Raw genomic sequence first — 262,414 nt, forward strand, 5'->3', positions numbered from 1 at the left:
CAGTAGCAGATGACCAATTTGCATATTATCCACAATTTAGCTTTGCTTCTCATTCATAATCAATTTCAAGACTTCAGGAAGAAGCAGTGTTTCATGCATGCCAAATTGATGTAGCGTTAAGTAAATCAATGTCGAAGTGAATTATGTAATTCTCAGTGAAGTTGCTGCTGCTGGAACGTTACCTGTTGGGATGGGCGAATGGCCTGTGAAATCATATAATGCAGCTTCTCACAATGAAACATGGAGTTATGGAAAATCTCAGAGCAGCTGCAGAGTATTATGCCCTAAAGGCAGCAGTACCCTGCCAGGTGAAGCTGTTACTGCAGAAGTATTCAGCCAGGCCATCAGCGTTACTTTATCAAGATTCACAATGACATCCTCTCATGGCTAATGATAACTGATTCAGCCACCACTGACCCCCTCTTTCATCTGTGTGGATGATTGAAGAACGGTTGTGTCTTAGGAGTCCGTCTGTGTGCCTGTGTCATTATAGAAAGCGTATATGATTGCAGTTTGTTTTGTTAGTGTCATAACTAACTGGAAAGTCTCCAAACCATGATGAATAGTTTTGTCATCAGCTTGCAAAATAAACACTCAAATGAATTGCAATGGTGAGCACCCACCGAAGGGCTCATTATATTTGGGCGTGCACAGAGGCACGGAGCAGCACCAGTGTTTGTTCTTGACAAATGATTGAATATATGAACCATGGATATGAATGCTTGAGAATTAAGATGCCTGTGCTGCAGAATGTCAGAAGTGTACAGATAGCTGGTGATGTGGATGGTTCAAAGTCGAGCTTTACAGTCTGTTAGCACACAGCACTTACATCCAGTGGCAGAGTAAACAAAAGTACTGCAGATGCCAGAAACTCCAAAGCTCAAAAATTCAAAGTAAAATTATTAGCAAAGTACATATATGTCACCATCTACAACCCCAAGATACATTTTCTTGAGGGCATACACAATAAATCCAAGAAACACAGTAAAATCAATGAAAGACTGCACCCAACAGGACAAACAATGTGCAAAAGACAACAAATTGTGCAAGTACAAAAGGAAAAAATAATAAATAAATGAGCAGTAAATATCAAGAACACGGGATGAAGAGTCCTTGAAAGTGAATCCATAGGTTGTGGGAACAGTTCAGTGACAGGGTGAGTGAAGTGGAGTGAAGTTATCTCCTCTGGGTCAACAGCCTGGTGATTGAGGGGTAATAATTGTTTATAAACCTGGCGGTGAGTCCTAAGGCTCCTGTGCCTTCTTCCAGATTGTAGCAGCGAAAACAGAGCATGGCCTAGCGGGGTTCCTTGATGACAATGCTTCATGTAGATGTGCCCAAAGGTGGGGAGGGTTTTGATCATGAAGGTCTGGACCATATCTACTACTTTGTGTAGGACTTTTTTGTTTGAGGGTATTGGTGTTTCCATATCAGGCTGTGATGCAACATCTGAAACAGAAACATAAAATCTACAACAGAAACAAATATTGCAGGAAAGGTGTGCACAGTGAAGACTCAATAAAGGGAATTTTTAAATCAATGAACTATCATCAGAAGTCGGATCCCATAACTTTGATGCCCTTGCTACTCAGATACCTATCAATCTCTGTCTTAAATGCACCCAATGACTTGGCCTCTACTGCCACCCATGACAACAAATTCCATAGATTCACTACCCTCTGGCTAAAATTTTTTTTTCGCATCTCTGTTCTGAATGGGCGCCCTGCAATCCTCAAGTCATGTCCTCTCGTACTAGACTCCCCCACCATGGGAAACAGCTTTGCCACATCCACTCTGTCCATGCCTTTCAACATTCAAAATGTTTCTATGAGGTCCCCCCTCATTCATCTAAACTCCAAGGAGTACAGTCCAAGAGCGGTCAAATGTTCCTCATATGTTAACCCTCTCATTCCCAGAATCATTCTAGTGAATCTTCTCTGAACCCTCTCCAATGTCAGCACATCCTTTCTTAAATAAGGAGCCCAAAACTGCACACAGTATTCCAAGTGAGGTCTTACCATTGCCTTATAGAGCCTTAACATCACATCCCTGCTCCTATACTCTATTCCTCTAGAAATTAATGCCAACATTGCATTCGCCTTCTTCACCACTGACTCAACCTGGAGGTTAACCTTAAGGGTATCCTGCACGAGGATTCCCAAGTCCCATTGCATCTCAGAGCTTTGAATTCTCTCCCCATTTAAATAATAGTTTGCCCGTTTATTTCTTCTACCAAAGTGCATGACCGTACACTTTCCGACATTGTAATTCATTTGCCACTTCTTTGCCCATTCCCCCAATCCATCCAAGTCTCTCTGCAGACTCTCTGTTTCCCCAACACTACCGGCCCCTCCACTTAACTTTGTATCATCAGCAAACTTAGCCACAAAGCCATCTATTCCATAATCCAAATTGTTGATATACAATGAAAAAAGGAGCGGCCCCAACACAGACCCCTGTGGAACATCACTGGTAACCGGCAGCCAACCAGAATGGGATCCCTTTATTCCCACTCTCTGTTTCTTGCCAATCAACCAATGCTCTATCCACATATGTAACTTCCCATAATTCCATGGGCTCTTATCTTGTTTAGCAGCCTCATGTGCGGCACCTTGTCAAAGGCCTGAAAATCTAAATACACAACATCCACTGCATCTCTTTTGTCTAGCCTACTTGTAATTTCCTCAAAAAATTGCACTAGGTTTGTCAGTCAGGATTTTCCTTTAAGGAAACCATGCTGAGTTCTGCCTATCTTGTCATATGCCTCCAGGTACTCCGTAACCTCATCCTTGACAATCGACAATCAACTTCCCAACCACCGATGTCAAGCTAACAGGTCTATAATTTCCTTTTTGCTTCCTTGCCCCCTTCTTAAATAGCGGAGTGACATTGCAATCTTACAGACCTCCAGAACCAGACCAGAATCTATTGACTTTTGAAAGATCATTGCTAATGCCTCTGCAGTCTCCACTGCTACTTCCTTCAGAACACGAAGGTGCATTCCATCTGGTCCAGGAGATTTCTCTACCCTTAGGCTATTCAGCTTCCTGAGTACTTTCTCTGTAGTAATTGTGACTGCATATTTTTCTTCCCTGATACCCTTGAATGTCCGGAATATTGCTGAAGTCTTCCTCAGTGAAGACTGATGCAAAATACTCATTCAGTTTCTCCACCATCTCCTTATCTCCCATTACAATTTCTCCAGTATCATTTTCTATCAGTCCTATATCTACTCTCACCTGTCTCTCACTCTTTATGTACTTCAAAAAGCTTTTAGTATCCTCTTTGATATTATTTGCTAGCTTCCTTTCATAGTTCATCTTTTCCCTCTTAATGACCTTCTTAGTTTCCTTTTGTAAGCTCTTAAAAACTTCCCAATCCTCTATCTTCCCACTAATTCTTGCTTCCTTGTATGCCCTCTGCTTTTCTTTTACTTTGGCTTTGACTTCTCTTGTCAGCCACAGTTGCATCCTTTTTCCATTCGAAAATTTCTTCTTCTTTGGACTATATCTGCCTTGCACCTTCCTCACTTCTCGCATAAACTCCAGCCACTGCTGCTCTGTCGTCCTTCCTGCTAGTGTCCCTTTCCAGTCAACCTTGGCAGTTCCTCTCCCATGCCACTGTAATTTCCTTTACTCCACTGAAATACCAACACATCGGATTTCGGCTTCTCTTTCTCAAATTTCACAGTGAACTCAATCATGTTGTGATCACTGCCTCCTAAGGGTTCCTTCACTTCCATCTCTCTAATCACCTCTGGTTCATTGCACAATACCCAATCCAGTACAGCCGATCCCCTAGTGGGCTCAACAACAAGCTGTTCTAAAAAGCCATCTCGTAGACATTCTATAAATTCTCTCTCTTGAGATCCAGTGCCGACCTGATTTTCCCAATCCACTCTCATGTTAAAATCCCCTACAATTATCATAACACTTCCCTTCTGGCAAGCCTTTTCTATCTCCTGTTGTAATTTGTAGTCCACATCACTGCAGCTGTTTGGAGGCCTGTAGATAACTGGCAACAGTGTCCTTATACCCCTGCGATTTCTTAGCTCAACCCATAAAGATTCTGTACCTTCCGTTCCTATGTCAACTCTTTCTAATGATTTAATATCATTTCTTACCATTAAAGCCACGCCACCCCCTCTATCTGCCTGCCTATCCTTCCGATACACCGTGTATCCTTGAACATTTGGCTCCCAGAGACATGCATCCCTTAGCCACGTCTCAGTGATGGCCACAATATCATACCTGCCAATCTGTAGCTGTACGACAAGATCATCCACCTTATTCCTTATGCTGCGTGCATTTAAGTATAACACTTTAAGTCCAGTATTTGATACTTTTTGCATTGATTGCACTGCAGCTCATCCCAATGGCTGCAAATTTGCTCCATCACCTGCCTGTCCTTCCTGACATCCTTACTGCTCACTACCTTAGATCTATTTCTGTTTTCCCTCTCCTCCACTCCATCATTCCAGTTCCCATACCCCTGCCAAATTAGTTTAAACCCTCCCTAACAGCTCTATTAAACCTTCCCGCCAGGATATTGGTCCCCCTAGGATTCAAGTGTAACCCGTCCTTTTTGTACAGGTCACACCTGCCCCAAAAGAGGTCCCAATGATCCAGAAACTTGAATCCCTGCCCCCTGCTCCAATCCCTCAGGCACACAATTATCCTCCACCTCATTCCATTCCTACTCTCACTGTTGCATGGCACAGGCAGTAATCCCGAGATTACTACCTTTGCAGTCCTTCTTCTCAACTGCCTTCCTAACTCCCTATATTCTCCTTTCAGGACCTCTTCCCTTTTCCTACCTATGTCATTGGTACCTATATGTGCCACGACCTCTGGCTCCTCACCCTCCCACTTCAGGATATCTTGGATGTGATCAGAAACATCCTGGACCCTGGCACCAGGGAGGCAAACTACCATCCGGTTCTCCTGACTGCATCCACAGAATCGCCTGTCTGACCCCCTAACTATCGAGTCCCCTATTACTAGTGCCTTCCTCTGCCTTTCCCTACCCTTCTGAGCCACAGGGCCGGACTCTGTGCCAGAGGCACGGCCACTGTTGCTTCACCCAGGTAGGCTGTCCCCCCCAACAGTACTCAAACAGGAGTACTTATTGTCAAGGGGTACAGCCACTGGGGTACTCTCTAGTACCTGACTCTTCCTGTTCCCCCTCCTAACCGTGACCCACCTGTCAGCCTCCCGTGGCCCCGGTGTGACCACCTGCCTGTAACTCCTCTCTATCAACTCCTCACTCTCCCTGACCAGATGAAGGTCATCGAACTGCAGCTCCAGTTCCCTAACACGGTCCCTTAGGAGCTGCAGCTCAGCACACCTGGTGCAAATTTGGACGTCCGGGAGGCTAGGAGACTCCAGGACTTCCCACATCCGACACCGAGAACAACAAGCTGCCTTCACACTTATACTTCCCCTTTCTTCAAATAACAGGAAAAACTAAAACCTAAATCTATCTTGCCTCACTGGCTTCCACCTAAGCCGTTGAGCCAAAGCCCTTAAGCCTACACTTTGCTTCCAGCTCACTCTGCTGCCTGCTGTATAAGGCTGTGTCCTTTTTAAATCTTCCCCGCTTCACTGCCTGACGTTACACGCCTGCGTGGTCCCACCTCTCTTAACTCCGATGAGAAGAAGAAAAAATCAAAATGGCTCCCGCCGCACTCCCGTTGGGCTCCTCTAACTTCCTTCTCCAAATGAAACCCGATTTATAATTTCTGCCCTTTCTAAATCTTCCCCACTTCACTGCCCGACGTCACACGCCTGCGCAGTCCCGCCTCTCTTAACTCCAATGAGAATAAGAAAAAATCAAAATGGCTCCCGCCGCACTCTCGTTCTGCTCCTCTGACTTCCTTCTCCAAATACTACCTCATGCCTGCCACTGTATACCAAGGAACAGCACCATTTGACTAGGCCTCTATATTGTGTTGGGGTTTACTGACCATCCTCTGCTTGGCAGATAGGTTACTACCTGGTCCAACACCTCAGCCACTACCCCCTTCCCCATTGGGCCCCTGCAATAATCTGTCCTTATAGTGGGTTACTGAGATAGTTGGGTCAAGTGAGGTCCTCACAAATCCTGAGCCATTATCCCATGGTACAAGGTTGGACTATGCACGTATGTCCGGGGGAGGCAGAAAATTGTCTCTCTGCCCAGGGAGACAATATACTAGTCTTGGGAGTTAGGATGTAAAGGGGAAAAAAAACATTTGCCGGATCAACAGGAGCATTCTGCTTCTTCCCTCCAATGTCCTCTGCTATGGGACATGGGGGGGTGGTCATACTTGTTCAGGTGAGTGAAATCAATGGTCATCTACCTTGGTACATTTCCCCTTCCCCAGTATACGGCAATTGGAACCTGACGCCTCGGGTCTCCAAGCTGGGAAAGGGCTGCCCAGCATATCCACCAGGATCTCTGGCCTCACCCATATGGGAGTGGTGATGGGAGCTGCCACCTTGGTTTCCCCCACCCCCCATCCAAGGTTTGAAAGCATTTAGAGAGGGGTATAGTGATGGGGCTTTCTCCCTCACTGGAAGGCAAGTCCCCTCCTTCCCCCTCTGAGGATCTCCAGGGGCCATAGCGCTGGGGTGGTTATACTGTCCATTTGTTCCTCAACAACGTCAGCCTTCAAGAGGGCAAAAAGCATTTCTTTGTGTGATAGAAGCAGCTCCCCTTTTAGTCCTCTCAGTCTTATGCATCTGGCTATGGCCACAGCTCTTGGTAACGTGGTCCAACTCATCTACGAGTTGTACGGCTGTATTCACTTTCTCTCCACAATAGGTCCCAGTAGAGGCTGTATTATTCCTTCAGATGGGCGCTACTGTTTTTACCAAATACCCTACCATGGTTGAGGTGAACTTTTGATCCTCTGGCAGGTTTCTCCATCCATATAAATCCCAGTGATCAGGGCCCACTGATGGAGAGCTTTAGTCCCCTTCTCCACTGGGTCCTACTCTTCACTAGACTTTACATTCCAATCCAACAGAGAGGGATGTTTACCCTCCACCAAACAGACTGATCCATCCCATTCATTTCCCATAGGCATTGCTTACCCCATAGTTTGATGATAACCCTCCCAGCCCACCATTTCCCAGTTGGATAAGATCACTAAACACCTCCCTGCACCACATATCCTCAACAATCATGCCACTAATGGTTTCCCCGATTTCTGGTTATACTGATCCCCCAGTTCCACCAGTTTGTTGGGGAGTAGCCTTTGGAGATTTCAGCGTCAGTCCTTCACCACTTTAGACTGGACTGGTGGTATGTAGACGTTGGTCTTTGGCTATGGAGCAGTCCCATGACAGTGCGGTAGTCTGCCAATATAGGGGTGGATATCTGGTGAGTGGGGGAGGAGTCAGGACTGCAGTCCAAACTTCCTGAGGGCTGTCATCATCAAACCATATTTCTCCATCCCATATATCCAAGTCATTTCCCCTCAATATGAGGATCAGACCTTAACAGGGTCTGGCTGCCAGTTGGCCCTTCACGTGGCCTCTTGTTGCCACACCTTTGCCAGATGATATGCTATTTCAATATATATTTTCCATTTCTTTAGCCCAAGTATGTGCCAACCCAATGTCCTTTACCATAGATTTAGGGCCTCAATGTCTATTTTTAAGCTCTCAATTTCTTCCCTTGTCTAAGAGATTGTCACATATTGTTGTTTAAAAAGGGCCACCAGCCACCAAAAAGCCCCTCTCTAACTCCCTTTCTTATCTGGGAAGCTTGTTCCTTGTGAATGCAAACTAAGTGGAGACCCAATTTTAATTCCACGTGATTTCAGCTTTAATCCACTGACAATACACAAGGAATTATCTGTCCATCCTGGTATCCAATACACTTCAGAACCAGAATTACTCTTCTTATGAGTCCTAAACAAACTAAAAATATCTCAACTCATGCCAGGTCCTGCTGACTACGCCAAATGTTACACTCAATTTGAGATCCAGTGGTGAGAGAACTAGAGGGTGCACAACTCAAGGAAACTTAATACAATACTTAGCACCCACAGGTCCTGAGTCTAATGCAGAGCATCTTTGTTCCCTCTTCTGTCAACGGAATTGCTTGTGATAGGGACTGGTGGTGACGCCCCCTTGTAAGCATGGAGTGGTTGTGCTTGACTCAGTTATACTTCTTCCAGCAGGAACTGATACCTCACACTTGCAGAGACAACTTTTCCTTCACCACAGGGGAATTCACAGTTATCTACCAGAGAATGCATTCGCTAATGATTTATACTCACTAATGCTTTAAGATTGCTTTGAATACTCTTTGCATCTTCTCGCCAGTTCACAATCACACTGCACAAGATTATGGTCTGGTCTCCCATTCCAATCATTGACACATATCCTGAATAACTGAGGTCCAAGCACTGATTCTTCTGTGTCCCAATTAATTGTTGCTTGCTACACCCCAAAAGGACTCATTTATTCCTCCTCTGCAGTGGATCGAAATCAGAGGCAGAGCTGAACAAAAGGATTTAAGCATCAGGTTTGTAAATCATTGAACCATAACTAAGATGGTTGTATGGCATCCGTTAGTCTCGCAAGACCATGGATCTGTGCCTGGCAAGTCTTCTCCGGGGCACAGGCTTGGGCAGAGTTGTATGGAAGACCGGCTGTTGCCCATGAAGCAAGTCTTGCCTCTCCATGCCACCGATGTTGTCCAAGGGAAGGGCAAGGGCCGATACAGCTTGGAACCAGTGTCATCGCAGGAGTTGCCAGAACGAGGTTGAAGACAATGTCGGACTGCCTTAGGGACTCCAGCGCCGGATCTGTCCTCAGGGTTTACTCCCAAAGCCTTTCCCATGAGTGGGTATGGCCGCAAGGCTGCGGAGGTTTGAAATCAGAGTTTTCCCTCTCTCTTCCCCTTTCCAGGCTGACGAGCTCCATCTACCTGAATTAAGAGGGTTACGCATTACCAAAAGACCTGATTAGGATTCTTGCCTTAATAAGAGGTTCATTAAAGTTCTATTTCAGTTATACAGAAGTATGCTCAGGTTCTATCTGTAATATAACCATATAACCATATAACAATCACAGCACGGAAACAGGCCATTCCGGCCCTCCTAGTCCGTGCCGAACTCTTAATCTCACCTAGTCCCACCTACCCGCACTCAGCCCATAACCCTCCACTCCTTTCCTATCCATATACCTATCCAATTTTACCTTAAATGACACAACTGAACTGGCCTCTACTACTTCTACAGGAAGCTCATTCCACACAGCTATCACTCTCTGAGTAAAGAAATACCCCCTCGTGTTTCCCTTAAACTTTTGCCCCCTAACTCTCAAATCATGTCCTCTCGTTTGAATCTCCCCTACTCTCAATGGAAACAGCCTATTCACGTCAACTCTATCTATCCCTCTCAACATTTTAAATACCTCGATCAAATCCCCCCTCAACCTTCTACGCTCCAATGAATAGAGACCTAACTTGTTCAACCTTATTGTACTCAGTACTCAGTATTACACATCTCCTCATAGCAAGAAAATACGAACTTGGGAAGAAAGTGAAAACCATTTTCCAGGATGATACTCACAGTAAAAAAGGTTTCCTTGTTTGTGGTTTGATCAGTTGATGATTAAATTTGGTAAAAGTGCTGTTTAAGTGCTAATTAATGAAATTGGTTGTTGCCTGAAGGAGAATTCATGAGCAAGCAATTCAGGTGAACTTTTGCCTGCTGCAAAATTGGTTTGGGCAATTCCATTCATAATTGGCATCAGCATAGCTGACCTTTCCCCCACATCTGGAACACACTGAACAATGTCATTACTCACGATACTCATTTTCACCTCCACACATACACCGGAGCTGAAAGCTTGTCAAGCAGTTGCAGTAGAATTAAGAGCAGATTTAGTTTGTTGTATTTTTCATTGTTTGGAAAGGCTGTGGCCATGGGGTGACTTGGTACCTTTAGATTTCACTGTGATCTGCTTAAGCAAAATCCAAGGTCCAGAGTGTGCTTATGTTTGTTGAGAATGTTCTCCCAACATTTACTGCTATGATATCCATTCTATAGCTACTATCCATGGCAGGTACTGTCATTATGGCCACAGTTGGACAGATGGGCAAGTTAAGAACATTATGGCAGGAAGCAAAACATGCTGATCAGTGAAGAATCTACTTCCAGAGTAGGAACACCAAATCCTACTTTGATTTTTCTGTTGAACAATGAATTTTGTTCAGATTTTCCAGGACTGTCATCATTGAGTATGTCTGCAGGAAGGCCTTTACTCAGACATTTGAACTGGATCCATGGAAGTAGAACAAATCTCAGGGTGGTATAGACAGATAGGTACTTTATTGATCCCAAAGGAAATTACAGTGTCTGAGTAGCATGACACGGTACTGTGTATATCGTACTTTGATGGTATACTTACTGTAATTTGAACTTTTGAAGAGAACTAGGGTTAATGATAAATCCCTCAGCCAAAAATGTTATCGCTTTCTTCACATGCTGCTTGACATGGAAAATGAATAGCTATTAGGGAGGCTGCAGTCATTTGCTCTTTTGAGGTCCATGCGCCATTGCTCATGATGTAGACCAATTAGATATTGTGAAAGTTTGAATCTACAGGTTTGAATCTTTCTAGGTCAGGGGTACCTAACCTGGGGTCCATGGACCCCTTGGTTAATGGTAGTGGTCCATGGCACAAAAAGGTAGGGCGCCTCTGTGGTGCCCTACAAAACAGGTTCGTCCTGATAACCATGAAGAAGTTTTAGAGTAATATAGAAACATAGAAAATAGGTGCAGGAGTAGGCAATTCAACCCTTCGAGCCTGCACCGCCATTCAGTATGATCATGGCTGATCATCCAACTCAGAACCCTGTACCTGCCTTCTCTCCATACCCCCTGATCCCTTTAGCCACAAGGGCCATATCTAACTTCCTCTTAAATATAGCCAATGAACCGGCCTCAACTATTTCCTGTGGTAGAGAATTCCACAGATTCACCACTCTCTGTGTGAAGAAGTTTTTCCTCATCTCGGTCCTAAAAGGCTTCCCCTTTATCCTTAAACTGTGACCCCTCGTTCTGGACTTCCCCAACATTGGAAACAATCTTCCTGCATCTACCCGGTCCAATCCCTTTAGAATTTTATACATTTCAATAAGATCCCCCCTCAATCTTCTAAATTCCAGTGAGTATAAGCCTAGTCGATCCAGTCTTTCTTCATATGAAAGTCCTGCCATCCCAGGAATCAATCTGGTGAACCTTCTCTGTACTCTCTCTATGGCAAGAATGTCTTTCCTCAGATTAGGGGACCAAAACTGCACACAATATTCTAGGTGTGGTCTCACCAAGGCCTTGTACAACTGCAGAAGAACCTCCCTGCTCCTGTACTCAAATCCTTTTGCTATGAATGCCAACATACCATTTGCCTTTTTCGCCGCCTGCTGTACCTGCATGCCCACCTTCAATGACCAGTGTACAATGACACCCAGGTCTCGTTGCATCTCCCCTTTTCCTAATCGGCCACCATTCAGATAATAATCTGTTTCCCTGTTCTTGCAACCAAAGTGGATAACCTCACATTTATCCACATTAAATTGCATCTGCCATGAATTTGCCCACTCACCTAACCTATCCAAGTCACCCTGCATCCTCTTAGCATCCTCCTCACAGCTAACACCGCCGCCCAGCTTTGTATCATCCACAAACTTGGAGATGCTGCATTTAATTCCCTCGTCTAAATCATTAATATATATTGTAAACAACTGGGGTCCCAGCACTGAGCCTTGCGGTACCCCACTAGTCACTGCCATTACACTCACTGGTAAATGAATAAAGGGTATAGTGGTCTGAAGTTTATGCTACAAGAGTAGGGGTTCAAAAGCCTGGGTTAATAATTAAGAGAAGCCGAGTTCATAATATCAGCATGAGAATTTGAATTATAGTTAAAAGATATCAGAAAATTAATGAATAGCATCAGTAAAAGTGATGTTGATTGGTATATGGAAAAAGAAACAAACAGTGTGTATGCAACTTGAGTCTGGTGACAGGCATCCTTGGAGTTTTGAGCACATAACATTTTGATCAAATTATGTCTGCCCAGCTGACAACAGAATGCACTGAGAGTTGATCAAATGACTTCTACTTTCCTTACTAGTTGCACACCTAAGGTGGAGTACGTTTTGCTTGTGGTTTAGTGCCAAAGGCTGCTACATGTGAGAGGTTCCAAGAACCAGAAGTTGGTCACAATAACACAAAGTGAGGCCAGGAGAGGAAAGCAAGGAGTGGGAAGCTGGGAAAGCAAAAGGGCAGGGTGGGAAAGAGAAGAAACTGATGGCAGAGGAGAGTGGAGATCAAAATTGGGGAAGAGAATGTACTTGAAGAGGGTGCACAGGGGGTGAAATCTGGGATACCATGTTGAATGCTTAAAGGGAGGAAGTAATTCAAAAGGGATAATGATAATTATAATTGACAGAAATTACACTGCATTGTCTGTCGTCATGACCAACGGCAATATGATAGCCCACCAAAATACTAAATGTAACTGACAGTAGAGTTGAAATGTCACAATACCTTCAACCTATAGTTACTTGAAATCATGTTAATAATCAATCCCCTATATTGTTGAAGGTACTGTACATTCAAGTTCCCAATTTCTTCATTTCTCTCTAGGTATTTGCCTTTGTATATTTTTAAAATAGACTTTGTTCATAATAAACAATGTAGACAAAGGCTGAAATCGTTCAAAAACCTTTTACATTCATGGCCATTACATTCAGTAGTGTAAACTTTTAAAGAAACCATAAACAAAGTTAACACCTTGCCACTCACGTGGCTCCCTGAGGTGACACACCCTTTCATTGTTTGCAGGGTTTTACCATCAACTCCCGTCTTTCTGAGTGTGGTCCTTCCCCACTCGGCCACAGGGTCAGCTTCACTGAGTTTCAGTGAATCCCTCAGCATGGAAGCCTTAAGCCAGTCAGCAGCATTCCCTTACAAACATCTCACAGTGCTGGAAGTTTCTAGCAATCCATAGGGCATCTTTCAACAAGATGATGATCTTCCAGTAGCACTTGATGTTTGTCCCTGGGAACAGCCTGTAAATCAGAGTCCTCTATTGTGCCACTGCTGGGGATAAACTGAGACAAGGACCCCTGCATCCATCTTTACACCACTCATTGCAAATACACAGTTTGCATAGAGCTGGTTGATTGTCTCTTCTCCACCATGGATAACATATATTGGCGATGATATGTTGTCAGTACAGGAACCTCTCCAAGGAGGCCCATCCTCACTGCCAGCTAAGTGATGCCTTGATCTGGCAATGAAGCATTCTGCCAGATGATTTGAACCTTTCGCTCAGGGAACAACCACTCAGAATTCACAGAGTCCCTATCCTGCAATGTCTGCTGAACATTCTACACTGGCCACTGTCCAATGGAGTTGTGGGCAAACATGTCTACTTTGAAGTACTCTTCCAGAAAATGCGGCAAGGTCTGGCTGCAGGGATGTTTTGTGGCATTGGAACCAGAACTATCCTTTACAACACCAAGGGCAGGTAGACTGTTTGCACATAGTGACACTTAGTGTCCATGTTCTGCCCATTGAGTCCACACACTACCAGATACTGCCACAGAGGAAGGTGGTCATCAGAATGACAGCAATATTGGGTACGCTTTTGCCTCCATTCTCTGGGGACCTGTGCAATATGACCCAATGGAGAAACTCATCTTGAACCACCAGATAAACAGGAAGATGTCCCACGTGATTGCCAGGGCAGAGGAGAAGGGGCCACATCTGCACCAAGTACAGTACGCCCTGAGAGCATATAACACACCTGATAGCAAGTTATTCCCAGTCGAAGTGGTGGGGGAAAGAAAGGGTGCTATGACACAAAACACCAGCAACCTCTCCTTATTGGTGGATGAAGCAAACATGGAAATCCAATGATGCAGGCAAGGAAGCATCAACATGGAGGGTACAAAGAGGAAATGTGTGTCAGGGAGAAGCTCAACCTGCCACTATACAGCTCCAAGAAACTGACAGCAGCACTGCATATAGTACACCCCACCTCTGAAACTGAGGCTATGGAAAAATCAAAGCCAGAGATGTATTAGCGACAGAGACTAACTTTCCCTTAATGACACCACCCAGCATCGCCATACCCTGGGGAAGACCTTCCCCAGTATTGCAGCTAAAAACAGTGAGGCAGTTCACCAAGGCTCTGGGTATGAGGCCTCAGGCTGATTGACAACCCACTGTATTTGTGATCCCTCAAATTACTATGGAGATAACAGTGATGTCTCTAACTTGCTCATTGTGAAGAACACCATGTGATGTGTTAGCACTTTGCAATACCTCACCAAGGTCAAGGCTGAAGTGACATTTCTTTTACAAGAATGTGGGCTACCACACCGGCACAACTAGTGGAGATGGTCGTGTTGGTATTCCAGTGATTATCCAAATGAACAGATGCGGGGGGTGCAGAAATTATAGTCATGCATCCGGTCTGGGTATTCTGCTGCAGGGGGTAACTTCTCAGTCAAGGAGGTGCTGATGTCAAGCAGCATTTCAGCTAATCAATGTGTATCCCTTTCCTGTGCTGAGCAAATGGCTAGCTGTCCTCCAGCAGCCTCCAAGCACCTGCCACAGCTGCCGTCGTCCCTACCAGGTGTTCTGGCCTCTGACCTCAACTGCATCATTGATGCAACTGGACAGCTCAGCAGTGCCAACAGGAGACAGGACAATGGCTCCAGAACCCTGTTGAAATCATTTGAAGATGCAAAATTGTGCAATGTCTTCGGCACCCCTGCCAGCAGAGCACAGCTGCAATGTACCTGGACCAGAATGAGCAGCTTAGTACCATCCCAAATGGGTTTCCTCTTCATATTGAAGGCAGTCACAGTCGGATCCACAGATGTCATGCCAGTAATCTTCTCCAACCACTGCCTACTTCAAGCCTCCTGCAGGAAGACCAGAAGGCAGACGAGCGGATGTGGAAGCTGAAGGTCAAGTTGCTGATCCCAGAGAGCATCAAGGAACTAAAAAGAGGGATTGCTCAGGTTGGAGAGCTGTGATGCCTTTCTTTGACCCTCCAAAGCAACCAAGGAGAACAGCCGGAGGTTCTTCATCCTCAAAGGTGCTCAGAAAGCAAAGCAGAGTCAGAAGGAATTGTGCCAACTTCAGGTAGACTTGCAGCAACTCCTCCTTCTGCAGTTGAGTTGGGGGATGTGAGAGACGAACTCCAAGAGGTAAAGAGCTGGCAAGTTCTGCTGTTTGCCTTGGAAGCCTCCCAGATCATCTTCCCAACCAGGGTTTCTTTGTGGAGTAGCATGTGGTATACTTAAACTCCTTCTTCCAAAAGTTTCACAGGGGGAGCTCTCTAATCCCCATGCTCAGTAACATCCTCACAGGCAGACATACTGAGGATTTGCACATCCTTTTATGACAGTATATGTCATAGCAAGTCCACAGGAAACTCAGCATTTTCTGTCCTCTATCATGGAGGTGCTGGATGACAGTAAGCTAAAGAGTCTGTATTAGCCATTGTCTCTGGAGGAGCTGACTGTCTCCATCCATTTCCCTGCCATGAATAAAACACCCACAAGTGATGGATTTCCAGTGGAGTTGTAGTCAGATCTGTGGGATCAGATTGGCCTGGACCTGCTGAAGGTGTACTATTACAAGAATCACCCCTTGTAAGGCAGTGAGAATCTGCATTTACCGACAAGTAACTTTTATTATCTCCACAACTAAAAAGCATGTGGGTTCACAAACGAACTACCTGTGTACACCCTACTAGAATCCCTGACCCTCCATGAACAGCCAATGAAGAGAAATGGTATTACCTGGGAAAGGAGTGTACGCTAGCCTGCTGTTCCTCGTGGTCCCGATCTCCACCTGTCTGTGGGGTCTTCCTCATCTGCGATAGTTGGTCTTCGGTTGCTGGAGAGTTATCGCCCCTGCGTATTTGGAGCTCACGTGCCTCATCAATTGAACTGTTGGATCTCCATCCCACTGGCTCGAGGTCGCCTGAACTACCTGGGCCACCTTCTTACTGGTCAACATACAGGGCTACAACCAACAGTACGATGCTATGTTCCTGGCTGTCAGCATGTTAGACTCCTTGAGGAATGGCTTCAGGATCCTCAGTAACAAGCAGAAGGAGGAGAGAGAAGACATCAGAAATTGCAGACACATTGCACTGTTGAATATGGACTACAAGATACTATCCAAAGAGTTTGTGAACTGGGTCAAGTCTGCTCTGGGACAGGTAATCCACTCAGACAGAACCTTGGCAGGAAAATCCCTGACAGCCTTGTACTGCTTAAGGGTATATTGTCTTCATACAATGGGCAGAGGGATGTTCGCCTGCCTGTTCAGCTTAGACCAGGTGAAGGCCTTCGACAAGTTATTACACATGAGCTTGATGGATGTCCTCATCAAAATGGGTATTGGGGACGGAATTGGAAATTGGACCCAACTGCACTATGCACTATGCTCACTGCAGTCCAGATCAATGGATAAGAGATGGAGAGTTTCCTCATCAATCCTGAAAACAGGCAGGGTTGTCCACTCTTGCCTATCCTATTTGTGTGCTCCACAGAAGCCTTTGCCAAATTTATCGTGAAGGATGAGAGTGTAGGAGGGGTGGCATTGCCAGGCAGTGGAGATGCACAAGTCAAAACCACCGTGTACATGTACAATCTCACCGTCTTCTGCTCAGATCCATTGTCAGTTCACCATCTGCAACCAGTTTGAATCTGAATAGGGGGCCAGAGTCATATGCAGGATTGAGCGAGGCCAATCCAAAGTCCCTTTACCATCAGAGACCATACGATACAGGAAGGGAAAGTGCAGGGGATCTGATTCAGAGGAGCAGAGGCATGTTACAAGAATTGGCTGGAGCAGGGTGAGAAGGTCAATAATTTTGTTTTTTGTTTCTGGAACTGGTGTTCTCTATCGGCACCTGCTGCTTGAGAAAGTAGTAGGTCTGAGCTGAGAACCTTATGAGAATTGACCAGGCTTTGGGGTTTTACACACCAAAACCACGACAGACAATCTGATCTGACTGGAAATGAGAAATCGCACAGTGGCATCAGAGTTCAGCATGCTTCTCTCTCTCTATCCTAAACCCCTCCAGGAAACACTGTTCCAAACCCACTGTCAGAGTTGCATGGGCAAGAGGAACATTCTCATAGAATCACGTAAACACAGTACACAGGAGGAAGAAATTTTGCTCTCTGTATTGGCTCAGTCATTTCTATTACCTGTGGAGATCTTTTACATTCTCTTTTACAAAAAAGAATGGAATAAATATTTGAAATGTAGTTTTAGACTATGTCTCAATTGTCACCATATTGCTGTGGTGAAGAAGAAGAAAGCCCTTAACCCTGAGGGGAGTCATCGGGACGCTGTCGTGACGGTGTTTTCTTTTTAGCAGGCTTTCTTATTTTTACGAGGCCAAGTTACTAGCTCAACACTCAACCCAGCACGCATGGAAAGCGTGCAAGGGAGCTGGCTGGATTTGAACTCGGGAGCCTTCGCTCCGAAGTCCAGCGTTGATGCAGCTACACCACCAGCTGGCCAACCATATTGCTGTGGTTGTGGGTAATCCTGAACTTTAATCCTAATATGGCTCCACTTGAAACCCAGTCCACAAAACACTGAACCCTTTATCTCCCATCTCATCATATAACTTCCTAATCTCCAGTCTCCATCTCTTTCCCCAGATTTTCATTCCCCACCTGATCTCCTGTCAGTCCCCATTCACCAATTCTCCATATCCTGCCCAAGCTCCTCTTCCTCATTCTCCACCGCTCTCCCAAAGTTTGCATTCCCCTCTCATGCCCCATCCTGCATGCCTCTGTTTTAATGTGAGGCACCAAACCTCATCTCTCTTGAGCCTCACCGCCATCTCCACAATACCTGTGTCTTTCCTTTGAAGCTCACCACCACCTCCACTAGATCTGTGTCTTTCCCTCACTCAAGACCTCTTGTAGCCTGAGGAATTATATTGGAATTGGAAAAGTGATATTCTTTGTGGTCCATACAAATATTAGAAATAACCTTAGGTTTTATTTCCACAGAAACACACAAATTCCTGGAGGAACTCAGCAAGTCAGGCAACATCTATTGAGGAGAATAGGTAGTTAACGTTTCAGGCTGAGATCCTTCATCAGAACTGAAAAGGAGGAGGAAGAGGCTTCATTCTCTTACTTCCACATCTCTTTTCCTCAAGTGTTTATCTAACCTATTATTAAATATTGGTACAGGAGCCAAAATTTGGCTTCAGCAGAAGTGCACCATGAGTAGTATCGGATCCTAAAGATAAAGTCTTGTGTAGTCTTACCATGTGGTCAGTATAGTTTTTCTTGTTTTCCACGCTGCTAAAAGTAAGTTTGACCCAAATGGCCTCTCTTTCAAGAGTTAACTCTAGGGGTTTATTTCACACCCTTCTTTGCAAAATAAGAATGAACATTTTTTCCAGAGTTTTGCCCTTAATCTTCCACATTTAATCATATCTTGACTTTAACTTGATTTTGGCTGTTCAGTCATGGGAAAGGATATATTTCTGAGTGCTGCAACCCTCACATTTTTGAATTGTAATCAAATAACCACTGGTATTTTGCGCTCTAATAAAAACAAGCAGAGATATTGAAGTAATTTACTTGTCTGTCTTCACTCTAGTCAAAACAAAGTCAATCGGCAATGCACCATATCCAGTATGTAAGCATCTTTCTTGCATAGAGGTTTATATCCCATACATCAACATCAACATTCATCTTCCATGGAGCCCTATACTGCACCTGATACTTCAACTGAGAACATATTATCAATATTTTGAACATATCTATTTAACATTATTAAATTGATATTGTGGCAAGCATTTGGTCCACAATGACAGATGAGGAAGCTCATTAAGCTCACCACCCATTTGATTGTGATAAACACAAAACGGACCGGGCTCCATGACCTCAAGAGTGAATGCAATCAGTCTCTTCAGATGAGTGAGGTGACCATCACACAACCCAGTTACAGCTAGGGTGACCCACAAATACACAAGTGAATAACTGCATAACCCAAGCTAAAATATAACAATAAATGAACTTGAACTTCCCACCATAATCTTGAAAGCATTTTAACACAAGAACAATAAACAGCATTGATCATTAGAAATGCAGGGGTGGGTTGTTGACTATGCCCTCCCCCAGAGTGTCAGACTACCCCCACCCAAAGGGTCAGCCATCCTCAGAAACTCCAGAAAGTCCCAGTGGGGATCAAAACTGCCACCTGGGAGGCACTGTTTGGTGAGGCAAGAGGCAGGGCACCTGGAGTGTCACTTCCTTCCTTCAGCCTCGCTGGATTGGTGGTGGTCGATACGGTGCCAGCCGGTCCCGGTGTAGCACGACTGTCTTCCACCGCTCAGGCAGCGGCACCCAATGTACCACATCGGAGATGCAGTTGAGCATCTCTCCTGGCCCCCTCCAGTGGTTTTCCAGCTGGGGGATAGTTCCTTCTTCCGGGAGGGGCAGTGGGCCCGTACTAGGGACACCTCCATGTACTGCTGCATTGGTGCCCTATTCTGGTGGCCCGGCCCTTTCTGGAATTGCAGGAGTCGCAGGAGTGCATGAACAGCTCCACGTCCATGGAGCCCCTGGGGGACCACCAGCTGCAGGAGATGTGTGTCACCATTGGACAACTGCCACTGCTGGAACCGCAAACTGTCGTGCACCTCCTGCGTTCCCCACTGTGAATATAGGGCTTTCGTCTCTGGATCCAGGGGTGGAGACCTCTGCCCACTCTGGCCATCATCCCATGCTCTGCCATCTCCTCAGCCAGGCCAACACAGGATCGTTCAACTGCTCGCTCACGGTCCATGGTGGGGAGGTAGTCGCTGGCTGTCACCTGAAGGGCCATCACAGGCCCTTGCTCCTGGTTCAGCTATGTTGCATTGGGCCACTGCTGTGAGACCAGTGGTGGTTGTTGCTGTACCCACTTAGCCTGCTTCCTGGAGCTGCCCTGCCGGAGAGCCACAGCTTCAGTGCCAAGGTAGAGTGTTGTTCTTGACACATCCCAGCGGGACAGCAGGTCCAGGCCAATGATGCAGGACTGTCGGATGTCGGCTCGCCACACCTCATGCTCCGCTGTGATTTTCCCCACTGCGATGCGCCGCCTCCTCTTCCCTTGCATTGTTGCACGGTCGCTGGTGATCATAGCCAGCTGGACCGCCGTCATTGTCTACCCAGACGGGGCTGGCTGGTCCGTGTCGGGGAGGAGCCTGGGACTGATGATGCTGATGGTTGACCCTGTGTCCACCAACGCACGGTATCAGATGCCTTCCACCAGGCAGTCCGTGAATAAGCCTTGCTTCTCATCCAAATGGCACACCCAGAGGGCCGATAACGGAGGGATTCTGCTGGAGGCTTTGGGCAATGCTGCCCACTCGGTGTTTCCCAATGGCTGCTCTAAGCTGGGGCGTGGTGCTGGTACGGACCAAGTGACCTGCCTCACCTCACTGGTAGCAGAGAGTGTTTTATGGCCTGCAGCGGGGTCAGCACGATGCTGGTTGGATCTGTCACATGGGCTCCTCCTCATCAATTTCCTCCTCCACCTCGGTGACACCAGCCTGGGCTTGCGGCATGGGGGGCGATGCCGGGGCACCTTGCAGGGCTAAAATTGCTTCTGCCCTCTCCGCCTCGGCCAGCACCTCAGCCAGTGATGATGGTGATGTCAGGCGAACATGCCGCCAAAGTCGCTCAGGCGTCAGTGCCTTTCCAAAGGTGTGGAGGGCAAGCTCTTCCTGGGCTGCGGGAGGGAACTCGGGGTAGCCATACCCGGCACAGTGGTGGAAATCTGCTGTGCGTTCCCAAGCTTTCTCCCATACTGCAGCTTATAGGGCCCTGTAGCTACACTGCTCAGCCGACATTAGGTCACGGAGGGCCCACAGGGCATCTCTCACCAGTGACAAGACAAAGTGCACCGTTGTCTCGGTGGGGCTCCATCTGTTGTGCCACGTGGCAAGTTTCACTTGCGCCAGGTGATGCTCCAGGTGGCTGGTATTGTCGTATCGGAGGAGCTTGTGGTGCAAATCGCCCAGGCCCTTTGGCCTTCCTCTTGCTGGGCAGCGCCTGCCGTGTTCCCCACCCTCCCATGGCTGGAGCATTTTGGGTTCCCTGGTGCAGATAGCAAAAATGGCAGGTGATGCGCTTCGCCGTGTCTTGTGGGTCGGGGAGCTTGGGCACGGTCGCTCCGTCGGGGCTCTCTGGGAAGGACCAATGCTCAGTTCCCAGGTCCTCCCTCTGGGTTTCGTCTTCGTGGGCCCAGCCCAGGGGTGTGGGGCAGGCATATTGCTCAGTCCCTCAGCTTATTCCCCAGGTCTTAAGGCATGCTATCTGATGTTGTAACTCTTCAATCTCATTGTCAATTTCACATCCACTCCTGACACCAATGTGATGAGCATTGTTAAACTCAATAACCATTTTATTGTGATAAACACAAAACAGACCAGGCACTATGACCCAGAGAGTGAACCCAAGTAGTCTCATACAGACGGGGAGATGACCATCACACACCCCAGTTACAGTTAGGGTGACCCACAAATACACAAGCAAATAACTGTATAACCAAAGCTAAAACATAACAATAATGAACTTTAAATTCCTACCATAATCTCTCAAAAGCATTTTAACAGAAGAACAATAAACAGTGCTGATCATTGGAAATGCAGGGGTGGGATGTCAACCATGCCCCCCCCCCCCCGGAGTGTTACAATATTGTCAATATAATACACCTTTTAAGGTGTACCATGACTGCCATTAACATATGTTACATTGGTTGCCGAGGGAACAGCATTTTCTGCTGTACAAGGCGCTGTTACAGAGAGCTCTTTTTGGATGCAAAAGCTGTTTCACAACCTTTCAAAAATCATTTCAAAATGAAAAATGTAGAAAGCTATTTTCTGATCTTAATTCATCCGCTAGAAGGATCCAATTTTTTGCCCCCCCCCCACTGTGTCATTGTATGCAATTGTTCTTAAGTTGCTCTAAGGTTTTATATCTTTATTGCTAATGAAAGATTGTTCCACACATTAACCATGCATTCTGCTCCAATTGGGTGGTTCCCTTGTCAATCAGGTTTGGTGAGAACAGTTTATCATTAATAAGTTGATCCTACATGCACATTTTATGTATCAACTATTTTCCATTTTTGAGAACTTGCATCCAGAAAGACTACCCATACCCGAAAGAGGATCAGGTTGGTCTGCTGGTGAAACCCTTGCTTTGCATTACTAATGTAGGATTTGTTAATCTGTAATTAACAAAACAGATGGCTGGAAATTTAATTAGCCACTTTAAAGTTGCAGCTAGTGTGTGGGTGAGTGTAGAATCCGGAGGAGTTAATGGATATCTCTACCATCCTTCCACAATGTTTTCAGGTAGGGAGTTTCAGGATTTAGACCTAACAACAATATATTTCCCAGTCAGGATAATATGTTACATGGAAGAGAACCTGTAGATGGTGAGTTTCCAGCAAATTTCCACAGATGCGCAGTGAAAAGCATTCTGACAGGTTGCATTACTCTCAGACAGACAGGCATACTTTATTGATCCTGAGGGACCAAAATGGTATATATCTCTGGTATGAAAGCGCAAAACATTGCTTCGTAAGAGGCTTCAGTAGGTTGTAGACTTCGTCAACTCCATCAGGGGCATAAACTGAAGAATCTTCGAAAGCCAGTGCCTCATCCACCATCGCCGTCCAGGACATGCCCTCTTCTCATTACTAACATCAAGGAGGAGGTATTGGAGCCTATTATAAGCATTCTAGGGTCATCATTGACCAGAAACTCAACTGAGTCAGGCAGTACGGTAACAAGATCAGCTCAGGGACTGTGGGTAACCTGTGGCCTGTGTTCCAACCGCATTATAATCTTGGACAATATTATTTATCTGCACCGCACGTTCTCTGAAGATTTTACGCTTTATTCTGCATTACTATTGCAATACCTTGTTCTACCTCAAAACTCTGATTTCCAGCGTCTGCAGAGTATCTTGTGTTTATGCTATTGCATGGAGATTAGGGTGGGCTGTCTGTTTTCTGGAACCAATAGAAAGATAATGTAGACAAGGGTAATTATTTTTGAGTTGGAGCTGATTGAAGTCAACAAGCTTGGGAGTGAGCACTGATGGTGACTTGTGAGTTAAGAGAAATTCTGATTATCTGACGTTTATTTAGTTATTTAGAGATAGAACACAGAATAGGCTTTTCTGACCCTTTGAGCCACGCTGCTGCAGCAACCCCCAACAACCCCCGCCCCTCGATTTAACCCTAACCTAATCATGGGATGATTTTTAATTAACCTACTAACCAATACAATTTTGGACTTTGGGAGGAAGCCGGAACACCTGGAGAAAACCCTCACCTTCCAGGTGGAAAATGCTGCATTTGAACTCTGAACTCTGATGCCCTGAGCTGTAATAGTGTTGCACTGACTGCTCTTACCATGGTGCCAGGAGGGCCAGTTGGGTGATTTTGGTAACAGATGAGCTAAGGCAGGATAATGCTGGTCATTGTTGTGAAGATGATAGCCAGCCTGTGTGATGCCCCGGAGATGTTCCTCAGTTAATCTCAGGCTTTAAACTAACAAACATATACACACATGCTCACCTGTGAAGACAGAGACACACACCACATCGTATACTGTTAGTGACTTCCAAAAATCGGGTGAACATATCTTCCCAAGTTGAAGTTCCCCCGACTGTCTGTGCCAACTCCATTCCATCAATCGCCCCTACCCATTCCTGCTCACGGCCTGTGCTGAGGCATGTAGGTGGGTCAAAGTCCTGAGGGGCATCAGCGGCCGTAAAGCCAAAGCAAGAGCTGAGAGCTTCAGGAAAGAAGAAGAAAGAAAAGCAGAAAAAAAAATCACTCTTCTCTCCCTAGGAAGCCATCTATTCAATAAATTGCTAGCTGAACTTCCAACTCATTTGATTAGTAATGAGTCATTAGATTGACTATTTTTATTCCCATTTCAATTTAGATACAGTAATAATGGAGTTGAAGAATCAAATTAGATTTTCATGTCATTAGGTTCAGTTTTTGGTAATTTCTTCTACCTTTTTAATTTCAAAAAGCCTCTTCTTCAGAACTAATATGTATATTGTGTGCTGAAATAAAAGTAGCATTTCTAGACTGTAGGATAGACACAAAGTCAGAGTTCAAAGTGCATTTATTATCAAAGTATGTATACTATATTCACCCTTGAAATTTGTTTCCTTACAGGCAGCCACAAAACAAAGAAATCCAATAAAACTCATTTAAAAAAAGACCATCAAACACCCAATATGCAGAGAAAAAACAATTTGTGCAAACAATAAAAATAAGCAAATAATATTCAGAACTGAAGATCTTGAGAGTGAGACACAGCCACAAAGCCAGTCCACAGCCGATCCAGAAGCCTGATGGTTGCAAGCCACAGCCTCAGGTTCAGTGCAGAGATGCATAATCCTTGTGGACCAGTGAGCTGAACACTGTCCTGTCCCTCTCCTCTGGACCCAACACCCTGATCTTTTCAATGTGGCCCAGCACTTAAACTGGCCGAACAGCAGGTTGTTCCTTGCTCTCGGATCTGGGCACTGCCGCTTCAGTATGCTCTCAGACCCGGGACACACTGTCTCAATTCAGCCCACACTCAATCTTTCTAATTCTGCCCGGTGCTTGGTCAAACCTCAGTTTGTTCCTAACACTCGGGTCCAGTCCCCTCTGCCTCCCCTCAGTTCTGCTCCAAGTCCACTCTAGCAGCTAAATATTGGCTCATTCCCCACTCTCCGGCCTGGAACACACCACCTCAATTCGGCCCCTACACACCACACCGCAACTATCCTGCACCTTTGAGATTTCAGTTCACACTGCAAAAATGCTGGGTTGTACAAGCAGTTCAAAAGCACAACTCCAAAAGGAAAGTTACAAGCTATTGATTGCGGTGATCGTTTTTGAGGAAAAAGTGTGATTAATAAGGTAGTTAATAGTTGTGTTTGCTGCCAGAAAGTCATCACTATGCTTCACCAGCGCCATCTTAATTCGAGTCCCAAGTGTTTATTTTATTTTAACAATGGTACACTGTAGCAAGTCCAGGGACAACACACCAGAGCAATCAAAAATTGTAGCCCTGACTGGTTTGATTTCTTTCCCTGGCCCAGGCTTACCATATCATCTGGACAGCTGAACCAGTTGATCTCAGTTACGCCAGGGCAAACCATGAACCGACTGCACTGCATGGCTGAAAGACACCATAACGACAAAAACATGCAGTTATACAACACCTTAATGTACTAAGAGGCAGGAATTCTTGTCAAGCAACATTTGACACAGATTCACGGAAGTAAATTAGAGGTAAAAAGGCTCTGGAAATCTGAAATACAAATAGGGAAGAGTAGAAATGTTCAGAGAGCCAAACAGTATCTGCAGGGAAAGAAGCAGGTTTCATATTGCAGGCTGTTGACCTTTCGTCAAACATGGGTAATGTTGAAAACCAAACATCTGTTCAGTTGTAGATGTGGAGGAAAGGTGGATAGAGCAAGGGAATGTCTGTGATAGGACAGAGACAATAACATGGAAAGCTGTTGCGTTGGCTGAGAAAGAGAGCATGGAGGTGGCCCGTTGTTCCTCTTTTACCTCCTTGCCCTATCTTTAGAACTGGTAGTGAAGAGCTCCATATAAATGCAGAGCTTCCCCCACCATCACATCTGCATATATGGGATGTTGATACCCATTTTATTTTTCACTCACTTCAGGAGAGGTAAAGATGAGGTGATCCAATTGATGCCAAATCCAGGAACTAAGCCTTGATGGAGGGCCTCTGCTAAACATGTTTTCTTTCAATTATATTGGGTATATTCTTCAGATTTTAACCATTTTTGCTTAGAGTATAATAAATCAAATTGCTGCAAATTATAATGGTGAAAACAGTAGACAAGTGCTTAAAACATCTGGGTGTCATTCCTCCGATCACTTTTGAATGGAGCGTTAAAACATTTAAGTTTTAACATTTCTAGTAGAGTTTAATGGAAGTTTATCAATGGCAATAGTAATTTCTCACATTTATTTTACTCAAAGAAAAAGGATATTTTAGTTTGTTGGATGCAAATATTTCAGATTGCAGATGTTAAAAAGATAATTTTATTTATTTAGAAATACGGTGTGGAATGGGCCTTTCTGGCCTGAGATGCATCGCCCAGTGACCCACCTATACAGCACGAGTCTAATCACAGCACAATTTACAATAAACAATACCTACTCACCAGTATATCTTTGAACTGTGGGAGGAAACCAGAGCACCCATGAGGAAACCCACATCTACGGGAGTATGTACAAACTCCTTACAGACGGCATCAGAAATGAACTCTGAACTCCAGGACATCTCAAGCTGTAATAACATTGCTCTAACCGCTACACTACCGTGGTGCCCGAAAGGGTGAGAGATTTAAATGCAGTATTTTTCCAGCTTGAGATACTGGTGTCAATCTCCCAAACAATGCTTTGAAATGCTTTAAAATATTTATTGGTACCAGTTTCAAAACTGTGCTAGCAGGCTCCACATGCAACAGCGCTCAGTTTTAGTAGAGTTTGATGACGCAGTTGAAGATAGTTAAAGCCTAGGGCTTGACAAAGCAACTCCTGTAGGACAATGCTAGGAGGTGATCCTGCAGGAAATTCTAGTGCTGAGATCATTGACGTCAATCAGCCATGATACTTTTCCTTGAGCATAGGAAGACTCGAATCACTGGAGTGTTGAAATCCCCATGAAATCCAATGACTTTACCAGGAGTCACTAATGCCACATTGGTCAAATGTTGCCCTGAGGTCAACACACTCACTTCTTCTCTGGAATTTGGTTCTCTAGTCCATTCTGTGTTGTGGTCTTGAAAGAGGTAAATAAACCCTAATTCTGCACCTGTGCAGATGTTACTGGTGAGCAAATACCACTTGATAGCATTGTTGACCGTGGCTTCCATTACTTTACATATGAATGAAAGTAGTCTGATTAAGCAGTTATAAGCCTTACTAGATCTTCTCCTGCTTCTGGTTTTGAAAAGGCCAGACTATCTCTTGGCAGATTCATACAGTATAGACTGTTGGCATGGACAAGATATCTTTTGTGTTCTACTTCATCCATGCCCAAAGGCCATGCCCATCTTCCCTTAATCCTGTTTCCCTGTATTAAGTCTGCATCTTTCTATATCTTTGCTAGACAAGTATCTGTATAAATGCCTTTTAAACATTGTAATTGTTTAGTTAACCTCCTCATCTCCTCTGGCAGCTCATTCCAGATGAACACTGCCCTCTGTGTTTAAAAACTTATCCCTTGGATCACATTTAAATTCCTCTCCTCTCACCAGCTCTAGACTTTCCTACTCTAGCAATAAGAAGTATCCCACCTATGCCCTAATAATTCAGTCAACCTTAATAAGGTCACTCCTGAGTTGCCTATTTTCCTGTGAGAATAAACCCAATCCATCCAGTCTCTCCTTATAATTACAGCCCTACGTTCCAGACACCATCCTGGTGGAGCTCTTCTAAACTCTCTCTGCTGCTACTACCATATTGTTCCTAATACAAATTGTCGGTTAGATAGGAGCATTGTAACTGGAGCATTAATAAACTCACAACTAGTTCTGGAACACAAGTCTACAGTATTACAGCTGGGATGTTGTGTGGTCCCATGGACTTTGCAGAATCTAGTGCTTCTGGGCGTTTCTTGAAATCACGTGCGTCAAATTGCTGGTCAGGCTTCTGTAACGTTGTGATCCCAGGAGGACACTGTGATACAGCATCCATTAAGCACTGGCAAAGTAACTTGGTACAGAAAAAAAATAGTTTTGCATGCCATTCATACAGATCCTTACAACAGTGTCTTAAGGTTATACAAGGGAGTATAATGATAGGGAGCAGAATAGAGAGAAAGTGCAGTTCAGGCGAGCATTAAGTGTAGGGTTATAAAAAAGTACATTGTGAGTTCAAGAGTCCGTTTTGTTTTACTAGGGGACTTCTCACTCTGTGTAATTGAAAATTTTCAACATTCTGTTCAATACTCATAAATAGGGCCCTACCATTACTGATCATAGGGACATTCCTGGAGCCTTGTCCCCATGGTGGCTGTTTAATTGTCTACCAGATGACCAGATGTGATAGAATGGCAGAGCTTTGATCTCATCCATTGGTTGCATACTGTTTTTTTTCACATTTAGCATACAAGTAGTCCCATGTTCTAGCTTCTCTGAGGTGGCATCTCATTTTAGGTTTGGCTTGTGGTATTTCTTTCATGAACTTCTCCACAGAGTTGTTGAACCAGGGTTGATTTCTTAGCTTGACTGTGCCATCAGAGTGAAGGAGGAGTGGCAGAGAGTGTAAGGGGCAGATGAGTTGGTGGCTTTGGTGGAGAGTGATTGATGAGTGTCACCTGGAGTTCTGAAGGTAGACTAGCAGAGATCAGGGATTGGAAGAAATGTGAGCATCATATAACTGTGGGAGTTATTGGCAGAGATGATGGGCATTTGGGAGGCTATGGAGTGATTGAGAGAACAGGAAGAGATTTGGAAGAGTCAATGTCACCTGAAATATAGTGTCATTTCAATAGCTTTACAATTGATCCAAGTACATTGAACATGGATTCAGGTAGATTGACAGTTTTGCAGTCACATAGAATTTAAAAAATACCTCCAATTGCTGGTGCCGCCACACAAATTTGTTTTTCCTGATTTGTGCATGGTATTGAGGAGAGTATTTTTTGTTAAAATAAATGTGCACTCATACACAGAAAATACTTCACCATTCATAAGGAAGCATACTTAATGTTTAGTAAGCAAAGTAATGCTGAGGATGCAAAGCTCATAAGAATACAGTATGATTCAGAACTAGCTTGCCCACAGAAGCCAGGGAGTGGTGTTAGATGGAATCTATTCTGCCTAGAGTTTGGTGACTAGTGGTGTACCACAATGATCTGTTCTGAGACCCTGGTTCTTTGTGATTTTAATATTTGACTTGTTTGAAGAAGTGGAAGGATGGGTTAGTAAGTGTGTAGATAACACGAAGATTGGAAATACTATGGATAGTGTTGAAGGTTGTCATTGGTTACAACAGGATATAGGCGTGATGCAGAGTTGGATAGAGAAGTGGCAAATGGAGTTCAATCTGGAAAAGTGATACACTTTAGAAGATCAAACTCGAAGCTGGAGCACAAGATTGACGGCAGGACTCTTGGCAGCGTGGAGGACCAGAGGGATCTTGGGGTCCAAGTCCATAGATTTCTCTGTGCAGAGTGGTTTACCAGGTTGCTGCCTGGATTAGAGTCTGTTTTATGAGGAAAGGTTGATCGAGCTTGGGTTTTTCTCTCGGAGCAACAGATGATGAGCAGTGACTTGATAGAGGTGTATAAGACTATGAAAGGCATAGACAGGGAGAACCGACATCACCTCTTTCCCAGCATAGTAATCCAAAGACATCTGCTTAAGGAAATTGTTAGAGGTAGCTTTTTTTTATATACAGAGAGTGGTGGGTGCTTGGAACACATGGCTGGAGATGGTGGTAGAGGCTGATACAATTGGGACACTTAAAAGATTCTTAGGCACATGGATGTAATTCACAATGGAGAGTTATGAGCTGTGAAGGAGGGAAGGGTTAGATGGATTGTGGAGTAGGTTTAAGGGTCAGCACAACATTGTGGGCCAAAGGGTCTGTACTGTGCTGTACCATTCTATGTTCTATGTGGGTATTGTTACCGCCCTTCATGACCTGAGACTACCAAGAGGAGCTCTGCACTCAATATAATGTCAGGGTGTATTCATTAAAGTGCAAACAACATTTTAATGATAACGATTTGATAATCAGTTTCTGTGCATTGATTGAGAGATAGATTTCATCCGTGCCACTAGGTCTAATTCCTATACTCTTTCTTTAAGTGGTGCCATTGTACCTTTGATGCAGTGTATCAGTGAACAGCCAGGGACTTGGCTCAGAGACTAGCCTGAAAGATAGCACCTCAAATCACAGAACACCCCCTCAGTACTGCACTGTCGTGCTGGCCTGGATTCTGTGTTGACAGGCACAGAGGCATTTCCTCATATCCACAACTCTCTGGTTCAGGCAAACTTGCCACACCACAGACCCACAGATTATACTGCAATCTGCACAGAACGTGCTCACAAGCTCAGCAGCATAGCAAAGAACAGAGAATTTTCTGTGGCACGTTTAAAAAGTGTTGACTGGCTAGGTGTGGCGAGGATGTCTGTTACCCTGATGCATTGTGATACAGTTTCTGAACTCAGTCTCTCTGAATAACAATGGGGCAGTATTGAGTAGTAATTTACTTCTCACTACATGATGCTGTCACGTAAATCATCCATTTGCTAACTGTCAGGAAGGGGATCTGTCGGTTCATTCGAGCAACAGCTCCTTCCTCTCCCTTCTGCTTTCCCTGAATTCCTGAGCTCACACGATGCTTAATTAAGGCTTCAGCCTCTCCCTTCCTCTCAAATTTATTTTCTGCACAGAGTTGACTGTTAAAGAGATTTTTGTTGAGTGACGCATCACTCTGCATAAATAATAACAATGCTGAGAACTGTAATGAAAGCCTTTTGTTACTGTAATTTTTTAAACACTTAATCACTGTGGAGTGCAACTTCTGATTTTGTTTCAATTTGCTGTTTAGTGAGCTGGTTATTAAGGCATTAATCAATAATGTAGCACAGCTATGTAGTCAATTTGTTTTGGCATCCTTCTCTATACCCTTTTTTCTCCATCTCACAAGAATTTTAGTAGGCTGATGCACCATCAATAACTCACTCTGAGACGTAAAAACGAGGTATCAGCTTTTATTGACTGGAAGAAGGAACAAGCAGTGACTGACCACCATACTACATCCTGGAGACAGAGAGGCCGGGCTCAGACCTCCATCACCTTTATACAGGGGTCTGTGGGAGGAGCCACAGGAGCAGTCATCAGGGGGCGTGTCCAGACAGGTATATATAGTTCACCACATAGGCGAAGAAGCAAACAGGCGCAAGAGGAAATCACACTACCTGCTGATTTTCGGTCCTTTTCATTCGGAATCAAATGCATTGTAGCTGGGAATTTTTCCCCACTTCAGAGGATTACACTGATGTAAGGGAACATCACACTCTCTTTTCTAGTTCCCAACCATCAGTCTCATCACATAGGTCAAACAGAAATGGTCTCGCAGTGGATTCAAATGTTTAAGCACAGGATCACAAGATAATTAAAAATAGGGCAGATATGCAGCCCACCAAACCTTCTCTGTCATGAAACATGTTGCAATTTGACTCAATAGTTCATTTTCATAACATTTTAGTAACTGCAGACAACGCGAAAATTCCTTTAATCTTAAATAGCAAAGAAGGTTGTCTAAGGATACAGCTAGAAAAGTGGATGGAGCAGTGGCAGATGGAATTTAATCCAGCTAGGCATCAATGAGCCATATAAGACTGCAGATGCTGGAATCTGGAGCAACAAACAAGGTGCTTGAGGACTTTGGTGTGTTAAACAGTTTTTCTGGAGGGTAATGGGCAGTTGATGTTTTGGATTGGGACCCTTCATCTGCGAGGGAAGTGAAATTCCGATAGGACAGATAGAGTAAATAGCGGGGACCTTAGAGGCCATGATGTATGTTGATGTAGGGTGCAAGCCCACAGCTCACTTAAAGTGGTGACACCGGTGGATAGAGTAGAAAAAGCATTTGGTATGCTTGCCTTCTGTCACTGGAAACATCGAGTTCAAAAGTTGAAAGGTCATGTTGCAGCTGTATGAAGCATTGGTTAGACTACATTTGGAGAAATGTGTACAGTTCTGGTTGCCACATACTGGGAAGAATATGGCAGCAAAAGAGAGTGCAGAAGCGATTTACCTCGATGTTCTCTGCAAAGGAGGGCTATAGTTATAAGGCGATTTGGATAGGCTGGGTTTCTTCTCACTGGAGACCTTGTAGAGGTCTATCAAATTATAAATCTACATGGGATTGATAGATAAAGTCTTTTTCACAGTCTGTGGGAGTGTAGAGTGAGTAGGCACAGATTTAAGGTGACAGAGGAGAAAACAGAATTGAGGGGCAGATTCTTTCACACAGGGGTTATCAATATCTGGAATGAACTACCAGAGGAAGTGGTAAAGGCAAATATAATTACAATGTTTAAAATATGTTTAGATAGATGCTTGGCTAGGAAAGGCATAGAGAGATATGGGTCTAATACAGGTTAATGGGTTTAGCATTGATCGGCATCACATTTGGCAAGGAAGAGGGCTGATAAGCTGCATGATTCTAAGGTTCTTCTGTAAATCAAATGAAGCACTTGTTCTGTTTAGGATTGCCTTCCCTCCTAATTGATGAGTGTGTATCTACAGAAGACAAATCCAAATCCCCTACACATTCACCACCACCCAGCGCCACCCCCACCCCACAAGTCATGCTGTTGCCTTCCTACCTGTAGGGTTTAATCTCCCATTTCAAATTGTCAGTCATACCTCTTGTGAATACCTAGCCAGGAGCTCATAACGCCAACTTCTCTGATAGTTGCTGACATTTAGCTTCTCTGACAGTTGTGAAGGGGTTGCCTTGCTTGTTCATACAACAGCTTGAGTTCCAGCTAGGGGATGGGAAGAGTGTGTTATGACATTAGCCCAACCCAGTCCTCTTCCCATCTGAGTACCTTTTCAAAAGCCTTTTAAACATCAAAAACTATCAATGCCATCTGCAGAGGAGCATCAGGTGAGAAACATCAGGGAATGCTGATACTGTGGCTGGGGAACTGACATTTCAGAATAGAGCTTCAAAGGAATAAGGGGAAAGAGTGATTTTGTACAGGGAAAATGATTTGGTGCAGTGTAAATTCAGTATTCAGGATACAGGCCTGGGGGGTGGGGGGGGGGGGGGTTTAAACTGCACTGGTTCCCTCTCTGAACCCATAGCTCTGTTGGCACAGAAAACCACACAAATGGTCCTTTCTATGTCTGCCCACATTAATGAGAAGGTGAGGTCCTCTCCTCTCACTTTGGAGAAACAGGAGTGAGATCTGTGTGTGAGCAGGAACCATGGAAAAGAACAACTTTTGTTGCATCTAAACTTCACTGGAGCCAATATAAAGAACTGAGGTTTGAGCAGAGTGGGAGCGGCCATTGTTGGAGCGGATACGTTTATAGTGGGAGACTGAGGCTTTGGCTTGAGAGGCTGTGGCAAGGAAACAAAGGTAAGTAGCAGATAAGAACAGTAAGGTTATTCTTTCATAGTCATTAATCTAAAAGATATCAAATTACAACTAATTAAATAAAGGAAGGATACAGGATCAGGTGATGTGTTGGAGCTGGTAGCCACTATTGTGGTTCCTAATGACCACATCTGCAGCAAATGTTGGCTGCTCAGAGAACTCAGGCTCAAAGTTGATGACCTGGAACCTGAGCTTCAGACAGTGTGGTGCATCAGAGAGGTGGACAGTTACCTGGACACTGTGCTTCAGGAGGTAGTCATACCCATTAGGTTAACTGCTTCAAATTCAGTCTGTAGCCAGAGACAAGAGGATGTGATTGTGAGTGAGGCAGGCAGGGAATCCAAGCAGTAGTGCTGGAGGAGCCTTAGCTCTAAACTTGCCCAACAGGTCTAAGATTGTTCCTCCCTGTGAGGATGAGAATGGGATTTGTAGGAAGGATAAGCAACTGAACCATGGCAAGGTGGGTTAGGGAGCCACTCAACAGGGGGAGAGAAGAGAAATATAGTTATAATTGGGGTAGCATAGTCAAGGTAATAGACAAAATTCTCTGTCACAAGGATTGCGAGTCCCGAAGGCTGTGTTGTTTGCCCAGTGCCTGGATTCAGAACATCTCATATGACCTGAAGAGGAACTTGGAAGATGCTCAACAGCTGTGGCAGGGCTTGAATTCTATCACCTCCTACAAAGCAAGAGCAAGCAAAATATGTGATAACAAGGTATGGCTTCCAGATGAATTCAATGAGTTTTATGCCCGCTTTGACTGACAGAACATAGAGGTATCTTCACGAACTCTACAGCCCCTGATGCCACTGTGATTTCAGTCTCTGAAGCTAATATGCGAGCATCCTTTAAGAGGATCATCCCGTTACAAGAACCTGGCTCAAGCGGTGTACCTGACTGAGTACTGAGGACCCGTGTTAACCAACTGGCTGGAGTGTTTACTGACCCCGTGCTTTGGCAGTCTGTAGGCTGAGGTAACCCATCTGCTTCAATCATGTTTCAGTTTTATCAGTGCCCAAGAAGTAAATGGTAACTTGCCTCACTGACTATTGTCCAGTAAGCACTTACATCCACTGTGATGAAGTGCTTTGAGAGATTGATCATGAAGCATATCAGCTCCTGCCTGAGAAGTGACTTGGATTCACTCTGATTTGCCTACTGTCACAATAGGTCCACCTCAGATCCCACTTCATTGCTCTTCACTCAGCTCTGGAACATCTGGATAGAGAAGATGCACACATCAGGATGCTCTTCATTAACTATAGCTCAGCATTCAATATTATCATCCCCTCAAAACTAATCAATAATCTCCAAGACCAAGAACTCAATACCTTCTTGTACAACTGGTCCTTGATTCACTCACCTGCAGACCTCGGTCAGCTCAAATTGGTAACACCAGCGCAGATGCACCACAAGGCTGTGTGCTTAGCCCCGTTGCGCTACTTGCTTTATAGTTATGACAGTGAGGCTAAGTACAGCTCCAATGTCATATTTAAGTTTCTGACATCACCACGGCTGTTGGCCAAATCAAAGGTGATGACAAATCAGCATATAGGAAGGGATTGAAAATGTGGCTGAATTATGCCACAACTTTTCACTCAATATCAGCATGAGCCAGTCCTCATTAGGATATTGAAAGTGGAAAATGTCAGTAACTTTAAATTTCTTGGCATTATCATATCAGAGGATCTGTTCTATGACCAACACATGAGTGCCTTTACAAAGAAGGCATGGCAACTTGCCCTACTTTCTTTGAAGTTTGCGCAGATTTGGCATGTCATCTGAAACTCTGATCAACCTCTATAGATATACAGTGGAGAGTATCCTGACTGGTTGCATCACAGCTTGAAACACCCATGCCCAAGAATGGAAAAGCCTAAAACAAAGTGGTGGATATAGCCCAGTCCATCGCAGGAAAAGCCCTCCCAACAACTGAGCACATCTACAAGGAATGCTGCCACAAGAAAGCAGCATCCATCATGAAGAAACCCCACCATCCAGGTCATGCTCTCTTCTTGCAGCTGCCATCAGGAAAGAGGTATAGCTCCTACACCACCTAGTTCAGGAACCCTTCAACCATCAGGATCCTGAACCAATGTGGATTACTTCACTCACCTCAACTCTGAATTGTTTCCACAACTTATGGACTCAGCTTCTAGGACTCCACAACTCATATTCTCAGTATGATTTATTTACTATTTATTATATTATTATTTGGTTATTTTGTATTTGCATTGATTGTCTTTTTCACATTTGTTGTTTGTCAGTCTTTGTGTGTAGATGTTCACTGATTCTATTCTATTTCGTTGTTCTGCTGTGAATGCCTGCAAGCTTTATGAATCACAGGGTTGTATACGGTGATATATATATACTTTGATAATAAATTTACTTTGAAGATAACTAGAGAAGAGCTGGCCTAAGTTGATTGGAAGGATACACTAGCAGAATGACATTAGAGCAATAATGGCTGGAGTTTCTATGAGTAATTCAGAAGATGCAGGGTAGATTCACCACAAAGAAAAGGAAGCATTCTAAAGGGAGGATGAGGCAACCATGGATAACAAAGGAAGTCATGGACAACTCAAACAACATAAAAACCAATGGGAGGCAACTAAAAAAAAAGCTATGAGAGGAAAGATGAAATATGAAGCTAAGCTACCATAATAATATAAAAAAGATATCTAAAGTATTTTTCAGATACATTAAGAGTAAAAGAGAGGCAGGAGTGAACATCAAACTGCTGGAAAATGGCACTGGAGAGGTAATAATTGGGAACAAACAAAAAGCAAATTCACTAAAAAAGTATTTTGCATCTGTCCTCATTGTGGAAGAGACCAGCAGCATGCCAGAAATTCAAAAGTGTCAGGGGGCAGAAGTAAGTGTATTTGTTATTACTAAGAGAAGGTGCATGGGAAGCTGAAAGTCTGAAGGCAGACAAGCCTCCTCTACCAATGGACTACACTCCAGAATTCTGAAAGAGGTAGCTGAAGAGATTGTGAATGCATTGGTAGTGATCGTTCAAGAATCACTCGATTCTGAAATGGATCCTGAGGACTGGGAAGTTGCAAGTATCATTCCACTCTTCAAGATGGGAGGGAGGCAATGAGGAGGAAATACTTTAGCCAGAGGGTGGTGAATCTGTGCCACAGACAGCTGTGGAGGTCAAGTCACTGGGTATACTTAAAGCAGGTAGGCTGATGCTTTCTTGATTATTAAGTATGTCAAATATTACAAGGAGGAGGTAGGTGAATGGGGTTGATGGGGAATATAAATCAGCCGTGATCGATTGGCAGAGCAAATTCAATGGGCTCAGTGATCTAATTCTGCTCTTATGTTTCATGGTCTTATGCCTAAGACAGAGTGACTTTGAAATGTCTACTCCTAAAGAGATAGGATGTATCGTCATTGTAGTTGAAGTAAAAGGCAAGCCGTAACACCCTGTGAGGCATTCAGACATTTCAGCCATTTTCTTTGGAATGGATGGTGGTGGAGAGGGAGTTTAGAGGGAGATGATAAGTGTGTGAAGCATCATCCTACCACTTGAGGGGTAGGCAGTGCGAGGAACAATGGACAGTTAGCCAATGCCTGGGAATACGGTTCTGCCCCCTGATTTTATGACTATGGGCAATGTCAGATTAACCTTGTTAGGGACTGCCTCTCCCCTCTCCCATTTCACCCTGTGACCCTGTGGGGAAATACCCCACTTTTTGCTAAACTTGTTCTATTCCAGATAAAATTGGAAATTTGGGGAACTGAAAAGCATTGTGACACTGCCCGTTATTACTGAATTGTATGGAATCTTGTGTTCATTTGCCTGAAACTACTGCTGAGACACTGAGCCTCCAGCAGGACAGTCAGATCTAGCTGGTCTAAGTAGCACACAACATTGACGGTGAGCGTGCAGTGCAGTTCACCAACCAGGTGGAGGGTTGTCCCCCCAATGCACTACGTGCAGAATAAAGAGTTGATTTGACTGCTATATGCACTTGGAGATATGTGATGTCTGATGCTGTGTTGAGTTGTATCTTGAACAAACGATTGTCGTTAAATACATTGATTTACCATCACCTGGTGCAAAATCAACTTTGAACATGGCCATTAAACTCCTTTTTAATTTTGATGGCTTTTGAAACTTCTTGCCCTTGTGTTTCAATGACTGAGAAGACATTAAAAGACGGCAAAAACTTGTTTCATGACCATAGCATTGGGATTTGCTGCAAATGTGGACCTTGCATGGGCACCAGTTCCAACAAGTTGTGGATAGCCATGTGGAGGTCTGCTGAGTGATGATATTTAGGCCACTGGAAACTGTATTGACCATGTTGGAATCGTGCTTCAGTTTGATCAAATGCAGGCATTTTTGAGTGACACTTTGTAGAGTCGTATCAGAGCTTTGCTCCGGTTCGGCCAGGAGCCGTTTGCGAATGGCTGCATTCTCAGGTGCCAGAAATCTACAAATAAACATCAGACATTTGAACTGTGATTCAGTCATGTTACCCAGCTTGAACTTTTCACATTTGTGACTGACTACACCAATATATGTGATGAAATCATTGGTGACATGTTTGACTAGCTTTAGGCAGTGGTAGTGAGATGACTGCTCTCCAAAAACTGCTTGCTAGCTGTTGGACAGTTGACATAATGCTCATGTTCAGCGGTATCCAATTTTCAGAACAAGGTGCGTCTCTTAACGATGAACTCAACCCTGAGAATATCTTTGTAATGTCTGAACCAGGATTCAAATATAACTCCAGAAATGACATCGAACTGAAGGTTGGTAATGGGAGCATAACTGACTCACATGAGTTCTGTTCAGTGTTTGCCACTGATGTCGTTGGACTCACCAATAACCTGCTGGTCGGTGTTTCAATTAACTTTAGATGGGCTATCCCCAATTGCTTATTGTAGTACTGTGCATGTCTTCTGCTGAAATTGTTATGTTGACATAATACAGCACATTATTACTGATTGTTGTTTTCACTCATCTACCGGTGAGACCCTGAGTCTGGAGACGGAACTAAGCCAGAACACAGAATAAAATTTCATTTAGCAAAACACTCAGCCAAAAACAGAGAAGCAAGGGCAAGACTACTTGAAGGTCACAAAGAATATTTGAGAAGTTGTTTGGAAAAACACCTCACCAAAAAATGTCAGCCTGGAATTGGTTGATAGCTGATCGATAGACATTGGCTGCTTTTGGCTTGCTGTAACAAATCTTGCACAGTTGGGATAGATTTTACTGACATTGCAATAAAGAGAAAGCCAAGTCAGGGCCTGTGACTGTAAGAGATTACCAAAGGCAGGACTGTAGTCAGAATTTAGCTCATTTTTCATCCTTAAGTGAATGTTTGCAAAACTGAATATCTCTGCTCCCAGAGAAAGTTTAGTTTCCTTTTCTTAAAATACTGCTGTACTGCTTAATATTGTGCAGGTATGTTAGCTCCTTGGGCTCTTTGATGAGCCACCCCAGTTTGTACATTTTTATTTCTTTCACCACAAACCACTATTCTTTGGTAGGTTGATTTTGTTTTTTTACTGGGCCAATCAACTTAATTGAGAGAGAAAGTTGGTTTGTTCTGGCTTGATGAGAAAAGACAAACTATTTTCTGCCTGTTCCTTCAGGAAGAAATTAATATTGTGGGCAGCCAACATGTGGTGGAAGAACATTGGTCAATACATTACTGAGAGAGCTAATTAATTTCATTTGATGCTCTGTATTTCTTATGTACAAACATTTGAAAATATGGCTAGAAGTCCAGGTGCTCTGCCGTATAGCCACATGATTGCGGCACAGCTGACCCAGACATGCATTCATTAGTCATGTCAATGATAAAATATTTCAGACCATCTAAAGAAAAGAATCCTGAGAAAACTTTACAACTCCCCATCAAATCAAATTCCAGACATAGAAATATAGGATATCTCTATAACTAACCAGTTATTAGTACGCTGTGAATAGCAGCATCAGCCAAGACCCTTGGATGAATTATGATGCAGTTAGTAGAGCCACAACCTTACAACTTCAATGCTCTGGGTTCAATTCTAACTTCTGATTGTCTCCGTGTGGAGTTCGCACGTTCTCCCTGTGGCTGCATGGATTTCCACTTGGCCTTCTCCACCTCATCATGAGTACAAGCATTTAAAGATAATGATCTGGAAATATTTCCCCTGTAACTGCAGCTGCTGCAATGTTTGTCTTACACCTTCTTACTCATCTCCATCCAGGGACATGAATAGCCCTTCCAGGTGAGATAGAAGTTCCCATGCACCTTCTAATCTACTGTTTTTGGTGCTCCTGCTGTGACCTCTGCGATGTGAGGTTGAGCAAGAACTAGCTGATGAATTTACGGAACACCCATGCTCTATCTGCAGTATCCATCCCGAGCTTCCAATTTCTTTTCCCATTCCCACATTGACTTGTCCAGTCTTGGCCTTCTCCACTGCCAGGGTGAGGGCCACACAAACACAAGGAACAGCACCTCATATTCTGCCTAAGTGATCTATAACCCAGTGGTATGAACATTTTCCAAATTCATCTAAGCCTAGCTCTGTATCTCCTTCCAGTCCTCCTCCTGTCTTCTCATTTTTGATGTTCCTCTGGTCTTGCCATATGCCCCTTCCAGACCCCATCACTTGCTCTGTTCTCTTTCTCCTTCTGGCTCCATCCATGTACTACCCACACATTTCATCTACTGCACCCATACATACCACCCCATTGGTCCTGGTTGCATCTGCCCTTCACCCACCCCCTTCCCCAGTGGTTCCCACTATCTTTATCCTTAATTATTAGATTACAGCACTTGTGCCCTTTGTATTCTTGGTTATCACTCTCCTAACTACCCCCATTTCTCCCTCATCTTCCTCCAGCTTGCTCTATCTGCTTTTCTTTTCATCTCCTCCATCACCTGCATTTGTCTCCCAACCCCATCCCTCCCCATTCCCATACCCGACTCGATCTGTCTATTATTTTTCAGTCCCTCATCCCTCCCCAAGTGCACCAACCACTCACCAGCCTCAGCCTCACCCCACCCCCTCTCTATTACTGGCTATCATCCCTCTCCACTTTTAGTCCCAATGCAGGGCTTCGACTCAAAAATTCAACGATCACCACAGATGCTCCTGTGACCTGAGGACGATATTGCTGTACCAGAGAGAAATGAGAGATTGCTGTTGCTCTGTGTTTGAGTGAGACTTGGCTTTCTCCAGGCACGGAAGATACAAACAGGAAGGGTTCTAACTTTACAAGATGGATCAAAATGCTGATTCAGAAAAGGCAAAAGGTGGAGGTGTGTGTTTCATGGTAAACTCTTGGTGGTGCTTCGATGTGGCGGTTTTGTCAAACTCATGGTCCCCCAACCATGAACACTTAATGATCAAATGCTGTCCATTCTATTAACCAAGGGAGTTCTTCTCTATAATCCTGACTGCAGTATATGTAACACCAGCGGCTGACTATTTTTACGTGCTTGAGATACTGCACGATGTCGCCTCCAAACACGAAACAGTCCTCACGCACATTTCAAGTCATAGTCAGGGACTTCAACTAGGCTTGTTTGAAGAAAATCCTGCCCAATTACCATCAACATATAACTTGTCATGACCCGAACACTTTAGACCACTGTTATCACAGTAAGGAATGCTTACTGTTCCATGTCCAGACTGCATTTCAGTAAATCGGGTCACTTGGTTGTCCTTTTCTTACTTGCATACAGGTAGAGGCTTAGGAGAAAAGCTCCAGAGATTAAGATAATGTAGAGGTGGTCACAAGAGGCAGAGGAGTGGCTAAAGGATTGTTTTGAATCGGTAGATTGGGTGGTGTTCTGTGGATATGAATGAATGGTTGTAAAAGACTTTATTAAAACAGTTGTAGTTGAGTGTGTCCCCACAAAATCATTCAGAGTCTCCCCCAACTAGAAGCCTGGATGACCCATGAGATCAAAAGGCTGAAGGCCAGACCAGAGGCATTCAAGTCTGGAACCAAGGAAGTTACAAGAGGTCCAGGTAGAATCTCCAGAAAGCCATCTCATGCGTGAAATGACAATTACAGACCAAACTTGAATCAACGAACGATGCTCAACCGTTGTGGCAGGGCTTGAATATTATCACCCGTTTCAAAGTGAAATCAAGCAATATAGACGACAGCAGTGTTTCACTTCCAAATGCCTTCTATGCTCACTTTGCTTGTAAAAATATGGAGGAACCATCACAAACTCCCACAGCCTCTGATGAACCCTTGATTTCAGTCTCTGGGGCTGATGTGCAAGTAGCCTTCAGGAGGGTGAAACCATGAAAAGCATCCAGCCCAGACAAGTACTAAAGAACTGTGTTTGTATCATCCACAAACCTTCGTATTGTCCACATACTTTACCACAAAGCGATCAGTTCCATCATCCTGTTATGTACCCTGTAACTGGGTCACTTACCAGCAAAGATAGAGAGGTCCGTTGAAGTCTGATGGTACTATTTTTAACAGTATTTATTGAAAAAATACACAAAATAATATCAATGCAAACATACAGATAAGATACTTCGTCAATACTAAATCTAAAAGCGCGGGTATAATAATAATCAATAAGAAATAGCTCTATTGTTGTCTAGGGGATAATGTATTGTCTGACGGAAATATATAAGTCACTCAGTTCATTCAAGCTGCAACTTTTGGGTTGGAGAGAAAGACGGGTTAAAACTTGCCCATTCCTTTTATGATGTCAATCCTTCGAGAGTCGTTGGGAGTTGATTTCCCCGTTGTTAGCTAAAAACCGTTCTGCCGTGGTACAGGGCCCACCGATTCCGGGGCAAACAGAAAAGGACGCACGTGGCCTTCCACTGGTTTTTGTTATTACGGGATCGTTAGCGTTTCTTCTGGTGCATCTGAGGGGCTGTTCCCACAGACCCTCTTTTTATCCTGACTCACAGGGTCTCAGGTGTCAATCAGGTTGGGATGATGCAATCCCTCCACCAACCTCCTCCTCGGTTCATTGCCTGGGGCTTCGATGCATCGTACAGGATGCAATACACAAGTCCGTCTCCAAGAGACAATAGCCGGTATCAATGGGTCCGCCTTTTGGAGGCCAGGACACATTCCAACTCTTTGTGGATTCTGCATGTCTTTCTCTCATTTCCTGGGTCTCCTGAACTGACTTAATAGTGATCTTGCGATTCTCACAAAGAAGGGGGCTACCCCGCACCCTTCGGCCCCTCAGAGCTGTGGCACATTTGTAACAATCCACATCATTGACATATAATGTAAAAAGATGTGCTCCCAATACAGAGCTAGTCTCTGGCAGCCAGTCAGAAAAGGCTTTCTTTATTCTCATTCTTTATTCCTGTCACCCAGCACAGCTTTATCCAGACTTGTATTTTCCTGTAATACCACAGACTCTTAACTTGTTAAGCAGCCTCATGTGTGGTACCTTGTCAAAGGCCTTCTGAAAATCCAAGCATTCATTGATTCTCCCTGGTCTATCCTGCATGATATTTCTTTAAACAATTCCAACAGAATGGTCAGGCAAAATTTTCCCTAAAGTAAACTATGCTAACTATGACATATTTCATGTGCTTCCAAATACCCTGAGACCTCATCCTTAACAATTGACTCCAACATCTATCCAGCCACTGAGGTCAGACTAACTGGCCTATAATTTCCTTTCTTCTACTCTCTACTTTCATGGAGTGACATTCACAATTTTTCATTCCTCTGGAACCATGCCAGAATCAACTGATTCTTGAAAGACCATTAGTAATGCCTCCATAATCTCTTCAGCCACCTCCTTCAGAACCCTGAGGTGTATACCATCTGGACAAAGTAACTAATTTACCTTCTGATCTTTCAGTTTCCCCAAGAACCTTCTCCCTATTAATAGCAACTTCACACACTTCTGTTCCCCGACACTCTTGAACTTCTGGCATAATGCTAGTGTCTTTCACAGTGAAGACTGGTGCAAAATACTTACTCAGTTCATCCACCACTTCTTTGTCCCCTATTACTACCTCTCCAGCATCATTGTGCATCATTTTTGGTATCCTCTTTAATATTATTAGGTAGCTTACTTTTGTATTCCATCTTTTCCTTCAAACTTTGAAATCCAGTGAGTTCTTCGTCTAGCAAATGTTTTACTCCATATTCCAGCATCTGCAGACACTTGTGGCTGAGTTTGTAGATTAATTGATCACAATAAATTGCCACCAGTGTTTACATGTGTTATAGAATCTGGGAAGAGCTGATGAGAATGTGGGATGATTAAAATGCAATCAGTGTAGGATGGTGTAACTGCATCTGATAGCAAGCATAGAGTCAATGGGCCAAAGGGCCTGTTTGCATGCTGTATGAATCTGTGACTCAGAACAATATATTCTTGGTACATTGGCTGCTGGCAACTTGTTCCAAATCTCAGTGCCTTATACCAAAGGGTGTCTTAGTCATCAAACTTAATTTCTTTAATATTGATGCTCAAATCATTTTTCTTCAAGGCACGTTTAACCCTAATAGCATTCCTATGAGCACGCAATCAGGCTCTGTGATATTTCTAAAGGTTTCAATCCAATCTCCCTTAAGTCTACACTTTCCTACTGCTAAGAAATTAAACCTCTCTAAGCTTAACAATGGCTTTGAAGCTAGGTAGCAATTTGGAGCTGCTAATGTGAACATTTGTCAGGAGCTGCTATTATCTGCACCCCTGTAGCAGACCAAACCAATCAGCAATCAACTGGTAAAGAAAGAGAATCTGAGCCAAGGCAAGCGCTTTGAAGGCACCTGAAATAGATTTACATTCACTTTAATGGTTCCTTTCCTCACAAGATACATTTGATAATCAGATCCTTTGAGAAATGCAGAAGGGAGCAGAGAGATTCAATAATGCCAGCGACATGGTATTGCTAATAATATGTAGTGTCAAGAATTTTAAGTTAGTGCATTTTTCTCTGTGGGTATGAGGATGGGTAGCAGATGGCATGGACTTTAACAGACAGATTTCCTTCCTCTTCATTGCATGAATTTATTTTGAATATTTCAATTTCCCAATCAAAAATTCAGTCAGGTTGCTAAGGAAGGTGTGAAGCTTTTTAAATTAGTCTGGTTCTTCTGTCACTTCAGAAGAGCCTTTAGTTTTGTGAATTTTTAACAAGAGTCAATCCTTCCTTGAGCTGCCAGTGTCCACTCTGCAGTTTCTGAAATAGCCTGTGCGTACAATCTTTGAAAATACATAGGTCAAGAAACAGCTGCACTCTCTCCAGCCTGATCACATACAAAACACTCAAACAGAAAGCATAGCAGTATTTCTAGCCCATCTTAAAAGTAATATTTTCACACTTTTACTGAATTACCATATCTGAGATTAACATTTAAAAATTTCTACTTCACCACTAAGATAATAATGGCAAGCTAAACAATAGCAAAAGCTTTGGTTAGGTGTGGAAAAATTATAGCAGTTAAAGAATTAGAAAGTACCTTAAAAATGTCTTGAAGATTGTAGAATCAATTGCCTTGAAGTTGGATTTCACTTATTTTTGATCTGCTTATCTTCTGTTTCTCACATGTGGCTTAGCTACTAAGCCCAGCAGAACCATTTCTACTGATGGGACAAGGGGCAAAGGCGGTTTACTGCCACCTTGAAACCAGACACTTCAAGCAGATGGGGCTCATTAGCTGTGGTTGACAGCTCATCTAGGAGAAGGAAAACTCTGATCTCAAACCTCCTCTGCTCTGCGGCTATACCCACTCATGGGTATCGGTCAGGTTGCTAAGGAAGGTGTGAAGCTTTTTAAATTAGTCTGGTTCTTCTGTCACTTCAGAAGAGCCTTTAGTTTTGTGAATTTTTAACAAGAGTCAATCCTTCCTTGAACTGCCAGTGTCCACTCTGCAGTTTCTGAAATAGCCTGTGCGTACAATCTTTGAAAATACATAGGTCAAGAAACAGCTTCAGGAGTAAACCCTGAGGAAAAATCCAGAGCTGGATTCCCTGAGGCAGTCCTACATTGAATTCAATGCTGACTAGAAACTCCTGTGACATCACTGGTGCCAGACTGTGTTGGTATCTGCCATTCCATTGGATTCATCAGCTGCATGGAGAGAGGGAGCACGCTACATGGGCAACAACTTGCTGTCCATATCATACTGTCCTAGCTTGCGTATCACATAGACAGCTGAGATGCAACATCCATGGACAACTCCAACCAGTGGAGGACATCAATCCTTTGTTCTGTAGGGTGCTAATGCCAAATTGAGTTCTCTTTAAAAGAGAAACAAACCGAGAAGGCATTTGAAATGTGGTAGAGTGCTTTATATCCAGAATGAAACTTCCAAACAGTTCCAGGCCCATGGTGTTTTCGATAGCACCACACTTATTAGTATGGTTTCTAGCAGAAGTCAGGGAATTACACCAGCCTAATGGTTCCCTATTTCAGCTGCGCAGAAGAAACATACATTATGGCTGCCATTGATGACAGCAGCTACAGGGAAATGGAACAATTGCCAAACTTACTGAAAAGGACATTGTTGTTACGTCCGTAAGATGTATTAGGTGCACGGCAATGTCTGTGGAAGGGGGCAGAGACCCAACAGAACCATCACTACTCACCTGATGTAAAGTGGTTAGCTCTGTTTCCTCCAGGACCAAGAACCCTTGTTGCCCAACCATATCGCAGCAACCACCCTGCAACCAGACATTGTCCTTGTGTCTGAGTCTACCACGCAAGTGGTGCTGCTGGAGCTGACAGTCCCATGGGAAGATCGCTTGGAAGAGGCCTTTGAAAGGAAGATCTCCAAGTACACAGGACTGGTCAGTGACTGTAAGCAGGCTGGATGGAGAGCAAGGTGTCTCCCAGTGGAGGCTGGATGTAGGGGATTCGCAGCCCGTTCCTTAGCCAGCAATTTGGGCATCGAGGGAGAGAGGAAGAGGAGAGCCATCCGCAGTACCACTGATACGGCAGAGAGGGCCTCAAGATGGCTGTGGCTCAAAAGAGGGGAGCCATGGAGTCATAAGTAGCTAGCCATCTGGACACAAGCTGAGGTCTGATCAGCCCTGGCTGGGTCATCTGGAGGAGGGTGTATGATGTTGAAAGATTTGAAACACCCAATGATTCCAGGAACATCACTGAAGATGTGTCCAGAGGCATCAGTAGATGTATGTACACAGTTGTATAGAGAGAGGTATACACGTAGGTTTGAGCACAAGTGAAAGGACTGCTGTAATCCACAACCACACAAAGGTACTCTAGCCTGGTGGCTCCCAAAGTGTGTGATATTGTCCACCTGAGGCAGTGGGAGTTTCTAAGGGAGCGATAAAGGGGCAGTGGGAGGTGTTCAGTAGCGGGGGGGGGGGGGCGATTGATGGATTACAGCCTTAATTTAATAAATCACTTATTATAAACATTTGATCATCAGTGCCTTATAAATAATTACAATAGTCATGTAATCACCTCATCTCTTGCTAATCCACCATTCTCTTAGACTTTGCTCGAAGCGTGTTATGGTTGTTGAAAATTAATGTGATATTCCCGTATCTGGCATATCATGAGACATGCAGACTGAAGAAATCATGATTTTCCAGGCCAGTCCATACATTATTGCCATTCACCACTGTAATACAACATCAACGAGTACGATTCTCATACCATGCAATGACACAATTCCTGTAAATTAGGGTATGGTAATCAATAGGGTAAAGGTCAGAACCTGCTTTTACAAACAGATGCAAAGTGTGAGTCAATACTTGTTTGTTGAACAACTTTACAACAAGAAGGTCATTTCACTCACCAACATACTTGCTTGTACAACAGATGAGGCACCATCAATGACAGGACGCCACCATGGGATTATTACTTTCTTCAAAAAGCTAATGTATTTATCATTCACTGTATAATTCAGAGAAAACATCTTTTCATTAAAAAACCTAAGAGTGGAGCCACACAAATTATTAAATATTGTTATAAGTGTAAATAAAATCAAGTCCTATGTTCTCAATTGTAGACCATTTTAAGAGCTCTGTAATGAGAATATTGAAAACTTTGAATACTTGCTGTGGTGCACAGAAATCAGACAGCTCTCAAAAGGAAAGTGCCTAAGATGCTTTTATCCCCTTTTTGAAACAGTGATAAAATTCCTTGAAAACTCAAAAACTTCATTCAGTAGTCAACTCAAGAATATTTTTTATTTGTCAGAATTATTCACAAAGTTTAATGAAATCTATCTTCAATTGCAAGGAAAATGATGTGAATCTTCTCAAAATCAAATCAGACATCTCCAAATTTCTGTCCAAGTTAACCCTATTTAAGTGCAACATTGGCCATTGAGACCTTTTCCAATTTCTCAGCCTCTCTCAGTTGGAAGAGAAAGAAAGAGAACTTGATGATCTTCCAGTATTCTGTGCCTACCCATGTGATTTGCATAAAGACTCGTCAGAGAGATTTCAGGATCTTCTCTCGATCCAAATTCCAGACTGGATAATAAATCCATTCCTGAACACTTGTAATGAAGAATTAACAGGAGGGATGGAGGAGAAACTGATTGCACTACAAAATGAGCTTGAGCTGAAGACAAGGTTCAAACAATTATATCAAGATTTTTGCGTTCAGAAAGAAATCTCTGAACACCATCCTGCATTGTGGAAAAAGTCAAGATGTTCTTTATTGCCTTTCCAACATCATACTTAGTGGAGCACAGCTTCAGTGCAGTCATTCAATTTATTTCAAAGCAATGAATCAGATTGTAGATTACCAAACAGGGGAACTGAGCCTCCTGAGTAACATTCAGTCTGATCTTGAGAAGCTGATATCACTGCACCATTGAAAGGTTGAAAGGCAATGAAGTAGCGTATAGTTAGACTACTAATGTACACCCTAAAGTTGTTGTTGAAAATTGTTAATACTGTAATTATATAGAGAAATAATTTTATTTGTAGCTAAACAGATTTGAATAATTTTTGCAATTATTTGTCACTACATATTTGCAGTTTCTATTTTCTTTCATTGTACATCATAAATCAAAATTCTTTTATAGTTTTAATGTAATGGCTGGAAAAGGAGAGGGGAGTGCTGGGGATGTGGTTTGGGAGCCAAGGGGGTGGTAACCCAAAGAAGTTTGTGAAACACTGCTCTAGCCAAACGTCCTCCTAATCTAACATCACCCTTACCACACCAAAGAATTGAAGTCCCCTCCACTCTGCATAATAGGATCAGGCTTCCAATCACAGGAGAATGAAAAGATCTCTGAACACCCTACATACCCCCTAACTTTCATTAAAATATTAAAGAATGGGAAGGGAAGCCCCAAGCTTCTCTAAGATGAATGAGACTACCCTCCTCCATATAAGCAGATGGATCATTGGGTTAGGAAGCACCTCTGGTGCAGACTCTCTGAGGAAGTCTGGGGAGGCTCAACTGAAGTTATTAAATTGAGTACCTTATCCCATCTGATTTGATCTGCAGCAAACTCACTCATTGCTGCTGCTTCTCCAGAAAGATGTTTTGGGCACTGAAGCAGGGACCCAATTGCAGACCAAGTACTGTGCACACTGTGATAGTTCTTGAGTAGCAAATCCAAAGGGGAAACAAAGTTGGCATCAAAGTTCAGGCAGAGATCAAAAGTTCCAGAGAAATCCAAAAACCAGAATCAGGAAACAGGCAGAGTTGATATTCAGACAGACAGAGTTCATATATGAATGCTGGAAAGACTCAGGAAACTCACTGGCACAATCTGGCAACAAACAGGTGAAAACATAGGATTAAAATCCACTGAGCAATAAACAGAGAGGCAGCTGATAGGTGGAGCACAATGAGACACAGGTGGCAGCAATACAGGTAATAATGGGAAACATGTGAGAGGCAGTGTACTCAGTAATACAGGGGCCAGAGTAGAGCAGGAGCAGGAGCAGATGATAATACCAAACCACAGAATGATGGTTAGGGGGAAAACACACAAAAAGACAGATTTTGACTGGAGAAACTGACAGGCACAGCCTGCAAGAGCACCTTTGTTTTGTTCTTGAAGAATATCAGGACAAGCCCATTGTTTCAATTTCCCCAGAACATGAGAGATTGGAGATGGAAGAGCAAATGGAACAGGAGGAAAGACTTGGAGGAAAAGTAGAATGTTGGCAACGATGGTGGTGCTGATGGCAGTGACATCACAAAAGATAGATAGATAGATAGATAGATAGATACTTTATTCATCCCCATGGGGAAATTCAACATTTTTTCCAATGTCCCATACACTTGTTGTAGCAAAAACTCATTACATACAATACTTAACTCAGTAATAATATGATATGCATCTAAATCACTAACTCAAAAAGCATTAATAATAGCTTTAAAAAAGTTCTTAAGTCCTGGCAGTTGAATTGTAAAGCCTAATGGCATTGGGGAGTATTGACCTCTTCATCCTGTCTGTGGAGCATTGCATCGACAGTAACCTGTCGCTGAAACTGCTTCTCTGTCTCTGGATGGTGCTATGTAGAGGATGTTCAGGGTTTTCCATAATTGACCGTAGCCTACTCAGCGCCCTTCGCTCAGCTACCGATGTGTGCATCATGAGGGATACAGGTCTCAGGCACTAGCAGGCTTCACCCTGGCATGATATGTAGGGAATCTGTTATGAGAATCACTGGAGGAAGGGTACATATATCTGCAGCATGCCCAGAGTATTCAGATAATGACCAGATTCTTCGGCACCAAGGCAGATGCAGATGAACAGCAAGATGGTTACCCAGCTGTTTGGTCCTACTGGGTAAATGCAGGAAAAACACTGTGGTAAACTATGTGTATACCTGTCTGGACATGCCCCTCTGCTGACTGCTTCTGTGGCTCCTCCCACAGACCCCTGTATAAAGGTGATTGGAGGCACTGCTCCTCCCTTAGTCTTCGACATGCTGTGCTCCTTTTTGCTGTTAATAAAAGCCTATCGTTCACTTCCAGTCTCCTAGAGTTATTGATGGTGCATCACATACATTGGTAAGTTTGTTATTATAGTCGTGTGTATCGAGATTCAGTTAAAAACTTTGCTTTGCATGATATTCATACAACAGCTTATGGAGGTAGTATGAGGGAAAACAATAACAGAATGAAGGATAAGCATTACAGGTACAGAGAGTGCTGTACAGGCAGACAGTACGATTCAAGACCATAACAAGGTAGAATATGTCAAAAGTCCATCTTATCATACCAGGAGACCATTTAATAGTATGAATCTGTCCTTGAGCCTGGTGTATGAGCTTTTGTATCTTCTGCCAATGGGGCTGAAGACAAAAGAGACTGAAGTTGTTATGTTTACAGCTAGTGGGTATCTTTAAGTAAAGTTACTATAGTTACACAAGCAGACAGTAACTGGAAGGAAATGATCAGCTTTTACTGACTGGCTGAATGATGAATATTGGCTGAGATGTGTGTAAGAACTTGCTGCTCTAGCTTGAAGGTTGTTATGAGATCTTTATTCCCACCTAAGCAAGCAGATGGGGCCTTAGTGAAACATTTAATCTGAAGTATTGCTCCCATGATAATCTTTGCATCTCAGCCCTGCTCTGAAGTGTTGGCCTAGATTTTATCTTTACATTGATTTTCAGGGGTTATTCACATTTTTGTAGGTTCTATCAAATATGCCAATGATTGATGGTGATCGAGAAATACTATTTATTTGGCTGTTAGTACAAATCAAAAAGCCCTGCATGAAATAATGCAACATTTTCATATGGTCTCAAATGTCTATGTTACAAATACAACATTTTGGGAAACATTGTTTATATAGACAGATAGATACTTTATTGATCCCAAAGGAAATTACAGTATCACAGTAGCATTACAAGTACATGGATATACAAATATTGGAAGAGAAGTAAGAAAAAATAATAAAAATTTACCTTAAAAATAAGATGTGCAAGATGTACAAGTCAAAGATTACAAGATTTACAAGTTCACACTGATAAGATGATAGTGCAAGAATTACAGTGATATTATACAGCACTGGGTGCAGCTTCGCATCATCCAGGTAAGAAGTGATGTTAGTATTGCACAGGGTGTCCGTGTTTGCAGGGTGTGGTAAACAGAGCTTAAGCAGAACTCTGGTAAACAGTCTAACAAGAAGGGTCATCACTTTCTTGGCTATAGGTTGATTCATTATAGAGCCTAATGGCTGAGTGTAAGAATGTCCTCATATAGCGCTCCTTAGAGCAGCACAGTTGTCTTAGTCTATTACTGAAAGTGCTCCTCTGTTCAGCTAAGGTGGCATGCAGAGGGTTAGAAACATTGTCCAGAATTGCCAGGATTTTCACTAAGGTCCTTTGTTCTACCACAGCCTCCAGTGTGTCCAGTTTGACTCCTATAACAGAGCCAGCCATTCTAATCAGTGTATTGAGCCTGTTGACATTATCTGTATTGATGCCATTCCCCAGCACAATACCACATAGAAGATTCTACTGGCAACAACAGACTGGTAGAACATGTGAGAGAGAGGTCTGCATACTCCAAAGGAAGTAGAGGTGACTCTGGCCCTTCTTGTACATAGCCTCTGTGTTGGTGCTCCCCTCAAATCTGTCTTTCAGGTGCAACCCCAGGTACTTGTAGGTCCTCACCACATACACGTCCTCACCATTAATAGTAACGGGGAGCAGTGCAGACTTAGTCTTCCTAAAGTCCATCACCATTGTCTTACTGATGTTGAGCTGCAGATGATTCAGCTTGCATCATTCAAAGTCCTCCATCGTGGCCCTGTATTCATCCTCCTGTCCTCCCTTTATACACCCAACTATTGCTGAATCATCAGAGAACTTCTGCCGATGACATGACTCAGTGTTGTATCTAAAGTCCAAATTATACAGGGTAAATAGGAAGGGAGCCCATACAATCCCTTGCGGGGCCCCAATGCTGCTTATAGCCATGTCTGACACACAGATCTGAAGCTGCACAAACTGTTGTCTACCTGTCAGGTAGTCCTTTATCCAGGACACAATGGAAAGGCCAACCTGCATTGAATGGAGCTTAAAGAATCAACAAAACGTGATCCTCACCGTGTTGCCCTGCTTATACAAATGGGAGTAGGCTTTGTTTAGCAGGTAGATGACAGTATTGTCAACTCCAATGTGCTCTTGGTAGGCAAATTGCAGGGGATGGAGGGCTGATCTGACCAGGGGTCTGAGGTGAGCCAGAACCAGCCTCTCTAGGGTCTTCATGATGTATGATGTCAGGGCCACTGGACAGTAGTCATTCAAGACTTTTGTTTGGACTTTTTTGGGTACTGGGACCACACATGATGTTTTCCACACAGTCGGGACCCTTTCCAGACTGAGACTCAGATTGAAAATGCGCTGGAGAACTCAACACAGCTGCTCAGCACACTCCTTCAGGACCTTGGGGTTCACACCATCTGGCTTTGCCATGTCTGAATTTCCCCGGAGCCCCTCTCACCTGCTCAGCAGTGAAGGTGAGTCCGTGATGACTGGGGAGTTGGTGGAAGGTGGGGGCTGGAGGAGGTGAGGATTGGGACAATAGCAGTTGGTATGTGGAGGTGAGGATGGCAGGTACAGGGCAAGGAGGGGATATGGACAGCAGTAGCCCATGTTGTTCATCCACTTGTTGACTGGGAAGGAGAGGGAAGAAAGGAAGTGTTGGTGCTGAAGGAGCATAGGGTGCCTCACACCTGGGCTGAGGGGGGTGTGAACAGGAGGGCACTTGTCAAACCTATTGAAGAATCGATTTAACTTATTAACCCATTCACGACTGCATTCCAAGGCTCCAAAAGTAGTCTGTTTAAGCTAGTGATGTTCTTCATGCCTCTCCACACCTCCCATGTGCTACTCTACCCGAGCTCCCTCTGTACATGTTTCAATTCCTCCCGGTCTCCCTATCTAAAGGCTCTCTTTTTGTGGTTGAGAAGAGCCTTCAGCTCACTGGTGACCCATGGTTTGTTGTTAGGGAAGCAGCGAACAGTCTTTGATGGTATTTCAGTGTCCACACAGAAGGTGATGTAGCCAGTGACACAATCAGTAAATCTGTTAATGTCTTTCCCATATGGTTCACAAAGCACATTCCAGTCAATAACCTCAAAGTAGCCCATCAAGGCCTTAATGGCCTCTGGAGATGATTTCTTTACTGCCTTGGCGGTAAATAGCTGTTCCTGTCCTTTGGGCTTATACAAGGGCATGAAGTGAACCAGGTTGTGATCTGACCTTCCAAGTAGGGGGGAGAGCTGTGGAGCTGTATGCATCTTTAACATTTACATACAAGAGGTCCAGTTATGTAAAAAAGCTGTGTTGTAAATATTTCCAACTGAATTAATGCCAGTCATTAACAGGGTACGGACATTTTGCTGCAAAATTTTAGTGTACCAAACACTAATATACAGGTCAGTCCAAAATGCCAATGGTTGTATAACACACAAAGTTAATTTGTTTTGAAGCATATTGGTCTGAATCAATGCTGGTGCAGTTTGCTCCCTGAACAACCAGCTTCTCATAATGCTGAAAGCACAAACTGGATGTTATTTGAGTGGTCGAATATATTCCCCTAGCATTCATTGGTGAGTGCTACATTTCTCTGCCATCAAAGCACAGGCAGACTTGTCTGGGTTGTCAGGCACCACATCCCTTGGTGGTTTCAATAATTTCCTCCTCAAAATGAATTGGCCAAAAATTCCAGAAGAAATCCTGGTCTGCTCATAAGGTCAAAGGTAAAACTGAACTACAGAAGGAAAGCTAACTAATGATGCGGCACTCTGGGAAATAAATCACCAGGGAGGTGTCTCTAGGAGCTTGAGTGCCACCCATCAACACTTTTAGGAGGTCTCCCATGTAGTAAAATGGCCCCTCTACACAAAAATCACATTTAGCAACAAAAGAGAGCTCCACATTTTTATATGCTGTATATCTCCGCAGAAAGGGCATAGGTGGAAACTAAGTCAAAGTTTCTGGGTTACACTGAGAGCAGTGCTGGCTCTAGTGATTGAATATTATCTGAAGTTTGTATTTACTCTTGGCATATAGTTGTACAGTGAGCTGCTTGGCCAGCCACGTCCACAGCAGCAATTTTGCCCATCTCTACTAATCTTATTTGCCCATATTAGGGGCGATATTGTTCTGTGCCTCGCCTACTTGAATCCCAATCTAAATGCCTCTTAAACATAGCAATTGTACTGGATTTCCCCACATTCTCCAGAAGCGTGTTCTAGATTTCAACCACTAGCTCTGTGACAAAAACTTTTCTGAGATCCTCTTTTAATCTCCTACCTCTCAGCTTAAAATTGTGCCCTAGCAGGGGGAAAGTTTCTGACTTTTTACCCTGTGTATGCCTCCAATCATCTGCCCTATTTCTACCAGTTTACCCTTCAGCCTCTTTTGCCTTAGGGTAAACAAGGCCAGCCAATGTCTCCTCAAAACTAAAGTCACCCAGTCCTCTGTCCTTTGTGTCTCCTTCACTGTTCTTAAGCTTTCCAATACTGATAAATGCTATTTATCCACAGCTGGTGGGACACTTGGCTATACTGCAGTGGTCCCAAATGTGCAGCAATTCATAAAGGCCACACATGCCTTTGTAGAAGCCTGCTTGGCAACTTGCTGCGATAGATGTCTTTTGCACAAGGAAGTTGTCATTTGCACGCTGCAACACACCCCCAACAGTCCACACAAAGGGACTCTTCGACATCCTTCCCTTTACTGTGGCCTGCATTCATTATGTGCCAACACCGCTCAGCAGCTGCAAGAGTCCTGCTTGTAAATATGGCATGGCATTTTAAGGATTACTTCCTGAAGTAGGTATCATGAAGCAAGGCTTTATTAAGGCAGCAGATCCTGCCACACATTTGCATTATAAAGTCCAGTAAAACATTTTTTTTGAATTGGCTCATATAATTATCATGCATTTTCATTTTATTTCATTTTGAAATACTGATGGGGAGTGTGTTTTAAAAGTTATTTTCTTTTTAGAAAATCAGAGAATGGATTGCAAATGTCTAGAAAAGGTTGTGTAATAAGTCACTTGCATCACTATAGCACTGATAAGATTACATTGAAGCTGAGTTGTCATTGGTAAATGCCCTGGAAGGAGGCACCTTAGTACTCCCTTTGAAAATAGAGCAATGTGATCCTTTAGGTGAAGCATAAAGAATATCTAGAAGATGCTCCTGTTCCCTTTCCCATCAACCACCGTAAAGCCCCCTCAACGTAACAGCCTGATGAGGGAAATAATCACAGAGACTGGAAATATGATCTCCCTAGTTCATAAAGAATTAAAAAAAACAGTTTCAGTCTGAACTACATATTACTCCTGCCACCCCCTAAGAAATCTTAATGTTGTAAGTAGCTGAAGTGGGGCATAGATCTGAGCATTGTGGAGGTCAGGTGACTGGAAGTATTTAATGAGGAAGTAGATATATTTTTAAAGATCAGAGAATTGAAGGCATTGGGGAACTGACACAGAAGAGATGAGGCTTGGGCTAAACCAGCCAGAATCATACTGAATAGTGAGGCAGGCTTCAGAGGCCAAGTGGCCTACTCCTGCTATTTTCCTGCATTCTTTTGTACTCGCATTGCAAGTGCAGATCGACTTATATGGGCAACCTCATCAGAGACTTCAATAATATACTGGCACGATGAACAAAGAGATGAAATGCATTTAAAAAAATGAATACACGCAGAGGCAGTTTTGATCATACAGGAGATTTTATTCAATTATTCACATTTAATGATGTGATGAGGATTTAAGTGCTCATTGACAGTAGGTTTGGTGAATGAACCAAGCCCGCTTGGCTACGTAGTTTTGTTTTATTAAAAAAAAACTTACAATAAATGACTTCAATGGACTTTTTAAAAAAAAACTTAAATATTCATTCTATTAATCTTAAATCAATCATAACTTACACAAAAAATCCAAAATACTTAAATTAACTTAGTTTAACTAGGAAAGGGAAGGCAGCATTGTTTCATAATTTGTAAAGTACATAATTTGGTGACTCATCAATTAAATTGACAAACAGAATTTTACCTCAATTACTTTAACTAACCTCTTAAATCAGGAAAAAAAAGTGAATGGCAGAAAATTCCAATCACAATGCCAAATGTTAAATTATTACAACAAAATAAATATTTGACCAAAGATAACATCAACATTTGCTACAGTCAAAACAACTTCCCCTTAAATATTTCATTCAAGTTGAGTATTCTGTTTGAAAAATAATTATTTTACATTAAAAAGATACATTTAATTAACAAATAAAATACAGTACAATGCCCCAAACCAGAATGTAATACTGTAGAAATCAAAAAAATCTCAACCACACAAGAAAGGAATACCTTACCGCTGGTCAGATCAAATGATGGAGACAAGGTGTCGAGGGAACATACTGATTAGTTGTTGACAATATATTATAGCAGTTATGTATTCCTAGATTACAGATGTATATTTCACTCCTCTGGGAAACAGAAATCAGAATGCATAAAACTGCGCCTACTCATGCATTTTGGCAGATTTTTTTAAAAAAACTGCTTTATAGCAGAGGTTGCTGTAGTCTGGTCAAGAGTTTTATGGCAATATTTTAAATAGATAGTTTATTAAGTCAAATGACCTGAATTTAGCTTCACCTGTAATTCTTGGTTTCAATAGTTATTCTGCTCTGAAGCTTTTGGCTACTACTGTGAAAGTAGTAATTAAGCTATTTTGTTTGTAAAGCAACTACTGCAAAAAATGCTGTACACCTAAATTATGTAACAGTTCAGAGGGAAATGTTAATTTAAAAGTGCCGTCAACAAAATAGTGAAAGAGCAATGGTATAGAATTGGAAATGGTGATTTTGTTCTGTACTGAGTAATTTAAACTAATCTGGTACCTCTGGTGGTGTTTGTCTACTTTTCGAAGTAAAACTACTTGTTGAATTGACAATAATAAGTTTTAGCTGCAGTACAACTTTTGCTTGAGTACTTTCATGTTTAACCCATCATCTCTTTACACTGAAGATTTTTCATGTTGAATACAAATTGAATTGCAGCATTCGAGTTTCACACGTTCCTCTTTCACTCCCATCCCACCCCACCTCTACTCATCAGTCGTTTGGATGGATCTTGTTCTAATATATCAAAGTTTACAATACAAAAGAGTCTAGAAAATGGACTGTGCACTGCCACAGTATACACATTGTATGATAAATTTCCAGTGGCTGCTTGTGGACCTCAAAATCCATGATGGTCAGTTCTGATTTCCTTTGTACCCATCCCAGTAACATACAAAAAAAACCCAGACATGTAGTGTGATGTTCAGCTGTGTATGCCTCCCCACCCCCATGCAGTAACAGGCAGGCTTTCATTGTGTTTGTGAATCTGAGGGAGATCTTTTTGTACATCTCGGGATGGTACTGTGAAACCATTCAGGGTCTGCTCCCTTTGCTTGAATTTACACGCCCAATCCTTCCTCAAGCACAAAATCTTCCCGCAATGTCGTCATAAGTTCCATTCTGCCACCAGGCTCACCATCCTGGCACAACTTCACCCCAACACCCACCAACTAACTTAGTCTTCAATTTGTCTCCAGCTCCAACCTCCCCTGAGAAGTGCTTCTATTACAAGGTGCACCTCTCCCCTACACACCCCAGCGGTCGATTCTCACCCCAAACCCACCCTCCCTTGACATGTCACCTCATCTGATCACACAACATCAATCTCCCTCCACTCTGATTACAATTGCCCCCATCAGGAAACCCACCCTCCAACCACAAGCATCAGCCTCATCCACTCCCCACCCATCCAAACCCAAAGCATCTCTACTTCATGATCCACAGTCCACTAGCCTATCATGGGTCAAGTCCTGAATTTCCTGGCATGGACCCAGAAGTAAAGCATACATTTGTCCCCATTCATTGACTGGCTAATGTGCTCTTGCAACACCAGACAATTTCTAAGCCAGTTCAGGGAGTTCAACCCTTCCACAAACCAAACTTCAGAACATAATGTGGCTGAAACACCCACATTATGATCTTAAAAAAGATTATAAAATATTCACCCATGACAGTAATAAAATATTCAGCAAATGACTGTTATAAACATCATATTCTTGCTTCCAGCCATTAACTGCACTATATACGCCCTCTATAAATGTTTCAATAATTATTACTTCAAAACAAAAACATATTTGATTTGAAAAAAATTGCAAAAAACTTGTTCATTTATATAGCATATTTTTCAAACCTTATGCTGTTTTAAAGTCTTAAACAATATCTACATTCCCAGTCGGAAATAAGTACCAGCCCATCATTTCAACAGCAGACACATACTCAGCATTGTCTACAGGACATTATGACCATAGATACAATTGACAAACCATAGTTTAAAAAGAGCCAAGTCCCAATGCAGTGGAAAGCACAAAGTTACAAGATCTCTGCATTTTAGACTGGTGACAATCTTTGCTTGACTATTGCATTGACATATCACATAGTTAATATGGAGCAGTCTCTAGTGAAACAGATTCAAGAGGTGTCAGGCTGAAGTGGGGTCAACTTTACCATCAACCAGAGATAGTGAGGACCCTTCTGGCCAAAACTGTTAATGGGGACATCAAGCGAGACCACTTTCGCCAACATTATTACATAGATAGTGAAAGGGCTAACTTATACTGATACTGTTGGGGGGGTACAGGGAGAACTTGTTCATACAATTTGGACTCATTTGTGATGGATCAAGCAACAGGTAGCGTTTACGTGCTATCTACAGGTTAAAAAAAGCAGAGCTGAAATGGGTCCAATTTGTAAACCATAATACAGAAAAATGGCATGGATTCTTTACTACAGTTGAAGTATTGTATCCCTCTGCCAACAAATTGCCTAGGTGAATTCTGTGACGTCAAATGAACAACATATTGTGATACCTGGCTACTTCAATAATCTTGTGGCATGGACCTCCCTGGATTGCTCATCAAGGGAGCAACCCAGGGAGCTTAAGTTTTCCCTTTAAATACATTCATCAAAATTCAGCTTTGGGATTCTGCTGTAAAATTCCTGTATAAACAGCATATAGCACAAGATTTTCTTACTCTGCTATGCATACTTTACTGCTTCAAAGGTGTATCTGGTAATGTGTGTGTGTGTGTGTGTGTGTGTGTGTGTGTGTGTGTGTGTGTGTGTGTGTGTGTGTGTGTGTGTGTGTGTGTGTGTGTGTGTGTGTGTGTGTGTGTGTGTGTGTGTGTGTGTGTGTGTGTGTGTGTGTGTGTGTGTGCGCACGCAGAGCAGTGTGAGAGGAAATTTATGAGAAAGAAGAAAACTTCACATCGGCCTCAGATGCAATGGCTGTCAGAAGAAAATGGCCCTTGTGGCAGAAGTTCACAAATTTCACAACAAGGAGAGCTATGACCTTCAAGGGGAGAGGTATCATACAAAGCAAAGAAAGTCTGGAGAATTCACCTGGCCTACGTTATATCAGACTTCTGGGATGAGGCCCTGTGTTTCATTCTCTATTTAGTTTACAAGTCCTTGCACCACACTACAGTGTCTGTGTGGCTGCACCTTAGGGAGAAGCGTTTTGCATGGTTGAGAAGGGCAAGCAGTAGCTTGCTCTCCACGACCAACAGAGGGAGCATTCAGGGGTTGCTGACTGTGAGGCATGTCCGGAGGCCACGAGAGTAGCGATGACAGCACATTAGTGTGCTGAACTTGCATTGCTAGCAACCTGATCAATGGTGCTGAGCCCACTCCCCCACCCCATCGTTACTTCAACCTCTGGATCTAGAGCCGAGGTGACTGACATGCCCTGAAAGATGAAGCCTGGTCCCTACTTACTTAACTCCCCTCCTCAAGGAGGGCTTTCTGTTCAATTCTCTAAGGAGTTTGTACATTCTCCCTGAGGAATGCTTTCTTCTGATGGTCCAAAGATGTACAGTTTAGCAGGTTAATTGGTCATTGTAAATTCTTCAGCAATTAGGCGAGGGTTAAATCGGGTTTGCTGGGCAGTGCTGCTCAAAGGGGCTGAAGGGCCTGTACCTCACTGTATCTCTATAAATAAATAAGTGGGTTTGAATAGTACTCGGCTCACAATGAAGTGGAAGGTGCTTGTTTCTGCTCCTGCCTACATAAGTTAATTTCCCACATATCATCTCAGTTGCTCTGTAATTGAGTGATCTGCGTACATGCAGTTCTCCATTGGGGTGGAAGAACAAGCTGCCCACATGTCATATCCCTCCACTCCTGGAGGACAGTGAGCTGACCGTGGGAGGTAACCACTGCCCTATGATAACTTAGTGTTCTGTTAAATCACAAATTGGTAATAACATCTCCTCTTTGCTGACAATCAACATAGGTGTACTTCAAGGATGTGAGCTTAGCCCACTGCTCTGCTCTCTCTACATCCACGGCTGTGTGGATAGGCACAGCTCAAACTCCAGCTGTAACTTTGCCCATGACATCACTGTTGTTGGCAGAATCTCAGGTGGTGAAGAGGCAGCATACAGGGATGAGACAGAGCGGCTGGTTGAGTGGTGTCACAACAACAATCTTGAAAACATTCCCACAATTCCTCTAGCCTTGAGTACTCTGTGGCTGTGTAGACCTCCCTGGACTCCCCTCTGCTGCCCACGTGTGCTTGGTCAATCTCCAACAGGCACATGCTCTTTCAACCTGATCTATTCATTCCCAGTTGTGCCAAACTATCGGATGCCAAGTGCAATGACTTGGTGTGATCATTGTCATCTTTACATCCTTTTCCCCTTCCCGTGTTTGTCTTCTCTCCAGTGTCCCGTCCTTCTTCCCTGCCTCCTCCTCCACCACCTCTAACTCTTCAGTCTCTTGTGAAGAGCAGGACACTGCTAACCTCTCCTTATACACTGTACAGACAAAACAGGAGATTGCTGTACTTGAAAGATGTAACAGCTACATCTTCATATTAGCTGGAGTGGGAACATGTCCCTTGGCCAATAGAGACCACTCCACCATTCAATAAGATCTAAGCTCATCTGATTGTAACCACATTCCTGCCAAATCCCAGTACATAATCACCCCACTTCTTATTTAGTATGGTGCTGACACACCACCACAGGAAGGTCGTGCAGTATTAATCAGATCAGCGTGCTATTGCCATCTCTGTAAAACATCAGTTCCCATACCAAAGGATTGTGTGGGGTTTGAATAGTTCAGTAGACCAAGGTTTAGTGGCCCCTCAGCTCATCTTCCATTTAGTGACTCGGGGGTGATCTCCCTCCTCCTCCCGATAGCTTCAGTCTAAACGCAGGAAATAAAGGAGACAGGTAGGATTATTATTGTAATTCCTATGCATGCTTGACCTTAGTGTGTGGGTATTAGTGTGGATAGTGTCACAGCTATGTGTGGGTGAGTGCAAAAGAGCATGGGTGTGTGAGAATGGAGGTGGAAAGGGTCAGTAACTTTAAATGCCTTGGCATTATCATATCAGAGGATCCAGCACACAGGTGCCATTACAAACAAGGTTCTACTTTCTTAGAATTAGACATCTAAAACTTCTATCGATCCACAGTAGAGAATATCCTGACTAGTTGTATCATGGAAACACCAATGGCCAAGAACAGAAAAGACTACAAGAAATGTTGGATAGAGCCCAGCCTATCACAGGTAAAACTCTCCCACTGAGTACATCTACAAGGAGCGCTGCCACAAGAAAGCTGCTTCCATCATCAAAGACTTCTACCATCCAGGCCATGCTCTCTTCTCACTGCTGTCTTCGGGAAGGAGGTACAGGAGCCTTAGGTCCCACACCATCAGGTTTAGGAGCAGTTATTACACTTGAACCATTAGAGTACTGAACCAGTGTGGATAACTTCACTCATCTCAACACTGAACTGATTCCATAACCTATGGACTCACTTTCAGTGATTCCACAACTCAAGTTCTCACCAATATTTATTTATTTAGTAAACACAAAGTGCACTGCAGATGCTGGGGTCAAAGCAACACGCACAACACGCTGGAGGAAGTCAGCAGGTCGGGCAGCATCCGTGGAAATGAGCAGTCAATGAGTCTCAGCCCGAAACGTTTCCACGGATGCTGCCCGACCTGCTGAGTTCCTCCAGCATGTTGTACATGTTTATTTATTTAGTTATTTATACAGGTTGTCTACTTTTGCACATTGGTTGTTTGTCAGTCTTTGTTTAATGTGTTTTTTTTTTCATTGATTCTATCGTATTTCATTGCTTTACTATGAATGCTTGCAAGAAGGTGAAAGGTGACCGGATAGAGGTGTATAAGATAATAAAGAGGCACTGATTGTGTGTATAGCCAGAGGCTTTTTCCCAAGGCTGAAATGGCTAACATGAGGGGGCACAGTTTTAAGGTAAACACAAAGTACACTGCAGATGCTGTGGTCAACCTGCTGAGCTCATCCAGCTTGTTTGTACAGTTTTAAGGTGCTTGGAATTAAGTACAAAGGGGACATCAGAGGTAAGTTTTTCACACAGAGTTGTGGGTGTGTAGAATGCACTGCTGGTGACAGTGGTGGAGGCGGATACAATAGACTCTTAGATAGGTACATGGAGCTTAGAAAAATAGAGGGCTAGGCAGTTTCTAGAATAGGTTACATGGTCAGCACAACATTGTGGACCGAAGGGTTTTTAATGTACTGTAGATTTCTATGTTCTAAGAAAATAAATTTCAGGGTAGTATAGGTGACATATAAATGCTCTGATAACAAATTTACTTTGAACTTTCTGGCCTCTGTTACCCTACTAGAAATTCAGTGTTCCATTGACTGAATCTAAATGCCATCTCCCTCTCCTTTGAAGACTGCCTCCTCTTCCCTTCTGAGAGCAATCATGTGTGTTACTGCTGTCTATGTGTGATGGCAAATGTACCTTTAAGGCCACAGACCCCACTGGGGGTGACACACTGCAAACCAGTTGCAGAACGTGCAACACGGGGTGAGGTGGTTTCATGAACCACGCAGGTTCCATGATAATGCGTATTATTCATTTTGTAAAAGTACTGTTGTCTAATGTTACAGCTAAAATGAATGGGCATTAATGTTAATCACAGTACCCATTATCAACGCGGGAACAGGAGAAATCCAACCATCTGTACCAATAATTTCACAGGGATTGCTTGTGCCAGAGTTGTCATTGGGGATACAGAATTACTGTCCTTGCCAGTATTATTAAGCTGGGTGGACAAAGGAGTCAGCTGTGCAGGAATTATTATTGGAAGTGCTGATCTTTGTGTAATATTGCTAGTTGGGGCACCGAGAAAGTCTTCAGTTCAATATCTGTGAGAGCTGGTCCTGCAAATGTTGCTTCGAATGCACCTCCACAAGAAGAACGGCAACACAGGTGCATAACATTATATAAGCAGCATTCACAACATAAACACACACAATTTCACAAGTAAAAACACAATTAGAATAAAAAAGGTTCATTTTAGTACAAATTTATCAAAGTGGCCATGGAGTTAAATGTTCATATGCAAACAAAAATAATTCAAAGTAAAATTTAACACATGGCTGAGGTGGAGAGGAAGATCTCAATAGTGTGAGTGGCTCCTGTCTAAACGTTGCTGGTGCAGGTTACGTACCTGACCATAATCTATCACCGTAAACCCAGCTCGATATGTCATTAGGAATGTGCTTCGCCTGCACATCTGATAATTCAACAGATTTGTTTAACTTAGCAAGCTGTGTGCAAATTCACTTAACTTGCAGACAATTCAAAACGCTCAAAAAGGACACCGTGTAAGCACTTCCAAACCAAATTAACAAGTGTGTGCAGTAAGTGCATCTAAAGGATCAAATATTATTGTTGAAGCAGATGTCTGTAACTAACACCTGTAGCATTAAGCAACTCTGCCTAAATCGAAAGAAAATGCTCATCTACCCTGCTACTCCACCTGTAAAGTGCAAAGTTTTAACTGTTACAAATATATAAGATAACTGTTTTTGTGCTGTAAATAACTGTGAGCTATTTAATTATTTAATGATACTGAGCTGAGTAGGCTCTCCTGGTCTTTGCAGCCAGGCCACCCAAGCAACTCCACAACCCTGATTAACTCTAGCCTAATCAGGGGATAATTTACAATAACCGATTAACCTACCCATTTTGTCAATGGACTGTGGGAGGAAAATGGAGTAAACCCATGAATTGCGTGGGGAGGATGTACAGCGACTCCTTACAGAACAGCGCTGGAACTGAGCATTGCACTAATCGCTGCGTTACCATGGCACCCAATATGTGATCACATGTGGTTTCCCAAATGCTTCCTTTCAACTGGGGAATAATACCCTTTAATCACTAAAGGCAATATGCCACACCCAGGTTCAGAAACATTCAACCACTTGATGAAGGGTTCTGGCCCAAAACATCAACTGTTTACACTTTTCCCATCGGTGTCATCTGGCCTGCTGAGTTCCTTCAGCATTTTGCACGTGTATTACAATCTCTAACTATTAGGTTCTAGAGTCAACTGGTACAATCCTAATCACTGTCTCAGTATAGCAACACCATGACCACTTTGACAAGTTTGCGCTAAAGTAGAATTTATTTTTGTTCTAATTTTATTCTATTCTATTCTGGTGTGAGTGGGTGAGGGGTGGGGGGAGGGGTTGATGCTCTTGCTGCTGTTTGTGCAAAGGGGGAGGGGCTCGGGGGCTTCGATGTTTCTATCATTCATTCTATGGTGTTCTTGTTTCATGGATGTCTGTGAAGAGTACGAATTTCAAGTTGTATACTGTAGATATTCTCTGATATTAAATGAACCTTTGATTGTGAAATTGTTTATGATATATGCTGCTTATATGATGCTATGTGCCTGTCTTGCTGTTGCAAGTAAATTTGTCATTACACCTATGCATGCATGTACCTGAGCATATGACAATAAACTTGACTTTTACTTTGTCAAAAGTGGAAATGCTGGTAGCACTCAGCTATTGGTCAGACAGCATCTGGGGAAAGAGATTCAGAGTTCATGCTTCAAGTCTGAGTTCCTGCCTCAGAAATGGGGCAAGAGAGAAAGACAAGCTAGCTTTCAATAGCAGACAGCAGGCGGGGAGGGGGAGGATGAACAGAACAACGGCAACATTTCTGATAGGGAGAGAATAAAAGAATTAACATGGCAGCCAGTCTGCAATGTGTGTTGCTAGTACAGAGCACAGACTGGGACTTGACCAGCAACTAAATCTTACCAATATGGAGAGGAGGTCTCAGCCAGAATCACAGATGGGTATCTAACAAAATGGCCAGTTCCAATGCAGACAGAAAAAGTGAGTAAGTTACCTAGAGCAGTAAAATGAAGGATGAAGTCCAGAAGGCTGCAAATTGCTTAACAGAAAGATGAATTGATGGTCCTCATTTTTATTTTTTGATTTTCAAGGCAATATACTTACTGAAATGTAAACATTTTATTCTGGTTATATTTATATTACCAAACAAATTTATTAAGATCATTCACCTGCTATGTCAGGTAGACCATACTACACAACCTTGCCAAATTCACAATTTCTACAAGTTTCCAATGTCACCAGAGTATTGAAAGTGAAGGAGTCCTTCTAATTTTATAGCTAAACCTCAAGGCCTTGCATAAGCAGTGGCAGGAGCACACCACCTCACAAACCGTCCACCTGGGCATTAAGCCACTTCTTTCCCCATCTGAGTGTTAGCTTGTGATTCTCACACTTAAGTGACTGATGAGACCAATGCTTACAAAACAGAATGGAAGCAAGTTATCCTCAATTCCCTGTGACCGTCCAAGAAAGATCACACTCAAGGTCAGCGCATGAAAGAAAAAAAACATCACAACCTTCACTCATTATTCCACCCAGACACACACTTCGTTGGTCTTCAGGATCATAAATGACAGCCCTCTAAAAAATACCTGCATTTTGTGTATTAACAAGTGTAATATTCCATAGGTAAGTGTGCAACTTCTTGCTGATATCTCAAAACCTGAAATTTCTCCATTAACCAGTTGGCACAGATGGAGTGGGTAAAGACATTGAATACTTGGGGAAATATTTGTTTCTCTTCAAAAGAGTTGGGCTTTATGTGAATGGAATAATGCATGCTGACTGAGAACAGTGATGTGCTTACATGCATTGACACTGTCACAGTCCTGCCCTGCCTGAATCTGGTTAACGTCCTGGGCCTATTTCTAAGATCTGCTTTCAGTCTGTCCAGTTGCATGTATCCACTTTAAGTTTTTTTTTTTATAGTCTTACAGTGCTACTGGAACTAGCACCTAGCTACGGGGGTCAAATTTATGGTTTCTTAATCCCACACGTAAACTTCCAAATTGATAACTAAATTCTCATTTACATTTATATTATCAATAAATGTCAGTTAGAAATGGTATGATTTGGTTCATATGGAGAAAAATAGTCCAAGCACTTTTTACAAAACCATTGATTATACTTAGAACCTATGTTTCATGATTTGTAATTTAACTGGAGTACCTGGTGCTTACAATGCTCAGCTGTCACATTCTGATTGTATTGGTGAGCAATACTGGAAGGCATGTCAGCGGCTATATTTCATTAGGACTTTAAGGAGATTTGGTATGTCACCTAAGACTCCAGAAAATTTCTACAGGTGTAGCATGGAGAGCATTCCGACTGATTGTATCACTGCCTGGGGGCCATGGCACAGAATTGGAAAAAGCTGCTGAGGATTTTAAACTCAGCTAGCTGCATCATGGCCACTAGCCTTCTCACCATCAAGGGCATCTTCAAAAGATGATGCCTCCAAATGGCAGCCTCCATCATTAAGGGCCCCCACCACCCAGGACATGCCCTCCTCTCATAATTACCATCAGGGAGGAGGTACAGGAATCTGAAGGCACACACAGTATTTTTGGAGCAGCTTCTTCCCCTCCACCATCAGATTTCTGAACAGTCTATGAACTCAATAACAATACCACACTACTTTTGCTCTCTTTCTATACTTAAATATTTTTCTATATATTTCTTATTGCGATTTATAGTATATTCTATGTATTGCACTGTACTCCTGCCGCAAAACAACGAATTTCACGACATGTGTAGTGATAATATATCTGATTCTAATTCTGTATTGAATAGTTGTTTGTTCAATTTGGCTTACTGGACAGCTGATCTTAACATAAGGACTGTTGGCACTGCCTAGTCTAAACATCACTTGTACTTCGTTGTGTTCAAAAGTACCATTCAAGTGGAAAGCTGTTCAGTACTATAAAGCAGCTTGATCATCTGAACTACTGGTTAGTGACAGAGCAGTCGTGTGCTTTATGAAATTACCTGTCAACTAATAACAAAGAAAAAAAAGTGCTATTGGCCAAATTAGTCAACATAACCAGAGCCCATCGTGTGCTTTATTAACCATATAGAAAAATATCTGTATGCAAGTGATGACTGTCTGCTTTTATTACCTATTTGTTGGAGTTAGGCAACGAGGTAAAGGTAATAAGTGTGACCCTGTAGCGATGTACTACACACAGAGCTAGAGACGACACGCAGTCGGTAAGCCGTTTCGAGACTAGTTTATTCAAACTTAGTGGTGCTGGCATTTAATCCCTAGCGCCCGCCCTCTCCGGGCGGAAATGACATCAGAGGTGCATTACCAAAGTTTCTCCCCGCACGCTGGCTATTTGTGAGCCGGTTCGCCTGCACAGAAAGTGGGTCGCCACAACCCAGAGAGAAAGCTGACGGAGGAATTTCCGTCTTTATCCTTCCAACAGTGGAAGATATGGATGTGTAAAATGGAATTAAGGATGCCTTGACAAGAGGCTGTTGCAGGTGCTGTAGATGTAACACATTTCAGTTATGATGTGCTGGTGCAGAGTGGGTGTCTATGGGGAATGAGTGCCTTGAACGGTGTTGAACTTTTTGAACATTGCTGGAGTTGCAGACAGTGATTCAAGTGGTTCCATTGCACATCTGATTTGAGTATCTCAGGGGAGCATTGCTCACCACAGGCTACTCAGCCTCCAATCTGTTCTTGCAGATACTGTACTTACATGCTTGCTTCAATTAAGGCAAAGGGCCACTAATATACAATGAATTTGCTACCAGTAGCCACTCATCAAAAGAAAAAAAATCCTTAATAGTATGTCAGCTGTCAAGCATCACTTCATATATTAGAATAGATTGTGGAACATCATTTCTGACTACCTTGCCATTTTGTCATCTGTTAGTTACAAATGCATGAAAGCTCAGCTAAGGAGCAATATTTCCTCTAATTTGTATGAACAGTGTGAGCAAAAATCTTGTGCTGTACAATTTTTTTGCCCAGTGACAGCATGTACGCACTGAATAATTTAGTCAATAAAAACAGTATAAATAAGCCAGCTCTAAAATGTGCAGACAAATCATCATAAACTCCACATTGTCAACAACATCCGCATCAGAAACCAGAAAAGGAAATGTGATTATGTACAATTGTGAAATATACTTAAAATGCCAATGAGGTAGAGGGTGATAACCTTTCCTGCGCAGTTTAAATTCCTTTGTGCGCTTGTAACTAAAGATGTGTGCGTGCGCACACACCTTAGAGCGAACAATGCTAAGGAGTACAGGAGATTCCAGTTACACTTTCCTAGATAGATAGATTTTTGCCGATGAAATTGAGAAGGCTGGGCAGTGAAATTGAAGAAGCTATTTTGCTCAGATGAGAGAAAGCTGGGCTGTGAATTTGTAAGTGTGTATGGACTACTGAGAAGGTTACAGATTACAGTTAGCAAGTCTATACTTCATAACATTGTAGTTCCATCTCCACAATGTTCCTCTTGGACAATGACTTTGCCTGCTAAGTGGATCTTCTAGAATTTGCTGGGTACTGTGTTTTTGAGTCAAACATTAAGGAAAACATTGGTGAGTGGGCTCCAGAGTTGAACAATAAGAATCCATGGTGTGAAATCCAGAGTTATAATACCCTCAAGGAGATCTCCACGGGGGCTTTAAGTGATAAGTGGATAGGTTCTCCTTGGACCCAGCTTGACTGACCTTAACCTCAGGCCCTCAAGCTACTGAGGGCAACACTATTTTAGGATGGAAGAATTTTAGCTCCTGGCATTACTCTTATATCTCCATCCATGCATAGGATGGGTTTTGAGGAAAAGAAGTGTGGTAAGGATTTGAATCATGACGATAACCCAAGTAGAACAAGGTTTTTTTAAAATATTGATTTTGATAAATTTAACCTTTGAGGAATTCTAGTCAAAGGATAGCATTAATATTTTATTTGATGGGTTTAACATTTTAGAGCCTGAGGTCCTGGAGTTGTAAAAAATCGCAAGGAGTAGTGGTCTAAAGTTCAATGTTAATGATGTTACTGCAAAGAACATTATTGTTGATAAGATTGCTAAGGAAGTCAAGATTGTGCATCCTACCAGGCAGTTGTGTTGCAAACTGTACAGTGAGCGGGTTTGTAGTACTTAATGCTTATTTGCTGGTTGAAAGCCACTTCCGCCGTGTTGGTTGTTGATTGGCCTGTTCAAAGGATGTGGAAGCTCTTTCCCATTGGTTACCTTGAACGCCACCACACTGGTTTCAGGTTCTGGGTGCCTTGGTGGGGTAGAAGAATAGCACATGAGAGAGATTCAGTGTCTTTTCTTTGTCTCCCGGGCCTTCTTCAGGCTGAAGTCACAATCAGTGCTGAAGGACCATTGGGAAAGAGCATTGCAGACATAGACAGGCACCCCACTTTACTTAGTTAAGTACTTGTTTGTAGCATGCTTAGTTCTTCAGTTTTATAACTTAGCGAGATTTAATAGAGTACTCATTAAATTAGAAAGGGTAACTGAATGTTCAATACTGTAGTTCTGTATAGTTTAGGGTAGTTTTGGTGAGCACTTGTTTAGCTATATGCCCAGTTTAGTGTTTCAATAAATAAATGTGCTCACTCACAATCTGTGTTGTCAGTTTCACCCACTGGAAAGAGCTGGATATTTCTACTATTCTCTATGCACAATGGGTTTTCCAAATAAAATTGGTCTTGATCAGTGTGAAACATATTGGCACCCATTTTGAACTTTACACAAAAAGAGTTTTAGATAGTTACTTAAATATTTCCAGTGGTGCTATCATTGCAGGTGGTAAGGACACCCATCTACATGGAGTGAAGTGGGAAGATGGAGGGGTCAGGTAGCTAGAACACAAAGGAGAAAATAAAGGTAAGATGTAGTCAAAAAGTACCATTAATAACCCACTGTGCCCAGATTTTAAGTAACTGGTAAATGAATTGGAAGGGTTAAGGGAAAACGTGTTTCCTGCAGCATAATGATAAATGAACCTCACTGCTGGAAAAACTGTACAGAGAGAATCATTCAAAGCATTTAATAATGACTGGTGATAGGCTTGGGAAGCGGTATTAGATTGGACAGCCTTAGTGCCAGCACGGTAGCAACAGTACAAACAACAACCTCAACTGCCAAACTTCTCTGTGCTTGTAGGATATGCTAGTAAAATGTTCAGTGCTGAATAAACTCTTATGATTCAGTCTACCTACATAAATCACAGCACATCCTTGCTGGTGTCATCATGAAGTAGTGCAGCCACTGATGAGCCAGCTGAATATGGCCTTTAGTTAGAGCATAGCGACGGATATCACTCCAGGCTGTGTTTTAGGGTGCCATCTGTTTGTGAATGTGTATGCTCTCCCTTTGGATTTTCACAGCGCTCAATTTCCTCCACATCCCAAAGGAGTGCAGGTTCAGTTGGTTAATTGGTTGCTGAACGTTTTCTCAGTCTGTAGGTGAGTGCAGAGGCTGGGGCAGGGGGAAGCTGATGGCAATGTAGAAAGAATAAAGTGGGTTAGGGAAGGATTAGTGCAAATTACTGTTTGGTATTCAGTGTGGACTCGGTGGGACAAAAGGCCTATTTCAGTGCTGTAACCCTCTATTACTATAAAAAGCAGTAAGTGCCTTTTCTCCTATTCACTGCATTTCATGCATGTGACCAAACACAGATTAAATAAATGTTTAAGACCATGAGACATAGGAGCAGAATTTAGGCCATTCAGCCCATCGAGTCCGCTCTGCCATTTCATTATGGCTGGTCCATTTTTCCTCTTAGCCGTCATCTCCTATCTTCTCCCCATATCCCTTCATGCCCTGACTAATCAAAAATCTATCAACCTCTGCCTTAAGTATACCTAATAACCTGGCCTCCACAGCCGCCTGTTGCAATTAATTCCACAGATACATCACCCATAGCTAAAGAAATTCCTCTTCATCTCCATTCTAAATGGACATCCCTATATCCCGGAGCTGTGTCCTGTGATCCTAGAGTCTCCCACCATAGGAAAAATCCTCTCCACATCCATGCTATCTAAGCCTTTCAACATTTGATAGGTTTCATTGAGATCCCTCCCCTCATTCTACTAAATTCCAGTGAGTAAAGGCCCAGAGCCATCAATTGCTCCTCATATGATAAGGCTTTCATTCCCAGAATCATTTCCATGAACCACCTCGGAACCCTCTCCAATATCAGCATATCCTTTCTAAAATAAGGCATCCAAAATTGCTCGCAGTACTCCAAGTGAGGCGTCACCAGTGCCTCAGAAAGCCTCAGCATTACATCCTTGCTTTTATATTCTAGTCCTCTTGAAGTGCATACTAACATCGCTTTGCCATTCTCACCACTGACTCAGCCTGCAAATTAAACTTCAATGAATCCTGCACGAGGACTCCCAAATCCCTTTGCACCTCAGATTTTTGAAATTTCGCCCCTTTCAGAAAATAGTCCACATTTATTCCTTCTACCAAAGTGCATGACCCAACACTTCCCAACACTGTTTTGCTGCATGGGTAACCCCAAACCTCCAGTTCCCTTTAATTCTCAATCCCATTCCCACTCTGACAACTTTGGCCGTCTGCTATGTTTCAAAATTGACACGCATAAGCTCAAGCAATAGCCCCTCATCTTCCACCTAGGTACACTGCAAGTATGAGTTCAACAATTTTGCATAATTAGCTTTTTCTTCCTCTATCCAGAGATGTTGCTGCACGCTACAATTTAAATCCATTCTTCTGCTGGTATATAATTATTATCTTGTGAGAGACAGAGAGACAACCATGCAATCCTACACTGTGTGTAACAGTTCCTTCCATTAACCAGCAGGAAAGACAGAGACCAGAGATAAGGTGAAGGCAGTTTCGCTCCTTAGTGACTCTGGTGTATCATGTTTGAAAGTCAAATAGTTCAAATCTCATGCATTTCGCCATATTATCCTTCATCGAATTCAGATATTGGAAACCTGGTAACAATACAAGGCTAGTATATACATTTTTTTGAATCAATGAAATGCAATCACAACTTTGTCAACTTTAACAGTGGGTAACATAACAGTTACTCCCCTTCAACCATTTGGTTGTTCAACCAACCTGCACGATCCTAATCGTTATTGCAGAAGAGCAACACTATGAACGCTTTGCACTACAGCGGACTTTTTGTTCTAATTGTGGTCTTTCTTGTATAATTTATATTTGTCTTGTGAACGTTGTATCTCTTATGCTATGTGTCTGTGATGCTGATGAAAGCTTTCATTGTTTCAGTTCATATGTATACTTGTGCATATGACAATAGACTTGACTTTACTTTGATAAATGTATCAAATTGCAGAATATGGGGCAAGTTTTCCTACAGCTACATTATAGCACTTTATCCTGTATGGGGGAGAGCCCGTGGCTGGCTTGTTAGTGTCTACCCTTTCGACACATTCAGAATTTTAAAATAAAGTTAAGAACATTAAAATGAAATAAGCTACTTTACCTGGACTGTGGTGACCACATTCTAATGAATGGGACTGACGTTTGTATGCCAGGGGCCTCGCTGGAGTAAAGCAGAGGGGTCTGCTGAGAAGCATACACATGCCTGTCCAGAGATAGACAGTGTTCCATTTGTAGGGCCATGGTGCATCCAGTGGTGGAACAGGCGGCCAGGTGCCCCAGCACCCAATTGCCACCTCATCTTGGACTTCTTCAACTGGTCATATATATATCCAAGCAATTGGTATCCTGTAGTTCTGTAGAATACCATTTTGGGGTCAGGTAGCTTGATTTGGGCTATTGACTGTGCATTTGAATCTGCTGGCCATTACCAGCATTCTATTTTACCCAAAGTACTACTCCTTCACTTTCTCACTCGGAGGCAAGAGAAAGCAACCAAGGTGCCGGGTTATTGTGATACTCACATCAAATAAATCAACTGAATTAACAATTCAACAGATAACCTAACCTTTTGCAGGCTACCACGTCCTATCAATCTGTGCTGCTGTTTGTTGGAAAACTTTTGCAAGCAAGTCAGTAGCACAGAATGATTATCAAAAGACATTTAAAAAGCATCTTATTTATAGACCATTATCATTTTCAAATATCATATGGACCCTGTACCCCAACTCAATAAAAGGAGATTCCACCACCTCTCAGAAACAATGGTACACTTCTTTGCAAGTTCCTATAATGCATCCTATTATGTATTGTTTGACTCTCAAAGACTTGGTGCAAAATATACTCCCCGCTGCAAACAAAACAAATAAAATAATAATGATCACATCCACTGGGCCTTGAGATGAACCCCAGAATAACAGATCCATGTAGTTTTATCAAGTGCTATTATATACCATTTTTGACTGAGCAGCTGTGATGATGATTGGTAATTCTCAGGCTAATTGGTGATGTCATAGCTGATGTCATCAAACAGAATCTTTAAAAAAAAAGAAAATCAAAACCATTTCAGGTGAGGTGCCCCAAGTTTGATCTAATGGCAGATATGTTTATTCACTCCTCCCTGCTCATAACCATGTTAGAAACTTGTGAACAGTGACAGCAGGGAAGATGAGGTGGTTTTGAAACACAAACTGGAAAAAGCTGGCTGAGAATAGGATGGAGAAAACACACAACTCAATTAGTGTATTTGGTGTTCTCCTGTTGTAAGGAGATCTGTGTGACATTTGTGAAACTAATAAGAAGCTTTGTACGTTTGCCACAGAAACAGTAACGCCCATTCATAGAGCCCCTCAATTTTCATTAGTCTGGGATGAGAGTTGGTCTCAAGTAGTGGAGTTCTCCTACAGCTTCTCTCTCAGCCCCACCTTGCTGCTTTTGTCACCCTTTTCCAAAAAGGAAAAAGAAAAGAAAGTGGTACCAGAATTGTAGGACCTAAGCCAGATGTTTGTCTGAGGTTATTTATAAGCTGATGGGATATGAATAAATCTGAATTGGTCATGCTTTTAGACTCTACCAACGTGCTTGCTTGCCTTGAAACTTGTTTAAGTAGGTAGTAACACAGGAGAAATCAGGTTATTTTTTGCATGATTTGATGCAACTTGAACTTGATCTCAACTTGCTACGACAATCATTCTGAACAATGTCGAAGTCAACAAGAATGGCAATACACAAGAAGACTTCAAATACGTACAGTAAAAGATGAGATTTTGGAGCAAGATGAATGGAACTCCATTGAATAGAATCAAACAGCTTTTCTTTGTTGAGCAAATAAACTTAAGGATATTGATTCCAAGTTCAAAGTTTGTCAAGTTCCTTGGGCAATATTAAATGGCATTCAGTTCAAACCTGTCCTTATGAAAAAGTGCATTCCAGTGCAAATTCTTTTCATAGATTCCTGTGAAATAATACATGCTGTTATGACCAGAAATTGTGCTCCTGATCATTGTTCACCATCTTGCGTGAGCTCATTTCTGCTCTGCAGAGAGGAAGTGTTCCATCCCGACTCTGGCCTTCCACGTCTGTATCTAGCAATGTCCCTTCACAGCCAGCAAGTCTGTGCCTATAAGGCAGAAAGATAGGGACTCCTGGTCTTTCCTCCACAGTGCCACTGCTGCTGAGGCAGGAGTCCAGATTGGATGGTGTTTCAGTACTAGAACTATTAACTGGGGAGTTGCTGTGCGTTTTAGTGGGCGAAACAATCCACCATGGATCTAACCGTTGGCGGTTTGCAGATGGACGAGGCCTTGGTACAAATTCCAGTGTCTTGGGCCTTTCCAGAGTGAAGTCTTGTTTCGTGTTTCTCCGCCTCGGAGTGGGAGGAAAGACTAGGTTGGGATCAGGCAGACGAGGAACTTCTGTTGGATCCTTGCTGGGGCTTGGGGTTTTACCTATACCTTAAAAATAAAATCAGTCATGTTAATCTTCAAACTGAGCAGCTGCTTCGGGTCTGCATCCTTCCCATTACAATAGCCACTAACCATTAAAAAAATACAAAAAGTTCATTAAACAAATTTTATTACATTGATTAAGTGAATGGAGCCTGTAATGCTATTGCTTTAATGCAGCTTACAAAGTGTTATTTTGTGCTCTATTTCCTGACCTACGCTTCTTTGTGTTGAAACATGAAACTTAATAAAAAGGTAATTAACATTAAAAAGTAATGAACTGACTGCATATTGGCTTAAAAATTAATTGTAGAAGACATCCAGAAAGATTTTTTTTTGAAACACAGAGTTCAACAAATGTATTTTCCAGTTAAGAGAGGGAGAGTCAGCTTTGGATAACTAAAAAATAATGGAAGGCGTCAATCTAGAAGTTCATACACACAAAATCACCACGAGTAATGAGAAACTGGGAGAATGGGAAAACTTTAAAAAAACAACAATGAACCACTGAACCATTGAGCAAATAAGGAAAGGGAAGATAGACTGTGAAAGTAAACTAGCAGAAAACATAATAACATAGTAATTGATTTTATAATTATATAAAGTGGAAAAGGATGGCTCAAATGAACATAGGCTCCCTGGAAAATGAGAATCATGAAATAAAATTGGATAATGAGGAAAATAGCCGAAGCCTTGAACGACTATTTTACGTCAGTCTTCAAAGGAGAGAACACTGTCTAACATGCCAAAGAGAGATGTTATGGATGTGGTAGGAAGTGAAGGCCTTGATAAAATCGCTATCAATAAAGAGGTTTTGCTGAGCAAACTAGTGGGTCGAAAGGTAGACAGGTCATCTGGTCCTGATTGGATGCATCTCAGGATATTGAAATTAATGGTGGAAGTTAACATAGAGGTGTTTGTGATAATTTACCAAAATTCTCTGGTCTCTGGGAATGGAAAATAGTGAGTGTCGTGTCACTGTTTAAAAAAGGATGCAGGCAATTATAGGCCAATTGGCTTAATATCTGTAGTTGAGAAAATGCTTGAAACTATTATTATGGATGAAATAACAAGGCATCTGGATAGAAGTGGTTCCATCAGGCAGACACAGCATGAATTCAGGAAAGGGAGGTCTTGTTTGACAGAATTGCCAAAGCCCTTTGAGGATATGATGAGTGCAATGGAAAGAGGAGAACAGGTGGTTATGCATACTTGCATTTCCAGACAGAATACAATAGGATGCCACCAAAAGGACAGCTCCATATGGATGAATGGAGTTGGGGGTAATGTAATAACAAGGATAAAGGACTAGTTAACCAATATATGGCAGAGAATTTGGATAAATATGCTGATTGGCAGTTGGTGTAGATAGCTTTAGTGAGTGGGTATAGAGTATAGAGTCTGGTATATGGAGTATAATGTTGATAAATGTGAGGTCATCAACTTTGAAAGGAAAGATAGAAAATCAGATTATTATTTAATTGGTGAAAGAATTGCAGCAACCTGTTGCGCTGAGAGGCTTGGGAATGTGAATGACTAGCTAAAGTTTGGTTTGCAGGTGCAACAGGTTATCTAGAAGGCAAATGGAATGTTAGCCTTCATTACTGCAGGGTTTGAATTTAAGAAGAGGGTTATGTTGCATCTATACAGGGTACTGCAGAGGCCATACATGGGAGTATTGTGTGCAGTGTTCTGGTCTCCTTACTTGAAAAAAAGCTATACTGGCTTTGGAAGGTATACAGAGGAGGTTCATCAGGTTGATTCCAGTAACGACGGGGTTAGACTATAAGGAGAGATTATGTTGGTTGGATCTACACTGGCTGGAACTCAAGAATGCGAGGTGATCGTATAAAAACATGTATAATTAATAAAGAGATAGATAAGATAGAAGCAGAAAAACTGTTTCCACTGGCAGGTGAGACCAGGGCACATAGAAACATAGAAAATAGGTGCAGGAGTAGGCCATTCGGCCCTTCGAGCCTGCACTGCCATTCAGTATGATCATGGCTGATCATCCAACTCAGAACCCTGTACCTGCTTTCTCTCCATACCCCCTGATCCCTTTAGCAACAAGGGCCATATCTAACTCCTTCTTTAATATAGCCAATGAACTGGCCTCAATTGTTTCCTGTGGCAGAGAATTCCACAGATTCACCACTCTCTGTGTGAAGAATTTTTTCCTCATCTTGGTCCTAAAAGGCTTCCCCTTTATCCTTAAACTGTGACCCCTCGTTCTATACTCCCCCAACATTGGAACCAATCTTCCTGCATCTAGCCTGTCCAATCCCTTTAGAATTTTATACGTTTCAATAAGATCCCCCCTCAATCTTCTAAATTCCTGTGAGTATAAGCCTAGTTAATCCAGTCTTTCTTCATTTGAAAGTCCTGCCATCCCAGGAATCAATCTGGTGAACCTTCTTTGTACTCCCTCTATGGCAAGAATGTCTTTCCTCAGATTAGGGGACCAAAACTGCACACAATACTCCAGCTGTGGTCTCACCAAGACCTTGTACAACTGCAGTAGAACCTCCCTGCTCCTGTACTCGAATCCTCTTGCTATGAATGCCAACATACCATTTGCCTTTTTCACTGCCTGCTGTACCTGCATGCCCACTTTCAATGACTGGTGTACAATGACACCCAGGTCTCATTGCACCTCCCCTTTTGCTAATCGGCCACCATTCAGAAAATAATCTGTTTTCCTGTTCTTATAACCAAAGTGAATAACCTCACATTTATCCACATTAAATTGCATCTGCCATGAATTTGCCCATTCACCTAACCTATCCAAGTCACCCTGCATCCTCTTAGCATCCTCCTCACAGCTAACACTGCTGCCTAGCTTCGTGTCATCCGCAAACTTGGAGATGCTGCATTTAATTCCCTTATCTAAATCATTAATATATATTGTAAACAACTGAGGTCCCAGCACTGAGCCTTGCGGTACCCCACTATTCACTGCCCAACAATCGGAAAAGGTCCCGTTTATTCCCACTCTTTGCTTCCTGTTTGCCAACCAATTCTCTATCCACATCAATACCATACCCCCAATACCGTGTGCTTTAAGTTTGCACACTAATCTCCTGTGTGGGACCTTGTCAAAAGCCTTTTGAAAATCCAAATATACCACATCCACTGGTTCTCCCCATCCACTTTACTAGTTACATCTTCAAAAAATTCTATAAGATTCGTCAGACATGATTTTCCTTTCACAAATCCATGCTGACTTTGTCCGATGATTTCACCTCTTTCCAAATGTGCTGTTATCACATCTTTGATAACCGACTCTAGCATTTTCCCCACCACCGATGTCAGACTAACCGGTCTATAATTCCCCGGTTTCTCTCTCCCTCCTTTTTTAAAAAGTGGGGTTACATTAGCCACCTTCCAATCCTCAGGAACTAATCCAGAATCTAAGGAGTTTTGAAAAATTATCACTAATGCATCCACCATTTCTTGGGCTACTTCCTTAAGCATTCTGGGATGCAGACCATCTGGCCCTGGGGATTTATCTGCCTTTAATCCCTTCAATTTACCTAACACCACTTCCCTACTAACATGTATTTCCCTCAGTTCCTCCATCTCACTAGACCCTCAGTCCCCTACTATTTCCAGAAGATTATTTATGTCCTCCTTAGTGAAGACAGAACCAAAGTAGTTATTCAATTGGTCTGCCATGTCCTTGTTCCCCATGATCAATTCACCTGTTTCTGACTGTAAGGGACCTACATTTGTCTTAACCAATCTTTTTCTTTTCACATATCTATAAAAGCTTTTACAGTCAGTTTTTATGTTCCCTGCCAGCTTTCTCTCATAATCTTTCTTCCCTTTCCTGATTAAGCCCTTTGTCCTCCTCTGCTGGTCTCTGACTTTCTCCCAGTCCTCAGGTGTGCCGCTTTGTCTTTTTTTTTAGCCGAAGCTTTGAGGCAGTAGTTCAAAGAACGGAGAAGAGATCAAACCACCTTTCCCAGAGAACAGTTAATCTGTGAAATTGTCTGCCCAGGGAAGAAGTAGGGTTTATGTCATTAAACTCCACACAGGCAGCACCCAAGGTCAGGATCGAACCCAGAACACTGAAGGCGTGAGGCACCTGCTCTGCCACTGTACCACTAGGCCACATATCCAGTCAAAAGCAATGCAGATATTTAATGCTCTTCCCCAATTGCTCCTCAGCAGAGGATGCGGTTACATATCACTTGCACTCCGAGCTCCAGGATCAGATAAGGATGGCAGATTTTCTTCCTGAAGGACTTCAGTGCCTCAGGTGGCACTTTACAACAATTGAGCAGTGTCACACACAACATTTGCTGAGCCTAGTATTTTATATAAATTCCAGATTTTTATTAAATCCAAGTAATTACAATTATACAAGTGCCTGATGAGATTCAAATTCACATCTCTGGATCAATAGTCAAGCACCCTGTAACTTAACCCTGTTGCATGTAGAGATGCTGGTCAGGACAAGGTAAAGGCTCAAAAATGGCAAACGATCAGAAGGAATTCCTGGAAAAGTATATAACACACCTACAACATAATCAGAACACAGGAGCAAATTATCATACTTTCCTACAATATAGTGAGGCCATTCAGCCCATAAAGTCTCGACTGGTTCCCTTAGGAGTTGTATTCCTCTATTAATTTCTCTGAAATCTACTCCCTCAGATACCCATCAACTCTGCCTTGTTTCTCCGACCAAATGACTACACAATGGAAATTTAATGCACTAATTTGCATGTCTTTGAGATAAGAGAGGAAAGTGGGGTATCTGGGGGAAATTGACACAGGCAGCACAGGAGGCTCAGGATTGAACACTGGCTGCTGGAGCTGAGAAACAGCATCACTACCTGGCACCCACTGGGCTTCGCCAGCGTAGGATTGAAGCCCTGATGCTCTTTAATCAAGCAAGGCTGAGATCACAGTTCATAGCCTGTCAAAGTGATCAAAGCTTTACATAAGTTTTTAAATTCCTCTGAGACATTTACAAGCCATTAAAATATCTACAAATAATTTAAACATATCTTCAAAATTAAAATAAATAATAATAATTTTTTAAATGATCAAACCTAATATTTCCCTCAGTTTCTGAACTTTAAGGTGATTATAGGAAAGTATAGGGGAATGTCAGATGCAAGTTTTTTTTACACAGAAAATGGTGAGTGCATGCAACATGCCAGAGGCTAATATACTAGGAACATTTAAGAAATGTAGATATGCACATAGAGGATAGAAAAATAAAGGGCTATGTAGGAGGAAAGCATTAGATTGATCTTAGAGTATGTTAGAAGTTTGGCACAACATCATGGGCCAAAGGCCCTGTACCATGTTATAATATTCTATGTTCTATGTTCATAAATTCCAGGTTGACAGGGCATTCCAATCCTACTTGTTGACATACATTGTGAATCACAATGGGTCTGTCACTCACCTCATCCCAGACTTTAGGTGGATTTGCACAAAAGCAGGACCTACTTGCCAGGGAATGTCTGAAATTTGGCAGCATCCAGCCACAGTCAGCATGACTTACCCCAATACTGAAGTCATGGGCAGAAATTAGACGCCATGCAAAGTCTAGCATAAACCGGGCACTTGAGAAGTAGGTTTTGAACCAAGAGCTGGCTCATGAATTTGCCTCCTCTCTGAATGTTATTTCACATTTATAGACTTAAATTTCCAAGCATAGAAGATTCTTAAATATGCTTGGTCACAGGGGCAAGTTATGAACCCTTTTCATCCACTTAAAATTCTACAGTGATGTTTACAAATATAATACTGTTACCTGCCTCATGTCACTGTTACCTACAACTATCAATGGACTGAAAGATTTATACAGTATATTTGTACTATGTTAACACTATTATAAAATTCCAATATTCTACTGTTCAACTACTCAGAAACACCAATGGCTCATCAGATAATGTTCTTCGTCCTCCAAGACTCATTGAGATCTTGGTCCTTGTGCTTTCCCAAGACTCACCAGAGATCCCAGTTCCTGTGCTCTCTTAAAACGTATCCGGTTCACTGGAGAATTTATTATAACAGTATGTAATATCAGAAGAAAGTAATTTAAAATAAGTTGGAGCATTAATGGGAATAATGTTCAATAGCGCAGAAAATCAACCAGTCTGTTTGGCAAACCAAAGTCCAAGGATATCGGATTATTCAATGTTTTACTAGCGCAGTTCAAAAGGCAGTGCAACCATCCACCAAGAAGGTATACCATGGTCATTGTGTTTCTGTGGAACAGATGGACATCTCAGATTGAGTCCTGAGTGTCCTTAAGTGGGAGGGTGAGCAGCCAGAGGTTGTGGTCCATGTAGGCACCAATGACAGAGGTAGGAAGTGTGACAAGGTTTTACAAAGTGAGTTCAGGGATTTAGGTGCTAAGTTAAAAGTCGGGACCTCCATAGCTGTGGTCTCAGGATTGTTGCATGTGCCCTATGCTAGTGAGGCCAGAAAAGGGAAGATTATACAGTTTAACACATGGCTAAGGAATTGGTATACAAGTGACAACATCAGATTTTTAAATCATTGGGCTCTCATTCAGTGAAGATGGGACCTGTATGGAAGGGACGGTGTGCATCTGAATTGGAGGGGGACTGATATCCTAGTGGGAAGGTTTACTAATGCTACTTGGGGGTGGGGTTTAAACTAGAATTGCAGGAGGATAGGAACCAGAGTGCCAGAACAGATGGTGGAGAGGTTGTGGAGACGAATGCTGTTAAGACATCAGTCAAAGTCAGGAATGAAAAGGTTAAGCATGGTGTGACTAATATCCTGAGTGTATATTTCAATGCAAGAAGTATCGTGGGAAGGTTGATGACGTCAGGGCATGGATCAACACATGGAAATATGATATTGTAACTATTAGTAGGACATGGTTGCAGGAGGGGCAGGATTGTCAGTTCAATATTCTGGCGTTCTGTTGTCTTAGGTGCGACAGAGCAGGAGGGATTAAAGAAGGAGGGATGGCGTTACTAGTCAAGGAAAATGTCACAGCAGTGCTCAGTCAGGACAGACTGAAGAGGCTTTAACAGGTGCAACTGAGGAATAAGAAAGGATTGACAATGTTAATCGGGCTATGTTACAGACCACCCAACTGTCCAAGGGATTTATAGGAACAAATTTGTAGTGAGATCACAAATTGTTGCAAGAAACATAAGGGTGTTTTAGTAGTTGAATTTAACTTCCCACACATTGACTGGGACTCCCATACTGTAGAAGGACTAGATGGGATAGAGTCTGTCAAATGTATTCAGGAAAGTTTCCTTAATCAGCACATAGAAGTCCCAAGGAGAGAGTGTGTGACACTTGATCTGTTATTAGGGAATGAGACAGAAGTTTGTGTCGGGGAACACTATGCATCCAGTGATCACAATGCCATTAGTTTCAAATTAAATATGCAAAAGAAAGGGTCTGGTCCACAGGTTGAGGGTCTGAATTGGAGAAAGATCAATTTTGATGGTATCAGAAAGGAGCTGGCAAGTGTGGACTGGAACAAACAGTTTTCTGGCAAAGGTGTTCTTGTTAAGTGAGAGGCCCTCAAAAGTGATATTTAGAGAGTTCAAAGCTTGCATGTGCGTGTCAGAATGAAAGGTAAAGATAACAGATTTAGGAAACCTTGGCTTTCAAGAGATACTGAGGTCCTGGTTAAGGAAAAAGAAACAGGAGGTGCATTCAAGGTATAGGCAGGTAGGAACAAATGTGGTGCTTATGGAGTACGAGAAATGCAAGTGAACAGTTAAGAAAGGAATCAGGAGGGCTGAAAGAAGGTATGTGGTTACCCTAGCAGATAAGTTGAAAAAGAATCCCAAGTGATTCTACAGACACAGAGCCCTAGCAGAGATATTTAAATCACCCTTAGCAATAGCTGAGGTACCGGAGGATTGGAAGATAGCCAATGTTGCTCCACTGTTTAAGAAAGGCTTTAAAAATAAACCAGGAAATTATAGGCTGGTGAGCCTGACATCAGTAGTGGGAAAGTTATGGGAAAGTATCTTAAGGGACCCGATATATGAGGTGGGCATAGACTGATTAAGGATACTCAGCACGACTTTGTGTGTGGTATTTACTCTAAAAATCTTAGAGTTTTTCAAGGAAATTACCAGGAAAGTTGATGAAGACAAGGCAGTGGATGTTCTCTACATGAATTTTAGGAAGTCATTTGACAAGGTTCCACATGGGAAGTTGGTCAAGAAGGTTCAGTTGCTTGGCATTCAAGATGAGACAGTAAATTGGATTAGACATTAGTTTTGGGGGAGAAGCCAGATGGTTGCCTCACTGACTAGAGGCCTGTGACTTGTGGAGTACTGCAGGGATCAGTGCTGGATCCATTTGTTGTTTGTCATCTATGCCAATGATCTGGATGACAATGAGGTAAATTGGATCAGCAAATTTGCAGATGACACCAAACTCGGGGGTGACAGCGAGAAAGACTATCATAGCTTGCAGTGGGACCTGGACCAGCTGGAAAAAAATAGACTGAAAAATGGCAGATGGAATTTAATGAAGATAAGTGCAAAATGTTGCACTTTAGTAGAATCAACATGGTTAGGTCTTATACAGTGAACAGTAGAGCACTAAGAGTGCAGTAGAACAAAGGGATCTGGGAATACAGGTCCTTAATTCATTGAAAGTGGTGTCATGGATAGATAGTGTTGTAAAGAAAGGTTTTGACACATTGCCTTCATAAATCAAAGTATTGTGTACAGAAGATGGAATGTTATGTTAAAGTTGTATTGGTGAGGCCAAATTTGGAGTATTGTGTGCAGTTTTGGTCATCTACCTACAGGAAAGATGTAAATAATGCTGAAAGATTACAATGAAAATTTACAAAGATGTTGCTGACACTGGAGAACCTGAGTTATGAGGAAAGATTGAATAGGTTAGGACTTTGTTCTTGAAACGTAGAAGATTGAGGGGAGATCTGAATATGGCATACAAAATTATGAGGAGTATAGATAGGTAAGTGCAAGCAGTCTTTTTCCACTGAGGATGGGTGGGACAACAACTAGAGCTCCTGGGTTGAGGGTGAAAGGTTAAAAGTTTAGGGGAACATGAAGGGAAACTTCTTTAAAGGGTCATGAGAGTGTGGAACGAGCTGCCAGCATGAATGGTGCATACGAGCTCTATTTCAACATTGAAGAGAAGTTTGGATAGGTACATGGATGGCAGGATTATGGAAGGTTATGGTACTAGTGCAGGTCAATGGAACTAGGCAGTTTAAATAGTTTGGCATGGACTAGATGGGCTGAAGGGCCTGTTTCTGTGCTGTACTTTTATTTGACTCAATGGGTGGACTGATCAATTTTCTTGCTGCCCTCCACTGCTAAAGCTTAGCCCTGATTTGAAGTCTAGTGGGTGGGAGGCCACAAAGATGAAAATCAGGGAGAATTAGGTGAATCGAAATGTTTGGAAGTATGAGGTACCTCAAGGGTGGGATGGTTGTGAAAGTATGAATTAAGGCTGGCATGGAAACTACATTAGGTGAGCACCATTTCTATCATGAGTACAGTTCAGTCATTACTGCCAATTCCAAAATAATAATGAGTTCCTACCTGTCGCAATGGAGCCTGAGGTACCAGTGGACAGTGTGGAGTTCAGAGTCTGGGGAATCTGTTTAATGGCCCCATCAGAAGGAGTCCTTCTGTGACCCCGGTGTGCCGTGGTGTTGTGTTTTGTCACATGAGTTGGGGTCAATGATTGTTTTGGGTCCCGCTTGAAGCGTTCAATGGTTATGTCTACTAAAGGATGATGAGTAATAAACACAGAGCTGTCGTCCATTGAACTTGGCGTCGTGGGCATCTCATACACCACCAGCTCATCACTGTCTGAACGCAGCAAAGACCTTGTGGAGTTGCATTCGGAAATGGAGGACAGTGAGAGCAGCGTCAGTGAGGATGGAATGACAAATTCTTCATTCTTGAAGATCTTCCGAGACGGAGGGCTGATGCTCCGTCGCAGTCGGGTGGTGCGCTGAAAGATGCCTTCCTTCCTTTTCTTCTCTTCCTTAGGTTCGACAACTTCTTGTAAAACGTGGCATTTTCCCAGCTCCAGCAAATCAAACCCCAAAGCCACTGCTGCCAAGACAGCACCACAACCCAGGAGGACCAGGTCACACTTCTTCCTTTGTGAGCTGCGTTTATAGCTGTTAGTGGGGGTGTGCTGTGGGGTGCTGGTGGCAGAGTTCACTGGAGTTGGTTCCTCATTGGTGTCACTAACACCAGCCTCGCATTCGTCATTACAGTAGAAAGGTAAAGAGAGGTAGGACTGGTTGGGAAAAGCACACTTCTGCAACCTAGGGTCACAATCCTTCATCACATTCCCATCTTCATGTTCTGCAAGAAAAGGAGAAGGATCTATGAATCTGCATTGCTTCAGAATAAATCTTTTCATCTTTCATATTAGAGGCAGGTGTAGACATCAATTTTTTTTCCTTTAAAAAAATAATAAAATGTCTCATTGTTACCATTTTATATTGTCAGCATGCCATAGCTTCTCAAGACAGTTTACTCAGTCAGCTTCTGAATCATATTATAGCTGATCTAAGCATTTGTCATGCTTCACATCTATTTCAGCAATTGTAATATTTTTACAGCATAAAAGTTCTGAAGATCTGAGTTTTGAAACCCAACGTCATCCATAATCTTTTGGAAGAGAGAATTCCATTTTGCCAATAACCTCCAACGGGTAAAAGAAGTGCTTCTGATTCTCACCGTAAATATTTCAAGATTCCCTTATGAGGGAAAATGTTTTCTCCATTGCAATAACATAAATGTAAATATTTGATTAGATCACCATCCAGTCCCACCCAATTTAAACACAAGGGAAAATGTCAAGTTAAGCATAATTTGACCCATGTTGTACCAGTACCATTATGGCAAATCTGTATACTATCAAGAAACAGTACATCTTTCCAGATGTGCTAAAAACTCAAAATAGTATTCCAGTTTCATTCTTATATTTTTTCTGTACATGAGACATACAGTACTGTGGTCAAGTCTTAGGCACCATAAATTTTCTATCTCAATTTTGTTTCAGTTGTACTTTTTTGTCTTCTGAATTAGTGTGTCAGTAGAAAAGAGAAAATTTTAGATTCCAAACACTCATTTTCCAAAATAAGTTTAAATGTTACAGAGAAATTTTTGTATTTTGTTAAAGAAAATAACATTAAGTAATAGACCACTTTTCAAATAAAGACTTGATTACTTTGTAGGTAGCCCAGTGCATGACTAAACAAAGATACAAACAGGATGCTAATGAGTTGAATGAACTAAATTAATGGGAGTAGAAGGAATCAAATCGGGTGAAGAACAGCCAAACCAATAGGTGAGGGTGTAGTAGATGTGACTGTTTAAATTTCAAATCATCAGTTCTTACATCATGGCAAAAGTGAGCATAGCAAAAAGACACAAGGTGGTCATCCTGCATCTGCAAGGTCTCTCCCAAGCAGAAAATTTTCAGCAAGACAGGAGATTCAAGATGTGCTGTCCAAGCTCTTCTGAAGAAGCACAAAGAAACGGGCAAGGTTGAGGACCAAAAGCACAATGGTCGGCCACAGAAACTGAGTGTAGCAGATGAGAGATATATCAAACAGATGTCCTTTCTAAATCAGAAAAAGCCCAGCAGTGCCATCAGCTCTGAACTCAAAAAAAACCACGGGAACACACGTACATCCTCTACAGCCTGGGGAAGTAATGACAGAAGTGGTCATCATGGAAGAGTTGCTACCAAAAACATACTCCTCCAAAGTGAAAACAAAACCAAGACTCACCCACACACACAAGAACACAAGGGCTAGGGTGCTGAACAATGGCAACAAGTGCTCTGGACTGACGAGTCAAAATTTAATTTTTTGGTTCAAACAGTTTGTTCATAGAAGAGATGGAGAGTGCTACAAGGATGAGTGTCTGTAGCCGACAGTGAAGCATGGTTGAGTTTTCCTGCAGGTTTTGGGCTGCATTTCAGCAAATGTTGTTGATAATCTGGTCAGAATTAGTGGAATCCTCAGTCCTGAGAAGTAGGAGCAGATTTTCATCCATCACGCAATACCATCAGGGAGGTATCTGATCGGTCTCAGCTTCATTCTGCAGCAGGACAATGACCCCAAACACACAGCCAAGGTCATAAAGAACTGCCTTCAGTGAAAAGAAGAACAATGACTTCTGCAACAGATGGTACAGCCTCCACAGAGCCTTGATCTCAACATCGTCAAGGCTGTCTGGGATTACCTGGAGAGTTAGAAGCAAGCAAGACAGCCCGAGCTTGCGGAATAATTGTGGTAAATTCTTCAATATGCTTGGAACAATCTACCAGCCAATTTTCTTACCCAAGAGTTTTAAAGGCAAAGGGGCTCACACCAGATATTGATTTGATAGTGTTTTTTTTTACTGCTTACTGGTCTTTATAGTAATCATTTTGATATTTAGAAACTTTTCATTGCACTATTTTTGAAAGCATCTTCGCTTTACAAATTTTTTTTTACATGTGCCCGAGGCTTTCTCTCGACATTGTATTTTTGATGTAAACTCTGCCATATCATTATCTTTGTGATCTTTCTTAATGTTTCCAACTCTGTTTTGGTTTTACATCTTCTTAAGAGGCTACCGCATACTTAGACAAGGTAAGAGGTGGAGGGGCCTGCTTACTAATCTACTCATTGTGCTTAAGTGTTATGGTCCTGGCAAGTTCATGCTTATCTGATTTGGAATATCTGATGATTAAGGGCTGCCCATTCTACCTACCACATGAGTTCACCAGCTATCCTGATGGCAGATGACATACCCCAGGTGGGCATGAAGCCTGTGCTCAATACACTCCATGGATCATAGCCTTGAAACAGGATACACTGGGCTCCTGTTTATCCTTGCTGGTAACCTCAACCAGGCCAACTTCAAGAATGTCAAATGAAATCAGGCTTAATTGTCATTCAAACTATACATGGATATGGCCAAATGAGACAGCATTCCTTTGGGGCCAAGGTGCAAAAACATACTCGTGCATTCAAAATAACAAGAAAGGGGGAAAAAAAGAACATAGTTATGTAAGAAAACCCATTTTAAGTCCAAGACTCTGAGCAACAAGTCCCACAAATTGATGGTTCCTGGTAGTCCAGCCTGTAATTCCACCAATCCAACACTGGAGGGCAGCACTGACAGGAGAGACCAATCCCAACTGAGCCCAGACACCAAGCTATAACCTGCACCTTGAGGCCTAGCTTCCTCACTGCCTGTCTCCCCACAAAAGAAGGGAAGCAGGCCTTTGACAATCAATGTCCAACAGGATCTTGTGATCGCAAAAGAAATGTCCAAGGCAGTCACTCACCGTTTCACTACATGATGCCTTCATGTCAACTCGAAGGCACCAACTCCAGTACCTCCAAGTAGCATGGTCTGCAACTACAATGTGTTACAAAAATGCTACAAGCATCTCTCCTGTTCCAGCAGAGGCCCAAACACCCATTTACCATTGCTACACAACCAAAGACGTGTACCAAGACAAGCCATCCACATTTTGGTAAATCAGACCACCTCACTGAGCTCCTAACCCTGTATACAAATAGAAGCTGAAACATGAGGATCCAGTCATATAGTGCTGGTCTAAAGAAACAGATGAGTTTCTGCACATCTGCTCTGCATCCATGCGAGCAGCACTCACAGCGCGACATCGAGCTTACATCGCTGACGATCAACTAGAGCTCAAGAAAAGCAACCATGATCTGCGCAAAGCTATCAAGGCTGCAAAACAACAATACAGGGAGAAGACTGAGTCAAGATTCACAAAAAGTAGTACACATGACTTGTGGTGAGGGCTGCATACCATCACAGACTTCAAAGCCAAATGTAGTGTGCCGCCAACATCACGGCCTCTCTCCCAGATGAGCTCCATCGCTTTTACGCTCGGTTCGATGTCGCTAACTCTGAGCCTCCGAGGAAAGCCACTGCTACAACCTGCAACCTGGTCATCTCTGAGGCTGAGGTATGCAGATGCTTCCAACGATTGGATAGTCGCAAGGTAGCGGGACCGGATGGCATCCCAGGGACAGTACTCAGGATGTGCGCAGCACAACTGGCTGGTGTGTTTACTGACATTTTCAATCTCTCCCTCTCCCAGTGTAGAGTGCCCTTCTGCTTCAGATTATCCACCATTGTCCCTGTACCAAAAAAGACCAAGGTAACATGCCTGAATGACTGTCGCCCTGACCTCAATAATAAGCAAATGCTTTGAGGGGCTGGTCAAGAATTACATCTGCAGCATGCTACCACCCACACTGGACCCCCTACAATTTGCCTACTGACACAACTGATTGACAGATGACGCAATAGCCTCAGCTCTACACACTGTCCTTACATATCTGGAGAAGAAGGATGCTTATGTGAGAATGCTGTTCCTGGACTACAGTTCAGCATTCAACACCATAGTTCCATCCAGGCTCAACAGGAAGCTCAGAGACCTCGGCCTTGACCCTGCCTTGTGCAGCTGGATCCCGGACTTCCTGTCAGATTGCCAGCAGGTTGTAAGGGTGGGCTCCCTCACCTCCAACCCTCTGACTCTCAATACAGGAGCTCCTCAGGGCTGTATACTGAGTTCCCTCCTTTACTCCCTGTATACCCATGACTGTATCGATACCCACAGCTCCAATCTGCTAATTAAATTTGCCAACGACACTACATTGATTGGCCTTATCTCAAACAATAATAAGGTGGCCTACAGGGAAAAAATCATCTCTCTGAAACAGTGGCATCAAGAAAACAATCTCCCACTCAATGTTGCAAAAACAAAGGAGCTGGTTGTGGGTTACAGGAGGAATGGAGACCGGCTAACCCCTATTGACAAAAATGGATTTGGGGTTGAGAGGGTAAACAGCTTCAAGTTCCTCGGCATCCACATCACCAAGGACCTCACGTGGTCTGTACACACCAGCTGTGTGGTGAAAAAGGCACAACAGCACCTCTTTCACCTCAGACGGTTGAGGAAGTTTGATATGGGCCCCCAAATCCTAAGAAATTTCTATAGGGGCACAATTGAGAGCATCCTGACTGGCTGCTTCACTGCTTGGTACAGGAACTGTACCTCCCTTAATCACAGGACTCTGCAGGGAGGGGTGTGGACAGCCTAGCGCATCTCTTGTTGTGAACTACCCATGATTCAGGACATTTACAAGGATAGGTGTGTAAAAGGGGCCCCTAGGATCATTGCGGACCCAAGTCATCCCAACCACAATCTATTCCAGCTTCTAATATCCATAGAAATCAAATTATTATGATTGCACATGGCACTTTTAGGTGGAGATGTAACATAAAGATTTTTACTCCTCATGTACGTGAAGGATGTAAGAAATAAAGTCAATTCAATTCAGTAGACTGGTCTCTGTTCAAAGACTTAACAGCCAATCTGAATGAGTATGTCACTAATATCACAAACTTTTATCAGCAAGTGTGTAGAGGACTGTGTACAAAAGACGTCATTTTGGGTGTTCCCAAACTGGAACTCGTGAATGAACCGAGAAATCCACTCTCTAATGAAGTCCACGTCCGCAGGGTTCAAACTGGATGATGCTCACCTGCACAAGAAGTTGAAATACAACCTGCATTAAGCTAACAGAGATACCAAAAGCCATTAGTTGTACAGAGCCAAGACCCAGACCAACCATCAGTTGTAGCAAGGCTTGCATGCCACAACGGGCTACAAAATGAGGTTGTGCAGCAATGCCGATAACAGCACATCCCTCCCCGATAAGCTTGATGCATTCTATGTATGTTTTGAAAAGGAGGGTGGAATGTCGCCACTTGCCCCAACAGCCTCCAGTGACCTAAACCAACAGTCACCATTGTGGACATCGGGCCGGACTTCCAGAGAGTGAACCTATGGCAAGCTTCTGGCCCAGATGTAGTTGCTACCTTAGATCCTGCGCAGATCAGCTGGCAGGAAGTATGGGATACAAAGAGCGATGATGAGAATTAATCTAAGGGAATTGGGGGTGCAGGAATTCACATTAAAAGGGCTACTGGGCATGTGTGAAAGAACACAGGTCAGGGTACTTTTAGCTTTCTTAAGGGATACAGGGCTTTTTTATAGGATATGATGAATAAGCAAGGATAGGGTACTAGGATGGCCAGAGAAGGAAGGATAAAGTATAGATTAGGGTATGTGTGTGAAGGGATTTAGAATGTAAGTCTACCGTCTGATCCACACTCTGGAGCAGAAGGTGGTGGTAATGCAACATTAAGCTGGGTGCCAACCGCCGTAAAACAAGAAGAAGAAGCTGGCAGGAGTATTTGCAAACATTTAAAATCTCTCCTCACTTCAATCTGAGGTTTCTACCTGCTTTAAAAAGATCACTATCATCCCAGTACCCAAGAACAAAAAGGTAAATGTGATAGCATGGCACTATGACACCAACCTTTCCCTCATTGTCAGCAAAAGAAAAGAGAATTGACTTCAGGAAGTGAGGTAGAACACATGCTTCTGTTTACGTCAATGGTGCTGAGGTTGAGAGCTTCAACTTTCCAAGAGTAAGCTTTTCTAATAGGTTGTCATGGTCCAACCAAATAATGTCATGGCCTAGAAAGCACATCCACACTTCTACTTCATCAGTACAGTAAAATGAAGAAATTTGCCACGTCCCAACTGACTCTCACCAGTTTGCATCAATGCACAATGGAAAACATCCTATCTAGATGCATCTACAGCTCTGTCCAAGACCACAAGAGACTGCAGGAAGTTGTGGACACAGCTCAACACATCACAAAAGCCAGCCTCACCTCTGTGAACTCTGCTTACATTTCTTGCTGGAACCAATATAACTAAAGACTCCTCCTACCCCAGACCTTCTCCATTCTTCCCTCCTCCCATCAGGTAAAAGACAAAAAAAGGCCTGAAAGCAAGTTCCACCAGGCTCAAGAATAGCTTTTATCCTCCTGTCATAAGACTATCAAATGAATTTCTTGCACAAGATAGTTGGAGGAGCAGGTAGTTTTGAGGAAATAGAGAGGCTACAGAATGACTTAGATAGATTAGGAGAATGGGCAAAGAAATGGCAGATGGAATACAGTGTTGGGAAGTGTATGGTCATGTACTTTGGTAGAAGAAATGAAAGGTTAAACTATTTTCTAAATGGAGAGAAAATACAAAAAACTGAGATGCAAAGGGACTTGGGAGTCTTTGTGCAGGATTCTCTAAAGGTTGATTTGCAGGTTGAGTCTGTGGGGAGGAAAGCAAATGTAATGCAAGCCTTCATTTCAAGAGGACTAGAATATAAAAGCAAGGATGTGATGTTGAAAACTTATAAAGCACTGGTGAGGCCTCACTTGGGGTACTGGGAGCAGGTTTGGGCCCCTTATCTTAGAAAGAATCATGAAAGTGATGCCAGGATTGTCTTATGAAGAGCATCCGATGGCACTGGCCCTGTATTCGCTTGAATTCAGAAGAATGAGGGGTAACCTCATTGACATCTATTGAATGCTAAAAGGCCTTGATACAGTGGATGTAGAAAGAAAGTATCCTATGGTGGGGGAGTCTAAGACCAGAGGCCACAGCCTCAGAATAGAGGGGCATCTTTTTAGAACGGAGATGAGGAGGAATTTCTTTAGCCAGAGAGTGGTGAATCTGTGGAATTCTTTGCCACAGGCAGCTGTGGAGGCCAAGTCTTTGTGTATACTTAAGGCAGAAATTGATAGATACTTGACTGGTCAGGGCATGAAAGGATATGGAGAGAAGGCAAGAGATTAAGACTGAGAGAAAAATTGGATCAGCCATGATGAAATGGCAGAGCAGACTCAATGGGCTAAAAGGCCTAATTCTGCTCCTATATCTAATGGTCCCTGGTCACAATAGGATATACTCTCAACCTCAATTTTTACTTTGGAGCAACCTTGCCACTTATTGTCCATCAGTACTGCACATTCCCTGCAAATGTAACACCATATTTTGCATTATGTTAATGTTTTCCCTTTATTCTGCCTTGATGTTCAGATGTGATAAAATGATCTATCATCATTTTTCATTGCACATGTGACAATAATAAACCAATTGCTATGCAGATCTCTGCCCTCTCCATTCAGAACAGGTGTGCCAATATTGGATCACATTTTTATTTGGAAAAGGGAAAGAGGAGTATGAAACTACCTAACGTGTTTACTGTAAAGCACTGCTCAAATAAAATGGCATTTGTTTAAAAGTCAGGTGAAGATAATAAAATGGGTCCTTTGCTTTAAGTTATCTAGAAAGATAACAGGCTGGTGTAATAAAATTACTGAAGCAATGGAATCAAGAGAAAACACTGTTGGAAACTTTGAAGAAACTGCTAAGATTTTACCTTCTCCAATATTAACTTGAGTTTAGACTTCTAGTTCAGGTGCCTTGCTGTTCGGCGTGGGCAATCATGTCTCTCCATCCATCACGGTCCCTGACCCTCCGAATTGTAGTTGTTGCCTCCCCTGTTTTTAACCATGATGTGAATCCATCTATCATTTTCATTCTCGGTCTGCTTCTGCTTCTTTCTCCTTCCAGCTTTCCAGTTGTAACTAGTTTCATATACCCCTGTTCAAAACTTTCCAACTAGTGAAATATCTCTACATCTACTCTGGTAACCCCGTTAGGATCTGATGTTGGAATAAGTTCACTCCTCATGCTTTTAAACTCCAAGGGGATGGACCAAAACTATTTAGTCTTTCTTCACAGACAACATTCTCATTCTAGGAATTAGTCTGGTGATTCAGTCAGCTTGTTCTTATACGGTGTAGATTGTCACTCAAAGTTCATTTTCTCCCTTATGAGCTCTTTAGTCTTCTGCTGCTGGATCCTAAAAACTTCTCAGTAACCAAGTTCACCACCAGCTCTTGCCACTTTGGATGCCCTGTCTTTATCCATATATTGATGCCCTTTATTGTCCATATGTTGTTTATTTATACTCTTTGGGGATACTTCACTTCAGGTTTCTTTTTCCTGCCCCATTCACACATCTCTCAGATTCTCCCAGGTGGGTGCAGCTTTCGCTTTGGGTTGTCAGGAAGGGCAGGTGTTCTTGAAGCACTCTGGCAGCTCCAACAACGCCCGAGAAGTTTGAGACAATCTAGCCCAAATCAGTCCTTGAGTAGCACTCCTCCGGCCATCCTAAAAGTTCACTCCATCTATCACTGGCACAGTGACTGCAGTGTTCAAAACACACTTCAATTATTCACCTGAGCTACTCTGACAATGTCTCTTAACCACAGTCCCCACTACCACGAAGGACAAGGGCAGAAGGGACATAAGAACACCACTAACTGAAGGTCCCCTTCCAGGGCACACCTTACATGAACTTGGGAATATATTATCAATCCTACATCACTATGTCAAAATCCTAGAACTGTCTCCTTTGCAGCACTGGAGCGGTGCTTCACTGGGGGAATTGCCATGGTTCAAGGCGAGGGGGGGTCACCACCCCCTTCTCAGGGGCATTTAGGAATGAACAATAAACATGGCTTGTAACACCCATATCTGAAAACAATTAATAAGTAAAGACAGGTCTACTTAACACAAATCTCAGTGTAAAGCACTGAAAATCCACAACTCCTTTACCACAGATCATGCAATCAGGAGTCAAGGCTTCAGATATAATACACCTGCTCATGTGGAGCTCACAAGTGAAAAACTGGCCAATTTAGTCAGAGACTGAATTACTGGTAGCAGTCTGGAAACCACTCTGCCATCAAAGGAGGGGAACATGGGAAAGAGGCAATTTCTTACTTGTCTCTCACAGTAATTACCCTGACAAGAAAAACAAAGTTCAATATTTACTGTGCATTAGTACGGTGCAATATAGTACTATGGTACTAATTATTACTATATAGAGATAGAGTACAGTACTTTAGTCATTTTATGTATTACACTGTCCTGCTGCAAAAAAAAATCAAATTTCATGACATATGTGAGTGATGATAAACCTGATTCTGATATGGGTCTCTATTGTGGACTGAAGGAGTCAGGGAGAGGGAAATCATGGCTGGGAAAGGGGGAAGGGAGAGGGGAGGGAGCAGGAAGCACCAGAGACACTTTCTATAATGATCAATAAATCAATTGTTTGCATTCAAATGACCTTGCCTCAGGGCTAGGTGTATCTGTACTTGCAGCACCCCGCCCAGCAGTCCTTTGTCACCTGTCCCACACTCCTCCCACTGCACTCCACCCTTGCCATTCCCAACATCCTTTGCTCTTGCCAGATTTAGAACTCCCTCTTAGTTCCCGGTTGACAAAACCCCTGTTAAATTTATATATATATATATATACACACCTAAAACTTTTGCATAGTACTATATGTATAAAACATTGCGCATTACCCATACCTATTTCATTGAGGTTAGTGAACTCCGGAACCGTAGCAGCAGTCCGATTTTTCCCCAGACTGGGAGCACTGGGTGACCATTCTTTGCCTCCATTGACCACATGCTTAAGGCTTTGATTGGGAAAGAAGGGAAAACAGAGTAAATGTCAGCATAATCTACAATTAGTAGAATATTTTGAATGCAGTTCAAAGTACATCTATTATCAAAGTATGTATACATTATACAAACTTGAGATTTGTCTCCTTACAGGCAGCCGCAAAGAAATAAAGAAACCTCCCAAAAAAAATTTTTTAAAGGCCATCAAACACTTGATAGAGGTCTTAAAGTTGCAGAGGCAATTAGCCCTCCTTTACTTGGCATTGTCATCAAATTAGTCAACTTTTGATAGTCACATGCTAATCTTGTTGAACAGCTCATTAATACTAAGCCTGCTTTGTCAATATTAGGTCAGGCTGCTTGATAACAAACCACCTTGGAGATGTCCTCTTTTCTTTGGCTCCACTTGGCATTTGTATAGTAGTGCAGCCAAGACCAGTAACAAAAAGTCAAGGATACCAGCCTGTATTTATTGCATCCTGATGTTCCCTGAGCAAAGACAAACTAAATCCAGTTCATCATTGCAATCAAATGTTGGTTATCATTATAGAAAATTATCAGCAAGAGTCACTGCTATTATAATCCACTCAGTTCACTTCTTTAAATAAGCTGTCCAATGCCCAACACCATATTAAAACATCCAACATATTAAACACAAATCACTTTCAATCGGCTGCTTATACTCTTTCTCAGCTAAGGAGTCAGTTATGTGTATTGCATCTTAAATGATACAAAAAAGGACTAGGAAGCAAAAGATTTAACAGATATACACTTGTTCATCAAATGATCAGTTGCCCACCTTTACCACTTAGAATTAATCTTTGATGTGCTACATATAGTAAAGATATTGGGAATTTCAGAAGGAAACCAAATTTCTGGAAAGGTCTCAGCAGACTCGAAAACTGCAAATGCATCATTCTTCATCAAGAAAGGGCAGAAACAGTCAGCCATTATCTAAGAGATTGCTACTCTGATGTCTGCCATTGAGAAAATGCTGAACCCCATTATTTAGTAAGTGATATACTTGGACAGGAAACAGTTTGAAGAAGACTCCTGGTCTAAAGGAAATGAAATAAGAGGAGAGATTGAATGGGTTGAGGTGATCTTACAGAAACATGCAAGACGAGGGAGCTTGATAGGGTAAATTTTGAAAGAATTTTCCTCACATGAAGGATCCTGGATCTAGGGAATATGTATTTGGAATAAGGGGCATCCAGTAGGCATTATTTAACATGTGAACCTATGAATTCTATACCCAGAGGAGATGTGGAATCGAAGCCATTGAATACACTTGAGGCTGATGCAGAGGAAATTTGGAAGCTGAGGGGTGTAATAGGATGTGGGGAGCAAGTAGAAAGCTGAGATTGAATACAAGGAAAACAAAATCAGATCAGCCCTGGAAAGAAGTATAATCTGCTCTCATTTGTTATGTTCTCACTGCTGCCAATCTAAAATGTGAACATTTGCTGAGTAAACTCATCAACACAAGAGGTGTCTGCCAAACGTCACAACTATCATTTGAGGAACAAATTACCTGAAGCATAAGCACAAATTCAGTTAAATCCAAAGCACATCTCCATACAATTTTATAAAACAATTTCTACATCATTACTCATAAGAACTTCAAATTATCTCTTGGCATTATTGATCATCTTGGCCAGATTTCACACCAGCTAATCTTGTTAATTCTTTGCACAAGTCTCCCTATTGGACAGTTAACCATTTGTTTAATTTTCCTCCAGGAACTATATTAATCCCTTGGAAAACATTTCAACACCAATGCCCATTGGCAACACTCTTACCTATGCTGTTTTCTAGCTTGCCTATTATTGGATCTTCGCACTCACTCCAAATTCTAGACTATTTCCCCAAGCAGAACCTCAAGCTATTGCTGTTTGATTTAGAAAATCAGCGGCTGATAAGTGATTATTTCAAATATTTGGATGGAGACAGAAATGATAGGATTTGACAATGGTCTGCCACCCAATGAATGAACCTCTTACCCTAGTCAATATATTGCAAGTTCAAAGGGTTGGGTTGGGACAACAACCTGAGCTGCCTCTCCAAGGTAGTACTGCGGGAGTGCTGCCCTGTCAAAAGTCCATTCTGCACATGCAATAGATCTGTCAACACCATTCTGACAAAGAGTGTTGGTATCCTAGTCAATATGTACCCTTCAATTAATACCATTAAAAAGCATTCTTGAGCTATTACTATCTGACTGTTTGTAGGAGCAGGCAGTGCACAAATTAACAGCATTTTGTCCTTCTCTAATTTGTGGAACATGCTATATAAATGGAAATCCTGTTTCCTAGGAGAGAACAGATATCTTTCAAGGAATAAAGAAGGGTTTCAGCATTAGAGTGTTTAGCATATAAAATGAAGTACATACTATAAGCTCTAAACCTGGGGTTCCCAGACTGGGGTCCACATACCCCTCAGTTAATGGTAGGGGTTCATGGCATAAAAATCATTGAGAGCCCCTGATTTAAACTAAGAACTTTCAGCAGTATTCTAGGTTTATAGAGAAGGATTACTTAAAGTTAGAGGTGAGTCTCAATCACTAAATCATGTCTATTTTCAATTGCCTTTTTCCATCAATTTACTTAGTTACATTCTGTACCTACACATATGTCAATTTTCTCATGAATTCATAAGCATTCTTCAGTATCTCAATTATATCTCCAGTTTTCTGCAAAACATGCAATCACATATAACAAGCCTACACTGTCCAACACACTCAATTCTTAAAAGACGGCAATTTTCATTTTACATAGCCATTTTCTAACACAAATCACTGCTTTTGACTCAGTCTTTTGAATACTTGGTGTTAAAAATATCTGTAGCAATCCTGTCCAAGCTGAGGCAGTACCCATCTCATATAGTATCTGTGGGGGTGCTTGGTGGGATTAGCATGGGGTTTCTGATCAAAGATTACACTACTTTTCTTTTCAAATCATTCTGTACCATCTGTTCTTGGCATGGATTCAAGCTTCCAAAGTAAGATCTCTATATTGGTGAACATTCATGGTAATTAATAACACCTGGGCCTTTTAGCAGTTTTTTTTATAACCATATTTTATAAAAATAAATTTCTATGTGGCTGATCACAATCTCTGGATATCCCAAAACACTTTACAACCAGGTGTAATTACCGTTATCACAGAGGAAACACAGTGGCCAACTTGAGCACTGCAAGTCCTCAAAAACTGTGAGAGGATAACAACAAAGTAAAATATGTTAGTGATATTGACCGTGGGATTAATATAAACCACAGCACCAATGAATTCAACTACAGAACAGATGGGGTCTGCTTATCATCTTATCAAAACGCTAACTCCAACAGTGCAATGCTGGAGTATCAGCTAGTTTTCTGTGCTCTCATCTCAAGTACAAACCAAACTCTCAAGATCCCCAGTGCTCAGTAACTGTTTTCAGAGACAAGAGTCAATGCACTGAGTCACAGCTCATGACTTGCCAAATTATGTAATTTTAGATTCCAATTAATTATCCTGAAAAAAAAAATCACAGAACAGCCTCAGAACTTAATTCATCTCACCCAGTGGGAGAAAAATTAATTTTCTCTGAAAACAAAAATGATGGATATGATTTTTGCCATTTTCTTACTATGAATCCATGCAGCAAAACATTTCACCTTCAACTAAATGGAGATGACTTGGAAATATTTTAGTTCACTCAGGCAGAAAAAAAGGCATTCATTATGATTTCGTATAGTGAATGAAGAGAAATGAAAATCGATTTAAAATTTTTTTGCACTAAGATGAAAAGTCTGTGTTTATTTTTAGGGGCTGTGGAAAATAAAGAAAAGCTATAATGTACATACATTATTAGAATAATCAACGGCACGGTATGTATCATATGCACCTATTTTCTACCCTCACCTACCCAAAATTAAATTGCAAGTAATATTGAACCAGTCATGATAAAATCTCACTGCCTGCTCTGTGGCTTGTGAAAAACTATGACTAATATTTGCTTTCATATTTTTCAACATACTTCAATAGATTATGCTTCTTAAGAATTGTACATTGGGAAAAGGTAATTATGAATGTCTTTATATTTTACACAGCTCTGTTTCATAAAATAAGCATTTACATACAACATAGAACAGCACAGCACAGGAACAGGCCCTTCAGCCCACAAAGCTGTATCGAAACAATTAAGTTAGCAATCAATGGCTAACTAAACTAATTACTTCTGCCCACAAAATGTCCACGATCTTCCATGTTTTTCACATTCATGTGTCTACCCAAACATCTCCTTAAAGTCTCTAACGTTTCTACCTCTCCCAGGCTGTGCATTCCAGACACCCAGTGCGTAGAAACCATGACCCTCACAACTCATTTAAAATTACCCCCTCTCAGCCTATATATATACCCTCTGGTATTAGACATTTCAATCCTTGGAAAAAAGATCTTGTCTGTCCCCTGTCTATGCCTCTCATACTCTTATAAACCTCAATCAGATCTCCCCTCAGTATCCGCCACTCCAGCAAAAACAACACAAGCCTTGACATCGTTCCTGTAATGATAGATAGATAGATAGATACTTTATTCATCCCCATGGGGAAATTCAACTTTTTTTCCAATGTCCCATACACTTGTTGTAGCAAAACTAATTACATACAATACTTAACTCAGTAAAAAAATATGATATGCATCTAAATCACCATCTCAAAAAGCATTAATAATAGCTTTTAAAAAGTTCTTAAGTCCTGGCGGTAGAATTGTAAAGCCTAATGGCATTGGGGAGAATTGACCTCTTCATCCTGTCTGAGGAGCATTGCATCGATAGTAACCTGTCGCTGAAACTGCTTCTCTGTCTCTGGATGGTGCCATGTAGAGGATGTTCAGAGTTTTCCATAATTGACCGTAGCCTACTCAGCGCCCTTCGCTCAGCTACCGATGTTAAACTCTCCAGTACTTTGCCCACGACAGAGCCCGCCTTCCTTACCAGCTTATTAAGACGTGAGGCGTCCCTCTTCTTAATGCTTCCTCCCCAACATGCCACCACAAAGAAGAGGGCGCTCTCCACAACTGACCTATAGAACATCTTCAGCATCTCACTACAGACATTGAATGACGCCAACCTTCTAAGGAAGTACAGTCGACTCTGTGCCTTCCTGCACAAGGCATCTGTGTTGGCAGATCAGAATTGCATGCAATACTCCAGATGCAGCCTAACTAGAGTTTTATAAAGCTGCAACATAACTTCCTGGCTATTGAACTCAATGCCTTGACTAATAAAGACAAGCATGTCATATGACTTCTTAACCACCCTATCGACCTGTGTAGCCACTGTCAAGGAGCTATGAACTTTGACTCCAGGATTCTTCTGCTCATCAACATTGTTAAGGGTCTTTCCCTTGAGAGTATACTGTTTCTTCACATTTAGCCCACCAAAGTGCAACACTTCACATTGGCTGGGTTAAACTCCATCTGCTGTTTTTCCGCCTATATCAAAAATTGATCTATATCTCATTGTATTCTTTGCCAGACTTCATTGCTAACCACAACACCACCAATCTTGATATAATTTGCAAACTTACTAACCCTACCCATCTACATTTTCATCCAGGTCAATTACATTCATCACAAACAGCAGAGATCCCAACGCTGATCCTTGGAGAACACCACTAATCACAGACCTCCAGCTGGAATAAGTCCCTTCAACCACTACCTCTGTCTTCCATACGCAAGCCAGTTCTGAATCCGAACAGCCAATCAACCATGAATCCCATGCATTCCGGATGAGCCTCCACAAGGGACCTTCTCAAACACGCCACTAAAATCCATGTAAACAACATCCACAGCTCTACCCTCATCAATCACCCTTGTCACCTCATCGATCAGGTCAGTAAGTCGCAACTTGCCCCACACAAAGACATGTTGGCTCTCCTTAATTATGCAATGGTTTTCCAAATGCTCATAAATCTTATTCTTAATAATTTTCCACCCATATGGATTCAATGGATGAGTCCTCCATTATGTTCCCTCTGAGTGCCCCAATGATACTGTCCCTGATAAGTAGCGCAGTTCCACCACCTCTTTTACCTCCCTCTCTATCTTTTCTAAACTATCTAAATCCTGGGGCATTAAGCACTCATTTCTCTTCATATTTCTCTTAATCTCTCTCTCTCTCCCCCCCCCCCCCCCCAAGTCCCTGTACTAGCTACGACATCATAGTTCCAGGACAGCCTCTTGTACGTCTGGGACAAACAGTCGGGACGCCGCTTCTTGGTCGACACCGGAGCGGAAATCAGCGTCTTGCCCCCAACGGGGTACGACACCCACAACAGGAAGCCAGGACCCATCCTGAGGGCCGCAAACGGCAGCACGATACAGACCTACGGCACACGCACAGTGCAGCTGCAGTTCAGCGCCAGCCGGTTCACGTGGGGCTTCACACTGACCACCGTAGCCCAACCACTCCTGGGGGCGGACTTCTTGCGAGCTCACAGCCTGCTGGTCGACTTGCAACGGAAAAGACTGGTACATGCCAAGACTTTCCAGACGTTCTCCCTGGGTGAAGCCAAGTTGCCGGCCCCACACCTGGACTCCATCACGCTGTCAGACAACGAATTCACCAGAATCCTGGTGGACTTTCCATCAATTCTGGCACCGCAGAATCGATGCCCAGACATGGGGTACAGCACCACATCCCGACACAGGGACCACTCCTCCACGCCCGTGCATGAAGGCTCCCCCCGGCGAAGGAGGAGTTCAACAGGATGGAGGAATTGGGGATCGTACGGAGGTCCAACAGCCCATGGGCCTCCCCCCTGCACATGGTGCCCAAAGCAGCTGGGGGTTGGAGACCATGCAGTGACTACCGCAGACTGAATGAGGCTACAACTCCAGACCGCTACTCCGTGCCGCACATACAGGACTTTGCAGCAAACCTACACGGGGCAAGAATATTTTCCAAAGTAGACCTCGTCTGGGGATACCATCAAATCCCGGTGCACCCTGAAGACATCCCCAAAACTGCTCTCATCACCCCGTTCGACCTGTTCCGAGTTCCTCCAAATGCCGTTTGGCTTGAAGAATGCCACACAGACATTCCAGCGGCTAATGGATGCAGTGGGACGCGACCTGGACTTTGCGTTCATCTATTTGGACGACATCCTTATAGCCAGCAGTAGTCGTCAGGAGCATCTGTCCCACCTCCGCCAGCTCTATTCCTCCCTGCGTGTTTTCGGCCTCACGATCAACCCGGCCAAATGCCAGTTCGGTCTCGATACCATCAACTTCCTGGGCCACAGCATTACCAAAGACGGGGCAACACCTCTGCCCGCCAAGGTGGACGCGATCCGCCACTTTGCCTGGCCGAACATGATCAAAGGCCTGCAGGAGTTCGTTGGTATGGTGAACTTCTACCACCGTTTCCTCCCCTCAGCAGCCCGTATCATGCGCCCTTTGTACACCCTGATGTCGGGTAAAGGCAAGGACATTACTTAGGACGAGGAGGCCGCGACCGCTTTCGTTAAAGCCAAGGAAGCCTTGGCAGATGCCACGATGCTGGTGCACACCAGAACGGACGTTCCGACCGCCCTCACAGTGGACGCGTCCAACACAGCAGTCAGTGGGGTGCTGGAGCAACTCATCAAGTGGCGCTGGCAACCCCTGGCGTTCTTCAGCAGGCACCTATGACCACCCAAGCTCAAGTACAGTGCTTTCGACCGGGAGCTGTTGGCACTGTATCTGGCAATCCGGCAATTCAGGTACTTCTTAGAAGGCAGGCCGTTCACCGCGTTCACGGACCACAAACCATTGACCTTCGCATTCACGAAGGTGTCCGATCCCTGGTCGGCTCACCAGCAGCGACATCTGTCCTACATCTCCGAGTACACAACAGACATCCAGCATGTCTCGGGAAAGGACAACGTCGTGGCGGACGCACTCTCCAGACCAGCTGTCCAGGCCCTGTCCCTGGGGGTGGACTATGCAGCACTGGCGGAGGCGCAGCAGGCAGACGACAAGATGCCCAGCTACAGGACCGCAGTCTCGGGTTTGCAGCTGCAGGACTTTCTCGTAGGTCCAGGTGAGAGGACCCTCCTGTGCGACGTGGCTACCGGCCAACCTCGCCCCATCGTCCCGGCAGCCTGGAGGTGGCGAGTTTTCGACTCCATACACGGTTTGGCGCACCCATCTATCAGGACAACCGTCCGGCTGGTCTCCAGCAAGTTCGCGTGGCACGGACTTCGCAAGCAGGTCAGTGAATGGGCAAGAACGTGTACGCAGTGCCAAACAGCCAAGGTGCAGCGGCGCACTAAAGCCCCGCCGCAGCAGTTCGAACCCACCCACCGGAGGTTCGACCACATTCATGTGGATATCGTGGGCCCCCTACCAGTGTTCCGAGGAGCGCGGTACCTCCTAACTATGGTAGACCAGTTCACGAGGTGGCCAGAGACGGTCCCGCTCACCGACACATCTGCCGATTCCTACGCCCGAGCACTGATTGCAACCTGGGTAGCACGTTTCAGGGAACCGGCCCACATTACCTCCAACAGAGGCGCCCAGTTCACCTCCAGCCTGTGGTCGGCTGTGGCCAGCCTGTTGGGAACGCAGCTACACCACACTACTGCCTACCATCCACAGTGGAACGGACTAGTGCAACGCTTCCACCATCACTTGAAGTCGGCTCTCATGGCCCGCCTGAGAGGACCTAACTGGGTGGACAAGCTTCCCTGGGTCCTGCTTGGAATTCGCACAGCGCCCAAAGAGGATCTGCATGCCTCGTCGGCCGAGTTGGTGTACGGCGCACCCCTGGCCGTCCCGGGAGAGTTCATACCAGCCCCAAGGGGACAAGAGGAAGAACCCGCAGCAGTCCTGGACAGACTACGCGAAAGGCTCAGCAACCTGGCCCCCGTACCAACTTCACAGCACAGACGGACCCTGACCCATGTACCCAAAGACCTGCAGAACTGTAAGTTTGTGTTTGTACGAAGGGGTGGACACCAGGCACCGCTACAGCGGCCGTACGAGGGGCCATTCAAGGTGATCAACAACAACGGGTCCACGTACGTTCTGGACATTGGGGGGAAAGAGGAGGTTTTCACGGTGGACCGACTCAAACCAGCCCATGTGGACCTGGCGCAGCTGGTCGAGGTTCAGGCATCGCGGTGCAGAGGCAGACCTCCCAAACAGGGGTTGATCCAGACTCTGGACATTGGGGGGTGTATCGCCGGTTCTGGGGGGGGGGGTTATGTGGCGACCCACTTTCTGCGCAGGCGAACCGGCTCACAAATAGCCAGCGCGCAGGGAGAGACTTTGGTAATGCACCTCTGATGTCATTTCTGCCCGGAGAGGGCGGGCACTAGGGATTAAATACCAGCACCACGAAGTTTGAATAAACTAGTCTCCAAACAACTTACCGACTGCGTGTCGTTATTTCAGCGCTGTGTGTAGCACATCGCTACAATCTTATAATTTATCCAAATATCTACAGATATGATTTTTATCCCCAGCTTTGATGCTTCTTTTTAAAAGTAAAAGGAAAAGTAATCTCATTAATCTCTAGATTCTGGAATGGTTCCACAGGACTGAAATTGCAACTGCCACTTAAGAAGACAGGGAGGCAAAACACAGGTAATTATAGGCAAGTTAGCCTGACTTCAGTGGTTGGTAAGATGTTGGAGTCCACTATTGAGGATGAGGTTTTGACGTACTTGGAGGCACATAATTAAATAGGCCACAGTCAGCATGGTTTCATTAAGGGAAAATCTATGCTGACAAACCTGCTGGAATTTTTTGAGGAAGTAACAGGCAGGAGACACAAAGGAGAGTCAGTGGATGGTATTTACTTGGATTTACATAAGGCCTATGACAAGGTGCCACACATGAAGCTGTTTAACAAGAGCTCATATTACTACAGGAAATATACTAGCATGCACTGAAGATTAGCTAACTGGCAGGAGGCAAAGAGTGGGAATAAAGGGGGCCTTTTCTGATTGGCTGCTGATAACTAGTGGGGTTCCACAGGGATTGATGGTGAAACTGCCACTTTTCAAGTTATATGTCAATGAAATGGATGACAGAATTGATGGCTTTATGGCCGAGTTTGCAGAAGATACAAACATAGCCGGAGGGGCAGGTGGTATTCCAGAAGCATGAAGTCTACAGGAGGATTTAGACAGATTTGCAGATAGGCAAAGAAGTGGTAGATGGAATACATGGAAGTGTAGGGAAGTGTATGATCATGCAATTCAGCAGAAGAAATTAAGGTGCAATCTATTTTCTAAACAGGGAGAGAATTCAGAATTCAGAGAGGTGCAAAGGGACCTGTGAGTGCTCGTGCAGGATTCCCTAAAAGTTAACTTGCAAGTTGACTCGGTGGTAAGGAAGGCAAGTGCAATCAGAGCTGACTAGATGGACTGAATGGCCTAATTCTGCTCCTATGTCTTATGGTCTTAATAAAGAGTGATGTGAAGGATCTCAGACAATTATCAGTACTGGAGCAAATATGTAGGCTAGTAGACTCACAGGAACTTATCAATGACATGTTCTGTAGATATTTGGAAATTGTTCCATGAATAATATCTTGCTTACAGTTCCAGAGGATGGGTGTTCATCCTGTGAGGCAGACTTAAAAGGATATTTCAGTCTGGTCTAAAGTGTATGAACAATACGGGAATGCAATGTGACACACAAAGCATGGAACGGAATTCATACCATTGATGTGCTTGAGGAATGCAATTGTAGTTTACAAATAATTCACTTCAGGTTGGGTTTGAAGTGGTGTATTTGTTGCCAGAATAAAAAGAGGTCACATTCCTTATGGTTAGTGAATACAGGAACGGGAATAATGGGATCTGGGAGTGCAGAAATACAAGTCATAAGAGTAGATGTGCAGGTTAGTACAGACAAAACTAAATAGGGTAGCTTGAACATGACACTCAAACACAGATCAGTTGATTAGAGAGTAACATGCTGTGTGTGTCTATATGCACTATGTTTTGCACTTTGGCTCCACAGGAACAATGTTTCATTTAGCTATATTCATGCATATGGTTAAATGACAATAAACTTGAACTTGTTAATGTGCGGCAAAATTGCAACAACTCTGACAATGGTAGTTATTTGCAAGACAGAGTTATTGATGTTGTGGTAGTTAGATTAATACCACTATGCACTCATATAAATAATTAATGAAACAAACACTTAATCTTACATGATCAACACATAGTGACATCCCAAAAAAGTAATGTAGGAAAACATTTCCAGTGAAAATAAATCAGTATTTTACCTGAAGAAGACAGGTTTGATACTTGTGACAACTGTGCAGGCACGTGGTCTAAACATTGGCAAGGACCCAAAGATTCCTGGTTGTGGAACTTTGTCAAAGGAGATCCGTGTGGAAACCACACAGCAATGTGTCAAGCAACTGAAGCAGGTTGTATTCAAAGATGTCAACACACTAAATTACACCATGATTTCTGGGAGCTAAGTGGGTTCCCTCAAAATCAGGCTCAGCTACACCTCTTCCCCTAGCCTTTCAGGATTTTTCTACCTCAGGCTACATGGAAAGAACAAAACAAAGTAAGATAAAAAAAAGAACACCAATGTACAAAGCATGCACTAGGCTAGGGACACATAGACTATCAGCGACCCATGGATGTAGGGTACCATTAACTTCATAGGATTATCCATCATGAATTACTTTTTAAATATGAAAATACATGAACTTTATGACAACACATTAAAAAGAAAGATACTTGTGCAGCAATAGAAATTAAAGGTTCTTCTCTTACCTCTCTTCCACACCACCAAGGTCCTTCTGGTACAAAGAGCTGGGGCCCCAGGTCCAACCTTTCTTTTTATGCCCCTTTTTCTCATCTTCATCACACTCTTCTCGCTGAAACATTGAACTGCGGCCCCAGGTCTTATTGCTTTCACCTGGTGTTACTATGAAGAGGTTAAAAAGATGGCCGTTTATCCCAGTAGTTTCATATCAGTCACTGGCAAAATAATTTAAGGTTATTCAACGTGTTGAATTTTTATTCCCCTTGCCTAGCAAGGTTTCAATCTACTAGAGCTAACTACATTTAGCTTGGAATCAATCTATTATGTATCAGAGCCCCAACATCTGGTGACCCACTCTTCCCAGCGCTCTGGGCCCTCACTCACATGGCTCAACTTCTTATGCTGACTCTAACGATGACAGTCAACAATCTATTTAACCATGAGGAAGTGACTGGATTTCACAACTCCCAGTTCCATAGATTATCAGTTCAGGGACATATCAGGACTAATAAACATTGATTCAATTTTCTACTCTTTAAACAATGAGGCCAGACAGACACATTGCATTGTATATGAAAATCTAATTACACGAATTATAATGGTTAGCTCTCATATTTTAGAAAATGAATAAAATTGTAGAATACGCCTTCTAAAACATCAGTAAATATTATTACTTAGTGGAAATTTTATTAAATTTCCCTTTTTACCCACAATTCCTAACAATTTGAACTAGTATTTTCCATTCAACACACACAAATTGCTGGAGGAACTCAGCAGGTCAGGTAGCATCTATGGAAAAGAGTATAGTGGATGTTTCAGGCTGAAACCCTTCATCAGGACTGAAGTAAAAAAGATGAGGAGTCAGAGTAAGAAAGTGGGCGGAGGGGAGGAAGAACCACAAGGTGAGAGGTGAAACCAGGAAACGGGGTGGGGTGAAGTAAAGAATTGGGAAGTTGATTGGTGAAAGAGATACAGGGCTGGAGTAGAGGGAATCTAATAGGAGAGGACAGAGGCCGTGGAAGAAAGAAGAGCACCAGAGGGAGGGTGTAGGGGTGAAGGGAGGGGGCATTACCCAAAGTTAGAGAAATTGATATTCATACCATCAGGCTGAAGGCAATTCAGACAGGATATAAGGTGTTGTTCCTCTAACCTGTGTGGCCTCATCACAACAGTAGAGGAGGCCATGGATTGACATGTCAGAATGGGAATGGGAAGTGGAATCAAAATGGGTGGCCACTAGAAGATCCTGCTTTTTCTGGCAGATGGAACGTAGGTGCTCGGCGAAGCAGAATCCTAATCTATGCTGTGTCTCACCGATATACAGAAGGCCACATGGGCAGCACTGGATATAGTAGATAACCCCAACAGACTCACAGGTGAAGTGTCGCCTCAGCTGGTAGGTCCATTTGAGGCCCTGAATAGTAGTGAGGGAAGAGGTGTAGGGGCAGGTATAGCACATGTTTTGTTTTCAAGGGTTAGTGCCAGGAGGGAGATCCTTGCAAGTGGAACAAGTGCTACACCTCCCCCTACTCACCTCCCTCACTACCATTCAAGACCTTCCCACTGATCTCCATCCTGGCACTGATCCAAGAACTTGAAACCCTTCCCCCTCCACCATCTCTGCAGCCACTCATTCATCCACGCTATCACCCCACTCCTACCTGCACTAGCCCCTGGCACAGGGAGTAATCCAGAGATTACAACCTTGGAGGTCCTTCTCTTCAGTCTCTTTCCTAAGTCTATATACTCACTGCGTAGGATCTCTTCTCCTTTACTGTCTATGTCATTGGTGCCAATATGCACCACAAACTCTGACTGTTCCCCCTTCCCCTATGAAATATCCTGCAGCTGCTCCAATACATCTTGGACTCTAGCACCTGGGAGGCAACACACCATCCTGATCTCTGTTTTGTGGCCACAGAATCTCCTTTCTGTGCCCCTAACCATCCAGTCCCCTATAACTATCGTACTGCCTGACTTTACCCCTCTGTGTCGAGGCTCAAAGCCAGCCACAGTGCCACCAGCCTGGCAGCTGCTACAGTGATCAGATGGGCCATCCCTCCCAGCAGTACCTGTTGCTGAGGGGAACGGTCACAGGGGAACCTTGCACTGATTTCTTAAACCCTTTACCTCTCCTGGTAGTGTCCCATCCACTGTCCAAAGCTTGTATTCTGCGTGCAACCACCTCTTCAAAGGCCTCATCTATAATATCTTCGGCTCCCTGATGACCTTGAGCACATTCAACTCCAGCTCCAACTCCTTGACCCAGTCAGTCTGGCGCTGAAGTTGGGTGCACTTCCCGCAGATGTAGTCATCAGGGAAATCATCAGGTTTCCCGAATTCCCACATCTGGCGGGAGGAGTATTCCATCCTAACTACTGTATACCAAAAAAGAAAAAGGCTTGCCTCTTCTTACCTGTGCCTTCGCCTGTTCATGCTGAAGCCTGTTAAGCCAAAGCCTTCACACTCTATCACTGGCACACTCTGACAATGGCTGCTTATTTGGGACAACTCTTAAAGAACAAAAACTATCTGTGAAAATAGCTGGGATTCTCTTCATTTCGTTGGAACATCATGCTACTTAATTGGGGTAGGAGACTTCTGCTAAACAATTTCTAACTAGAGTCAGACGCATGCTCTTGAGTGGCTGTTAGACACTACACTGAGCTCAGAGTGAGCAGTTTTTAAAGAGCATCAGTTTCATGCCATGGGTTCTAAAAGCAGTGATCTTTATCACTAATAATTGATGAGAAATAAGCATTCAGACAATTCAGAACTGTTTTGTTCAATGTGGTTTCAAGCATTCAGGCTTTGAGGTGCAAGGAACAGCCAGGAGAGAAAATGAAATGATTTCTTACTTCAACGAGTTAGGACCTACGAAGAATTTGAAGGTATCAACAATTATCTTGAATGTCACAAGGAAAATGAAGATTTGGAGGATGTAATCGTCGAAAGCATTGTATGAAGGCAGTCTATTATCTATAATGGATGTCTACACTTATTTTGTTCATTTACAGTCAATCAAAAGAATGCAACAATGTACAGGCACACTGGATGAATTCCTCCATTGATAACAATTAGGAACAAATACACAGTTTTATAATACTGTAGTGGTACTGATAATGTTCTGTATTTCAGTTAAATATATACGGTACTTTGTTACTCAGTTAAACTGCAGCTTGTGTTTTTTTCATACCCTTATAACTATTTCAATGAAACTTCATCCTAATTGGGGCAGCTGGTTAATTAGGCCAAAATGTACTGTTCCGATGTGCCCCACTGTATTTAAATTACTTATATCATTACAACCATCCAGTCATCCAGGAGCATCCTCCTGTAAGTTCAAGTTCCAAGTTTATTATCATCTGACTGTACATATATACAATCAAATGAAACATTGTTCCTCTGAACCATGACACACCCACAAAATATACACACATAGCACATAAAATATTACCACAAATAAGCTTGTAAAATATAATACAAAATGCATTTAGTGAGCTGCACAGGTAAACAGTAAACAGTGCAACAAGAAGTGAACAGCTCACTGTTCTAGTGATGAGGCCTCAGTGGTTTCAAGGGCATTAATTAGTCTCACTGCCTGGGGGAAGAAGTTGTTACCCAGACTGGCAGTCCTGGTTCTGACGCTCCTGTACCTCCTTCCTCACAGTAGAGGGTCAAAGAGATTGTGGGATGTCCTCAACAATGCTTCAGGCCCCTGGTATAACAATGTTCCCAGTAAATGTCACAATGAGGGGAGGGACCACGGCGATCCTCTCCGCAGTTTTTAATTATCCTCTGTAGGGTTTTGCCTTGCAGCTTCTGTACCACACAATGGTGCAGCCAGACAAGACACTCTTGATGGCGCTTGTGCAGAAGGTTGTTAGAATGGGGGCAGGCAGCCTGCAAGCTTCATTCTCCTCAGAAAGTGCAAATGCAGCTACGCCTTCTTGACTAGTGAGGAGTTGTTGTGAGTACAGGTTAGATCGCCTGGTATGTGCACACCAAGGTATTCTCTCCACAACAGAGCCATCCACGTGCAATGGAGGGTGGTCGCACTGTGCCTTCCTAAAGTCCACAACCATCTCTTTTGCCTTGTCCATGTTGAGACTCAGGTTATTGTACTCACACCATTTGCCAAGCTTCCTCCCTGTATACTGACACATCATTGTTGTTGATGAGGCCAGGGTAGTATCATCAGTAAACTTGATAGTGCAGTTGAAGTGGATCTGGCAGTGCAGTTGTGATTCAGCCACATAAACAGCAGTGGCTGAGCACCCAGCAATGTGGTGGGGGGGGGGGGGGGGGGGGGGGGGAGGGACCAGTGCTCAATGTGATGGAACTTGAGATGCTGCTGCCAACTTGGACTGAAATCCAAGATCCAGTTACAGAGGGGGGTGTTGAAAGTTTACCCACCAGCCTTTGAAGGACGACAGCATTAAGTGCTGAGCTGAAGTCAATGAAGAGCATCCTGGTGTATGAGGCATCATTTTCAAAGTGGGACAGTACAGAGTGGATGGCCAAGGCTATGGCATCTGCAGTGCACCTGTTTAAGCGGTAGTCAAACTGTGAAGGGTCCAATGTAGCTGGAAGCTGGGATTTTATCTGAACCATAACCTGCCACTCAAAGCACTTCATGATTGTTGAGGTCAGTGTCCTTGGGAGGTAATAGTTTAGGCCAGTTACCGTTGCTCTTGTAGGGAACAGAATGATGATGGCTGCCTTGAAACTTGCAGGGATGGTGGAAGGTTTCAAAGAAGATGTTAAAGATTTCCGTTAGCTGTGCCACACAAACTCTCAGCACCTGACCAGATACGTTGCCTGGCTCTGCAGCTTTGCATGGGTTTACCCTGGCCAAGACGCTCCTCACCTCGGCTGCGGCCAGACAGGGTGCCTGTTCCATAGGGAAGAGAGGGGGCTTTCCTCAATGTCACATCATTCATCACGACCAACTGTGCATAGAAGACATTCAGCCTTATCAAGAAGGGAGGCATCACTGTTGTTGACACACAGGATAGATTTGTAACCTGTTATTATTTGTATACCTTGCCACATATGTTCTGGGTCCCCGGTGTTACAAAGGCGTCCGTGAATTTTCTGTGAGTGCTCTCGCTTTGCCTTCTTGATGGGATGGGAAAGTGCAGATCGTGCTGACTTTAGAGTTGTCTTTTCCCCTGATCTGAAGCCAGCGTTCAAATCCCTAAACAGTGCACGAATCTCTGCAGTCAGACATGGTTTCTGGTTTGCCCTGGTAGCATAGTGTTTAATCACGGTAACATCCTCAATGCATTTTCCTATGTAGCCGGTACATACAAAATTACGTACAGCAAGCCAAGTATTGATTAGTCTGACAATGAACAAAAATTAGATCCAGTGCAGATACTGTATGTGTGTGCACACAAGCACTCAGATGGGGTGGGAGGGAGTGCTTAAGATGAAGGGTGCTATGCTACTACCCCTCTTGGTAATAACACTAAACCTGCCAATGATGGAATGAATTCAATATTTTGTTTCAGTTTTCATTGCCGGCCTCCCCCCTCCAACTCACCCTGCCCCCCACAACAGACAAACACAAAGGTAAGATCAGCTTGCACAAACGTGTTTGATGCAGATTTCTGTGCCAATGTGACCTTCAATGACTAGCTGAAAGATTGCTGCTACAGTGCAAAACCAGAGCGGGTGGTTCTTATTGTGTTGAATGGGTTACAAATACTGCCATCTGGTGCCCGAAATGGGAATTATGAATCTAACCCTGCTGCAATCTCTCCAGCCACCTCCCAAGAACCAATCTCTCTTTACAAGCTATCATAAATGCCCCCTTTTGGAATGTGGCTGTTCGTTATTAACAGGCAGAAGCTATGGGACAGTCTGGTAATTAGAGCCCTTCTTGAGGGCAAGTAACTTGAGGTTCCACAACAAAGTGAGATAGATTGGTTATAAAACTCTACATTAGCTTGATAATAAACCTCTACATTAGCAGCCTTATGGTGATTCAAGCATTAATTGCAACTGACAGAGTTAACAGTGACCTACAAAAGGCAAATGTCAAAGAACATAATTTGATAGCAGAGAAGAACTTCCCTGCAATCTTGGATCCGTGAGGATTACAATCTTGTTTTATTTTCAACAGCTGTGTAAAGTGCTGGCACAGATGAGGAGGTAGCTAGCAAAAAGCAAGAGAGGAAAACCTTGGGTTCAGTAATGCTATGTGCTTTCCTATACCAGTTTGATTTTCATGCAATGTATAAAAATGACATGCTGAGAGCAACAGGTGGCCAATGGTCTGAGTATCAAACAACAGCTGGTTTATTACTCTCTTTAAAATAATATGTGATCAATCTGGAAGCAAAGACTATGCGACATTGGCTTCAGTAGACATGAGTTTTGTTCTTTTCTCAACCTGTGTATTAAATGATACTCACGGTGAAATGCCCTGAGTCGTGGGATGATGGTGGGGCTTGCAGGGGGACTCAAGCTGCTGCTGATCAGGCTCTTCCTCTTGTCCAGAGTGGGAGAAGCCTGTACGGTGATCTTATGCTGGAAATCTGCACAAAATTTCGAAAGAGTTCAGAAACAGCTTTGCAAAAAACGTGGGGAGGGAGGGAGAGAGGTGTGGTGGCAGGGAGCAGGGAGGCAGGGGGAAGCCGTGGATGAGAAGTCCTGTTGGTGGACACAAGGGCTGGGGAGAGCGATAGGAAAACAAGATTGGTTTCCTACCATTTAAAGCACGGGCTTATTAATGCTCCAATGTAATGAGCATGTGGTGTAGAGGGAAGATGCTCTGACAGTGCTACCCACCAGAGGGAAGGCTGATCCGGTTGCCATCCTTGAGTTTGAGCCTGCTCTTTTTGAAGTTGCCCTTCCGTTTCTTCACCTTGGGTTTCTCCTGGTGCAGCTGGTGGAAGATGATGTTGAGCTCCCGCTCCAGAATGTCAATCTCCCGCTCGGCCAGCTCCTGCTCCCGGCGCCGCAGAAGCTCCTCTTGATTCTTCTGCTGCAAGGCTGCCCGAGACAGCTCCTCCTCCCAGCTGCGCAGTTCCTGGTGAACGCAGATTCTTAGATAGTGACCAAAAGCGTGCAGGTCTGCAAGTCGATTAGCTACTGTATATTCCCCACAGTATGCGGGTAAGAAATGAATCCAGTGTGGAGGGGGAAAGGAATTAATGCAAATGTGGGGAGAATAAAATGGGAATCATGTACGTGGGTGCTTTTTGATGAGCATAGAACTCAGAGGGTAAGGGGCTTGTTTCTGTGCTTTAAGACTCCATGACTCAGATGGGGGAGCCATGTCTCACATATCTAAGTTTATTTACAATGCAATGCTACATGAGGAACTGGGGTGCAGACAAGTTACTAAAGTACGGACATAGGTTTAGGTAAGAAGATGGTAGACAAAATCTAATGCCTGGAAGCACAACATGATCTGCCTCAGTAGGAAGCGTGGAAAACAATTTATTTTATGAAACACTGGCAAGTATTGACATTCAAATGCTTTTTGAGATGGATCCATCACAAGGAAATAGGCAAGTTAGACCAAGAAATTTAGAGAGCAAATGGGTGAGTTGTACAGGAAATGACTAGAAAGGAGATTCAGCCATAATCTTCCTGAGGATTAGAGCAGGTTCAAGGATCACATTAAGAAACAAAAGACTGCAGCAATACACACAGATAAGAAACTCAGCAGGTCAGGCAGCAACTATGGAGGGAAAGTTCGATGAAGGGTCTCAACCCGAAATGTCGACTGTCTATTTCACTCTATAGATGCTGCCTGACCTGTTGAGTTCCTCCAGCACTTTTTGTGTTGCTCAAAGGTCACGTGTCCAGCGCCTGCTCCTGTTTCACACATGAAGAGGGGAGAATGAAAACACCAGGAGCAAGGGGAAGTAGTTAAAGAATCCCATTAAATGTCCTACCTTCTCCTTTTCTCTAAGTTCCTCAAACATTTCCTGTATCTCCAGCTTCCATTCTTCCTGCAGCGAGTGGAATGAATCCTGAGGCATTTCAAAATAGCCAGATTCCTCAATGGCAGTGAGCTTCTCCAAGATGCAGGGAAACAATGGGCGAGAGTGAGGATCAGCATTCCAGCAATCTGAAGTAAAAGCATCAATTTGATTCTATTATTATTTCATATTCCATTATCTCCTATTGCCTTGCAACATAAAACTAGTCCACTTCAGCTCATCAGGTCTATGCCAGTTCACCAAGCAGCTCCATTCCCCCAGTAATTGTCCTGGTAATCTTGCTTCCCACATTCCCATCAACTCATTCAGTGTCTATCATATTTGGAGAACTTTTTAGCAGCCAACTTACCTACCAACAAGCACATCTTTCAGATGTAGAAGGACACCAGTGTACCTGGTAAAAATCCACAAAACCAGAGCTAGAGTTCAGGATTGAACTGGGATCACTGGAGAATGTGAGACAACAGCTCCAACTAGCTGTCACTATGCTGAGCGCTGTAAAAAATATTTTTTCTTGCTTCTAATATAGACTGTGAAATGAGGTAATAATAAATAAACACCCCCCCCCCCCACCGTTTCAGTCATTTTCGACATCTCAAAAATATCGCAAGCTCCAATCTTTTCCATATTTTCTACAATGAGAATAGAACAGTTACTGGTCAGTCTAACAGAGACAGGCATTTAACATGTTTTCTACAATGATATCCCTTTTGTGCATAGGCCAATACCCTCATGGCAACGCTCAGCAGATTCAAATTAGCAGGATCCTGCTCAAAGCAACTCAGCCTATGAGGCAGCACATTTGACAAGGAGGAGAACACATTTCAGAAATATTTTTACTTTTGTTCCCCTTATTTCTAATTGGCTATTGAAGGAAGGTAATATACAGAAGGGGCACAAATTATACTTCAAAAATATGCCACTATTTCATTATTAGATTATTTCCTAATCCGGTTTTACACAGGAATTGTATAATTTATTTTTCTGATATCATTTGTTTAAGATACTTAACCTTAGAGGATAATTGGAAAACAGGTCTGGATAACTCTATATCCATGCCACCCTCCCCACCCCACCAGCCCCGGCACTCCTTCTCTGCCACCTGTCTCACACTCTCCTGCGACGCTCCATCCTTAACGTTCCCAACATCCTTTGCTCCCACCAGGTTTACAAACTCACTCTCTGCTCCACATTGACCAATACAGTACTTGTGTAAAAGTCTTAGGAACCTTAGCTATATCAACTGTATGTGTTTGAGACTTTTGCACGGTACTGTATATAGCATGGATAAAGCCCAGAAGGCCCAATTTAATCCTGCCTGGCAGGATTAATCAATTTCAGATCCATCATCAGTGTTAAGCACAAAACAGGGCATTGTTTCCTCTGTGAAACATAACAATTCAGAGACCCTACTTAGGTTGACTTTTTCCTTATGGAAAATTCTTCTTATGATCTGAGCAAAGATGATTTTTGTTGCCCATACCCAATTCCTAATCCAGTTCAGAGTCAACCAAATTTTGGATGCTATAGGGTCACAGCAAGGGCAGAATAGGAAAGCAGAGCTTTATTTCCTCAGTGAAACAGATAGTTTTATCTTAAGCCAAAATCTAGTCGTTTCATGGTCACTGCTATTGAGTCCAAATTTGTTTCAAATAATTGAATACAAATTCCTTCATTGGTTTGTTGGAAATTAAAAGCATGCTCCTGGATTATTAATCCTAGATCTTAATTCAGATTTTCCTGAAAAGGACCTGTGATGAATTATAGTAATGAGGATTCAATGGGACGAAGGGTTAGACTGCAATCACTCATGGAAAATGTGCCTTGATTGAAGATCTAAAGAAATGCTTCCACAGTTGGAATCATAGCTAAGAAATAGTGCCTTCAAGCACCAGGCTGAGAAATGTGTAGAAGCAACAAGAGAATGCTAAAGTTCAAGTACGGTTATGAGCATCCCCCAAGCTTTAACTTCTGTATGAATTCTCTGGGAATTGATGCGGTGCTAGATTAAAGTCTGCACATTATGTTGCATTCCCTCACTTTGATCAGATGCAGCCTGCAGCCCTTTCACTAGATCTGAGTTGTGCCTGTAACTAAAACAGTTAATGGGATAAATAAAAGACACGGTGGCTCAGTTGCTGCAGCCACAGATTCACAGCAGCAGAGACCTGGGTTCAAGCCCACCATCCTTGTAGTGTAGTTTGTGACTATGCAGATATTCTCTGGGCAATCTGGTCTCCTCCCATACTTTGAAGATATGTAGGTTAATTAGCTACTGTTAGTTTCCCCAAGCATGCAGGTAAATGGTAGAATCGGAGGGGTGGAGCAAAGTCAAGTCGGCGCTAAGCAGCAACTACTTTGCTTGCATCTTCAGAAACAGCTCTATTTCTATTTTTCATTGCTCTGTTTTTCCTTTTCAAGATTCTGACCTGAAGTTACACTTTGAATTTGGCTCTTTGCAGGAATGGGACCTGCTCTCAGGGCCTCACGACTGGCTGCTTTTTGATATCCCAAGAACGCGGCCTGAAAGACTAGTGTCGCTTCAGAGTGCCAGATTTTCGTGGCTCTGGGGACGAGCTGATTCTAGGCTGGTGCCCCTGACTGAGGCGTCGCGGGAGAACATGGAACATGGGGAGCAGTGGGTTAACTGCCGTGGGTTGTGTGTCTGGAGAGCAGCACCTTTCTGGGGCTGATTCTCTGGGCACAGTGCTCAGAAGAAGCAACGTAACAGACTTTTAACATCGTAAATCAGCGAGTTGTTTGTTACATCTCCCCTCTTGCTGTGAAACAGGAACACCTCTTTTTCTTTTATTAGGGAGAGAGAGAGCCCGTGGTATGTCGAACTACCGGTCAAATGGGTAGTCAAGTCAAGTCACTTTTTATTCTCATTTTGACCATAACTGCTGGTACGGTACACAGTAAAAACGAGACAAAGTTTTTCAGGACCGTGGTGCTACATGAAACAGTACAAAAACTACACTGAACTATGTAAAAACAACACAGACAAAAAAAAAAAAACTACAATAGGCTACAAACCTACTCAGGACTGCATAAAGTGCACAAAACAGTGCAGGCATTACAATAAATAATAAGCAAGACAATAGGCACAATAGAGGGCAGTAAGTTGGTGTCAGTTCAGGCTCTGGGTATTGAGGAGTCTGATGGCTTGGGGGAAGAAACTGTTACATAGTCTGGTCGTGAGAGCCCGAATGCTTCAGTGCTTTTTCCCAGATGGCAGGAGGGAGAAGAGTTTGTATGAGGGATGCGTGGGATCCTTCATAATGCTGTTTGCTTTGCAGATGCAGCATGTAGTGTAAATGTCTGTAATGGTGGGAAGAGAGACCCCGATGATCTTCTCAGCTGACCTCACTATCCACTGCAGCATCTTGCGATCCGAGATGGTGCAATTTCTGAACCAGTCAGTGATGCAGCTGCTCAGGATGCTCTCAATACAACCCCTGTAGAATGTGATGAGGATGGAGGAGCGGGAGATGGACTTTCCTCAGCCTTCGCAGAAAGTAGAGATGCTGCTGGGCTTTCTTTGCAATGGAGCTGGTGTTGAGGGACCAGGTGAGATTCTACATCAAGTGAACACCAAGAAATTTGATGCTCTTAACGATCTCTACTGAGAAGCCGTCGATGTTCAGCAGAGAGTGGTCACTTGGTGCCCTCCTGAAGTCAACAACAATCTCTTCGGTTTTGTTCAGATTCAGAGACAGGTTGTTGGCTCTGCACCAGCCCGTTAGCTACTGCACCTCCTCTCTGTAAGCTAACTCATCGTTATTGTTGATGAGACCCACCACGGTCATGCCATCGGCAAACTCGATGATGTGGTTCGAGCTGTGTGTTGCAGCACAGTCGTGGGTCAGCAAAGTGAACAGCAGTGGACTGAGCACACAGCCCTGGGGGGGCCCCATGCTCAGTGTGATGGTGCTGGAGATGCTGTTTCCGATCCGGACTGACTGAGTTCTCCCAGTCAGGAAGTCGAGGATCCAGTTGCAGAAAGAGGTGTTCAGGCCCAGTAGGCTCAGCTTTCCAGTTAGTTTCATTGGAGTAATGCAAGTCTGCTTCCTTATTGATGCTTGCTGAACGCTTAAGTGCTTGCTGGAGGGCGCTGATGCTTTTTTGCTGGTGGGGGTGGGGGTAGGGGGGGAGTTGTTGTCCTGCTGCTGCGTGAGCATGGGGGGCTGAGGGTATTGGGGTTCTAATGTTTAGCTGTCATTCATTCTTCGGGGCACTCCTCTGTTTTTGTGGTTCTTTGTGAAGAAAAGAAATTTCAGGGTGTACATTGTATACATTTCTCTTACATTAAATGTACCTTTGAAACCTATTGAATGCAGGGAGAATAAAATGAGATTAATGATAATTGGTGAAAGCAGGGCTCCACAGACCTCTTGCTTAGTGGTATTGGTCCATGGCATAAAAAAGGTTGGGAACCCCTGGTGTAAAGGGAAGTTGATGGTTGCTAGAGACTCGACTGTAATCTACTACACAGAATATTGGAAATTTCTGCATCTGTACACTGAGGAAAACTGGATTAACATTACAGGCACAAAGTCTTTGGCAATGTGAAAGGCTGCTTCAGCTTGGTGGTAAACAGCTGCTATCCTGGGTCAGCCACCTCTAGCTCAAGAAACTTCACACATAATCCAAGGAGGCTTCACTATCCAGATGGAGCACCACAGTGTCTCTCAGATAAGTTATGAAACTATGGCCCGGCCGTGCAGGGAAGCACCAGCAAAGAGGATTGGGCGTTTTCCTAGAGTCTTGACCAACACTTCTTCCTCAAACAACCCTCCTAACACATGATATGATTATTTCATTGTTTGCTATGTGCAAGTGGACAAGTTACCAAATCTTCACAAGTGCCTAATTGACCGCCATGAGAAATAAGATAATCAAAATGTACTAAATAAATAGATAATAAATAACATTCTAAATAACTAAATAAGAACTGTGTCCTTACTTTAGAACATAGAAAATCTGTTAGATATTTTCACTATTTGTCCATTTTATTGTGCATCTCAGAACAGTCAAACACGAGCAGTAGTAGTAGGCGAATTAACTAGAATCTACTGTATCCTTGATTTGGTTACTGAATAAAACATTCGAGACTTTATAGTATTTTAATCAGTTTCAAAAAGCATCTCAGGTAGTTTCCTTTTGACAGCCATCTGACTTCAGTGTGCAACAGCAAGCGTTCAAACTGTTCATCATTCTCAATATAAAACTCTTGAAACAGTCGAGAATTGAGAGCGTGGGACTTTATTTACCGCTGTGATAACAGTATCTAATGATTTGTACAAACAATCACTTGGGTTTTTTGGGACAAGATGGTGTCTGTGAATTACAATGAATGTTAAGTATGTTAGTTACAGCCTTTTTCAAAAAAGTAATAACCCCATGGTGCATGCTCCCATTGATGCTGCTCCATCTGTTAGAAAAGCAAGAATGGTGATGAGCGGAATGTCCTTCTCTTTTAAAATTTGCTCAACAACCCAAAATATTGACTATCTTTTACTCGTTTCTCTGGCAAGTAACAGCTCTTGAACAATCTTTTATGAAGTAAACATAACCAAAAAGCAAAGATTCAAAGGCTTGTTGCCTTGCAAAGTTGACTCGTCCAACTGCAGAGCAAATTTTGTTGTCATAAGTACGTTGCACAATGTATCTTCCAGTTTCTCAGACATATAATCCAGAAAGGTCAAGTGGCCAGCAATGGCAGATGAAAAGGCTTGGCGTGCATTTGAAGAGGATATCATGGTGATGTTGGAGAACACTCTCAGGGGAACATCAAAGAGAAAGTTGGAAGTGATGGGTGATATGATTTATAATGTTGGAAAGTACAGGTTGGGTTTAGTTGAGTTGAAGAAAGCAAAGCCTACACAGCAACCAAGCAGGGCTGTAGCTGAGGCAGCAGAGGCAGGATCATCATGGGTATGGACTAAGTACGCTCAGAGGGGCAGATAGTCGGACAGTCTATCCATCTTTTGTAAACTCTTCAGTAGCTGCATAGACCCCTGAAGAGTAGACTATCTGTTGGATGGAAGCGACCAACAACTCTGATAGAGGCAGATGCCAAGTTGTTAAGCTCATCAGTGGGAGGTGCTGCTTTAGCACTGCTGGCCCACCACCTCGAGGGAGTCTTGATCATAAGCAGGCCGAAACTCCTGAAGATCAACTGATGATCCCACTGATGATAGCACAGGACCGTTAACATCTTAGTTCATGTGTATTTTCAATTCAATTCTTATTCGTCTTTGATTAGGGTTGTTGTTGAGTGCAATTGTTTCAATTACATTAGGCAGCAAAGATTTTCTTTCCTGAATACTTTTGGGTGCCTTATGGATTTTGGGCTGTTGATCATGAAATTCACCATGAAATTTCTCTATCATGCAACTTTATTCTGAAATTGAGAAAAGGCGATCTGAAAAGTTTTCTATCTTGTCAAGGAATGCCTGGGCAGGGTGGCTGCTGCATTGGCAGGACATAAAGGTTACAAAAGCATACACACACACACACACACCATTCTATACATTGTGTTGTAGATATTTTTGCCTCCTCTTCATTTAAACTGGTGCTTATGAAAAAAATTGTGAAAGCGATGAACAAGACAGGTGAAGGATTTCAATATTTAAGACAGATGTTTCCCAGAATAACTGATACCAAGAATAAGGAAGGCATTTTTTGCTGGTCCAAAATCAAACTGGTCATCAATGACAGGCAATCCAAAGAACTCCTAGTAGAACTGGAGGAAATTACAAGGAAGGCATTCAAGGATGCTGTTGAAAATTTTCTTGGCAACTGCAATGCACCAAACTGCATGCAGCTGGTTGACAACATGCTTCAAGCATACAAAACCATGAAATGTAACATGTCACTAAAGACTCATTTTCTGCATTCCCATTTAGACTCCTTCCCTGCAAATCTTGTCACTGTCAGTAATGAGTATGGTGAAAGGTTTTACCAGGACATTGTGGTCATGGAGAACTGATATCAGAGCAACTGAAATCCATTAATGCTGGCAGATTTTTGCTGGACACTTAAGCGAAAAGCCTCAGCCACTTAGTACAAATGAAGACCAACAACAAAACACTTTAAGCTAAATTCAACTATTGCAAAGCATCAGCACCATTATGCATCCGTTAGTCCCGTGAGACCATGGATTTGCGCCTTGGAAGGTTTCCAGGGCACAGGCCTGGGCAGGGTTGTATGGGAGACTGGCAGTTGCCCAAGCTGCAGGCCTTCCCCTCTCCACGCCACCAATGTTGTCCAAGGGAAGGGCACTAGGACCCAAGCAGCCTGGCACCAGTGTCGTCACAGAGCAATGTGTTTTTAAGTGCCTTGCTCAAGGACACAACAAGCTGCCTCAGCTGAGGCTCGAACCAGTGACCTTCAGGTTACTAGTCCAATGCCTTATCCACTAGGCCACGAGCCATTATTATGCAATTAAATGAATCATATTCAATAAAAGCTAATTTCTTGTTTCTCCAAATTCCTGCATGGTACATGTAGTCTAAAATTATATTTGTGTTCAACTTCAAGCAGTCTATCATAACCACAAATATTTCTGAGGAAGCAACACTTTCGAAAAAATTTACGGGCCAGCGTTATTTGATCTAGTGACTTATCAAAACTGTACTCAGAACTTCACTAACTGCTGGCAAAATCAGTTCCTCTCCAATCAAATGGGGCTTTCCAGATTTAACAATGAGCAATGAAATGTTGTATGAAGCACACAAACTATCACTGCTTTGTTGTGAAGTGATGACAAACCTGTTTTGAAATATTTTCTGGTTTTGAAAGTTTTCATGAAATGATTGCCACTAAGCCAAGTTCTTCTTTGCTTTATCAGAGTGTATTGTCTCCAAATGTGCAGGAGCCTAGATGGTTTCATTGCCTCATTTGAAAATACCTTTTCACACAACAGACATACTGGCCGCTGTTGGTTGCTTGCTGCTGGTATAAATCCATATTTCAGATACTCCATGCTATACTGTCTACACTTCTTATTCATTTGGTCTGCTTCTGATATTTTTATTATGCATTAACGACCACAGTCAATTGCTTTTGTTTAAGTCCAACCTCCCTTAAGCACAGCGATCAATAAAGGGGAAAGTTATGACATCTTCATTGCTCAGGGAAAACCTGACTCTCTGCCTGAAGATAATAAGCGGGGTGGCGTTACCTTGGTTGGGCCTTGGGCTAGAGAAATGCTGTCAAGACCATTCTGAAGGTCAGATTCTGAACTTTACCCCACTGAATGCCATACCCTAATTCACAGGAATTATGTCACTACATGATTAGAATATGGGAATCACACTAGTTAACACTGTACTACAGTAGTGAACAGCAATAATTCGTGGGTCAGGCCCAAAAATAACAATTTCTTCAGTCCAAATTTCTCATAATATGCCAAATAGAGTGGTGCCACATTGCTTTTCAACAACTATAATACACTTCAAGCAAAGTCTAAAAGAATGTTGGGTTAGCAAGAGATTAAGTGATTATGTGATCATTGTAATCAATTATGAGCACTGAGGATCAAATGCTTATCACAAACAATTCATTTCTTAAATTAAGGTCCTCAGCTGCTCCCTTGATACTGAGCACCCCTCCCCACCCCTTAGAAATTCCCACTGCTTCTAGAGGAGTTATACTTTGCAAGCCACTGCTCTATACACCTGGACTCTCAAATAGATCTTTGCCTTGGCAAGTGGGAAAGGTAATTAGGCTTCTTTGTACAAAAAAAAGGCTTTCAAAGGTATCCTTTAAAATGTATTTTGCCTTGTCAGAAAAAAATTCCATGTCCTTGACAAAAATACAAAATGTTAGAACAATTTAATGTGACTTTCAATCTTACAGTATTTCTATTTGCAGATGATGGCAAAGGGTTTCATTTTGATGAAAGCAAAGACTTTACCTTCCATGAGTTTGCTGAAAAGCTCTGGACAGGTGGAGGGAATGGGAAGGGCCAGTTTATTCATAGCCACTCCATAAGCCACAGCCAGCCCATCGATCCCTCTGAATGGAACTTCTCCTGTCAGCAGTTCCCACAACAACACTCCGTAACTAAGAACAAGAAGATTCTTGGTTAAAAAAAAAGATTAAAAGCAGTTGTAGAATATATTGTAATATTTAAAGCAGTGATCTGCAAGTAGGCGATGTAATCTAACTCAACCATTTTTTATTATAATCACAGGAAATAACCAGGAAAGACCAGAGAAATCAGCAGAGAAATAAACAATTTCAGCACAAAACCTTAATTGTGCTTTCTCTCAAGTAGTAAGGCTGATAAAGATTTGACTTAAGTTTCACTTTTAAAACTAATGAATCTTTGATTATTCCAATTTAGAAAGAGGCAAATTAAATGGTAGAACTATACATCACAGAAACCGTCTGAGTCTATGTTGACCATCAAGTATCCATTTGCACTCATCCGATCAACACTAATCCCATTTTATTCTTGCCACATTCCCATCAACTCCCTCCCTCACTGGAAGCCACATACACTTACAATCTAGCCAATTAATTTTATATCCTTGGGTGTGGGAGGAAATCAGAACATTAGGAGAAAACCCAGGTGGTCACAGAGTGAACAAGCAAGCTCCACTCAGACAGCTCCAGCGGTTCACTGGAGCAATGAGGCATCAGCTCTGCTGGCTGTGCCACTGACCCACCCCAAGGGATAAACAAAGCAAAAAAAAAAGATATTGGTCTGTCAAACCATGAGCACAATTTTTAGGACAGAGCACAAAAGACTTTGGTTCAAACTGAGGAATAACAATAAAACAAAGTCCTTTGTAAGCCTTCTACTTATGAAATGCAATGGATCCTGGGTAAGACAGCAACAGGAAAATGACAGAATTACTTAATATGCATTTGGATATTGTGTTACGAGGTCCAGGGATACATCATTTTATATGGAGATGAATGGAGGTGGGCTGAACAATTTATCCATGTTCATCCTATTGGCTGGCACCATATCCTTTCAAAAATTCTGTCACTGATACTTAACCCAGGCTGTGAATCTATTTCATGCTCTAATTTTTGAAAATATCCATTCCTGCACAAGCCGTCTTTGAGATTTATACAAACATTGTTAGAATTAACATCAAAAACTGCACAATGCTGGAGGGATTATAAATAATCGCAAAACTACTTCTTATTGATCCACTCAACTCCCTGTTTTCATATCAGAGGTTTGGGAGTGAGCTTAGAGATAACAAGCCTGGGAAACATTGTTTGTAAGCTGATGTCCCCTCACAAACTAGCCTTGTTTTGATTTAGTACTGTGTGCCCCCCCTAAATTGCCTGAATCTACACTGGGTCTCCTGCACCATTAAGTGTCTCACTTGCCTCGTGGTAATGCTTTCTGACATTCTCAAAGTGTGAGATATTTAATATGGGTAGGGGCTGGTCCGGAAGACATTTAGAACAATGAAGTTCTGCAAGATATACAAAGTCAAGGAAGAATTAAAATGAAGAGAAAACCTACAAAATGGTCAGTGGGTGTAATACATAAGTTGAGCAGTGGAAATGGGGGAGACATTCATGGAAAAAGGAGAGGCGGGTTCAAGGGGTGAAGGAAGGAGGGGCAAGCAATCAGACAGAGAGATGGAAAAAAAGGAGAGTCAAGCGGATAGAGAGGGAACTAAATAGAAATTAAAGAGGAAGCAACATTTTAGATACTTTCCCCAAGTTTAATCACCTCCTGGAACAACTGTAGCTTCCAAGAATACCTTCAGGTCAAAAATATTCATAAATATTTCTTAACTGATCCAATAATATCATTGTACTTTCTGTGATCCAGCACATACTCAAAGTTTTGTGTTGTCTCAGTTAGAGGCATGAGAGAGAGATAGAGATAGATAGATAGAGAGAGAGAGAGAGAGAGATAAAGAGATAGAGAGAGGGAGAAAGAAAGAAAAAACACTCTTGGACACATGGATGCCAACCAGTGTCCCAAACACTGGCTGTTCATTGTATGCAGTTCCATGCAGCATGTTCAGTTTTTCAAAACACCAGGCAATATGTGGATTACACTCATTTGTATGTTCTTCCAGACCCTCAGTCTCATAATCAACAGCAGTATTTTAATGCCTGTTACCTAACCTCAGTCACTGCAGGGCTCAAATATTTATATTGGGTTCAAGGCAGGTAGAGTATACATGTAGATTAAATGTCCCAGTCCCCGTCAGGGAATGCGACACCCATCCAGGTCATCATTTGGAATGTGTGTGCCTCGGGACAAATCTTCAGTCTGTTCGATTTTGCAACTACTTCTAGGATGCACATGTAAGGAATTTCAAATGCCCAGAGCCTTAGTCAACTTGGGATCAGAGTGTCAAAATTGATTTTTTTAAAAAAAGCAACCCAGTGGTGCTGGTTGAGGAGCTGCTGCCTCACAGCACTAGTGACCCAGGTTCAATCCCAGAATACATGTGTTCTCATTGCAACTTCATTGGTTTGCCCTCAAATCTCAAAAACATCCAGACTGGTCAATTAACAATTCCAGCTGCTCTCAGCATAGGCACATGTGGAACCTGGGAGGGGTTAATGGCATTGAGGAATTAATAAAAGCTGGATAAGTCTCAAATCTTTTCTAGTCAATAATGACTTGTTGGGCTGTAGGATGCATTTCTTTCTGCATTACTCTTAGGACGCAGGTTGGGGTTGGACTGGCTGAGGCAAGGTGAATGACCTTTCACCCATGCAAATCATAACTTTTGACTTCAGCAAGTGGATTACACCAGTTACCACCGAATTTAATATCACCTAGTTTAAAAGCAAAGGACAAGCATCCTGTCATCAACCTTGTGATGTAGGTGGCTCAAGTGAGGGACTAGGACTGAAGGGCTGAACAAGGTGTCCAATCACTTTCATCTTCTCATCACCTCTTCAGTACATTCTTTTTATAATAAAAAAGAAATTGCAGTGGAAGTCTGCAGTACAAAAAATTAAGAAAGTGGGCTGATCATGGTGAAACGTCTAAGATCCTGAAAGAGAAATGACAGGGTAGATGTTGAGATATTTTCACAGGTTGGGGAGTCTCATGCAAAGAGAAGTTGTTACAAAACTATGAGAAGGAGGTGTGTTGGAACAACTTCTCAGATGATAAGGTTGATGATCCTCTAGAATTCCCTGCTCTGGAGAACTGTGGAGGCAGGATCAATGGAGGTATTTGGGGAAATGGTGCAGAAGAGATGAAGCTTGGGGCAGATTAAGCCTTGGTCACATTGAGTGAATGGGCAGGCTTAAGGGGCTGGATGATCAACACCTGCTCCAATTTTTCAACTACAACTACAGCCTGAAGATATGCACCACCAGCTTCTACCCTGCTGTTATAACACTATTAAATAGTTCCCTAGTATAATAAGATAGATTCTTTATTTTCTTCCCTGTTATGTTTACCTACACTCTACTTCCTCTGTAGCTGTTAGACTTTTATGTATTGTATAATTGTTCTACCTCAGTATGAAAAGTGTGCAAGACAGGGTCTTCACTGTATTGCAGTACATGTAACAAAAATAAACCAATTCCAACTAACTACAATTCCGTTTATATTCTCACAATCGGGTCCATTATCACCAGCATGCATTGTGAAATTTATTAACTTAGCAGCAGCAGTTCAATGCAATACATAATAACATAGAGGGAAGCAGAAATAAGTAAATCAATTACAGTAAGTACATATATATGCATATTGAACAGATTAAAAACAGTGCAAAAACAAATAATATACATTTTTAAAAAGTAAAGTCGTGTTCATGGGTTCAATGTCCATTTAGGAATCATATGGCAGAGAGTAAGAAGTTGTTTCTAAATTACTGAGTGTGTGCCTTCTGGCGTCTGTACCTCTTTCCTGGCAGAAACAATGAGAAGGAGGCATGTCCTGGGTGATGGTGGTCCTTAATAATGGATATCGCTTTTCTGAGGCATTGCTCCTTGAAGATGTCTTGAGTACTATGGAGGCTAGTACCCAAGATGCAGCTGACTAATTTTACAACTTTCTGTAGCTTCTTTCAGTCCTGTGCAGTAGCCTCCACCCCACCACCCACACACCAGTCAGTGATGCAGCCGGTCAGAATGCACGGTATATCTATCGAATTTTTTTGAGTATTTTAGTTGACAAACCAAATCTCTTCAAGCTCCTAATGAAATATAGCCACTGTCTTGTGTTCTTTATAATTGCATCGATATGTTGGGTCTAGGCTAGATTCTCAGAGATATTCTAACATAATTTCAGCAATGGATGATTTGGGGAACTTGTGAAATTTCAGTGACTTATACAGTGAAATTCAGAACATTTTTAATGGCTTCAGCGTTTCTGTTCTACGAAAAGAACTCAAAAAACCCCACCATCTGCCCATGCCTGCATCCATCCCTAATCACTTCGGTCTGTGGAAATTAAGAAATTCATCCCTACCTCATTCCACTCTTCAACATTCCATCAAACAAGACAGCATACCCTCTCCCAATCCCTCCCCTTTTCAATACAGGTGATATTGTTGGTTAAGGGGAGATGAACACAGGCAAAGGACAGCACCATACCTCCAGACATCGCTTCCTTTGGAGAACATGGAAGACCGGATCACCTCTGGAGCCATCCAGGCATAGGTGCCTGCCGCACTCATTTTGGTTGTCTTGTGGCACTCACGTGCCAGGCCAAAGTCCGTGATCTTCAGGGTTTTGTTACTCAGCCCATCATTTTCCAGCTTCTCGCGGATCAGAACTAGGAGAGGAATGAAACAGCAAGAATATTTTTAGCATGAACACAGCCACCTTTTCAAATACAGCCAGATGCTTGTGTGCAAAGAATCTGTGCAGGGTGTGGCTGCAAGTGTGTACAAACCACTCTGCTGCCTCAGATCCCATCACTCTTGATGAAGCGCAGGAGAGTTTTCATCATGTGCCGGCCAATATTCACAGCTTGGCCATTAAGAGCAATGACTAACCTGTCTCCGTTTTTGTTTTCATGGGATATTGCTATGTGCAAGGTAGTGAGCTGTCAACCCCACTCAACCAGCCTAACAGCTACTGTCGGTCAATGCAATAAACGGAACGCAAAAAGGTCTCTGAAGGACCACAAGTACTGTGGAAAGTCTGACCTTCTGCTCCTACAGATACGGTGTCGCAAAATGTAAACTCCGTCAAGACCAACATCAGATAATTTTAAACAGATAGAGATGCTGCAGTTAGCTACAGATATGGAATCTTCACTCAGGCAGAAGAGGGTCACATTCCCAAAACTCGATACCTGTCTCCAATGCATGGCATGGACTGTGAAAGACTGTATCTGCCCTACAGCCCACATCATGCAGTGAATCAACATCACTAAAAGGAGAAATATAGACATCACTGACCACTTCTAACACAAGATGCCTCCTCTCAGTGGGATAACATCGGCTATCTAGTGATCTATTGGAGCAGATAACAGACCGAGATGCACATACATTCCCTTAAGGTTGCTCAGTTTTCAAATCAACACGGCTGCTCACCTTTCACATTATTACTGACACACTTTAATGCCGGTTAGTGAACAAGTGGGTTGGGAATTTCTTTGTAAATAGGGAGGAGGAGTATGCCATTTAAGATCAACACAAGAATTAAAGCTCAGTCTGAAAGCTAGGGATACTGGACATCAGGACAAAAAACAGGATTCTCACAACATAATGTAAAGGAGTCACTTTATGGTGCACTGATCTCCACAGAGCTCAGAGCACCAGCAGTGGATGTGTTTCCATGCCTCCTCAAGCGTTCTCCCAGAGGAGGAACTCTGTTCTGAGCCTCAGAATTGACCTGCCGAGTATTACAAGTATTTTCCATTTCCGTTGCTTGTAATTATTCTTGGCAAGAGCAACAGAGAAGTGGGAAGTTTGCATCACAATGTCACCTTTTTTTAAGCAGTGTGGCATTGCTATCTAAAATGGGAATCAGAGAGTACACAGAAAGAAGAGCAAATAGGCACTTTAACCAAGGATTCCCATTTCGAATCAGGATACAAAGACCATTGCTTAACAGCAAGTCTATTAGCATTGGGTCAAAAAGGGGTCAGACTTGATGAGATGACTCTCACAAATGAATAACCTGACAACTGTTCAACAAGGATCAGTTGCAGACAACCATGGAAATGTTTCTCAAGTCCCTGTCCTTCAGAGGCAGAAAAGATTTCAAAGAAAATTACATGAGATTCAAAACTATTCATTCTTTCTCAAGGAGATATAACAAGCTTTATTCTCAGCACTCCAGGACCATTATGGTCACACCAGTCTGTAATATTTCCAGGTGGCTGCAGTCTGGCTCACTGCTGTGAAACCCTGCAGCCCGATGATGGCTGGCTCCAGCAGCCTGTCAGATCAGGCTGACTAAGCAGAAGTACACAGAACCTAGCAGTCAGCACTGACGGTAGAAGCACCTTCACAGACCATGGGATATCATCAACAACCAGTCACCTCCAGCGAGGCCAAATCCACAGTGGCAAGACCAAGCTCACTGACTGAGAAGAAACAAAATTAGAAATGATGCTAGAAGCTCCATCTGCTGTAGAGACTAAAAGATGCAGAGTCAAAATGGTAAAACCTGTCTCTTCCCATAATCGTAAACTAAATTAACTACTCGGAGTAATTATTTTACAAAATTTAGTTCATTAACTTCTAGAGTTGCTAGCAATTTGGGAACCCTTAGGAAGAGCTGTGATGTGAAATAGATCCATTCTTAGCAAGTCTCAGTGGAGGCTCAGTCACAGTGATTAATAGATGGTCAACATAACGTCAGTATAAGCATCACAAATTTCTGCTGCAAACCAGAGGATGAATGCTCAGGTTGTTTAGTTTCCTGAGAATAACCTTAGTTAGAATCAGGTTATTGCCTTAGATCCACAGAGCTTAACCAGTGAAAGACCCATGGTGGATCCAGACTCTGGGCAGAACCTCAATGCATACTTATTTGCAGTTTCCAATTATTTTGCAGATTTGTCCTGTGGATAGCAGACTGTTTGACAAGCCCCATCATTCAAAATATTACCCCATTCCCTTAACCATTAATGGACATCTGATAAACTACCGCCTACACAATCTTTAGCTCTTTGCGTGGAACTAAGCTCAAAAGCTGCTGATTTGGCTGCGATTCGATAGAATTCCACTAGGTGGAAGTGAAAGAATATATTTATTTTCTCCACCAGGCAGTGTTAACTTTAATGCTGATTGGTTCAAACTGTAGATCAGTATTATCCCCATGAATTGCCAGTTAACCTCTGAGTTAAGGTGGCTGTGTCCTCAAACACCTGTCCAGAGACCAAAGCACATAGTTCAAGGCTGACTAGTAATTGGAGAATGCCATTTTGTCAGAGGTGAACTCAGCCTATAACACAAAACATAGCAGGAATATAAGCCATTCAGCCCTATGTATACCATTCATTAAAAAATATGGCTGATCTTTTACCTTGGTACATTTCCCTCAGTTCTCTACATTTATAAAAATTTATTAACGTACTCAGTGACAGGGTCTCCAGAACCCTCCTGGGTAGAACAATGGAAAAATTACCCTCCGAACAAAAAAAAATTTCTTCTCACTCAGGTTGACCCTTTATTCTGATATTGCAACCCCTGGTTCCAAAACCTCAGGAAACCTCATCTCTGCATCTAACTTGTCAAGACCCTTAAGAATTTTGTACATTACAATGGGATTCCACTCTCCTCTAAACTGGAGTGAGTGTAGATCCAATCTATTTAATCTCTTCTCATACAGCAAAGCCACAATCTTCAGAATCGATCGTGGCAAACCTTCACAGACTCTCTCTGTTGCAAGTGCATCCGCCCTTCACAGGAGACCAGACAGATACACAATCTTCCCAATGCAAAGGCTCCGCTTTGATATTCAAATCCACTGTGTTAATCATTTGGCTTCCTAATAGCTTGGGCACTTTCCTTTTATCTTTTATATTGATTCATGAACAAGGACACCCCAGTCCGTGCAAATACCTTTCCAGTATCTGAAAAACACCACAGCTTTCTATCTCTTATTACCAAAGAGGATGATCTCTCATTTTCCTATATTATATTCCAATCACTGTGGCCTTATCCATCTGCATTCCATGAAACCTCTCCATATTCTTTGAGTGGCATTATAATGAAAACCCCTAGTTTTGGTTTTGAAAGCCTTTTATCTGACAACATCATTAAAGCAAATTATCTGGTGACTTACACTTAGCTATTTATGGGGCTTCAATGTGCAATAAATGGGTACTGTATTGAAACAGAAGTGGTTCAAGAGCCATGAGGAGGAAATAGTTTCAACAAAACAAAATACCCCAGTACCCAAGGGGCAGGCAATAGTGAGATCCAACCAGAGGAAATCAAGCTATCATCTCATGATAAACAGTGGCATTACCATAACTGAATCCCCCACTAAACACAACCCTAGGGTTACCATTAATCAGGAAATGAGATGGAGTGGCCATATGTGTAAAGTGGCTACAAAAACAAGTCAGAGGCTAGAAATCCTGTGGCAAATAACTTACCTCCTAACTCCCCAAAATATGTTCACCATCTGGAAGGTTCATCAGGAGTGTGATGGAATACCCTCCACTCACCTGGATGAGGGATTCAACAGATACAAAGCTCAGTGCCATAAAGAATATAGCAGCCTATTTGACAGGCTCCCCATCCACAACTATTCACTCACTCCCTGTTTGACAGTTTCCTCATCCACAACCGTTCACTGACTCCCTGTTTGACAGTTTCCTCATCCACAACCGTTCACTCACTCCCTGTTTGACAGTTTCCGCATCCACAACCGTTCACTCACTCCCTGTTTGACAGTTTCCCCATCCACAACCGTTCACTCATTCCCTGTTTGACAGGCTCCCCATCCACAACCGTTCACTCACTCACTGTTTGACAGTTTCCTCATCCACAACTGTTCACTCACTCCCTGTTTGACAGGCTCCCCATCCACAACCATTCACTCACTCCCTGTTTGACAGTTTCCCCATCCACAACCGTTCACTCACTCCCTGTTTGACAGGCTCCCCATCCACAACCGTTCACTCACTCCCTGTTTGACAGGCTCCCCATCCACAACCGTTCACTCACTCCCTGTTTGACAGTTTCCTCATCCACAACTGTTCACTCACTCCCTGTTTGACAGGCTCCCCATCCACAACCGTTCACTCACTCCCTGTTTGACAGTTTCCCCATCCACAACCGTTCACTCACTCCCTGTTTGACAGGCTCCTCATCCACAAGCATTCACTCACTCCCTGTTTGACAGTTTCCCCATCCACAACCGTTCACTCACTCCCTGTTTAACAGTTTCCTCATCCACAACCGTTCACTCACTCCCTGTTTGACAGGCTCCCCATCCACAACCGTTCACTCACTCTCTGTTTGACAGGCTCCCCATCCACAACCGTTCACTCACTCTCTGTTTGACAGGCTCCCCATCCACAACTGTTCACTCACTCCCTGTTTGACAGTTTCCTCATCCACAACTGTTCACTCACTCTCTGTTTGACAGGCTCCTCATCCACAACCGTTCACTCACTCCCTGTTTGACAGGCTCCCCATCCACAACCGTTCACTCACTCCCTGTTTGACAGTTTCCTCATCCACAACCGTTCACTCACTCCCTGTTTGACAGTTTCCTCATCCACAACCGTTCACTCAGTCCCTGTTTGACAGTTTCCTCATCCACAACCATTCACTCACTCCCTGTTTGACAGTTTCCTCATCCACAACCGTTCACTCACTCCCTGTTTGACAGTTTCCTCATCCACAACCGTTCACTCACTCCCTGTTTGACAGTTTCCTCATCCACAACCGTTCACTCACTCCCTGTTTGACAGGCTCCCCATCCACAACCGTTCACTCACTCCCTGTTTGACAGTTTCCTCATCCACAACCGTTCACTCACTCCCTGTTTGACAGTTTCCTCATCCACAACCGTTCACTCACTCCCTGTTTGACAGTTTCCTCATCCACAACCGTTCACTCAGTCCGTTTGACAGTTTCCTCATCCACAACCATTCACTCACTCCCTGTTTGACAGTTTCCTCATCCACAACCATTCACTCACTCCCTGTTTGACAGTTTCCTCATCCACAACCATTCACTCACTCCCTGTTTGACAGTTTCCTCATCCACAACCATTCACTCACTCCCTGTTTGACAGTTTCCCCATCCACAACCGTTCACTCACTGCCTGTTTGACAGGCTCCTCATCCACAAGCATTCACTCACTCCCTGTTTGACAGGCTCCCCATCCACAACCGTTCACTCACTGCCTGTTTGACAGTTTCCCCATCCACAACCGTTCACTCACTCCCTGTTTGACAGGCTCCTCATCCACAAGCATTCACTCACTCCCTGTTTGACAGTTTCCCCATCCACAACCGTTCACTCACTCCCTGTTTGACAGGCTCCCCATCCACAACCGTTCACTCACTCTCTGTTTGACAGGCTCCCCATCCACAACCGTTCACTCACTCTCTGTTTGACAGGCTACCCATCCACAACTGTTCACTCACTCCCTGTTTGACAGTTTCCTCATCCACAACTGTTCACTCACTCCCTGTTTGACAGGCTCCCCATCCACAACCGTTCACTCACTCCCTGTTTGACAGGCTCCTCATCCACAACCGTTCACTCACTCCCTGTTTAACAGTTTCCCCATCCACAACCGTTCACTCACTCTCTGTTTGACAGGCTCCCCATCCACAACTGTTCACTCACTCCCTGTTTGACAGTTTCCTCATCCACAACCGTTCACTCACTCCCTGTTTGACAGTTTCCTCATCCACAAGCATTCACTCACTCCCTGTTTGACAGTTTCCTCATCCACAACCATTCACTCACTCCCTGTTTGACAGTTTCCTCATCCACAACCGTTCACCCACTCCCTGTTTGACAGTTTCCTCATCCACCATTCACTCACTCCCTGTTTGACAGTTTCCTCATCCACAACCGTTCACTCACTCCCTGTTTGACAGTTTCCTCATCCACAACCGTTCACTCACTCCCTGTTTGACAGTTTCCTCATCCACAACTGTTCACTCACTCCCTGTTTGACAGGCTCCCCATCCACAACCGTTCACTCACTCCCTGTTTGACAAGCTCCCCATCCACAACCGTTCACTCACTCCCTGTTTGACAGTTTCCTCATCCACAACTGTTCACTCACTCCCTGTTTGACAGGCTCCCCATCCACAACCGTTCACTCACTCCCTGTTTAACAGTTTCCGCATCCACAACTGTTCACACACTGCCTGTTTGACAGGCTCCTCATCCACAAGCATTCACTCACTCCCTGTTTGACAGGCTCCCCATCCACAACCGTTCACTCACTGCCTGTTTGACAGTTTCCCCATCCACAACCGTTCACTCACTCCCTGTTTGACAGGCTCCTCATCCACAAGCATTCACTCACTCCCTGTTTGACAGTTTCCCCATCCACAACCGTTCACTCACTCCCTGTTTGACAGGCTCCCCATCCACAACCGTTCACTCACTCTCTGTTTGACAGGCTCCCCATCCACAACCGTTCACTCACTCTCTGTTTGACAGGCTACCCATCCACAACTGTTCACTCACTCCCTGTTTGACAGTTTCCTCATCCACAACTGTTCACTCACTCCCTGTTTGACAGGCTCCCCATCCACAACCGTTCACTCACTCCCTGTTTGACAGGCTCCTCATCCACAACCGTTCACTCACTCCCTGTTTAACAGTTTCCCCATCCACAACCGTTCACTCACTCTCTGTTTGACAGGCTCCCCATCCACAACTGTTCACTCACTCCCTGTTTGACAGTTTCCTCATCCACAACTGTTCACTCACTCTCTGTTTGACAGGCTCCTCATCCACAAGCATTCACTCACTCCCTGTTTGACAGTTTCCTCATCCACAACCATTCACTCACTCCCTGTTTGACAGTTTCCTCATCCACAACCGTTCACCCACTCCCTGTTTGACAGTTTCCTCATCCACCATTCACTCACTCCCTGTTTGACAGTTTCCTCATCCACAACCGTTCACTCACTCCCTGTTTGACAGTTTCCTCATCCACAACCGTTCACTCACTCCCTGTTTGACAGTTTCCTCATCCACAACTGTTCACTCACTCCCTGTTTGACAGGCTCCCCATCCACAACCGTTCACTCACTCCCTGTTTGACAAGCTCCCCATCCACAACCGTTCACTCACTCCCTGTTTGACAGTTTCCTCATCCACAACTGTTCACTCACTCCCTGTTTGACAGGCTCCCCATCCACAACCGTTCACTCACTCCCTGTTTGACAGTTTCCTCATCCACAACCGTTCACTCACTCCCTGTTTGACAGTTTCCTCATCCACAACCGTTCACTCACTCCCTGTTTAACAGTTTCCGCATCCACAACTGTTCACACACTCCCTGTTTGACAGTTTCCCCATCCACAACCGTTCACTCACTCCCTGTTTGACAGGCTCCCCATCGACAACGGTTCACTCACTCCCTGTTTGACAGTTTCCTCATTCACAACCGTTCACTCACTCCCTGTTTAACAGTTTCCGCATCCACAACTGTTCACACACTCCCTGTTTGACAGTTTCCTCATCCACAACCGTTCACTCACTCCCTGTTTGACAGTTTCCTCATCCACAACCGTTCACTCACTCCCTGTTTGACAGTTTCCTCATCCACAACCGTTCACTCACTCCCTGCTTGACAGTTTCCTCATCCACAACCGTTCACTCACTCCCTGTTTGACAGTTTCCTCATCCACAACCGTTCACTCACTCCCTGTTTGACAGGCTCCCCATCCACAACCGTTCACTCACTCCCTGTTTGACAGTTTCCTCATCCACAACCGTTCACTCACTCCCTGTTTGACAGTTTCCTCATCCACAACCGTTCACTCACTCCCTGTTTGACAGGCTCCCCATCCACAAGCATTCACTCACTCCCTGTTTGACAGTTTCCTCATCCACAACCGTTCACTCACTCCCTGTTTGACAGTTTCCTCATCCACAACTGTTCACTCACTCCCTGTTTGACAGTTTCCTCATCCACAACCGTTCACTCACTCCCTGTTTGACAGTTTCCTCATCCACAACCATTCACTCACTCCCTGTTTGACAGTTTCCTCATCCACAACCATTCGCTCACTCCCTGTTTGACAGTTTCCTCATCCACAACCGTTCACTCACTCCCTGTTTGACAGATTCCTCATCCACAACCGTTCACTCAGTCCCTGTTTGACAGTTTCCCCATCCACAACCGTTCACTCACTGCCTGTTTGACAGGCTCCTCATCCACAAGCATTCACTCACTCCCTGTTTGACAGGCTCCCCATCCACAACCGTTCACTCACTGCCTGTTTGACAGTTTCCCCATCCACAACCGTTCACTCACTCCCTGTTTGACAGGCTCCCCATCCACAACGGTTCACTCACTCCCTGTTTGACAGTTTCCTCATCCACAACCGTTCACTCACTCCCTGTTTGACAGTTTCCTCATCCACAACCGTTCACTCACTCCCTGTTTAACAGTTTCCGCATCCACAACTGTTCACACACTCCCTGTTTGACAGTTTCCTCATCCACAACCGTTCACTCACTCCCTGCTTGACAGTTTCCTCATCCACAACCGTTCACTCACTCCCTGTTTGACAGTTTCCTCATCCACAACCGTTCACTCACTCCCTGTTTGACAGTTTCCTCATCCACAACCGTTCACTCACTCCCTGTTTGACAGTTTCCTCATCCACAACCGTTCACTCACTCCCTGTTTGACAGGCTCCCCATCCACAACCGTTCACTCACTCCCTGTTTGACAGTTTCCTCATCCACAACCGTTCACTCACTCCCTGTTTGACAGGTTCCTCATCCACAACCGTTCACTCACTCCCTGTTTGACAGGCTCCCCATCCACAAGCATTCACTCACTCCCTGTTTGACAGTTTCCTCATCCACAACCGTTCACTCACTCCCTGTTTGACAGTTTCCTCATCCACAACCGTTCACTCACTCCCTGTTTGACAGTTTCCTCATCCACAACCGTTCACTCAGTCCCTGTTTGACAGTTTCCTCATCCACAACCATTCACTCACTCCCTGTTTGACAGGCTCCCCATCCACAACCGTTCACTCACTCCCTGTTTGACAGTTTCCTCATCCACAACCATTCACTCACTCCCTGTTTGACAGTTTCCTCATCCACAACCGTTCACTCTCTCCCTGTTTGACAGGCTCCTCATCCACCATTCACTCACTCCCTGCTTGATAGGCTCCCCACCCACCTGGAGAGGGGGAGAGAGTGTTAGAGAGTGTTCAGCAGTGGGCACACACTAAAATCAAGAGCTAGAGTTTGCTATATGAAGGGAAAGGAAGATGAGAGAAGGACAAAGTGAAGACAGGAGTGACAGTGCCAATTTATAACCTGTGCCTCCACACATAGGTGCTTTATTCTAAATGTCAGGCATGAATGTTGGGGAACTCAAACCACAGGGTATTAAGTCACTGGATATTGTGAAAATGTACAAAATCACAAAGGTGTTTATTCTTTTTATTGTAGTGGGCAGAAGAAATATCACAGAATTATTTCTTCATTTAAAAATGGCTCATCCTTGGTTTTTTATGATTTTAATTTGTGGTGGGATCCCTTCTACTTAAAGGTATTGTTATTCATCTCTTTATAAACCGGATGATAAAACTATTTTATTTGCCTTGGTAATTCAGAGGCACACAGCCGAGATAAATGCAATAACATATGAAAGCAGTGGCTAAATGTCATTCGATTAAATGTCAAGTGATTCAGTTGGTGTCATGTGGGTACATCTCTTCTGATGAAATGTGACATGGTAAAATTTTCGGAACAAACCAATATTGTTCTGAGAAATACAACATTGAATTTTGCTCCTTTTATTTTCTATGAATTCATTTTCTCTCTATTTGGTTTGAAAGCAGCCCTGGTCACCTTTATCCAGCTGGAAGATTTCTTTCGACATTAAGTCTTCATTATCAACGGGAGTATGGAAGTGCAATCATTTCACTGATGACAAAAAACATGGATACCATTCAGGGTTCCTCTTTGTTGACAATACACCAACAAATGAACAGATACTGAAATGGGTCTCGTGTATGGCACATACCCATTGCACCAGTGAATGGAATAGAAGTTTTAAGATGATGGACTGCTTTGTTCTGGGTGTTGCTAAGATCCTTGAATCAGCACCATCTAAATAAGAGATAGGTATTCCATCATGCACCTGATTTGTACCTTGTAGGAAAATAAAAGACTTGAGAGGAACCAAGTTACTCACCTTATCCACATACCTACAAGTACAAGTGATTCCAGGATGTTATTGGTAGAGAATTTAATAAAGGTAACACCATCAAATATTAAGAGGAGGAAGTCAGTTATTGTTGAGTAAGGTAGTCATGTTGTCCTGACTTGCCATTAAGAAGCCCACGCCTTGAACTAGCTGTATCTGAACATGAACATTATCTGAGAAGGTAAAATGAAATCAGTGTTCAACCTTTCATGAACTTTCTCAATTCTGAACTTCATTGGAAAGAAGGTCATTGATGTAGCAGCTGAAGATGGCTGGGATATTTTCCATGGGCTGTAGTAATTGTTCTCCGATATTCACAATATTGCTTTGTTCCAGATACGAGACCGGCATGCAAATAGCTTACCCCCTCATTCTTACTGACTATAGTTTTACCCCATCTCCATCTTTCAAGTCAAGTCAAGTTTATTTATATAGCACATTTAAAAACAACCCACGTTGACCAAAGTGCTGTACAGATCAGAGCAGATAGCTAAAGTCACAAATGCAAACACAGACATAGCTATACAAGACAAACAGCTTATAGGGACAAAAGAAACAACACATGACCCTAGGCACAAGCCAAAAATCAGCCACATCAGAAGGATTCAAACGCTAGCGAATAAAAGTAAGTTTTGAGCCTGGACTTAAAAGAGTCAATGGAGGGGGCAGATCTGATAGGGAGGGGAATGCTGTTCCATGGTCTAGGGGTTGCAATAGCAAAGGCGCAGTCACCCCTGAGCTTAAATTTAGATCGCGGGACAGCCAGGAGCCCCAAGTCAACCGACCTGAGGAACCTGGAAGTAGAATAAGAGGTTAGAAAGTCTGCGATATAGGAGGGGGCCAGCCCACTTAGGGCTTTATAGACAAACAGGAGAATCTTAAAATCAATTCTAAACCATACTGGTAGCCAGTGGAGGGAGGCCAGGATAGGAGTAATATGGTCCCTCTTCTAGGTACCTGTCAGGAACCTGGCTGCGGCGTTCTGGACCAGTTGCAGGCGGGACAGGGACGACTGACTAATCCCAGTATACAGGGAGTTGGAGTAGTTCAAACGGGAGGATGCTGTGTGGATGACTTTCTCGAGATCTTTGAAAGAGAGAAACTGCTTGATTTTGGCAATAGTAGGAAGCTGGAAAAAACTGGCTTTTACTACTGCATTAACTTGTTTGTCAAACTTAAAGGTAGAATCAAATATCACATCAAGGTTTTTGACATGGGATTTGACAAGGGTGGACAGGTTACCAAGACTGTTGGTGATCGCTTTGATGGAGTCAGGAGGGCCAAGTAGGACAACTTCAGACTTGCGTTCATTCAGCCGTAGGAAGTTTTGTGCCATCTGTTATGATCCCAGCCCCCTCCTTCCTGAGAATCGCAAGATCGCTATTAATTCGGGTCTTGGACCCAGGAAATGAGAGAGAATCCTCAGAAAGACAACGCAACGGATTTTGACCATTGTTTCTTGGAGACACCTTTGTGGATTGCGACTCTATGCTACGTGCCAGCTATCATGCTACGTGGACACCCTCGGGCAATGTGGGGTGGGGATTGTATCACCCCACCTTGATTGACATCTACAACTCTGCAAGGCAAGATAAAAAGGGGGCTGCAGGAGGCGGTACCCCAGCGACGCACCAAAAGGAGACACCATCGCTCATCGCTCCCGTGATAACGGGAAGCTATTCGGAAGCCACGTGTGGTTCGTTTCCCCTAGCCTGGGGAACGAGTGGCTGATAACACCGAAACGGACTTCAAACTGACAACGGGGAACCCACGTTCCCGATTCAACGGTTTGAGTCCAAAAGGCTGGCAAGTTTATTTTCTCACCAAAACTCTCTCTCTCACTCCAACAAGTGAAACACAGCGGTCCCCAAAAGGCTAAAGCCTGCATGAACTGGCGAGACTTTTATATTTCCATCGGACAATATTTTTACCCCTAGACAAAACGATAGAGACACTTCTTATTGATGATTATTACTACACCCGCGCTTTAGATTGAGTATTGACGACGTAGATTATCTGAATGTTTGTCTTAACCTTACTTTTGTGCCCCTTTATAAATAAAAACGTTTAAAAATAGTACCATCAGACTTCAGCAGAACTCTCTATCTTTGCTGGTAAGTGACCCAGTTACGGGGTTCATAACACATCCAACACTTTATGTCCTCAAGGCAGTTCATGAGACTGGCTAGATTTGACTGGTCGTTTGGTTTCAGGGGGAGATAAAGCTGTGTGTCGTCAGCATAACAGTGGAAAGAAATGTCATATTTTTGAATGATTTGGCCAAGGGGAAGCATGTATATAGAGAAAAGAATGGGACCTAGGATGGAACCTTTTGGGACCCCACAGGAAAGACTAGCTGGGAGAGAGAAAATTTGCCTAAATTGACAGAGAGGCTTCTATATTTGAGGTAGGATATAAACCAGTTCAGGTCAGTGCCATCGACACCAAACCCGTACTGGAGACGGTCTATTAAAATGACGTGATCCACAGTATCGAACGCTGTGCTGAGGTCAAGAAGAATTACAATGGCAGAGTCACCTGAGTCAATAGAGAGGAGCAGATCATTATACACTTTCTGCAGGGCAGACTCTGTGCTATGATAAGTCTTAAAACCTGACTGAAATCTTTCCAAGAAGTTGTTTTGGTGTAAGTAGGGCAGCAATTGACTGACAATAACCTTTGCGAGAACCTTTGATAGGAATGGAAGTGTAGAAATAGGTCTGTAGTTTCTAGGTAAGGTAGGGTCTAAGCTGGGTTTTTTCAGGAGGGACTGGACCACGGCAAGCTTGAAGCAGGTTCAAACTGTACCAGTGGCCAGGGAGCTGTTAATAATAGAAAGGATGCCGGGACCGGCTATGTCAAAGACATCCTTCAAGAGGGCAGTGGGAACAATGTCATGGGGGCAGGTTGCAGGTTTCATGGTGGACACAATCTTTGTAATGAAGGGAAGCGTGATGGGTTGGAAGCAGTTCAGTTTAGATGAACAAACCAGTGAGACAGCTAGGTCACTGGTGGGGGAGAAATGTTCATTCTAATGTCCTCAACTTTGCTAATGAAGAATTTTAAAAATTCTTCGCACTTAGCAGGGGACACATCTAAGCTGATACTAGGGGCGGGACAACTGACAGAATTTATAGTGCCGAATAAGACCTTGGGATTATAAGACTTGTTAGAAATTAGGTCAGAAAAGTACTTTGCTCTCGCAGCTTTAACTGCTTCCTGATAGTTGTGAAGATTGTTTCTCAAAATTTCTAAAGAAATTTGAAGGTTATCACACTTCCACTTCCGTTCGGATATTCTGCACTCCCTCCTCAGGGCTCTGGTGGTGTCATTAGGTCAAGGCAAACCTTTAGGCTCAGGTTTTTTCAATTTAAAGGGAGCAACAGTATTCAGAATAGAAGAGCAGGTGGTACTAAATAAGGAAAGAAGTTCCCCAGTGCTGAGATGGGGAGCAGTAGCCTCAATAGTGCAGGTGTCGTGAGCAGCTATGAAAGCCTCAGGGAACTTATTAGCAGTCGAAGAGTTAATATAGCAAGAGTAAGGTACAGGATGATGAAATTTGATAGAGGAAAAAGGCAGAGATATATCAAACATAACAGCGCTATGATCCGACAGACAAGCATCAATTATTACTGCATTGCAGATTGGAAAACCAGACGATAAGACTAGGTCGAGTGTATGGCCTAGCTTGTGAGTGGGGCCGGTAATAAGCAGAGCAAGATTAAAAGATTCAATCACTTACGAGAGGCTTAGTGGGACAGCAAACATGAATATTAAAATCACCAAGAATCAGAACTCAATCAAAGTTGGGCAGAGTGTTTGTGAGGATGTCCGAAAATTGAGTAATAGAACCTTTATGTATTTTTGGTGGACGATACGCAAGTGCAATTAAGAGGGGATTGACCAGGCCGATTTTAATTAACTGCACCATGAAGCTGGAAAAATAATCAGAGCTCAGTAGACAGCAATTAAAATGTTTATTAAACAAAGCAGTTAGACCCCCTCCGTGTCCAGAGGGTCTAGGTGTTCTAAAAAAGTTACAGTCATCTGGACAGAGTTTAACAAGTGGAGCAAGCTCGCCAGTGCTTAGCCAGTAAGAAATCCAATCCTTGGGCAGTGAAAAAGTCATTGAGAATAAAAGTCTTATTGGATAAGGATCTCGCGTTGATCAGAGCCACTTTGACTGGGATAGCAGCACAATCTGACAACAGCTCCCTTGCCAGAGGGCGGAGGTTATGAAAGACTACTCCATCGCGATTCACAGATGCCCTGGCGGGGAGCCCGCAGGGCAGCAGTCCGGCAGCCAGACCCATGTCTGGGACAATCGGTCGGAGAAAGGTGTACCTGGTCTCAAGGGAGCGCTGACGAATGAAGCGATGTGGCCGACTAGGTCCAACATGGTCGAGCTGCAAAAGGTAGGCCGGTGCCAAGCGAGAGCGGGCAAAATTCCTCAGCTTAACCGAGGCGCCTGCACGTTTACTCCGCCTCCAAGCTCATCTCCATCTTTGGTATCTTAAGGCAAAGAGCTTCTCCTCTGGAATCTGGTACTTTTGGCTCAAGGCTGAAATGAGTTCCAACCATTGGGAGAACCAAAACCAAACGTAAGTGAGATTACTGGCAAGCAGGTAGTATCCGTTCATGTTCTCAGTGATTATTTCCCATCACCTTGCTCGTGATTAGGATAGGACATACTTGGAGATTTTTTTCCTCACCTATAACAGTGTCATTGCTTTTCTGGAACAGTTTGGCTGGAGTTCAACTAATCTAGAGCATGGATTATCAACATCTAACATCTAAAAGACACGTACGTTCGAATGCTGTTTATAGACTTCAGTTCAGCATTCAACACAATCATTCCTCGGAAACTGACTGGAAAGCTGAGCCTACTGGGCCTGAACACCTCCCTCTGCAACTGGACGTTGACTTCCTGACTAGGAGACCTCAGTCAGTTGGATTGGAAGCAGTATCTCCAACACCATCACACTGAACACGGGGGCCCCCCGGGGCTGTGTGCTCAGTCCACTGCTGTTCACTCTGCTGACCCACAACTGTGCTGCAACACACAGCTCGAACCACATCATCAAGTTCACCGATGGCTCGATCGTGGTGGGTCTCATCAGCAAGAACGACGAGTCAGCATACAGAGAGAAGGTGCAGCAGCTAACAGACTGGTGCAGAGCCAACAACCTGTCTCTGAATGTGAACAAAACAAAAGAGATGGTTGTTGACTTCAGGAGGGCATGGAACGACCATTCTCTGCTGAACATCGACGGCTCGATGGTAGAGATCATTAAGAGCACCAAATTTCTTGGTGTTCACCTGGTGGAGAATCTCACCTGGTCCCTCAACACCAGCTCCATAGCAGAGAAAGCCCAGCAGCGTCTCTACTTTCTGCGAAGGCTGAGGAAAGTCCATCTCCCATCCTCATCACATTCTACAGGGGTTGTATTGAAAGCGTCCTGAGCAACTGCATCACTGCCTGGTTCGGAAATTGCACCATCTCAGATCGCAAGACCCTGCAGTGGATAGTGAGGTCAGCTGTAAAGATTATCGGGGTCTCTCTTCCTGACATTACAGATATTTACACTACACACTGTATCAGCAAACCAAACAGCATTATGAAGGACCCCATGCACCCCTCATACAATCTCTTCTCCCTCCTGCCATCTAGGAAAAGGCACCGAAGCATTCGGGCTCTCACAACCAGACTATGTAACAGTTTCTTCCCCCAAGCCATCAGACTCCTCAATACCCAGAGTCTGGACTGACACTAACTTACTGCCCTCCACTGTGCCTATTGTCCTGTTTATTATTTATTGTAATGTCTGCACTGTTTTGTGCACTTTATATGGTCCTGGGTAGGCCTGTAGTCTAGTGTAGTTTTTTCTGTGTTGTTTTTACGTAGTTCAGTGTAGTTTTTGTACTGTTTCATGTAGCACCATGGTCCTGAAAAACATTGTCTCATTTTTTTTTCCTGTGTACTGTACCAGCAGTTATGGTCGAAATGACAATAAAAAGCGACTTGACTTGACTGGGATATTTAAGATCCAGAGCTTTGGATGTATCCTGTATAATCAGCCATTTTTCCTTGCACGCAGGACTGAATTGGCTAAATATTCCCTTCTATCATGGTCGAGACCTCAGGAAGTGGAACAACTGACATTTTGGGTGAGGAATGACTTTAAGATATTTTGATAAAACCAGCCATGAAAGTTTTCTGCACTGACACATACCACCAAGCTCAAGGAGAACTTCTATCTGCTGTTATGAGACTACTGAACAGACCTCTTGTACGAAAAGGACCCTGGACCTTACAGTCTACTTTGTTATGGCATTGCGCCTTATGTATGCCTGCACTGCACTTTCTCTATAACTGTAATGCCTTATTTTCTGCATTGTTATTGATTTTCCCTTGCAGCACCTCAACGGACTGATGTAATGAAATAACCTGTATGGATTGCATGCAGAACAAAGTTTTCTATGGTATCCGTGACAATAGCAAACCAATTACTAAGTTCAATGTTAACACATAGCAAGTAGTAGGTCATATCTAACCAATCTTATAGAATTTTTCAAGGAAGTTACCAGGAATGTTGATGAAGGCAGTGGATGTTGTCCATATGGGCTTTAGCAAGACACTTGACAAGCTGCTGTATTGGAGGTTGATTAAGAAGGTTTAGTCGCTCAGCATTCAGGATGAGGGAGTAAATTGGCTTCCACATTGACTCTGCAGGAGAAGCCAGAGAGTGGTAGTAAAGGGTTGCCTCTCTGACCAATATTCCCTCTAAGGTGTGAGTGTGTGTGTGGACACATCTTTTGCTAATAGCATGCAAGAGAATTTAAACTGCACACAAAAGGTTGTCGCCCTCTACCTCATTGTCATGTTCATTACATTTTATGATCATATACAATCACATTTCCTTTTCGGTTTCTGATGCGGACAGTGTTGACAATGTAGAGTTTGTGATGATTTGTCTGCAGATTTTAGAAATGGCTTTTTTGTATTGTTTTCATTGAAGAAATTATTCAGTGTGCATATTTCAGTGTCACTGGAACAAAAAAATTGCACAGCACAAGATTTTTGCACACACTGGTGATGCACCATCTATAACTCACGCTGAGACGTAGGAAACGAGGTATCGGCTTTTATTGACTGGAAGAATGAACAACACTACATCCTGGGGAATGAGGCAGAGCAACAGGCCACAGTCGCCTTTATACAGGGGTCTGTGGGAGGAGCCACAGGAGCAGTCAGCAGGGGTCTGTGGGAGGAGCCACAGGAGCAGTCCAGACAGGTATATCTAGTTCACCACAACTGGTCATTACAAATTAGAGGGAACATTGTCTCTTAATGGAGACCTGTGACTAGTTGTGTGCTGCAGGGATTGGTGATGGGTCCATTGTTGTCATCTATATCAATTATATTTATGATAATGCAGTGAAGTGGGTGAGTAAATTTGCAGATGACACCAGTATTGGGGGCCTAGTGGACAGTGAGAAAGGCAATCAAAGTTTGCAACAGAATATGAACCAGCTGAAAAAATGGGCTGAAAAATGGCAGATGGAATTTAATGTAGACAAGTGTGAAGTGTTGCACTTTGGGAGGATAAACCAGGATAGGACTTCAACAGCGAATGGTAGGGCACTGAAGAATGTGGTAGAACAGAGGGATCTGGGAATACAGATCAATAATTCCTTGAAAGTTGTGGCACTGGTGCATAGGGTAAGAAAGAGAGCTTTTGACACCTTGGCTTTCATAAGTCAAAGTAATGAGTACAAGAGTTGGGATGTTATGTTGAGGTTATACAAGACATTTGTGAGGCTTAACTTGGAGTATTTTCTGCAGTTCTGATCACCTACCTACAGGAAAGATACAATAAGATTGAAAGAGTGCAGAGAAGATTTACAAAGATGTTGCCAGGACTTGGGAACCTGCTTTTCCTGGAAGGCTGAATAAGCTTGGACTTTATTCCCTACAGTACAGGAGAATGAGGGGAGATCTAATACAAAATTAGGAGGGGTATAGATAGGTAACTGCAAACAGACACTTACCACTGAGGTTGTGTGAAACTAGAATTTGAGGACATGGGTCAAGGGTGAAAGGGAACACGAGGGAGAACTTCTTCACAGAGTGTGGTGAGAGTGTGGAACTGGCAGATATTGGTTCGATTTCAACATTTACGAGAAATTTGGGTAAGTACATGGATGGGAGAAGAATGAGGGCTATGACCTGGGTGCAAGTCAATAGTACTAGGCAGAATAATATTTTGGTATAGATTAGATGGACCGAAGGGCCTTTTTCTGCGCCATATTGTTCTATGATTCAAGGACTGTAAGTAGAATATGGTTTTTCCCTTGCAGGAGTTTGGATTTTAACCTTTGGGTCTTTCAAAGCAGGCTTGTGCAATATTCCCTCACTGCAAGGTTAATCTAGGTTAGATATTGTTTTAACAGTTGATAGGAACTGAAACAGTTTGCTCTTCCAATGCAAACAACGCTGTCTACAGATCAATAGATATAAATAGTTCAGAATTCCATCACTTTCTTGTTGTAGCGCTATTCAAGTCAAAACTGATCACTGAGCACAATTTTGTTGGTGCTTGTCCACATTATGAACTGCAATTCTGATTTTCTGAGTCCTCCCAGTTTCCTGTGGTCACAATGGAGTTAGACTAGTTACCCCCATACCCTTCAGAAAGTGAAAAACCAACATGGTAAAATGTGGAACAATGGGGGAAACTCTCAAACGTCAGACAACTGGAATAAGAAACAATTAACACTTTAGGTCTGAGAACCTTCAGCAAAGTGATGTGCCCCAACCTTGTTTCTCTTTCCACAGACTTTATCTAGCCTGCTGAGCATTTCTATTTTATTGTGTATTTCCAACATCTGTATTTTTATCTGATTTTCATGGTGAAATGGAGCAATACTAAAGTGACACACACAAAATGCTGGAGGAATTCAGCACGTTAGGCAGCAACTATAGAAATGAATGAACAGTCAACATTTCAGGCCATGGGATTGAGAGTAGAAATAGGAATTAAAATTGTTGGCTACTGGGAAATTTCTCTTTTGGTTGTTGGAGCGGAGGTGCTCAATAAAGCAGTTCCCAATTCATAGGAAGATCGGACACAATAGACATCCCAGCAGATTTGCAGGTGAAGTATTGCCTCACCTGGATAGGCCCTGAATGGACATGAGGGAGGTGTATGGGCAGGTATAGCATTTTGTCCACTTGCAGGGATAAGTGCGAGGAAGAAGATTAGTGGGGAGGGATGAATTGGTAAGGGAATCACAGAAGGAGCAACCCATGCAGAAAGCAGAGAGTTGGGGGAGGTAATGATGTGTTTGTTGGTAGGATCACTTTTGAGATGGCCTGGAAGGGAAAGCCTCATTTTGGAACAGTTGCAGTGGAGACAAAGGAACGGAGAAAAGGGAATACCATTTTTACAGGAGACAAGGTGGGAAGAGGTATAGTCAAGATAGCCTTGAGGTTCAGTAAGTTTATAAAAAATGTTGGTAGACAGCTTACTCTACAGATGGAGATGGAGAGATTCAACAAAGGGGAAGAGGTATCAGAAAAGGACCAAGTGAATTTAAGTGGAAATTGGAGGCAAAGTTGATGAAGCAGAACCAATGCAGTCATCAATGTAGATAATAAAGAGCTGAGAAGCATTACCAAAGAAGGCTTGGAATATGGACTGTTCTGCATAGCCAATGAAAAGGCAGGCATAGATGGAGCTCATGCAGGTGTGCATGGCTACCTCATATACTAAAACGGTTAAAATGGCTGAAACCAGTGACTGTGGAAGAAGCAGATGATGCCATATCTTACCACCACTCAGGAAACCCATGTTTGGCTTGGGATTTTGCAAATACGAATATTCAATCTTTGCATTGCCCCTACAAATAAAAATATTCTGTGGGTGCAGACTATGACAAACCTGATCCTTATTCACTCAACCATTTGTCTAAGTTGTTCTTAAATGATAACACCTTTGACTAATAAAAATTGGAAGGAGTCAAAAGAGAGTTGTCGAAAGTGGTAACAAATTTTGTCAGATAGATGAAAGTGTTAGTCGAGTAGATCACCCTGTTTTCCAATGTATTTGAACCATTTCTGACTCTTCTCTCCCTTTTCTGGATCTCTCTGTTTCCATCTCAGGAGACAATCTATCTACTTATTATAAAACCACCACTCTCACAGCTACCAAGACTGGACCTGTTTCTACTCTGTCCCTGTAAGGATGCCTCATCTTTCTCCCATTTTCTCCAGCTCCACTAAATCTACTCCCAAGGCATTCCAGGATATCAGAACTGTCTTCCTTCAGAAAATGTGGCTTCTCTTCTACTATTGTTCCCTTGTATTTCCTTCATTTCTTGAACTTTTGCTCTCACCATCCCTCTTCTAAACAAATATATAGTCCACTTAGTCCTCACATCATCATTCATCATTTCCACTGGCCGCAATGAGATCCCACCATTAACGTAATCTTTCCCTTCATTATCCCCTTCCACCTTCTGCTAGGACCACTCCCTCTGTGAGTCCTGGGTTTGTTCATCTCTCCCACTCACCCCTTTTTGAACTCCAGCACTTCCCCCTTTAACTGCTGGAAGTGGAACACATTTTCTTGCAGCTTTTCCCTCATAACCATCCAGATACTCAGAAAGCCCTTCCAAGTGAGCCAAAGATTCATGTGCACTTCCTCCACCCTTGGATACTACGTTTGGTGTTCTCAAGGCTACATTACTGAGGCTAATAATAGACAAAGTGGCCAACTTGCAGAGCACCTGCTCTCTGTCTACAATTGAGGCATCATGAGCTCCTGGTTGCATGCCATTGCAATTCTCATTTACATTCCCAAACCAACCTGTCCACCCTTGGCTTTCTCCACTTCCCAATGCAATCTAGAGGAACAACCTCTGAGCAGCCTACCTAATGGTAGGGACATCAAATTTTTTATTTTCAGATAAACTTCACCTTCTGTCTTCCCCTCTTTGACTCAAATGTCTCCTTCTAGTCCTCCCATTTTTGTCCTCTTTCCATTACCATTTCATCCCCTGACCCTCGATTGTACCCCTTCCTCTGCTGGTTCCAGCTACCTTCTGCCCACAAACCTCATCAACTAGTTCTCTTCCCCCATTTGATTCCATCAGCACTTCACCTCTCAACGAATGCTTTTGCATCAGAATCCAACAATGATGGCTTTTGGGTTCTTGTTTATCACCCTCAAGTGTCTCCAATCTTCATACTACCCCCTACTACCCCCCCCCCAACTGCCTCCATTTACCCTTGTATTTTTTCTTTTGTCTGCTCCCTCCTATCATCCACCTGCCTCTGTCTCCCAACTCCACCTCTACCTTGTTCCAACTGTCTATCATTCTTCACCCCTCCTCAATCTACAGTACTGTCCAAAAGTCTTAGGGACATGTATATAAAGCTACGGTGCCTAAGACTTTTGAACAATACTGTATTTGTCAACGTGGAGCAGAGCGCAAGCTTGTAAATGTGGAAGGAGCAAAGGATGTAGGAGATGGCAAAGGTGGAGTGCAGCGGGCGAGGCATGGGACAGGTGGTAGAGAAGGCGTTCTGAGGAGGGGTGGTGCGGGAGCATACGCACCCAGCTCTAAGACACCAGGCAAGTTCACTTGATTCCAAACAATTGGTTTGTCTCTCTGCTGCTTCCCACTCCCTGACCATGATGCCCCTCTCACTGCTCCCTTCCCACTCTCAGTCCACAATGGAAACCCATATCAGAATCAGGTTTATCATTACTCACATATATCATGAAATTTGTTTCTTTTTTTGTGGCAGCAGTACACTGCAATATATAAATCTACTACAGTACTGTGCAAACTTCCTAGACACCCTCGCTATATGAATGTGCCTAAGAATTTTGCATGGGACTATACCTATCACTGGCTCCTATCTCACCATTCCCCCCTCCTGGCCATCTTTCATTTCCCCTCTCTGTCTTGATGCAACAATTCCTCCCCTGCCCTCTTCTGACAGATGCTGATCAATCCTTTGAGCTTCCCCATTAGTTTGTTTTGTGCACCAGATTCCAGCATCTGCAGTCTTCACCATGTCAAAATGGGGGTATTCCATTAATCACACAGAATTCAATTCCATTCACAATCCCCCAGATAAGGAGGATGTTTGTACTCTTGCATGCCAATGTCAGAACATGACATTCCCAGCAAGTGGGAATCTTACCATTTATCTTTTACATTCAATGACAAAAGAATCATCTACGAACACCACCATCCCTAACCCACTGTCAGCATTCTGGCACTGATGATCAGAAATTCAAATGGACCAATCACATATTGCAGTGTTAGTCAGAGGCTGAACATCCTATAGTGATCACCTCATCTTCCGACTCCTTGAAACATTCCTGCCACAGAAAGCCTGATGGAACACTCTCCACTTGCCTGAATACTTGTAACTTCAACAACTCAGAAAGATCACCACTATCCAGCTGACAACTGACCACTCTGTCACCAGCAGTTGCAGTTTATACCACCTACAAAATATACTACTGCAATTTGCCAAGATTTCTCCAGCAGCACTTCTCAAAGCCACAAGCAAGTCAAGCTAACCAGCTTCAAAGGTTTAGAGGGACACGGGAAAAACACAGGCACTAAAGGAAGTGCATGGGAACTTCAGACTTCCAAATCACACACTACTCTGTATTGGGAATAAGTTATTTTTTCATTATCCATGGGTCAAAATCCTGAAATAATGTTTTCAACAGCATTATACATCGCTATACTAAAAGAAGACATTCTTGAGGGCTGTTGGGGATGACACTAAGCATACAGCCTGCCAGAGATACCTCTATTCCAGAAGGAATTAAAAAAGAAACTTTTAGGGTAAATTTCTAACAGCTGCTCAAAAATTTGTTTGGCGAATTGAAGGGTTTACTGGTTACCCAACCGTGAGATCCTTGGGTGCAAACTGAAGTCAGGAAACAATCAGGAAAATAACTTGGTTTGCAATCTATTTTCACTGGGCCTATGTCCCATTTATGTGAGGTTACGAAGAAGCTTATCTGTGTTTTCATATCGGATAAGTAAACAGAATATACACCATCACAACCTTATAGAATATCTTGGGCATCCTTGATGAAGGTGAGAATCTAAAGAACTACCAGCTTACACAATGAGTTGGCCTATGAACCCAAATTAACAACATATTCAGCAACCATATACCACCATTTGCTGCAAAACTGAGGCCACAAGATGTACCTGATGAAGGCACAGACACACAGGTATACCTACCACCAAGAAAAATGTAGTATATTCACTCACTTTTCCTGATGTATCTTTATAAGAAAAATGAATGTGGCATAACTGGCGGCTGATGATTTAAAAAAATATTTCAAAGCCACTTAAATTTAAATTATTCAGGCAGGTCCACCGGATCAGAAATAAGTATCCTAGATGAGGAATCTGAAGCCATTCCTAATAAAATTCACCAAAGATCAGATATACTTAAGGTATGGTGAAGCTTCAAAAATTTGGTATATTTTGGAAAACAAATTATAAAGCGGGCAATATTCTGATCTGATTTTGTTAATATGCCAGGCAGAAATAGCTGTTTCAGAGATTACTGAACCACAATTCAGAAACCAAAACATTAAAACTACAGAATTCTCCTACCTTGACTTAGGTTACAAATAGCACCATCAGAAATTGTTTGGATTGAACATCAAAAAGAAAGAATCGCATTGGCTTAAATAAAACTCCTGATTTTTTTTTAAACAGGAAGGAAGCCTTTTGAAAACTCAATCAATTCTTTCCCTGCCTGCTTCTTGCTGCTTTCCCCCAACCTACAAACAGTAAATTATTGTGTACAGTTCTGATCACCGAATTATAGGAAAGATGTCAACAAATTAGAGAGAAAGTACAGAGGAGATTTACTAGAATGTTACCTGGGTTTCAGCACCTAAGTTACAGAGAAAGGTTGAACAAGTTACGTCTTTATTCTTTGGAGTGTTGAAGGTTGAGGGGGGACTTGATAGAGGTATTTAAAATTACGAGGGGGATAGATAGAGTTGACGTGGATAGGCTTTTTCCATTGAGAGTGGGGGAGATTCAAACAAGAAGACATGAGTTGAGAACTAAGGGGCAAAAGTTTAGGGGTAACACGAGGGGGAACTTCTTTACTCAGAGAGTGTTAGCTCTGTGTAACAAGCTTCCAGTAGAAGTGGTAGAGGCAGATTCGATTTCGTCATTTAAAAAAGAAATTGGATAGGTATATAGACAGGAAAGGAATGGAGGGTTATGGGCTGAGTGCAGGTAGGTGGGAATAGGTGAGAGTAAGCGTTCGGCACGGACTAGAAGGGCCGAGATGGCCTGTTTCCGTGCTGTAATTGTTATATGGTTAAAGAAGATTTTATCTTGCAATGTATCAGACTGGAAGACCTGATATCCATGGCTGTTGCAGCTACAATGGCTTCAAACTCTAAACCTTCGAACAATAGTTTGTAAGGGACCCCAATCTCTGTCAACTTCTTGTTAGCTCCCAAAAATGGTGTGAATACACCTTTCAGCATGAGATTCTGAAACAAACTGTTGGGTTTATCATTAATATGCATTAAATTAATAAATCATGAAGGTTCTCTCACTATATAACCAATTCACCCACACACAGCAGCAGCAGAGCCCAGCATCAGGCCTCTGGACACATCTACATTTTACCTTCAATATAGAACTCTATTTGGGAAAGGGTTGATATCCATGCAGATTCTGTACAGAAATGCCTCATTATCAGCTCCCTAGTCTGAGATATTCACGAAAACAGTCCCACAGTAGTACTGTACCATTTGAGGCCAATTGAAAGGGAGGTTGCAATACTGGCATCCTTGAGTCTTGATTCCCTCAAATTGGTATTTCCTATAACAGACCAAGTCATAATCTGTCGTTCTTAATACATCAGCTGTGATAGCATTAGGTTATCAGAATGACTTGTCATGACATCCCCTTTGTCAGAATAGTACAGATTTAAAAATCGGAACAAGTTTTGAAGTTGAAAGTTCAAAGTTTAAAGTAGATTTATTATCAAACTATATATATGTCACCATACACAACCTTGAGAATCATTTTATTGTGGGCATACTCAATAAATCCATAATAGAATAATAACCATAATAGAATCAATGAACGACCACACCAACTTGGGCATTCAACCAGTGTGTAAAAGACAACAAACTGTGCAACTACAAAAGAAATAATAATAATAATAATAATAATAATAATAATAATAATAATAAACAAATGAGCAACAAATAGAGAACATGAGATAAAGAGTCCTTGAAAACGAATCCATTTGTTGTGGGAACATGTCAATAATGGGGCAAGTGAAGTTATCCTGATGGTTGAGCGGTAATGACTGTTCCTCAGCCTGGTGGTGGGAGTCATGAGGAATGATGGCAGTAGTGAGAACAGAGTATTTCCACGGTGGTGGGGGCTCCTAAAGATGGATACTCTTTTCCTGCGACAGTGTTTCATGTAGATGTGCTCAATGGTGTGGAGGGTTTTACCTGTGATGGTTTGGGCCACATCCACTACCTTTTGTAGGATTTTCCATTCTATGGCATTGGTGTTTCCATAACAGGCACTTGGACAATTACATGGATAGGAAAGGTTCAGAATGAAATGAATGAAACAGAGGCAAATGGGACTAATTAGACTAAAAATTTGACTTGTGGATCTGCAACAATATTCCACACTGAGCACATCTACTTGAAACGTTGGTGTAGAAAAGCAGTATGCATCAAAGACCATCACCACCCAGGCCATGCTCTTTTCTCACTGCTGTCCTCGGGGAGAAGGTTCAAGTGCCTCGGGACTCGCAAAACCAGGTTTCAGAACAGTTACTACCCCCTCAACCCATTGACTCAGCCCATTGAGTCTGCTCCACCATTCCATCATGGCTAATCCCAGATCCCACTCAACCCCATACACCTGGCTTCCCACCATATCCTTTGATGTCCTGACCAATCAGGAAACTATCAACTTCTGCCTCAAATATACCCATGAGCTTGGTCTCTACCGCTGACTGTGGCAAAGCATTCCACAGATTCACAACTCTCTGGCTAAAATAGTTCCTCCTTACCTGTTCTAAAGCTACCCCTCAATTTTGAGGCTGTGCCCACTATTTCTGGATACCCCCGCCATAGGAAACATCCTCTCCATATCCACCCTATCTAGTCCTTTGAAAATTCAGTAGGTTTCAATGAGATACCCCCACATTCTTCCAAATTCCATTGAGTACAGGCCCAAAGCTGCCAAACACTCCTCGTATGTTAACCCCTTTATTCCCGGAACCAACCTCGTGACCTCCTCTGGACTCTCTCCCATGATAACACATCCTTTCTGAGATATGGGGCCCAAAACAGTTGGCAAAACTCCAAGTGCAGCCTGACTAGAGTCTTATAAAGGCTCAGCATTATCTCCTTGCTTTTAGATTCTATTCCCATTGAAATAAATACCAACATTGCATTTACCTTCTTAACCACAAACTCAATCTGTAAATTAACCTTCTGGGAGGCCTGCATGAGGACTCCCAAATCCCTCTGATATTTGAACCTTCTCCCCATTTAGATAATAGTTCGCACTATTGTCCCTTTCAGCAAAATACATTATTATACATTTTCCAACACTATTCCATCTGCCACATTTTTGCCCATTGCTTCCTCAACACTACCTACCCCTCCATCTATCTTTGTATCATCCACAAACTTTGCCACAAAGCCAACAATTCCATTATCCAAATCACTAACAAACAATATTAAAAGTAGCGGTCCCAATACTGAGCTCTGAGGAACACCACTAGTCACTAACAGCCAACTAAAAAAGGCCCATTTTATTCCCACTCACTGCCTTATGCCCGTCAGCCATTCTACTATCCATGCCAGTATCTTTCCTATAACGCCATAGGACTTTATCTTGTTAAGCAGTCTCATGCGTGGCACCTTATCAAATACCTCATGAAAATCCAAGTAAATGATATCCACTGCCTCTCCTTTGTCCACCCTGCTTGTTACTTCCTTGAAGAATTCATGAAAAAATCTTGTCAGGCAAGATTTCCCTTTACAGAAAACATGCTGACTTTGACTTATTTTATCATTAGTCTCCAAGTACCCCAAAAACTCATCCTTAATAATAGACTCCAACACTTTCCCAACCACTGAGGTTAAACTAACTGGCCTATAATTTCCTTTTTTTCCCCTTCCTCTCTTCTTAAACAGTGGAGTGTCACTTGCAATCTTCCAGTCCTCTGGGACCATGCCAGAATCAAGTGAATCTTGAAAGATCATGACCAATGCATCTGTCATCTCTTCAGCAACCTCCTTCAGGACTCTGGGATGTAGTCTATCTGGTCCAGGGGACTTATCCACCTTAAGACCTTTGAGTTTGCCTAGCAATTTTTCCTTTGTAATAGCAATGGCACTCATTCCTGCTCCCTGACACTCACAGACCAGTGGCACACTGGTAGTGTCTTTCACAGTGATGACAGATGCAAAGTACTCATTAAATTCATCTGCCATTTCTTTGTCCCCCATTACTACCTCACCAGCATCATTTTCCAGTGGTCTGATATCAACTCTCACCTCCCTTATACTCTTTATATATCTGAAAAAAACTTGTAGTATACTGTTTTATATTATTGTCTAGCTTGCGCTCATATTTCATCTTTTCCCTTCTTATAGCTTTTTTTGTTACTTTTTGTTGGATTTTAAAAAACTTCCCAATCATCCAACCCCCACTCATTTTTGCTACCTTATATGCCCTTTCCTTGGCTTTCACTCAGTCCTTAACTACCCTTGTCAGCCATGGTTGCTTAGTTCTGTCATTTGAGAACAACTATTTCTGTGGGATATACCTATCCTGTGCCTTGTGAACTACTCCCAGAAACTTCAGCCACCTCTGCTCTGCTGTCATCCCCGCCAGTATTCTCCTCCAATCAACCTGGACAAGCTCCTATCTCATGCCTCTATAATTCCCTTTATTCTATTGTGACTTATGCTTCTCCCTCTCAAATTGCAGTACAAATTCAATCATATTATGATCACTGTCCCCTAAAGATTCGTTTACATTAAGCTCCCTAATAAGATCTGGGTTATTTCACAACTCCCTATCTAAAATAGCCTTTTCCAGAGTAGGCTCAAGTACTAGTTGCTCTAAAAAGCCATCTCGTAGCATTCAACAAATCCCCTCTCGCGATCCAACACCAATCTAATTTTCCCAATCCTATTACATATTGAAGTCCCCCATTTTAATTGTAACATTACCCTTATTTCATGCCTTTTTCAGCTCCTTTTGCAATCTCAATGCTACATCTTGGCTGCTATTTGGAGGCTTATATATGATTTAACCTTTGCAGTATTTTAACGCCAGCCACAAAGATTCAACGTTCTCTGACCCTATGTCACCTCTTTCAAAAGATGTAATTCTATCTCTTACCAACAGGGCCACACCACCGTCTATGCCCTCCTGCCTGTCCTTTCGATACGAAGTGTATTCTTTGATGTTAAGCTCCCATCTACAACCTTCTTTCAGCCACGACTCAGTGATGTCCATAATGTCATACCTACCGATCTCTAATTGCAGCACACGTATGACTACCTTATTCTGAATGCTATGCACATTTAAATACAACACCTTCAGTACTGCATTCTTGGCCACTTTGAGTTTTGCCTCTGTGGCACAATTTAACTCTTTGCTCTGTTTGCATTTGTACTCAATCATTGGCTTGTCCTTCCTTACATTCATATTATACCCATCATCTACTAGTAAACCTGCTGGCTCATCCTCAGCTCTATCATAATGGTTCCTATCACACTCTGGAACAAGAGGATAACTACACTCATTCTATTTCTGGGTGCTGCTGGCAGATCATCAACTCGGTGAAAGATGCTCTTTAGTCGGCCCGAAACTTAATGGTCTACCAGCACACGGAGATGTCCGTGGGGGACTGCTGGCAACTGGCACATTCTCGGCTGCAGGAGTACGTGCTGAGGGATGCACTCAAACTTGGTGCAGCCACCGCAAGGGCCCAGTGGAGAAGGACCACAGTCTAGGGTTCTTCTCCCGTGGGAGTTGAGGGGTAGGGGGTGGGGTGTATACCCCTAAACAAGTGTATGTAAATATGGAATAACAGAGTGCCACGTGGGTGGCAAAAGTGTGGGAATGTAAAGACTGAAATGGAAACATTTGTAAAGGACTGAAGTCATTGAATGGCTTATTGTACATAATTTTATTTTTGAATAAAGTATATTTTGATTAAAAAAAATTCTGATGTCCCAACAACCAATGATCTCACTTTAAGGACTCTTGGTGTCTTGTGTCAAGTTCTTGTTATTTACTGTTATTTATTTATATTTGCATTTGCACAGTTTGTTGCTCATTAATAATGTTTACAGTTACTGTATTATGGATTTATTGAGCACGCCTGAAGGGAAAAAAATCTCACAGTTGTATGTGGTGACATATATGTACTCTGATAATAAATTTTACTTTGAACTTTGAAAATTAAATCACCCAGTACTGTCATTGAAGGTTATATCACCTAATTGAAACTGAACTTTTGTGTGCAGTATATTCTTTGCTAGTCATTATGGTTTGGCTGTTGACTTAACACAGAGATTAAATAGGGTGGGGGTTTATTTAAGGTACATATTAAGTTCTGATATTCAGTTGTAACAGGAAAACGAGTTGCTTGCAACTTTCCCAAATTTGAATACAGATTAATTCACCTTAGTTCTTACAACATCCCTCCTGTTAATCCCAATGGATATAGCAACATCCAAGATGTTCAATCATTTCAAAGTCCAAACTTTCAAGTTCAAAGGAAGTTCATTAACAAAGTACATAAATGTCACTATATACAACCTTGAGATTTGTTTTCTTGCGGGCATACTCAGTAAATCTAAGGACCACAACAGAATCAATGCAAGGTTGTATCCAGAAGGGAGGACAGATGGCCAATGTGTAAAAGACAAAAAAAACTATGCAAGTACAAAAGAAAACTAATAATAATAATAAATAAATAAGAATAAATATTAAGAACATGAGATGAAGTCCTTGAGAGTGAGTTCACAGTTTGTGGGAAGAGTTCAGTGAAGTTGAATGAAGTTAACCGAACTTGTTCAAGAACTTAATGGTTGGATGGTAATAACTGTTCCTGTACTTGGTAGTGTGAGTCATGAGGCTCCTGTACCTCCTTCCTGATAGCAGCAGTGAGAAGAGAACATGACCTGGGTGATGGGGGTCTCTGATAAGGAATGCTGCTTTCCTGTGACAGTGCTCCATGTAGATGTGCTCAATGGAGGGGAGAGCTTTACTTGTGATTTATTGCTAGAGAAGTTGATTGAGCCATCACATAATCCTATATAAATCCTGGTTTTAATCTCTCTACATCCCCATCAACCTCCCCCAGATCCTAGAGAGGCAGAAGAACAGAAATTATAGGTTAGTTCGTCTGACCTCTGCGGTTGGGAAGAAGCTGGAGTTGATTGTTAAGGATATGATTTCGGAGTACTTGGAGGCACATGATTTAATAGGTCATAGTAAGCATGGTTTCCTTAAGGGAAAATCTTGCCTGGCAAATCTGTTGGAATTCTTTGAAGAAATAACAAGCAGGATAGACAAAGGAGAATCAGTGGACGTTATGTACTTGATTTTCAGAACGTCTTTGACAAGGTGCTACACATGAGGCTGCTTAACAAGAGCCCATGGTATTACAGGAAAGATTCTAGCATAGATAAAGCAGTGGCTGGACTGGCAGGAGGCATACAGTAAGAATGAAGGAATACTTTTCTGGTTGGCTGCCGGTGACTAGTGGTATTCCGCAGGTGTCTGTGTTGGGACCGCTTCTTTTTACGCTATATGCCAATGACTGCTGATGGAATTGATGGCTTTTGGCCAAGTTTGCAAATGATACAAAGATAAGGTGGAGGAACAGGTAATTTTGAATACGTATAGAAGCTACAGGAAGACTTAGATTAGAATGAGCAAAGAAGTGGCAGATGGAGTACAGTGTCGGAAAGTATATAGTCACACACCTTGGTAATAGAAATAAAAGGGTAGAATATTTGCTAAATGGAGAGAAAATTCAAAAATTTGAGGTGCAAAGGTACTTGGGAGAACTTGTGCTGAATTCCCTGAAGGTTAATCTTCAGGTTGTTTCAGTAGTGAAAAATGCAAATGTGATGTAAGAGGAATAGGCTATAAAAGCTAAGGCTTAATAAGGCACTGATGAGGCCTCACTTGAAGAATTGTGACCAGTTTTGGTCCCCTTACCTCAGAAAGGACGACTGAAATTGGAGAGGGTTTAAAGGACTTTCACAAAAATAATTCCAGGATTGAAAGGCTTGTCATTTGAGGAGCATTTGATGGCTCTGGGCCTGTACTCACTGGAATTCTGAAGAATGAGGGGTGATCTTATTGAAACCTATTGAATGTTGAAAGGCCTTGAAAGAGTGGATGTGGAAAGGATGCTTCTTAGGGTGGGAAGTCTAAAACCAGAGGACACAGCCTCAGAATAGAGGCGTGTCCTTTTAGAATGGGGATGAGGACGAATTTCTTCAGCCAGAGAGTGATGAATCTGTAGAACTTGTTGCCACAGTTGGTTGTGGAGGCCAAGTCATTGGGGATATTTAAGGCAGAGGTCGATAGATTCTCGATTAGTCAGGACATGAAGAAATACAGTGAGAAGGCAGGAGATTGGAACTGAGAGGGAAAATGGATCAGCCATAATAAAATAGATGGGCCAAATGGCCTAATTCTGTTCCTATATCTTATGGTCTACGCTCATTACATTAAGGAAAATTTGCAATAATCATTAATCTACTGTAGAATATCTATCAGAATATTGTGTGTGTGGGTGGGCAGAAATGAGAATAGGAACATCGCGGTAAAACCTAGGAGTTACAGAGAACATTCAATCTCCACAGAGGAAGTCAGGATTAAACCCAGATCACTGGAACTGCAAGGCAACATCACTGTACCGTCCCAGTTTACTGTGCGTGTCGAGCAAAGTTGATAACAAAACATTGCAAACCATGCATTGGTCAGTAAACAAAACAGTCCAAAATCAATAGTGATCTCACTTTCCCATGAAGTTCAAGAAAGACAAAATAAGGTTTATACTGAAGTGAGTTAGAAATATGAGAAAATGACGAATGAATTATTGAATTCGAATTACGCAAACTTGAGTTGAAGATAACAAAATTGTTGCTGGCACACAGAAAGCTTTCATTGCTTTTGATATGGCAAAGGTGGTTTATCTCTCATTTAACCAGCAAAGAGGGTCAATGTATACTCTGCATTATGTAAGAAAACTGCCACATGATTGAATTTGCTTTAAAAAAAAATACTGGACTATATTTCTGCCAAATTGTTTTACTGAGAAATTCTTGGAGGTGTTCTCCTCTTTCAGAGCAGCAATCTGTTCATGACAGCAGTCACTTTTAGTTCCTACAGAATGGTACCAAAAGCTGATAAGACACAATCACAGAACTTTGAAAATAAACATATTCAGATCAAGATGCTAGGGAATAGGAATTGAATGAGGCTTAGGCCAAAAATGACAGAAAATTTTATAAGCCTGAGCGAGATTTCTTCGGGAAGAAAGTCTCTCCTGGAATGGCATTGAATTTATGAGAAAAAGGCGGCTGCTACATTGGTGGATGATCTTAAATTAATTTTGGAATTAGTTATTACCCCTCAACCTTCAGGCTCTCGAACCAATATGGATAACTGCATTCAACTACGTTGAACTGTTCCCACAACCTAGGGACTCACTTTAAAGCATTTCTCTTTTCATGATCTTGATATTTATTGCTTATTGTTTTCTTCTCTTTTGTATTTGCGTAGTGTGTTGGTTTTTGCACAATGGTTGTTTGATGCCATTACTTCAGTTCTAACCAAGTAATTTCTCAGCAAACAATGCACATCTGCGATAGACAAATGTACAAATGAAGAACACCACTAATGGTAACACAGACAGTGACTGAGTCACATTCCAAATCATTGTATGGAATAGAATGAGGAAGTTCCTGCCACCAATAGTTTAAACTGTGCTTCTGCATTCAATCAGCTTCTTGGAAAAAATTCAATAAACGTCCCAATATCAAGATTAGCACTTTGGTCTAGAAACAGAGACCATCATAAGAGCCATCTGAATGAAGAAGAGAATGTTCAGTTGTCAGCTATGAGCACCGGATTATGTCCATTAAAATTTCTGCCCACCCCAATTGCTGCAGTGAGATTTTGAGAATTACCCCTGACATTCTGATCATTTGGGTTTTCCAAAGGCTCAGGCCAGGATAATGGTGCATTATTTCTGTCCACAATAACATGTAAACATGGCAGACTTTTGCAAAGCAAATGAAATGATTTGATCAGACTAGCTCCATTAAAATTGATCCCTTCACCTGATGATGCTGATACCTTCACACTTTATTATTGTTACAAGTACTCAGATACAGTGAAAAACTTGTGTACAATGTACTGTGTATGTTAATCAAAATGGCTTCTTTGGTTTGCTAGAGTAGGAAAGCTTTTATGTTTGATAAGTGTTTTCTCTCGCAGTTGTTTAGCTTTGGACTTGCTGATATGGGGATTGTATTCATTTTTTAACCAATGGGGAATGTTATTTTGTCTTGTGAGGCTGGGAGCTTGGGAGTTTTGCGGTCTTTTCAGGGGAGGCGGGAAGGAGACGCCGAGGAACGTGGACGTGCTCTGCACTGCTCGATCGACCACCGGGGGTGGTCCCAGGTGCGAGGATGTGGAGGTCGGAGGAAAGTGATGAGGGGTCGAATGGTTTGATGGTTGAGCTCCAATGATGTGCACTAAACTGACTGAACTTTGATAAGTTGGCGCCTTTTACTTTATTTTCTTTTCCTTCATATATACTGTATTGCATAGTACTCTTTTAGTTTTAGTAAAACCTTTAAAGTGTATTCCATAACGGTATCTGGTGTGAGTTTGATATTGTGTGCGCGACGCGGCATAAACTTGATTCTCACAGCACCTGCGTGTACGGGATGTGGGGTTGGTGAGTGGCTGGATCTCCTTTTCCCCTAGACATATACCAGCCTGTTGGGTAAGTGTTACATTTGTGGGGGCTCATCCGGGATTGGATTGTCAGGGGCTGTGGAATCGCACAGGCAGCAGAGCGGAGATGGACAGAGATAAGATTGTTAGCTGGTGTGAGTTGGAAGATGTACCAGTGCAGTATGCCTGTGCAGTGTGTGGAGTGGATTTTCAAGTTTCGGGAGACGCATTAGTACGGGGGTTAAGTTTGGTAAAAGGTATTGGGCAGGTAGAATTGGTAGCTAGACAGTGTGGTAAAGAGGTAGAGTCTATTTGGGTGTTGGTTCGTACGAGTGCTGACATCATGACATTGGAACTGCCAGCGACGGTCAGTGTTCCGGGGGAGGCGGGGCTGTGGGGGCTCCACACCCTCTCCGAGGATGAGGATGACAAGACACCGGAGGTGGAGCTAGAGCTAGGGGTGGCCCCCAGAGAGGTGCCCATCACTAGTAAAGGGGGGCCAGAGGGGGAAGGCGTGACTGGGCCCTGCCCCCCAGGTAGGGTGGAAGCCTCGGAACTGGCAGCCGCACTTAACTCCCTGGTGGGAGTGGCCGAGAGGCCACGGCTGAAGCTGGGGGTGTTCTCCAGAGCCAAGCCTACCCCGGATGGGGAGGTGGACTATGAGACCTGGATCGAGCATACGTCTTTGATGTTAGAGGAGTGGCCAGGCTCGGAGGAGGAGAAGAGGCGGCGATTGGTGGGAAGTTTGAGGGGTTCGGCAGCCAAAACAGTCCGGGATTTGAAAGCTGAAAAGCCTGGTGTTTCAGTGGAGGGATGCATAGGAGTTTTAGAGGGAGCGTTTGGGTTGTCAGGGGAACCCTGGCTGCTTTTAGCAGAATTCCAACGCCTAGAACAACGGCGTTGTTCAACCACACTGTGATTAATGATAAAAGGATATGATTATCAAGTATGAAACATACATTGTTAAAGGCAAGATTTGGTGGAAGGCATTTAAAAATGCATACAAGTTCACAGTAGTCTGGCGTGTTGGACATACAGGCGCCTCAAGTAGAGTAGAAACTTAACAACCACAATAATATACACAGCATCCCCTTAACTTGTAAAGGAACTTCTTTCAGCAAGAGACTGCAATCTGAACAATGTGAGTTAAAGCAACAAGGACACTGGTTTCAATGCCTGGGCCACAGCCAAGCAGGCGTGAAGCCGGGATTTCAAGCCTTTTTTCATGGCACCTGTTTGGGTCACTAACTCCTGGAACTGAAAAGTTTTTCTCTTTTTCTGCTTATCAGCAAGCAGTCTATGGTGGACCAGCTCACAGACTGTTGTCCAAAGCTAGGAGAACAGCTCACAGCTCGGAGCCTTCTTAAATGATCCTAGTCAGCTGAAACCATTGGCCCAGATAATCAGAAATATACTGCAGCTTATCTTCCAACAAATTCTTTTCATTTTTTTTTCATGTTAAATAATGGTGCCCATTTCTCCTTGGAGCTATTATAGTTAACTCACTGTGAGCTTCATCTGCCAATTTAATAAAAGCAAGAAAAGAAATACAAATTAACTGTCTGTTTGCAGCAAGAGCGATGTTAAAAAGGCAAAATCGACTTATTTTTGTTAAATTATTCCCTGGAGAGGAAGTCATTGGAAACCCACCCCTTTTCAACCATTTCCATTTGTCTTTAAGAAAGCTAACTTGGTGATGGGCTGCCATCTATAACAACTGTAGTCCTTCAAATGAAGGTGCCCCCATATTATTTGGTAGGCATGCCAATATATTTCTAATTCAGGACAGGGCAACTTGGCAATATACTGTACTTGGAAGTAGTGGTATTCATGCTTTCTTTTCTGCCTTTATACATAACAGTCAAAGTCACAGCTTCTGTCAAAGAAGTAATGACATTTTTTTTTGTGAAGGGGAATATACTGCAGCCTGTGTGCCACAGAAGGGGAGGGAATAAGTCTTTAAGGGACAACAATGAGTAACAATCAAATAGAGTGCCCTCAACTATATCTTACCCATGCTTTCACCTCCTCTTCTTCCTGCAGAGCAAGAATCCAGTTCCTCAGTCCCATTCAGTCGTTACATTCAATGGATCTTCCTTCACAATTCACACCTTTCCTCTCCTCTCCCACTTGAGCATTCCCAATGGATTATTTCTTTTGTGACTCCCTATTACAGTTTATTGATAGAATCATAAAAATATACAGCACAGAAACAGTCCCATCTCATCCATGCCAATTGTGGTGCCTATTTATGTGAATCCCATTTACCAGCACTCGCTCTATATCCCTCTAGACATTCGAAATGCCGGAGGAACTCAGCAGGTCAGGCAGTATGTATGGCAGGAAATGTACGGTTGATGTTTTTGGCCAAGATTCTCATCAGAACCCTTCAGGAGTGCTGATGAATGATTGACTGGACTCGGCCAGTAATATCTGTTATTTCCCTGATGCCTGACCTGCTGAGTTCCTCCAGCATTTTGTTTGCGTTGCTTTAGATTCCCTGCATCTGCAGAACCCCTTGTGTCTCTTTATGCCTTTTCCTGTCCATGTATTTGTCTAAATGACTTTAAAACATTGAAATTACATTTGCCTCCATGACCACATTTCCTCTCTCACCTTAAACCTGTTCCCTCCACTTATGGACTTCCCTGTCCTGGGAAAAAAAAGATCCTATTTATGCCACTCTAGAATTTTAAGCCTTTGTAAGGGCATGCCTCAGCCTTTTATCCAGAGCACTCCATTCTATCACTGTGGTGATTAGAACTGTACACATTACTCCAAATGCAGTTTAACCTAAGCTTTGTACAACTGTAACATTATGTCCCACCCCTTTATAATCAATGTTTCAACTTATGAAGGTAAGCATACCAAATGCCTTTTCCACAATTCTATCCACCTGTGTCGCTACTTTCAGGGTACATTGAACTTACACTCCAAAACCTCTGTGTCCATCAATACTCCCTAGGTCACTGTTATTTACTCTTGACTTCATTATCTTGCACTATTCTGAATTAAATTTCATCTACCCTGCTTTGCAGCTGAGCTATCTCCCACTTTATCTTTAAGTATTTCTTATAACTTCATCAATCTTCCATTTCCCCCTCATTAGAATTAACCACATAACTGTCACCTACAGCTTCACTCCCCTGCAAGCATGGGCCCAAATAATCTTTCCAGGTAGAACAGCCATTTGCTTTGACTTCTTCCATTCTATCGCTCTGGATTTGGTGGTCAAAACATAGCTTCCTCTATTGCAGAGCAACCAAACACAGATTAGGCAACTGCTTTGCGGAGTACCACAGCTCAAGGCACAGCACACGCCTTGAGTTTCCAAAAGTCTGCCACTTTATTTGGCCACACAAATTCTACTCTAATTTGTCCCAACTTCCTGCAAAGTTATAAGTTTAGGGAACAGTTCATTTTGGACCTGGACACGTTGCAATCTTTCAGACTTGATACTGAATTCAACAATGTGAGGTAACTCACTTTCTTTAGCTGGTCAGTTGAATTCAGTATCAAGTCTGGAAGATTGCAACATGTCCAGGTCCAACATGAACTGTTCCCTAAACTTATAACCGTGCCCTAAACTTATAACCATGCAGGAGGTTGGGACAAATTAGAGTAGAAATTGTGTGGCCAAATAAAGTGGCAGTCATTTACACACACATGTATCTCCCTTTCTCTATCTAACTGACCTCATTTCAGGTTTACATTGCTTGTTCATACTCTCTCTCTCCTTCTCTTACACTCTATGTAGCTTTCCTCATTAGCTGATCAACCAGATTAATTTTTCAACAGTTCCAGACTCTTTCAAAGATATTCAATTTGTACAATCCAAATTAAAATGAACATATTTTAGACCATACAATATATTAATTAATTCTGCTTCTTCGGCCCATTGAGTCTGCTTAGCCATTTGATCATGACTGATTGATTATTCCCCTTCAACCCTATTCTCTTGCCTTCTCCCCATAACCTTTGACACCCTTACTAATCGAGAACACATCAACCTCTGCTTTAAATATACCCTATGATTTAGTCTTCACAATTGCCCGTGGAAATGAATTCCAGTTTCACCATCCCCTGGCTAAAGAAATTCCTCTTCATCTCTATTCTAAAAGGATGCCCTTTTATTCTGAAGATGTACCCTAGGCTCCCAGACCTTCACTACTGGAAAATTCCTTTCTACATCCATTCTGTCCAGGCCTCTCAATATTCAGTGGGTTTCATTGATTTATCTCCTCATCCTTTTAAACTCCAACATACAGAGAGCCACCAAATGCTCTTCAAACATTAACTCTTTCATCCAAAAGATCATTCTCATAAACTTCCTTTGGATTCTCTCCAATGCCAGCACATCCTTGCTTAGATATGGGCCCAAAGCCGCTCACGATACTCCAAATATGGTCTGGCGGGTGTCTTTTTAAAGCATTAGACTTTTGCTTTTATATGCTAGTCCCCTTTAGATGACTGCTAACATTACATATACTTTTCTTGCTACTGACTCAACATGCAAGTTAACTTTGAGGGAATCCTGCACTTGGACTCCCAAGTCCCTTTGCACTTCCGATTTCTGAATGTATCTCTTGAATCTAAGTGTGTGACTATACACTTCTCTGCACTGCATTCTATCTGACACTTTCTTGCCTGGTCTCACAACCTGCCCAAGTCCTCTGTAGACTATTTCATCATCACTACCTACCCCTCCACCCAATTTTGTATCATCTGCAAACTTGGCCACAAAGCCATGACTTCAGTCATTCAAATTATTAACATACAACGTGAAAAGTAGTGAACCCAACACTGACCCCTGCAGAACACTCTAGCCAACCAGTAAAGGCCCCCTTTGTTCCCTCTCTTTGCTTTCTACCAGTCAGTCAATCTTCTATCCACACCAGTATCTTTCCTGAACACCATCGGACCCTATTATGTTTAGCAGCTTGCCATCAAAGGCCTACTGAAAATCAACATCCACTGACTCCCCTTTGTATATTCTGCTTGTTTTTAAATCAAAGAATTCCAACAGGTTTGTTAGGCAAGATCTCCTATTAAAGGAACCATGCTGACTTTGGTCTATTTTATCAAATGTTTCCAGGATCCTTGAAACCTCACCCTTAATGATGGTTTCTAAATTCAGAGCACTACTGAAGTCAGGTAAATAGGCCTATATTTTCCTGTCTTTTTTGCCTCCCTCCCTTCTTAAAGACTCGAGTGACATATGTGATTTTCCATACCACTGGAACCATTCCAGATGTTTTAGTTTGCTTCCATTGGTTTTTAAAAGCTTCCCAATCCTCTAGCTTCCTGAAAGTCTTCACAATATTATATGCCCTCATTTTTGCTTTTATGCTGTCCTTAACTTTCCCCATGATCCATGGTTGCCCTATCCACCCTTTAGAATGCATACTTTTCTTTGAGATGAAATGATTCTGGGTCTCCTGAATTACTCCCAGAAACTCTTGCGTTGCTGCTCTACCATCATTCCTACTCAGGTTCCCTTCCAATAAACTTTGGCCAGCTTCTCCCCCATGCCTCCTTAGTTATCTTACCTTTACTCCACTTTAATACCAATAAATCCAAGTTTATGCACTCTTTCTCAACTACAGGAGGATTTCTGTCATATTATAATCACAAACTCCTAAGAGTTCTTTTACCTTGAGCTCTCTTATATTTCTCTTTTTGTTCTGACAAAAGTTCTTCACCTTGAAAGGTTAACTGTTTTTCTCTTTCCACAGAAAGTAGTTGGGTACTTCAAGTGCTTTCTGTTTTATAAAATATACATTTTGCCTTGCATAGTGTTACACTTACTTAGTTTTGTTTTAGCTGCATGCATTCAGGAAGATGAACATCATGCCCCTGAATTGTACTTTTCAGTTGGTGAAAAGTCTCTGGCTGTTGAGACAAAGGTCACTCCCTACAGGATATTCTGACTAGAGATCTGGTATCAACTTTCCTTTGTCAACTTTTGAAAACACCCTTGGAGAGATTCTCTTCCTACGACCATTTCCAACTAAAGTATTATTACACCAAAATTTAGGGCTGCTTCAGACTGCAAGGTTGTCAGTCCCATGAATAGCACTGAACACGCTGGCTGCTGACGTGAAGTCTTCCCAAAGACGGTGACAGGGAGAAGTCTTCACACTGCCTCCAGTGGCAGACGTAAAGAGTCTGCTAAGAAACTGTCCAGCATTTTCTTTGCTGATTGAACTGCAGGGCCAATGGACAGTATCTTCTCAAGCACTGTAACCTTGGGGTAAATTACTGTAATATGTAGTTATCTAACAAGGAGAGTTGATTATCCAAATGATTTTGCCCAAACAGGCATTGGTCTTCATCCTCTTGTCCAGATTGGCAAGATACACTTGGCTTTGAACTTGTATTGAAACTATATTCTAATTTTGGAGAAAAGTTCTTGTGCAAACTATTTTCCATGTAGCTGTGTTAATTCCTCAGAATAAATGGAGTATATGGAGCACAATAGAAGCCTTAAGATCACTGAGCAACTTCTAAGAATAAAATTGGTTAAGAAACGGCCAACTTTCACTCTGGCCATTTGCAACACTGCTTAGGAACGTGAAAGGCAGGAAACCAAATCAACTTGCTATGGAGCCCTTCACTAAATAAATTATGGATATACGTGGTTACATTCAACATAATCACAAGTAAGAAACAAATTGCTGAGGAACTAAAAAGGTTGAGCAAGATGGTCAATATTTCAGGGAGGACTTCAAATCCCTTTACTTAAACAGATGTTGCTTCAATCACAAAGTTCATCCAGCAGTGAGTGTTTTTCTACTCCAGTTGCCAGTATCTCCAGTGTCATGTCTCCATAATTATTAACACACGGTAACTGTACACGTATCATTTCAAGGCAGCACACAAAAAATGCTGGAGGAACGCAACAGGCCACCCATTTCAATTCTACTTCCTATTCCGACATGTCAGTCTGTAGCCTCCTCTACTGCCATGTTGACGCCACACTCAGATTGGAGAAGCAACATCTTAAATTCCGTCTGGGTAGCCTCCAACCTGATGGCATGAACACCGATTTCCCAAACTTCTGGTAATTGCCCCCTCCCCCTTCACCATTCCCCATTCCTGTTTCCCTCTCTCACCTTAACTCCTTACCTGCCCATCACTTCATTCTGGTGCTCCTCCCCCTTCCTTTTTCCCATGGTCTTCTGTCCTCTCCTATCAGATTCACCATTTTCCCACTTTTTTTTTCTTTCACCAATCAACTTCCCAGCTTTTTACTTCTGCCCCCCACTTCCAGTTTCACCTATCACATACCATCTTGTACTTCTTCCTCTCCCCCCCCCCCACCTTCTTACCCTGACTTATCCTTTTCCTTTTCAGCTTGAAATGTCGACTGTCTACTCTTTCCCATAGACGCTGCTTGACCTGCGGAGTTCCTCGAGCCTTTTGTGTGTGTTGCTTTGGATTTCCAGCATCTACTGATTTTCCTGTGTTTGTGACATGACATTTCAATGTCACCTTAAAGTTTTGCTAATAAAATTATAAACTTCACATGCTGATTCTATCAATAATTTAATAATGCCTATGGTGAAAATCTGGAAATGTATTGACTGAAATGGAAACACGCATGGTTAAATTACACAGCAAATCTCTCAGCAATTTACAAAATGGAGAAGCTAACAGCATCTGTTACTCCTAAGTTGGAACAATTTGATTCATACTGGGAAAAATGGTTTAACTACATAACACCTCATAGGCCTGATTTTATTCTTACAAATCAATGAATATGTTGTAAAAAGAAATCACTCCCTACTTATACATAGTTTTCTCCTTTTGCTTGTTCTCTCTTTCCTCTCTTTTCTATAAGTGTATACCTCAGATAAATATTATGTGGAGATTTATGGCATATATGAATATATGATATGTATGTAAAATATCTGAAATACATCTTATGGAAATGTTTGTTTGATGATGAACTTCAATAAAAAATAAATTACAAAAAAAATACACCTTTCTTTACAAACGGTACTTGCACTTTAAATGTGCATTTTATGGCATAACTCTTCTTCATTCTGCTAAATTCTACCCAGTTCTGCACCTCAGTGATGGCAAGATGATTTAATATTGCACTGCATATGTTTGCAGAGGTGTGGAATTTACTGTTTAAGCAAAGCTGTGTCACTGAGCCATACCCATTGTATCCCTAGCCCTATTCTCCGTAATGCAGATTGGGGCAAGCGTTCTCCAGAGGTTTGAGCAGCACTGTGGGTATGACTCCTGGTTCAGCTTCAACTGGAATCACGCACTGCAGGGGTGAGACCAAGTGAGTCAGCCAGCCAATGCCAAAGGCAGCCTCTCAAAGCTGATTACTTAGTTTTTAAAACAAGGTCAGAACTGCCGGCTGGCTGAACATTTGTGTTTATCCATAAAGGGCAGCCAAGCTCCTCCAAAAGGAACCTTTTACCACTTTTCTCCTCGCCTGTGCTTTCCAACAATGTAGCTTAAAGATTTTGAATCAATATATCAAAGTGGTTAATGTTCTACAAAACCCTGAAAGCACTGACACAGCACTTTAAATGAAGCTTTTTCTCAATAGCTCTGAAACTAAACCAGCATAATACACACCCGATCCTTATAATATCAATGCAATATGCAGAAAAGCAGGAAAGACACTGAACAAGATCTTGCTGAACTGGGACACTTCGTGGTACATACTGTTTGACCTTTGCCTACGACCTTTAGCTCTGTCATCTTCCATATTGTAACTCAACAGAAGATAATTGAGAATGGTGTGGCATCCGTGATTACCTACTTCCGGTCAAAGTGGTATTTGTGTATAATGCCTTTTGGTCAACATCTTCTGGATAGATCATGAAACCATATATTTCACTTCTTTTATGTCTTTTACATTTGTTTTTTTGTCTTAAATGTGATTCTGGAACTGTTGGACCCTGTGATTTGCTGTTTGGAGATGGGGTGTTCCAGAGCTCTGCAGTCTCTGAGAGGATTCTAGGAGGGAAAGGCAACATGAAAGAACCTCATTGCGGGCAGGCTGCAGCAGGGCACATGAGTCAACGTTGGGACTCCATTTCGCCAATTAAAACTTCCAGTGTTCACCAATTAAAGCAATGGAGGAGATTGAAATAACGAGACGCATGTGGAAGTTTGGCATCTTTTGGGTGTTCCAGCGCTCTGCAGTCTCAGAGAAGATTCCAGGATGCACACACACCTTGTAGCAGGCAGGCTGCAGCTTTGAGTTCAAGCCAATGTTTGACTCCATTTTACCTATTAAAGTTTCAATTGTGCGCTGATTAAAACAATGAGGGAGATTGAAGCGTCAAGGTGAGTGCAGAGGGTGAGCGTCAGCTGGCTGCCTTTTGAATGGTTGCTCTGTAACGGAGAGGGGAGAGCCTGCCTCTGTTCCCGAAGGAAGTTGCCCAGGCTTTCTGCATTTTGGATGTGGACTTGGACTATAGACGTTTTTTTCAATCCTATAGTATTTTTTGTACTCTGTGTTTTTGTGCGGAGAGGGGGATTTGGGGGTTGATGTGCCTGTTCCAATTTTATTTGTTTTTTTGTGCAAGAGGAAAGATTTGGGGATTGATGATCATGCTGGCTTTCCTTTCTTTCTTGTTTTCCTGGCTATCCAGAGTAGAAGAATTTCAGGGTTGTATACTTTGATAATAACTGAACCTTTGAACAGTGGGGCTGGCACCATCACTCCAGAGTGAATGGGATTTAAGGACTGGGGAGAAAAATGGAACAATGGAAGAATGTGAATCAAACCAAATCAAGTACTGAAAGGGGAGAAGGATATATGAAAAATATGAAGAAAGAAAAAAAATATATTTTCTCTGTATTTTCAAAAGTTGTCAACAATTTAAAATGCTGAATAGTAGTGTTGAACTATTAAACAAGGAAAGCTTCCTTTCCAGACCCAGAGAACCTGATTAGGCTTAACAGTTGTTACTACTGGAGCTGCTAAAAATCAGCTCTGACTTTCTGCAAAATGTTCTATCGTCGAAATATATTCATATCCAGCAAGTTCTCTGAAATAATGATGTGACCAAACACGATGCCTTTCACATAAAGTAGCTTGTTTCTAGAGATTCACAGCATACAGCATCCCACAATACCCTGAATTTATTGTCCAATTTGTTCATTAACAATGGTATACAATGATATTTTCAGAGACAGCAGAAAAATCAATTTTCCTTAGGAATTTTGATGCCTGAGTTTGAAAGGGAACAAATTTCTGAAAAAGTGAGATTTGCAAGGACTAAGGAAAGCCAACTATTTTAAAAAGAGTCATCTTCCTAATGAAGTGCTTGGAGTACAACAGTCTCAATAGACGACACCCTGTTTCATCAGAGATTTGAATACAATGCTTCCTGACAGCACACTCAATATGAGCTGTGCTACCTGTAATGTAGCACCTGCTACATTATGTCATTCCACTATTGAGAACTGTAAAGATGTGTACATCAATTACATCATTACAGCCATCAACAACCCTTGAATACAATTCTCCTAATCTGGTCCTGGCAAAGAAAGCTTTTCAACATCTCAAAGAGATCTCATTAAACTGCAGAACATACAGAGTGCTCATGGTACCCAATCTGTCCTGAGGTCCAATAGACACCAATACAATTTAATGAGATAGACTAGGAGATCTAAACACGGATTACCAATAAAAACAAAACACTCTTAAATGGAAACACCATCATGTCTCAAAAGGAAATCTTCAGACCTATCAGTAGATATCTCAGAGACAGCACAATTGAGGTAATCTTCAGGATAGAAACCAAGTTCAATTGTGATATTACAGATGAATGTCGCAAATATCTGAAACAGGGCAAGTCTTCACATGGCCCTTTCTCTGTAGCTTTCCCTTGAGAGAGACAACATGGATTCATCAAAGATACTTGGTCTTTATCATCTGATAAATCCAAGCAAAATGTAGGAAGCAGCACAACTGCCATGTATGATCTTTCTCAACCATCAGCTAAAAGGGTTGTGGGGAATCCCTCCTATAGCTAGCTGCACTCAGAAACTCGGTATCATGGTATGATATAATTGACAGGTCCATGACAGACCCAATCCTAGAGCAGACTAGAGACACACGTTAAATTATGTGATTAATTTTTCATCCTCTATGCTAGCATCTTGCACCTCAGCTCCAACAAGCTTCTCACTGGAGTTGTGCAGATCTGCAGGATTAACAGTAGCATCCAACTTCTGTGACTTCCACTCCTGGACCAAGATCACTCCATTGTTGGTCATCATATTACAGTATGCCAGTGACATTTCTATGTGTGCACATTCAGAGGCCGAGCTTTCCAAAGATTCCTTCACTGGAGTATAAAAAGATGGATCTCACATTAAACATTCAAAAGACAAAGGCCTTGTATTAACCTTCCCATCACACAACACTGGCCCCAGCAGAAGTCAAACAATGAATCATCTTCCATACCACAGCAGTCACCTCTCAGTGAAGACCAGACATCAGAGACAAAAATCCACCATTATTTGTAATGTATTAGTATAACCTTTGGCCTACTGATGAAAAGCATCTGCAAAGATTAAGACCTCAAACTGGCAACAGGCTCATAATTGAGTAACCATCAATGATCCTTACCCTGCTGCAAGCTTTGAAGATAAGAATAAGTAATAAATTCTGTTTTTTCTAACTGGTTGAAGTCATCTTACACCATTTTGAATCAGCACAACCTGAACTGTAATTGGAGCAAAGCAGATTTAAGCATTTTACAAACTAACCAAGATTAAATACGTTTCCAGGATGATGACGTGTTCTGAACCATCACACATCTGTAAGTCTGGATTTGCAATGCCATGTTACTATTTTGGAGATTAATCCAATTACTCAGACCTGAAACTTAATGAGTGTATTTGTCTAGTGTGTTTTGGATAACTAATTTTCACAGTAAAATACAGTTCAACCACTAAAGCAAGCTGGAAGTGATGTTAAAAATTGAATGAGCTCAGCACCACAAGGATCGGCAAAAGTTCCTCCCAGTAAAGGATCTGGCTTTCACTGGTGATACTTTCAGATGGACATCCTGCAGCAAGGTAACAACACAAAGAACCAGGCAGTTACTTTACAAGGCCACTTCCCTCCTACAATCAACAGAACTTCTGCAGCACAGAACATGAGATGACATTCCAAGAGTTTTACATTTGGTATTTTTATTTCACAGTACAGGCTGAGTTATCCAGTGTCAGACATGTTCACAGATGCTACGTCACCCAGCAAGATGCTGCCTGCCCTACCATCTTCTTCCACAGCGTGTCCATGGGTCATGAGGCAGCTCCTTTGCTGAAATGGCTGTAGTCAAAAGGAGAGATTGGATAGGCTGTGTTTATTCTCAGTGGAGTGATGGAGCCTAAGGTGTGTAGTAGTTTATATAATTAGGAGGGGCATTGATAGGTAATTACCCAGGGTCTATTCCTAGGGCAGGGGGTACTAGAGGGCTCAGGTTCAATGTGAGAAAGGAGAAAAACAAAGGAGATCAGAAGTGTCGATTTTTCATTCAGAGCTAGCTGCCAGAAGAGACGGTAGAAACAGATATAATTACAAAGATTAAAAACCATTTGAACAAGTATTTGGAAAGGAGAAGCTTAGGGGGATAGAGGCCTAATGCGGACATATGGGATTAGTGTAGCTAGGCATCACAGTTGGCATGGATGAGGTGGGTGGAAAGGCTCTGTGCTGTACAATTCAATGAAGTAAGAATTCGGAAAGAAGCTTCTTTTGCCAACTCTGAGCAGCCACCAGTTCTGGAATGTGTGTGGGTTTTTATTCTTGGAGAAATTCAGAAGCCAAGGCACTGCTGCGTACTTTTCCGTCTTTCATCCAGCCAAATAATGCAGACTACATGACATCACATTCAAACTAATTTGACATCAGCCGTGCTCACTCTAGAAAAGCTGTTCTAATTTACATCTCTAATCAGTCAGGCAAGGCTCTTGATTCACTTGGCTTTCAAACAAGTGCAAAACAGCTCCCTATTTTTGAACTGTATTGGAACACTATGTCATGGCTGAGTATTGGGCTTGGACAAAGACCTACTTATCTATCCAGAACTCATTGCTTATACATATTTAATAACAGTGCAACCAGCAAGTTTTTTAAATCTTTTAGTCTTCTGTTAACTCATCAGATCTCATGCAATCAATAATTTTTGCTGGCTTCAAAACATGATTGCCTATCTTGAAACTCATGATGATCCTGATTTTGCAGTTTTTTAAAAAATTTATTCATTTACAGGATATGGCATCATCAGCTAAGCCAGCATTTATTATCCATCCCTAGTTGCCCTTGAGAAGGTGGTGATGAGATGCCTCCTTGAACCACAGTCCTGTTAGGGAGGGAATTCCATGATTTTGACCCAGCGACAATGAAGGAATGACAATATGTTTCCAAGTTAGAATGATGAGTGACTTAGAGGGCGATTTCCTTCTAGATGGTATCTGCTGTTCTTGTCCTTCTAGATGGTAGTGGTCGTGGGTCTGGAAGGTGCTGCCTTAGGAATTTTGGTGTGTTGTTGCGGTGATCCTTGTCGATAGTACACACTGTTGCAACTGTTTGTCGATGGTGGAGGGATTGGATGCTTGTGGAAGGGGCACCAGAAAAGTGGGCTGCCTTGTACTGGATGGTGGTCAAGCTTCTTGAGTGTTGATGGAGCTGCACTCATCCAGTTAGCATGAAAGAAACAATCTCAAGCATACCTTCAGAAGGAGGCAGCTCAATCTCTATGGTAAGGCCACCTCTTTTTCAATATTGGTTATCCTCTGTTTAAAAGAAGCTTTCATATCCGGAAGGTATGACATCTGACTGAGAACCAATCATTTTAAAGCATAATCAGCAAGAGCAGAGGGAAACTGAAATCAACATTCTTAGTTATTCTTCTAGACATTTTATAGCATACTGAACAAAATTTAAAACATATGCATACATCTGAAGCTGTAACACCAGAATCAAATTTAAAATCAATACATGTTAAATATCATTTCAATAACATTAAAATTTTTATTCAAGAGAAAATTCAGGAATACAGTAAAATTAGTTTAGAAAACTATTAAGTATTCATACAACTAAACTTTAAATTTTCAGGGTAGTTTATAGTGGTACATGCATAAATTAAAAACTTGCAACAATTAAACTGTTACTCTTCATTATACTGGAGATAAACTAAGTTGCTACTTTATTGGGTACTGTACCTCCTGTACCTAATAAAGTGGCCACTGACTATGTTCGTGGCTTTCTGATGCTGTAGCCCATTTACTTCACGTTTCACGTGTATATTCAGAGATGCTCACCTGCACATCAATGTTGTAACGTGAGGTTATTTGGGTTACTGTTGCCTTCCTGTCAGCCTGAACCAGTCTGGCCATTCTCTTCTGACCTCTCTCATTAACAAGGCATCTTCACCCACAGAAGTGCCACTCACTAGATTTTTTTTTGTCTTTCACACCATTCTCTGTAAACTCTAGAATCTGTTCTGAGCAAAAACCCTAGGATATCAGCAGTTTCTGAGATACTCAAACCACCCTGTCTGGCATCAACATTCATTCCACAGGCAAAGTCACTTAGATCATATTTCTTTCCCACTCTGATATTTGGACTGAACAACAAATGAACTTCACAACGATGCTTGAATGCATTGAGTTGGTGCCACATGTTTGGCTGATTAGGTATTTACATTAATGAGCAGGTGTGTACAGGTGTACTTAATAAAGTGGCCACTGAGTATGGGACAAAGTCACTGGGAAAGAGTTGAATAGATATAAAAATCAGAGATTACTGAGTTAGCATATGCAGACATAGAGATTTCTAAAATGGCAGTTTCACTGTGTAGGAACACAAGTAAAACTTCCAAAAATGGAATCATTCATTATTCTAATTAAAATAACAACATCTCACTCCCCACCCAACAGGCTTCCAAATGAATTATTTATGGCAACGGCCCTATTAAGGTATTTAGCTGGAAAACTGGCAAAAGACCTATTTGAAAAGCCTGCACTCTCTTATTTCATAAGAGAGGACTGGACAAGTTAGCAGAGGTCTTCAGAGGCAACTGTAGTCCAACCATCAAACCCTTGTGAGAGTTTGGGTAATAGAAAGAGCATCATGACATAGGTACATCTGACTTGGTTATGACTGACAATTCCACCAAGGTCTAATATCAGAACTGCTCATACAGAAATATCACTTCAGTCAAGATGAGCCAAGGGTAAGGAAGGCAAATGCAATATCAGCATTCATTTTGAGAAACAAGGAGTCCATAAGTCAAGACAAAAATGGGAAAGTGATTTGAATATTAAAATTGAAGAAAAAAATTGGTCAAGACTATGTCTTGAGAGTATGAAAAATACAATAAACGTCCGATTAAGATTAGTGCAATACAATTTTTTACATCAACTATGTATTACACCACAAAAAATAAATAAATTAAACCCAAATTTATCTGATCAGTGTTTCCGATGTAACCAGGAAATTGGTACTTTTTTACATTCTACTTAGTCTTGTTCTAAAATTCAACCTTTTTGGCCAAATTTAAGAGTTTTACTGGAACAAATTATTGGAATACAACTTCCACATAATCCAATATTACTTTTACTAGGTGATATTGAAGGGATAAAACCGATATCCAAATTGAATAAATATCAGAAAGAATTTATAAAAATTGCATTGGCAGTAGCCAAAAAAGCTATTGCAGTTACTTGGAAATCAGATACATATTTAAGTATAGATTGTTGGAAGAAAGAAATTTATGGCTGTATTCCACTTGAAAAAATTACTTATAATTTAAGAGATAAATATGAAACATTTTTGAAAATTTGGCGCCCTTATTTACAAAAGACAGGATTAAATATATAGGCGCTCCGAAGATGAAATAATTGGTTACTTGGGGAAAGAAATAAATATATATACTAAAGTTATTACGAACTCCGTGGAGCATGTGGGGATCTTCTAATATCCAGGCATTCCTTTTTTTTTCTTTCTTTCTTTCTTTTTTCTTTCAATAGGGATGTTAGGGGGGAGGGGTTAAGGGGAGGGGGGATGGGTAACACATATTTTCTTTTTCACACACTTTTATTCTGTAACTATTTGAAAACACAATAAAAAAAAATAAATATAAAAATAAGGGTATGCTGAGACTTTATAAGGCATTGGCCAGACCAGATTTGGAATATTGTGAGCAGTTTTGGGCCCCATATCTAAGGAAGGATGTGCTGGCATTGGAGTAGGCCCAGAGGAGGTTTATGGGAATGATCCTGGGAATGAAAGGGTTAATGTGTGAGGAGTGTCTGATGGCTCTGGACCCGTACCTGCTTGAGTGTATAAGAATGGGAGGGGGGGGGGGGGAAGAGACTCATTGAAATTTATGGAATATCAAAAGGCTTAGATAGAGTGGATGTGGAGAGGATGTTTCCAATAGTGGGAGAATCTGAGACTAGAAGGCACAGCTTCAGAATAGAAGGATGACCCTTTAGAACAGAGATGAGGAAGAACTTCCTTGGACTCAGTGTGGTGAATCTGTGGAATTCATTACAACAAATGGCTGTGAAAGCAAAGTCATTGGGTATATTTAAAGCTAAGTTTGTTAGGTTCTTGATTAGCAAGGGCATCAAAACTTACAGGAAGAAAGCAGGAGAATGGAGTTGAGAGGGTTAATAAATCAGCAATGATTGAATAGCAGAGCAGATTCAATGGCCTAATTCTGCTCCTATGTCTTACAGTCTCATTCTAATTCTAACCACAACCATATTATGCACCAGTCCATCAAAACTCTACAGAAATCAAAAAACATCTTGTATCTCAACCAGACAATTGAAACCTTCCAGAATCAATAGCAACTTCAGATAATGAATCTTCTCACCCATCATTTGTTACTTGACTTTTCACAGTGACCCCTTTAACCATATGCATCCCTTCTGTTTAATCACTCATACCTGTCACAGTAATAATGATCTTCCTTTGGGCCTGATCCTTTTCGTCCAGCTTATTTTCTGCCCCCAAATGCTGCTTATCCTCACACCCCCCATTCCATTGCCAGCTCTTCACAGTCATCCTAAAACTTGATTCAATTCCCATTTCTGATAGATCTTCAGCTTAAAGTGCTGTCTCCATAGATGCTGAGCATTCTTAACACTCACAGTAAAACTTTCAAATTTTCAGCACCTGCGGGGGTACCTGGAGTTTCACTGCTTCACCCACCTGGGACTAACTGGCAATTAGTCATTACATTATCACAATTCATGTACAAACACTATCTATTTTGTGTAATTAACGTAAGTTTTCATCCAGTACAAAAATGACCAAACACTGTATTCTGAATCACAGCAGAAAGAAACCCAGGTAACTCTTCCAGCACTGTTGCACAGAAGGCCTTGTGATATTTTAAATATTCAAAGAATTCTCGCAGAACCATAGGCTGCTTTCAGCTTTTTTTTCCACACATTCACTGTCTGTCATTTTGCCAGCAGGTCAAGATGTGGCCTCGCCCTTGACACTATATACACAAAGAAGTATTCATCCACAAAGCAGAACATTGCAAAAATAAACAACTTAATGAAGCAATGCAGCACTATTTAACTTGATACACATGGGAGTTGACAAAATTCATTCTTTTTCTAAAATCCAATTCTGTAAAAACACTCTTATCATAGTTCTTCAAAACAAATACACTTAGATAATGGTCTCCATACAAATTGACCAGTGCTTTCATTGTTGTGTACTACATAAAAGTAAGTCACCAAAATAGCTCAGAGTTAACAATCCCACCACTGCTCTCTCAAATTAGAAAATTCTAGGCTTGAAATAAGACATTATTTCACCAGGCCTATATTGGACTGATTTCTAAACAAACTAGCAGGTATAATTGTTTGCTGATCTTGAAACTCAATTTAGAAAGAGATTTAAAAGTGAAAGCATTGAGATGGTGTGAACTCCTCTTAGCAGCAAGGACAATAATTATGGAGTATAGATTTAAGTCAATGGGTAAGTTAAAATATTTGTTCACTCAAATGTCTGTAAATTTCTGGAGCTCATGGTCTGAAAGAATCATGGAAGCAGAAACCCTAATAACATTAAAAAAGCTAACTTCATCAGTGCATGACAATATGTAATATACAAAGCCAAGATGTGGAAAGTGAGATTAGCCTCAATAGTTGTTTTATTAACCAAATGTGCATGATGGAACAAATGGTCTCCTTAAGTACTGTAAATTTATTGCTGCTGATCAATTTATTCGTAACAGTGGAATTGATAGCCTGTGACATCAACATTCTTTGAAAATTATTTAGAAACTGATCAAAGTCTCCTACTCATGAACTGGTGCAGATTGAAAGTGACACAGTCCACTGTGCTTTTAAATACTTATTGCAAACACCCATGTCTTTCCTGAAAGCTAATCTTGAACATGACAGGTATTAATCACAAGCACCTTTTTCAATTCTACATGCTTGCTTTAACACAAAACAAGCATTGGCAGTGCAATAAATGACCAGCAAACCTATTTACCAATTTTGAGGTGGGCAAAGAAATTACATATATGGTGGAAACTCCAAATGTTTGACTTAGACCGTAAGTCCATAAGATATAGGAGCAGAATTAGGCCATTTGGGTCTGGTCTGCCACTTTATCATGGCTGATCCATTTTCCCTCTAAACCCCAATCTCCTGCCTTCTCCCTGGATCCTTTCTCGCCCTATCAAGAATCTATCAGCCTCTGCCTTAATTATACATAATGATTTATTTCTCTACTGTTAAATCTGCTGAATATTTCTGATGGTTTTATTTTAGCCTCCCAACATTGGAAGATTTCCCCTCATTTTTATAATTTATCTCAAAATCATTTTCCACTGATGGTTTGCCCATTAGAATGTTCCATGCCACTTGTCAAACTCAGTAGCCAGCTCCCACAATCAGCCAACACTCATTTCCCTGGTGACCTACAGAATCAAACTTCAAATCATGACTGCTCCCACAAGTTCAAACAAATCAAATTACCTCATAGACACTTTCAGACACCAGACCAAATCAAAGTTCTCTATTTAGCAGCCTCTTCCTAGCTTTGATAAACCATGTTTATTCAGTTCATAAGGATGTCAGTAAATCATGCCCCACTAAATTTAACCACAAGCATCAGAAGAAACCAACTAAAGGTGGTATTTCTCCTCTCCTTCCCCAAACCATAATCATTCCTACAGCCTAAGATAAAAATATTAATAATTATGGTAAACTGCTACATCATTTTTGAAATTTACATTTTTATGCAACAATGAATATAGAAGTGGGTCTTGCATTCCACTTCATGGACCACAGCTATAATGAATGCTCTCCTCCCTCATTCACCCCACATCTTTTTGCATAATTGAACTAGAGAACGTCTAACTGATAAACATGGCCAATCCACTGCAAACATCATTAGCCCAGTAATGAACTCAACTGCAAACATTATTAGCCTAGTACTGAACACAGTATTGATAGAAGTAGCAAACAGGAAGGAATCAAATATGATGGTCTTGCTCGCTGAAGAAATACCCAACATGTGCCTGATGCAAGAAAGGTGAAACGATTGTACCTTTTCTCCTGCATAGATTAGCAGGCCTCACTCCTGCAGAGACAGCAGTATGAACACCTACGTGCTAAGACTCATGATTTGCTGTTCATTGTATTACTATTGGCCCAAACTCTTTTCCCCAGCTTAGACACTTCAATATCATGGAGGGGACGCAGTGTCCTGGGCCATCACGTTAATCTAGTGTCAAAGTAGACAGTGTTTTCATCTTTGCCACAACTCCATGGTATGATGTGTGAATACAATATCAGTTTAAAAGGGTGAACAAGTTCTTCGGATAAGAATTATGAAGAGAAAAGCTCTTTTGGTAATGGACCAGCCAGCACTCAATTATATAGCACAACTTTAGCTATTTAAGTGGTTGCTGAGGAAATTTGAGCAGGATGCAGCTGGATTTGGGATCTACTTGCCACCTGCCAAACAAATTTTGATCTGATTGCAAAAATCAACACGTTTTATTTCATTCTGGTACCATCTATCCATCAGCCAGTGGGGGTAGAAATAAGAAAAGGACTTTTTAGTCCATGCAGACAAATTCAGACCTAATACGGCTTTGTAGGAGCAGGTCAACCAGAAATTAATCGGAAACATTAGCAGTAACTAATCTTCAGTAGTATGACAATGGCTGTAAGTAAGCAAATGGATACAATTGGTCTCAGTAGCACTTCAGAAAAGCTTTCCAACCATGACTGAATTGCTAATAAAAATCTTCCTGGCATTATGTAATTAGGATTTCAGGAATGCAGGTTGGCAACCATTTGATCACTAGACTTGAATAGAATTTATAGCACAGGATCTGGCCATAGAATCAAATTAGTCCATGCTTATGCTTCATTTGTTTTGGATGCCTCCTCTAAATCAATTTCATGTAAGTAATTAAATATAACAACACCAAATTAAAACTAATTAAAGTAGGGATGCAGGATCAGGTAATGCATTGTATCTGCATATTGTGGGAGCTGCTGGGTCCTATTGTGGTTTCTGGTGACCACATCTGTTGGTTACTTGGAGAACTCAGGTTCAAAGCTGTTGATCTGAAATCTGAGCTTCAGACATTGTGACACATCAGGGACGGGAAGAGTTATTTGGATGCTGTGTTTCAGGAAGCTGTAGATTAACCCATTAGATTAACTTCTTGAAATTCAGTCTGTGGTCAAGGACAAAGCAAGTGTGAAGCAGGTAGAGGAGTTGTAAAGATAGTGCTGGAGTAGCCCCAGCCCTTGAGCTTGTCCAGCAAGTCTGAGGTTCTTATTCCCTGTGGGGGCAAGAATGGGGGCTATAGGAAGGATACGATATAGCAGCAGAATTAGGGCTTTTGCCCCACCGAGTCTGTTCCATCATTTTATTTATGGCTGATCCATTTTTCCTCTCATACCCAATCTCCAGATTTCTCCCTATATCCCTTCATGACCTGACCGACCAACAACCTATCAACCTCTGCCTTAAATATACACAAAGACATGACCTTCATGGCTGCCTGTGGCAACAAAATTCCACAGATCACCACTCACTGGCTAAAGAAATTCCTCTTCATCTCTGTTCTACAAGGAATCCCCTCTATTCTGAAAGTCTTCTGGTCCTAATCTCTCCCACCATAGGAAACATCCTCTCCCCATCCATTGTCCAAGCCTTTCTTACTTACAATAGGTTTCAATTAGGTTACCTCTCATTCTTCTGAATTCTAGTGAATACACACCCAGAGCCATCAAACAGTCTTCATATGACAAGCTATTCAATCTTGGAATCATGTTTCTGAATCTCCTTTGAAACCTCTCCAGTGTCAGCACATCTTTTCTAAGGAAAGGAGCCCAAAACTACTCACGATACTCCAAGTGAGGACTCACCAGTGCTTTATAAAGTCTTAACAATACATCCTGGTTTTTATATCCTAGTCCTCTTGAAATGAATGGTAACTTTGCATTTGCCTTCCTCGCCACTGACTCAATCTGCAAAATAATCTTCAGGGAATCCTGCACAAGGGCTCCCAAGCCCCTTTGCACTTCAGTTTTTTGTATTTTCTCTCCATTTAGAAAATATTCAACTCTTTCATTCTTCTGCCAAAGTACATGACCATACACTTCCTGACACTGTATTCCGTCTGCCATTTCTTTGCCCATTCTCCTAATCTGTCTGTCCTTCTGTAGCCTCTGTACTGCCTCAAAACTACCTGCCTCTTCACCTATCATCACATCATCTGCAAACTTTGCAACAAAGCCATCAATTCTGTCATCAGAGTCATATAATGTAAAAAGAATTGATCCTGACTACCAGTCAGCGGCAGCTAATCAGAAAAGGTTCCACTTATTCCTACTTTTGCCTCTTGTCAATCAGCCACTAATTGTGACACAGTGGTTCAGGAAGCCTTTCAAGAGTGGGGAGAGAATAGAAATGTAATAAATTTTGGAGATAATATAATCAGTGGAATAAACAATTGTCTGTCACACGGATCAAGGGTCTGAAAGGCTGTATTGCCTGTCTAGTGCCTGGGTTCAGGACATATCATCTGACCTGCAGAGAAATTTGGAATAAGAGGGCAAAGAGCCAATTATAGTAGATCATGAGGGTACCAATGACAAGGTAGAGCAAGGAAAGAGATTCTGCTGAGGAAATATGAACAGCGAAATTGGTTTTCAAAGTCCAACCCTATGTCCCTGATGTGAGAGGTAGAAACAAGTAAGGCCAGACAAGCTGGTGAAGCTGTATAGGCCAATTCCCTGTAAGTGGTTGGAATGGATTGCAGAAGCGTTGATGAACCCAACCATACTATCGACTGCAGAAGACAATGAGATGGGAGGTCATTGGTGGCCTATGCTCTACTTGGAGCTAAAATCCCAAGTAAGTAAGTAGAAGACTAAATTAAAAATATGAACTATGAAGGTAATCTTTGGATTGCTACCAGAGCCATGTGCAAATTGATCGGTCAATAAAATTAGAGAGTAAAAATGAGTGGCTCAATGATTGGGTTTTTTGAATTCCCAGGACATTTGCACCAGTATTGGAGAAGATGGAACTGTTCTGATGGGACGCGTTTCACCTGAAACAAGCTGGGTCCAGAGTCCTGGTGAATCAGATCACTAGGGCTGTGTGTAGACTTTAAACTAAATAGTAGGAAGCTGGTTGGAACAGAATGGAAACTTATGGCTAATGTAAAAGAGAAAAAGTATGCAGTAGATGCAACTAAAATCTCCAAAATAGAACAGGAAGTTTAGAAGAAGAATTTTACTTCAGGCAATATAGAGCGGAGACAGACTTGAGAAGGAGGAGGTTGATAGAGAACTGAATGCTTTGTATTTGAATGCATACAGTACACAAAAGTTGTCAAATAACATTACAGTGTAGTTAGAGATTAGCAGATACACCACTGTGAGCACTTTAAATGTAACCAGTGACTTGGCCTCTACAGCTATCTGTGGTAATGAATTCCACAGATTAACCATCCTCTGGATAAAGAAATTCCTCATTTCTGCTCTACTGGGTCATCCTTCTATTCTGAGGCTGTGTCCTCTGGTTCTAGACTCTCCCAATGATGGAAACATCCAATCCATGTACACATGTACACTCTATCTGGACCATTCAATATTCGGTATGTTTCAATGAGATCCCCTCCCCCCACCCCTATTCTTCTACAGTTAAATGCGTACAAGTGCAGAGCCATTAAATTCTCCTCATATGTTAACTTTTTCATTCCCAGGATCATTCTTAAAAACCTCTTCTAGACCTTTTCCAATGCCAATACATCCTTCCTTAAATACAGGGTCCAGAACTGTTCATTATACTCCAAATATGGATAGATCAATGCCATATAATGCCTCAGCCTGCAAGTTAACTTTAGGGAATTATACATTATGAAGTCTCTTTCAGGGATGCCTACCTTGAAGAAGTCTAAATCTTCCCTTGGACAGGAGTTCAGTGAAACGCTCTCTCACTCCTCCCCCTCTGTGATCTTTGCAGCTCTCCAACTCTTCGACCATGTGCTTACTCAGACCCACAACAGTCATGTATCCTTTCTGGGAATGTGTCTTCACTGCTAGTTTGTACCACACGCTGTCCAGTTTTGTTTTCAAGCTTCTCGATTTGGACCCTCTGAGGACCCCAGATACTCACATTCTATTGACTGCTTCTCCCGCTGCGTTCTATATGCCACACTTTCCGGCATGAGGAGGTAGCTGATGTCCTTATGCCAGTCACTTCTACATCTCTGGGATTCCCTCTCCGCCACCTGTAATGGAACTGTACACTTCTTGGTCCTCTGTGGGATCCACACTTCCAATCGCCGGTCCTTTGACTTTCTCACAACATTCAAGGATCAGAAGATTACCCACCTACAGACCACAGAACCTGATGTCTCCAACACTGGCAGGCCTGGACGTCTCCAGACCACGATCCCCCCTGCTGCCCTCCATGGCTCTAATGATCCAGAGCAGATTCAAAACCCAGACTCCATCGCCATCAGTGTGGGTTCCAATGGCCTTGGACACCTCCAAAGTGCTAATTGCACAAACTCCAACTCTGACTCCAGCCTTGACCTCCAGGCAGGGACTTTACACACTGGCATTGAAATCCCATCTCCCCTTCCCCCACCACCACTCTGCAATCTTGTGTCTCTCAGGCCCCACCACCAGCTCTTAGGTCCTCAGAGACTCCATCTTCCTTCCACCCGATCTTCCCTGAACACTCCAGCCCTCCCCTCTCCTCTGACACTACAACCCCCTTCCCCACCCCCTGCCCCCCCGATCCCAGCTCTCATCCATGCCAGGTCTTCACCAATGTTCTGTCCTCAGTCAGGGTCTCACTTTTGTTCCCCTGCACCCAAACCTCAGTGAGTTCCGCACCCACCTAGATACTGAGCTCTTCTTTCACTGCCTCTGACTCTGAGCCTATTTCTTTGGCAAGGACTTTCCACCCCGCACCAATGACCTCTTCTCCCATCTTCAGCCTTCCTCCTCTTAGTGGACACCCTGTCCCGGACTTCTGTCTGCTCTAGACCTTTATAATGCCAACTGCCGACAGGACATCGACTGTCTCGACTTCAGCATGCCTCTCTCCAATTCCATCCTCACCTCCTCCGAACGCTTTGCTCTCCACTCCCTCCGCTCTAATCCTAACCTCACCATCAAACCCGCAGATAAAGGGCTGCTGGATTAGTCTGGTGTACTGACCTCTACCTTGCTGACGCCCAGCGCCAACTCTCAGGCACCTCCTCTTACTTAGCCCTCGAACAGGGACCCCACTAAGGAAAACCAGGCCATTGTCTCCCACACCATCACCAACATTATTGACTCTGGGGATCTCCCATCCACTGCCACCAACCTCATGGTTCCTGAACCCCAACACCTCCCATTTCTACCTCCTACCCAAAATCCACAAAATCCACAAAATCCAGACCCATTTTTTCAGCTTGTTCCTGCTCCACTGAACTTATATCTGCGTATTTTGGCTCTGCCTTATCCCTTCCTAGTTCAGTCACTTCCTTCCTACACCCATGACACTTCACGTGCTCTGGATCTTTTCAATGATTCAAGTTCCCTATCCCCAAGCATATTATTTTTACCATGGATGTCCTGTCCATATACACCTCCATCCCCTATCAGGAAGGCCTCAAAGATCTCTGTTTCTATCTGGACACCAGACCCAACCAGTTCCTCTCCACCACCACTCTCCACCTCTTAGCAGAGCTTGTCCTCACTCTAAATAATTTCTCCTTTGGCTCCTCCCACTTCCTTCAAACAAAAGGAGCAGCCATGGACACTCGCATGGATCCCAGCTATGCCTGCCTGTTTGTCGGCTACACGGAACTGTCTATGTTCAAAGCCTATATTGGTAACCGTCCAGCACTTTTCCTATGGTACATTGACGACTGCATTGGTGCTACTTCCTGTACCCATGTGGAACTCGTCAACTTCATCCACTTTGCCTCCAACTTCCACCCTGCCCTCAAATTTACCTGGTCCATTTCTGACACCTTCCTCCCCTTTCGCGATCTCTCTGTCTCTATCTCTGGAGACAGCTTATCTACTGATGTCTATTACAAACCTACGGACTCTCACAGCTACCTGGACTATACCTCCTCCCACCCTGTTACTTGTAAAAACGCCATTCCCTTCTTTCAATTCATCCATCTCCACCGCATCTGCTCTCAGGATGAGGTTTTTCATTCCAGAATGAAGGAGGTGTCCTCCTTCTTCAAAGAAAGTGGCTTCCCTTCCTCCACCATCAATGCTGCCTTCAACTGCTTCTCTTCCATTTCATGCATGACTGCTCTTACCATATCCTCCCACCAGGGATAGGGTTCTACTTGTCCTCACCTACCACCTCACCAGCTTCTGCATCCAACATATAATTCTCCACAACTTCTGCCATCTCCAATGGGATCCCACCACCAAGCACATCTTTCCCTCCCTCCCACTTCCTGCTTTCCACAGGGATCACTCCCTATGCAACTCCCTTGTCCATTTGTCCCTCCCCACTGATCTTCCTCCTGGCACTTATCCTTGCAAGCAGAACAAGTGTTACACCTGCCCCTTCACCTCCTTCATCACTACAATTCAGGGCCCCAAGCAGACCTTCCAGTTGAGGTGACACTTCAGCTGTAAGTCTGTTGGGGGGCCATATACCGTGTTCAGTGCTCCCAGTGTGGCCTCCTGTACATCAGTGAGACCCAACGTAGATTAGGAGACCGCTTTGCTGAGCACCCACGCTCCGTCTGCCAGAAAAACCAGGATCTCCGTGGCCATCCATTTTAATTCCACTTCCCATTCCCATATGTCTATCCATGCCCTCCTCCACTGTCATGACGAGGTTAAATTCTGATAATGCTGCTCACTCTCCTTCACCATTCCCCATTCCCCTTTTCCCTCGCTCACCTTATCTCCTTGCTTAACCATTGCCTCCCTCTGGTGCTCCACCCCCCTTTCTTCCAAGGTCTCTTCTATCAGACTCCCTTTTCTCCAGCCCTGTATCTCTTTCACCAATCAACATCCCTCCCAGTCTCACCTATCACCTTGTATTCTCTCTCCCCACCTCCTACCTTTTAAATCTAGTCCTCACCTTTTTCTCTCCAGTCCCTCCGAAGGGTCTTGGCCTGAAATGTTGACTACTGTTTACTCTTTTCCATAGATGCTGCCTGGCCTGCTGAGTTCCTTCAGCATTTTGTGTCTGTTGCTTGGATTTCTAGCATCTGCAGATTTTCTCAATTATGATTAGGACTCCCAAGAATCTTTTGCACTATGAATGTCTGAATTCACACCTATTTAGAAAATAGTTTATGCCAGTATTTCTTCTACCAAAGTGCATGACCATACATTTCCCGACACTGTGTTCCACCAGCTACTTCTTTACCCTAATCTACCCACGTTCTTCTGCAGACTTCCTGCTTCCTCAGTACTATCTGTCCCTCTACCTATCTTTGTATCATCTGCAACCCTGGCCACAAAATCATCAATTCCATCATCCAGATCATTAACAAATAATGTGAAAAGTAAGGGACTCAACACCGACCACTGTCAAAAACCACTAGTCACCAGGAGCCCAGAAAAGGCCCACTGTATTTCCACACTTTGCCTTTTCAATCAGCTATCCATGCTAGTGCCTTTCCTGTAATACCACAGGCTCATGTCTGGTTTAACAGCCTCATGTGCATCACCTTGTCAAAGGCTTTCTGAAAAGTCCAAGTAAACAACATCTGCTGACTCTCCTTTGTCTATCCTACCTGTTATTTCCTCAAAGAGTTTTCCTTTACAAATCTATTTCAGTAGCTTAGTTAGCTATCAAATCTTAACCCAAGTGTGTTAGTGTGCTACTTCCAATCACTATCTGAGTACTGTACTTTATAACAAAACACCATTTTCTAACTTCTTTGAGTGAGAAATCCACTAAGTGCACAAAACAATACAATTGTTGTAAATTGAACAGTTCATGAAACCATTGCCAAAAAAAGAAGCTTCTTGTCAATGTATATCTCACGATTTCAACTTCTTTCTCACTACCTAGTTTTTTGTGTCTAGTTCATTCTATTCCTCTTTTCTTACTGGTTTAATTTTTCACCTGCTTCAGTCTCTTGTATATGAACTCCATGTATCTTGCAAGAGTTTAGCTCCATATCTTGGATGACTGATCAAACAGCTTTTCCTTGACTGTAAAATGTAGACAGCTACTGTTGGATTTCACAGCCTGCGGGTTAGCCTAATAAACAAGCTGTCTAAGTTTTGTCTGATGGTAACACACTATGATTGGCCTAAGTATGGAACAAATGGAAGTCAAAATAATTGCTCTGGATGTGCATTCAAATTACAATTGTGTAATTAAATGGACATATTCTGCACCATATCCCAACTTTCATCGCTGGTCTCTTTGCCCCATCAAAATCATTATTTTGGCTTTGAGTCAATGCCACCTGTACAAAAGCCCAATTAGTCTTCAATATCACTGGACTTGGCATTAGCTAAAACAGTGCTTTGCCTCTCAGCCAAAGAGTTAAAAGAACTGGCCAAAGTTCAAAGTAAACGAGAGCCAGTCATGAATTCTCAATGTAAATGACAAGCAGTCATTAGCTTTAAGTTAAAAAGCCAGCTTTGTAAATAAGCACTGTCTATAGAACATAGGATGTTGGCTTCACAGTTGCTGGGCTAACTGCTGAAGAGGTTCAGTGGAGTATGTTTAACCTGGTTTGTTTCAAACTAGACAAATCTGGCTAAGTTGTTTAGTTCAAGAAAACATGCAGCCTAGATGAATAATATCACTTGTATATCAATAGCTGATCTATTAATCATTGGAATATTTGTGTACTCAGGGATTCAGCTTCACAGCATTAACTGTGGATACCCGGAATCTCTGTCTCCAGAAGTGCTTAGATCATTTGTGTTAAATGGTATTGGAAAAAATATCACACGTGTGTGAAGTCACTCAAGTGGCAGAAAAATAGTATAAATTTATAGAGCAGTCATGCTTACTAGGAATGATCAAAAACATCAAGAATGAAAGAAACATGGGGTGAATTTCAATCCATTCCTCTGCCTTGATTTCTGCAACAGACAACTGGTTCAGCTGCAGCTCATGGGTACAACTTTTTAGCTTATAGGAACTGTACCTGTGTTTTGGAAACCTTTTGTGTTTTAGCAATTGTTTGTAATCCGGAATTCCTTTACAAGATGGAAATACCCTGTAAGTTTTAAATGTATTTTAAGAACGTTGTTTGGATTTAAACGTGGATCACTGTACATAAATGAACTGCATTTAAACTACTTTGTCAGGTGGAAGCATCTTCTCAGTGAGGAGAGGATCCCACCAGTCAAACAATGGGTATTGGCAACTAAACTCATTATGGAGGATAAACAGGTAAGTGAACTAGGCTTTGAAGACTGGGTAATTACAGTATAATCTCCCTTTAGTAAGGGTACCTGTAGTTACCTATATCAGATAGGACTTAAGGTCATGGTTTGAGTTTGGAACTTTGCAGTCAACAAACCTATACAATCACAGTTAGTGCCTAAAGTAGTCATGTTATACCAGAAGTATTATTTAGAAATTATTATTATTTAGCAATAATCCAATTTACAGCATGCTTGGTGAGTGCTATAAAATGGATGACATTCTGGTTTCCAGTAGTTGTGCAGGCAAATGCTGGTGGATGTTATGAATGTGTTAATTATAGGGCAGAAATATAGGATAATATCGCAACTGCTCCTCAAATTGAATATGAGGAATATTTTATTCTTCAGAGACTGGAATAATGAAGGGATAGAACATAGAGAAGAATGCAGATTAGAAAATCTAAACCCGACTGTACAACCCTGCTGTTTTGATACAGGAGCAGACATTTCAATGCTAAATTCTGATATTATTCAAGGCAATAAACTAGGCGAGCAACAGGGAAAGTTAAAATTGAAGGCATGCATGGAAATAAAGTAGAGTGCCCATCTTATAAAGTTCCCATGAAGATATACAGGATTAAACGAACAGTAGAATTAGCCATTTAGTCTTTACACCAGTCTTCTGCAGATTGTCCTAAACTAGCACTTCTATTAGGAACACTGAATGTTTCCTGCTGGATTCATACTATAATCAAACCAACAACTATTGCAATACACCAGATGAATGAGACATACACATTCAGAAACAAAATTATCATCATCAAGATGAAACAATCAGAGTGAAATTGAAACATATTTTGCACAAATATCATGATGACCTACAACAATCTCCTAACCACTGTGGAATGGTTGATATTGAATCGACTAAATTAGGATGCGGTCCTTTCCCACGCCAGAAACAGTGGCATATTCCTGACCATAGAGGAAAGCAATTCCTACAGGAAATTGTAGATTTCCTCTACTGACAAGCTGTTTTGATAAAATAACCTCCTCAATTTAACCTGCCTATGTTTGGCGTAGCAAAGTCTGGTGGACAATGGCAATCGGTCATCAACTACATCGTCCAGAATAAACGCACAGTACCTAATTCGACCCAGCAACAGACATTACAACAAATGCTGCAAGGATTGATTTGTAAAAAAACTCTTTCATCGATCTGGCCAACGGTTTCTATTCACACCCAATTCTTGAAAGTGACAGACTTTACAGAGCATTTACAACACCTAATGGCTCACAGTATCAATGGGGCCAGACTCCCACAAGGTTTTTGAAATAATCCACAAATATTTTTTTCAGAAGATCATAAGACCATAACACATAGTAGCAGAATTTAGCCATTTGGCCCATCAAGTCTGCTCAACAATTTCAACATGCCTGATCTATCTTTCCTCTCAGCCCCAACCTCCTGCCTTCTCCATGGATCATTCAGACTCTACAGGGAATACCAAACGTTAGTGCACGTGTTGATGTTATATATTACACAGCCACTGGACAAGCATTGAACACTGACTGACACTTATTAAAAGGATGACAGACAGAGGTTATGCAATTAGCATTATAAAAATTGCACCTCTGTCATAGAATAGTACATTTCCAGGGTATGACGATCAGGGACATGGTTTAACCCCTCAATTTAGACAAAAAGTTGCCTAAGTAGGATATCTTAAGAACCTAAAAGCCTTATTATCAATCCTTGGCCTATTGAATTATGCTAGAGCTTTTATACCTGACTCTGCTCAATTGTCAAATCATTTAAATGACAGATGGACACCGAAAAACAAAAAAAAACTTTCTGTTTTTGACCCAAAAGATTATGAGGCACTAGAGAAATTGATGTTGGACCTTCTTCTCAATGAATTGATGAAGCAAGCAATAGACCCAATAAAATCTCTTGTTCCACAAAAAAAAACTTCCATGGATCTGGCCAATGGTTTTTAGTCACACCCTATTCTTGAAAGTGACAGACAGACAGTACACAGCCTTTACAGCAGTCAATAATATCAGTGGACCAGACTCTGACGAGGTTTTTTGAATAGTCCACAAATATTCCAAAAACCACAGTAGCCATCTGCTATAATGAGGGAGAAAAAAAACATGCACCCATACATTATGCCTCACATAATTTCATCCCAATTGAATAGAAACTTATTGCCTTAGAACAATATCTTATTATGATATTCCATACACATATTGCAGTAAGACCATTGCAGGAAAGCAAACCATTATACAGAGTTTGCGGCTGTGAAAGCTGATAGGAAATTATCCACACATGAATGGAGAGCTACCGTAACCAGATATAGGAAATAGCAAATACATTCACAAGACAACACTTTATAGTGGGAATACATTCCTGAGAGCTATGACTTACGGTCCTTATCTATCATGAAAGATGCAGAACCATCTTCTCCATGAACCAATGTAGCATGACATCCTTTACAGCACTATTCCCAAATATGGTACCATGGTGGATTAGCAAAAAAAAATCCAGTAAGACGGATTCAAATGAATTATAATTATAAAAGGATTTTTTTTTAAATCGGAAACTGAATTTGAACCTTATGAGTTGCAAGTCCATCCTTTAGGGAATCATACAGCTAGCTCAGTTTGCAGAGCCCAAAGTTCTAGAATTATGACTAAAACAAGTCAATACAACAGAACCAGACTTGATATGTACTGACTCTAATTATGTTACAAATGTGGTAGAAGGAGATCTTTCTATCTGGTCAACTACTGGATGGAGAAGGCTCGGAGGTAAACTGCTTCCACATTTATTCATCTGGAAGAATATTTATGTATAACTAGTGGCTAGACAATTAGTACAGGTGTTAAACATCCTGGGACATACTGCAGGTGTCTATGATAATAAACTAAAGATAAACAAGCTGTCAAGATGGATGTCAATAGAGAAAAAGCGGTCAGAGTTTCGGTAGTAACTAAGTAACAAGTAATAAAATAACCAGAAAGAAGTTTAGGAATTCTCCTGTGTACAACAAAACCCAGTTCCAAAGGAGTTCCAAATTTGAAGCTGAAAGTGAAAGTAAGATTTACGTTTGCCACCCTAAAAAAGATAAGCACATCCCTCCTAAACAGGAAGCACTGATTTAAGAAGCACAGCAAGGATTTCATTTACAATCATGGTAGCAGACCAGCTATTCATATGAAATTAGCCATGTTATACTGGTGACCTTACATGTTGAGTGATTCTAAGTGATTCATTGCAAATAGTGAAGAATATCTGGCCTATAATCAAGGAGCAGTCACATGACCACTTCCTACAAGACAAACAAAACCAATTGCACCAAATTGATTATATAGAACTATTTCTGGCATCCCAAGGCAACCCACATTATCAGAAACCTAATAGATACATTCTTGTAATCATTTATCTTTGTATGGGATACATATAAGTATGTGGTTAGTCTCCATGACTTCTTGTAGTGAGACTACAACGTCACAGCATTCCAGAACTCCTTTGACCCATATGCTGGTAATCCTGTCTGCATACATACTGATGCAAGGGTCTTTCCTCAGTGGTAAAAGGTTTCAGGCCATGAGTGAACAGCACTCCATGCTATTAACAACCGAGTGGCGTGGTGGATTGAAGGAATTGAGAGATTCAGGAGGCCTGGCAAAAGCGATCTACTCTAGAGGCCAAAAGTAGACAACACTTGTCCCTGAAGTGCAACTGTCAGTAAACAAAATACCAGTTGTGAAAATATGAGTACATAATAATGTTACATTTCTTAATGTACAATGTCTACCTAAATACAATACTGTTCACAAACTCAGGCCAAGCAGCACCTATACCTGATACAACTCTCCTCAAGGAACTGACAAAGTTTGTGGGAATTCAAGAAAAGCAAAAGAACCTGACAAGAAAATTTGGATACCATAAAAGGGGACTGGGTCCAAGAAAATAAATTCCATAAAAATGGTCCCTAGATGGAAACCTCTCTGTCTCATTTCCTTGGTTATCAATGATAAGACTGTGGTAATTGAGACCATGAGAGGAAACAAGACTAAGTAAAACTGTCCCCATAGATCACATCAAACCTGCCAGTAGGACCTGTCCTCCCAGAATGAGTGGAACCTTTATATTAGGCTAGTAAATGGTTCCACTATGGAACATCTACACTCTGACGGGAACTGGGAGTGAGATGTATTGAAAAAATAAAACATGTTTACATAAAAGTTCCTGTTCACTTGAGGAAGATGTCATTGATACATTGCCCAGGAATAATACACCCAAAATGCATTGTTACTTTAACAGTAAGAAAGATTTAAACTCTAGAGAGAAATGTTGCTCTTGTTATACTTTTAATATTTGTGCTTATAATGATATTATTCAGTACTCTCTTACTTAGAGCTTGCTCTACAGACTTCAGGAGGAGGAAAACAGAGGTCCATGAGCCAATTTTCATTGGATCATCAGAGGTAGAGGGGTTAGGAACTTTAAATTCGATGGTGTTATTATTTCAGAGGATTTGTCCTGAGCTCAGCAAGTAAGTGCAATTACAAAGAAAGCACGGTAGCACTTGTATTTCCTTAGGAGGTAGTATAGATTTGAGTGTGGGGGAAGGTCATTGCTTCTTCAGGGCAGGGGGAGTAGAGTTCTAATATTTTAACTGTCACTCATTCTTTGGGGCACTCTTGAGTTTTTGTGGATATTTCCAAAGAAAAAGAATTTCAAGATGTATATTGTATATATTTCTTTGATATTGAATGGAATTATTGAACCAAAGGGGTTCACTTAATTTCACTTATCCATCATTGCTATGTTTCCACAAATTATGGACTCAGATTCATTTCACATTCTTGATATTTATGGTTTATTTACTTTTTATTATTTGTTTGTATTTGCACAGTTTATTGTTTTTGCACACTGGTTGTATGACTAATTCTGTTATGGTTAGTTACACTATTCTATCCATACTATCTTTTGGCCTTAATGGTCATATGCTTACAGATACTGATTGCATTGTTAGAGCAGTAAACCCAACCTTCTTCCTCAGGCATAAGTTAGCCAAATGATAGGTCCCCCCAAGACACCGCCTTATATACCCTCTTGAGTGAGTAGGGCATGGATGGGGCTTAATACTCAATCCTGATTGGCTGGATCTGAATTGCCTATTACTGATTGGCTAGTTTGAATTGGCCTTGTTCTGATTGTTTGATTCTTTTAGGCTGAACCCTCTTTAGGAATATGTGGTGCCAGACTGGAGCTATCGCTACACTCTTAGAATGTGCATGTAGACCAAGGTTTAATGAGGCCAACACCCTTGGCAAGGGGAGAATGCCTACAAGAGAAAGATTAGGGAATCACTAGAGATAGAGCATGTGGGGTACCTAAACGTAGGTTCTAAGAGTGTCAAGGTAGCTCCAGTCTGGCACCACACATTCCTAATGAGGATTTGGCCTAAAAAAATCAACCAATCAGACCAATCAGGAATAGGCAATTCAGATCCAGCAAATCAGGATTGAGCATTAAGCTCCACCCATGCCCTGGTTCACTGATAGGGTATATAAGGAGGTGTCTCTTAGGCAGGGGTAACTTGTCCAAAGAAAATGGTTGGTTTACCATTGAAATATTGCTATCAGTATCTGTAAGTATGTGACTGTTAATGCCAAAAGATAGTATAGATAGATTTGTTAACTAGTCACAAAGCTTCTGTAGTCAGTAAATTATTCTATTATTGATTTATTGAGCAAGTCTGTTTAAAAAAAAAATGAATCTCAGGGTTGTACATGGTGATGTATATGTATTTTGATAATAAATTTACTTTCAAGTTTCATTTACCATGGCTCATCTGGTTTGGGCACCCCTAAAACCTAATGCCTCAGAATATTAGATTAAATTAGTTTGTGAACAATGATGATTCTAATTTAATTATCACCAAATGGACCTTACCACTTGGTCATATGTGAACTAATACATTGGAGTTCTTAAATATTGCCTCTGGCAAAGTGATTCTTCCTGCTGCATTGTAGTGTATTCAAGTTTGTAGAATATTGGATTAAAGTTTAAACAGCTCCAAGTGACATTTTAACTCCTTGTGAGCTCATAGCATGTAAGGTGTTAAGTTGTTTGTACAAGTTAAATACTGTAGGGTTATTAATGTCTAATGTTTGCTGATGGTAGCTGGAGTCTTTCTTGGCCTCAGCTTAAGAACAAAAGATCAGAATTTATGTATCTCTGCATATCTCTCAATGCTTGTAGAATTCCTAAAGAAACTATGCTGAGTTAGTGGCATGAGAACAAAAGATCAGTTTGTCTGCCTCTGTGTCTTGTTGTGCAGTGTAATGCCCTATTTATTGAGGTATCTTTTGCTCTGATTTTGGGACTTCACTGAGACCAAAGAATTGTAATTTTATCAGTGCCTAGGATGGACCCAGGGTGATTTCTCAAGTCAGAATTCAGAGTTCTACCGACAACAGTGGTAATCAAGTCCTTTAACAACAGCAACAATCAAGTGGAAACTAAGAACTGTAAGCCCTGAAATGTTTGGAAATTCACACTGATTGCATTGCAGCTGAAATGAACATAGATACATAGGAAAGAATAAAAACACTTGGGGGAAATGATTAATAAAACCCTAACAAAACTGATTCCAGCCCAGATATTGAAGGTAAACTAATTGTGGAATTTCTTGACATTAATCCCTCTACACTTTGAAGGAAAGTGTAGACATTGTTATGGTCATGGGAACATGGCATTGAAACCATTAGACTAGAACATTGTGAAAATTCTTTTTAATGAAAATTCTTCTACATTAGATAGATATTGCACTTTCCCTTTATGGCCAATAAGTATATAAAAACACTACAAAAATTTTAGTCATTTCCATTTCTCCAATTATGGCCACTTTTCTACTTTGCTAAGTGTCAAAGATAACATGACAATATTCTGCATCAGTGATCTGCATTTTAAATGATTCAGCAAAACCCTGGAGCTGGCTTTTGCATAGGAAGATAAGATAGAAGGATGAAATGAAGCAGAAGGTAAGATAAAAAGAAAATGTTTTCCTTCCTGGTCAACTGAAACTGGTAAGTCCAATAAATATTTTAGAGATTTTAGTCCCATAGACTACCCAGATTTCATACTTGCCCTTAATTAAACAGCTATACCATAGTGCAAGTAATACCTTTATAACAAATTAGTACTGAACTTTTGGTTCCAATGAACTTAAAGCAGGGAAGGAAAAAAAGTCCATAATAACTTTGCTGTTGGAGACAAAATGATGATAAATTTTGGGGTTGTATTGATAACATTTCTCCCCAAATAGATAACGTTACATACACAGACAAGCCTTTAATTATTGCTGTGTGTTCAGTCACATGGCATTATCATCAACAGGCAGATTAAAAAAAACAGTACAGCACTTAACTATTTTGATTTATAAAAAATGAGAGTAAACCTGCCTGTGCAGCCCTGCTTTTGACTGTGCTCACTTTCATAATTGTACTGATGCCATCATCCTACAGTTCACTCACAAGGTGACATTTCTGATGACAGAAGTTGTTCGGACATACTGTGGTTAAAGAATCGCTTGCTTTTTAAGGTTTATAAAAGGAAATGCCCCTTGGAGTAATCTGATTCTGCATCTAATATTGCACATCTCAAGATAGAAATGCAAGCCCAGTTTTAAGGAATGATTTGCGATAGATGCAGTAAAGAGTATTCTAGATGAACTTGATATTCATCAACAATGGCAAGAAGAAACTCAGTCCAACCAAAAGAATATTTCTTTATACACTATTAGAGTAACAGAACTGGCATAATCAGATGAGCGAGGCACCTCCTTTCATAACTTTCTTTTGCAGACCCATACCAAGTCCTGACTGGCTTAATGCTCTAGCTGAAACAATAACGAAGACCTTTCTACCTGTTTCAAATTTAACTTCTGCAGCAGCAAGTACAATTTCTGGGAGGACTGGCACTACATTAAATTGGGTTAAAGTTTTTTTTGCAGTTTTCCAATGGATAATTTTGCTAGCCATTGGATTTATTATTTTTATAGCACTCCTTTTGTTGAAGCATTGAAGCCTGCAAAGGATGGAAGTTTGGTGACTCTGCTCCACTTCTAAGACTCTAACTCCCATACCCACCCTACACTGCCTACACTACACTGTCTATGTCAACTGTGCTATACCCTGCCTCGTACTCACCTTTTATCTATTCCTCTGGTTTGTCTTCAAATCTGGAAGAGTAGGAGAACACCCTAATCATGCTATCCTTGCTCCTCTCATTCTTTTTGGTCCTGGTCACTAACATTGTGTATGGTATGTATGTCTCACCTCCTTTTGAGGGATGTTGGGATGTGCCTGCCGTGGATAATCAGTCGAATAACACAATCCCACAAAAGGATGAGTTAACACTATTTTTCACTTGCCTGATTGGATATCACATACTTTCTAACATGGTAATGTTTTATATAATATCATTCTTAAGACTTTATATAATGTACTTTGTAAATATGTTATTCACTGATAATTACAACATTATACTTTCCACTTTTCACCTTTGACTTTTATACTCAAAACAATCTGTGGGCTATGTTATACAATGGTAAAAGATTTACCAGTAGGTAAAGATGGCTACCCCTGGCAAATGCTATACTTCTGACAACCTTCTTGCCTATTCTGTTGTGATTTATTCTGAAATGATGTATCTTAGGGCTCAGAGGTCTACAAAGTATTGTCAAAAGGTAGAATTATTTGAATATGCAAACACGAGGAAATCTGCAGATGCTGGAAATTCAAACAATACATACAAAATGCTGGTGGAACACAGCAGGCCAGGCAGCATCTATAGGGAGAAGCACTGTCAACGTTTCAGGCCGAGCCCCTTCGTCAGGACTAACTGAAAAGAAAGATAGTAAGAGATTTGAAAGTAGTGGGGGGGAGGGGAAAATGCGAAATGATAGGAGAAGACCAGAGGGGGTGGGATGAAGCTAAGAGCTGGAAAGGTGATTGGCAAAAGTGATACAGAGCTGGAGAAGGGAAAGGATCATGGTACGGGAGGCCTCGGGAGAAAGAAAGGAAGGGGGGGAGCACCAGAGGGAGATGGAGAACAGGCAAACAACTAAATATGTCAGGGATGGGGTAAGAAGGGGAGGAGGGGCATTAATGGAAGTTAGAGAAGTCGATGTTCATGCCATCAGGTTGGAGGCTACCCAGCCGGTATATAAGGTGTTGTTCCTCCAACCTGAGTGTGGCTTCATCTTGACAGTAGAGGAGGCCATGGATAGACATATCAGAATGGGAATGGGACGTGGAATTAAAATGTGTGGCCACTGGGAGATCCTGCTTTCTCTGGCGGACAGAGCGTAGGTGTTCAGCGAAACGGTCTCCCAGTCTGCGTCGGGTCTCACCAATATATAAAAGGCCACACCAGGAGCACCAGATGCAGTATACCACACCAGCCGACTGACAGGTGAAGTGTCGCCTCACCTGGAAGGACTATCTGGGGCCCTGAATGGTGGTGAGGGAGGAAGTGTAAGGGCAGGTGTAGCACTTGTTCCGCTTACAAGGATAAGTGCCAGGAGTGAGATCGGTGGGAAGGGATGGGGTGGACCAGTGGACAAGAGAGTCGCGTAGGGAGCGATCCCTGCGGAAAGCAGAAGGGGGGGGGGGAAATGTGCTTGGTAGTGGGATCCCGTTGGAGGTGGCGGAAGTTACGGAGAATTATACGTTGGACCTGGAGGCTGGTGGGGTGGTAGGTGAGGACAAGGGGAACCCTATCCCAAGTGGGGTGGCGGGTGGATGGGGTGAGGGCAGATGTGTGGGGAAATGGGAGAGATGCGTTTGAGAGCAGAGTTGATGGTGGACGAAGGGAAGCCCATTCCTTTAAAAAAGGAAGACATCTCCTTCATCCTGGAATGAAAAGCCTCATCCTGAGAGCAGATGCAGCGGAGACGGAGGAATTGTGAGAAGGGAATAGCATTTTTGCAAGAGACAGGGTGGGAAGAGGAATAGTCCAGGTAGCTGTGAGAGTCTGTAGGCTTATAGTAGATATCAGTAGATAGGCCGTCTCCAGAAATGGAGAAAGAATGATCAAGAAAGGGGAGGGAGGTGTCGGAAATAGACCAGGTAAATTTGAGGGCAGGGTGAAAGTTGGAGGCAAAGTTAATGAAGTCGACGAGCTCAGCATGCGTGCAATGGGCAGCGCCAATGCACTCGTCGATGTAGCGAAGGAAAAGAGGGGGATGGATACCAGTATAGACTTGGAACATGGACTGTTCCACAAAGCCAACAAAAAGGCAGGCATAACTGGGACCCATACGGGTGCCCATGGCTACACACTTGGTTTGGAGGAAGTGGGAGGAGCCAAAGGAGAAATTATTGAGAGTAAGAACTAATTCCGCTAGACGGAGGAGAGTGGTGGTAGAGGGGAATTGGGTAGGTCCAAAAAAAATCGAAGAGCTTCGAGACCATCTCGGTGGGGGATGGAGGTATATAGGGACTGGACGTCCATGGTGAAAATAAGATGGTGGGGGCAAGGGAACTTAAAATCGTTGAAAAAATTCAAAGCATGAGAAGTGTCACGAACGTAGGTGGGAAGAGATTAAACAAGGGGGGATAAGACAGTGTCAAGGTATGCAGAAATGAGTTCAGTGGGGCAGGAGCAAGCTGAGACAATAGGTCTACCTGTACAGGCAGGTTTGTGGATCTTGGGTAGGAGGTAGAAACGGGAAGTGCGGGCTGTTGGAACTATGAGGTTGGTGGCAGTGGATGGGAGATCCCCAGAGCTGATAAGGTTGGTGATGGTATAGGAGACAATGGCCTGGTGCTCCTTCGTGGGGTCATGATCAAGGGGTAAATAAGAGGAGGTATCAGAGAGTTGTCGCTGTGCCTCAGCCAGGTAGAGGTCAGAGTTGCCCCCGGAGGACAGCAAATACACAGCAAATACGTTATTTGAATATGTTTCACTTATTATTTGGTTATCAACATATTGCATATGTGGTACTCCTACAATGCAAAGAGTAGGACCACCAAGACTAGCAAAATTACTATTTCTGTTATACTTGCTGTTACTAGAAAAATTTGTACATTGGTTGATTAAAACATCATGGATTGATGGAACAGACTATGTAGCCTTTGCCCAGTTAGCTTTCTAGAAAAACACACGTTGGAAAGGTATGTCAGTTCTTCTCATTTGGGCCCAATATTTAACAAAATAAAAGGGGAAGACCTGGACAATTATAGTCACGAGTCCAGAATCACCAAAATGGGAATAAGCCTATGCAGAAACTACAGCAAACCAATGGGTGTTCACTCCCATGAGAGAGACACAACCAACACCAAAAGTACTGGTGTCTTTTTCTGAGTGCCCAGACTTAAAAGCTGAGTATTAAAAGTTTAGAATTCAAAGTACAATCTTCAAAGGAGAACTGTACTCTTCCTTACCTCATGACACATAGAGGCAGGTTACTTTTATAAAAGTTCCACTTTATATATATATATATATATATATATATATATCATGAAACTAGTTAATATAATTTTCTTTAACTAAAATGTGAGGTTACTAATCCTTGGGGAAAAGAATACAGCAATACAGTCAGTAACTTGTTTACAAGACTCGTTCTCAGAGAACGCAAGCAAAGTGGTGCACTGTCACAAAAGTAATGTGATCCTCCTACCCCATGGAAGAAAGGAGCCATCTTCAGCTCAGTGAAAGACTATACCTGATGAACTAACAGTGATGAGGACAGTGAACCAAGTTTGCATCAAGGAAATGGCAAAAACTGTTTGTAAAGATGGACAAATGAGCTCATAATATGGATACTGATGTGTAGTTGTCACACACATATGGAAAATCATAATGGGAGCAATCCTTGGTGGTTTCAGAAATGTGTGCAGCTGAGTTTAAGGAAGTGAATATTCTAAAGAGAAAAATCACACAAAAACCCCTATATAGGGAAGAACTGAATGAGTTCTTTGAGTATCCTATCAAAGAGAGTTCCAGCAATGGTGACCTACAAGAACAGTTGCTGGAGTGATAGATCTCAAGACGAGTCCTGGCATGAATCCAACTCAAAACTGATCTGTAGGGAGAAAGTGGGTTGGAAGGGGAGTGTGATGGATATTCACTGTCCTGGGCAAAGGGGGCTTGGGTTTTTTTTTGTCAAGCTCCGCTTTCTAAACACAGCAGCTGACACTTCTAAAGATCAAAGGGTTATTTTTGAATAAGTTAAACTTCCAAACAATATTCTTTACTTAGCTGCTTGCCATATACGGGAGCCAGTCTTCAGATCTCAATGTAAATGGCAAGTGTAATAAGTTTTAAGTTTAAAAAGACTGTTTTGCAAACATGAACCCAGGATGATTGCCTCACAGCACCTGGGCTAACTGCTGAAGAGGTGTAGTGTATGACAATGGAGTATGTTTAATTTAACTTGTTTCAAACCAGACAATGCTGGCTAAGTTCAGTTCAAGAAAACTTGCAAACCAGATGGATAATGTCACTTGAAACAATAGTTGATCTGTTAATCTTTGGAAGATTAATGTACTCATGGAGTCACTTTCTCAGCATTAATTGTAGGTATCTGGAATCTGTCTTCAGAATCTTTTAGGTCACTTTTTTTGAAAGGTATCAGAAAAAATATCACATGTATGTGAAGTCACCCCAAGTGCTGGAAAAATAGTATAATTTTTAAAAGCAGTCAGGCTTATTAGGAATGGTCAAAACATCAAGAACAATGAAAGAAACATGGGGTGAATTAGAATCTATTCCTCTGCCTTCAATTTCTGCGAGAGACAACTGGTTTGTCTGTGGTTCATGGGTACGTCTTGGCTTACAGAAATTGCATCTGTGTTTCAGAAATTGTTTGTAATTTAGAATTCCTTTAAGATGAAAATATTCTGAGTTTTAAATATATTTTATGAATGTTGTCTGGATTTAAACATTTATCACTGTTTAAATAATTGTTAGCTGCAAGTATCTTCTCATTTGTAGCGCGGGGGGACCCACTGCTCAAATAGTAGGTATTGACAGCTAAACTCATTGTGCAGGATAAACAGGGAAGTGAAATAGGCTTTGAAGATTGGCTAGTTACAGTATAATCTCCCTTTAGTGAGGGTACTCATAGCTATCTATATCAGATAGGACTTAAAGTCTTTGAGCTTAGAACTTTGTGGTCAGCAAACTCAACACCATCATCCTGAATGATGGGTGTCCTTGAGGATGGATGCTGCTTTCTCATGACAACTCCTTGTAAATGTGCTGAATGATGGAAAATGTTCTGTTTGTGACAGACAGGGCTGTATCCACCACTTATAGTGGAATTTTCTGTTCCTGAGCACTGACATTCCCATAACAGGCGTTGAAGCAGCAGTCAAGATACTCTCCACTGTGTATCTATAGAAGTTACTTAAAATTTTAGATGGCATGCCACATCTGCGCAAACTTCTGAGAATGATACGTTGTTGTGTCTTTGTGATTGAAATCGCAATGTTAAAGTTGAGATGAAAAGAAACGTAGTCTGAATGTCACAAAGGACTGGGAAAAGAGAACAAGTAGCAGTTTTTCTATGAATGAATCAGCCTACCTAGCAAGCAAGCATCAGTTAAGTTGCTGATGCTATTAATAACATTTTATAGCTGCATTTGCTGCAATTGCTTGGTTTGCAAACTTTTCCACCTTCAGATACTCCAGTGTAATAATGCTATCATAACAGTGTGTTCAGCAATGTCAAAACTTTGCCTTAGAACTATTTTAGTCAATGTGCATGCTGAAGTGCAGGCACAGGCTCTAGCATTACTGATTCACAGAGTTCTATCTTTTTTTCTTGCACGCTTTCAATCTTTTTTTGTCATGTGCCAAATCAAAGGTGATGAATCAGCAGATGGCAAGGAGATCTGGCTGAGTCGTGCCAGAACAACAACCTCTTACTCAATGTCAGCAAGACCAAGCAGCTGACTTCAGGTGAAGGAAACCAGAGGAACCCAGTCCTCATTGGAAGATCAGAGATAGAGAGGGTTAGAAACTTTAAATTCCTCAGTGTTTTTAATCAGAGAACATGCTGAAGAATGGATGGCAGCACCTCTACTTCCTTAGGAATTTGTGGAGATTCAGCATGTCACCTAAAATCTGTAGATATGTAGTGGAGAATATACCGATTGGCTCATTACAGCCTGGTATAGAAACACCAATGCCCTTGAATGAAGTAGTGGACATAAACCAGTCAATCGTGGGTAAATTCCTCTTTATCATTGAGCATATCAAAATAAAATGCTGTCACAAGAAAGTCACATCGATCATCAGGGACCTCCACCACCCAGGACATGCTCCTTTTCTTGCTACTGCCATCAGGAAGGTAGTATGGGAGCCTCAGAACTCAACTATCAGGTTCAGGAACAATGACTATCCCTTAACCATTAGGCTCTTGAACCAAAGGGGATAACATCACTCAACTTCACTTGCCCCATCACTGAAATGTTCACACAACCAATGGACTCACTTTCAAAGACTTTTTATCTCATGTCTTAAATTGATTATTTATTTATTTATTTATTATTACTCTCATTTTGTATTTGGATAGTTTGTTCTCCTTTGCACTCTGGTTGAATACCTAAGTCGGGGTTCTTTTGTTGATTGTTATGGTTATTATTCTTTGGATTTATTGAGTATGCACATAAGAAAATTAATCTCAGTTGTATATGGTGGCCAATATGTACTTTGTTAATAAATTTATTTTGAACTTTTGAACAATCCATACATTCGGGATAAAATGGTACAATGATGAAAGGCCGTATTAATAACACATTTCTTTTAAAAATATCACAAACCAACAGTCTTATTCATTAAATAGCAAAGAAAATGGCTCCCCATGCAACCACTGAAGGAAAATTTACCCTGAATTTACAACTCTTGTTTATGGGTGGACAAGTCAAGAGAGGCTGTACTTGATCTGGTATTGGGAAGAGAACCTGGTCAGGTGTCAGATCTTCCAGTGAGAAAGCATTTTCAAGATGGTGATCACAATTCTTTCTCCTTTACCATAGCATTGGAGAGGGATAGGAACAGATAGGTTAGGAAAGCATTTAATTGGAGTAAGGGGAAATATGGGGCTATTGGGCAGGAACTCAGAAGCATAAATTGTGAACAGATGTTCCCAGGAAATGTACAGAAGAAATGTGGCAAATATTCAGGGGATATTTGTGTGGAGTTCTGCATAGGTACATTCCAATGAGATAGGGAAAGGATGGTAGGTTACAAGAACTGTGGTGTACAAAGGCTGTTGTAAATCTAGTCAAGAAAAAAAGAAAAACTTATGAGAGGTTCAAGAAATCTAGGTAATGATAGAGATCTAGAAGATTATAAGGCTAGCAGGAAGGAGCTTAAGAAAGAAATGAGAGCCAGAAGGGGCCATGGGAAGGCCTTGGCAGACAGGGTGAAGGAAAACCCCAAGGCATTCTACAAGTATGTGAAGAGCAAGAAGATAAGACGTTAAGAGAATTGGACGAATCAAGTGTGACAGTGGAAAAGTGTGTATGGAACCGGAGGAGATAGCAGAGGTACTTAATGAGTACTCTGCTTCAGTATTCACTACAGAAAAGGAGCTTGGCGATTGTAGGAATGACTTACAGCTGACTGAAAAGCTTGAGCAAGTAGATATTAAGAAAGAGGATGTGCTGGAGCTTTTGGAAAGCATCAAGTTGGATAAGTCACTGGGACGGAACAAGATGTACCCCAGGCTACTATGGGAGGTGAGGGAAGAGATTGATGAGCCTCTGGCAACAATATTTGCATCATCAATGGGAATGGGAGAGGTTCCAGAGGAATGAAGGGTTGCAAATGTTGCTCATTATTCAAGAAGGGGAGTAGAGATAGCCCAGTAAATTATAGACCAACGAGTCCTATTTCAGTGGTTGGTAAGTTGATGGAGAAGATCCTAAGAGGCAGGATTTATGATCATTTGGAGAGGAATAAATATGATTAGGAATAGTTAGCATGGCTTTGTGAAAGGCAGTCGTGCCTTACGAGCCTGATTGAATTTTTTGAGGATGTGACTAAACACATTGACGAAGGTAAAGCAGTAGATGTAATGTATACGGATTTCAACAAGCCATTTGACAAGGTACCCCATGCAAGGCTTATTGAGAAAGTAAGGAGGCATGGGATCAAAGGGGACATCGCTTTGTTGATCCAGAATTGTCTTGCCCACAGAAGGCAGAGTGGTTGTAGATGGGTCATATTCTGCTTGGAGGTTGGTGACCACCGGTGTGCCTCAGGGATCTGTTCTAGAACCCCTCCTCTTTGAGATTTTTATAAATGACCTGGATGAGGAAGTGGAGGGATGGGTTAGTAAATTTGCTGATGCCACAAAGGTTGGGGGTGTTGTGGATAGTGTGGAGGGCTTTTGGAGGTTACAGCGGGACATCGATAGGATGCAAAACTGGGCTGAGAAGTGGCAGATGGAGTTCAATCCAGATAAGTGTGTGGTTGTTTATTTTGGTAGATTAAATGATGGCAGAAGATAGTATTAATGGTAAGACTCTTGGCAGTGTGCAGGATCCGAGGGATCTTGGGGTCTGAGTCCATAGGACACTCAAAGCTGCTGTGCAGGTTGACTCTGTGGTTAAAAATGTATATGGTGCATTGGACTTCATCAACTGTGGGATTGAGTTCAAGAGCTAAGAGGTAATGTTACATCTGTATGGGTCCCTGGTCAGACCCCACTTGGAGTACTGTGCTCAGCTCTGGTCACCTCACTACAAGAAGCATGTGGTAACTATAGAAAGGGTACAGGGGAGATTTACAGGGATGTTGCCTGGATTGGGGAGCATGCCTTATAAGAATAGGTTGAGTGAACTTGGCCTTTTCTCCTTGGAGTGACAGAGGATGAGAGGTGACCTGATAGAGGTGTATAAATTGGTGAGAGGCATTGATCAAATGGATAGTCAGAGGCTTTTCCCCAGTGCTGAGATGGCTGACATCAGAGGGCATAGTTTTAAGGTGCTTGGAACTAGGTACAGAGATGTCAGGGGCAAGTTTTTTTTTAACGCAGAGAGTGGTGAATGTGTGGTTTGTGTTGTCATTCTATATACTCACCACCGTCTGCATGAAAGTGTTGCCCCTCAGGTCGCTTTTCAATCTTTACCCTCTCACTCTAAATTTATTTTCCATAGGGTAGGCTCCCTTAGCCTTCAGAAAAGACTCTCTTCAGACCACTATCCCATGACAGTTCTAATGATCCTGAGCAGTTTCAGAACCCAGATTCCTCCGCAATCAATGCAGGTTCCAACGACATTGGACTCCTTCAAAGTGCCGATTGTGCAAACTTCACTCTGACTAGCCTTGGCCAACAGCACCACCTGGCAGGGACTTTACGCGCTGGCACTGAAACCCTGACTCCCCCTACCCCACCACCACTCTGCAATCCTGTGTTTCTGAGGTCCACTCTTGGGTCCTCGGAGACTCCATCTTCTTCTCCTCCTCCATCTTCCTCTCACCCCACCTTCCCTGAAAACTCCAACCCTCCCCTCTCCTCTGACACTACCAACACCCAACCCCCTCCACCCCCCCCCCCTGCAAATTCCAACTTTCATCCATGCCGGGTCTTCACCATCCCCTCTCTGAGGCAGAATGTTCTGTCCTCAGTCAGGACCTCATCTTTGTTCCCCTGTACCTACACCACAGTGAATTCCGTGCCCACCGAGATACTGAGCTCTTCCTCCACCGCCTCCATCTCCATGTCTACTTCTTTGGCGAGGACTTTCCACCAGGCACCGATAACCTCTTTTCCCCCATCTTCAACCCTCCTCTTCTTCCTGGACCCCTGCACTGGTCTTCTGTCTGCTCTGGATCTTTTCATTGCCGTATTGACTCTGGAGAACTCCCATCCACTGCCACCAACCTCATGGTTCCCGTAACCTGTGCCTCTCGTTTCTACCTCCTACCCAAAATCCACAAACCCGCTTGTCCGGGTAGACCCATTGTTTCAGCTTGTTCCTGCCCCACTGAACTCATATCCACATACCTCAACTCTGTTTTATCCCACTAGTTCAGTCCCTTCCTACCTCCATCCTTGACACTTCACACACTCTGGATCTTTTCAATGTTTTCAGGCTCCCTAGCCCCCATCATATTTTTACTATGGATGTCCACTCCCTATACACCTCCATTCCCCCACCAGGAAGGCCTCAAAGCTCTGTTTCTTTCTGGACACCAGACCCAATCAGTTCCCCTTCACCACCACTCTCCTCCATCTGACGGAATGTCCTTACTCTCAATAATTTCTCCTTTGGCTCCTCCCACTTCCTTCAAACAAAAGGTGTAGCTATGGGCACTTGCATGGGTCCCAGCTATGCTTACCTTTTGTCAGATATGTGGAACAGTCTATGTTCCAAGCCTACACTGATATCACTCCCCAACTTTTCCTACACTACATTGATGCTGCTTCCTGCTTCCATGTGGAGCTCGTCAACTTCAACTTTGCCTCCATCTTTCACACTGCCTTCATTTACCTGGACCATTTCTGACACCTCCCTCCCCTTTCTCGATCTCTCTCTCTTGAGAAAGCCTATCTACTCATGTCCATTACAAACCCACTGACACTCAAACTACGTGGACTATACCTCTTCCCACCCTGTTACTTTAAAAATGTTATCTCCTTCTCTCAATTCCTCCATCACCACCACATCTACTCTCTATAGGAGCAATTTCATTCCAGAACTAAGGAAATATCCTCCTTCAAAAAAAGACTTCCCTTCCTCCACTAATGCTGCCCTCAACCGCATCTCTTCCCTTTCGCACACATCTGCCCTCACCCCATCCTCCCACCACCCCAACAGTTCCTCTTGTCCTCATTTACTACCACACCAGCCACTGTGTGTCAGACAGAGTGGTCAGCAGCACTGCGGCTCCACTGGGGACTGTCCTGTCCCCCTTTCTCTTCACCATCTACACTTTGGACTTCAAGTACTGCACAGAGTCTTGCCATCTTCAGAAGTTTTCTGATGACTCTGCCATAGTTGAATGCATCAGCAAGGGAGATGAGGCTGAGTACAGGACTACAGTGGGAAACTTTGTCACATGGTGTGAGCAGAATCATCTGCAGCTTAATGTGAAAAAGACTAAGGAGCTGGTGGTGGACCTGAGGAGGGCTAAGGCACCGGTGACCCCTATTTCCATCCAAGGGGTCAGTGTGGACATGGTGGAGGATTACAAATACCTGGGGATACGAATGGACAATAAACTGGACTGGTCAAAGAATACTGAGGCTGCCTACAAGAAGGGTCAGAGCCGTCTCTACTTCCTGAGGAGACTGAGGTCCTTTAACATCTGCCGGATAATGCTGAGGATGTTCTACGAGTCTGTGGTGGCCAGTGCTATCATGTTTGCTGTTGTGTGCTGGGGCAACAGGCTGAGGGTAGCAGACACCAGCAGAATCAACAAACTCATTCATAAGGCCAGTAATGTTGTGGGAGTAGAACTGGACTCTCTGACGGTGGTGTCTGAAAAGAGATACTGTCCAAGTTGCATGCCATCTTGGGCAATGTCTCCCATCCACTCCATAATGTACTGGTTAGGCACAGGAGTATATTCAGCCAGAGACTCATTCCACCGAGATGCAACACTGAGTGTCATTAGAAGTCATTCCTGCCTGTGGCCATCAACCTTTACAACTCCCCCCTCAGATGGTCACACACCCTGAGCCAATAGGCTGGTCCTGGACTTATTTCCACTTGGAATAATTTACTTATTATTATTTAATTATTTATGGTTTTGTATTGCTATATTTCTTCACTATTCTTGGTTGGTGCAACTGTAACGAAACCCAATTTCCCTCGGGATCAATAAAGTATGTCTGTCTGTCTGTGTCCAGCACATAATTCTCCGTAACTCCCACAGTCTGCAATGGGAGACCACCACTAAGCACATCTTTCCCTCCCCCCATTTTCTGCTTTCTGCAGGGATTGCTCCCTACATGACTCCGTTGTCCATTCGTCCCTCCCCACTGATCTCCCTCCTGGCACTTGTCCTTGCAAGTGGAACAAGTGCCACACCTGCTTCTACACCACCTACCTCGAGTTCCCAAACTGTCCTTCCAGGTGAGGTGACAATTCACGTGTCAGTCTGTTGGGGTTATATACTGTATCTGGTACTCCCAGTGTGGCCTCCTGTATATTTTGTGAGACCTGACATAGATTGGGAGACCGCTTCATCGAGCAGTACATCCACCAGAAAAAAGTGGGTTCTCCTGGTGGCCACACTGAAGTTGGAGGAGCAACACCTTGTATTCTGTCTGAGTAGCCTCCAACCTGATGGCATGAACATTGATTTCTCAAACTTCAGGTAATGCCCCCCCACTTCCCCATTTTTCTCTCTCCCCCCCTCTCTCTCCCCCCCCTCTCTCTCCCCCCCCTCTCTCTCCCCCCCCTCTCTCTCCCCCCCCTCTCTCTCCCCCCCCTCTCTCTCCCCCCCCTCTCTCTCCCCCCCCTCTGGTGCTCCTCTCCCTTTACTTTCTTCCATGGCCTTCAGTCCTTTCCTATAAGCCCTGTATCTCTTTCACCAATCAACTTCCCAGCTCTTTACTTCACCCCTCCTCCTCCTGGTTTCACTTATCACCTTGTACTTCTTCCTTTCCCCCCCCACCCCCACCACCTTCTTAGTCTGACTCCTCATCTTTATTTCTCCAGCCCTGATGAAGGATCTTGGTATGAAACTTCAATGGTTTACTCTTTTTCATAGGTGCTGCCTAGCCTGTTGAGTTTCTCCAGTATTTTGTGTCTCATAACTTTAAACGTTACTACACAGTCACCCCTCATTCTCCTTTATTCCAAAGAATAAATTAACCCCTCAAATCCTGACCACACCTTTAACCACATCATTCCAATAACAGGGTGACCCAAACTATATACAGTACTCTAAGTGTGGCTGCACCAATGACTTGTACAACTGCAACATAAAGTCCCATCTCCTTTACTCAATGAAGGTCAACATGCTAAACACCATTTTCACTACTGTCTACATGTGATATCGCTTGAAATGAGCACTGTATTCCTACACCTCTCTATTCCTTTGCACTCCCTGGTGACTTTGCATTCACAGTCCAAATCCTACATTGAATTTCCAAGTGTATTATCTCATATTTAGCTGTTTCTGAAATATGTTTGCCACTCCTCAGCCCACTGCCCTAAATGATGAAGATCCTCCTGTAATCTATGACAACCTTCTTCACCATTCACAACACCTTATAATTTAATGTCATTTAGAAACCTACTAACCAACCCTTGTGAATTAGCATCTAAATCATTTATTTAAACAACGAATAACAGAGTTCCCTGCAGCACACCACTAGTCACTATCCTCCCTTCCAAGAAAAAAACAACATTCAATTACCACCCTATACTTCTTACCTCTGATGTTGAATCCACCTTACTGGCTGTCCCTGGATACCACTGGAACCTAGCCACCCAAAACAGCCTATCACGTGGGACCTTGTCAAAGTCCAAATAGACAACATCCTCAGCTCTACTCTCGTCAACCTTTTCAAACACTTCTTTCAAAAAGATTCAAAAAAGTTTTTCAAGCACAACTTCCCACATGCCAGGTCATGTTGACTCCTCCAAAACTGACTCTGCTAGGAAATCCTGCTCTCAGCAACTTCCCCACTCCTGATGTCAGCTGTGAATTTGTCCCTTTAGTAGTGCTATTCCATGATCAGGTGAGCATGTCACAAATATAGAATGGTTGCAATGAAGAATTTTGTCAAAAGGTTATTTTATTTGAGGAAATCAGAAACTAAGAAATCAGATAATATTAGATGTAGTAATGAGCCTAATTCAATTCAAAGACATTGGAATGTGACTGTATTATGAAGAAGTTCAATATAGGGCTTTGAAGTAAGGAAAACAAAAGAGCCAAGATTCTATTTGGGCAAATTTGATTTCAGTGTAATAGAAATCTTCAACAGTAAATAAGACAAATGAGTCAACAACCCAACAAAAAAAAAATCAGAAGATTAAAATGAACTTGATGTGATAAAGGACCAGTTGATAACTCTAATGTTATGAGAGCTAAGTGTATCAAAAGAAAAATGAACTATATATGAACTTGAGTTATAAAATATAACTTAAATCCATAAGGACCAATAAAAAATGCAATAACTATGATCACTACTGGAGACTTGATGAATATTCAGTAACAGTAACAATGATATAAGACCATAAGACAAAGGAGCAGAATTAGACCATCTGGTCCATCAAATCTGCTCCACCATTCAATTGTGGTTGATACTTTTGTCTATCTCCTCCTGACCTCCAATTTCTGGCCTTCTCCCCGTAACCTTTGATGCCATGTCCAATCTAGAACCTAAAATACATCCAACGACCTGGCCTCCACAGCTGCAAATTCACCACCCATATGAGTTAGAAAAATTAAAACAGCCTGAAAAGAGTATAAATTCAACACCAAAGCAGAAGAAAAGTATATTCAACACCAAAAGAATGGTTATCAGGAATGTGAACCCAATGAATGAAAGAAAGTTATGAATAAAAATAAGGATTAATGACATCACATCAGTATTTACAATAGAAACAGTTTATAGAGCTATGGAGTCACACAGCACTACGGCTAAAATGTTCTTGGTCATCTTTCTAATATCTTTAATTTGCTGCATAATATCTAATTGTATTGCATTGCCATGACAAATTTAAACAAGCCACAATAAAACAAGCTCATAATATAGACCATAAACAATTTGGGTACACATTGTCCAAGTCTCTGAAGTACTTTTTTGGAGTTTCAAAATGAAAATATACTTAAAGTTTTCTCTAATTTTCTGCTGAAGTTTAAAGGAAACATTGGTGTCTGCAGAGGTACTCAGCAACACCTCTAAAGATCATGTGATATTCAGTCCACACTATAGTTATGCAGATCCAGTCCTTTCTCTTTCCTGATTGGCTGCAAGAGGGTACAGTAGCATTCTGGTTAAAGAAAAATAACCAGTGTTACCGCACACAGGTAGCACTTGCTGAATTTCATTTCAAATAACCTTTTGATTCTATGCATCTATGCCCACTCACTTTCTTGATGCAACTATCTGAAATACTAACTCATCACCAAAGAGAACCTTAGGAAAAGAAAGGGAAGGAAGGATGAAAATTGTTCATATGTCACCAATAGTTTAAAATGACCAGAAGTGAAAATGCTCCAATCTTCCCAAAGTTTAAAAACCTGGTAAATTCCTTCCTACCTTTTTTTTAAAAAAGAGGTGATCTCTACACTCACCAGAAACAGAGTCGCTTTTCACAAGAAGGAATTCAGCAAATTGGTATTCACTGCACAGAACAGAAACCTTTTTCAGACTACTTTAGAAAAGGAACCTTTCCCAGACCTCCAACCTAGAACTTATTTTAAAGGTCTTTAAACTGTACCATCTCTCCTATCTCAATTAGAAGAAACTATTAAGTCAAACACAACCCACTCTGAATCACCTTACCACCTGCAGATCCCAAAAGCCTTGCTTCTCTGAAGTACGAGTCCAGACTTTCAAGCCACTCTCAATAGCTTAATCCAGAGGCTGACCTCACCCACCAGGCACAAGGCAAAAACCAGCATAACATTCTAACTAAGGACTGACTGTGGTCTTGTAAAAAACTGTCTACCGGTAATTTATCTTATGGTCAACTGTCCTATAATAATCTTGTTGGACAATCCATTTAATTATTGTTCATAACCCTTTAGAAAACTGTAGAACATCAATCTTTTTTTCAGTGCACTAAATTAATGTTATTCATGATGGCAGTATGCATGTCCAGTAAGCACATGTATAATGCTTTTACTCAGTAAAACATTAATTGGTAATTACATCTTCAATCCTCCAACACACCAAGTGTCATAGTCATAGTGTGAAGACACAGAATCAGGTCCTTGTACCCACCATGTCCATGTGAATTTTTCTGCCCATCTACACTAATTCCATTTGCTTGTGTTAGGTTTGTATTCCTGAAATATTCTGCTGCAGAACCTGCAAAGATCGAGCAGCATCTGTGGAGGGGGTGGTCCAGATGGGCCTTGTTCAGTGTTTCCTTTGTATTTTTCTATGCTTTGCTATTCAAGTGTCTATGTAAACATCTCTCAAACATATTTGATTCCACCACTTTCTCTGGCAGTGAGTTCCAGACATCAACTCCATCATGTTAAGAAAAAGATTTTCTTCTAAAATTCCTCTAAAAACTTTTTTCTCTCGTCTTAAACTATGCCCTTTTATTTATAATACCCTACCATGTGATAAAGATTCTGAAAATTGGTGCTATCTATGTCTCTTATAATTTGATATTATTCTATCAGGTCATCCCTCAGCCTCCTTCACTCCCAAGAGTACAACTCCAGCCTATCTGATTTCTCCCCATTATGAAAGCACCCCAGTCCAGGCAAAATCCTGGTGAGTCTTCTGTGCTCTGCCTCCCGCTCAGTCACACTCTTCCTATAATGTGGGGATCAAAACTACATATAATACTCCAACTGCATTCTAAAGAATGTTTTTGCAAAGTTGAAACATAACATTCAAATTGCTACATTATATGCCATGGCTTAAGGACAGCATGACATATGCCTTCTTTTACTTCGTTCCTTTCCCACTTTCAGGGAACCGTGGACTTGAACACCCATGCTCCTGTTCATCAACATTCCTTTTCAACCAACCATTTATTGTACAGTGGCATGCAAAAGTTTGGGCACCCCTGGTCAAAATTTCTGTTACTGTGAATAGCTAAGTGAGTAAAAGATGACCTGATTTCCAAAAGGCATGAAGTTAAGGACGACAGTTAAAAATAGCCCGCTTTGCCCTGGCAGAGGAATTGTGTGGATTTTACTGGAGTATTCATAGGCACAAATTTTTTGGCAGCAGTAGATGTAGGCACAAAGTGGCCAGAAGTGTTTCTAATTGTCTCCTTTACAGCCTCACGCAATGTCGATGGGTGGAGAAGCCTCTTTGCAAGGACTGGTGTTCCAGAACACTTAGTCAGTGACAATGGACCTCAGTTTGTTGCAGAGCAATTTCAATCATTCCCAAACATGAATGGAATAAGACATATTACATCTGTATGATACCACCCAACTACAAATAGCTGGGCAGTAAGGTTTGTCCAGATTCTAAAGAACGCACTGCGAGCAATGTCATTGGAACACACTACACAGTCACGGAACCAGAACCTCGCCAACTTCCTCCTTGCGCATCCCAGTGCAGCACACTCCAGAACCAACAACTCACCAGCTACGATCCTGGGCCGTCCCTTGCGCTCATGCTTGGATCACCTCAAACCAAGTGAGTATGCAGGACAAGTAACTGACACAAACTGAGGGCTCTTCAAACAAGGACACTGGGTGCCTCACTCCTGGGCAAGCGATCTTAGTAAGGGACTATAGAGGTGATCAAAGTGGATACCTGGGAAGATAAGAATGGAACTGGACCACTTTTCTACACAGTGGAGATTGTGCCTGATGTCATCTGGAGCTGACACATTGATCAGTTGAGTAGAGCAGAGTAGATTGTTAGAGAAGAAAGGTATCCAGAGCTGTCAGAACCTCTTCCTGCAGTCCCTGAGTCAACTCCTACAGATGAGGCCCCAAAACCTGAGATTGTTTCACAGCCATAATGTTCACCTTCCAAGTAGAGTGACCCCCCACCCCCCACCACCCCTTGTCTGGAAAGACGTTATCCCACAGGAATAAGAAATCTTCTATAGTGATTAAATCTTTAGGTCTGAATGGTAAACTTTAAAAGTTACTGTGCTATAGATGTCTATACAGTACTGCTATTATATAGTATACTGTGTCTATATACATACTGTATATGATCCATTTAATTTCCCAAAATGCATCGCATCATACTACAAACGTTTGTAATTACGAATAAATTTCACCTAACAATGCTTTACTCAATTTTTTAACTGATCAGCATCCTCCTTCAGCTTTAGGCATTCTTGTTTGCTATGCATAATACCATCAACTTTTGTGTCCTTTGCAAATTTAGTCATCCCTCCTATATTAATCCAAATCTATAATAAACATTATAAAAAACAAGGGTCCCATCTCTGCTGTATACCACTGATCACAGACTTCCATTCAGAAAAGCACCCTTCCCTGATTACCCTTTGCCTCCAATCAGCAAGGCAGGTTTGGACCCAATGAAGTAGCTCATCTTGAATCCCATGTGCCTTATAACTGTTCTGGAACAGACCACCATGCATGACATGCACTTTGAAATCAAAATACTCGGGCAACACATCACTAATGGCTCAATCATTATTTTTCAGATTGTCAATAACCAAGTAGTAAACTTTTTTTGAACTCAGATTCTCACTAGGAGCTTCAGTTTTCTCACACTTCCTAAAGAAACTGATTAACTGGGCTATTCTAATTATCCCTTTGTGTAAAATCATAGCAAAAGTAAACGAGAGTCAATAGGTACATTAGCCAGAACAAGCTGCAAGGTGACAGAGAGAATGGGACGGATGTAATTATTCTTTTGGGAGCCAGCTCAATGGGCTGAATGGCCTTCTTGTCTATCATATCATTTGATGTTAAATTCAATGGCCCAGATAGATTGATTACGCCCAGTTTAAATACAAAGCATCCAGTGCATTTTAAGTGTATTCAGAAAATAATTAAGAAAATAATCATTGAATATAGACATCTCTTTTCCCTCTCAGTTGCTTTTCTGCAAGGAATAATATAATCTAGTTTACAAAATGCTTTAAAAACACTTGCTTTCAAATATGAAGTTTAAAATGCATTCAAAAACCTAGCTAAACATTCTAAACCAAGTAAATTAAATTATCAGTGATACTTATCACAGAAATCTTTATAAATAAAACAACTCAAATGGCTACTTGACCTTCACTTACTATAAATTCCCATGGGAACAAGACTTAACGCAAAATATTAGTTAAGTGGTATTAAACCACTCGACACAGTTTGTTCAACAAATACTGTAGCCAATGTGGAAATTTTGCATTAAAAACAAACATTATCAGTTCAATCACGAGGAAATCTGCAGATGCTGGAAATTCAAACAACAACACACACAAAATGCTAGTGGAACACAGCAAGCCAGGCAGCATCTATAGGGAGAAGCGCTGTTGACATTTCGGGCCAAGTCTCGGCCCGAAACGTCAACAGCGCTTCTCCCTATAGATGCTGCCTGGCCTGCTGTGTTCCACTAGCATTTTGTGTGTGTTGTTGATTATCAGTTCAATGCTTCCTTTGTGCCAACATAGCCCCTAACAGGATGGTCTCAGCTGTTCCAGACAAAACAGCTGCAAGAAATTGAAGTACTGGGGAATACTGGAAGATGAATTCAATGCCAGTCCCATTGTAATTCCTATCCACCTGCACCTCATGTATGGATATTGGTTAAAGCAAAGCTGAGTTCAGTTACACCATGGCAAGATATAGCAAGACCATTAACACAGACAGAATTACACTCCAACCAGAATTACTGCCATCAAACCATGCATTGTCCCTGATAAATAAAAGGAAATTTTTAAAAATTTTATTCTTGTTTGATAGCGAGGTGGAATGTTATTGGCCAACTGTAATTGCTTCAACAAGGCTCCAACTGGACATTCAAATGAACAGTGTAAACTACTCCTAATCTGAGGTTGCTGCATTTTGTATTTGACTGAGATTGCAAATAGCTTCACTAATTTGAAAGGAAAATCTGACTTCAGATCCCAGAGAGTACATTTTTAAAACACTGGTACAGTATCGCCGTGCCAGCCTGGGTAAGTGATAGTGCTACTTTTCATTCACTGGCCCATCCAATTTATTTCACATCTTTTTCTTGACCCATTTAACATTCATCTCCTATGATCAAAATATTAATATTTTATGCACAACAATTTAGGGTGACAATTAAATACATTATATTAGTGAAGATATGTAATTTTATCAATCAACAAATAGGATTTGATTTAAATAATATTTCCCCCAAAACTTTGTGGAACAAATAGCATTTTCAAATCCCATCGTAGTGAGGTTCACAGTGTTCTGTGTAGTACTAAAGGGCTGCTGCACAGTCAGAATTACCAATATCAAATACACAAAAATAAACTGTAGATGTTGAAAATTTTAACTACAAGAAAAAAAACATTGGATACACTCAGAGGGTCAGGCTGCAACTATAGAGAGAGAAAGCGTCAAGAAGTACATTATAAGAAGCAAAACTGAAATCATTCCCAAATAGGCAAAGGATACTGAGGACAACTGCAGGTTTAAAATCCAGAGGTTTTCAGGCAAAGGATTGAAGCAATGATACATAAATTAAGTGTTATCACAACATAAGTGAAAGGTGAACAGAAGGCAAATCTCAGCCACACTTGAAATAATTACATCAGCTTAAACTCTCTCCACAATGTGCTCCCACCCCACAACTCCTGTGAAACGACCCTTCTTCCAGAGTCTACTTCTTCCTAAATTCTGAGATTCTGCATAAAACTGTGTTTTTGAGAGGTACCCTTGTCTTTATTGGTTCATAATATAATCCAATTGAATTGAAGCAATGGAAATCCACAAACCACTTGTAATGATTTTAGCTTTGTGCAATATACATAAAGGAGTTTTAATACTGCTTCTTCCTGGGTTTCTAACATTGAAGTCACATATAGCAGGAATTTATTTCTTATCATGTCTAAGACTGAAGAACATAACATTAGTAGTTTTCAATGTCACAGGAACACTTTTATCTGGCACAGGACAGGCAGCAAAACAACTTACATCCCCTTGTTGGTTGATCTCCCATCACACCAGTAAGTACACTTTTGACTAGTGTCATTCATTTTCTGATCTACTTACTGTTACTGGACTTGAGATCACGATGGATAATAGAAACAATTGCTTCTTCATGTAAGTAATTCATGCCCCTTGCAATCTGAACTGCCCAGTTGACAAGTATATGAGGAGGGATCTTCTTGCCGGACAACACTCGATTTAAAGAGCCCCCACGGGCAAACTCCATTATCAAGCAAAGATTGGGCTCCTTCAGACAAACACCTTGCAAGGCTATGATGTTTGGATGCTTCAACATTGCAAACAGTTTTGCTTCCTGCTTAACATTTTCAATGGTCTGGCTGATGTCCTCATCTGGGTCCTGCCGAGCTGCTTTAACAGCGACCTCCTCCAGCCTCCAGATGCCTCTGTAAACTTTACCAAATCCACCAATGCCAATAATCTCCTCCAACTGCAGTTCACTGAAGTCTGTTTCCAGGACGTGTGGGTAAACATCAGTGCTTCTATCTTGTAACTTGCTGTAACATGGGCCACTGGTGACATAGTTGCTGGGAAAGATGCCAACCTGGTCATTGATTTTACCGGTCCACCATCCTTCATCTCCAGAAACCTTGGAATCCTAAACAGCCAAAAAATAATTGATTTATTCCATCTCAAAGCATGTACATTTTGTCCCTGACAACACTCAACATATCTTCATATTCAGCTGACGGTATTACAGTAATTCTTTATTCGACCTACACCACCTTTCATACACTGCAGATACCCACCTGCTTATTCCAGCTTTAATTTCATTAGATAAGTATTGTCAACTGTCCTGCTGACCTCTTTGTGCAATAATTGTCGATATCTTTTCAAAACTTAATCTACATACAAGAGAAAAAACACTGCCAAATCAGTTGTATATACCTTCGTAAAAGACCTCAAACCATTTGCTTTTTCTTATAAAAAGAGAAGCTTTGATTTTGTCATTTGGGTATAGGATCTCAGATCTGCAGAAGAAAAGCTTGCTCAATGCCAATGGACTTACTGTGCGATTATTTTTTTAAAAATCTAAATGCAATTCACCTTAAAATCCTAATATTTGGAAAAAAAATCCATCCCTAATACATTATATATCAAAATTAGCAGCCAATTTTTAGCTGATATTCTATTGAGTTATTCTTTGAATTATTCAAACATGGTCTGCTTATGGTGGCGTGATAATGGAATAGTAGAAATAGGAATTAAAGTACCTCAAACATCTTAAATGCATATTATATACTTCACAACTGCTTAAACTTATTCTTTTGGAAAAGCCAAGAATAACATCAAGTAGAGGTACTCTTTTGACCCAGATCAAATGCAAAGCAAAGAGAAATAAGCCAAGAGGCAGTATTCTTATTTACTGGCCATTCAGCCCTTTGGGTGCAAGCCAGCTCCCAGCCAATCAATCCCACTCTCCATCTCCTCAGTCGCCCTGCAACTTGTTCTCTCGCATACATGCCCATGATAAGAACAGCAATTTCTTTCACTCTTTCACTTCTTCACTCAGAGAGTCATGAGTGTGGGGAATGAGCTCCCAGCACAAGTGGTATAAACTCAATTTCAACACTTAAGAGAAATTTGGATAGGTACATGTACGGTAAGGGTATGGAAGGCTATGGTCCCAGTGCAGGTCGATGGGAGTGTGCAGTTTAAATGGTTCAAAACAGGCTAGATAGACCTTTTCTATGGTTTACTTTTCTGTGACTAATCAATACCTATTAAGAGTTGAAATGAATCAGCTGTTTTGACATGGAGAGTTAAAAAGTTGCCTAACTTCAGGAAGAACAGGAATCAGAATGCCAATACATTACATATATTCAGTAATCAGCTGAACCACAAGAGTGGATTGCAACTTTCTAAACCTGCCTATTTTGGTTCCAAACCTGCATTCAGATGTAACAGAATAATGAAACACAATGGCTGCATGTTGCGTGCCATATTTTTCCAATTCCCAGCAAAAATTAACTTGTACTGATCAGCAGCAAAATTCAGTAACGAGTAGGTCAATGGGATACCACTAAAAAAAAAGAAAACTAATTCTCACAACAATCTTCACAGTCTAAAAGGGCAGTTCTCTGATCCTGAAGCTATGTAGCTATGAGGGGAAACATCCTCTCAGCACCTATCTGGTCAATTTCCATCTCCATTTAGAGTCAATGGTGTTGACATATTTTGCTGTCACGATCTTCTGCCAGTGATGGTATTTCAGTTCAGCTGTCCTGATCTGTACAATAATTTACTCAAAGTATTTCCAACATTTATTTTCAATCAGCCATCTGGGAATATAAAAATAAAGTACATTTTTTTTCACAGATACATTGATAAAAATTCAAATCAGTTATATCCACACTATCAAAAGGCCTCTTCCCCTTCTGATGCTGAATGACCTTTCTCCTCACCCTTCTTTCATTTCAAGAGCCATAAGGTAACATGAAACAAAATACTTAGCTTGCTACATAGAATTTATTTTTAGGTGGAGCAGAGTACTTGATAAGGTTATAAAGTATAAGAAAGAAGGTTAGAATGAACCAAGCCAAAAACAAAATAACGCACATGTTGTGATCCCTCCTCCCACCCCCAGACACTACGTTGAGCGAACATAGATGTTCCATTACACATAATCTGACATTGATGCATGGAACATTACTGAATTTGAAAAGCACCTTTTCAAACTAAAATTAAACTCTAGTTTAACTAAAATTAAACTCTAGTTATGATTCCCAAATGACAGATCACATTAACCTGCCCATTAAGTTACACTGCAAAAGGGAACTTATTTATCTATATGGGATTTCAAAAGACTATTGAAAGACTGGATGCCTATTTGTAAGATTTTCTTGTCGTATAAAAAATGAACATCACAGGAGTTTCAATAATGTTATCAAAACAAAATTGTATACTATGCTGCATAAAAAAGACTTGCCTTGTGCAGCTTGAGGTGATGGGAAAATCAGGTTTATTCTATTTTCATTTGTTTTAGAGCATTTAGAACCCAACATTTTAACTGTTTTCCACAACTGATTGCTTGATAAACTATTTTTTCCATACAGCATAAAGGAAAAATATATTATACATACTGTACATATAAATCTTACATTAAACAGCACCCTCTCAGCTCATGTTAAATTTTCAGCAATGCATTGCTAGTTAATGCATAGCCACATGCATTTATCCTGGTATTACTGTCAATTGGATGCTGAACTAGTCTGCTGATACTAATTGTAATAACAGTTTAATAAATTTTAAAAACAGACACCTCTTGAAGGAAGATATTAAATACTTGTACTTTCCTTAGCCTATCTACCTTGCAATGTCACAAAAGACTGTCCTTGTTTTTATTTTGCACCAATAAGCACAATTATTTATAACCATCCTGCTTCCTCAGTTAGATGTTTTTGAACACCCAGAAGCCAATATCCTGGAAAACTAATATTTTCCTTATGTGCCATTATTGAAAGTTTTAGTACTCACAAACTTTTAAAAACTTTATATCTTTTATTTTCCCACCATTACAACTTATCCTCCAATCTCAGCTATTTTCTGACTTCCCTTCAAGAATTACCCTTCTTTTCATTAAGATGAAAAATTATAGTTACTCTCAGAGTACAAAATAACCAACAAGGTAAATTTAATAATTAAGCATTGTTATAAATTGGAATGCCTTGTCTTAAGATATAGTGGTTGCATATTCAATTTCAGCTTAGCAAAAATACTTTTATGACAGAGGATGAGACAATTTGGCCCACTGGATATGTGGCTATCTTTCAGGGTATTCTTTTCAGTCCCACTTTCCTGTAGCCTATTCATCCTTGGATGTATATTAATATCCACCTCTCCATCAGTTCTCCTGCCACTCATCTATATCAGTGGGATCTTAAAAAGTAGCCAATTAACTTACTGAATAAATCATCTTTGGAATGTAAGAGGAAGCCCAAGTAGCAACAATGAGAACATGCAAACTCCACAGATAGCTCTAGTGCTAGATCAAAATGAGTCAGCATAGTTGTGCAGCACACCAGCTATTGTGCCACTATGCATTACCTATTTGAATAAAGAAATTGTAGGGTTATGGGGGAAGAGTAGGGAAATGGCTCCAACTGGGTTTCTCTATAAAGAGCAAATGCAGTTTCAATGTGCCAATGCTAATCTATGCTTCTATGATTAGTGTAATACATGGTGAAGGAAAATTTATGTGCTTGCTTGTAGAGGCATGCATTGTTTTCAGAAAATTGTATAATGAAGTACAAATTATGGAGTGGCCTTTATTTAAGTACATTCTGGAAAAATATTGTGGAAGTAATCACTATGTATGATACTTAATAATTTTAAAAAGCTTGCCTTTCTAAAATTTTAGGAGCAAGTCATTGGATTTGAGAGCAAATTCCAGTGGCTCCCTTCTCCAAAGCATTCATGTCCTTCCAGAACTCCATAATGCTCAACTATAAATCAATGTTCACTCAACTCCACTCACCCCATATTCCACAATCTATGGACTCACTTTCAAACATTCTAAATTCATGGTCTTACCATTTATTATTTATTTATTTATTTATTTGTTATTATTTTGTTTGTTTCTCCCTTTTACATTTATATATTTTGCAGTATTTTACATATTGGTTTTTTAGCCAGCTTCATTATGTGTGTTTATTCATTGATTCTATTGAGTTTCTTTGTATCTTCTGTGAATGCCCGCAAGAAAATGAATGTCAGGATTGTATATGATGACATATATGAGGGCTGATTGATAAGTTCATGGCCTGGGGTAGAAGGAGTTAATTTTAGAAAACCTAGCACATTTATTTTTCAACATAGTCCCCTCGTACATTTACACACTTAGTCCAGCGGTCGTGGAGCTTACGGATCTTGGTCAACTCTTTGAGTGATTATACAGAAAGTTTGAAGTTAATAACTCATCTCCTTCTACCTTAGGCCACGAACTTATCAATCACCCCAGATGAGTTATTAACTGCAAACTTTCTGCATAATCACTCAAAGAGTTGAACTGCACGTGCATGTAACGAGAACTGTATAACTCAGCTCTTTCTACCTTAGGCCATGAACTTTTCAATCACCCCTGCTGTGGACACTTACTGGAGGTTCAAGATCTGTATGCTCCATGACCGCTGGACTAAGTGCATAAATGCAGGAGGGGACTATGTTTAAAAATAAATGGGCTAGGTTTTCTAAAATTGACTCCTTCTACCTTAGGCCACAAACTTATCAATCGCCCCTCGTATATGGACTCTGATAATAAATCTACTTTGAACTTTAACCTATACCACCATTTGAAGCACAATCGATTCTATAACAATATTTATTTTACATAACAATCTTGGTTTCTTGTCCCAACAAGATTAAAAATGTGTGCATGTGGAAGTTTCTTAAATTGATATCATTATATATTTAATGTGCAATTGCTTTATAAATACCCCTTTCCTCATCCTTTGGAAATATATCACTTCTCACTACTTGACATTGAATTCCATTGTCTCTGAGTCTGCTCATTCTATCAACACCTAAGTCAAAACTCATCTGAAATCCATGTGCCCAATATCAGACACACTACCCTCACCAACTCTATTACTTCATCAAAAAGCATTTTAGGGGAAGATGGTACATTGACAGGGAGGAAACATAATCACAGAAAAATGTGAATAAAATATTGGTGATCATAAACTGGGCCTAGGGAGATTTGAAGAAAAGGATCTACTGAAAATTAGGCAATGGGCAGTAATGTTTCAGATGAGTTAAAGTTTACAGCGAATAGATGGGGAGAAAGATTCCAAATTTCTGGAGTTGTGAGGTCTAGGGGCAACAAAAACATTTTCAGTCACAGATGGACTGAGGCAAAGGTATATACAAAAACTATCACTGAAGTATGTCACCTTGACGATCAACCTGACATGGAGACATAAAGATCAAACAGTATGTTACATCTGTAAACTTTTGGTTCCGTCTCAGACAGCACTTGGGCATGGGATGAATTTCGTGGCTTAAATGCAGACATTCTGAATTTAGCCATGTTGTGTTTTGTAACTCCAAAACAAATCGAAAGAAAAACACAGGGAGCCTGGGGATAAATGTGTGTACTTCATTTTTACCTTAGCGAGACATGCACATATGATGTGGTGGCTTAATGATGTATGCCACTCACGTACTTTTACATATAACCTGTAACTAATTACTTTAAAAACATAGACTGCTTAATCAAACAATATATTTATAATATTACTCAAATATTACTGTAATATTAAATACACAACACTTCTCCCTGCATTACTATAAACTTCAACTCAATATAGAATACATCTCAGTTACACACACAATATACCATATAACACAACTACTATATTGACCTCCACAGCCTAGTAAATTTTTAATGTCCCTTTCGAGTCTCAAGATTTAATCGCTGTGGAGGATTTCTTACACTTGTAGGATAACGTCTTTCCTGCCTGGGGGGGGGGGTGGGGGGTCACTCTGCTTGGCAGGTGAAACTTGTGGCTGTGAAATAATCTTAAACCCTGGTAACTCCTCCGTGGAGGCTACAGGAGATGACTCTGGCACTGCAGGAAGTGGCTCTGATAGCTCTGGACACGCTGGCATTCCAAACAGTCGGCATCTGAGGCCACCAGACAAAGGTTTGAGCCGATGTTTTCATTTTGACCATGCCCAGATGGCCGCCATCTAGCTCCCCCAACACTGTACTCGCAGCTTGGACGGTACAACAACTCTCAATCCCCACAAAAGGCAGCCTCCTTGCAGGGCAGGTACATCTTGCTACTGGTAAAAATGGTGAAATGGACTTCTGCTGCACATTCAAGCCATTTTGGGTTGCTATGTAGACCTGAGACAGTGTGTAGTTTTTACTGGTTTCCCTCGGCGTCATCCCTGCTGTAATAGGGAGACACTTAATTTGCATTATGGAGAATACATCTCGAGGAGTGTCCTCTTTTGTAAAATTCTTCAGGTATTTCCATTTCCAAGGGTAAACAGGACGGTCCGTCAGCATTTCCATTATTAGTCATCCTCTTGAATTTAATCTTGTAATTATGTCCTCCAAGAAAGAGAGCCCTTCTGTGGATTAAAAATGGACACTAGTGGTTTATGATCAGTAATGAGGGTAAACTCTCTCCCATACAAATCACTGGTCGAAATACTTTCACCCCAGACCACACTCAAGGGCTCTCTGTCAATCTGTGTGTAATTTTTCTCTGCAGTGGTAAGTAAGTATGATACAAAGGCTATGGGGTGTTCACTTTTGTTACTCATAATATCTGACATGACTGCACCTACACCATAAGGCCAGTTTCAATGGACGATATTGATAATAATGTATGAGTACAGTATCTGCTGTCATGATTTCTCTTGCCTTTTGGAAAGCCACTTCACACTACTTTGTCCATTGTCATTTCTTCTTGAACTGTAGTAATAAGTTCAAGGACTGGAGCACAGTAGCCAATATAGTAATTGCTAGAAACTTAAAAGGACCACAACTGTGATAAGTCCTTTGATTTGGGGCATCCACCACGCTTGAATTTTCTCAGCACACTTATGTAATCCTTGTATATTGATGGTGTGACCATAGTAAATGATCCTTGGTTAAAGAATTCACATTTGTTGCATTATGCCATGAGCCCATAATCTTCTAATCTTTTTACACTGTTTTGAGATTTTGGAGATGTTCCTTTCATCCTTACCATTAACAATTATGTCATCCAGGTAACACTGAGGGCCTGGGCAGCCTTGTAGCACCTGATCCATAGCTCACTGCTTAAGTACAGATGCAGCTGCTGCTCCAAAAATAAGCCTACTGTAGTGATAAAGCCCTTTGTGAGCTTTTATATTGAGAAACACTTTGAATTCTTCTTCAATTTTCACCTGTAGGTAGGACTCAGCTAAGTCCACTCCAGAAAGGTGTGCAAAGATATCCTCTATCCTGGGCAGAGGATACTAATCTATTCTCAGTACTGGGTTGATGGTGACCTTCAAATCACCACAGATCCTGACAGACCCATTCTTCTTGGCTACGCTGACCACTGGTATTTCCCATTGGCTCCACTCAATCTTGGAAAGAACTCCTTCAGCCTCCATGTGATCTACCTCACTAGCTGCTTTATCATGGTTGATATAAGGAAATGGACAACATTTGTAAATCTTGGGTGTGGTGTTTTCATTGACCACTATTTTACCCTTGATATGTTTGAATTTTCAAATGCCATCCTTGAACACTGCTGTGGCATCATCCAGTATCTTTATTAATTCACTTTCAGTTGCTTCTATTGCAGAGGATATAGCATGGACCTCCAATCAAGTTGTGGTTGTCGTTTCCTCAGCCACTCATGTCCCCACAGTGCTGGCCCTCCTATTTTTACCAGATACAATCCCAATGTGGCTTGTTGGTGTTTGTATTTCACTGTTATGAATGTCATTCACACAGGACTTATCTTTTCTCCAATATAGGTTCTTAGGTGGATATCTGCAGGCTTCAGTTCAGTATCTTTGAAATGCCACTCAAACTCATTTTGTAGAATGACTGAGATAGCCAAACCAGTGTCCAATTGCATTTCAATTAATTTGCTGTTCGCTTCTGGTGTAAGCCATATTGCTTGCATCTGGTTAGTTTTCACATTGTAAGTCTCAAGGCTACCAAGTCTTGGATCTTCTCATCATAATCAGATTTTTCACCAACAGCATGTAGACTCATTCTGTTTTTGAAACTGCAAGATGACTGTTTATCTCTTTCCTGAGCAGCAATTCCAAGTGTTCTTTTAAATGTGAGTTGTACTTCAGTTAGGTGCGATTTTAATGCATTTTTGTATGATTCCACAAACTAAATGATCTCTCAGTGCATCATTAAATACATCACTGAACTGACAATGCTCAGACGATCTCTTCAATTCAGCCATGTAAGCTAAAGTGGACTCCCCTTCCGTTTGATTCTGCATATGAAATCTAAAGAATTCTACAATCAACAATGGTTTTGGTTCTAAATGTTCCTACATCACTTTCACGGTATCAGCAAAACTCATTTCAGCTAGTTTGGTTACAGCAGTCAAACTTCTTAGCAAACTATAAGCTTTTCCAAGCAAAGCACTCAGCAACAATGGCACTCACTTTTCACTGGAAATTTCATTTGCTTTAAAATGCTGCTCAATTCATTCAGTATACATCTGTCAGTTATCTGCTGTATAATTCAACACATTTATCTTCCTAATGTAGCCAGCCATTTCTGCCTTTTTAAGTTAATATTATCACCCAGTACTCACTGCTTATGAACCCATGAATTTCATCCATTTTCTGCCTTTTTGTTTTAACTTGACCATCTCTGTCCCTCTTCTGCAGAAATACATGATGTGTTTATTTAACTTAAACATCTCACTGCACATCAACAGGCAGGCAGTCATCTCAGGTTCACTTAAAACTTTCTTGTCACCACTGTTATATTTTGTAATTCCAAAACTAATCAAAAGAAAAATATGGGCAGCCCTGGGATAAATATGTGTACTTCATTTTACTTTAGCAAGGCTCACATATATGATGTGGTGGCATAATGACATATGCCATTCATGTACTTTTACATATAACCCATAAATGTATTATTTAAACAAACAATGCTTAATTAAATAATATATTTACAATATTACTGAAATATTAACTACAAAATAGACCGTTACCAATGCTCCAGTTTTCCCAATTATTACTGGGAATTAGACATCTTCCCACACAAAACTGGATGGGCATAAAACCTCCAATGCCCTGGGGAAGCTGGAAAACATCATGATGATGTGGAAATGTTATTATGAGTTTGTGGAGTACGTAATATTTTCTGATGATGTTGCCTAGATAAAGTATGTGGATGAGAAGGGGGAGAAAGCCAAGAACGGAACCTTAGAGCCTCATGAATGTATCAGTATGGGATATGGAAATGACCCAATCACTAGAAATATTAACCCCATAGATTAATAGATGGATTGGAGCCAAAGGTGGTCAGTTCCATTTCAATGGATAACAGTAGCGCTAGTTGAGGATGGTATGGATTGTTTTATCCATGTCAATAGGCTGTTCGAGAAGGAAAATGAACGAGCTATTTTGTGACTGCACAGCAAAGTAAATAGCGCCAAGATAAAAAAAATCAACCAGGAAAATTACTGAATAGCTGAATAGGCATGGCAAGGGGCTGGTGAATTGCAATACCGTTTTAAACACAAATTTTAAATCATTCATCACTTAATCTTCCAAATTCCAGAAGTAACAACCCTAATTTCAGGGATCTCCTCACACTTCCTGAAATCCGGATAACAGCCATAAATCTAGGCTGTGCTCCCGCAAGCCCAATGTATCCCTCCCAAGATATAGCATCCAGAATTCCTTACATTATTCCTAATGTGGTCTGATCAGAACATTCTATAGCTGTAGTATTACTTTGACCCCTCCTACTCCAAACCTCTGCATAAAAGACCAGCAATCCATTATCTTCTCTATCTGCCCATGTCACATTCAATTAATATGTTTCAAAGAACCATCACCTGCTATCTGTCTTTGGACAACTACTTATACCCAAAGCGAATGGCCTCATATCTCTCTACTGTGAATTAAATTTGCAGGTTTAATATATGAATTAAGTTAATCAACATCTTTCTAATTTAGTGCTTCCATCAATACTCTTTTTACACTACCTATTTTTGTGTCACCCCCTATTTTTGCCTCCCTCTTCTCTCAAAGATGCTAATGTCATATTGGTAGTTATCATTTGCCAATTTTGACCAGGAAATACCTTTCCTTCTGTTCTACTGTGTAGTTGACCGCAATCTGGAATCTGCTTCTATATGAAAGCTGCTGTTGAATAGTAGCAACTATGCACCTCCACCCCACACTAACCACCTCCATTCGACCCCGCGTCTAATTGATGGTACAGTAAGGCCCTGAAAGGGAAGTAGCAAAGACTCTTTGTGGCAGATTCAGAACGGGATCAGCAGAAGCAGTGGGCTTTGCTGAATATGCGGAAAGGACAATATTGAAAGGCTGGAGTAATCCCACAACAAAGGTCGCCAGAAGCATTTATAAACATGAAAAATAGTTGCAGCCTAATGGAATCTCGTTTTGGAAGACCAACAATTTGACCACCTGCCTATTCCCTGTCTCCCGTCACTCGGTCACCTCCTCGCTAGATTGTTCCTTTCCGCTTCAACTTTGTCACATATTCTTACGATGGACTGTGGAAATAACATTATCGCGTCCGCGACTTGATTAGAGAAACGCTTGAGGTTCATCGGGACTGACAAACCATTTACAATTAAGGCTGGCTCTCTCCAGCATAAATACAACAAATAAACATCAGTTGTCACTAGAATCAAAGATTTATGATGAAGTGACGGGATGCAGGAAGACGGGAATGTTCCTTCTGCAAATGCTCCGATACCCCACTATTTGAAATGGTCAACCATTATTTAAGATGACAATGTTTGCAATAACTAGAATATTTTCAGTCATACAGGGATTTGTTCTTTCTGCATTCCGTTCGATATGTTTTGATGTGTCTGAGCTGAATTAGGAACACCAGCATTTGCTCCCATCCACTGAGCTGCATTCGCAACCAGGCTGAAGCCGGGTGCGCAAAAGCCAACCTACCTTGGAGAGCACCTCCACCACATCCCCCTTGCGCAGGCTGAGTTCGTCTTCGGCGCTCGCTTCATAGTCAAAGACGGCCGTCCAGTAAAGGTTAGCAGTAGGTTGCTGCTGCTGCTGTTCCTCCTCCTCCTCCTCCTCTTCTTCTTCCACCTCCTGCTGTTGCCAGGCTTCCCGCACCGCCCTATCCCTATCCTCAACCTCCTCCTTCCCCACAGCTGTCGAGGAGGACGAGAAGCCGGCTGCTGCAGAGGAGGGGGACCAGATGAATACGGATCTGAGCTGCTCCATGGGGGGGAGGGAAGAGCAAGGGAGAAGCGGCAGTGCCGCTCCTCCGATCGCATCCGTCACCACCTGCAATTCAGCCTATCCTGATGACTGAGGCGAGGGAGGGAGGAAAGGGGGCCGGATTTAGCACGTCCCGCCTACTCTCCCGGCAGCCTCCCCGATAATTGGCTTCACCCGCAGTGTCACTCCAGAGCAATCCACAATTCGATTCACTGCGCTCTCATGTCAATCATGCAATCGTCCCGTCTCTAGCCCCGGGAATTTGGGACCGGTAGGCTACAAATGGACCTACGATGTAACGGGATGGCTGTCTCTTTGAAACGGACTGAACAGCTAAAACAGCCTGCAATTTCCTCCATGTCGCCCTCCATTGTTTCACTTGTCACATTTTAAAGTGTCCTGCTCTTAAATGCACCATGCCTATGCAATTCATCTGTCGCACCCATCACGCAAATTCTCCTCGAAGTACCATGATGGGAATGAAGTGGTAGTTGGGATCCAATATTGTATCAGCATGTGCTGTCCCTGTACTTACTCTGACCGACGACTTCAAACCATACTCTGCAACTTGCAGTACACCTTTACAGCACAGTAAAATCAGGATGAGCATCGTGGTCATTATACCTGCTTTGGACACTGGATCTGACTTTATTGGTGTTTGATCTTTTCGCCAGTTTGTGATATCAAATAAAAAATGTGACTCATGGTAAACAAAGACATGTTCAATGCCGTGACAAAGGGTCTTGGTCTGAAAGGTAGACTGTTCACACTTTTCCATAGAGGTTGCCTCACCTGCTGAGTTCCTCCAGCATCTTGTGTGTGTTCCTTTGGATTTCCAGCATCTGCAGATTTTTTGGTGCTTGAAAGGCATGTTCATCCTCTTAAAAAACTGTCCAGAGGAGCAAGATCTTGCACGTCAGCCTGAGCCATGACAGGAACAGAGAGAAAGCCCAACAAAGCCAGCAACATGTTCAACTGAGGTAAAAATTAAGATTACATGCCAGAATTCAAAATAAAGAATGCAAATATTGTACAAAGGCTCCATGCACATGAGAGACAAATTATGATCTCTGACATAAATTAGTCTTTATGTTAAATAATCAACTTGGAAAATTAATGCAGGGTTTTGATATCACAACGTATTAGAAACTGAGCTCAGAGTATTTAATTCTTTTTAGTATTGGTCCCCAAATCTGAGGAAAGACATTCTTGCCATAGAGGGAGTACAAAGAAGGTTCACCAGATTGATTCCTGGGATGGCAGGACTTTCATATGAAGAAAGATTGAATCGACTAGGCTTATACTCACTGGAATTTAGAAGATTGAGGGGGATCTTATTGAAACGTATAAAATTCTAAAGGGATTGGACAGGCTAGATGCAGGAAGATTGTTCCCGATGCTGGGGAAGTCCAGAACGAGGGGTCACAGTTTAAGGATAAAGGGGAAGCCTTTTAGGACCGAGATGAGGAAAAAATTCTTCACACAGAGAGTGGTGAATCTGTGGAACTCCCTGCCACAGGAAACAGTTGAGGCCGGTTCATTGGCTATATTTAAGAGGGAGTTAGATATGGCCCTTGTGGCTAAAGGGATCATGGGGTATGGAGAGAAAGCAGGTACAGGGTTCTGAGTTGGATGATCAGCCATGATCATACTCAATGGCAGTGCAGGCTTGAAGGGCCGAATGGCCTACTCCTGCACCTATTTTCTATATTTCTAGTATGAAGAGACAATGATAAATTACGTATTTTTTGACAGTTCAGTGATCAAACCATTTTGGAGGTCCAAAGTCTTGAGGGAAACTTCATCATCATCATCATGTGCCATGTCGTATGACGTGTGCAATCATGATCTTCTGTGTGTCTTTAATCTGAGAAGTTCTGAAAGTTTCCTGCCTTTCTTCTTATTCTTTTCTCTATACATGACCGTGATTGTTCTTGGCAAATTTTGCAGAAGTGGTTTTTCATTGCTTTCTTCTGGGCAGTGTCTTTGTAAGACGGGTGACCCTGGCCATTATCGTAACTCTTCAGAGATTGTCTGCCTGGCGTCAATGGCCATGTAACCAGGACTAGTGGCATGCAACAGCTGTTATTATGACTACCCACCTCCTGCTCCCATGGCTTCACCTGACCCTGATCAGGGGGCTAAGCAGCTGCTACACCTTCCCCAAGGGTGACCTGCAGGCTAGCAGAGGGAAGGAGTGCCTTACACCTCCTTTGGTAGAGATGTACCTCCATTCTGCCAACTTGATTTTTACGGTATCATTTGACAGATTTTAAATCAATTCAGACACTGAAAAGTTCATGATAAAGCCACCTGACACTTTAATTAACTCTTTATAGTTGGCTTGCTTTGCTGTGTAATTTGAGAAGCTTTGGCATGTCATACTTTAGTTTTCACAGCTAAATGTCTAAATTAAAGCATACAGTATGGCAGTAAAATATGCAAATTGACTGCTAGAAATGAAAACAATCTGCTGCTTTATGTTAGAAATAGGCAGACAAATTATTAGACATATGTTGTATTTCATTAGATCGAATATATACAGAATGAGCTTTTTGAGCGAAGTGGTTAGGACGGGGAGAACAGAATTTTAAAAGATGTCATTGAAAAATTACATTTATGGTTTGAATTGTAACATAGGGAGTACAGTAAGAGAAAATGTAAGATCTAGATTTAAGCAAGCTGACACAGAATATTTTCTAATGTAAAATAAGCACTAGTAATTGTGGGAGATCAAAGAAATTAAGCTATCCATAAACAGAGATCAATATAAACTAATCAAAATGACAAATGGCATTTTAGCCTTTATCACAAAGAGATTGGAACACAAAGGCATTCAGTTATAGAAGGTGATAGCCAAGCACCATCTGGTGTATTAAATTCTTTTCCAGGCAGCACAGCTGGATTTGCCTGGACTGATATGCTGAATTCATACTAGGCATACTGATATTCTCTTGAATTTATAAGATAGCAGTAGTAGCAGCAATCTTTTTAGGATGATTCCTGATGGATTCCAAAGGATTCCTCAGTAATCCAGTGCTGGAGTTGTAGGTGGATCTCCAGAAATTGTATATGTTTCCATGTGGGAAGTTCGCCTTCTGGAAAGGGTGGATTTCCCACATAGAAGTCCACCCTTCCTTTTCACACAATCTTCTCAGCTTTGATGACAAGCATTTCTTCTGAAGCAGGTTTTTCTGTGATAAAGATTCCAACAGCAATAACATTGATTTGTGTCTATTTTTCCCAGCTTATGATATCTGTTACTGCTTCCAAGTGATGTGCTACCTCCTTTTTTTGTAACATTTCTTTTCATCATCAGTAGACTTTGGGCTACGGCTGAGCAGGAGTACAAAACTTGAAGATTAAAAATCTAGAAATAAGAAATTAAAAGAAATGAAAATGCTGAAAGCACTCAGTAGATCTGAAGATGCTACAGTAATTTAGACGTTAAAGACTGAAATCCCAACATTTCCCAAGTGTCAGAAAGTAATTCTCAGCTGAGAATTCATCTTTTCTGTTAAAAGACAAATTTTTAAAAGCTTGTGAGGAATGGTTAAAGTAAGCAAACACTTTAATTGTGTAATAAGTTAGGTAGCTTTAGGTAGCACTAACCCCAGATGGAGGAAACACTTCAGTAACTTCCTTAACAGGCCCTCTGCTGTAGACCACATTTCATTTGACCAGATCTGGCAGAAAACTTTTGTTGGCACTCTCGAACTTTCTCCTACATTAGATGAAGTCAAGAAAGCCATTGCTCAAACAAGCTCTGGAAAATTCCATGGGCAGGATGCTGAGATCTTCAGGTCAGCAGGTTCAGTTGCAGTCAAAACCTTCCACAGTATTCTTATGAGCAGCTGGGAGAAGAAGACATGCTTAAAGACTTCAAAAATGCCATGATTGTCCTGCTCTTCAAAATCTGAATACAAAAAGAAATGCTGAAGTAGTAACAACTGAGAGAGGAGAAGAGTACAAGCATATAGCAACACCACTGAGAATGAAGTGTTAAAGGGGTAATTGATTCAGAAGTTTGATAGCATTGGGGAAGAAGCTGTTTTTAAGTCTGGATGTTTGGACTTTCAAGTCCTGTGTCTTCTTCCAGAAGATAGAAGACAGAAGAGGAAATGGTTAGGGTATCAGACATCATTGATAATACTGTAGGGTAATGTAACTGGGATAAATGTACATATTTCACAACCACCAACATTTAGTTGGGGTTTCGCTTTAAGCGACTGGTCTGACATGATAACATTATTATGTAAAGAGTTTTAGCATGCTTTTGGTGTGTGGGTTTTGGAACTCAATAAAATGTGTTACAGGTTTCATTAAACATAAGACAACTCACTTCGTTTTTATTTGCGAAAACCTATATTGGTGACCCTGATGCTCTAGGATGATTCCAGAGTTATTGAACATGTCAGCCAACAGAGTCGCTTTGAAGTTGCCAGAGTTTTGGGAGCAAAATGCCATCACTTGGTTTGTATAAGTGGAGGCCCAGTTCGCCCTGCGAGAAATCACTGCCAATGACACCAAATTCTACTGTGTGGTAGTGTCACTCAGCAATTCCACAGTGGAGCGAGTATTGCGTCTGCTTGAACACCTGCCTAAACATGATAAATACCGATGACTGAAACTCACCTTTTACAGACTTTCAGACAATTGGAGTCATGGTGCGACAAATAGTTGCTCTCCTTACCCTGTTTCGGCAATGCTAGGCCTTTGGAGTTAATGGACCATGTGTTGTCTCTCCAGGGAAATCACCATCCTTGTTCTATTTTAATGAATTCTTCATGCAACAAATACCTGATGATGTTTGCATAGTGCTCACTCATGTACCCATGATAGGGAGCTTATAAGAGAAAATCTGTCGATGCTGGAAATCCAAACAGAATGCTGGAGGAACTCAACAGGCAAGGCAGCACCTATGGAAAAGAGTACAATTGAAGTTTCAGATCAAGACCCTTCATCAGGACTGAAATAAAAGATCAGGGGTCAGGGTAAGAAAGTGGGGGTAGGGGAGGAAGAACCACAAGGTGATAGGTGAAACCAGAAAAGGGACGAAGAGTGAAGTAAAGAGCTTGAAAGTTGATTGTTGAAAGAGATACAGGACTGGGGAAAGGGGAATCTGATAGGAGAGGACAGAAGTACCATGGAAGAAAAAAAAGTGGATCAGGAGCACCAGAGGTAGGTGAAGGGCGGGTAAGGAGATAAGGTGAGAGAGGAAAAAGGGGATGGGGAGTGGTGAAGGGGGGGGGGGGGGGCATTACCAGAAATCAAGAAATCTATGTTCATGCCTTCAGTTTGGAAGCTACTCAGATGGAATATAAACACAAAATACTCTGCAAATGCTGGGGTCAAAGCAACATGCACAACACGCTGGAGGAACTCAGCAGGTTGGGCAGCATCCGTGGAAACGAGCAGTCAACGATTCGGGCCGAGACCCTTCATCAGGACTGGAGGGAGGGGGCAGGGGCCCTATAAAGAAGGTGGGGGGAGGGTGGGAAGGAGAAGGCGGTAGGTGTCATGTGAAAAACAAGTAAGGGGAAAGATCAAGGTGTGGGGGAGGGGAAGCAGGGAGGGGATAGGCAGGAAAGGTGAAGAAGGAATGTAAGGGAAAGCACTATGGGTAATAGAGGGAGGCAGAACCATGAGGAAGGTGACAGGCAGCTGGAAGAGGAGGTGGAGTGAAACTGGGATGGGGGAAGGGAGGGGGAGGGGATTACCGGAAGTTGGAGAATTCAATGTTCATGCCAAGGGGCTGGAGACTACCCAGACGGTATATGAGGTGTTGCTCCTCCAACCTGAGTTTGGCCTCATCATGGTAGTAGAGAAGGCCATGTATGGACATATCTGAATGGGAATGTGAAGCAGAGTTGAAGTGGGTGGCCACTGGGAGATCCTGTCTGTTGTGGCAGACGGAGCGGAGGTGCTCGACAAAGCGGTCCTCCAATCTGCGTCGGGTCTCACTGATGTGAGGGCAGACGTGCACAAAATGGAAGATATTAGTTGAGGGCAGCTTAGATCGTGAAGGAAGGGAAGTCCCTTTCTCTGACGAAAGAGGACATCTCCTTAGTTCTGGAATGAAAAGCCTCATCCTGAGAGCAGATGTGGCAGAGACGGAGGAATTGAGAGAAGGGGATGGGTTTTTTTACAAGTAACAGGATGGGAAGAAAATGGCTGATCATCTACACTCATCAGGGTAGTGATACTTCATTTCTCCTCTTTCTCCTTCCCCTTCCTTAATTAGCTCAGTCAGCAAGATCCCCAACATAAGGACACCTCTGGCTGCGAAACAGACAATGCCATGTCTGTGTTTTACTATGCTTACTTTGGTACAAATGCGAGAAAGTGTCAACTGCTTTGCAGCTTCAGCAGTGCCAATACATTGGGACATCAGGGGTCTGCAAACACCATGGGTTCCAGTTGCCATGGGTTCCGTCTACTGTTCATTACAGACATCCTTTCAGGGCGGCATTTCCTGTGTGACATCAGTACACAAGTGAGTGTGCTGCCAGCATCGCCCATTGATGAAAAGGCAATGAGTGATGAAACCTCACAGGAGGCTGCCAATGGCAGCAGGATCCAGATTTACGGGACACAACGGGTGACGCTCTGCTTCAGTGGACAATGTTACATATAGGACTTCTTCCTGGCTAAACAGGCTAGACCTCTGCTTGGTGCATATTTTCTGTATGCCGAAGGACTGTAATAGTGGATCTTAAGGGCTGCCTGCTTGTGTATGTCAAGGACTTTAGGTCGTTACTCTGCGCCCCCCAGTAAGTTCCCTGCAATGACTCTGTCAAGTACATGCATCACCGCATGTGAGTTTATTTGACTGCTGGGCAAATTCCCAGACCTCACCAAGCCCACATTCTCCACTACAGTCACAAAACATGGCGTTGAACATCATGTTCCCACAACTAGTCCACTGTCCATGCCCATGCATGTAGACTGGACCCAGAAAAGCTGGCAACTCCGTAGGCTGAGTTTGCCAATGTGGAAATACTTGGAACTGTATGCTGGCCAAATAGCCCCTGGGCTTCGTTCCTCCGATGGTGTTTGCCACCCATGTGGTGATTACTGACACCTTAACAAGACCACCAGCCCTGATTGTTACCCGGTCCCACACATTCAAGAATTTTTGGCATGTTTAGCCAGAAGGATTATTTTTTCCAAAGTTGATCTAGTTAGGAGCTACCATCAGGTGCCTGTGGGTCTCAAAGAACATTCCCAAAATGGCTATGATAACCCCGTTCAGCCTTTTTGAGTTTTCATGCTATTTGGTCTGAAAAACGCAGCACAGACTTACCAGCAGCTGATGGACTCTGTATGAAATGACTTTGATTTCCTTTTTGTTTACCTGGTTGACATACTATTCACCAGTGCTTCCAAACTGGTGAACATGTATTTCATCTCTGCACACTTTTTGAGTGCTTAAACCAACACGGGTTGATTATTAACTCTGCTAGATACCAGTTTGCATTGTCAATCATTGACTTTCTCGGCCATTGCATCTCTGCAGAAGGTACAAAACCATTCCCATCAAAAGTAGCTACTATTATCGATTTCCCACTCCAAACAAAACTACAGGAGTTTTTAGGTGTAGTAAATTTCTATCACCACTTCACTCCACAAGCTGCTAAACTTATGCTCCCCCATATAGTTCACTTAAAGGCAATACCCCTGATCAAGTACTTGACTGGTCAGCAAACATGACCAGGGCATTTGATGATACTAAACAAGCTCTCTCTGATGCGACCCTACTGGGGCACCCGCTCCCCAACACACCCATAGCCATTACTACTGACACTTCAGACTGCGCTGTGGGTGAAGTGCACAAACATTTGGTCTGAGGTGTGTGACAGCCACTCGCCTTCTTTAGCCGGCAACTCTGTCCCTCCAAAATGAAGTACAGCACGTTTGACTGTGAGATTCTCTATCTGGCTGTCTGCCATTTTTGTTTCCTTCTAGAGGGTCGCCATTTCATAGCATCTGTTGATAACAAGCCCCTTGTGCACATGATAGCCAAAATATCAGACACAGCGGCAATGCCACCTGGCCTATATATCTGATATATCCCATATCATAACTGATATACAGCATATCAAGGGGAAAAATAATGTTACAGCTGACAGCTTCTTCTGGCCAGTTGTTGAGGCCATACACATATGGGTTGACTGTGTCGGCATGGCAACTGACCAATTTGGTGTCCCAGAGGTCCAGCCTTACTGAAAAGCCCTGTGGTTGGCTGACATCAAGTTTGAGGAAGGTGGGGTTTCTCTCCTGTGCGCCATCTTAACTGATCACCTTCGCCCCACGGTGCCCACAAACTGGAGATGGACCGTTTTTAACTCCGTTCACAGCTTCTCACATTGGGGCCGGAAGGCCTCACAGAAACTGGTTGCACTAAAGTTTGGCATGGCCTCAGAAAGGATGTGCGTAATTGGACTGCAGCCTGTGTGGAGAGCCAGAGGATAAAAATTAACCAACATGTTTAGGTGCCATTGCCACCTTTTGAGGTCCCTAAACATGTTAATTGGCACCTTATTGGTCCTCTTCCCACCACCCACAGTTTCATAAACCTTCTTACTATGATGGAACATACCACCAGGTGGCCAGAGGTCGTCCCTTTAGCATCGATGACGGCCACAGATGAGGCTCAGGCATTCATCAGCACCTGAGTCATTCAGTTTGGCACCTTATCTAATATTTCCTTTGTCTACTGTCCCAAATTAAATTTAGATCTCTGGGCTGTGATGGCCCAGAACCTCGGTATTAGGCCGCATCACACCGTGGCATGTCACCCGCAGTCCAATGGCCTATACGAGCAGTTTCATCGCTCCTTAAAGGCTGCTCTGAGGGCTTCTCTAACTGATGAGTGTTGGCATTATCGTCTCCCGTGAGTCCTGCTGGTGCTCAGAACTTCTTCAAAAGTGGACCTGCAGTCGTCTGTGGCAGAGTTAGTATATGGATAGTGTTACGAGTGCCAGGTGATTTAATTCCTGATGCCACAACCACCAGGTTGGTCCCTCAACGCCTTTCAACCCTTCTCAGTAAATTTACTTCCTTTTCACCTAGTCCAATGTCCCATCATGGCATATAGCACTCTAGGGTTCTTGTTGACCCTACATTCCACCTCGTTTGTTTTCGTCCGTCATGATGTTCACCAGCATCCCCTTTGGCCCCCTTATGATGGCCCGTTCTGCATTTTGGAATGGGGAGAAAAGACTTTTTATCATAGATAAGAGTGGTAAACCTGAACATATTTCAGTAGATCACCTTAAACCCGCCCACCAAGATTTGGAGTATTCTGCTGCCATGCCCCTGGCATCACAACATGACCATGAACATGCCAACAAACCTCTTGACAAGGCAGAGCACCTGCTGTTCTTCCAACCACAGAACACAGGACCAAGTTAGGCATCTCATCCGAGCACCAGACAGATTCATAATGCCAGTGAAATCTGGGGGGGTTGGGGGTGGGGAGGGGAGTTGCTGGTGTAGGGTAATGTAATTGGGAGAAATGTGCATAATTCACAACCACTAACATTGAGCTGGAGTTTCACTTTAAGCAGCTGGTCTGACGTGATTACATTACATCATAAATAGTTTTAGCGCACTTTGGTGTGTAGGTTTTGGAGTTCAATAAAATGTGTTACAAGTTCAAATGAACATAAAATGGCTCACTTTGTTTTATTTGCAAAAACCTACAATGCCACCAGCCTTCCTGAAACAATGATGGACTAGCTGGAAGGAAGTGATGACTCTGTGATAGATTGGTCCATGTTCACCAATCCCTGCAGATTCCATCAAATGCAAGGTTTTGTGGGGTGGAAGATGAGGACCAGGGGAACTTTGTTCTTGTCCTCTTTTGGAAGAGAGAGTGTGAACACAGAGATGTGGGAAATAGATGACATGTAGTCAATAGCTCTGTTCATTGTGGTAAAAGATTAACGATGTTTCAAGAAGAAGGAAGACACTAAAGCACCTCTTGTGTGGAATGTTTTATCATCGCATGAAAGTGACAGAGATGGAACAGCTGAGAGAATGGAATGGATTCTTTACAGAGGTCAGGTTAGGAAGAAGTATAGAAATACAACTGTGGGAGTCCATGGGCCTGGATAGATTTTCATGTGGTCATTATAACATTACTCTATTTACCAGTCATCCTAAACACTGCTATACCGGAATTAATCTTCACAAAGTTCTGTTCATCCACTATTCTTACACTGACTGACTTGCATTGGCCCCTGGATTTCTCCATCACTGAATTACCCATTAGTACTCGCCATTTGGACTTTCATTTGCAGCAGAATTCTATTGTAACCCCAAAATAAATCCCAAGTGCCAAAATTTCTAGATGGATTGAAAACACATTAGAAAATTAGATAGGAAACAAAACAAAATTTCTTGTTTACATTTGCATACTTGCCACTCCAATTAAATATTAACCAGTTTGTAAGGTATCAGATGTTTTAAATCGAAGTTTTATAGGTAGGGAGCACTGAATATTCAGCGAAGCACTTAAACTTGCATTCAGCCAAGCAGGAACATATGAAAGAAACTTAAAAACAAAGGGATATGATCATAGTGAAGTTTGCGAGTAGAATACAAAGACACTCTATCAGTGTCAAGTTTAAAATGCTGCTATGAACATCCATGCATTCCCTATTGTCAAAACCTTTGATAGCCATTGAAAGGTTGAGATAGAGATCCAGGATTGTTCACCTTCTTCCCCCAAACCTTGGCAATGTTTTCCATATTCATTCTGTAAACAAGGCCAATCAATTAAAAATCTAATGAGGCACTTTCTGTAGTCCAAGTTGCTTTTCTCAGCCTAGACCCAACTCTGGGCTAACATTCAAATTTAATTGGTTTTATTTTGCTCAAAGTAATGATGTCCCAGCTGTGCCAATGAAGCAAAAACTCTTTGCATAGGAGGTCAATATCCAAATCCTGGTTATTGTTCTTCCAACTATGTCCATGGCATTCTCTTTAAAGGGGTAGCTAAAACAAATGGCAATCAGACACAGTACTTGATGAATTTATGCCAATGCACTTCATACTTAAAGTAAGGAATCAACTGAAGCACGCAAGTTTGTGCTGCAAGGGGAAGCTAGCTGCTAGTCTTACGTTCCTTGATGCTCTCATTACTGATGCTCTTTGCTTTATTTGACTTTATTGGGATATTTCAAGAACCACATGGTTGTCTTACAAAATTAGGAATGTCCGCTGAATGAGCTGTATGTGGAATTAACAATTATTCGATAATGAAGGATGGAGTATCATAGTGAGTCAAATGATAAATAAGGCTCCTGTGTACTACAAAGGGTTTAAGAGAACTACAGAGTGCCTCTATGACAGGGAATTTCTAATTCAATAGAGTTCTACTGTGAAGTGTTACAGTGCTAGCCTCAAGGATTTCACTGGACTGAAGGAAATCTGATGAGTCATGTGTGTCTGTGCAGGCGGACAGAGTGGGCTAGCACTCTGTAAGGAATGTCTCTGAAGAGTGATTGTTTATAAGTTGTTTTTGAAAACTGATGGAGTGGTTGATCTGCTGAACAGATGTGAAAAAAATGATCAAAACGAAAAAACATTTCTTTTGACGTACACGTGAAATGAAAACCTGTTCTAAGCTGGTACAGAATTATAAAAATAAGGCAATAATACTGTGGCTTAGTCTCAAAATGTGGCATCAATAATAACAGGTATGGACAGTTGAATTTCAGATCTGTAAACTCCAGCTGCAGTAGGTGGACCAGTTGTACAACGTGTTGTAGCAATGTACTAGTAGTACGTTGGGGCACAGTGCATTTTAACAGCCGTACCTATGGTACACAGCATCCAGGTTCATGTCTCCATTTGGTGATTTGTCACATTGTAATGAATGAAAAGCAGCAACAAGAAATTCCCACTGAGAGATATCTCGGGCTGTTCTTGCATATATCCAGCAAAAGAGATTCTGGGGACACCTAAGGGAAATACCATGCATTGACATATGCTGTCTTGGAGAATTTGAAAGAGAAAAAGAAATAAATGCAGTTGGAGCTAATGATTAAAGTAGAAAGTTGAAACTTTCACTTTATGAGCAGTTAAATATGATTTTCTTCCAAGAGAGTTCCACCCACAAGACAGTGATTAGTTAGTAGTGCTAAAATCCACTAATATAACATCCAGTTGTCTGGAAATCCTAGTGGTTTGGCATCTGGTGCACTCATTAATTTGGAACGTGAGCAGTGGGTCCAGGGGGCAAGCCAGATGTACAGCTTGAGCCAGGGGTCCAAATAGCTGGCTGAAGTGCAACTTGAGGGAGTCTGGAACACAAGGGCTCACGAACATGGTTAGATTTAGAGCTGGAAACCTAGGTCCTGGGCACATGCATATTTTTTGCTCCCCTTAAACTCATGGGATTCACTACAAAATCTATAATGCTGCTGAGCAGCTGAGCAATATGTAAAAAAGGAGAAATAAACGTGTGTTTGAGTGTTAATAGGAGTGAAAAATCTACTAGTCTGGCACCACTGAAGTCCCAAGGGTGTTGATTATTGGAAATCCACTGTAGTACTTTTGTCTCTGGTTTAGAAAATTATAGGCAATATCTCACACTGACTTGTGTACATGGCTTTGGTTGACATTCCAATGGAACATATAAATAACATTTTGGATGAGGGCAACAAAATTTTTGCTGCACTTTTCTTGTACAGTACCAGGAAAAAATACAAATTAACTTATTGTTCAAAGTTGCTAAAACAAAACCAGTAAATCTGAAGATAGGGGAGTTTTAGAAACACAAAGGATGATCAAGTCATTGACTTAAAAAAAAGAACACAAGACTAAATTAGTGGGAAATACAGAAATAGGAGCTTCTGTAGCTGTATAAAAAGGCAGAGTTAACAAGGACAAATGTGGGTTCCTCTCAGACAGAGAACAGAAAATTCATAATAGGCAGAGTACAGGGGAATTAATCATAAAAGACATGAAGCCTCCCAGAAATACTGGAGATCCGCATTAATAAGCTTTGTTTTCTATCTGTTAGCTGACTCTTAATCCATGCTAAGTGTATTACCACCAATTGCATATCCTCTAATCTTGTTTACCAGCCTGAGATATTATTAAGTGCTGCCTGCAAATCCAAATAGACACTTATTAACCTCTGCTAAAACTGATAAATCCAAAACTTCAGGTAATTCCTAATAACTTGCACGAGGTGGCTATGGACAAAATACTTTGTCTGGTTAACATTTTCCATAGATTCCCAAAGGTTCCTAAAGGTTGAAGGGTAACAAAAGTGTCCTGATAAAGAAAACAGGGAATCACCAACCTAATAGCCTGACACTGGTAGTAAAAATACTCTATCTATAATAAAGACACATAGGGATGATATGATTGAGCAGAAACAACATGGATTTCTGACAGCAAATTATGTTTGACTAACCTATTGGAATTCTCTGAGAATGTGTCTGGTAGACCAGATGAGGGGAAACCATGGTGCATTTCAGTAGACTCTCGATAAAAGGGGGGCTGCTCGAGAGCAACACATGGAATTGGGGTAGTACACAAGCATTGATTATGAATTAATAAAAAAACAGAATGCTGGGAAGAGTCAGCAGGTCAGGACAAACCATTGGAAAGAAAATCAGAGTTCAAGCTTCAGGATAGAGACCCTTTGTCAAAACTGGGAAGGAGATAAAATTATTTTGTTATGCAGCAGGAAAGGTGGGTGTTGTGATGTCTCTGATGGGCAAAGCTGTGGTGGCAATGGGGTTAAGTTGATTTTCACAGCATGGATTAAGAGTTGGTTAACAGTAAACAGAGAGCAGGAATAAATGAGGATTGGTTAGGTGACAATTAAAGGGATCAGTTAATGGGCCCAAACTCCTCACAATCTACATCAACAACTTATCTGAGGGACAGAATAGGGCCCCTCAATGATCTCCTATGTGTGGAGCTTCAGAAGACAGATGAGGTCCTTGGAGAGAGAATGGATGCTAGGGAACTCAGGAAAGTTAATAGTGATATCTTGAAGAGAGGAGGTGCTGGAGACCTTAAAACACATAGTGGTGGATTAACCCCTGCAGGTTGATTAAGTGTATCCCAGAACATTGTGAGAAGATAGGAAAGGAATGCAGGGCCTCTTGCAGAGATATTTGCATCACCGATGACTATGGGTGAGGTGCCTGAAAACTGGAATGTGTCTAGTGTTGTGCCTTTGTTGAAGAAAGATGGCAAGGAAAAACCAAGCATTAGTGGTAGATGAAATATTGGAGGAGATTCTCAGAGACAGCCTCGCTGGGCATTTGGAAAGATGAGGACTAATTAGGAATAATCAGCATGGCTTTGTGTGTGCCAAATCATGTCTTATGAATTTGATTGAGTTTTTTGACAAATGACCTATGAGACAGATGTGGGAAATGAAGTTAAATTGTCTACATGGACTTTAGCAAGGCCTTTGACTAGATCAATCAAGGTAGGATAATCAGGAAAGTTAGATCACATGAGATCCGGGGAAAGCGAGACAAGTGGATAAAAAATGGACTTGACGGTAGTATACAAAGAGTCATGGTGGAGGGATGTTTTACCAACTGGAGACCTGTGACCAGTGGTGTACTGCAGGCAACATTGCTGGGTCCACTGCTGTTTATCATTTATTTAATTATTTGAATGACATTATAGGTGGCAGGGTTAGTAAATTTGCAGATTAAATTAAAATTGTGGTACAGTGGATAGAGAAGAATGTTATCTAAAATTACAATGGGATCTTGATCTACTGGGCCAGTGGGTCAAGGAATGGCAGATAGAGTTCAGAACATAGAACTTAGAACAGTATGGCATAATACAACCTCTTTTGCCCACAATGTTGTACTGACCTTTTAACCTACTCCTAGATCAATCTAACACTTCCTTCCTGCATATCCCTAGAGTCTCTTACATATATTTAATGCACCTGTCTCTACCTAGCAGTGTGTTCCATATACCCATCACTGTCGGTGTAAAAAAAACTTTAATTCTGACATCCCCCATACTTTCCTCCAATCACCTTAAAATTATATACTTTTGTATTAACCATTTCCATCCTGGGGAAAATGCGTTTGCTGTCCATTTGATTTATGCCTCTAATTGTTTTATACACCTCTCTCAAATCACCCCTCATTCTCCTTTGCTCCAAAGAGAAAAGCCTTAGTTCACTTAACCATTCCTCATAATACATGTTCTCTAAATGCAGGCAACACCCTGAAAAATCTCCACTGCACCTTCTTTAAAGTTTCCAAATCCTCCCGATAATGAAATGACCAGAACTTAACACTGTACTCCAAGTATGGTCTAACCAGAGCTTTAGAGAACTGCAACATTACCACATGGCTTTTAAACTCACTTCCCTAACTAATTAAGGCCAACACACCATATATCTTCTTAACAACCCTATCAACTTTGAAAGGTCTATTGATGTGGACCCCAAAAACCCTTCGTTCCTCCACATTGCTAAGAATTCTGCCATTAACTCTAACTCTACCTCCAAGTTTGACCTTGCAAAGTGTAGCATTTCACATTTTTCTGGTCTGAACTCTATTTGCCACTTCTCAGCTCAGCTCTGCATCTTAACAATCCTGTTGTAACCTATGGCACTCTTCTCTACTATCCATAACATCACCAACCTTCAAATTATCTGAAAATTGACTAACCCACCCTTAGACTTTTGTATCCAAGTCATTTATAAAAATCACAAAGAGCAGGAGCTCCAGAACACTCGCTGCAGAGTGCCACTGGTCACAGAACTCCATCTGCTACCACTCTCTGCCTTCTGTGGGCAAGCCAATTTTGAATCCACACAGCCAAGTTTTCCTGGATCCAGTGCCTCCTGTCTCTCCCAATGAGCCAACTATGGGGAACCTTATTGAACACCTTACTAAAATATACCACATCCACTGCTCTACCTTCATCAATTTGATTTGTCACTTCCTCAAAGAATTCATTCAGGCTCATGATCACTACCTACCCCTCACAAAGACTTGCTGACTAATCCTAATCAGGCTATGCTTCTCCAAATGCTCATGATTCCTGTCTGCAAGAATCTTCTCCAATTTATACTCTCACGTTTCTGCCCAATAGCATCATAATTCACCCTCCCCAATTAAATACTTTCCATGCCATCTGCTCCTATCGCTGTCCAAGGCTATGTCAGTGAGTTGTAGTCATTGCTTCTGAAACACTCACTCACGAAGAGATTTGTTACCTGACCAGGTTCATTGCCTAGTACCAGATCCAGCATGGCCTCTCCTTTAGTCAACTTCCTGCATATTGTGCCAGGAATCCTTTCTGGACACAACTAACAAGCTATGCCCCAGGTAAACCTTTTACACCAAAGAGACACCAATGAATATTAGGGAAGTTGAAGTTACCCATGACAATGATCCTGACTTTTTTTTACACTTTTCCAAATTCTGCCTCTCAATCATTTGCTCTGTGTGTCTTTGCTATTGGGGTGTCTATAGAATACTCCCGGTTTAGTAATTTTGCTAATGACACAAAGGTTGTAAGTGTTGTGGATAGTGTGGAGGGCTGTCAGAGGTTTCAGCGGGACATTGATAGGATGCAAAACTGGGCTGAGAAGTGGCAGATGGAGTTCAACACAGATAAGTGTGAAGTAGTTCATTTTGGTAGGTCGAGTATAATATTAATGGCAGAATATAATATTAATGGTAAGACTCTTGGCAGTGTGGAGGATCAGAAGGATTTTGGGGTCTGTGTCCATAAGATGCTCAAAGCAGCTATGCAGGTTGACTCTGTGGTTAAGAAGGCATACGGTGTATTGGCCTTCATAAATCGTGAAATTGAATTTAGGAGCCGAGAGGTAATGTTGCAGCTATATAGGTCCCTGGTCAGACCCCACTTGGAGAACTGTGCTTAGTTCTGATCGCCTCACTACAGGAAGGATGTGGAAGCCATAGAAAGGGTGCAGAGGAGATTTACAAGGATGTTGCCTGGATGGGGGAGCATGCCTTATGAGAATAGGTTGAGTGAACTCAGCCTTTTCTCCTTGGAGTGACAGAGAATGAGAGGTGACCTGATAGAGGTGTATAAGATGATGAGAGGCATTGATCATGTGGATAGTCAGAGGCTTTTTCCCAGGGCTGAAATGGTTGCCACAAGAGGACACAGGTTTAAGGTGCTGGTGAGTAGGTACAGAGAAGATGGCAGGGGTAAGTTTTTTACTCAGAGAGTGGTGAGTGTGTGGAATGAACTGCTGGCAATGGTGGTGGAGGCAGATACGATAGGGTCTTTTAAGAGACTTTTAGATAGGTACATGGAACTTAGTAAAATAGAGGGCTACAGGTAAGCTTAATAATTTCTGAGGTAGGGACATGTTCGGCACAACTTTGTGGGCTGAAGGGCCTGTATTGCGCTGTAGGTTTTCTATATTTCTATGTTTCTGGCGTGATTGCTCCCTTCCTGTTTCCGACATCCACCCACACTGACTCATGAGACGATCGCTCTATGACACCTTCACTCTGCAGGTGTAATACAATCACTGATTAGCAATTCTACTCCCACACCTTTTTTACATCCCTCCCTGTCCTTTCTGAAACATCTAAACTATTGTAACATCTAGCAACTATTCCTGCCCTTGTGGCAGCCAAGTCTCTGTAATGGCCACATTGGAGTCACATGTTCTGATCCATGCTCTGAGTTCATTACCCTTGTTCCTGTAATTTTTCACATTAGACACATTTCAACCATCCAACTAAGTGAAATTATGCCCTACCAGAGCTTACCCTTCCTCACATTCTCTCTACATGTTGTATCTACCTTTACACCAACAGCTCCATCCTCCGAGCTATTACAGTGATTCCCACTTCCCTGCCAACCCAGCTTACACCTTTCGCAACAGTTTTAGCAATTCTGCCCACAATGATATGGGTCGCCTTCATGTTCAAGTATAACCTGTCACGTTTGTACAGGTCATACCTTCCACAGAAGATATTCCAATGATACATAAATCTGAAACCCTGCCTGTGCACTAATTCTTCAGCCATACGTTGATCTACCATATCTTCTGATTTTTACCATCACTGATGCGTGGCACAGGCAGGAATCCAGAGACTTCTACCCTGAAGTCCTGCTATTCAGCTTCTTATATCCTTTCTTCAGGGCCACATCCCTTTTCCTACCTATGTCATTGGTACTAATATGTACCACAGCTTCTGTCAGCTCATCCTCCCCCTTAAGAATACAAAACATCACTGACCCTGGCACCTCTTTCATGTCCACAGAATCTTCTGACTGTTCCCTAACTATTGTATTCCCCACCACCAGCACTCTCCCTTTACCCTTTTGAGCCACAGAGGTAGACTCAGTGCCAGTGATGCGATCACTGCAGTTTTCCCCTGTTGGGACATCCCCAACAGTATCCAAAGTAGTATACTTATTTTTGAGGGAAATAGCCAGAAGGATACTCTGTACAGTCTGCCTATTCCCTTTCCTTTTGCTGACAGTCACCCAACCACCCGCCTTGTACAACATAGGTGTGACTACCATCGTGTAGCTCCTATCTGTGAACTTATTCTCCCGAATGATCTGTGGGCCATCCATCTCCAGCTCCCATTCTCTAACCTGACCTGTAAGGAGCTGTAGTTAGATGGCATTGGAGGTCTCCCAGATCTCCGTCATCTTGCAACAGGTGTACACCACTCTCCTGGGATCTATTCTCACCACTCTAGCTAGGCACTAATAAAGAAAGAAACTTGACAGAAACCTCAACCAAACCTCCATCTCTCTTGCCAAAGCCTCTTGAGTGATAGTCTCAGATCTGCACTCTATCCCACTCCCACAATGGCCACTCCACTTAAGGCTAACTTCTTTTTATATGCCCCTGCCAAGTGCCTAATAAACTCAAATCATCTCAAGCTTTTCAGAAAATCCCAAGTCTTTTAAATCTGGTGCTACTCATCTGCGATCTGCAGAACTGATTGAGTGTTTTAGTGTGAGATAAATGTGAGGTGTTGCACTTTGACAAGATGAATTAAGAAATGACTTACAAAGAAAATGGTAGGGCCTTGAGTAGTGAATAGGAAAGATTTACAGAGATATGGGTAAAATACAAGTAAATAGGGCTTGCCACGCTGGGCAACTTAGTCAGCATAGATGCATTGTGTTGAAGACCTGTGGTATATACATTTCCACATTTGTTGATTAAACAAACCTAAGTGGCAATGTGGGTAATGCTGAGAATGCAATGGGTTTCAAGAGTATATACATAAGCAGAGTGAGTGGACCACTTGAGAATACAATGTACAAAAATCTACTTTGATTGAAAAAAGAACAAAAATACTGACTTTTTAATTGCAAGAAATTGGGGAACGATAATGTTTCAAAGAACTTATGTAGCCTCATACATGTTGTATTGAAAACTAAAATGCTAGTGTACCAATTAGAAAGGGAAATGCCATTTTGGAGTTTATTGCAAAAGGATAGGGCCCCGATGAGACATAAGTTAGAAGATTGTGTGCAATTTTGATCTCCTCAGCTATAAAAATAATGCGCCTGTCATAGAAGTGGATTAAAGATTCACTAGGTTGGTTTCTGATGTGGCAGGTCTGCCATATGAGAACTGGTTGAGTGGTCTAGGCCTCTACAGAGATTAAAACAATGTTGTGACCTCACTGAAACATGGTAAATTCTTTGTTGATCTTGACAGGGTTGTTGTAGGAGGAATGACTCTCATACTTGAGAAGAACGATGTGACACAGTGTCAAAATATGGGGTAGGCTATTTAGGAGTGAAAGTAACGAGTGATTTCTTCATTCAAGAAGCAGTGAATCTTTGGAGTTCTTAAACTTGTAGGGTTGAGGAGGCTTAGGCATTAAGTTCATTAAGAACTGAGACTGATACATTTCTAGATATTAAAAGAATTAAGTAATATGGAAAATTATGTTGAAGTCGGAAAAAAGACAAGATTTTATTGAAAGGCAGAGCAGTGTTGAGAAGTCAGATAGTCTATTGCTACTCCTATGTTTATGTTTATTGTTATCTCAGATAAATAAGGAAGTGAAGGGAAATCTTACCATGATGAAAAGTCAAGAATCTGCATAATCCTATAAAATGACCATCAATAAAGTGTTTTATTCTCTGTGAGAAAAGCTTTCATAATGTTTCTAGCCAACTTTCCTTTCTGCTAAACATCTATTCCAAAATACCTTACAGTTTCTATTTTATGGATTCATATTTAAACAATATTTTTTTATGAATTTTCTCACTTACTTTCCTGAGTCTGTTGATTTAGGTTAAGCTGAGTAACTATGGTTCCATTGTATCTTGTTAAAAAAATAAATTTCCATTTGTGATCCTAGATTGTCAATGGCTGGATATTTATTCTTACTTTAGTATCTGGCATTTCACTCAGGAACAAATATAAAAAATTGAGCTGAAATGAAAACCATTAATTCATCTGATCAAGTCTTACAAACCACCTCTCAGATCCCTTACAATAATTATGTAAACATGATTGGTCTTCACCATTCAAGTTGCAAAGAGAGTCTGAAAGTAAATCCAGTACCTTTTTTTGACTGTGTTCTTGAGGTCAGAACTACAGGATCTTTAATTATAAAGTTGCCACCATAGGATTTAAATAAATTTAACTAATATGTAAACTCCACCAAAAAATAGATTTGATTCTAATTTCAGTTCACTGAGCTTCATATCAGATCTGTAGGTAACCAGCACTCACAAGGTCACTTTTTATCTTTTACTGTTGGAGCAATACAAAGGAAACTAATTTGTAAAGCTTTCAATGGCAATGTGGAATGCCACCCCTGCCTTTCTTAAGGATCTCAGTATAGCCACCAGTTGCTGATGCCTCCAGGTGAGAAAAACCTTCTAGTAAATGAGGTGTTGTTACAAAGTCTGCATTTTCCTACTCTTTTACTAATAATGAATTTCTTAGCATTCAGCATTATTAACATCTGTGCCTATGTTCTAAAGAGAAGACCAAATGATTTATAGCTCTCTGGAAGAGTGTATGTAATTGAACACACATTATCTAGGCACCAGGAGAAACCACAGTACTACAGCTGCCATCTCATGGCCTACATTGAATATTGCATCGCGGAATCTGTCTTGAGTTTGCTCACAGCAACTTCTAAATTGTGTTTCAGAAATGGAATGATTGAAGATGTCTTCCTTTTTTAAACAAAGGGGCTTCCCTTCTTCCACCATCAACTCTGCTCTCAAAAGCATCTCTTCCATTTTCCGCACATCTGCCCTCACCCCATCCGCCCGCCACCCCACTCGGGATAGGGTTCCCCTTGTCCTCACCTACCACCCCACCAGCCTCCAGGTCCAACGTATAATTCTCCATAACTTCCGCCACCTCCAACGGGATCCCATTACCAAGCACATCTTTCCCTCCCCCTTCTTTCTGCTTTCCGCAGGGATCGCTCCCTACGCGACTCCCTTGTCCACTCGTCCCCCCCCATCCCTTCCCACCGATCTCCCTCCTGGCACTTATCCTTGTAAGCGGAACAAGTGCTACACCTGCCTTTACACTTCCTCCCTCACCACCATTCAGGGCCACAGACAGTCCTTTCAGGTGAGGCGACACTTCACCTGTGAGTCGGCTGGTGTGATATACTGCGTCCGGTGCTTCCGGCGAGGTCTTTTATATATTGGTGAGACCCGGCGCAGACTGGGAGACTGTTTCGCTGAACACCTATGCTCGGTCCGCCAGAGAAAGCAGGATCTCCCAGTGGCCACACATTTTAATTCCACGTCCCATTCCCATTCTGATATGTCCATCCATAACCTCCTCTACTATCAAGATGAAGCCACACTCAGGTTGGAGGAACAACACCTTATATACCGGCTAGATAGCCTCCAACCTGATGGCATGAACATTGACTTCTCTAACTTCCGTTAATGCCCCTCCTCCCCTTCTTACCCCATCCCTGACATACTTAGTTGTTTGTATTTTTCTCCCTTTCTCTCTCTGCCCATCACTCTGCCTGATCTCCATCTCCCTCTGGTGCTTCCCCCCTCCCCCTTTCTTTCTCCCAAGGCCTCTCGTCCCATGATCCTTTCCCTTCTCCAGCTCTGTATCACTTTAGCCAATCACCCTTCCAGCTCTTAGCTTCATCCCACCCCCTCCGGTCTTCTATCATTTCGCATTTCCCTCTCTCCCCACTACTTTCAAATCTCTTAGTATCTTTCCCTTCAGTTAGTCCCGACGAAGGGTTTCGGCCCGAAATGTCGACAGTGCTTCTCCTTATAGATGCTGCCTGGCCTGCTGTGTTCCACCAGCATTTTTTGTGTGTTGTTTGAATTTCCAGCATCTGCAGATTTCCTTGTGAATGATTGAAGAACTTGAATTCATTTTGTCAGCTGAACCAAATGGCACTTCATGAATTTACACTGCCTTTCGAGTCAATCTGATGTTTTACTGAGGGTATACTACCTTTAAATTTTCCTCAGATTTTTTGTGGATTCTAATCTCATATTCACCATGCACTTTTAGTTTGAGTTTGGGCAGGGGACCCACCACTAAAAAATGTCCACCACTAATTCTTCACAGAGAAGCTTGTAAATCGATGCCTTCAACAAATGTAAAATGGGTAAAATGACATCTTCCTCATTCAATCACGGGGAAAAAAAACTAAGCCTATTGAGTATCTATCTCTGCTCAGCTCACTATAGCATCCTCATTGACAGCTGATTCTCAGTAGAGTATGGAAGTTTAAATTAAAATTTAGTTTCAGGAAGTTGGATTTCCCCAAGAACATTTCATAAAATGAAGTTTGATCAATCTACGTCATCTTTGCTCTACCAAGGTCCAGATAAGAGGGGGATTAAGGTCTTGGAGATATCCAGGAGAGTCTGGGAGGCCTCTACTGCATATTCATATGATTCATCAAGATCCTCCCTCATAGTTAATAACCTGTTACAAAATTAGATAACATGCTTATTCAAGCAAAGCACAGCTACAAAAATCCTGATGCAGGGCCTTCACCCAAAATACTGACACATTTCCTTTACTTCCTCAGATGCTGCTGACCAGCTGAGTACTAACAGCAGTTTACTTTTTGCATCGGGCAATAATCACCTGCAACAGAAAACAGTGGGCAGCCAGGTGATGTCATATGTCAGTAGACTGTGTTGAGGAACAAAGTGGAGGAAACACTGCACTTCTCAAGGGGTGTGACTTCAAACTTGGGCAGCTCATGTCTTCAGAGGATCTCGTCGAGTGCTGCTGCTAAATCACTTCAGAGAAGTTTTTGCACTGCTCAGCAAGGTACCAAGAAAGGCAAGGCTTCATAACCAAATCTTACAATGAAATGCCACTGCAAATGAAAGTAATTTGTTTCCTGAACTTCCTTTTAGTATTGCCTGTCTTTCCAAATTGATATCCAGTGAATAAGATCAGCATTGTTTATGAAAAAAAGTTTTAAGTCTCTCTAATTTAATTTAGAAAATCTTCCATTAGTCAAAAGCTTTCCTTAGTCTGTACAATACAAAATATAATCATGTAATCCAAAAAAGTATCCAGAAGATAATAGCTGGGAATTATGAAAGCTTATTCACATAGTCATTAAGATGCAAGACAAAGCTTGTGCCAGTCATTTTATGTGCTTAACAAAAGCCGCAGCCCTTTACTTCCATTATGAACAAACCAAAAACAGTCGCCTTACACTGACGTCGTTACGTCAGACACCATCTCTTAAAGTGAACACCACAACTCAATGACAGTGCGAATTATGTTGAACAGTTTCTGTTCTGAACAGTATGTGTCATATGTCATCCGTTACATTACCCTACACAGGACCCCCCACCCGCCACCAAGAATTCACCAAAACTGGCGTTGTGAGTTTGGAGCTCGTATGAGCTGCCTGGCTCAGGTCCTGTGTACGGATAAAAATTGAACGAGTTAGAATGTAAGTCAACTGGAACCCAAGAGTACCTTATGCCATGATGGGAGGTAGGAATAGGTGTAAAAGAATTGGAATACTGCTGAGATGCCAACTAGACCAGTCAGGCGCTAGGAATAAAATCACTCAGTACCTGAAATGGCTGCCCATACACCAACTTAGCTGTGGAGGACTGTGTCCACTTTTATAGCCATTCAAAGCCCCCACAGAAACCTATGGGAGACAATCATGCTAATGCACGTCCATCAGGGAAGCCCTCAAGAGCAGCCTTTAAGGAACAGTGAAACTGCTCACTTAGGCCATTGGACTGTGGGTGATATGCCGTGGTGCGATGCAACTTAACACTGAGGTTCTGGTCCATTGTGGCCCAGAGGTCAGGTTTCAGAAGAAATATCAAAAGAGGTGCTGAACTGAGTGACCCAGAGGCTGAGGAATGCCTGAGCCATGGCTGCAGCCTTTACTGCTAGAGGGGCAACATCTGGCCGCTTGGTGGTCCACCATGGTAAGGAGATGCATGAAACTGCGGGAGGGGATAGAGGACAAACTGGGTTCACATTGACATGGGCAAACCATTACTTAGGGATCTTGAAAGGTGCCAATGGTGCCTGAACATGACGGTTAACTGTTACACGCTGGCACACCACTTAGGTTATATTTCAGTCTTGTACATCCTTCATAAGGCCAGGCCACACAAACTTTAAACGACCAGTTTCTGTGGAGTCCTCCTGCCCAGATGTGAAAGGCCATGAATGGAGTTAAAAACAATATGCCTCCAGTTTGCAGGAACTATGGGGTGAGGGTGACCAGTTGAGACATCACATAGGACAGAAACTCCTGCGTCCCTGAACGTGATGTCAGCCAACTGCAGGCCAATGTTTGCTGTCCTGTAAACCTGGACCTCTGGGTTGGTAGCTTGGTTGACTGCCATGCTGGCATAGTTAACTTTGATGTGCATGGCATTGATGGCGAGCCATGGGAGGCAATCAATGTGCTGTATGTCACAGGTTTTGGATGTACTGGGGCAAGTATGTCATCCAGGTAAACAAAAATAAAATCTAAGTCTTTTAACACAGAATCTATTCATCGCTGGAAAGTCTGTGCTGCGATTTTCAGCCCAAATGGCATGTGCAGACACACGAATAGACCAAACTCAATTTTAACAGCAATTTTGGGAACTTCTTCAGTGCACACAGGCACCTGTGGTAGCCTCTGACTACGTTAGAGAAAAATTATCTTTCCGGCTAAACGTGCTGAAAAGTCTTGAATACGTGATAATTTGGGGTGGTGCACTCAATAAGGTGGTGATAATCGCCACTATTGGGCAAACACTATTGGGCTTAAGGACCATGTGAAGGGGTAAAGCCTAAGGAGAATTTGACCTGCCTACAATGGCAAGCATTTCCATTTTGGCAAACTCAGCCTTTACACTGGCCTGCTTTTCTGAGTCCAATCTACACACATGGGTGTGGACCAGTGAGCAAGTTGTGGAAATGTGGTGCTCGACCCATGCTTTGTGACTGTATTGGAAAATATAGGCTTGGGAATTTGCCCAGCACATGGTGTGCATGCACTAGACAGAATCATCATGGGGAACTTACTGGGGATACAGGAAACAACCAGAAGTCCTTTGTGTCCACAAGCCAGCAATTCTTAAGATTTACTAACTGGCAAACAGGAAATCTGTGCCAAGCAGAGGGCAAACAACTTTAGTCAAGCTGAAGTCCCATGTGCAGCATCATCCACTGAAGCAGAATGTCATGTGTCGCGTCCCTTAAGTCCAGATCCTGCTGCCATTGGCGGCTTCCAACGAGAGTCCATTACTCTCTGCCTTATAGACAATGGGTGATGCTGGCAGCACACTCACTTGAGCGCCTGTGTCACACAGGAAGCATCACCCTGAAGGGTTATCCGTAATGAACAATAGATGACCCTGGCAGCTGGAACTTATGGTGTTCTCAGACTTCCAATGTTCCAGTGTTCTGGCACTGTCAAAGCTGCATGGTGGTCAGCACTTCTTGATGTTCATGCTGAAGCATATGTGGCAAAAACATCCACTTGACATTGTCTGGTTCAGAGCCGCAGGGGTGTGTCTGCTGGAGGCTCTGCTCTCAGGGCTTATTGAGACAGTGAAAGGAGGAGGAACGATGCACCTCTGCCTGGCTGAGAGTAGCCATTTTAGCAAGCTCCGTATTGTCCTTCATGGGTGTATTAGTGAGGCCTGTGTGAACTTTATCAGGTATTTGGAGTTAAAAAATATGATGATGTTTACCTAGGAGAGATAGCATGTGGTCCATTAGTTCTGAAGACCTAGTATCACCCAGGTTGGGCATGGAGAGCAACTGTCTGGCACTCTCAGACTCAGACTCTGTAATAGATGAGTTTTATGAGTGACATATTTATTAGGTGCAGGTGGATCTTTCAGTAGACTTGCCACTCTAATGCAATGGAACTACTTTGTGATGCTACAATGTAGTAAAATTTGGTATTGTCCGTAGTGTGAACTGGGCTTTTGCCTGTGCAGACCATGCGGTAGTGTACTGCTCTCAAAAGTCTGGTAGCTTCAAAGCCACTGCATTGGTTGACATGTTGTTGAGTAACTCTGGAACAGTTTGACTGTTGTGGTCACCAGTGTAAGATTTTGTGAATAAAATATGCGAGAGACATTTTATATGCTTAACAAATGCCACAGCCCTTTACTTCCATTATGAACAAACCAAAAGCAGTCGCCTTACACTGACGTCATTGTGTCAAAATATCCCTTAAAGTGAACACAAATCAAAAAGTGTTTGTGAATTATGTAGAAAAGTTTTTAATGTGAACAATATGTGTCATCTGTCACCTATTACATCACCCTATATTTGCCTAAGTTGGTGGTAAGGTCAGCAGAAGGGCCTTTCCAGGATTCTAGAGCTCACAATACCAAAGGACAGCCAAACAAAACAGCACTCCTCTGGGGCCAAGGTGGAAAACACAATACCAACACTCACCCACAGCACATATAATTGTGATAGCAGAAAAAGTTACAAAAATATATACATTAAAAATATAGCCTTCCCTGAGTATCATGGCCTGTAGATTTATGGTGCACAGAAGCTGTACTGGAGCCACATTTCTGCAAGAACAGCCTACAGCAGCTCTCATCTTGCACAAGTGCAGCCACAGATGCACACAATTCAGTTTGTCTTCCGACACTGGAGGGCAGCACTGATGGGAAGGGACAGCCCCAACCCAGTATGGAATCCAGTGGTACACAACCAGCTCTGGTGTCTTCATGCAACCCCAATGCATGAGGGCCTTGTCCATGCAACAGCTGGGAGAACTCAGCTCACCAGCCGTCAGACCTCGCCAATGAACCTGTGAATTGTACTCACATTATGCAGTATCAAGCATAATCTTCATGAGCTTAAGAACAACAATACTGTTGTTTTCTCGTAGTAAATCAAAGCATACAGTAAATGGATATGTGCACTTCCAATTTAGCCTACATTTAGTGTACATACAAAGCCAATGTCTTACTTGGTATTTGCCAACAATTTAACAAGCATACATGAGGCTGATTATACTTTAGAGGACAGAAGTGCTCACAAATGTGTTGGCTTGTACTTTGCACTCTATATTTATTCTGATGACATTCTTTGTTACTCTACGGAAGACTCTTGCCTTGGATTGATGCGCTTGAAAGCTCCACCAGTGATGATTGGGACATATGTGGTTACTGACAGCAGACAACTTGTGTTTTCAAAATTTGACAATTGATGTAGGGATCTTTAGCATTAATTTTGTCATTAGGGTTTCTTTGAAGATCCCTTTCCAAAGCCAAATCATTGTTAAACCAGTATGTGCCCATTCCAAGTGTGAGCACAGCTACACTTCAGTGCTAAGGTTCAACTCCCTGATTTTCAGTTTTCATCATAGTTTCTCCAGAAGTTAATCAATGCACAGAGAAATGCCTTCCTTGTTCATGATCCTTCAACTACCATTGTCTTCATTTGCTAAAACTATTTCTAGAGAAACACCTCTATTTCTCTACTACCAAAATGCTGCCTAGCCAGCTGAGTATTTTTAGTGTTTTTTTCTGATTTGGTTTCACACATCCCTCATTCGCAATTTTTTTTTGTTTTAATTATCAGGCTATGTTCAATGATGAGGTTGGAGGACAGGGAAGTGCATACAGAGGACAAGAACAGGTACAAGCTGATTCATTTCTTGTTTTCAGTGTAGGTCTGCTCCTTAACCTTTGGATACTGTTGGAAGTGGGGGAGGCGAACTAGCAGGGAAGTCGCAGTGACCAGGTCTCGGGCACAGAGTTTGATGCTGTAGCTCAGAAGGGAAAGGGGTAGAAGAGGACTGCCATAGTGATAGGGGATTCCATAGTTAGATCAGTAGACAAGAGATCCTGTGGACACGATAGACACCTAGATGGTACGCTACCTCCCAGGTGCCAGAGTCAGGGATGTCTCGGATCAGGTCCATGACATTCTAAAGAGGGAGATCAGCAGCCAGAAGTTTTGGTACTTATTGGCACTAATGACATAGGCATGAAAAGGGAGGAGGTCCTGAAGAAAAAACTTAAGGAGTTAGGTAGAAAGCTGAAAAGCAGGATCTCCAGCGCAGTAATCTCTGGATTGCTGCCTGTGCTACACACCAGTGAGGGTAAAAATAAGCTGATTTGGCAGAAGACTGTGTTGCTGAGGAACTAGTGCAGGGGGCAGGTTTTGAGATTTCTGGATCATTGAGATCTCTTCTGGGGATGACTTGTACAAAAGGGATGGGTTACACCTGAACCTGAGGGGGAACATCATCATGGCGGGCAGATATGCTGGAATGGTTGGAGTTTAAACTAATTTGGCAGGGGAATGGAAATTGAGTGATAGGGCTGAGGATGGAGCATTAGTTAAACAAGCAGAGGCAGCGTGTAGTGAGACTGTCAGGAAGGACAGACATGACAGAACAAAATTGTAGTCAGTGGAATGAGATGCAGTGTAACAGGGACAAAATCGAAAAGGATGACAAATACAGGCCTGAAGGTGTTATATTTGAATGCGCGCAGTATATGGAATAAGATAGATGATCTTGTAGCGCAGTTAAAGATTGGCAGGAATAACATTGC

The 262,414-nt window shown here is 42.3% G+C and overlaps 1 protein-coding gene and 1 long non-coding RNA gene across 2 annotated transcripts; both read right to left on the bottom strand.

Moving 5' to 3' along the window:
- Positions 1-74,767: 74,767 nt before the first annotated feature.
- On the bottom strand, positions 74,768-233,441 carry map3k9 (mitogen-activated protein kinase kinase kinase 9). Its single transcript, XM_073038023.1, has 11 exons — positions 233,108-233,441; positions 221,519-222,071; positions 128,935-129,115; positions 124,304-124,452; positions 115,333-115,508; positions 114,218-114,458; positions 113,842-113,964; positions 107,428-107,581; positions 95,559-95,668; positions 84,792-85,571; positions 74,768-75,246 (listed from the first exon to the last, which is right to left on the bottom strand). Exons 1-11 carry the CDS (start codon positions 233,393-233,395, stop codon positions 74,768-74,770), a joined length of 3,234 nt encoding a protein of 1,077 aa, XP_072894124.1. The 5' UTR covers positions 233,396-233,441.
- Positions 233,442-235,791: 2,350 nt separating this feature from the next.
- On the bottom strand, positions 235,792-238,187 carry LOC140723453 (uncharacterized). Its single transcript, XR_012097902.1, has 3 exons — positions 238,028-238,187; positions 237,005-237,308; positions 235,792-236,762 (listed from the first exon to the last, which is right to left on the bottom strand). It is a non-coding gene; the product is annotated as an uncharacterized lncRNA (long non-coding RNA).
- Positions 238,188-262,414: the final 24,227 nt, after the last annotated feature.

Source organism: Hemitrygon akajei, chromosome 3, assembly GCF_048418815.1.
Source record: "Hemitrygon akajei chromosome 3, sHemAka1.3, whole genome shotgun sequence".
Lineage (NCBI taxonomy): Eukaryota > Metazoa > Chordata > Chondrichthyes > Myliobatiformes > Dasyatidae > Hemitrygon > Hemitrygon akajei.

Bases quoted from the DNA above. Each gene is read 5' to 3' on its own strand.
- map3k9 (XM_073038023.1), bottom strand. From the start codon at position 233,395: ATGGAGCAGCTCAGATCCGTATTCATCTGGTCCCCCTCCTCTGCAGCA. The intron at 107,582-113,841 runs GTGAGTATCATT...ACCTCTTCATAG, and splicing joins ACGACTCAGGGCATTTCACC to TAACACCAGGTGAAAGCAAT. The intron at 95,669-107,427 runs GTAAGAGAAGAA...TCCCAATCAAAG, and splicing joins CTTGGTGGTGTGGAAGAGAG to CCTTAAGCATGTGGTCAATG.